General features: G+C 32.8%; 7 protein-coding genes and 2 long non-coding RNA genes across 13 annotated transcripts; 1 reads left to right on the forward strand and 8 right to left on the reverse strand.

The window, feature by feature from the left end:
• Window positions 1-4,879: 4,879 nt before the first annotated feature.
• LOC145321693 (cysteine and glycine-rich protein 2-like) lies at window positions 4,880-16,862 on the forward strand. 4 transcript variants are annotated; one of them, XR_013880381.1, is made up of 9 exons: window positions 4,880-4,923; window positions 5,940-6,018; window positions 6,775-6,840; window positions 7,322-7,415; window positions 10,199-10,322; window positions 12,791-12,932; window positions 13,341-13,425; window positions 14,760-16,495; window positions 16,779-16,862. XR_013880381.1 is itself a non-coding variant. In XM_080163237.1 (8 exons), exons 1-8 carry the CDS (start codon window positions 4,896-4,898, stop codon window positions 14,802-14,804), a joined length of 663 nt encoding a protein of 220 aa, XP_080019363.1. In that variant the 5' UTR covers window positions 4,880-4,895; the 3' UTR covers window positions 14,805-16,862. The 4 variants fall into 4 exon arrangements, 1 of the variants encoding a protein (XP_080019363.1); XR_013880380.1 differs by having other exon boundaries at window positions 14,760-16,490; XR_013880382.1 differs by having other exon boundaries at window positions 14,760-16,428.
• A 2,025-nt stretch (window positions 16,863-18,887) lies between these two features.
• On the reverse strand, window positions 18,888-55,668 carry LOC145321690 (carboxypeptidase D-like). Of its 2 annotated transcripts, none has more exons than XM_080163225.1 (25): window positions 55,525-55,668; window positions 54,947-55,001; window positions 53,551-53,643; window positions 53,019-53,095; window positions 52,701-52,805; window positions 51,624-51,692; window positions 47,873-47,926; window positions 45,737-45,789; window positions 44,826-44,919; window positions 42,130-42,177; window positions 38,059-38,123; window positions 37,535-37,655; window positions 36,593-36,667; window positions 29,331-29,408; window positions 29,062-29,108; window positions 28,455-28,549; window positions 27,536-27,625; window positions 26,924-26,963; window positions 26,061-26,097; window positions 25,322-25,406; window positions 22,451-22,520; window positions 21,934-21,987; window positions 21,101-21,198; window positions 20,461-20,524; window positions 18,888-19,494 (listed from the first exon to the last, which is right to left on the reverse strand). In XM_080163225.1, exons 1-25 carry the CDS (start codon window positions 55,664-55,666, stop codon window positions 19,423-19,425), a joined length of 1,881 nt encoding a protein of 626 aa, XP_080019351.1. In that variant the 5' UTR covers window positions 55,667-55,668; the 3' UTR covers window positions 18,888-19,422. The 2 variants fall into 2 exon arrangements, with proteins under 2 accessions (XP_080019351.1, XP_080019350.1); XM_080163224.1 differs by having other exon boundaries at window positions 26,049-26,097.
• Window positions 55,669-76,259: 20,591 nt separating this feature from the next.
• On the reverse strand, window positions 76,260-86,014 carry LOC145321730 (uncharacterized). Its single transcript, XM_080163281.1, has 18 exons — window positions 85,933-86,014; window positions 85,137-85,346; window positions 84,499-84,800; window positions 83,874-83,990; window positions 83,493-83,552; window positions 83,030-83,149; window positions 82,880-82,927; window positions 82,561-82,641; window positions 81,932-82,015; window positions 81,521-81,665; window positions 81,296-81,342; window positions 80,432-80,510; window positions 79,989-80,114; window positions 79,539-79,632; window positions 79,300-79,341; window positions 78,401-78,501; window positions 77,656-77,774; window positions 76,260-77,085 (listed from the first exon to the last, which is right to left on the reverse strand). Exons 1-18 carry the CDS (start codon window positions 85,943-85,945, stop codon window positions 76,939-76,941), a joined length of 1,935 nt encoding a protein of 644 aa, XP_080019407.1. The 5' UTR covers window positions 85,946-86,014; the 3' UTR covers window positions 76,260-76,938.
• A 1,242-nt stretch (window positions 86,015-87,256) lies between these two features.
• LOC145321733 (uncharacterized) lies at window positions 87,257-123,692 on the reverse strand. Its single transcript, XM_080163292.1, has 9 exons — window positions 123,578-123,692; window positions 122,270-122,305; window positions 121,651-121,758; window positions 120,520-120,685; window positions 120,040-120,157; window positions 116,364-116,456; window positions 115,086-115,182; window positions 88,738-88,881; window positions 87,257-87,480 (listed from the first exon to the last, which is right to left on the reverse strand). Exons 1-9 carry the CDS (start codon window positions 123,690-123,692, stop codon window positions 87,257-87,259), a joined length of 1,101 nt encoding a protein of 366 aa, XP_080019418.1.
• A 452-nt stretch (window positions 123,693-124,144) lies between these two features.
• LOC145321749 (uncharacterized) lies at window positions 124,145-152,202 on the reverse strand. Its single transcript, XM_080163320.1, has 12 exons — window positions 152,197-152,202; window positions 151,642-151,712; window positions 151,115-151,216; window positions 150,251-150,347; window positions 135,755-135,811; window positions 133,942-133,993; window positions 131,842-131,977; window positions 131,394-131,474; window positions 126,799-126,903; window positions 126,101-126,172; window positions 125,143-125,246; window positions 124,145-124,329 (listed from the first exon to the last, which is right to left on the reverse strand). Exons 1-12 carry the CDS (start codon window positions 152,200-152,202, stop codon window positions 124,145-124,147), a joined length of 1,068 nt encoding a protein of 355 aa, XP_080019446.1.
• A 475-nt stretch (window positions 152,203-152,677) lies between these two features.
• On the reverse strand, window positions 152,678-176,393 carry LOC145321751 (uncharacterized). Its single transcript, XM_080163322.1, has 13 exons — window positions 176,386-176,393; window positions 175,923-175,985; window positions 174,290-174,337; window positions 172,180-172,278; window positions 171,070-171,141; window positions 161,940-162,008; window positions 160,129-160,192; window positions 159,531-159,602; window positions 158,662-158,801; window positions 154,757-154,844; window positions 154,077-154,180; window positions 153,512-153,592; window positions 152,678-152,804 (listed from the first exon to the last, which is right to left on the reverse strand). The coding sequence occupies exons 1-13, from the start codon at window positions 176,391-176,393 to the stop codon at window positions 152,678-152,680; spliced, it is 1,035 nt and encodes a 344-aa protein (XP_080019448.1).
• Window positions 176,394-182,132: 5,739 nt separating this feature from the next.
• Window positions 182,133-183,174, reverse strand: LOC145323243 (uncharacterized). Its single transcript, XR_013880890.1, has 3 exons — window positions 183,043-183,174; window positions 182,735-182,839; window positions 182,133-182,209 (listed from the first exon to the last, which is right to left on the reverse strand). It is a non-coding gene; the product is annotated as an uncharacterized LOC145323243 (long non-coding RNA).
• Window positions 183,175-187,541: 4,367 nt separating this feature from the next.
• On the reverse strand, window positions 187,542-209,542 carry LOC145321769 (protein artichoke-like). Its single transcript, XM_080163376.1, has 12 exons — window positions 209,504-209,542; window positions 206,832-206,943; window positions 204,162-204,212; window positions 203,239-203,312; window positions 202,358-202,429; window positions 201,363-201,471; window positions 200,529-200,586; window positions 197,615-197,669; window positions 194,886-194,945; window positions 190,248-190,311; window positions 189,780-189,835; window positions 187,542-187,642 (listed from the first exon to the last, which is right to left on the reverse strand). Exons 1-12 carry the CDS (start codon window positions 209,520-209,522, stop codon window positions 187,542-187,544), a joined length of 831 nt encoding a protein of 276 aa, XP_080019502.1. The 5' UTR covers window positions 209,523-209,542.
• An 18,331-nt stretch (window positions 209,543-227,873) lies between these two features.
• Window positions 227,874-231,822, reverse strand: LOC145321694 (uncharacterized). The gene is made up of 3 exons (XR_013880383.1): window positions 231,723-231,822; window positions 231,334-231,373; window positions 227,874-228,317 (listed from the first exon to the last, which is right to left on the reverse strand). It is a non-coding gene; the product is annotated as an uncharacterized LOC145321694 (long non-coding RNA).
• Between the last annotated feature and the right edge of the window lie 23,533 nt (window positions 231,823-255,355).

The raw sequence follows: 255,355 nt of genomic DNA on the forward strand, positions 1-255,355 counted from the left end.
TTGTTTTTTCTTTTATGAGCATTGGAAATCTTTCAAAAATTCCATTGTACATAAAATGTTATTTTGAAATGCCTAGAACTTTTTTGTTATTGAAGCTGAAGGCCTATAATTTGGGGTATTGGGTCTTCTTGTGGCAGTCTTTTAGCAGTTAAAGCGTGTTATTTCTTGCAGGCGTCCTTTAACATATCAGCCTCCAAGTTAAGGTTCACTCAGGACAGATAAAATATTCAAATTTCTTATTTGAAGAGTTAAGAGGTCAGAATATGCATCTATTTGGATGTTATTAACATATCTGAAGAACAAAATTAAATTGTCCATCAAGTTCAGGACCTGTTGGCCTCCAGGTCTTCTCTGAGGTCTGAAGTCTTCTCTGGAGGCCTGCAGCACCTGTACCTGGAGAGCAAGTGTATTTTTTCTTCTGTTATGTAAATAACGTCTAAAAAAATGCTTATGGTGTTTTAAAAACTAACCTTTAACTCTATAAATAGGAAAATTTTGATTTTTACCTGTCCAGAGTCCACCTTGAGGCCTGCAGCACCTTAATATAGAGGTCAATTGTCATTTTTTCTTCAAACACATAAATAACATCTAAAAAGATGCCTATGTTGTCTAATAAACTAACCTCTAACTTCTTAAATAAAAAAATGATTTTATACCTGGAGGCCTGCAGCACCTAAACCTGGAGGCCAAATTTTTTTCCTTCAAATATATAAATAACATCCAAATATAAGCTCATTTTTTTAACAAATATACCATTAACTGTTCAAGTAAGAAGTCCCTGTCCAAAGTCCACCTAAGGCTCTGCAGCACCTGAACCTGGAGGCTAAATGTCATTTTTTCTTCAAATATGTAAAAAAAATATTCAAATACTCGTTACAATTTTACCTCTAACTCTTCAAACAAAAAATTAAATTTTACCTGTCCAGAGTAGACCTGGAGGCCTGCATGACCAGAACTTGGAGGTCGATTTTAATTTTTTCTTCATTAATGTTCATAACATCCAAAAAGATGCATATTCTGCTTTATATGTTGACCTCTAACTCTTCAAATTAAAAAATTGATTTATAACCTGTCCAGAGTGGACTTGGAGGCCTTCAAGGCCAGAACTTGAAGGCCTATCTTAATTTTTTCTTCAGATATGTTAATAACATCCAAAATTATGCATATTCTGTTTAATAAGTTGATCTCTAACTCTTCAAACAGAAATTTTCATTTTTTTTACTTGTTCAGAAACCAACTAGCCTGCAGCACCTGAACATGGAGACCTATCTAAAAATGATTAAATATGCATGAAATACTACACACAAAAGTAAACTTTTATCCCAAATAACCTATAGTCTCAAATTAATACTTAGTCTAATAATCACAGATTAAGCGAAAGTGGCAAAACTTCCCCCCCCCCCCCTCCTTATATGTGAAATTGCTTTGATAACAGCTTTGCTTTGAGTTATTATTGAATGATGTATATAATATGTATTACTAAATAATTCAAAGTCAGATACTATATCATACTATATGAGTGAGAAAAAAAAATACTATATATACTATATGGATAAAAAAAATATACTATAAAAATACTATATTTTTTTGGTTTTGGAGTGGTCGCCCTGTTTATGTTTTGTTATTGATACTGTTAAAACCGTTGATGGCAATCCAAGTTTTTCTTAAAATTTTAATTTTGTAGCTCATGATTTATCCGGAATCCGTGCGGATTAATCTGGAATTCGTGCGGATTCATTTGTAATCCGTGCGGATAATTCTGGAATACAATGCGGATTCATCTGGAATCCGTGTGGATTCCTCTAGAATCCAATGCGGATTTATCTGGAATCCGTTGCAGATTCATCTGAAATCTGTGCTGATTAATCTGAAATCAGTTACTGATTAATCTAGAATCCGTTGTGGACTAATCTGTAATTCGTGCGGATTCATTTGGAATCCGTGCGAATTAATCTGGAATCCGTTGCGGACTAATCTGGAATCCGTTAAAAAAATTCTGGTATCTGTGCTGATTATTCTTGAATCCGTTGCGGTTTAATTTAAAATCTGTTCGGATTAATCCGCCCATTAATAGACAATCCTGTCAAATCTAAATCCCTTTTGTGCCATGGATTGCTATCACTGGTTATAACACAAAATTTAAAAAATTAGGTCCATTTGCTTAAATTTTAATTAATGAGCTTAATTTAACATTTTTAGTCTAAATTATCAAAAAAAATATAAAATCTTTAGATTTTTTTTGTCAGAAATAAAATGAAGCCATAAATTTAGGCCATGATGACATAGGCCTCTTTTTGTACTTAAGTTATTTGTAAATAATAAGCTTTCAAAAGTTATCTTGCCTAATTTTAATATGCAAAAATATCTTAATAGCCAAGTAAGAAGCTCTTTATAGCGCCTATACATAAAAGAATTACAAATACAATACAAATGACCAATGATGGGCCAATACACAGTCTTAATTAGCATTGGCAGGCCAGTATACATTTCAATTGCCCAATGGTAGGCTAGTGTGACGTCATTTTTTATAGGTACTCTGAAAAGCTCCGCCAAGTAATATAATTATCTCAAATGTACTTAATCATTTCCATCACAAAATGAATGTATTTACAGGGTGACTCAACATTTTGTCACTTTTTTATATGAAAATTGATTTAGATTAGACCCCCTGTAAATACAAAGAGAGTGGTATATGAGTGGATTATTATTTACTCGAGAGACTTTTATACCTACCATTTTCTTTTTTAGATCTTGATTTTAAAAAATGATTATCATATTTCTTGTAAACGAATAGCTATAAATAAGGAATCATCTTTTGTCTGTATAAAAAAAATCAAGATATCCATAAAGCACAATTTTAGAAAGGGGTAAAAACTGGTTTATTTTTGGATATTTTAAAAGCAGAAAAGTCACTTAAATGAACATTAATCCACGCATGCTATTCACTAAAATCCATCACATAATACTCGTATTTATTTACTTTTACTCTCTTAGACAACAAATTATCTATCTACTTATCCATTCAAAATCAATATTTTATGATCTCGTGGAATAATTCCATTTATTTTATTAGGTAAAATTATTTATTTAAACCCTTAATTTTCTCGTTTTTAATCTAATTATGTTCATTGTAATTTATATGTTTGTTATGTAAAACCCCGGGATTCAGGGATTTGACATTGGACTATGCACTAATCTCCCCCCAATTATGATAAACTTAATTACTCCTTTGTTAGATTTAAATTATCAAAGAAAAAGTTTAAAAAATGTTACATTGTACAATCCAATCATCATACAACCTATTTCTCTTATGATTTCTAGCCAACAAATGACAAAATAAGTTTATAATCTTTTTGGGGAAAAAAATGAAAAAAATTTGTCCCCTCTCATATTGTAATTTGACAATGGACTTTGCATTAATCTCCCCCCAATTATGATAAACTTAATTACTCTTTTGTTAGATTTAAATTATAAAAGAAAATTTTTTGGAAATGTTACATTTTTTTCTTGAATGATTTCTAGCCAACAAAGGACAAAATAAGTCTATAATCTTTTTGGGGAAGAAAAATGAAAAAAAGAGGGGGGGAAGTTTTGACACATTTGCGTAAACCTGGTGTATAGGCTTTATCTTTGGACTGAGAGGATAGGGTATTAAAGATAAAATCATTCTTATATGGTGAATTTCCCCCAGATTTAAGATTTTTTGGATAGGCCTCCAGGTTTTGGAGCTCCAGGCCTCCAGGTGGTCTCTGTACAGGTGAAAATAAAAAAAATTATTTTTTTTTGAAGAGTTAGAGGTCAACTCATAAAACATAATATGCATCTTTTTGAATGTTATTCACATATTTGATGAATAAACATGCATATTTTGTTTTATAAGCTGACCTCTAACTCTTAAAAAAAACAATTTTTTAAATTTTTACCTGTCCAGAGACCACCTGGAGGCCTGGAGCTCCGGAACCTGGAGGCCTATCCAAAAAATCTTAAATCTGGGGGAAATTCATAATATAAGAATGATTTTATCCCTAATAACCTATCCTCTCAGTCCAAAGATAAAGCCTATACACCAGGTTTACGCAAATGTGTCAAAACTTCCCCCCCTCTTGTTCCCTCTCATTTGTGTTAAAACCTATGTTTTTGATAGTGCCATTTTTTACACAAAACATTTATAGATATTTTACCCAATTTTTAATGTTTCTCTATTTTTTACCCTTTTTAACAATTGTACAGAATCTACTCTTTTTTGAACCTATTATTTTATTGAAACTAGTCCAGTACCTAGTGGAACAAAATTGTTCTTGTTGCTTAAAAAGTTAATTTTTTATTGTTAAAATTGTTTTTCCTTAAAATTTTGTTAATAATTTTATGTTGTATTATTGTTACACACATATTGTTTTAGCACTTATACTGCTTATAATTATCACGGCAAGGGACAAATTTCCTAAAATTGGAAGATTTTTTTTTATTTTAGAGAATTTTACAAGACTTTTGCCTCCCTCAGATCAGTATTAACCTAGAATAGATTAATCCAGTATGGCTTCGGAACCGATTATATCCCCTGGATTAGAACCGGCTTTAAGCCATGCTGAAAAATCATATATCTTGTGGTATTATATCCAGTTTTCTACGAGTATAAAAATGTACAATCATAATATTAAAACCAGTTTTGTTAGCCCGTGTCTTTGGCATTTTGGGGCTAACAAAACTGGTTTTAATCTTTATAAATGTACATTTTTATATCTGCGGAAAGCTGTTTATAATACGATGCGATAAATGTCCAAATTATTTAGAATAATGTCCCCTGTCCTTGATAGTAATCAAAAAAATGCTTGCAATAATATTGATAATATTATAGGTAATTGATAAATTATTTCAGAAACAAAAATTGCGCCATCATGCCGGGTATCTGTCCTCGTTGTGACAAGGAATTTCAAACTTATTAATTTGTATAAACTTATTTTACATTATCTTAACAAATTATCAGTATTGTATAAAGAAGTAAGGTTTTGTTTACAGCTTTAGACTACGGTAACTACTGAACCGATTGAGTTCTCCATTTTAGTGAAGCTTCAGATAGGATGAGGGTTGGTGTTAGGCTATTTTTCTGCCCTTTCTCATTCCTTGTGCCCTTATATGCTAGGTTGCAGCTAGATAAAATTTGTTAAATCAGAAAAAAAACTAAGGATGTCTTTTATACTTATCATTTCATTTCAAAGCAACCAAAATTTTTATATTGCTCAGATGAAAATAACAACAAGAAAAGTGTAAAGGGGGACAAGGATTTTAATTCAGAAGAGACTAAGGCCGTCATTCATGCTTTTTGTTCCAGATCAACCAAAATATTTGTTACATGGATGAAAACTCTGTACAAAAACCATTTCTCCACAAAAATATTGAAGTGGAATTTTTTTATGTAAATATTTTTTAAAATGAATTGCAATTTCTTTAAGTTGTTTGGGTTTACCTAACAGATTTAATACTTATGTATTATCCTTATTGCGGAGTATTTTTTTATCCTACCTATTTTTTTCTATCTATTTTGTTTAAAATGACATTGCAGAAATAGAGACAAAGTACAATATTGGCTTTAATAATAAGTACTTTTTCATACGTCTAGGTTAATGCAACATATTAATTTGAAAAGCAACTGACACCTTTAATTTCAATAGTTTTAAATGTCACCTTTACTAATAAGACTATTGATATTTCTTTTACTCCTCAATCAAAAATTTTGTAATTCTAGAATATCTACTGTTTTTCTTTTGCATCACTAATCCAGTATAAGGAGAGGGGGGATTATTATTTTAGCTAGTTACAAGTTTTACTTTATCAAAGTACATGATAATCTTGTGTAAGATTCTAGAAAAAATAAATTAATTGGACCAAATATACTTTCTTTATAAGATAAGAAAATAAGTTTGAATGTTAACTTGTCATGCAGAATGTATATTTTGCTGAAGAAGTGAAAGGTTTGGGACAAGTCTGGCATAAACTCTGCTTCACATGTGAGGCATGCAGGTAACACTTTTCAAAAAATTTCAAAATTTAAAAAGATATTTCTAAAAGGAGAACGCCCAATCATATTATTAAAACCAATTTTTTAACCCCTGCTTTCGGCATCTCGGTGTTAAAAAAACTAGCTTTAATCTTATAATTGTACATTTTTAAATCTGCGAAAGGCTGTCTATAATACGATGCGATAAATAACTATTATTCTACATGTAAGGAGAGGACATTGGACTGTTTATTACACCATTCCCCAAAGTTTTATACTGACGTTTTCTAATTTTGTTTTCTTGACAACTTTGGGAACTTTCATTTAAATTGATTGAGTTCATTAAGTTTAGTGTACAAACGTTTTAATTCCTAACTCTAATCTACAGAAGGGGTAATTTTGGGGGTGCATATCAATTTATTGGCAATTAACTTATAACTTTAGTTCCCTGTTTTTCCCAGCACCGTTTGTTCTATAAATCTTGGATTAAATTGTACATGAAGGGTGATATTATAGACTGTAATGTGTAAGTTATACTGCGAACTAAAGATTATGAATTGTTCTATAATACGTTGGCTTAGTAACTTTTGGGTTAACAGTACACTTGTTTTGGGGGCAATAGCTCTGCCTCTTCTCGTAAAGCATTTTAAAACTATGTAAAGCATTTTAAGTCTACAACATTAAAAGTTCAAACTTATTTTTTATTGAAATGTTAACCTTCATTAACTTTCGTTTTTAAAAGATCTTGTTCAACTTATATAAACTTTCAATTTGTTTAGGAAGATGTTAACATCTGGTTCAATCTCTGAACATGACAATAAAGTATTCTGTAATGCTTGCCACAGGTAAATTTGTTAGTATCGTCCAGAGAGAGAGAGGAGACAATGGGATGTTTATTACACTATTCCCCAAAGTTTCATAATAACGTTTTCTTATTCAATGGTTTAACAACTTTGGGGACTATAGTGAATTTTGATAGGTTATTTCCTTAAGATGAGTGTTCAAACGTTTCAACAACCAATTTTAATTTTACAGAAGGGTTAATTTATGAACAGAAGTAGTAATTTAGTGTATCATCATTGGGGGTGTACATAAATTTATCGGCCATTGTCTTATCCCTTTAGATATAGTCTACGTATATAATTAGTCGGGGGAGGGTATAGGGGTTGTCCTTATATTAGCCAACTGGGAGAAACATTTAACAGGGAATGCAAAAATCTCTCACAATGTCCATGTAGTTTATATCCATTATTATTTTTTAAATTCCAATAGCGGCTACGCCCCTAGAGGCCTCGATTTACATCTAATTAAGCATTAAATATTAAGGAAGAAATTCGGACCTAAGGGCTACGGTTTCGGAGGCGGGGCTGGAACTTTGTCCATGGATGATGGAGAAGGATATAAGACAAACCCAAATCAGGTACAAATAAACAAATTTTCTGGGAGGGATATACCTATTATCTGCAGAAATTCTACATTAAAAAAATGGATAGGTACTTTATTACTTAGATGATCTTACACCAATTTTTCATGCTCTCTAATATAGTGAAACACGCAGCGGACTAAGATAACGAATCCATCCCATCCCCTCCTACTATACTGGATGAACGAACTGACCAATAAATGAGTTCTATGTAAGCAAGTTAAAATGACGACAATTTTTCGCCTGTCATAATATACACGTATACATATACAGGGTGCGGCACATAAATCCGGACATTTTTTAAACGGCCATAGCGTCAAAACTACTTGACCAATCAGGACGTTTGACCCCACTATAAAAAGCTTAGGTAATGACCTTTAAGCACAAAAAAAAATCTTTGGACGAAGATGGACGTGTGCACTGAGCTGGCCGCGCATATGTACAACAAGGCAGATTCTAAATGCGCCGGTGGTTTAATCTGGATTCTCGACCAGGGCTCACTAAATCTGACCTCAGCCCATCTGTAGGTGAAGTAGAGTTATGCAACTTGCTAGGGATACTGTCAGATACATAAGTAAGACACTAGAAAAGACTAGAGTGCTCTATAATCTGAAATGGCTTGGCCGTAGTACTCCAGCAAAGTGAAACTGGGCAGATTTTGAGATGTAAAAAACGTCAAAAACCGTGAAAATTCGTGAAAATTTCTCGGTTCTTGACTTCAGGGACACATATTGAACTTTAAAATTCATTTTAGACTATGGGTTGCGCTGACAACCCTAGCTGAAACTTCATGCCATTTCTGAAAGGTAAAGAACGTCGTTCTAGCTCAACTGTGGTCCAAATAAGAGCCTCCGTGTCTAAGGGTAGCTTGAAAGTTGGGCGAATTTGAATCCTGCGGTTACTCACGTTCCTAAGGAAATGTGGCCTCCCAGCAGCCCGATCTTAATTCAATGGACTTTTGGGCCTGGGGCTACTTTGAAGCATGTACCAATAGACGTGCCCATACCACAAAGACCTCCCTCATTGCCACTATCAAGGAGAACCAAGCCAGCTTGGACAGGTACATTTTGACCTGGACCTGCCGGCGGTTGAGGAGGCGGGTAGAGACGGTGATTGAGGTTGGCGGCCATTTTTTTGAATAATCTAATAGTCATATACCCATTCTGCTTCTCAGTTTTTAAAATTCAATAAAATCTTTAAAATTGACGATTTTATGTTCATTTGTTTAAAAATTAGAATTTGTCCGGATTTATGTGCCGCACCCTGTACTACATTCATTATAAATAAAAATTCCGAAAGAGAAATAAGAGATACTTAAAAATTGTTAAACATTTTTATCCAACATAATTTTTTTTGTCTTTCATAAAGTTTTGTTCAACTTGTTGCTGATTTTCCTTAAAAATGCCTATTCCTTATGGGTGGTATAAACCCTGTCGGGATATTCCTGAGCTGGATCTTTAAATGTGTAGCTGTTGGCGTTGCCGCTGCCGTAGCCGTAGCCGTTACCGTTGACGTGGTCGTAGTCTTAGCCGTAGCCGTAGCTGTAGCCATAGTCGTCGCCTCAGTGCTGCTAATAAAACATCGATTTTTAAAAGATTTTACTGCAGTGCAATGCCAGCTATACCTTGAAATATGTATCTATAAAATCTTCTATGGCCCACCCTATAAAAAAATTATTTTGAACAAAGAAATAAAATTACTATGCCTAATTTTTGAAGTTTTTTTTACACAAAATTACAATTTTAATTTTAAAATACACTTTAAATTAAGAGTAAAATTTTATATTTGGAATTAAGAGAAAAGGTTTATCTACTTTACACCTTTCCCCGAATCTTCCACTTTTTTAAAGTGTACCTTTACTTCCGCTTTATCAAATAATCATAACGCTTATTATTACAACAGCACAAAATGTCCCCCTTTCCGTTAATTCAATCATTAAACATTTCCGGTGCCAACATTTCCTTCTTTTTATTTGCTTTCGTATATTTTTTGCGTTTTTGAGACACTATCAGGTTATATGTGGAAGAAATTGAACACCCCCGTTCCAAAACACTGGCACGGCACGTCTGCCTATACATTCCGTTTAGGGACGCAAGGGAAGAGATTCTTTATAAATCTTAATATAATGTGGCCATTTATTCACTATAACTTAAGAAATATCTTTAATTACTAATATCTTTAAATAGTAATCATTTAAAATCCACCAAAAAGAGTATTTTAGGTATATATTTTAGTATTTATTTATTTAAAATTGTCCCTTACAATTGGCAGGCAACATACCTAATATGGGCGTGACGGGACTTTTTTTTACTTCATTCCGCGTCAGTACAAAAAAATTATACATTTAAATACATATGAAAAACATCCATTTGATAATTTGATTATTAATTATAAAAAACCTCAATTTCAATGGTTTTACGTTTAAATTATCAAAAGGAGCTGTCTTTGTGGCTTTGGCAACGCTTTAGCAACGCTAACGTAGTGTAGCCACTTTTAGCGTGGCCGGCCACGACTTCGGCCACGGCTACGCATTGCCAATATGATTTAAAGATCGCATTGTTTTTTTGTGACCACGGCAACGCGTGGTTAATATGATTTAAAGATCGCTATTAGGTTGGTGGCTGTACCTCTGGCTACGACTACGGCAACGGCTACACATTTAAAGATCCAGCTCTGCGGTTATTAAACTAACCTGACTTTGAGTTATAAACAAACTAACGAGAATCTACACACTCTAGGCACTTAAAGGAAACTCCTTTTGTTACAAATAAAATATTTAGGTAGACCACAAGGCCCAAGCATACATAGCTCCCCTGCAAACAGCTAAACAGCCGCTGGCACAGTCCACTGTGGATAACAAACCACAGGCAACTGCTACAAATGGAGCCGCTAGTAAATTGGCAGGTATTGTTTCTAAACATGTTTATACCAGTATGAAATTAATTGAAAAAGAAGTGTTAGGGGGTAGGTTTGCTGGTGGTAATTGTAAACTTAGGATTGGTTAGAAGGGGGAGGGATTTTGGGATCGCTAGGCTTTTAGTAGGGAAAAGATTTTCACACCTTTTTTTTCGAGATCTTTACAGTACCTAATCAAAAAGTAAAGAATACTTATCCCATTTGAATATTTAAAGTACAATAAAACTTCTTTATCTGCTTTGTTAACGAGAGCATGTGATTTTAAGTATTTTTTGTGAATATACTTGGTCTTTAATTTAGTTATATCAACTAAAAGAAAATTAGATTCATTATGGTCAGGTCAATTATGAAAAAAACTTTTTCAAAGTTAAGCCATTGGGCGTTGACGAAATATCATCAAATGCTGTAAAATGCAAATGGACATAATTCAAATTAACATTATTACAATTTACCACCCCTTATTCTAAATATACATTTTCATCGAAATAGTAGGTATTTATTGATGATTTATAATCTCAACTCATTTTACATTTTCCAATTTTTCAAGACTATGGTAAACCTTTAATATTTCGTCCTATGTAACAGAAACCAAGTTTTTCAACCAAAAAAAATGGTATTAATCACTGCTGGAAGGAGCTTAACATCACTTGCTTTCGTTCGTACATAGTCCCCTTTTAAGCATTGATGGTAAATTTTTAAATATTCAACTATAAAAAGTTTTTTAAGTACAACATTTAAAATATTTATGGAGTCAAAAATAACATATACAAATTGCAAAATTTAAAATTTTTGCTTTCTTAGTATTTAGACTCAGTATCTGTTTGCATAGCTACTCTATGATAATGATTATCTAAGGTTTATAAGGTTTTTCCCAGGGATCTGAAGGGATAAGACAAAATGAAGATTAAAACCTAACCTGATGAATGAAGAATTACCTCTAATTGAAATTTTTGGTTTGCAAATTTGGATCTACTGCAGTTCACGGTAAAATATTGCTGGTAACGAATATTGCCAAAAAATCTATGAGTTTTAAAGGCTGCTAGCTGCCAAACGGCTGAACGTACAGATCATGCCCGCACACTGTTTTAAGCGGCATAAGAAGGCCTACAAATAATCTGGAATAGCCATAAATCAATAATGCATAATTATCTCGCAGTGCAGAGAAATGCGCGAAAAAGGCCTATTTTATGCGTTTTTCTTCAGTGAAGATTTCCCTGTGCATCATTGGATCTTGGCTATTACAGAATATTTGTTGGCCTTCTTATACCGCTTAAAATGGTGTGTGGGTATGATCTGTACGTTCAGCTGTTTGGCAGCTAGCAGCCTTTAAAATTCAGAGATTTTTGGCAATATTCGTTACCAGCAATATTTTACCGTGAACTGCAGTAGATCCGCAAGTTTTGACACTATTGGTTAATGAACTAACCAATCAAGATTCAAATCAATAAAACTGCCCCAAGATTTTTTAGCCGACGAATGAGAGTAGTCACGTGTCTATTAAACTTTTGGTACTAATTTATTTTACATTCCTTTTTTAATATTCGTGGAAAATTGTCTATAATACGATAGTACACATCATGATTTTTCTGTACAGCTGAGACATTGTTGTAATCTAACGGATAATAATCGGTTTTAAAGCCATACTGGAAACTATTTTCTCGTATTCATTCGAATCCGGTGGATAGGAACTGGTTCTCATCCATACGAAAAAACTATTTCTACCGTCGTATTATATCCAGCTTTCTACGAATATAAAAATGTACAATCATAAGATTAAAACCAGTTTTTTTAGCCTGTGCCTTCGGCACCTCGGGTCTAAAAAAACTGATTTTAATCTTATAATTGTACATTCTATATCCGCGGAAAGCTGTTTCAGTGTTTATAATACGATGCGAGAAATAACTATTACTGAATCCTATCTTCCTTGTTGTAATCGTCACAACAAAATTTTGCAAACATATTCAATATTTTATTTATTCATGGATTTAGTTTCAGCTTTTAATCTTTTAATAGTAACAAAGAATACGTTAGATACATATTATTCAAAATTAATGGTATCTTTTAGCTAAGAAGTAAATGTAAGATTAAGTTTAATAGTCATATAATACCAAGCTATTTATCGCATCGTATGATTGATAGCTTTCCGTGGATGTTAAAATGAAAAATTATATTATTTAAACCTGTTTTGAGAGCCCAGAAGGGCCGAAAGCCCATGTTAACAAACCTTTTATTAATTTTATGATTTAAAAAAATGTTCGTGGTAAATTGTTTGTAATTCGATGCTATATACATGATTTTTCAGTATGGCTTAGATATTAATGGGTTTGAAGCCATCCTGGTAAATTGTCTATAATTCGATGCTGTATACATGATTTTTCCGTATGGCTTAGAATCAGTTTTAATCCAGCGGATATTAATGGTTTTTGAAGCCATCCTGGAAGTTATTTTTTCTTTAGGTGGAGCTGCGGTTAAGGGCAAGCCCAAGTGGGGCGGTGCGGATATTTGCCCGCGATGCGGCAAATCTGTGTTTATTGCGGAACTGATGCGGGGTGCGGGCAAAGCCTGGCATAAATCCTGCTTCACATGTCAAATATGCAGGTAATTTCAGCACATTCATTTTGATATTTTGTATTAGTGAACAGTTTTTGTTTTACAAAAAAATAGTCTTTAACACAAAGTATCCCCTTCTAAAAGCTTCAATGTTTTACCATGTTTAAAAAGTAAGCTATAAATTTTTGTTTACTTCTGTTATAGGAGAAAATTGCCAATCTTACTTAAGACTGAAGAAAGGACTAGTCTAATTTATTTTTTTTATTACAAATTTTAATGGTATTCAAAATATATAATTATATTTTAGCTGCGCTATTAATGCATATTTGTCTATAGAAAACGAGTAGACAGTAGTATGTTGTGTGAGAGAGAAGGAGATATTTATTATAAATATTGTCAGAGTATTCTAATTATATTTATATCATGGCTGCGCTATTAATGTATATTTGTCTATAGAAAACGAGTAGACAGTAGTATGTTGTGTGAGAGAGAAGGAGATATTTATTGTAAATCCTGTTATGGCAGAAACTTTGGACCTAAGGTAATTTTGAAATTGCCGATTGTTTGGATATTTTGTATAGGTTAACTCGGGGTAAAACTGATTTTTTTGTATGGGTTAACTCGGGGTAAAACTGATTTTTTTGTATGGGTTAACTCGGGGTAAAACTGATTTTTTGTATGGGTTAACTCGGGGTAAAACTGAATTTTTGTTTGGGTTAACTCGGGGTAAAACTGATTTTTTGTATGGGTTAACTCGGGGTAAAACTGAATTTTTGTTTGGGTTAACTCGGGGTAAAACTGAATTTTTGTTTGGGTTAACTCGGGGTAAAACTGAATTTTTGTTTGGGTTAACTCGGGGTAAAACTGAATTTTTGTTTGGGTTAACTCGGGGTAAAACTGAATTTTTGTTTGGGTTAACTCGGGGTAAAACTGAATTTTTGTTTGAGTTAACTCGGGGTAAAACTGAATTTTGGTATGGGTTAACTCGGGGTAAAACTGAATTTTGGTATGGGTTAACTCGGGGTAAAACTGAATTTTTGTTTGGGTTAACTCGGGGTAAAACTGAATTTTGGTATGGGTTAACTCGGGGTAAAACTGAATTTTTGTATGGGTTAACTCGGAGTAAAACTGGTTTTAATCTTATGATTGTACATTTTTATATTCGTAGAAAGCTGGATATAATACGATGCTAGACATAGTTTTATCGTATGGATGAAAACCGGTTCCTATCCACCGGATTCGAATGAATACGATAAATATATTTCCCATTCAATTATTTTTAGAATCCATTCCTGGTTTTCTGAATTTACCCGTTATGATTTTATGGCGTATAGCCGCAACTGCTATTAATTCTTAAATTGGTAGAAATTGCATTTGAATAATGCTAATAGATGCTGGGACCTAATTTCGCAAGGCTTTTGATATTGTGTTGATGAAAATATCAAATATCAAAATTCAAAATAAATGGATGGTAATGGCGAATATACATTAACTCTACATCACCTTTGTCCCCCCGATAATAATAACCTACAGAGTCAAACACATAAAAATTGTAAAGAAGAATTAATTTTCCAGTATGGCTTCGAAACCGATTAATATCCGCTGGAGTAGAACCGGTTCTCAGCCATACTGAAAAATCATGTTTCTTATCGCATTATATCCAGTTTTCTAGGAATAAAAAATGTACAATCATATAAAAACCAGTTTTATTAGCCTGTGCCTTCGTCATCTTGGGGCCAACAAAACTTATCTTAAAAATATAGTTTTATATTTTAATATCCGCGGAAAGCTGTTTATAATACGATGCGATATTTAACTAATCTTTCATTTTCCTATCTCTGTGTCATTGGAGTATTACTAAACTCTTTATTTTAGGGTGTTGGCTTTGGAATCGGAGCTGGTACTCTTCAAACAAACTAATCAGCAGTAGGTACTCAGTACCTGGAATTGAACATTCATAAAAATCATAGTAACTATTATACCTTACTGAAAATTAACGAATAAGAATTTTGTATATTTTTTTGTATCAAAATTGATATTTATATGATGATTGAATTTTTGTAAATATAAAACTGTAAATAATTTATATTTATCATAGACAAGCTAAAGTTTTAAATCACTTGTTTTAGTTCAGCTGCAGAAAGTCACCTTTGCAACTTCTTTTGGCAGCTGCCATTAGTAGCGGCTGTATAAAATAATTTCGGCAATGTTTACTTTAAATTATACATTTGAACAAAACCTGCTCAAAAACTATTCCACTGGCCTTATGAATGAAAAGTACGTCTTTTCCAGTATGGCTTCAAAACCGATTAATATACGCTGGATTAGAACCGGTTCTCAGCCGTACTGAAAAATTATGTTTCATATCGTATTATAGACAATTTTCTACGAAAAGTAATATGAGAAATGATGATATTAATACCAGTTTTGTAACCTCGAGCCTTTGGCGATAAATAACTATTATAGTGTTTACTTTTACTCTGTCTTTGATAAATTTAACAATCTGATAACTGACTCGAACTAATAAAAAAATGTGCCTATAATACTCATAAAAGGACTGATAATCTTATATTTTGCATTTAATTATCAAAACATGCATTTGTTTATTTAAATAAAGAGAGAGGGGTGTTACTTTGTGTGCCAAATGTTTTATTCTGTTTCAGGATTTGTAAGAAGTTATTTTAACTTCAATGGTGGGTGGGGGGGTCAATTTTTTAAACCATTATAAAAGAATACAGCAAAAAAAATTACTTCTGGGATTTTCATTGCCAATTGAAAGTGGTTCAATGTAAAACGATAGTCGCGCCGCTTTTATTTATTGTTCCCTAAAATTTTATGTACATTTATGTAGCTGCCGGTAAAATTACATCGCCGTGTCTCTTTTTGAGGATAATATCCCATATGCTATGGATCTTTTTATATTATTTTTTAAAATCAGAAACATGAATAAACAAACAATCAACCAATTTGGCATACTTAGTAAATTACTCCTCTCTCTCTCTTTCTACATATCTATGCATCTACCATTAAAGATATTTTTATAAAATCAAATATATTTTTATAACATCACATTAAATCATAAAAATTAAATCAGTATTATTAATGTCTAAATATTTATATTTATATATTAAAAACTTACTAGTTGTGATTTTAAGTATTTAAAAGATTTATATTTTTTAATGTATTTTAAGACTCTATTCATATTTAATGTTCAAATTTAAGATCAAAATTTATTTTTATTAAAATGATAATTATATTAACTTTTAAGATATTTACAAATATTGTTAAATCATCAAATTTTTAAAACTTGGTCTTATGCTAAAAAATATGATTTTTCAATCATATAAAAGTGTATAAGATGAATTATTGCAAGGGAATATCATTATTTTGTCTAGCAAAGCATATTTTTTGTACTTTTGAAAGCAAGAATTAATCTTCTTTAGATAAAGTACGATATTATTTTTTCTTCATATTTCATAAGAAATGTCTATAAGAAAAAGACAATAGTTATTCTCAAAAAGTGATTATCAGATTAACAAACGAGGTATTTTTAAGAAAATTTAATTGTATTATATTTTGTAATTATAAATCTAATATAAATTTAAAGTTTGGTTCTATAGAGTCCTTCAGCCTAGAGAAAGAGGGGACAATGGGCTGTTAATTAAATTAGTCCCCAAAGTTTTAAAATACCGTTTTCTCATTCGTTGGCTTAACTACTTTGGAGACTGATTATTGAATTTTGATTGGTTCATTAAGTTGAGTGTCCAAACAATTCAACCACTAATATTATTCTACTGAAGGGGTAATTCTGTGTATCATTATTGGGGATGTACATCAATTAATTGTTCTATCCCTTTAGATCCCCGACTAGAAGGACTCTATGGACCAAACTAGATATAACCTGTGTAATATAAAAACTTGACTAATCTAAAAACTCTAGTGCCAGATATAACATGAAAATAAATCTTCCAGTAGAAATGTTTTTTTTTATAGCGGCGACGCTACTCTACAAGTTACGCTAAAAAAAATTAATAAATTACGGGAGAGGCTGAAGTCTCATGGCAACCAGGGGAGAAGGAAATTTGACGATAAATTACACTGGTACCCAAGGGTGATTGTCTTATTTGTTGGCTTAAAATCTTTGCTTTCGAAACTTTTCTTTTCTGGCTCCAAACTGGTTCATTGATGTCCAAAGGTGGGGGGGAGGGTAAAGTGGTGATTACCCAACCCAAATGAATTTGGGGTTGCCATGACCATCCCCAAAAATTTTTATTTTAATTTTTTTCCCACACGCCTAAATAAAAAATCTTGGACGTCCGTCGTCCGTGCCTCTTTGATATAAAGATTACCCCCCCCCCCCCCCCAAGTGAATTAATAATTTTAATCTAGAGAAGGGGTTATTTGTTCATCATCAATGGGGTTATTTAGCATTGTCCCATCCCTTAAGATCCCTGATGATCCCAAACAGGGTTCCATTGGAATTCAGCCCACACGGGATTCAACCCACGGAATTCAGCACAGCGGGCTTCAACCCAACGGAATTCAGCCCACACGGGATTCAACCCACGGTATTCAGCACACACGGGATTCAACCCACGGTATTCAGCCCTTATGGAATTCAACCCACGGAATTCAGCCAACATGGGATTCAACCCACGGTATTCAGCCCATATGGAATTCAACCCACGGAATTCAGCCAACACGGGATTCAACCCACGGTATTCAGACCACACGGGACTCAACCCACGGGATACAGCTAGTCCAATGGAACCCCCAAACAGTCAAGGATAACTATAGGAAGCAAAACACCCGGGTTATTTGGTACAGTAACACACAACGGACAAACAACAGAGATGGGTTTTTAAAAGATGCCGCGTATTAGATCTGTATTAGACATTATACAAATGGCCAAAATAATAATTTTAAAATTTTGAATTCTAAAGTTGCATACTCTGTGAAAAACCTTATTCCATCTTGAAGATCAATGCCCCGTACGATTTTAACAGAGTATTCAACTTGAGAATTCAAAATTTTAAATTATCATTTTAGCCATTTGCATAATGTCTAACACAGCTCTAAAAAGATGCATTAATAAATATGCAGCGAAAATGGATTTAAGTTGTATTAGACATTATACAAATAGCTAAAATAATAATTTTAAAATTTTGAATTCTTATGTTGTATACTCTGTGTTGAAATTCCATCGTCTTCGTTCAATCAATCAATGTCTAAAAAATTGTCGAAAAAACGCGGCATCTTTCAAAAACCCATCTCAGATCTATACATACAACTACCTCCCTTCATTTTTTAAAGATCTCTTTCGTCTGCTTCTAAATTATTTTCTGCTAATTTTCTGTGTAATATAAGCGATACCATTGGTTGATTTTCAATGACCCAATAGAAAGGTTGCACAAGACTGTTGCGATGAGGAGATACAGTCATTTAACCATTTCTCTCCTAGTGTTTTACTCTAATGGACAAACCAACTTGTTTATTACACTAGTGTGGAAGTCTGTGTATGGTAATTATTTGCGCCTGTTAATTGACCACGGCATCCTCCCAAATCTAACAACAAGTGCCATGCGCTTGAAGTCTCTCTAGTATGGTATATTTTTATTGTACATGAAACAAAATTGCATTTTAACAATTAATAAAAAAGGTTTATATTTACCTTACTGTAAGGTATTTAATAGTTATTTCTCGTATCGTATTATAAACGGCTTTTCGCGGATATAGAATGTACAATTATAAGATTAAAACTAGTTTTTTTAGCCCCGTGGTGCCGAAGGCACCGGCTAAAAAAACTAGTTTTAATCTTATGATTGTACATTTCTATATTCGTAGAAAACTGGATATAATACGATGCTAGACATAGTTTTTTCGTATGGATGAGAACCGGTTCCTATCCACCGGATTCGAATGAATACGAGAAAAAGTTTTATAATATATACAAAACTAAAGAAAAAAAGATTAAATTCAGGATTGTGTAATTTTTAAATTTCCTTATTCTTATTACATATTACAAGTTGAGTAGGTATTTTATTTTCTTCTTTTAAAATAGTAATATTTATTTTACTTAAACATATTGTTATAAAATTATTTAGATTTAAGAAAAGAACCAATAGCATTAAAGGAAGCCTGCAAGAAATACACCAATCTAACTGCTGAAATACAGCCACAACTAGACCCAATACCCCAAATTTGAAGCCTTCAGCTTTAATAACAAAAAAGTTGTAGGCATTTTTAAATGACGTTTTATGTAGAAAGAAAATTTTGAAAGCGTTGCATTTCTTGCAGGCTTCCTTTAATGCTTATTGATTTTAACAATTTTTGAAAGGACAAATTATTCTTCATACTAAATTTTTTCATGCTACCTTAATAAGTTGGAATTTAAACACATAGAATTAGGACAGAGGGAGTATATTGATTTACTGTCACTTTTGTCCCTTTTGTTATGATTTATAGCTACCAAATGAAGATTTTCATACATACAAAACTACAAAGGTTAGAAATATTATCTTCCATCGTCCTATTTCTTTTATCTTGGACAAGCTGAATCCTCGAGAACAATATTTTGTTCCACCAATGGAAAGTCTTCTGTCACAGTAACCTTAAACAAAATATAATCTTGATTGGTTGGTACATTCAAATATACAGAAGGGGTTATTTTGTTTAATCATCGTTTTTATCAAAAGGCACCTGAGGTGGATTCTTAAAAAAACTTTTTGGCTCACTGCCTCACTAAAATAAGTGAGGCTAGCTAAAAAATTTTGTGAAAAATCCTCCAAAATCGCATTAAAAATCTTCAAAAATTAAACAAAATTTTATGTTATTAACCCTTTTATGATTTTATCTAACTTTTAAGCGATTTTGGAGTATTTTTCACAAAATTTTTCAGCGAGCCTCACTAATTTTAGTGAGGCAGTGAGCCAAAAAGTTTTTTAAGAATCCACCTCAGGATGCTATATTTTTACCTTCCTCTCTTAAAAAGTAAATGGTTTTAATCAGAGAGAGAGAGGACAATTGGCTATTTATTACACTAGTCCACAAAATTTTATTAAAACATTTTCTTATTCGTTGGCTTAATAACTTTTGGAGACTTCAGTGAATTTTGATTGATTGTTTCATTAAGTTTAGTGATCACACGTTTCAACCACTAAATTTGATTTACAGAAAGGGTAATTTTGTTTAATGATCATTGGGGATTTACATAAATTTATCGGCCATTGTCTTATCCCTTTAGATCCCTCGTTTTTAATACATTTGAGGATTGTTGATGATAACAAAGTGGAACCAGCCATTTTTAAAGTTGCTACGGCATTAGCATCTAACTTATTGCTGACAGCCAGCCCTTTGATTAAACACGTTTTTTTCTGGAAATTCTAACAAATCGCGCTTATTTTTGGCCAAGGCACAGACTTACTATTTATTTTGCGCGCCTGACATAGACGCGCTGTAGGTTTTGACGCAGTTTTGTCCGAGATTCGAACCCTTTACCAACACACTTATAAGCGGGTGCGCTTCGTATTAGTCAGAATCGATGGTTAAACTTGGTATACTCCTATTATCTCTATACCTGTATCCATGTAGAGGATTTATGTGTAGCTCCTTGACTACAGTTTGCCACCTCCGCTTTCAACCTGAACATCATAAGAAACAAGGTAAAAAAAACTGTGCTGTTATCATGTCAGCCACAACCACTTTTTATTAAAGCATAGTGTCGACTTAAATCATTAATATTTTATTTTTTTTCAGAATGTTGACGGGAAAGCTTCAGCTTAATTTAGATTGCTAATATAGTCCACAAATATTGAATTGTTTAATGTTTATCCATAGGCAGGAAAAGGGATAGATGTATCGTTTTTTTAGCCCGCTCCGAGTTTCACTTTATTAGAGAACATGAAAATCTGGAGTAAGATCCAAGTAATATTATATCCATTCTTCTCAGATTAGACAATGAAAAATAAAATTTACGCAGGGAGGGAGGGGTTCATTGGGCTGTTTATTACACTGGTCCCCAAAGTTTTATTATATTTTTTCTTATTCGTTGGCTTAACAACCTTGGGGACTTTTGATTAGTTTGTTAATTTAGTTGAGTGTTCAAACTTTCAACCACTAATTTTAATTTACAGAAAGGGTAATTTTGTGTATCATAATATGGAATGTACATCAATTTATCGGCCATTGTCCTATCCCTTTAGATCTCTGGAATGTACCTGTAGCTTCCAGGAAGCAAAAGTTTCCAGTATTCTCCGAGGTTGGATGTCGTCACGGATTTGTAAACAACTCCTGTTGAGATATTTTCCACAGAAACCTAAAATAAACAATTTATGCTCTATTTCGATCATTTATTCTCTAAACAATCTCCCTGCCCTAAGTGAAGAAGAAGAATATTAATTTATCGCATCGTATTATAGACAGCTTTCCACGGATATTAAAAAAATAAATATGAAAAAAAAATTCAAACCAGTTTTGTTAGCACCGAGATGCTAAAAAGTACAAGCTAAAAACAAGTTTTAATCTTCTGATTGTACATTTTTATATTCGTAGAAAGCTGGATATAATACGATGCTAGACATATTTTTTTTTCGTATGGATGAGAACCGGTTCCTATCAACCGGATTCGAATGAATACGAGAAAAACAATTTATGCTCTATTTCGATCATTTATTCTCTGAACAATCTCTCTGCCCTAAGTGAAGGAGAAGAATATTAATTTATCGTATTATAGACAGCTTTCCACGGATATTAAAAAAGATTTAAACCAGTTTTGTTATCACCGAGATGCCAAAAAGTACAAGCTAAAAACAAGTTTTAATCTTATTATTGTACTTTTTTATATTCGTAGAAAACTGACTTTAATACGATGTTAGACATACTTTTTTCGCAAGACTGAAAATCGGTTCTAATCCAGCTGATATCAATCGGTTTTGAAGTCATACTGGAAAATATCAGATCTTTCCCAAATAATTACAAACTACCTAAGACATATCTTTACTGACTTAATGTTTTGAAAGTTTAATCTGTGTTGTTCTATCCTTGAACTGACCTGAGCATTGTGAATAAGATTATTGTTTTGATCAGTGACCAATCCCTTCACTCCCTGGTCACATCAACACAAAATTAGTTTTTTTAAAGTTCTATCTTTTCAATTAGATTTCAACCGCTTTGTATTTAATCGAAATAAAATCATAAACAAAGACTTATTTTTGAACAAATAATGACCACGTATTAATTTTACGGAAAATTGAACTTGTAGCTGACTAGATGGACAATTAAAACCTACAGAAAGAGTACGATCTGTATAAATATTTAGCTTGTTAAAAGGTGGTTTCCCTAAGAATATTATGCCCTGTTAAGCAAAGATCCCCTAATAAAATTAATTGAATATAAGGAGTCGGTAGTTTTTTGTTATTTTGTTATAACTTAACCAGGGATAAGGCACCCTACTCCCTCCAATATTCTAAATTTATTTTAAAAACTAGAAAGGTATTTTCGGTGCACTAGGGGCACTTTGAGGGAAAGCACCAAAATTTGATAATTTGTAATTAAATTTGTGTTATTGCCTGATGAACTTGTTCCAAATATTTAATCATGCTCTCTTTATTCTCATCCCACAGGTGGTTCAGATAATAACTAAACATAATTAAAAACTAAATATTTGATCATAATCTCTTTATTCTCATCCCATAGGTGGTTCAGATAATAACTAAACATAATTGAAACTAAATATTTGATCATACTCTCTTTATTCTCATCCCATAGGTGGTTCAGATAATAACTAAACATAATTGAAACTAAATATTTGATCATACTCTCTTTATTCTCATCCCATAGGTAGTTCAAATAATAACTAAACATAATTAAAAACTAAATATTTAATCATACTCTCTTTATTCTCATCCCACATGTGGTTCAGATAATAACTAAACATAATTAAAAACTAAATATTTGATCATACTCTCTTTATTCTCATCCCATAGGTGGTTCAGATAATAACTAAACATAATTAAAAATTAAATATTTGATCATGCTCTCTTTATTCTCATCCCACAGGTGGTTCAAATAATAACTAAACATAATTAAAAATTAAATATTTGATCATGATCTCTTTATTCTCATCCCATAGGTGGTTCAGATAATAACTAAACATAATTAAAAATTAAATATTTGATCATACTTTCTTTATTCTCATCCCACAGGTGGTTCAGATAATAACTAAACATAATTAAAAATTAAATATTTGATCATGCTCTCTTTATTCTCATCCCACAGGTGGTTCAGATAATAATTAAACATAATTAAAAATTAAATATTTGATCATGATCTCTTTATTCTCATCCCACAGGTGGTTCAGATAATAACTAAACATAATTAAAAACTAAATATTTGATCATGCTCTCTTTATTCTCATCCCACAGGTGGTTCAGATAATAACTAAACATAATTAAAAACTAAATATTTGATCATGATCTCTTTATCCTCATCCCACAGGTGGTTCAGATAATAACTAAACATAATTAAAAACTAAATATTTGATCATACTCTCTTTATCCTCATCCCACAGGTGGTTCAGATAATAACTAAACATAATTAAAAACTAAATATTTGATCATGATCTCTTTATTCTCATCCCATAGGTGGTTCAGATAATAACTAAACATAATTAAAAACTAAATATTTGATCATGCTCTCTTTATTCACATCCCACATGTGGTTCAGATAATAACTAAACATAATTAAAAACTAAATATTTGATCATGCTCTCTTTATTCACATCCCACATGTGGTTCAGATAATAACTAAACATAATTAAAAACTAAATATTTGATCATGATCTCTTTATTCTCATCCCACAGGTGGTTCAAAAAATAACTAAACATAATCAAAAACTAAATTTTTGATCATGCTCTCTTTACTCTCATCCCACAGGTGGTTCAGATAATAACTAAACATAATTAAAAACTAAATACTTGATCATGCTCTCTTTATTCTCATCCCACAGAAGGTTCAGATAATAACTAAACATAATTAAAAACCATAGAATAAGGAGGAATAGAAGTGAAAACCCTAAATATTTCTGGGAAATTAGAAGAAATCTTTGACTTGCGCAGTAAAGACAATATTGCTGAAGTACAAATCACAATGACTAGTTGGACAAAATTGAAAAATTTGTATCAAAGTCTAATAGATACTGTTAAATATTTGATTAAACCTTTGAAATTTAATTTCATATTGTGTTTGTAAGATTTATCTTTGAATATATTGCTGTCGTTTACAGTGGGTACTCTTTAAGATATTAGTGTCATAGAATGAAAACCACCGCTGTAATACACACCTCACGTTGAGGTGGTTCCAGCATATGATGCTTGGTCATTTTAGACAAAATGAAAAGTTACTTTTAATGTACACCTTTTTTTGATAAGTATGATTGACCACGTTTATAATTTTTAAGGGTCAGCTAAATGGGTACAACCCCTCCCCCCCCCCTCCCCTACCTCAAGTTCATGTATGGATGTAGTTGCTAGTATGTATAATCAGCTGTTTGAAAACAGCATAGGAGCGAAACCTATCATATAAATGCTGAGACCAATAATTTTGGTACATTTTTGAAAAGAAAGTTGCTTACTTTTATTAAAATTTTTAAGGCTTTGCACATAAAATTCGATTTTAATCCATTGTGAATAGGGAAAGGAAAGGTCGAGGCTTGGCTACAAGGCTTTTAGTAAATTATTGCAAAAGGAATTTATTTTGAATATTTTTTCAGAATAATTACTTAAATCATGTGATTTACTAACAGCCTTGTAGCCGTTTTAGTCTTTCAAATGTTCCAATTTAGATTCAGGCTAGCCAGGCAGAATCTTCTACCTGGATTCTATTCTATACTTTATCTTCTTTGTTAAAAACTAAATATTTGATCATGCTCTCTTTATTCTCATCCCATAGATGGTTAAGATAATAACTAAACATAATTAACCAAAACTAAATATTTGATCATGCTCTCTTTATTCACATCCCACATGTGGTTCAGATAATAACTAAACATAATTAATCAAAACTAAATATTTGATCATGCTCTCTTTATTCTCATCCCACAGGTGGTTCAGATAATAACTAAACACTAAATAAGATTAATCTAACACTAAATCTATGTAAATATTAGCTGTTTACCTAAAAATATCTCAAAGGCCGCTAGGCGGCGCTTGTTTCGTAGAGCATGTTTTTTTGGCGGTTTCTCTTGGGAGAATGGTGGTACCCTCCCCCAAAATAGTTATAAACCTGACCAGAGCCAATGAGAAGCTACACTGAAAAGGAGAACCATATCAGTTCAGCGGTTAGCGAGATCTTTCAGTAAACACAGACAGAGATCCTTTTACTTTATTATAAGGAAAAGGTTATTTTAATTTAACAAGTTAAGAACAAAATGTTTTGTTTACCTTTTAGGATATTTACAGCAAGAAACCTCTAGAGTTATTTCCATTCCATTGGAGAATAGATAATTAAAGTCCTGCATTCCTCCAACTAAAAATTTTAAATGTTACAATATTTTATCAGTTATCGACTACGTCCATATAGACCTCTAGAGGGTAGATCCTCCACTTTCTATTTAAATGAGTGGGAGTAATTTTTTTTCTATGGCGAAATGTCTTGGGTGGTTGGTTATGCTCTTCCCCCCAAAAAAGCTTCATTGTAAAGGAATAAATACTATATTCGTCCTGCGATTAACGAGATCTTAAGCTACAGAAAGACATACATGATGCACAGCAGGATGTTTGTCTGTTATTTTCTTAGAAGCTTTCACCCAAATGTTTACCTGATATTAAAATAATGCAACATCAAACTGTTTTTAACCTATTTTTGAACTATATATCAAAAATATACTCTGACACCTGTATATCATACTGCAGATCTATAAATGAGAATAATAGCCCACATCGAATTTTATTAGGATTTTAAAGTTTATTTTTTACTATGGATTAAGTAAATTTTGCTGAATCGTAAATATCGATGTGGGCTATTGTTCTAATTTTTAGCTTTGCAGTATGATTCTACAGGTGTCAGAGTATATTTTTGATATACCTTTCAAAAATAGGTTAAAAACTGATTAAATTATACTCAATGGGGAGAACAGGAGACAGAGGGTTATGGGGAATAAAATCTAACCTAAAGGTTTACCTAATGGATACCATTCTGCTCCATTTGTGATTCCATCCTAAATATAAATAACATCAATATTTACAGAGCTAGACAGGACATTGGGCTGTTTATTATGCAAGTACCCAAAGTTTTATTATGACGTTTTCTTATTAGTTATCTTAACTTTGGGGACTTCTTTCGAATTTTTATTGGTTGAACATTATGCTGAGTGTCCACAGGTTTCCACTACTAATTGTAATCTGTGTACATTAGGGGTAATTTTGTGTATTATCATTGGGGATGTACATAAATTTATTGACCATTGTCTTATCCCTTTAGATCCCCGAGTATTCAATTTTCCAAAGACGCTCTAATTAATATAGAAGATCTAGATCCCTAATCAGTAAATTGGACCAATAAGAAGGACTTTAAGGACTTTTGTTTTCTACCCAGGTCATGATTCGAAATTACTTTTTAAGTTCGACGAATTATTGTATCCTCTCGGGTAATAATTAAAGTGATGCTGCTTAAAAATTATACATAAAAAGAGTATGATAATACATAGTTATTCATCACTTTGCATTATAAACAGCTTTCCGCAATTATATAAATGTACCATTATAAGAATTAAACCAGTTTTTCTACATTTTATATGCTTAGAAAACTGGATATAATATGATCAGATACATGCTTTTTCAGTAAGGCTTAGAACAGGTTCTAATCCAGCGGATATTAATTGGTTTCCTAGGAATTCATAGAAACAAGGTTCTCAACCTTAATTTTAAGACAATACTTTTACGGACTACAAAATGTAACTAAATTTTAAATCAATATCATATTCTACTTACACTAAATAAAGGAAATCTAAGCTTTGCAGAACATTTGGTTGTTGTTAATATTACCTTAAAATACCATCTTGTACAGTGTGACTGATTCTTCATACTAGAACAAGAACAATTATGTTTACAAATGGCCGACAAATTGATGTAAATGAAAATGATAAACAAAATTACTAATTCTGTAGATTTCAATTAATGGTTGAAACGTTTGGACACTCAACTTAATGAACCAAGGAATGAAAATAATATGAATGTTCTCAAAGTTGTTAAGCCAACGAATAAGAAAACATAATTATAAAACTTTGGGGACTAGTGAAATAAACAGTCCAATTTCTCCTCCCTCCCTGAAATTAAGTACAGACAAAAGTCAATTTTGTGACTTTTACAAAGCATTTAAACACTTTAAATAACTTAGATTATTTTTAACATAAGATATTGTCCTTTTTTTTAAAAAATATGTAACCTTAAATATGTTATATGAATGGAAGGATGCGGACGCCATAGTGGCCATGATTTATAAGCTTAACAAACAAAAACACGAACAAAAGGGACAGACAAACCATCGATTTAGATGTCCCAAAGGCCATAGAAATGACAAGATGTATTTGTTTCAAAAAGGCATTAAAAGTTACCATTAGATAAATGATTACCTTATACATAAATTATTGATATTACCTCAGATGATTATCTGCATACAGGGTGGCCAGGTGTTTGAAGAAATCATGGTCTGGTGTGGCGTGCACAGTGCCTCGTTGTCCAGGCTCTCTAAAAATATTACAGACATTTAGTTTACTAATAGAAACCTCTATCTACAGGTGTTTAAAGAAATCATGGTCTGGTGTGGCGTGCACAGTGCCTCGTTGTCCAGGCTCTCTAAAAATATTGCAGAACTTTATTTCAGGTGCTAACACAAACTGACATTTTACACACACTTAGTCTACTAATAGAAACCTGTATCTACCTTTAATAATAATCTTTATAATAAAGTAAAAAGGATATTTTTCTGTGTGTCTCTCTGTCTGACCGAAAGATCTTGCTAACCGCTGAACTGATATGGTTCTCCTTTCAGTGTAGCTTCTCATGGGAAGGTTTATATCTATTTTGGGGGTGGGTACCACCACCCTCCAAAGAGAAATATAACTAACCCCATCTTTCGGATGTAGAAATATATTTTAGTAAACAATCTTAAAATTGATCGAAAAGAAAACATTTGAATTGCACCTAGAGGCCACTATGAGCGTAGTCGCTAGTAGAAATATAACACTACCACTGTTTCAAAAATAGAATAACCTGATAGCACCAAAGGTTCTGTATATTTACAATACTACTAGAAACCTGTATCTACCTACCCCCAAACAATTTGCAAATAGCCCCCAATGTTCTATTATTCCAATACTACTAAAAACCTGTATCTACCTACCTCAGAACAATTTGCAGATAACACCTAATATTATAATATTTGCAATACTACTAGAAACCTGTATCTACCTGTAATCATCATACGGATAAGAATCCACTATTACACCCCCATATAAATTAGCAGATAGTACCCAATATTATAATATTTGCAATACTACTAGAAACCTGTATCTACCTGTAATCATCATACGGATAAGAAGCCACTACAGCGCCCCCATGGAAATTGGCAGATAGAACCCAAGGCTCAGCCAAGATCAAATCAATCATAGCCTTAAAATTAATAAATTGTCATAAAGCTAAGGTTTAAAAATTTGCATTGTTTACATATAAAAATATTATAAGCTTTAAAGAACTATTTTTAAGTCAAAGGGGTTTATGATTTGATCATTATTAGCCCAAAACCACCAACAGGCTATACAAAGCCTCCCTAAAAAGCACTAAATCCACCCAGTAATTTCAGAGATTCTTTTAAAAATGTCCTTCAAAATAGATAAACCTTACTTCTTAAAAAAATAAACTAGAATCTTCGCCCCTAGTCTTTAGGAGAGGAGAGTGTAATTATTTTTAGCTACAGACAAAAAAAATTAAACTAATTTTATATGTTTATTTAATGTTTTCAAGTATTATATCAAGTTTTGTACGAATATAAAATTAAAACCAGTTTTTTATCCCGTGAATTCAGCAACTCGGGGCTAAAAAAACTTTGTTTTAATCATATAATTGTACATTTTATATCCATGGAAAGCTGTTTATAATATGATGCGAGAAATAACTATTAATACCTTTGTTTCTGGTTGTCTGCCTTCAGAATATTCCTCATAGCTTTGTCCTAAATTATCATTATTAGTAGCGAAGCTACTCTATAATTCGAAATGTCCGTCCGTCCGTCTGTCCGTCTAAGACAGAAAGGGGGTAATTTTCTCGGCTCCTATAAAAGATAGAAGGCTGAAATTTTTAGGGAATAAATATGTTAACATTCTTCATATTTTCACTAAGTTTCATTAAGATTCGTCAATTAATTAGAGTGCTATCTATCTATCTATCTACTTACCAACTTGTTGCCATGTTGGAAAATCTCTGTTTAAGTCGACATCTCCCTCATTATATCTTCCAGTCGCGTAATCTCCACCTTTCAATATATATTAAAGGGAATCACAAACAACCAAATGAAATTTTCTGTTTTACGGCTTAGGAAAGCTTTTAGTTAAGTATACCTATGATTTTTTTGTTTTTCTGAAGTATTCATAATTAAGTTAAGGATAGCCTTATATTGATATGAGAGGTTTATGTAAGCTAAAGTATGCCCATCTTAATTAAGCTTGACATTAATAAATTTAAGGCTAGCCTAAACTACCTTAATCTAAAGTAAAGCTAGGGAAAACCTTATTTTTTAGGGATCCCTAGGAAATCGTTTGTGATTCCACTTATTATAAGTCAGTAACAATGCAGAATGAAAATTTAAAAATCAGCAAATTAGCATTCCTCCTTCCCTTACCTTTATGGATTTATTTATTACTAGCCACATAGCGATTCTAGAGCAAGAAACTTTAACTTTCAGCAATCAACAAACGAAAACTTCAGTCCTATGTAATTTTGGGTCCAGAATCATAATCTGTTAAAACTAAAATCCTATGTCTTCCTATTTGCAATAAAATCGCATTAAAATTGCAACAAATATTTGCGATACCTTATTTTCATCTTATAAGAAACAATAATCCATTTTGCTAAAACAAAAATTAAAGTTAACCATTTATTAAATACTTTCATATCTTAAAATTTGCAAAAAAAATATTTTTTTTGCAGAATAATGCCATTTTTGTCAGCGATATAAAAAGTCTCATAAAAAATAGATTGTTAGAAAAAAAAGTAAATGTAAGGATTATAATATGTTTTTCTGAAGTCATTTAATAAATTTATGCAGTAAAAACTAGAATTGTGCAACTTATTTGAATGAAAAGCCAAAAAACGTAATTTGCAAAAAAAATTGCAACCCCTAAATCACATAGAAAAATAAACTTTTAACCAATCTAAAGTAATATGTTTTAAAAAACATTAAAAAATATTAATCTTTTATTAAATGAAGTTTTTTTGAAAAGTTCTAATTAAATAGAACAGGGCAAAATAATTTTTTCAAAATGTAAACAAACACTTAACTTTGAATATTTCTATAGTTTTTCTAAAACTTAAAAATCAAATTGTACTCAAAATCAATATTTTGTTTGTTAAATCTTCTTGTGGCAAGATTTTTAAATGTTACTTTTTCATACGTATTGAATAATCATAAAAAAAAGAAAAAAAATTGCATTAAGCCGATTTAAATATATTAAATATTTCCTTATTAAGGCAGCAAAATAAAAAAAGGTGTAAAATAAAAATAATTTATTTTTATTTTTTAAGCTGTCTAACTTTAAAAAAAAATCTATAACACGATTTTTGCAAAAATAGATAATTTTTCATTAAAAGGAAGTTTTGTTTACTAAATCAGCTGTTATCAAAGAATATACAGTTTTCTTATGTTGGGCTAAGAATAGTAATTTCAAGGGATCGACAGCCGCACACAAGCCTCAAATTCCGCAGGTGTGCAAAATAAAGATTTTAATAAGGAGAATGGCTGTTAAGAAACATGTTTAGATATCCAGCTTAATTTTAAAGTTATAATATGACGATTTCACTGAGGCTTACCCGCAGTTTCTAAACCCTGTTAATTTCAATTAAAAACTATATTTATATTAATAAGATTAAGTTTAAAAATTGCATTAACCCCTTACAGTCGGGCCCCTTGCCGCACCTTTATCAGTCGGAGAAGGGGGGGGGGGGGGCGTTCAACGCCCCCCCATGTTATCTCAGTTCCTATTAGAGCTAGAGGGCTAAAATTTTTTGTGTAAGTCCCCTGTGTTATGATGAATTTCCGACCTTAAGTAAGTCAAGGTCAATTTTCGCTTCCTTCACCCTTTTATTTAACAACCTTTGTTTTTAGGTCCTTTTTTACCTAAAAATTTCAAACGGCTGTAATTTTTTTATTTTTGAAGCTAGAACAAAAATTTTTTTGCAGAAAATGTTAATCTTTATGTAAATTTTATATTTCAAATATCAAAATATAAATTTCAGCGGCCGCAGCTGTACTTGGCAGCTGCCAGCCACCGCAGTCGGCGGACGGCGGGAAAACGGCGGCGGATCTTTATTAAATTTTAATACGTTATGTAGACATGTAAGAAAAGCTTAAGTTTTAAATTTGAAGTCTCTAAGTCAAAAATTGCGGCCACAGGAGCCATTTAAGGATTTCTGGAGACCTGGAGGATCAGGACCTGCAGGATCATACCTGGAACCTGAAATTGACTTGTACACCTGTATTTAATAATAAGATGTACTACTAGAGGATATTTTAGTATTTTGTTAAGTTAAAATACTTTTTTTAAGTCAAAAAAATATTTTTGCTCTTTACCTGGATGACCCTGCCAGGTTTGCTGGCATCCTGTGCCCGCCAGGATGAAGATATTCAAAAAATTTTAACTCTCGGTTATGTGTCATACCCAAACTTAAAAAGTCACGCAGTTTGGGCTCTTTGTCTTTCACACACAGAAAATGAGATAGAAAAAACCGGATGGGGGGGCGTTCAACGCCCCCCCCCCCCCGACCGTTAAGGGTTAACATACTAGGATCATAAATTTAGATCGCACTCTCATTTCAATTGTGTGAAAAATGAAGTTATGCCCCCTGTTCCCTCCAAACAGTAATTATTTGGACGCCCCAAAAATAGACATTAAAAAACAAGAATGACAACATCCATAAAAGCGAAGCTCTGAAACAGTTGAAAAACGAAGTTTAACACCTGTAGATTGTCAGAACTCATTAATCAATATATAAAAGACTAAAATATTGTAAGTAAATTTGTTAAAAACTGCAGAAATACAGGATAATATTTTTGGACATACATACATTTTTAGGAGGTGATTATAGAGATGCTTCACTTATGGAATTGTACTTTGTTGTCCTAGGAATCAGTATTCCAAAAATCAGATCAAGCGGATAATAACATCACATACAAATTTGTTGTTAAAAAAGTAAAAAAACGACATGTTTAAAATGGACATACAGACATTCTGGTATTGAATATAGTGTTGCTACGCTTTCTAAATTGTACCTTACTATGAAAGGAATCAACATATGAAGTTTCAAATTGATAGGACAACTCTAACATGCCATAATTAACGAAATGAGCTATCCGTTCCAGACGAACAGACTGACCAACCCTAATCATAGAAAAACTCGCTATTAATAATGATAAAAAAGCTTCGCTCTTTGATATATACAAGCGGCTGCGCCCCTAGCATCTAAAAGCTCTATTCTAAAGGATAAATAAGGGCAGAAAATAGCCTTACACGTAACACAATACCCAGACTTTATAAAATAGAATAGCCTAAAACCACCTCAGGACCTAAAGGAAGCTTCAGTGTAAAGAAGAACCATATCGGGTCAGCGATTAGCAAGATCCTTCGCTACAGACAAAAAAAGCTTACTACTTTAAATAATACTAGCGGCTACGCCCCTAGAAGCCTCTAGGAGCACTTAATTTAGGAGGGGGAAAAGTCGACCTTATCCCATATTAAATTTGAGTTTCAAAAGAATAAAAAAAATATTTTTTGGGGGAGTGGGGTGAAGACACCCTCTCCAAAAATAGTTTAAAACCTTCCCAGAACCTATAAGAAGCTTCACTGTAAAGGAGAACAATATCGGTTCAGCGGTTCGCGAGATCCTTCGATACAGACAAAAAACGCTTACTACTTTACATAATAGGAAGATAATCACATTTTAATTCAATAAATTATGGCCTTTCAATTAGTGTTAAGAGGGGGGGGGGGAAGTTCTGACACTTTTGCGTAAACAGTGATTATAAGCTTTGTCTTTAGAGTGAGAGGAAAAATTATTTCACAAAAAAATTTCCTTTTGGAATGTAGTTTTCCTATTTTAAAAAAAAATAATTTTTTGGCCTCCAGGTTTAGATACTGCTAGCCTCCAGGTGTATTTTAGACAGGTAAAAAAAATTAAAGTTAGAAAAAAACTTATTTAACTTACTTTATGGATAAAATGAACTGATTTGAAGAAAAAAAATTAAAACCAGTTTCAGGTACTGCAGGGCTACAGGTGGATCCTGGACAGGTACAAACTGAAAATTTTTACTTTTGAAGTCAGAACAAAACTTATTTAACAAAAGTTGCTACTTTATGTATGGTATGAACTAATTTTAAGAAAATTTTGAAATTAGGCTCAATGTTCAGGTACCGCAGGCCTCCAGGTGGATCCTGGACAGTTAAAAATTAAAATTTCTACTATTTAATTTACTGGCGGCTTTGCCCCTAGCCTCTAGGGGCTTTGCCCCAAGAAGTAATTAAAAAAAATATAGTACATGGGGTGGATCTTCATCTTCATCATTTGCATCATCAAAAAAAAAATTGAGGTACTGGCTCTACATCTTCAAAAAAAATGAGGGGGAATTTTTTATTTTTGGGGGGGTTGGGGGTGTCCCACGCCCAAAGAAAATAACCTAAAACCACCACAGGACCTATACAGGTATATACCCTGAAGAGAAGAATCTGATCGGTTCAGTGGTTACCGAGATCTTAAGCTTATTAGGTAAACTAGCTAAAAAGTAGCAGGTTTTTAAAAAAGGTTTGTTCTAACTTAAATAGTAAAAATTATCAGTTTTTTACTGTCCAGGATCCACCTGGAGGCCTGCAGTAACTGAACATGGATCCTGATTTCAAGATTTTCTTCAAGTTAGTTCATACCATCCATAAAGTAGCAAATTTTGTTAAAAAAGTTTTTTTTCTAACTTAACCCATTAGTGCCGAGCGCCACTTTTATGGGCCGATCAAGCTGAAAGTTTCAGGGAAGCTTTATAATGGTCAAAACGGAATTCGTATTTTTTTGTTTTGCTCTAGTGGCGTGCACAGGAAAGTTGCAAAAAAACCCAGTTCGGCTTGGCCATAAATACCAACCAGGCATTATTACCCGTTTTGGGCGGTTTCCGCCGGTGTTAAAACCCGGTTTGCTGTAAAAACCCGGTTATTTCGACCAAAAATCAAAAAATGTAATTTTTGAATGCCAAAAGTGAGATGAACACTTTTTAGAACTTTGATACGATCCGAAATTGAAAACTACACAACCTCATGTAATCTATAGAGCTACAAGTATAATACGAAGCGATTTATTTCAAATTTAGTGTTTCGGCTATAGGTGCCGCCGTTTTCAGGTAAAAAACCCGTTGCTCGAAGTTTTAAAAGACACACACTACAAAAAAAGAACATATAAAATTTGGGTGTTACATATCAGAAAACAAGAATAAAACTATTGGGTGACACCTATAGAGATTACTAGGGTTATTAGGGTGGCTCAAACCCTTACTAATGACGTAAACTGTTATTTTTATTGGTTGAAAAGTTAAAACCGGGTAATAAAAACTGAAACCGAGCCAGGTTTTAAAACTGTCGGGTATTTATGGCCAAGCCGAACCGGGTCATAATAGGGCGTAAAAAAACGATAAAAAAATCATATAAAAAATAATAATTTGAATAAATCGAATTCACAAAAAGATGTACTTGTCAATAAACATTAGATTTCACAAAAAAATCAGCGACTTTACTATAAAAACAAAAAAGTTAGAAGGGGTATTTTGAATTTTCATGATTTTCAAATTTTGTTGAGCTATACCGGAAAACGTAAGGAAGCTAAACTGCCTGCTTCAGGGGGAAATGAAAGCCAGGGTAGTAGAGGGGGGATTCCTACTGAGAATGATGCAATTATGAAGCCGGAAACCGGTTTTTTGTCCATTTTTCGAAACCGGGTTTTAATGCCCGGTTCGGCACTAATGGGTTGAATAGTGAAAATTTTCAGTTTTTAATTGTCCAGGGTCCACCTGGAGGCTTGCAGTACCTGTACATGGAGCCTGATTTAAAAACTTTCTTTAAATTAGTTCATACTGCCCATAAAGTAGCAACTTTTGTTAAATAAGTTTTATAATGACTTCAAAAGTAAAAATTTTCAGTTTTTACCTGTCTTGGATCCACCTAGAGGCCTGCAGTACCTGAATCTGGAGCATGATTCCAAAATTTTCTTCAAATAAGTTCATACTGCCCATAAAGTAGCAACTTTTGTTAAATAAGTTTTTTTCTGACTTGAACTTTTTTTACCTATCCAGAATCCACCTGGAGGCCTGCAGTACCTGGACCTGGAGGCAAATCCTAATTTTTGAATAGGAAAACTACATCCCAAAAGGAAACTTTTTTGTGAAATAATTTATCCTCTGACTCCAAAGACAAAGCCTATAATCACTGTTTACGTAAAAGTGTTAGAACTCCCCCCCCCCCCCATTTATAAAAATTTAAACATTTAACCTAGATAATTCAAACTATCCTTTCTGACTACTGCATCTGGGCCCTATTTTTTCATTTGTAAATTGAATACATGTTTGCGGGAGATAATTTAAATTTAGTCTTGGTTACCGCAAAATAAGGCGGCACTGCTATGACTGTAATAAAAAAAACTCCAATGCTAATTGCCTAATAACACTTTTTCATAAATGATTATATCTTATAAAATCAAATACGAACGCTATTACATAAAAATCTATTATAAATTACAACAAATTAATATTATTTTTTTTACCACTGGGAGATATTTATGTGAATGTTATGAACATATTAGCAGACAATTATTTATTTCAAATTTACAAAGGTAAAATTTTCAGGGATATAAAAAATAAGTTTATAATTTTTTTCATTTCGAAAGATAATCTAATTAATTGTCAATAATCGTATTTCAATGTAATATATTTTTGATAGACAATATATTAATCCTAAAAATTGAAAGTCGTCGTAGTGATTTTAATGATAAGGATTTTAATCTTTTTTTAAAAATTAAATATCTCTGAAGAAGGGGAAAGAAGGATTTAACTGTAAATGAAAACATGAAATATAGGCCTTAATTTTATCGCCACACTTTGCGGATTCTTGCGGAAAGGTGTGGATAGTATAATTCGCCTCTGCATCTAGGTGTAGCTTCTTAGGAGGGTGGTGATACAGGAGAATCATATAGGTTTAGCGGTTAGCGAGATCCTTGGGCACACACAAACAGACAGAGGGAGAGGACATTTGGCTATTGATTACACTAGTCCCCGAAGTTTTATAAAAACGTTTTCTAATTAGTCAGCAAAACAACTTTGGAGAATTTTCTTCAATTTTGATTGATTGGTTCACTAAGTTGAGTGTCCATAAGTTTCAACCACAAATTGTAATGTACAGAAGAGGTAATCATTACCTGTACATTTTCCTTCAGAACTTCTGTCGAAACCATCAGGATTCATAGTCGGAATAATTGTTATATTAGTTGTATCTAAAAAAGATAAAATCAAATTCTAACATTCTATAAAATTTCCTAGGATAGACTAGTAGTTAGGTTAAGGAATATGTAAGACTTGGAAACCATAACTATTAACTAGCCTAATAAATTTTATAGGATATAAATAATTATTATATATCACGCGCAATATAGAAAACTAGCGACTACGCCCCTAGAGGCCTCTAGGGGCACTTGAGGAGGAGAGAGTCGAATTTAATAATTGAATTTCTTATTTTAGATTTTAAAAGAAAAATTTAAAAAAAAAAAATTTGGGGGGGGGGATTATTCATTTTTTGGGGGGGTTGGGGGTGTCCCACCCCCCAAGAAATAAGTTATAAACCTTCCCGGGACCTATGAGAAGCTACCCTGTTAAGGAGAACCCGATCGGTTCAGCGGTTAGCGAGATCCTTCGGTACAAACATACAAACACACAAACACACAAACTCACAAACACACAAACATCCTGTTACTTTATTATAAGGATATAGAAATGTCTGCAGCTTTAGTAAGTCCATTTTGGCTTTTTAGGGAAGATTAATATAGAGCACGGTCAGTTTTATATCTATTTTATAAATATATATGTCATTAATCCCAGGAAAAAAATATTTGCAGTATGGCTTTAAAACCGACAAATATCCGCATGATTGAAACCGGTTCTCAGTATACTGAAAAACCATGTATAGCATTGTATTACAGATAATTTTCCACGAATATTAAAATAAAAATGATAAAATTTAATGACTATTAAGAAGTCTTTCAGTAGAAATGAATAGAATTCTTTGGAAATTTTATGCTAAACTCTAAAGAACAATAAAAACGCGTTCAATGCTTCATATATTTCTTGAATTATTCAGTACTAACCTATGAGATTTTTAATTCTGAAATCTCCAAATTTATAAGAATGTACAAGAAGATTGGCCAATGAGAGCAAGAGTTCACGTCCCACCGCCTCGTTACCATGCATGTTACCTACGTACCGTACCTGAAAAATCAAATAGTGGAATTTCTAGGGATCTAATGTGATAAGACAATGGCCTATAAATTGATTTACATCCCCAATCTTGTTATACATAATTAACCTTTCTTTAAAGTGCAATTAGTGGTTGAAACGCTAGGACACTCAACTTACTAAACCAAAAATCTAAAATAATTAACAGTCCCCAAAGTTGTTGAGCTAACAAATAAGAAAACGTTATTATAAAACTTTGCGAACTAGTGTAATAATCAGCCAAATGTCCCCTTCCTCACTCCTTCCCTTCTCCCCCTCTGCCTATAATAAACACATTTTCATCTTTTTTTATACTAAATCTTTTAAATTGGTTGGTAGATATTTTGTATTATAATTTTTGGTTGGTTGATTTTTCTTAAATCTGTAATGCACTTACCATAGGTCTGAGGAGAGCTCTGTCTTGAACATCTCTTGATATTGTTACACCCAATATATCTTGACCTAAACGTAAAGATTAAGTATTACAAATAGAAACCGAGATCTACCATAATGTCAAAATGCAATTTTTGAAACCTATTCTTAAAAGCAAACGCATTTGAAAGGTTTCGTGATGTCTTCCAATGAATTTGTTCTTGATTTGTGACTACTGAACTTCTGCCTTTTAAATAACTTTGTCCGTATTTCCATTCAAGTTTTCGTTTTGTGCTTCGCTTCTTTCAGTTTCTTTTGTCAATCTATAATACAAAGTAGCTTGATGTCTGTCCGTCTGTCCGTCTGTCCGTCTGACCGTCTGTCCGTCTGTCTGTCTGTCCCTTAAGATCTCGGTAACCACTGAACCGATCGGATTCTACTCTTCAGGGAATATACCTACTGGTCCTGTGGTGGTTTTAGGCTATTTTCTTGGGGGGTGGGACACCCCCAACCCCCCCAAAAATAAAAAAAATCCAACCCCCCAAATTTTTTTTTTACATTTTTTGTAAAATCTCAGTAACTGCTGATCAAATTGGGCTCTACTCTTCTAGGAATATACCTACTGGTCCTCTGGTGGTTTTAAGCTATTTTCTTGGGGGGTGGGACACCCCAACCCCCCCAAAAATAAAAAAATCCCCACTTCCAAATTTTTTTTTAAAATTTTTTAAAACAAAAACCAGTAATTGGGGTGGGGGAACCCCACTGCAACATGGGGCGAAGCCCCCATGAACCCCCCCCCCCCAAAAAAAAATCAAAATATTTTGTTTTTAATTTTAATTTTTGTGTATGCGAACAACCTAGGTCTAATTTTTACGAATTGAAATTTTTGTGTATACGGCTAACAACCTGGGTTTAATTTGTACAAATTAAAATTTTTGTGCATAAACCGCACAACCTGGGTTTAATTTTACCACAGAGTAATTAAACAAAGAATAATTTTTTGAATATTTCTATTAAGGAGGGTTGACTTCCCAAAACTATATAGGGCAAAGCCCCTAGAGGCTAGGGGCGAAGCCGCTAGTTCAAAAGAAAGTAACAATTCATGAATAGTTATCTATCGCATCGTATTATAAACAGCTTTCCGCGGATATAAAAATATACAATTATAAGATTAAAACCAGTTTTGTTAGCCCTGAGATCCCGAAGACACGGGCTAACAAAACTGATTTTAATATTTTTATTATACATTTTTATATTCGTATATACGATACATGATTTTCCAATTTTCCACCGGATGTTAATCGGTTTAAAAATAATTCAGATGGGGTTTTCAACGACATTATGGACCCCTCCACAGCTTACATTTGCCCCTAGAAAATTTATGTGCACACGCTTAATTTATTATAAAAAAGTATATACTATTTAAATTTGTATAAGAGATTGTCAAAATATTATGACATAAATTGGTCAGCAAATAATTATAATCAAAAATATTTATGTTCTATTCTTTAAATATCTTTTATATTCCGTGATAATGTACCATACAATGAAAGAAAAAAATCTTCCCACGTATAAAATGTAATTGTGTATGGTATTTATAGATTTCTTGTATTAACTTTTACAAGTGTAGCTTCTCTATAACTAAGTCATGTCTTTTAAGGAAAATGGAAAAATAACAAATGTTTGTCTGTCTGATATATATCCTTTTAATAAAGTAACAGGATGTCTATCTGTCTATCTGTCTGTCGGTATGTTTGTACTGAAGGATCTCGCTAAACGCTGAACCGATCGGGTTCTCCTTAACAGGGTAGCTTCTCATAGGTCCTAGGAAGGTTTATAATATCGGGTTATTGAATTCATTTCCCCCCTACTCAAGTGCCTTTAGGTGGCGTAGAAGAAGACACTAAATTGATGCATACAGAAACTTACTTTAAAGAATTAACTTTGTGTCATTTTTTCACCTATAATTTAAATTTTGTAGAGTGTCCCCCCCCCCTTCTTTCTCTTAATACATTAGTTTAAACCGACCACAGGACCAGAAAGCACAACTTATTCAGTTCAGCAGTTTGCAATATCTTAAGTTTCATACAGTGATGCAGCCGGACGGACATCATTCTACAAAGTACTATACATTCATACAGAAATGTTGATAGAATAACGAAATAAAAAATTAGTCAGCAATGGTCACTTTTAAAAATACCCACCCATAAAGTTGAAATAAACAAAGGAACTCGTGTTTTGATATAATGATTCCAAAGTGGAGGAAAAAACGCTTGTAGCAGAGATCTGTAATGTTTCGTCCTTGTCGTTTTGTAACCATGGCTATTTGTATCTTTAAATATTCAAGATTATTAAAATTTTTTAATTGAAAAATGTAGACTTCTTGTCGTGAATGGTTTTCCTTTAGAGAATATTAAATTCTATATGACAAACATTAGCGGCTGTGCCCCTAGTATATCGGGGCTATTTATTCGAATTAGGTGGGGGGAGGGGGGGGGGAGAAAATAGCCTAAAACCACCCTGGGACCTATATAAGGCTTTCTTAAAATGGAGAATAAATTAAGATCAGTTGTAAGTGGAATCTTGACGAAAAAATAACCATACTATTAATATTTATATCAATTACTAGCGGATTCGTCCTTATAAGCCTGTAGGGACATATTGAATTTATTTTTTTTAAAGAAAAAATAAAATAAAATTTTTTGTTGGGGACCTTTTTTCTAGGGTCGATTTCAATAAGGCGGGTTGTGATACCCTTTCCAATAATAGTTATAAAACTTCCCAGGACCTATATGAAGCTGGCGAGCTCCTTCGGTTCAGACAGACACCAAGGACGATTATGTCCTAAGTAGATATGTTTTAAGAATTGATGGTCGATCCTTATATAAAAGTAACAGGATGTCTGTATAAAAGGATCTCGCTGACCTCTAAACCGATATAGTTCTCCTTTAAAATGTTGCTTCTCATGAAATGTCATGCGAAGGCAATATATCTATTTTGGTGGAGGGTACTACCACATTCCCAAGAGAAATGTCCTCTAGAAAAATCACCTCCCCCCTTTTTTTACTTTTTCTTTTTTGAACTAAAACTGAAAAAGATTGGGATCGATTCAACTATAGTGTCCCTTAAAAGGCTTTAGTAAAGTAATTACTATTACATTAAATTTTCCTGCTGCACTTATTTTGTTTGTGTTATCCTTGTAAAAAAGGAATTAAATAAAGTCCAATAAAAATATTTTATGAATTATATATTTCACTGGAATTTAATATGTTTCCAGTTAAACAAAATAATATTTTTTTTTATTTTTCTGGAAAGGCTAGAAGGACATACATACATACTTTTAGATGTATACAAAGATAATCATTTCTGTAAGTAGAACAGCAATACAAAGTTACATAATATTTTTAGTCAAAGAATAATAAGCTCTTTATATTAAACAAAAAGGGAATTTTTCCGTAAAGATGTGTGTTAGCTGTTAGCGTCTAGTCAAATGCGCTTATTAAATCAAACTGTTCTTAATTTTGACCAATATATACTATATATACGTAATGTTCATAACTAAGAACAATTTGTCTTAATAAGTGAATTTTACTAAATGCTAACACACAAATTTACGGAAAAAATGACGCTCTTTAAATTAAAAGCTGTTGATAAAGAAGGAACATAGTATTTTATGGTAACGGTCACGATCAGACGGACATACTTATTTATAGAAAATAATGAAAGCAACAAATAGTTCCGGATAAAAAATGACGTCATACAAAACAAATGACCAATGATATGCCATTAAAAGTTTTACCATTGCATTGGTCAAACACAATGTCTACTGGCCTATCATTGGTATGACGTCACTTCTTATTAAGTACTATTTGCTGCTTTAAATAATGATAGCAGACATAAAGAGATAATTTTGGAAAAACTATAAGAAGAATTACTATGTAAACCAAGTCAGACAGCATACTGGCATTTCTAAGATGGGGGAGGGGGGGCATTATGGGGTGATTACCCCAACTGAGCAAATTTTGTAGCTCCCCCCCCCCCCCTCCAACAAAAAGTATAGAGTAAATTTGTAAAGTAGCAGTGCTATTATTTTTACCTAAGTGGGATTCTCCAACTTTCAACAATTTCACATACCCAGGATTTTCTAGAAAAAAATTATAATAAATTATTTTAATTAGAAAAGTTTTTCTGTCTGTTTGTCTGTCTATTTGTCTGTCTATTTGTCTGTCTGTTTGTCTGTCTGTCTAATATGAAAGTCTTATAAAAAAAATAACCCTCCCAATAAATGTTTTATACTTTTTCTTTAAGACTAAAATTAAAATGAAGGGTGGTCTTCTAGGTGAGTAGCTGCTATTACAGTACATCCCCATTTAAGGAACACACATTTTTAAGGAGCTGGCTCCGAGAGCCAGTTGGCTCCTAAAATTGAAAACATAGTGTAGTATAATAAACTTTATTTAGTAAATTACAATTATTAAATAACAATCCACAGTTATAGTTAACCGTCCTAATATTGGGGGCTGCCAATATACTGATTAAAATGTATTCATATTTTTAAGGTGAAAAGGTTTACGAATTGAATGTATTTAAAATATTTATGCAAAAAAAGGTTTTTTGAGGTTAAAACGAAATGTATGTGTTTTAGTTTTCAGGACTAAATGACAGGTTTTTATAACTATTTTTGTTTGTCATCTTTCTTTAATTTAACTAAACTAGAAAACACAACTTGTATAGCATTTTTTGAACAATTTAATCAAAACTAATTTGATAAGTTTTCATCACCTCGTATTTTTAGACAGCTTTCCGCGGACATTAAAAGATTAAAACCCGAGGGACTGAAGTATAATTTTTCAGTATAATATGTTTCGAAGCCATACTGGAAAATGGATGAAAGTAATCATTAATGAATGAAAAGGACGGTCATGTTAACATATTATCATTATACGAATGATTTTTGATAATTTGCATATACCCTCTATAAAATCATCCTTTTGATTGTAATGATCTTTGCCTAGAAGTCCTGAATGCGACACAATAAAAACTGTCCAGAATTTGTATTATTTTTTAGGAACACGACTCCAGTTACGTCATATTTTTCTTTCCCGAAAAAGGGAAGGGGGAAAGAAAAATAAGGGAAGGGGGGAAGAAAAAAGAGATGGGAGAAAAGGGGGTTTCCCCCCTCTCTTTTGAAGAGATTTTCTTCCCCCATTCCCTTTTTCGGGAAAGAAAAATATGACGTCACTGGAGTCGTGTTCCTCAAAATTAATACTAATTCGGGACAGTTTTTATTGTGTCCCTGAATGCGCATGGTCATGAGTTGCGCCTTTTTATAAGCCATTGCATTTTTTTCTGTTTCTCAATATGATACTACTAATGAAAGTTTTAACACTTCACTAAGGCTTTTTTTTGTGACAATTTTATAATCTACTCACGTTTTAAATATAAACATTTATATAATTCAAATTTTAAACTTAAAAAATAAGTTTATTCAAATGTTTTTAAACACATTTCAATTCCTAGTATAGTACATATACAGATTTTATTAAAAATTCTTTAGGTACGAAAAATGTTTTGAAACGTTTTTTTTATGAAATTTTTTATACAAAGTAGTTCAATATGTACTTAATTATATGTCAGTCTAAAGCAAAAAAATTAAGTATTTGCCAATCCAATTCCGTTAAGCTTTTAAGGGCAGCATCTTACTGTTTTTATCTCATAAAAAAGGCAGTTTCCCTAAAAACGACAAGTCGAGCATTCTTTTTTTTTTAAATAAATTGAAAACGGGAGGAGGGTTAGTTTTGGTGTGTTTTTCTTCTCCTATAGGCAGATTAGGTTTTATTGGATATAAAGTATGGATAATAAAATAAACAAGGATGACAACTTCCATAAATAGCGAAGCACAAAAAATTGTGGATGGGAATACGTAGAAGTAAATTTAAAGTTATTTATTAAAATCAAGAATAGATTTATTGGAGAAAATAAACACAAAACCTTGTTTTATTTTGCATGTTGAAGACGGTTAAAGTAAATTACATACTAGATGCACATAACAATGTGAAAAAATATTTTAAAACTGTTAATGCAAAAAAGTTTTAAAATTGGACCAAAAATACCAAAGATATGGGGAAATATGTCAAACATATAAAAATAGCCAAAAACCTGCAAAAAGCCAGTCTGACCGTCATTGTTGTTTTCTTCAAACGACAGGAAATTTAACTTTGATATCTTTAACTGAAAAAATTTCGAAAATCGGACCATAAACACCAAAGACATGGGGAAAAATGTGAAAAATTTAAAAATAGCCAAAAACCTGCAAAAAGACAATCTGACCATCATTGTTGTTTTCTTCAAATAAAGGGAAATTTAATTTTGATATCTTTAACTGAAAAAATTTTGAAAATCGGACCATAAACACCAAAGGTATGGGGAAAATTTGGAAAATATAAAAATAGCCTAAACCCTGCTAAAAAGCACTCCGAACGCCATTGATGTTTTATAGTTAATTGTGCTCCTTAATAATGGGAATGTTGTCAAAAAATTTAAGCTCTCTATCTTTTATAGGAGCCGAGAAAATCACGTTTCTCCCAATTCATTAATTACGGACGGACGGACATTGTGAATTATAGAGTAGCTTCGCTACTAAAGAATAACTCCCCCCTCCTTATTTTCAATATATTTGAAAAATAAGGATAGTATATAAGGTTTCGGTGCTCACTTGGAAAATACCTATAAATACATAACATATCTGATTAATAAATTATCAAAATTAAGTAAAATATAATGTTGCATTACCTGTAGCTAACTTTGTTAGAAACTTATTGATATCATTGTTAGATGTATAAGATTGAAGTGGGCACCCGCTACCACATATCTCCCAAGCAGATACCTATGAATTAGCTGATATAAAGTAACATGATGTTTGTCTGTCTGTTCGTATGTATGTGTTGATATCATTGTTAGATGTATAGGATTGAAGTAGGCACCCGCTACCACATATCTCCCAATCAGATACCTATGAATTATAAAGTAATAGGATGTTTGTCTGTCTGTCTGTTCGTATGTATGTGTTGATATCATTGTTAGATGTATAAGATTGAAGAGGGCATCCGTTACCACATATCTCCCAATCAGATGCCTTAAAATGTTTGTCTGGCTGTTTGTATGTATATATATATAGTAAGAATTCGTGATAAATTAAAGAAAGTTTTAAATGTTTTAGTCTATAAATGTCTTTACGATGTGGAACTTAGTTAGATTTTAGTAACACAGCAGTTTGACTCATTGTTTGGCCGAGATTTGAACCTATCATCTTCCTAAAGCGAATAAATGAACTACTTGTTATGCTACATTGGCGGGTTATCCATAAAATTAGTCAGCTTATAAATAATTGAATTTCTATTGAATAAGGATATGTTTGGGGAAATTATATGTCTAAAAATTTGTCAGCTTACAACTAAATATACTTAGTAATTTTCTTTTTGTAACTGTTTTTAACCTATATTTTTGAAAGATATATTAAAATACACTCTTGACACCTGTAGAATCATAGAATCAAAAATGAGTTTAATAGCTTACACTGATTTTTATTAGGATTTTAATTTCTTATATTCTACATTTTTCTGTGTCCTAAAAATAGGTTAAAACAGTTTAAGTTGGATAGCATATTGTATCTGATTGGCTATACAATGAATTAAATCTATTACCTTTTTGCTAGCCTCCCTAGTGGTCTGATTAGCCAGGACAACAGGACACATACCCTGTTCAGTTCAGTAAACAATTATTCTAATTATTATGTCTGGAACTAAAGTGATAAGATAATGTCAGATGAATCGATGTACTTCCACAATTATGATACCTAACATTACAACTTTTGTTACAATTAGTGGTTGAAACCTTTGGACACTCAACTTAACAAACCAACCAATCAAAAATCACTGAAGTCACCAAGGTTGTTAAGTCGATGAATAAGAAAACGTTATTATAAAACTTTGGGGATCTACTGTAACAAACAGCCCATGATCTCCCCTTCTTATTTCATAGTTTATTTCCTAGCTAATTGGTAAAGAAGGTGTATTAACTTTTTTGCTTTTTATTTAAGATAGCTAGCCGGTGCTTTTAGTAAGTAGTAGATGTAAAATTTTTCATAGAATTCAGATATGTAATCGTTTTTTTTTTGTAGACCTCTTATTTTTAAAGTAATTTAAGTTTTTAAAAAAAATAATTAAGTCGGTTTTAAGGTACTAAAACGGAACAAAATAAAAGAAGAAAATGGCCAGTATGAACAAAAATAGTAAGATCTTTAATTTGACACCTTACTTTTAAAATTCTGTTGAGTAATTATTGAAAAAATCTATTTTTTTAACCTCGGTTTAATAAAAACTTTAAACCTAAATATTTTCTCAAACAGACATAAAAAATATGGGTTCATATATACCTTTAGAATCAGAAAAATATTACGAATCTATTCTAAGCAAAATTGAAAAAGTTTCATAAAACTATAATAAAAATAAGTTTATTTTAAGAATCATAATTTTCGGCTTTAAAGGGTTGACTTGAACAAAACCTGAACAAAACCTAAACAAATGTACATACACTGTAACAGATATTTTTTAAACACAAGAAACAATAATGCATTTTTTACTGCATTGTTTTGAAGTTTATAAACAGACTGAATCATACTTGTTCATAATTTTTCATTCTTTACATGTTATGTAAGTATCACTATTTTTATTGTAGTATCTATTGTATATATTGTTTGAACATTATCCTTTTTTTGGACAATTCTATTGGTTAAGTTTTGAGGTGAAGCTTCTTGATTCGTCAATTTTAGAGATTTTTGATTGGCTAGTTTAATAGTTACAATTAAGTGTTGCCTGTAAAAATATAATATTTTAGGTCATTTTTATTTTTTAAAGTTTTTACTTTTTTTCAATTTTGCTTAGAATGGATTCGTAATATTTTTCTGATTCTAAAGGTATATATGAAACCATGTTTTTATGTCTGTTTGAGAAAATATTAAGGTTTAAAGTTTTTATTAAACCGAGGTTAAAAAAATAGATTTTTTCAATAATTACTCAACAGAATTTTAAAAGTAAGGTGTCAAATTAAAGATCTTACTATTTTTGTTCATACTGGCCATTTTCTTCTTTTATTTTGTTGCGTTTTAGTACCTTAAAACCGACTTAATTATTTTTTAAAAAAACTTAAATTACTTAAAAAATAAGAGGTCTACAAAAAAACCGATTATATATCTGAATTCTATGAAAAATTTCACATCTACTACTTACTAAAAGCACCGGCTAGCTATCTTAAATAAAAAGCAAAAAAGTTAATACACCTTCTTTGAAAATAATGTAGCTTAAGATTTAGGGAAGCCAAAAAATAGGTGGCTGGGTAAAGCTCTGGCACCCAGCCCAGGTAGGTAGGGGACATTTAGCAGTTTATTACAGTTGCCCCCAAAGTTTTATAATATCACTTACTTATTCGTTGGCTTAACAACTTTGGGGGCTATTCTTATATTTTCTTGGTTGGTTAATAAAGTTAAGTGTCCAAACGTTTCAACCGTAAGTTATAATCTACAAAAGTGGTAATTTTATATGTCATCTTTGAGGATGTACATCAATTTATCGGTCATTGACTTATCCCATTAGATCTCTGCACTCAACCACTCTCAGCTTCAATGTAATCGAAATTGGGATGGTAGCTAAATTTTCATGTGATCGCTGCTGAAAAGCATAATAGGATTGACGGCTGCGGATTTTCCTAGTGTATGGCAGTCGGCAAATTATCCCATATATTCAACATTGATATTTTTAAATTGAATTTAAATAATTTGTATTCCTGTTTTGTAGTGGCTCCTTCTGACAGGCTTGTACATTCATAGTGGGTTATACCTGAAACATTTTACACAATTGATAATTATCAAATTAGAATCTTTGATGTTCAAATAAATCATTGGCAGTTAGTTATTTTTATTTGATTCCAGTAAATTATCCAAAATAATCCCAGTACAAATTTCAATCGTTTTAAGTTCAATAATAAGGAGTAAAAAATAAAAAAGGTGCCCTAGGCCCAAAATGTTTTTAGTTGAATGCACGCATTAGCATACTTGGTGCTAATTTTAAAATTTTTTAATGGGCCTTTTAAACTGTGTTTTTCCCCTCCATTTCAATTTGAGGAAAAAATAATTTTAATGTATTTTAAGAAAACTATGTAGCATTGAAATTTCCTTTTTATCTTTTTCTAAAGTGCAGTTCAGATGATTCAAGAATAGTAGGAATTATCAACAAATTCGCAATTTTTATCTTTAAAAAATTAACTTAGAAAATATATAAAAGTTTCGAAGTAAGATTTAAAAGACACATAGATTTATTTAAAAAAAACGGAATTAGGGTTTTGTAGAGGTTTTAGTCTATTCAATATGTTTCCTGAACCTAGTAAATTAGGACCATAATGACTGGGCTTAATACCACTTAGTTGTTCATGAAATATCATTGATACTTTAGAATTGTGTTTATTATATTTCCAACGACAAAAATATTCATTATCACACAAGGATTACAACATCCATAAGTAGCGAAACACAAAAAAAGAGGAAGCATGACCATTATGGCGGGTTCATATCAGAATTAGACAAAGAGGGGATATGCAACAGATAAAATTAACCTTAAAAACATTTCTGACCGAAAAAGAATTTTTAAAAATTGAGTTTTAGAACGCGACCACTAAAAAATATATTTCATTACTTATTAATATGCAAAGACGACATTCATTTTTTTTTGAATCAGAACTATGGCTTCATGGTGCTCCCTGGTGCTCCCTTGAGGAGCTAAATTAGGAACTTTTGTCCGTTTTAAAATATCTCGTTCCTAGCCTTAGAAATCACTAAAAACCACAATTGTTTAAGGTTCATTGAGAATTGTCTAATTTGTAGAGGTTTTTTAGATTTTCTCAGGCTAGGAACGAGATTTTTTGAAACGGTCAAAAGTTCCTGATTCTACTCCTCAATGCCTTTCCTGGGAGCACCATGAAGCCATAGCTCTGATTTTAAAAAAATTGACTCTTATTTACAAATAGCTATACAATTGAATGTCTGGTCGTCAGCGGTTTCAAGACTTAGGATAAATTTTAAATCATCCAGAGGTATATCATACTCATACAAATCATTTGCAGATCCCCGCTTTGGCCTCAGAAAAAAAATGTCCAAAAACGACCCACCCTAATGACCACAGACCGACAGACCTTGTAAGTTGTATACTCTTATTCAAAAGGTTCTCTTCACAAAAAAATCAGCAGTCTATCTTAAATCTATTTCCCAATTAGCGTTACAGACTGGTGAAGAGAAAGACAATAAAGTCAAATATACAATGTATCTTCGCTACTAAAACCTATTTCTTAATTTATTTCTTCTTTTATTCCTTTAATCTCTGGATATTAAGTATATAAAAAGTTGAAAAGAACTTTGAGTTTAAATAACTAGAAAGATGGAGTAGTACTCAAGAAAATTATTCTGCGCTATTACTATTTCTATGCATTTTAACCAGGGATCTAAAGGGATAAGACAATGGCCGATAAATTAATGTACGTCCCCAATGATGATATACAAAATTAAAACTGTAGCTTACAATTTATTTTGAAACGCTTGAACACTAACTTATTGACCCAACCAATCAAAAGTCAATAATAGTCTCCAAAGTTATCAAGCCGACGAATAAGAAACATTATTATAAAACTTTGGGGACTAGTGTGATAAACAGCCCAATGTCCCCTTCCTACATTATAATCCTTACAAGTGCGGTTATTTAACAAAACTCGTACAAGAAGTAATTCGGTTATGTTACAGTCAAAAATTTAATATAAGTTTATTTAGTTTTTATTTAGAAATTCATTCTCATTTTTCATAAAAAAATTAACACTACAGTTATTAAACACTTTGTAGTCTACAAAAGTCTTCGACCCTATAATCTGGATGCTCTGTGTTCGAAGGAGAAGGAATAGGGTAAAAAATAGATTAAAACAATCTAGGAACTCTGTATTCGAAGAAGAAGGGTTGTGAAATATAGTTAAGAACCATTCTGGGTCATTGGAGAGTTTTGGGACGGAACAAAGTGTCTCAAAAATCAGACATATGACGTCATAAAAATGTATTTCCATTGACCTTATAGAAAGATGTTGCTTAAAACTTCATTCAAAACTCAGAAACTTTCAGAAAGGGGGTTAATCCAATCTCCTTGCAAAACTAAGGTGGGTCAAATCTCTCTGCACGCCACTAGACTCAAATTTTATAAAATTTGGCAATAACACAGAAAATAATGCAAAAAATATTTGGAGAGGAAAGCTAAGGAGAAAAATAATGTCAAAATCTGTTTCAGAAAGCGTTTGTCACAAGAAATCAAATTCTGTCTGAAACCACTAAAGGACCAGTCAGGCAGATGATTCTGAATTCCCGCAGACCAACAAAATTTGCACCACTCCGATAACAAGCGGATGTGCTACGTGTTGAGCCACGGTCGCAGGCTATGATTTTGGCTATATTATCTACCAATAACTTTATCTTGCCCCAAACATATATTTCAACTATATTTGACATTATTAAACAAGCAGAATTAAAATTTACTTGCTTTGTCTCAGTGGGACACAATCTAATATTTTTTAACAAGGAGGATCAGTTACAAGAGAATTTATCATTACGGTTTTTCTATCTGTCTGAGTGAGAAGCTACTATATAGTTTAACTTCCTACATAAGATTTTGGATGATTTGCCTAAAGAGACAAAGATGCTTACTTATTTTACTTTTAACAGTTATAAATCTATCTCAACCATAATATTTAAAAATTAGTAACTACTGCTGCTTCATAATGAAATATATTCCAAAGAAAAAAATCTTCATTATTAATCGTATCTCTTAATGAAGTAAATCAAGCAAAAATTAGCTGATTTTTGTCATATGTTGGATTAAATTTTCTCTTTAACTCAGTTGCCTGTTCATAATCTGTTGTGATACTTATGGACATTGTCATCCTTGTTTTGATTGTAATTGCAATCCCTCCACTCCTGCTGTAAACCAACAAAATGAACGTATTTTTGGCTAGGGTACACCAAATATCGTCACCAGGGTTTCGATACAATCCTCACCAAACAGATTGTTTGGTCTGCTAGCAGCGGAACAAATTCAGCGGCATTATGTGCGCTAGCATCAAAGTCTTTAAAATTTGCCAAAATAATAAAAATTGCATTAGTTCTAGAATCCCAAAAGTCCTAGGCAGCTGAGATAATGAATTTTAGATCTATTGTCTCGTCCCTTTATCCCTGATCAAAGAAAGGTAGTAGAAAAATACCGAGAGAGAGGGGACAATGGGCTATTTATTAAATTAATCCCCAAAGTTTTATAATAACGTTTTCTTATTCGTCGAATGAACAACTTTTGGGACTTCACATAAATTTTGATTAGTTGGTTTATCAATTTAAGTGTCCAAACGTTTCAACCCCTTATTGTAATCTACAGAATGGGTAATTTTGTGTGTCAACATTAGAGATGTACATAAAATTATTGGCCATTGTCTTATTCCTGAGTAAAATAAGTTGCTTACCATTGTAGACGAAAGGAATCTGGCAGGGGCGAAGATTTTTACTCAGACAGTTGGGTTCCGTTGCAAATTCTAAATAAAAAGTTTGTTATGGGGAAGCTCTTTTAAGTGTCTTTACAAAAGGGGATAAATTTAAAAACTGTTGACCAATGTAACGTTAATGACGTCATATTAAATTAATAGATTTTTCTTATATGACGTCATTGGGAATACTTTTGCCAAAAGTTATTCAATTTATCCACTTTTTCATGGGCACTAAAAAAGCTTCCCTAGCAGACAAAAAAAGGGGGTGTAAGATTTTCGGGATCGCTTCGCTCACTAGAAAGTTTTTTTATTACATTTAGGTTAAAATGTAAATATCATAATCATAAAATCAAATCATATAGTAGCTTTTAACCTAAAATTCTCTGTTATAGAATATTTATATATTTTCTGTGAGGCGTAAATTATGTAGGGCGTAGGCGTTATAAACTATATTATTTGATATTTTATAGAACGTAAAACCATTATTGGAATTGAGCTCAATAAAAAAGTCTAAAGAAATAAAATGAAAGAAGTTATAAAAATATCAAATTTAAATAAATAGACTGAAAAGATTAAAAGAATAAATTGTTCAAAGTGGCCAAATTAACCTTTTATGATGCTGTGAGTATTGATGCAAAAAATATGACGTAACAAAAAAAATTAGCCAATGAGAGGCCACTATAAATTTTACCATTGGTCAATAACGGCCTCTCATTGGCTAATTTTTTTTGTTACGTCATATTTTTTGCACCAATACTCACAGCATCCCTTTTATAAAAAAAATTCCCATGAACGTGTTTATTAAGGTTGAGGTTTTTTTGTTGAAAAATTCCTAAAAATGATTTATATGGAGAGGGGACGTATTACACCCATCCTATAGCTTTTTTTAAAGGGGCTTGGGGTAAATTCTAATATAATTCCCAAGTATTAGGAATGCCAATTTTTTATGGAGGGTAACCACCCCTTAAACCCCATCCCACACTTGGATGTCCTATTTCACTTATTTAGATTGGACCCAACGTTTTAGAAGACATTATGAAATGTCATAAATTTTACCTGGCCTAAAAAAGGACTTCTCCAACTTTGCAGAGTTTGAAATTTTCAGATCTTGCGGAGTTTCCTGGAAGAATTGTTGGACATCCAAGACCACTCCTGTACCCTCTTTTGGGCGGTAAATACATTATTTTAGGATTTGACAACACAATGATTTTAGTAAATATGGTGGCGGGAAAAGCACCAAAAAGTGGAGGGTCAACTTCACCCCTTCAATTTAGAGGGCTTAATGCATGAAACAATTCTAATAAATTAATGTAACACGTTGTTAATATTTCATAAATTTTTGCATACAAAAATTTCTACAATAATGAAAGTTTCCTGACAGATCGAGGGTGTCACTGTTGTTTTCATCATTGACAGCTGCAGTTGCCTCTTCAAATACTTCACCAGCAGTACTAAAATAATCATTAGCATTGGTTAATAAACTGCATTGGTGCTTAATGTTTTATAATCATATTAACATTATCTTTTCGTTTGATACTTTGATTTGTTGGTTTCAAACTAGAAGTCTTAAAACTTTTCAACTAACAATTGAACCACAGAAAGGGTCATTGCGGATGTATATTAATTTATCGTTCATTGTCTTATCCCTTCAGATCACTGTCTAACCCAAGGATAAGACAATGGCCGATAAATTGATGTACATAGCCAATGATTATACATAAAACTATCCCTTTTGTAGATTACAATTAATGGATGAAATGTTTGGAGACTCGACTTAAAGAGCCAACCAATCAAAATTCAAAGTAACCTGCACAGATAATAAACCAACAAACAAGAAAACTCTATATTACAACTTTGGGGACTAGCGTAATAAACAGACAAATGTCCCCTAATTCTCTGGTCTTACCTCTGTGTATTGGTTGACAATATGTTGGGTTCGGTAGAGTCCTCCTCATTGATGGAACCAAAAAATGAAAGTTCTTTGCCAATATCTCTAATACTAGTTTAAAATAGAAATCTTAGATATTTTCGGAAGCAGGTTAGAGTGCCTAATAAAAATGAAGTCTTACAATACAAATGACCAATGATAGGCTAGTATACATTTTACCACTGGTCAATTACAATGCATAATGGCTTATCATTGGTCATTTGTATTATATGACGTCATTTTTTAGGCACTATAAGGTGCTTCATTTTCTAAAATGTTGCTACACCATAACTTGGTTTGATTGCCTGCCTGCAATTAATACAAGAGTCTGACTAGTTGAGTAAAAATAAATTTTGCCCCTCTGAACTTTTTTTATGTACTTTATATAAATATGTATTCGGAGAGTTGGCAAAACATATTTATATTTGCTTGTACTTTTTAGACTGTTTTGAAATATATGTAGAAAAAGCTAGATGAATAAAATGTATGAATAAAAAACAGTATGAATGGAACATTTTAATTATCTTTAGTAAACTAGCTAAATGTAAAAACATAATTCAATAATCAGAAAAAAAACTTTTTTTTCATTCTAATTATCCAATCCCCCCTATTATGTTTTATAATGCTTATATTACCAACTTATGTAATTTTGTTGAAGCCTTTAAATTACATTTTATAGTTTTTTTTCGAGAGATTAAATTTCATTTTAAATAAAATACAGCAAAAGGTACAAAATAAAATTTTTCACATTAAAATTGAAATGAAAAAAGTCTGGAAAAATAACATAAAATATTAATCTAAGAAAGGATGCATCTGTATGTTTTGGTATTACTTCATATTAAAACCCGTAACTAATTTTAAAAGCTTAGGTATAAATTTTATGATTTTTTAGTTTAGATTTATTTGCTTTTTACCATAATTGGGGATGTACATCAATTTACCGACCATTGTCTTATCTATTAAGATCCCTGATAAACAATTCTTTATAACTAAACTAGCGGCTTCACCCCTAGCCTCTAGGGGATTCGCCCTATGAGGTAAGGGGAAGTCAACCCTCCCATATAGAATTTGTTTTTCAAAAATAGGCTCTGCGACAGGCTGATGGCTAGTACAGATTTGTTAAAAAAATAGGCTCTGCTACAGGCTGATGCCTAGGGAAAAAAAGGGATTGGAGGATTTTTTGTTTTTTGGGTGGTTGGGGGTGTCCTGATCCCCAAGAAAATAGCTTAAAACCACTACAGGACCAATAGGTATATACCCTGAAGAGTAGAATCCAATCTATTCAGTGGTTACCGAGATCTTAAGCTACAGACGGACAGACAGACGTCGTACTAATTTGTATTATAGATTTAAATTTGTGTTTATGATTTCTTTCCTTAATGGGTCAAATTTATTGAAAGTTGAAGGATCGTCTGTTGGAAAAACAAAATCTAGAATTTGGCAGTCGTTATTTCTATTTTTTTGTGGTCGAAAAGTTAAAGCACCTTGTCTATAGTGTGTAATGAAATAAAAACAAGGATGGTGATATCCATTAAAAAAACTGACATGTTTTATAGGACCTGCGGACTTACAGGAAGCATCATGTAAAGTTTGAAATCGTCAGGATAATTCTAACATGCCTGCATCTATTCACAGCTAGGGATTTAAAGCAGGAAGGGAGGCTTAACAACTTTGGGGCCTTAATAAATTTTGATTGGTTGGATCATTAAGTTGAGTGTTCAAACGTTCGAATCACTAATTGTAATCCACAGATGGGGTATTTTGATGTATATTCATTGGGGATGTACATCAATTTATCGGCTATTGTCCCATCCCTTTAAATCCCAGGATTCACAGACAGACATCGTTTTATAACTTTGTATTTTATTCTTTGAATATCAACACAATAGATTTAATAAAAGTTTGACAGATTTTGGTATTTATAAGCGGTAGACTTTAACGGCTGCAAAAAACCTTGAGGGAAAGCATTTGTTTGAAAACAGCAAGACAGGTACACCATAAATAGCGTTAACATTTTTATTTTCTGAAAAAAATAGTAAAACAAGATACTTACATAGGACAATGTCTTAATAAGCAGGTTTATCCTTTGGCACATAAAATGATAAATTGTTTTACAGTACACCCCAATTTTACAAAATTAGAACTTCTGTAAATTAAAATTTTTGTAGCATCAGACAGCTTTATAGTTAGATTCTTAGAATATATTTCTAAATCTCTGAAACTATCAAGACTTAAATAAAACAATTAACTAATTTTACCAAAACAAGGATGACAACATCCATAAAAGCGAAGCACTGAAACGGTAGGACAAACCGACATTAATACTTGTATAGTGTCAGAACTGAATAATCAGAATATAAAAGTATAAGAGTCGAAGCAAAATTGTAAGTAAATTTGATGAAAAACTGCCTAATACTGGATAATGTTTATGGACATACTTACATTTTTAGGACTTGGTTATAGAGTTGCTTCGCTTATATTATTGTACTTTGTTGTCCCAGAAATCAATATACCAAAAATCAGATCAAACGGATAATTAAATCACATAAAAATTTGTTGTTAAAAAAGTAGAAAAATCAACATGTTTAAAATGGACGTACGGACATTCTGGTAATGCTTATAGAGTTGCTACGCTTTCTAAATCGTACCTAACTACTTCAGCAAAGTTTAAAATCGATAGGACAATTTTAACATGCCTAAATTAACGAAAAAAGCTATCTATCTCGGACGGACGGACGGACGGACCGACCCTAATTATAGAGTAGCTTCGCTACTAAAAAGGGGAGTGTAGGGGTCAGAGAAGGATAAGGAAATAGGAAAATAATTCACCCAATGAAGATGAACAATATTATTTTGTCTATAGATTAAAATCATTGGATAAAAAGTTAAGGTACTACTAGTTTGAACCAACCAATCAATTAAGGTTTTTTTGATCAAACGAATGAGAGAAAGTGTTTAATAAACATTGGATACCAGTAATATACAGCCTTTGGCCCCCAGGGGGTAAAAACCTCAATATCTGTAGAAATTGTGAACAACACCTACAAGCAGCTATTAATTTAAAACTATCTAGAGGTAAAGTTTAAAAAAATGTTTTTTAAAGAAGATTTCGCAAACAAAAAACACGAGTAAAATATTTGCTAAAAATATATAATTTTTGCCGTACTTTGCTTTAAAATTTCAGCTACTCTCTGAATGATTACAAATTGTGGGTATTGTCCCTTTCGTGGTAACGCCTCTTAAGGGGCGTTTAGACATATTTTCTCAGTAGCTTTTCCCATATTTCTAGCCCCTGCGGGGCAATCACCTAACCTAACCTCAAATAACCTATAAAAAAATAATGTGAAAATGCGACGAGGCGTTGCCACGAAAGGGACTATACCCCAAATCATATATGGTTACATTTTTTTAAAAAAAATAAGTAGGTAAAATAGTTTTCTCAATGTACACTTCTATTCCAAATCGTTTATTGTGGGTTTAGATATATTTATATTTTTATTTAATTTGCTGCGCTGTGTAAAGCAAATAGTATCCTTGTTATTTTCTTTACATTTATCTAAAACAAAGGTTATCATCAGTAAAACTTCACGATTTTGGATTCAGTACAGGCTAGTTTAATAGTAATCTAAAGAGATAAGACAATGGCCCATAAATTGGTATGCATCCCCATTGATTATACACAAAATTACCCCTTCTGTAGATTACAATGAGTGTAAAAACGCATAAACATTAAATGTTAAACACTAAACTTAATGAAAAAACAATCAAAATTCAATAAAAGCCCCAAAAGTTGGTAAGCCAACTAATAAGAAAAAGTTATTTTAAAACTTTGGGGACTAGTGTAATAAACAGCCCAATGTACCCTCCTTCCCTAATAGTTTAAAGCAATGGACACTCCATATCATGGATAACCTAAAAGCATTTTCCTAATTTGTTATACATATATTGTTACTAGCGGCTACACCACTAGAGGCCTCTAGTGGCATTTTTAATGTTTGTTTTTTATTCAAATATTTAATTGGAGAAATTATTTGTCTACGTTGCGTTCAAGTCTACGCAAAAGCGAGAATACTTTTAAAAAGATTTCGATTTTTTTGGTGATTTCTCTTGGGATGATGGTGGTAACCTCCCCCAAAATAGTTATAAACCTTCCCGGGACCTATGAGAAGCTACCCTGTAAAAAAGAACTATAGCAGTTCAATGGTTACATAACTAACGATATAATATGTTTTAAATTTCATTATACATTTTTTAATAGTTTCTTAAAAGGTCGAAAACTTCAGTTAATTTTTTTGTATATGTGGCCTAACGTATAAAGGTGTGTTTACCATAGCTAACGAACTTTCAATTATAATCTTATTATAAAAAAAGCTTCGCTAAAGAAGTACATATCTTTAAAGTGAGTTTTGTTATATAAAATTTTTCTTTTACTAAGAGGAGTGTCTTTTTTAGTAAGGTTCAAAACAATAGGCTTCAATTTCAAGTTTCTAAAATTTAAAAAAAGTTCTAAAAAAATGTGTGTGTGTGTATGTGTGTGTCTTTGTCTGTGGGTTTTAAGGTGTACATTCACGTCCACATAATTTCTGCAAATAGATAATTCCCCATGTATCACTAAAAATTTAATCAGATTAAAATTTTTGTTGGGTGGCTTTATATAGTGCCTTAAAAAAATGATGACATACAATACAAATGACCAATGATAGGCCAATACACAAACTAAATTACCAACGGTAAAATTAATATTCTTTCCAGTATGGCTTCGAATCTCATTAATATCCCCTGGATTAGAACCGGTTCTCAAGCATACTGAAAAAAAATCATGTATAGCACCATAGTACCGAAAATGTTCCACGAATGTTCTTCGGGCTAGCAAAACTGGTTTCAATCTTATTATTTTTAAATTTCAATATCCGCGGAAAGTTGTCTATAATACGACTCGATAAATATTTTTAAAAAAATATTGCAAAATTTCAAAATTATCACTATGTAATTATTAAATAACGTTCTAATTAACACAAATAAACTGAGTGTAAAAATGAGTTATTGGGTCATAATGTACTTATGTTAATATAAACAAATTGACTTTTATTAAAAGCGAAGCTTTTCTGTAATTAGTTTCTGTCCGTACATTTGTGACGTTTCTTTAGTCATGTTAAGTTGTAATTTTCATGGCAACTTAGACATAATGATTCCTATAACAATTTTATACGATTAAGAAAGCGAAGCAACACTAAAATCGTCACCAGTTAGTTCGTAGGTCCATTTAAAATTTGGTATATCATTTTTTTTGACCACAATTTTTATTATCCTTTGGAATAATTATTCCTAGGACAACAAGGTATTCTGATACAAGTGATGTATCTTTAGAATAAAATCCTAAAAATGTAAGTATGTAGTATCTTGTATTTTTACAATTTTGTAACAAATTTACATACAAATATCTAAACTTGTTATATTCTGTTTATTAGATTCTAACACTCTACAAGTGTTCGTTTTTTCCTACCGTTTCATGATTCATCTTAAAGCTTAGCTTGTATTGTTGTTGTTATCCTTGTTATATATTGTTTAGGAACAGGTTTAGACATCCAGCTGAATTTTAAAGTTTCACTGAGGATTATAAGCGGCTGAAGTACAGCAGCCGAGCCCTACATTAAATTGAATTAGATCTTTTATTTAAATGAAATTAAGCACCAAATAAATAATATTACCTACACAAGAGAGAACAAATAGAAAGTTTATTTATCATTATATTACATGTTTGAACGTATTGCTTAACATACCATGATGTGTAAATTACCTTTTCTTTCTTAAGCTGAAAATCAAGTCTTTTTAAAAGTTTTAAGCGAAGCATCTCAATAATCAAGTCCTAAAAACTGTAAATATGTCCTTAATCAGTATTCTGTATTCAAGCAGTTTTGCAACAAATTTACTTACAATTTTGTTTACACTTCTACATTATATATTCTGCCTATTCAGTCCTGACACTCTACAAATGTTCGTATATCATACCGTTTCAGGCCTTAGCTTTTTGAGTTGTCATCCTTGTTTGAGATAAATATACATACATAGATTACTTGAAACCTGAAAACAAGAGTAATTATGACCAAAGGCTTCACAACAATTATATCAAACTAACACAATATTTGATGGATTATGGATGAACAGCATAAAAGCAAAGTTGTATGAAAAACAATAGTGACAATAGCAGGGCTCGGCAGCCGCGCCTCAGCCGCCTTTCAGCCTCAGGTAAATTTACCTATTACAATATTAAAAATTAGCTGAAAGTCTAAAATTATCCAAATATATATGACAATCCCTCATTTCACAAAGATGTTTGAAAGCATCCACACACACGGGCGTAAATTTGAGGCTTATTCGAGGCTGCCGATGCCTGCCAAAGACCAAAATGTATTTATTTTTCTAGTGTTGTTTATAAATGCATGAAATTATTTAACTAAAATGTATATTTACTCAGTTGTACGCATAGGCATTACCTAAAAGTCGCTTCGATACTACTTCGTGGAAATTGTCTGTAATACGTTGGTATGAATGAGTTTTCAGTATGGATGAGCACCGGTTCTAATCCTGCGGATATTGACCAGTTTCGAAGCCATACTGGAAAAAGTTTGAAGTTTTCACTATTGCTTATATAGATGTTATCTAAAAAAATGCACTTAAAATTTCAGACTATTTTTTTCCACGTCTGCTTTCTACAAGCTTGCAATGTTAACTGAGAATATTGTGTGTATGTATGTATTTTAAAATCACTCTTGCAGCTTCGATGGTTTTCTCGCCAGATACACATACAAACCAATTTACTGAATTATATAATACGCTTCTAGGCCTGTAGGGGCACTTGAGGAGGGGGCAGTTGAATTTATTTCCAATATAATTCAGTTTTTTTTTATTTTAGATTTAAAAAGAAAAAGTAATAAAAACTGTTTTTTTTATAGGGGGGGGTATGGTTTTCTAGGAGAGATTATAAACATACAAATCAAATAATGTTAATAAATTTATATTAAATTTTTTTTTATAAATTTTAATATTAAAATTAGCATTTGAGTAAATTAGATATGTATGAACGATTTTAGATGGAAAGCCCTTATCACCAGGGAGGGAGGGAGGGGACATTGAACTCTAAATTACGCTGGGGCATATAGTTTTTTTGTTGACATAAAAACTTTGGATACTTTCATTTGATTTTGATTGGTTGGTTCCCAAACTTTTCAACCAATAATTCTAATCTATAGCAAGGGTATTTTTGATTATCATCATTGGGGAAGCATATTAAATTATTGTCCATTGTCTTTTCCCTGAAGATCTCTGGTTCTCACACTTTGTTGCGGATTTTAGGAATTGGTAACTGTACAAAATAATCGGAAATTCTTCAAATTTTATACACTATATGTGCGTACAGTAATTGATTCACTTTTTTATGCACAAATATGCATAATGATAGCATTTATTGCATCATATTATAGACAGCTTTCCTTGGATATTAAAATTAAAAATATGAGATTAAAAATAGAGGCCGTGTTCCTGGGCAAAAAAAACATTAATTTTATGGTTTTTATTTCAATGTTCATGGAAAATTGTCTGTAATACGATGCTATATGTGATTTTGTACTATAACTGAGATCCGGATATGAATCAATTTTTAAGCAAGCGCACATAAAGTTTTTGTCCTTTCTTTTAACATTACTAGCGGCTTTGCCCCTAGCCTCTAGGGGGGGGGTGTCCCCCACCAAGAAAATAGCCTAAAACCCCCACAGGACCAGTTGGTATATTCCCTGAAGATTAGAATCCGATCGGTTCAGTGGTTTCCGAGATCTTAAGCTTCAGACGGACAGATATCATTCTACTTTGTATTATAGATGTTTTAATATCTTGTGGAAGTTTGATTTTATAGAAAGCGCCATGCTTGTTAACTATTTTACATATTTTGATTAATCTTATTTTTGATATTCTTAGCCATCTTTGTATTCCTGATAAAGATAAGCGTCCCATTTTATGACCCCCCCCCCCATTTCTTATTTTCTCTTCAAATTTGGCTTTAGGTTGCAGTTTTAAAGATACCTATAATACAAAGTGGAACAATATCTGTCTGTCTGTCTGTCTGAAGCTTAAGATCTCGGCAACCGCTGAACCGATTGGGTTCTACTTTTCAGGGAATATACCTAACGGTACTGTGGTGGTTTTAGGCTGTTTTCTTGGAAGTTGGTACACAATTTCTGGGGTAATTTTTTTTAATAGGTAGCTAATTTTTTGAGGCATACAAAGCTCCTAGAGTCGATGCCGGGCAGGTAGTGCAATACATCCTGTAATATAAAGTAGTAAGATTTTTTTGTCTGTAGCTTAAGATTTATCTAACTACTGAACCGACTGGGTTCTTCATTTTGGGGAAGCTTCACATAGGTCCTGCAATGATTTTAGGCTAATTTTTATTTGAGATACAAGTTTTGAGTTGGTTTTAGGCTATTTACCCATCCCTTCTAGATGCTAGAGGTGCATCCGCTAGTAAATATATATAAATTTTTTTGAAAATTTAACAAAGATAACTATGTTTAAAAGTATAGCACCAAGCCCAAAACCTATTTTTGCAGTTTTTTTTATATAAACTTGACATTAAATAACGTTATTCAAAGTAAATTGTACTGAAAGAGACAGTTGAACTTCTTGATATTCATACTAGAATGTCAAAAGAACAGACAGGCCTTAATTATAAAATAGCTACTTGCTCTAGAAAAATATTATTACATAATTCTAGCAAATGTATCGCTTTTTTGAATGATTAATATGAATTACAAAGAACTGAACATGAAAATTATTTATCAAATTTTTTACATTTCATGGGGAAACCCTTTTAGCATTGGTCTTTTGGAACCAATATGTTATTACGTAACAAGACTACATTCTATAATCACTGCATGACAGACTCGAAATAAAGTATTACCAAACTTTACCAATAAACTGTAAACAAATATGATAAATATACAAGCAAAATAACAAGTTAATGTTGAGATTCAATTCCTTCTCGTTCCTTCTTAAGCATAAAATGAATTTGAAAATTTTTAACATAAACTTTAATATCCTTATCAGGATGTTGATTTTAAATGTCGTCTTTATGACAGGTGAAGATGTTATGAATATATTTCTTAAATTATGTATATAAAAAAATATTGTACGGTAATATCAAATTAAATTAAAAATAATTTATTTTTTTTTGTTTTTTTTGTACCAGAATCATCCCTGCAATGAAAGAAGAAAAAAATTTGTTTTGTTTTACATAGCAGACTAAATGTATTATGATAACATACAACGTCTCTTTGTGAGTTCATATTTATAATATTGATTTTTATAAATGAATTAATGAAAAAATATTTGTTTGAAATTTGACTAAATGTCATATTGTATAATTTACTTAATTCTTAACAGTCGGGCCCCTTGCCGCATCTTTATCGGTCGGGGGTGAGGGGGTGGTGTTCGACGCCCCCTCCCCTATTATCTGAGCCACTATTAGAGCTAGAGGTCTTAAAATTTCTGTGTATGTCCCCTGTTTGATAATAAATTTCCGACTATAAGTTAGTCAAAGTAAATTTTCGCTTTCTTCATCCTTTTATTTAACAACCTTTGTTTTTAGGTCCTTTTTTACTTAAATATTACTAATGGCTGCCTTTATTTTATTTTTTATTAATATTTTATTTTCTACTGAGAGCTACAATTTTCATCAGAGCATATTTAAATAAATTTGTATCTACAAATAACTTTCTTCTTTAATTATAGTTAAGTAGTTAAGTGCTGCTACTCTATAATTACAATCTTCTTTAAAAGGACTGTTAATGTTTATGATAATTCATATTAGATTTCAGCAATGTGAAGCTGCTTTGTTTAGGAGTGAGGGGGTGTTTGAGCTAATACTATTCAGAATCAAATCTTTAGTGGTGAAGCTACTCTATAATTCACTTTTTCTGTGTGTTAGTTAGTCCGTAACACTAAGGGGAAAATGTAATTTTCTTAGGTCTTATTAGAGACAGCTGAAATATTCAGTGAAGATTCTTTTGACATTTATTCTTTACAATGCCTTTTTGTCTGTCTGTTGGTCATGCTTCAAAAGACATATTACATATTCTCTCCTCTCATTTGTATTTGTTAAGAAAACTTAACATCTGCTCTCACTTTGTGCATTTGACCATTACAAGATTTTTTGTGCTTTGCTACTAATGGTTGTTGTCATAAATGTTTTATTTTGACAATGATTAAAGTATTACCCCAATAAATTTTACCATGTTAGTTTGTTCTGAAATTTTTGCAAGGGGGTACTTTCATGAATAAAAATATATCACAAATTCAGTTTGTCAAAAATATTAATAAGAAGAATGTTCATAAAAAAATAATACTAAAATTTTTGTTCTGATCCCAAAATATAAGTTTCAAGTTAGTGTGAAACTGCATTTTGATACTCCGCGCATCATTTTACCCACAAACCTTTTGCATAACTCTTTTTTTAATTTGAATCCCAAAAAAGCTTGGGTGTCTTTGATTTTTATCCTTATATAACAGTAACATGATGTCTATTTATCTATTTGTCTCAAAGGATCTCGCTAACTGCTAGACAGATATGGTTTTTCTTTACATTAAAGCTTTATATACATATGTCCTGGCCATGTTTATAACTATTTTGGGAAAGGGTACCTCCACAATATAAAAATTGCTCCTAACAAAAAATAACCCTCTAAAATTTTTGAAAAACTATGATCTTAAGTGTAGTTGCGACTCTCCACCCCCCCCCCCCTCCCTCCCCTTCCTATCCCCAAGTGTCCCTAGAGGATTTAAGGGTACGTAGCCGCTAGTCCTTATATGGAAATAACGGGATGTATGTATATCTGTCTCTAGCAAAGGAACTCGTTATCCGCTGAACAGATGTGGTCCTTGTTTTTTTTTGTAAAACTTAAATTAAAAAATAGAGGGGATTAAATTCTAGTGCCCATAATGATTGCTGGGGGCGTAGCGTTTTTAGCATGGCAAGCATCGTTTTAGAATTAAAAAGAAAATAAATGTTTCAGTTAATAACAACCCAACAAATAATGTCTATAGCAATTTGATCAGCTGATTGGTTTTAATACTAGATGTTTTTTTAAGTAGCGCAGCTACTTTAAATCTAGGAAATAAATCTAATTTTGCTTAGAATTTACTTTTAGGTGTTTTAAACGTTGTAAATTGAAGATTTTATTTTGATAATTAACATTTTACAACAATACCCTCTATAAACTGTGAGGAAGTTTGATAAAATTACGTTTATTTTGCAAGCTTTTTTGAAAATACTTCATTATTTTTATAATTCTGACAAAATAGAATTTCTGTTTAAGTAAATAACATGGCCACAAAAAGGTTTAAGCAGTTATTGAAATATTTTATTACCATTCTTGCTAATTAAATAGTCGTTAACTATGTTTAATTTGCATTTTTTAAAAAGACAAGAAAAATATTCTACTTAAATGCTACTTTTATGAAGTTATCTTAAACCTTTTCCAAAAGTTTGTTTTATAAAAATATTTTATTTTCCATTGATTTTATTGATTATATAGGTTAAAAATATCAAAAGTATTTTTTAAAGGCTATAGATTAATTTTGATTAATTTCGATTTTTAATTTTTTAAATTTTTTTCGAATCTGAAAGAATATGCCTGTCTTTTTAAAGAATAGATTATATAAAAAAAACTAAATTAAACATATTCAGGCTATCAAAAAGTTAAAAATATTTTTTTTTTACTATTAAATCGCTAATTTTTAAAATCATTAGATTTTAAGCTTATTTTGCATGGAAACACACTTTTTCAGTCATTTCTTCTCAACAATGGATCTTAAATGATTATTACTGAAAACTTTTATGAAAATGTTATTAACCAAAACTTCAAATAAAGGAAATAATTGCCGTTTGCGAAAATGTGTGCAAAAAGTTGCCAATATCTCGTTAGAAGGGACTTAATGGATTTTAATTTTTACTGCTTACGACTTAGTGGACTATAAACTATTAGAAAAGTATCACTTCAAGGTGGAATTTTAAGGGTCAACTTTTTTTCTTTTAAAATTCGCAGTGTAATACAAAGTAGAATGATGTATGTCCGTCAGTCTGTCTGTCCGTCTGTTGTTTTTGTAGCCCTTTATACTTCTTGTTCATGGGTCTCGTCATCTGTTGCCAGTTTTAGGAATCTGGCAGCGTCAATAGGTTTTTTCCATAGGCTTCTGACATTGAGGGTTGTTATGTTGTTCTGACAGTTAAAAAGGTGATCTGTGGTATGGCATTCGTCACAGTTGGGGCATTTATCACTTAAACTGGGGTCAATACGAGCTTTATAACTATTTAGGTAGGTGCTGTAGCCGGATCTAAGTTGGGCTAGGGTCGATCTGGTGGTTCTAGGTAATTTTCGTTCAGATTTGTCAATTTCTGGAGGACGTGTATTTAACACTTTGTTATTTGAATATGTGTTTAACATATTCTTGACAGATCTGGTGTGAATAGTCTTGAGTTTGGTCTTATAGTTCTCATCTGTCAAATTTTTGGCCAGAGGTTTAACTTCCTTGCCAAATTTTGAAGTGAGTGTCTCCTTCATTTGACGGGGAGGGGGGGGTCTTTTCAGGTCAGTTTTGTTTGGGTGGTCCCTTTTTTGAGTGGCCAGAAGGAACTGCTTGCTGATCATCTCACAGTGTGGTTGTACTTTCATGATTTTTGTTTCGTCATGTAAATGATCAATGTTGGTCATTTTATGGCAGCCCGTAGCAATTCTTAGAGCATTGTTTTGAGCTACCTGTAATTCAGACCAGGATGTTTTGCTGAGAGATGGCGTCCAGATGGGACAGCAGTAGTTTAGCAGTGATTGACCTGTGGCTTTGTACGTGTTGATAATGACCTCTTTCTCTTTACCCCATGTAGATCCTGCTAAGGCTTTCAAGATGTTGTTCTTGGCCTGGATCTTGGTCTTGGTGTTGAGAACATGTTGTTTAAAAGAAAGAAGTCCATCAAACGTGATTCCGAGGATTTTAGGTTTCTTCTCAGTAGGCACTATCTCCCCATCTATATCTACAGCAAGCTCCAGTCCAATTTCGTTGGAGGAGGTGGTGAAAAGTGTTGCTGAGGATTTAGAGGGAGATATGAAGAGGTTTCGTGATTTAAACCAGGTGTTTAAGGTAGATAAATATGAGTTTATTTCTTGCACAACTGGTTCAATCAGTGTTCCTGAGTTTAAGATGTTTCCATCATCCGCATATGAGACTAATCTGATGTTGCCAGGCGGAGAGGGCATCTTAGACATATATAGATTGAACAGGATGGGAGACAAAACACCTCCTTGTGGTACACCCTGTTTCATTTTCCTGAATTTAGATTTTGAGTTTCTAAACAGGACATATGTCTGTCGACCACGTAGGTATGCACAGATAAACCGTTTAATATAATCGTTCAGATCTAGTTGGTTGATATCATCGAGGAGGATTTTATGGTCCACCGTGTCAAATGCACGGTAAGTGCAGTCAATAATTTTTTTTGGGTGGAAAATGGTTGCAGCTACTTTAAATAAGGTAGTTAAATAATAATTAGTTTATGAAAAAGTAATTTTATGGTAAAAGGTCCATCTAAATCACATTTGTTACGTGACAACCAGTGGACGGATTTTAGATTGGTCAACGGATTTGAATTTATTACGACCAGGACTATTTTTTTGCCACCTTGGCCGACTAAATCGGCCAAGGAATAACCGGCTACGGTATTTTTAAATTTTACTTCTATTTTATGCAATTATTATCATGTCTACAACTTTAAAAACATCGTTACGCGACAACCAGTGGACGGATTTTAGATTGGTCAACGGATTTGAATTTATTACGACCAGGACTATTTTTTTGCCACCTTGGCCGACTAAATCGGCCAAGGAATAACCGGCTACGGTATTTTTAAATTTTACTTCTATTTTATGCAATTATTATCATGTCTACAACTTTAAAATCACCGTTACGCGACAACCAGTGGACGGATTTTAGATTGGTCAACGGATTTGAATTTATTACGACCAGGACTATTTTTTTGCCACCTTGGCCGACTAAATCGGCCAAGGAATAACCGGCTACGGTATTTTTAAATTTTACTTCTATTTTATGCAATTATTATCATGTCTACAACTTTAAAAACATCGTTACGCGACAACCAGTGGACGGATTTTAGATTGGTCAACGGATTTGAATTTATTACGAACAGGACTATTTTTTTGCCACCTTAGACGACTAAATCGGCTGAGGAATAGCCGAATACGATATTTTTAAACTTAACATGAAGAAAATTTGGGCCGATTATGTTCATCGGCCGAATCCGGCCGAAGTCGGCCGATTTCCGGCCGGCCGATAACGAGAACAGCTTGCTAATACTGTTCCAATTTGGTTACACTTTTAAGGGAAGGTTTATAAATGTCTTAGGGTTGGTTTTAGGCTTTGTTCCTGACCTCCATCAGACTCCCCAATAGGATAAGGATCAAACAACTAATATTCTAATATTATAGCTTCTAAAATCCTTATTTCTGAACCGATTTTTAAAAAATAAAGGTCTAGCAGCACAGTTATGGGACCTGGAAAACGATTAAAGCAATCGTTATATGCGTGGATTGAATCATAACAAAGATATTAAAAACCGCATGAAGATTTAGGGTTAGCAGAGTTATAAAATTAAAAAAAAAATTTAGCTCAAAGATATAAACTTTTCAGATAATTGGCAATTAAAATCCTTATTTGTATCATAAAAGGTAATAGCTGCACAATCATTCCAAATGTTATAGCCATTTTAGAGAATATTGACTGCACTTAATGCACGGGAAAGGTCGATGGCGACTGAAACTGTTCGTTGGACAGGTTTCTTCTGGTTGAGGCCAGTGTTAATGTGGTCGAGGATGGCTTGGAGAGCAGTTGTCGTTGATCTCCCTTTCCTAAAACCGTGCTGATGGTCGGCAAGTTCAATGGCATCGTTGACTAGAGGTAGAAGTTGGGCCTCTAAGATCTTGATTGCTGGAGACAGTAACGAAACAGGTCTGTAGCTGGGTCCAAGATCAGATGCTTTACCTGGTTTCAGGAGGGGGATGATCTTTGCTGTCTTCCAAATGCTCGGAATGATGGAACTCTGCATGCACTTGTTGAAAATCTCTGTCAAGAAATTGATGGCATGTGGACCAAGATTTTTCAACATGATAGGAGAAAGGTTGTCTGGTCCAAGTGCTTTAGAGTTCTTTGCCTTCTTGATTGCTGCAAGGGTCTGTGCAGGGGTAAAGTTGATGGGCTGGTGTTTAGACTTCTTTTTCATGGAGCGAAGTGTTTTTCTCAGCTGTTTGAGAGGTTTTTTGCTAACAGGCGGCGTGTACTGATGATTAAATTTGTTAGCAATTTTCTTGGCATCCATGAAAGTTTTACCATCAAATGTTATACCTTGATTATCAGGTTGTCGGGGACCATTGTTGAGACTCTTAATTGTTGACCAAAGCTTCTTTGAACCAGAGGGGCAGTTGGCTAGGTGTTCTTGCCATTTACTTTTCCGGTGTTCATTTATCTTCTGGTTGATCTCTTTGTTGAGGTCATTAAGCCTAGGGTCAGCAGGGTTGGTGTTTCTGATTTTATCCCTTTTATCAATCAGTTTAGCGGCATCGGAAGGTAGGGCATTGTAGATTTTAGGGAGTCTACCGGCAGGAATGTATTTTCTGGCAGCTCTTTGGAGGGTTTTCCGGAAATGTTTTTCAGCCTTGTGAACATTAGTGACAGGGCGGGCCTTTGCAAAAATTTTCTCTGTCAGGTTTTGGAAGCCTTGCCAGTCAGCTTTGGAGAAATTAATGTAGGTGTAAGGTTTGGAGCTGGATTTTTTAAGTTCTGCCGTCAAGCTGATGATAATGGGTAGATGGTCGGAGCTCATATTCTTTTCAACAGTCCAGTTGGTAACAGGAAGGAGATTAGATGATGCAATACTGATATCAGGTGATGTTGAAGCAGTGTTAGTGACTCTGGTAGGAAGGTCTTCATTGATGATACCACAGTCAAGGTTGGCTATGGCATCGACAAGAGCATTTCCTCTAGTGTCTGGAGTGGATTCAGACAGCCAGAGATCATGGTGTGCATTCAGGTCACCAAGAATGTAGTAAGAGTCTCCTAGGTCTAGGTGGAGATCTTCAAGCTTAGGTGTGTAACCTTGAGTGCAGCTGCTTTGCGGGGGAATATACACATTTCTTATTTTAAGGGGTGATTCGTCCCCTGGAATACTGCTGGTCATAATTTCCATGTGTGGATCTTGTGCCAAGCTACGAGGTGTTGCCTCTAGTGTGAACTGGACATCCTTATGGACAAGGAAGGCCAATTTACCACCTTTGTCAGTACCTCGGTCTTGTCTGACAAATGTGTAATTCGGTGTGTTGATGGATTTAGATTTAGCAGTCATTTTTGTCTCCTGAATTGCAGATATAAGGATTTTCTTCCGTTCCATGTAATGGAGCAATTCATCAATTTTTCCGATGATGCCATTGATGTTATACTGCAAAATTCTGGAGTTGTAGCCTCTGTTGGGGAGGAAGTTGCGTTGAGAGGGGTTAGGGGGTGGGGGTGAAGGGGGGTTACGTTGGGGGGAAGGGGGTTGTTGTTGAACAGGTGGGGGGATGTTGCAGCATGGTCCGGTCCAGTGGTTGAATCTTCTGCGTTCTTTTGATGTTTTAAATGTTGTACATTTGACGTGGAGCCAGGCCAGGCATGCTGAGCATTGTACTGCTGTGGAGCCAACAGATTTGGTGCATACTGGACAGAACCAAGGTCCTGGATTCTGTTCAATACCAGCGATGATAAGTAGAAGCCGAATAAGAGAGGCTGGTAAGATCTTATTCTTTGTCGGGCATATTAAAAACACTGTGCTGCTGAGGGAAGGTCCTCATTGTCGAATCTAGTGAAAAACCTCTTGACATGATGGTAGTGATGACGATTCCCATGTTGAAATATGGGAGATTGTAAGCGTTGGCTCTTGGCTCCACGTCTGCTGCTGGTGGTGTTGCTGCTGATGTTGGAGGTAGATGTACTGCGTAGAAGTGGCCAACATAACATCCGTCTGTCCGTCTGTCCCATAAGATCTCGGTAACCACTGAAACGATCGGATTCTACTCTATTATCTTCGGTAGGTGGGACACCCCCAACACCCCCCCCCCAAAAAAAAAAATATTTAAAATAGTGGTGGATTGGGGCCATCTCCAGGTAATAAAATATGTAATAATACCTCTTGGGGCAATGCCCCTAGAGGCTAGGGGCGAAGCCGCTAGTGTTTAATAATATCGACGCTTTTTTTACAAGTTCCATAACAATTGGTCTATGATTGTTCATTATCAAAGATGCAACATATCTATAGTATAGACTATCTATAATACAAAGTAGAACGATGTCTGTCTGTCTGTCCGTCTGTCTTTCTGTCCGTCCGTCCGTCCCTTAAGATCTCGGTAACCACTGAACTGATCGGGTTCTACTCTTCAGGGAATATACCTACTGGTCCTGTGGTGGTTTTAGGCTATTTTCTTGGGGGGTGAGACACCCCCAACTCCCCAAAAAACAAAAAATCCCCCCCCAATTTTTTTTGTAGGGGATTTCCTTGATCCCCTTTTTTTTGGTCATTTTACGTATTTCGCCCACATTTTTCTTTATCACCTCTTGGGGCAAAGCCCCTAGAGGCTAGGGGCGAAGCCGCTAGTAGATATATATACAGAAACCTACCTCCCTCCCATTTTCAATGGCCTTTCTCATCTGCTAGCAAATTGTTTTTTACTACTTAGCTGTGTTAATATCCCAGACCCCATTGGTGGATTTTCAATGCCCCAATTGAGAGTCGGCACAAGGACATTGTGATGGGAAGATTTAACCCTTTCTACCTCTATTGTTTTACTCTTATGTTTGGTTTATTAAGTTAAATGTTCAACCGTTTGGACTTCTAATTTTAATCTACAGAAGGGGTAATTTTGTGTGTCATCATTCGAAATGTACATCAATTTAGCGGCCATTGTCTTATCCCTCTAGATCGCCTCCACAGAACTTTGCTCTTTTCTTTAAAATATAAATATAGTATTGTTTAGCAAAATTTGAAATAATAACTATTTTTCTTTATCTTGAGTTTGTTTGTGAGACAAGTGACGTCATAAGCGGGAAAGAAAAAGAGTTATTTGGTATAGCATCGATCAGGGAGGGAGGGGTCATTTGGGCTATTTATTACACTAGTCCCCAAAGTTTGATTATAACGTTTTCTCATTTTTTGGCTCAACAGCTTTGGTAACTTTTATTGAGTATTGATTGGTTGCTTCATAAAGTTGAGTGTCAAAACGTTTCAACCACTAACTGTAACTGTAATTTATATCCCTAAGTATAAAAAAATTAAAGTCTAAACCCTAGAAATTTTTTAGCTACTCTTTCACTCACTTCGTCTGTCCGCCCATACGTCACACTTTTTTAAGGAGGGGGGAGAGGTGTTTTCTTGGCTGCTATCTAAGATACACTGCAGATTAAAGAGCCTATAACTTACTTCGTCTGTCGGTCTATCATTTATACTACAATAGGCATATATTGCACTGTGGGCTAGAATTGAATCAAGACAAAAGTAAGTGCCGAGCCCTTGGACCTATGTATGGTGAAAATAGACATAAAACCATGATGATTCCAGGTAAAACCAAAATATTTCAGCGGGGGCTTTTTGAGAAAATTAGATTTGAAAATTTCAAGTTCAATTTTCACCCGCTAGGAGTTGCCGCATAATCATGACAAGAAAAGCAAATATTATTTATTTTAAATTTTGAACAACTTTGCTTTTATGAAGTCCTTCTTAAAACCTCTCTATGTATGATTTATTTTAGGCTGAATTTTCGTGACCTTTGCAAAGCAAGTGATAAAAATGGCCATTTATTAACTCCCTTCAGGAGTGGTTTTATGAAGAACTTTATAAAAGCAAAGTTGTTCAAAATTTAAAATATGAACATATATAACTCACTTTGTCCGTCTCTCTATCCCAGATTTGTTTGATCTTCGCTACTTATAGATGTTGTCATCCTTGTTTTAAAAATGTAAAATTAAATCTGTAAAGTCTGAGATACGTTCGTTAAAATGTTTTAAAGCAGAGATCTAAAGTAATAAGACAATGGCCAATAAAGTGATGTACATCCCCAATGATGCTACACAAAATTACCCCTACTGTAGATTACAATTAGTGTTCGAAACGTTTAAACACCTAACATAATAAATCAACCAATCAAATTCAGTAAAAGTCTCCAATGTAGTTCAGTCAATGAATAAGAAACCGTAATTATAGAACTTTGGGGATTAGTGTAATAAACAGCCCAATGTCCCATCTCACCCTGATTTAAATGTCTATTAAAATAAGGAAAACATTATATTTTTAAAAATGTTTGATAACAAATAAAAGACAAATGTTGCCACAATGATATCATAAATATTTTCAAACATTAATTACAATTTTACATTTTAATTTTTATTTGGAGAAAACATAAAAATATGTTTTCAGATCCGCAAAGATACTTTATGACTTACTGTTTATGTCTGTATGTTCCTCTGAAAAGTAAAAATATTGGCTACGTCTCTTGAGGCATATATGGGCAGTTGAGGCGAAGCTACACTGTAAAGGAGAACTATATCAGTTAAGATATTAGCGAGATTCTTCGGTATAGACAGACAAAGATCCTGTTTCTTTTTTATAATGACTAGCGGCTACGCCCCTAGAGGCCTCTAGTGGCACTTTAAATGTTTTTTTTTATTTCAAATATATAATTGTTCTGTTCAAGTATCTGCGCGACAATTTTTTCCCGATTTTTTGTGTAATTTCTCTTGGGAAGGTGGTAGTATCCTCCCCCAAAATAGTTATAAACCTTCCCAGGACCTATGAGAAGCTACCCTATTAAGGAGAACCCGATCGGTTCAGCGGTTAACGAGATCCTTCAGTACAGAAAGACAAAGATCCTGTTACTTTTATATAAGGATGATAGTATCTTGTGATGAAATGCTGCGCTGCTTGTGATATAATTGTTTTTACTCGCAAAGTTGACTGAACATTTCATGGTTTTGCCATATCATTACCAAAATAATTTCAAACTTGCAGAAGGAATTTTTAGATTTATGTTAATAAAGAAAATAGAATGCAATAGTCCATAACCAACCATCCCTCTCAAACAGAGAGAGAGGGAGAGAGAGAGAGAGAGAGAGAGAGAGAGAGAGAGAGAGAGAGAGAGAGAGAGAGAGAGAGAGAGAGAGAGAGAGAGAGAGAGAGAGAGAGAGAGAGAGAGAGAGAGAGAGAGAGAGAGAGAGAGTGAGAGAGAGAGAGAGAGATAGAGAGAGATAGAGAGAGAGAGAGAGAGAGAGACAGAGAGAGAAAGAGAGAGAGAGAGAGAGAGAGAGAGAGAAAGAGAACGAGGGGACAATAGGCTATTAATTACATAAGTCCCCAAAGTTTTATAAGAACGTTTTCTTATTCGTTGGCTTACCAACTTTGGATACTTTTACATAATTTTAATTGGTTGGTTTATTAAGTTGAGTGTTCAAAATTTCGACCACGAATTTTAATCTAGAGAAGGAGTAATTTTGTGTCATCATTGGGGATGTATATCAATTTATTGGCCATTGTCTTATCCGTTCATTTCCCTTCCAACCAGGGGCGTCCAAGCTTTTTATTTTGGAGGGGGTAAAAAATTTTTAAGGGGGGGGTAATTCGGTTTTGGGGGGGGGGGGGAAATGGCGCGCGAAGCGCGCCACAAATTTTTTTTACCCCCCCCCAAAATTTTTACCCCGGGGGTAAAATTTGCTTGGGGGGGGTAATTACCCCCCTGAAATCTGTTGGCAGGGGTAAAATTTGTTTACCCCCCCTAAAATTTACCCCCGGGGTAAAATTTTTTGGGGGGGTAATTTAAATTTTATCAAAAATTTAGTATTAAAAATGCGCACGAAGCGCGCAAAAATTTTTTTTGTTAGAGATTTTCTATTTTGGGGGGGTAAATACCCCCTCCTTAATGGTTGGGGGTGCTTACGGCACCCCCAGGGTAGGGGTAAATTTTAAATGGGGGGGGGTAAAATAAAAAAATTTTTGGGGGTGCCTACGTTACCCCCAAATTCATTTGGAGGGGGGTAATCGCCCCATTACCCCCCCCCCCCTTGGACGTCTATGCTTCCAACCATCTCTCTTAATATGTAAGCTTTGTGTTAACATACAATGTTGTTAGTTTTCATTAATACAATATTCAACACTAGTAGATCCGCCCCTAGAGTCACAGGAATAGGGGGGGAGTTGAATCCCAAAACCAATTTCTACTTTTTTTTTCCAATGTCTATATTGCGTTCAAGTCTCTACGAGAATATTTTTAAAAATTGTGATTTCTCTTGGTAGGGTGGTGGTACCCTCCCCCTAAATAGTTATAAACCCTCCCGGGAGAACCCCGATCGGTTCAGCGGTTAGCGAGATCCTTTGGTACAGACAAAAAAACAAACATCCTGTTACTTTATTATAAGGATAAAATGCTTTTATGTTCATGATATTTTCGTCTGTCTGTTAATTCATAGGGCTGTAAGTGAAATGTGCTTTTCTCGGCTGTACAAATAAAACAATTATTTATTTGTAAAGGTTTCGTGATTTAAAAATAAATTGTCGCATATTCTCTCTCTTTTTGTATCACAATTAAACATCTGTTATTTAACATGCTGTCAGTTTGTCCACTTATGGTTTTGATGCATGTGCTTCGCTACTTGTGGATGATGTAATCCTTGATTCGATTTTTTAATGTTGATATATTAACAACGCAAAATTTAAAGTAATATCAAGCGATAATTAAATTACCAAAAAATCAAATTACCAACCATTTACAAAAAGATAAACTAATTCTACAAAAACTATTTATTAAAATTTGTAATGATAAATACAAATAAATATACAATACACTAAAATAAAATATGCAAAAAAAAACATTATAACATCAACAGTTTTTATAACAAACTTGTACAAAAATATAAAAATAAAACTTAACTAATTACTGTACATAAGAATACATTCTTGAAATATTATTATGATATTTTTCTAGTAAAACATATTATAATATCTTATCTCTATAAATAACAGAAACCTAAGAAAACAATAATAATGTATTTGTTATGAAAAAAAAGCTATTTAGACTATTTACAGTTAGGGACATCAAAAAACTTTTATTTAGGATAATTTCAAAATTGACAATTTTTATTGGCATTTTTTGAATCAAAAACTAATCTTTTTTGTTTAATTTTAGATTTGCTGATAATTTTAGGTTAGGTTAGGTAAAAAAGGGAAAGGATAGTCCATCCGCCCCATTGAAAAAAAATACTACCAGAAAAGGGGTAGTCGATTGTTTGGTTCAAAGGACTGTATCAACATTTAATGCTTATCAATTCTTGAATGCTTGTTTCTATGTAAATTTGGTGGGAGAAAATTGTTCCTTAAAAAAAGTAATTCCCTTAACAAGGATGAAAAAAGAAGAAAGGTAAAGGTTCTTTGGATATCCTTTTTAATGCCAAATTACCATGAAAAGAGGATATACATTTTCTTTCTTTAATTTTATTATATAAAAATTATGCATTGAAATCTGTTTGAAAACTAATGTTTTCGTATGTAATTTTGTGATCAAATTAGCTAATCAAACAAATCTACCTAAAAATCGGTAAATTTTTAATTAAAGTGTTTGGTAAATAGGTAAGGGTTTTGGCAAATAATATAAGGTAGGTTAGGGGAGGGGAGAAATTTTGTTGTTTCATCTGGATGCATTTTTGTTGTATCTTGTATGTAGATATTATTTTATATTGTCAAATCAAGTAAAACATTTTTTATAAATATACAATAATAGTTTTTTTTCGCATCATATTATAAACAGCTTTCCACGGATATAGAATGTACAGTTATAAGATTAAAACTAGTTTTTTAGCCCCAAGGTGCCGAAGGCATAGGCTAAAAAAAATGGTTTTTAATCTTATGATTGTACATTTTTATATTTCGTAGAAAGCTGGATATAATACATATATTTTTTCATATGGATGAGAACCGGTTCTTATCCACCAGATTTGAATGAATACGAGAAAATGCCTTCAGTTTTTTGAAATTAGAAAACATATTAAATTTTGAAACCAAGAAATGATTTACCTATAAAAATTGTTGTTTGCCCTTTTTACCATTATGAGATCTAAATTATCTATTCTGAATTTACATTTTTTTGCTCCAATTTCAAATAAAGTAAAAAAAATTTGGTGATCAAATTCAACTATCGCCTTCTCAAGTGCCCTTAGAGGCCACTATGGGCATATCCACTTGTTTCAAATAAAGTAATTTGTAATCACAAATATCACTGAAATAGTAAAGATGATATTATTGGTATGAACTGTATGAGCAGCTCCCCTACTGTGTGGTGGATGTTTACTGTCCGCAACTGTATTGTACTGATCGTAATACCAACCAGAATCCTAAAAATGTAAAAAATATTTTCAAATTACGTAATAGAGAACAATTTGTACTTTTTAATCTTTAAGAGAAACAAAGTTTTTTTTTCAAATTCATTCTAAAAGAGTTTTATGAAACTCATTTTCATGTGAGACAATAAATTGTCTAATATCAGTCAGCTTTTATGCATGTCGACGAAACATTCAATCAAACGCCTTGCATAAGTCGAAAAATTTGTGTATTAAAAAATTCTATCAAAAAGTAAACTTGCTTTAATAAAAGTAATTAGAAAATTAAGTTATTCAACATTGAAGTCAATTTTTTTTTCTCAATTTCTAAACTGGTAGAAAATTCTGATTTAAACATAGGAGTCTGTTCCTCCACTAAAATTTCTACCTATGACGGGTTTCTGATAATTTCAATTCAAGCCAGAAATTTTAATCTTATAAAATATCCCATGGGTCAGCAGCCGCGCGGCTGAGAGGGAATACCCTTTTGCTAATACTTGCTTTAATACTTGAATAGAAGTGTCTGCGGCTGCCTAGCCCTAAAATCTTTCTAAAGTGCTTAATGCTTATTAATGAGATATATACCTTATTTCCATTAGAATGATCAAGTTGTTTAAGTTCAACATTATTATCAGCGTGGTTGTCAACATCTGAGTGCATGTTATCCAGGTTGTCTCTGGACCATGGATCAGCTATAGTATCTCCTAAATAAGCATAGATAAATAATTTTTAGAATAATTACTGGCATATTATCCAGGTTGTCTCTGGACCATGGATCTGCTATAGTATCTCTTAAGGTAGGAGAGGGAAAAGTTGACCTAATCCCATTTTAAATTTGAGATTTAAAAGAGTAATAAAATATTTTTTGGGGGGGAGGGGAAGAAGACACCCTCCCCAAAATTAGTTTAAAACCTTCCCAGAACCTATAAGAAGCTTCACTGTAAAGAAGAACAATATCGGTTTAGCGGTTAACGAGATCCTTCGGGACAGACAAAAAACGCTTCCTTCTTTATATAATAGGATAGGATAGTTCTAAACTATTATTTTCAAAATAGCTTTTTAAATATTGTTGCTTTACAAAGTCAAAGTTTAAAATGAATTAAGAAATCCACTATGCATGGGCATGTGTAGATGCAGTAAGAAATTTAAAGTAGAGGGTTTTACGCAGTGGCTTGCAGAGGGTTTTTCTTAGGGGGGGGGGGGGACCCCTAACCTTGTTTACCGTGACACACCCCTCAAATTCATGGTAGGTAGACAATGACATAATTTAAAATTAACAAAAATCTGTACCTGTTTAAAATCCTAAAAAAATGAGAATGATATATTATACCTGTCCTGGCTGTTCTTGGTACGAGTCCCGGATTAGAAATTGTGGAAGATCTGGCCCGGCCCTGTCGACCATACATCATATCCACCGCCATTTCTGCACGCCTAATTTAACAAATTCGATTATATTCCCAGACGCTTGGCTTTTATGAAAAAAGCTAAATTTTCAAAGTATTGTTATTTTAACATTAAATCAAATTAGAGTTAGTTTTTTTTAGTAGCGAAGCTACTCTATAATTTGAATTTGAAATGTCCGTCTGTATGTCTGTATGTATGTCTAAAACGTTTTAGGGGAAAAGTGATGTACTCGGCTCCTATAAAAGATAGACAGTTGAATTTTTTAGGGATTAAATAAGTTATCATTCTTCATATCTTCACAGTTTCATTGCGATATGTCAATTAATTGGGGTGCTAGATCGATTCCTAGATTTTTAAGTTTTCATGATTTTCTCGATTCCTATTAAAGATAAAAGTCTAAAATTTTCAAGGATCAAATAAATTCAAATTCTGCAAACTTTCGTGATTTATATAAATTTTTATTTTGTATTTAAATACTCTATAGTTCATTCTGGATGTTCTTCCATGTTTTTTGAGCTTAGCTACTTATGGATGTTGTCATCCTTGTTTTAAATATCATCAGGTATAAAAATATGAACACTAAAGCAAAATTTTCTTATTTATTTGTATTTGTACCAATGGATATCGTATATACATGGATATTGACAAGGAAAAATTGTCGACAATTTTGGTTGCTAGCATGGAACTCATTTCTTGGTCATTTCGTCCATCCAGTAGGAGTGAAAGAGGATGGGGTAAAGAGGTTCGTGATTTTTAACCCGCTGCGAGTTCCACTTTACTAGAGAACATGAAAATGTACAAGTATTAACATATCAATTTATTTACCTGTTACTTAGATAGGCATCGTCATAACCCACTGATGTAGATCTAAGAAATACAATAAAATTAGCCAAAGATACAAAATTTTGAAATATCTATTCTATCACACTAAAAAATCCACTTAATACAAACTGTTGATGTTGCAAAATTTTTAGCATTTCAATATACAAATCATTCTCCGCTTAAATATTAAAAAAAGTACAATTTATCATTCTTTGTCCTATCCCTGTATCCGTGGTATTTACCTGAACGCTGGAAATGGAGTTGGAGGTGTGTAGCCCATTTCTGGGAGGAGGGGACCTTGTCTCACTCCTCCCCCATCCCCACCAGTCAGATATCCTAAAAAAATAAAAATGAGGCAAATTTGCCAGAAATTTACTTATTCAAGTAAGTTTAGATATGTTGGAATCATCCTTCCAATCTTGTCTCCTAGTACTAGTTGGTTGGTTAGCATACAAAGAGTATATTTACCTATATCTTTTCTTTTAGTACTAGTTGGTTGGTTAGCATACAAAGAGTATATTTACCTATATCTTGTCTCCTAGTACTAGTTGGTTGGTTAGCATACAAAGAGTATATTTACCTATATCTTGTCTCCTAGTACTAGTTGGTTGGTTAGCATACAAAGAGTATATTTACCTATATCTTGTCTCCTAGTGCTAGTTGGTTGGTTAGCATACAAAGAGTATATTTACCTATATCTTGTCTCCTAGTGCTAGTTGGTTGGTTAGCATACAAAGAGTTGCTAGTGAGTTGTTCTACAGGATTGCTGCTATAAACATAGTTTGCTTGGGGTTCTGAACCTTCAACTTTATTGCTACCTAAAAAATAAACAAAAGATTTATAGAGTTTTTGTGAGTATAAAAAACATACATATGATTAAATTTTTATCTTACTAGAAAATCACGAAACCTTACTGTTTATATTAGAAAAAGGAACATTATCAAGAAACATATTACACATCACAATAGTGATATTATGAATGAAAATAAGCTTACATTAGCTTCCCATTTTAGGAGAGATTTAAGACTTTAAAAAGTTCACTGTATGCTAAACGATAACTGTATAACCTCCACCCCTCCACCACCCCCAAAAATTCAACAATTTAGTGATTAAAATTGATATAATCAAAGTTAACCTGGTGTTACTGGCGATATCATTTGGTGCCCATTTGTCGTTATCTCATTCTCACCATTTTCATCATCGTAATAATCGTCCTATCAAGTTTAAACATTTTATTTTATTTCAAATAGGATTATTAAGCAGGGAGTATGGGAGGGGACAATGGATCGAATATACAATTTTTAGGAGGCTCAGACTTTTGGTACTGGCTTAAAGGGAATGAGTTAGAATTTAGCAGGATCTGACTGACTTTGAGTACTAGTGCAACAAATGCCGCGAACTCGCAATGTTAGTTTTGAATATAGCAGACGAGTATCAATAAACTTAATTTGTTATGAGATTGCTGATTTACAAATTTTTTCCTACAGAAAATATCATTTCATAGATAAAAACTTTATTGTGATATTTGTGTAATAAACAATCTAAGAACTCTTACAATTTGGGGTTGTAGGGCTATGAGGTTGAACGGGTTCCAGGGATGATTTTTCTAGTAATTAATTACAGAATGGTTACGCCAGTCTGATGTGCTGGTAATCTAATTTTCAAATGAATGCTTTTTTTCTTGGAACTTTTTTCTTATTTTCTAGTTTTCTAAGTTTTATTAACACCCCCTTTAAAATTTCCTTAACACATTTTCTGGATAAATCTGGATTTCATGGTCTTTCAGCGAAAACTCTTAAATTGAATTAATTGCCCATTGGCCCTCCCTTACTCCCTGATTATTAAGTCCAATAAATATTATGTTGTAGTATCAAATAAAGCAGCTGTAACAAGGAAATAACCTATTTCAAGAAAAGAATAATCGATTATAATCATTAAAAAAAAGTAACAGGATGTCTTTTTGTCTATCTGTTTGTGTGTACCGAAGGATCTCGCTAACCAAGGAACCGATCGTGTTCTCCTTCACAGTGTAGCTTCTCAAAGGTCCTGGGAAGGTTTATAACTATTATTTGGGGGGAGAGTACCACCACCCTCACAAGAGAAATCACAAAAAAATAAATATTACAGTAAGAATAAAAAATTTAATATTAGCAGTTACAGAGTCAAGAGCATTCAATAAAGAGTTGCTGAACTGCAAATTAAGATATCAAAAAAATGTTCAAACTTTCCTCGTATTCATAAACATATTCATAAGTGTAGGTTGGTCCATCCTCTATCCCTGTGGGGCCACCACCCACCCCTGCAGGGCCACCTACACCAGAAAGCCCGGGAAGAACTTGCTCAGAAGTTATTGTCACTTTGGGTGTAACCTAAATTTCAAAATGATTCTGTTGGTTAATTTTGGTTCTTGATATAAAGTAAGTATGATGTCTTTTTGTCTGTCCTTGAACTACTAGACCAGGGATAAATTTGTCAGAAAGGGGTAAAATTGCCCTTTGTTTAATTAAAAGCTTTAGTGGTTTATTAGTGTACATACTTTTCTATCCATGATTTTGAGTTGTAGGTCATTTTATCGTCCACTGTTCTTTTAGATTCAAGACAGTTTCTCTTTTCCGCAATTAAAAAAATATCTTACCATAGAATTAAGAATATTAGTGGGAATTACACTTTCTTTTGTTATTGTTACTTCAGGTCCAGAATCTGTTCCAGAGTTTAGAACCTAAAATTTAATATCCATAAGTAGAGAATCAAAAGAAGTCTAAGAAGGAGCTCATAGGCCATAATAAAAAAATGACGTTATACAATACAAATGACCAGACCAATGGCAGGCCATATGACGTCATTTTTGTTACAGGCATTAAAAAAGCTCCAGCATACAAAATTGTTTTTAGACGAAGCCCAATCTGTCCCACTTTTGAGCAAGACGATTCCTATATGACGTCATACAAAGGGAAAAGAAAAAGGGAAGGGGGGGGGAAAGAAAATCTCTTCAAAGGAGATGGGAGAAAAGGGAATCGTCTTGCTGAAAGTGGGACAGATTGGGCTTCGTCTTGTTTTTAAATTCTAAATGACAATAATTCTATATAAAAAAATGGAAAGAAAATAAGAAGTTAAAGGCAAATACCTGTTAGTTTTGCTATTATTATAATAGTTTCTATTAAACGGAAACATTTTACATCTTAAATCCTCAAAGAGAACGGTACATTTTTTATAGAAATGTAAAGTTTGTTTGCTTGTACTTTAGTATCAAATATTAACTGGTACCTCAGGCCCGACAATTTGTGGTTCTAGGCTCAGTGGGCTTCCTTTATGAGTTACTTCTATATTTATATCACCAGGGGGCATCTAAATAAAAATATTTGTGAATTAACCATAAATTCATATTTTTTTTCTATCCGCGGACAACTACAAAACGATATATATATATATATGTTTATATACTCTAATATCTGTTTTTTGAATGACAAAAAAAAAGTTTAAGAAGAGAACTGAAGCCCTACGGAGACCCATTCTTAACAGTTCAATTTTGGATTTTGTCAAAATAATTTTTTTTTTTAAATTAGTTTTGATAATAGATTTTTACCTTTGAGGCTACTTCATAAACACTGGCAGAATCTTGCAGCAGTTTTTCCTAAATTAATTTCATCAATTTTATACCTGCTAACAGTATTTATTTGTAACTGTAGTATAATAAGGATGTTAATAGTTTTTAGTGGCTATTAAAGATCTTCACCTGAGCTTTTCTTGTATCATAAAGTGTTGTAGTTCCTGTGTCTATCCTTTTTGTAGATGTGCTTCCTTGTTCTTCAACATTATTCACAGAAGTTCTTCCCATCTCTGCATTTAGCTTATCCTTGTAATAAAATTTACATTGTTACTTAAATAGAAGTTACGCCCCAAAAGCCTCTTAGGGCACGGGAGGTGGGGGAAGTGAAATTAAACCCCTATTTTTAATTTTAGTATTTATAAGAAAAAGTAAAAAAAATAATTGAGGGGGAGGGTCATTTTTTTCCTAGGGGCGATTTCTGTCTGTATAAACCTTCCCAGGACCTTTGAAAAGCTAAACTGTAAAGAAAATGATAACGGTTCAACAGTACAAAAATGAAGACAAACATCCTTTTACTTTAAATAGGAAATTGCAAAGCTGAACTCATATATATAAAAATATATAAATAACAAATGCGATAAATTTGCACCTGAACGCTTTGTGAAAGAATTACTCCTTGATTTGGACTTTCAACATCGCCTCCAACAACCTTTATTACATAAAAAATAAATATATATTTTTAAATTTAAAGGATTTTGCAAATAAAATTGGAAAATTTTCTGTTAAAATTAATTTCTAAAATGTATATAAATCCAGGAATCTAAAGGGATAAGACAGTTGCAAATAAATTATACATCCCCAATAATGATACACAAAATTACCCCTTGTGTAGATTACAATTAGTGGTTGAAACTAAATAAAGCAACCAATCAAAATTTAATAAAAGCCCCCAAGGTTGTTGAGCCAACGAATAAGAAAACGTTATTATAAGGCTTTGGGGACTAGTGTAATAAATAGTGGAAAAAATCACCTGAATAGATGTATATGTTTCAGTAGGGTTTGGATTTGGTATATCTTTCTTGGTCAGACTACTTTCAGGAGGGGCGTCTTCATAGTAATACTCATAATATACTTTATAGTCACCATTCTAAATAAATGAATTATGAAGATCTTCCGTCGGTCTGGATGTTTAGTTTTACTATTCAGGGAAAGACAAAACAATATTTTATCATTATTTTCCTGGCGAGTGGAATACCCTCTCGCCTGGAAATGTCAAGTCCCCCACCACAAAAAAAATCCACCAAAAAAATAAATTTCTAAAAGAAAACTATTAATGACACTTTAACCTTAGCAAAATGTTTGAAGCCTATTTTGCCATTTTTAATATCTTATATGTACAGTAATAGTTTGAAAATTAAATCTACCAATAGTTTTATTTATATTTTCCTTCCCCTTGGTATGATGCTGTGAGTATTGGTACAAAAAATATGACGTAACAAAAAAAATTAGCCAATGAGAGGCCGTTATTGACCAATGGTAAAATTTATAGTGGACTCTCATTGGCTAATTTTTTTTGTTACGTCATATTTTTGCACCAATACTCACTGCATCCCTTGGTATGAACATAATTGTCCTTGTCTTCTGCTTGAACGTACCTTACTCTCATCAGCCTCTTGAGTATAATCCTCAATCTCAATATTCGGCTTCTTAGTGGACACTGCAGCATTGTCTACACTATACCCAGCCAACTGTTCACTACCCCCATGCTTCCCGGCCAGGTCACTGGACACAGAGAAAAATATGTTGCCAGAATTTGCCTCGCTGTCATGGCCATATTCTAGTGGAGGTTGGGGTTGGTGGCGCAGGTGTTGATTGGGGTCATATTGTATCAACTCTGGTGGATACTGAAGGGATGTTTGAACCTTGTTGTTGGATGTTTCAACATTAAAAGTGTAACCTGCAAAAAAAATTTTAGCACAAAATTTAAAGTATATCTAAATGTAAAGAACCTATTTAAACTATTTTACAGTTAAAAATTCACAAGAGAGTTGAAACAGCTTTCCTGTTAATAACATGATTTTGACTTTTGTCATTGCTTGATTTTTTTGTTTGTTTGAACTTTAGAATTAATATTTTACATGGTCAGGAATATGAAAAAAAAGACTTCAGGGTAAACAACTTACAAAAGATTTTTAAAAATTCAAAATTGTTGCCTTTTGCTTTTTGTGGGTTATAGATTTTTAAAAGAAACTCTGTTGATACTAATTTTAAACTTTTATTATTTCAAGTTTACCTTGGTTTCCAAAATTATTAGCAGGCTGTTGGCCATAAGTATTTGCATCTGGCAACACTGCTGCGTGTACACTTTGCTCATACAACTGTTGAGATTGAACAGCTGATGGGTCATAGGGTTGGACAGCTGATGGGTCATAGGGTTGGACAGCTAATGGGTCATAGGGTTGAAATGGTTTGCTGTGCCCATATGCAGTGGCTGATTTAAAACCTAAATGTAAAAATTTCTCAAACTATTGTTAAATTATTTTTAAAAAGCTGAAAAAATATGAATTTCATTGTATCTTAATGTATAAGTTTTCTGGAGAAAAGTGTAGGTTTGATTATATAAAAAATTTAACCTTTTCGTCTAATTATCTAATTCATTTAAATTTTAAAAGATAATCTTCTTTCTTACAAAATGAAAATACTAAACTTCGTAGTTATTTATTTAATACTTTAAATTCTTTCAGATAAAACTCAGTTCTAAATGCATAACATAATGAATACAGAGAATATAGAACTATTATAAAACTGAGACATAAACTTTAAACTACATTCATTGAATTCATTAGAAAATTAATGGTTGGTTTGCTGGATCAAACTAGCAATATCCAAACTTTTCAACCAATAATTTCAATATACATAAGGATTTAATTTGTCTATCATCATTTAGGCTGTACATCAATTTATCATCCATTGTCTTATGCATTCAGATCCATAGATTTGATACAAATATATTAGGATTTTTAAAAAATGTCTACATATCCTGTAATTAAAATTTCCCTTCTACTCTTTTAATTTTGTAAAGGTATTACCTGAATTAGCCATATTGTCCTGGGAGTTTGGAATGAAAACTGGCTGAAAACCTGCCCCGCTTGATGCTGAAAAATCTCCATATTTTCTGTCATAAATGGTACATTTAAACTTTTTAAATCTTCAATTCACCATATGAAAGTTAAAGATTATAGAGTATATCGTTTGATTTCATGGTGTATATAAAAAATCACCCTTGGAGCGTAAATCATTACTTAAAGAGAGTTCTTTTCACTCAAATTATCAAAATCTTGTAAGTCTAACATTTACTAAAAACTGATTAAACAAACTTTTATCACAAGTTTGATAAATCATTATTATAAAATACATTTTTTTTAAATACAAAATCATAGTTAATATTTTAAGTAACTTTTATTCTTGATAAGTGGAAAACTAAGTTTTCATTTTACATTAAATTACACTTGTTGATCCTATGTGCTTGTCTGTGTTCATTTTTTTTAGAATTTTTATTAATAAATATTTATAACGAATAACATCAAGGATGATTATACCGTTGTAGCGAAGTGCTTTTCAATTATAAAATTAATTGAATTGAACTTTTGAAGCCTTTATAACACTCAATTACAATTTAATTATATAATTAATCTATGATGACTTATATCCTATCAGGCCTTCTTATGCACATTCTTAAAAACCCAGGAATGTTAGGATACAAAAACTAGTAAATACTTAATTTTTTATATACCCCTTCATAATATACACATGTGAAAGTGAGGGAGGGAAAAGAACATCTATGGAGATGCAGTGCTTCTAACGATGAAAAAATGCTAATAATTTTTGCAAAAATTCATACTATTTAGTACTTTTTTAATGAAATATTTTCAAACGAAATCATGACAAACAAGGACAAAAGACGAGCAGAAGAGTAAAATAGGTAAACTATATATCGTAGAACTAGCGGCTTCGCCCCTAGTCTCTAGGGGCTTTGCCCCAAGAGGTGTAATCAAACCAATTTTTCGTATTTTAGATTTAAAAGAAAACTTTGAAAACAAAAAATTTTTTTTGGGGGGGATTTTTTTTTGTTGGGAGGGGGGTAGTCGACCCCACTATTTTAATTTTAGTTTTAAGAAGAAAATTTTTTTTAATATTGTCTTGGGGGGGGGGTATTTTAAATTTTTTTGGGGGGTTGGGGGTGTCCCACCCCTCAAGAAAATAGTTATAAACCTTCCCGGGACCTATGAGAAGCTACCTTGTAAAGTAGAACCCGATCGGTTCAGCGGTTAGCGAGATCCTTCGCTACAAACAAACAAACAGACAGACCAACAGACATCGTTCTACTTTGTATTATAGATAGGATTAATAGTTTTAACTAACGCTAATTAAATGTCCATTCCTATGAAGCATCGACTGGGCATCTTTCATTGTATTCTGATGAAGCAAAGCTTGGTTATATCTCTCCACATCAGTGAGGCCAGTCAAGGATTTGTGTGAGTCTAGATCTGCCTGGCTGAGTGATAGTTTATGCCTGTCTAATTCTGGTAGGGCTCCAGCTTTGCTCATGAAGGATTGACTAAGCCCCGGCATTCCTCCTAAAAATAAGCATGATTTTGAAATGTGCCATTCACTTATCAAAATAATCAACTATATCAAAGGATAAGAAACAGAAAGAAATTGCCTCTCTAACTTAAATAGAATGCTTTATAGTAATTTTTGAAAATTTTTTTCCTTCACACACAAAATGAAAATCAACATGTTGAAAATGGACGTACGGAAATTCTGGTAACGATTAGAGAGTTGCTACGGTTTTTAAATCGTACTTAACTGCTACAGGAATCACCGTGCAAAGTTTGAAATTGATATGACAATTCTAACACACTTAAATTAACAAAAAAAGCTATTGTTTCCGGACGGACGGACCGACCCTATTTATAGAAAAGCTTTTCATTTAAAAAGATATTTTACATAATGTGAAAAGTAATTTTTAAAAATGATAGTCATTGTAATAACAAAAAAATCAGATAAGAAATTCTTTATCAAAAGCATAATTTTAAATAAGCACGTTTATTCCGAAGAAAATTAGCGCGAAAAGCCTATTTAAACCCGAAGAAAGTCAGACATGGAGGGCGGGGACATTGGGCTGTTTATTACACTCATCCCTTAAGTTTTATATTGACGTTTTCATAATCGTTGGCTTGGCAACTTTAGGGACCTTATTGCATTTTGATTGGTTGGTTCAATAAGTTAAGTCTCCAAACGTTTCCACCACTAATTTTAATCTACAGAAGGGGTAATTCTGTTTATCATCCATGGGAATGTACACAAATCCATCGGCCATTTTCTTATCCCTTTTGATCCCTGGCAGAAAGTACTGATACAAATTTTAAGGAAAAATACCAAGAACATTGTCATTGGACCATCCATACAAAGTTTCAGTATTAATCGAATATAACCTCAAAGCTCTAAATTCAGACGGAAGGACAAACGAACATCAACACTTTGCAGTTTGTCCGAATTTAATAGGCAGAATAAGAATTTAAAAATAATTTTAGGACTTGATTTCAGATATGCTGTGTTTTCAACAAATTCTATTGTAAAACACAGGGGATCCAAATAGATAAGACGCTGTACATCCCCAATTATGATAAACCAAATAACCTCTTCTGTAGATTACAATTAGTGGTTGAAAGGTTTGGACTCTCAACTTAATGAATCAACCAATAAAATTTTTTAAAAAGTCCCCAAAGTTGTTAAGTCAATGAATGAGAAAACGTTATTATAAAAAATGGGGACTTGTGTAATAAACAGCACAATGTCCTCTTCTTCCCTGTGAAAAACATCTTTTTTACCTGGAGCATAATTGGATGCTGACTGTTCTGGAAAGAATCCTCCGAATCCTGGAATTTTGGGGCCGCCACTTCCACCTCGGGTAGACGAAGATTGCTTGGAACCCAGGGGGATTAGCGGGTTCTGCGGAGATAGGTAGTTAGACGCTGAAAATAAAATAGAATATTATTTCAGATATAGGTCAGGGATCTAAAGGGTTAAGACAATGGCTGATAAGTAGATGTACATCCTCGTTGATAGTACACAAATTTACCCCGTTTATAGATTACAATTAGTGGTTCAAACGTTTGGACACTGAACTTAATGAAACAATCAAACAAAATTCAATAAGGTCCCAAGCCAACGAATAAGAAAACGTTTTTATAAAACATTGGTGACTAGTGAAATAAACAGCCCAATGTCCCCTTCCTACATACTTTAAACATACTTGCTTAACCTAATTCCTTTTCTTTAAATGATCAAAAATTACTTTTTAATGTACATAAATTTAACTCCCCTAGTAGTTTTTACCCCTTTTCGGTCAGATTAGAAATCCACAGTCACTAGATTTCAGATTTAAATCTGTCTCAATATGACTCTTTGTTACCAAAGTTCAGATATGACAAAATTTGACCAAAGTTCAGATTTCAATCTGAAATTTAGTGACATTATGTCAGGTTATTTTCTCATTTTTGGCAATGCAAACAAATCTGACACAATATCACCAAAAGTCATATATGACATTTAGTGACATAGAGTCAGAGTTGGGGAAATTACCTAATCTGACACATTATTGCCAAAAGTCATATATGACATTTAGTGAAATAGAGTCAGAGTTGAGAAAATTACCTAATCTGACACAATATCACTAAAAGTCATATATGACATTTAGTGACATAGAGTCAGAGTTGGGGAAATTACCTAATCTGACACAATATCACTAAAAGTCATATATGACATTTAGTGACATAGAGTCAGAGTTGGGGAAATTACCTAATCTGACACAATGTTACTAAAAGTCATATATGACATTTAGTGACATAGAGTCAGAGTTGGGGAAATTACCTAATCTGACACATTATTGCCAAAAGTCATATATGACATTTAGTGAAATAGAGTCAGAGTTGAGAAAATTACATAATCTGACACAATATCACTAAAAGTAAAATATGACATTTAGTGACATAGAGTCAGAGTTGCAAAAATTACCTAATCTGACACAATATCACTAAAAGTCATATATGACATTTAGTGACATAGAGTCAGAGTTGGGGAAATTACCTAATCTGACACAATGTTACTAAAAGTCATATATGACATTTAGTGACATAGATTCAGAGTTGGGGAAATTACCTAATCTGACACATTATCACCAAAAGTCATATATGACATTTAGTGAAATAGAGTCAGAGTTGAGAAAATTACATAATCTGACACAATATCACTAAAAGTCATATATGACATTTAGTGACATAGAGTCAGAGTTGCGAAAATTACCTAATCTGACACAATATCACTAAAAGTCATATATGACATTTAGTGACATAGAGTCAGAGTTGAGAAAATTACATAATCTGACACAATATCACTAAAAGTCATATATGACATTTAGTGACATAGAGTCAGAGTTGCGAAAATTACCTAATCTGACACAATATCACTAAAAGTCATATATGACATTTAGTGACATAGAGTCAGAGTTGGGGAAATTACCTAATCTGACACATTATTGCCAAAAGTCATATATGACATTTAGTGAAATAGAGTCAGAGTTGAGAAAATTACCTAATCTGACACAATATCACTAAAAGTCATATATGACATTTAGTGACATAGAGTCAGAGTTGGGGAAATTACCTAATCTGACACAATATCACTAAAAGTCATATATGACATTTAGTGACATAGAGTCAGAGTTGGGGAAATTACCTAATCTGACACAATGTTACTAAAAGTCATATATGACATTTAGTGACATAGAGTCAGAGTTGGGGAAATTACCTAATCTGACACATTATTGCCAAAAGTCATATATGATATTTAGTGAAATAGAGTCAGAGTTGAGAAAATTACATAATCTGACACAATATCACTAAAAGTCATATATGACATTTAGTGACATAGAGTCAGAGTTGCGAAAATTACCTAATCTGACACAATATCACTAAAAGTCATATATGACATTTAGTGACATAGAGTCAGAGTTGGGGAAATTACCTAATCTGACACAATGTTACTAGAAGTCATATATGACATTTAGTGACATACATTCAGAGTTGGGGAAATTACCTAATCTGACACATTATCACCAAAAGTCATATATGATATTTAGTGACATAGAGTCAGAGTTGCGAAAATTACCTAATATGACACATTGTTACCAACAGTCATATATGACATTTAGTGAAATAGAGTCAGAGTTGAGGAAATTACCTAATCTGACACATTGTTGCCAAAAGTCAGATATGACATTTAATGACATAGAGTCAGAGTTGAGAAAATTACCTAATCTGACACAATATCACCAAAAGTCATATATGATATTTAGTGACATAGAGTCAGAGTTGGGGAAATTACCTAATCTGACACATTGTTGCCAAAAGTCAGATATGACATTTAGTGAAATAGAGTCAGAGTTGAGAAAATTACCTAATCTGACAAATTGTTGCCAAAAGTCAGATATGACATTTAGTGACATAGAGTCAGAGTTGAGAAAATTACCTAATCTGACACAATATCACCAAAAGTCATATAAGATATTTAGTGACATAGAGTCAGAGTTGCGAAAATTACCTAATATGACACATTGTTACCAACAGTCATATATGACATTTAGTGAAATAGAGTCAGAGTTGAGGAAATTACCTAATCTGACACAATATCATCAAAAGTCATATATGACATTTAGTGACATAGAGTCAGAGTAAAGAAAATAACCTAATCTGACACAATATCACCAAAAGTCATATATGATATTTAGTGACATAGAGTCAGAGTTGGGGAAATTACCTAATCTGACACAATATCACTAAAAGTCATATATGACATTTAGTGACATAGAGTCAGAGTTGAGAAAATTACCTAATCTGACACAATGTCATCAAAAGTCATATATGACACTTAGTGACATAGAGTCAGAGTTGAGAAAATTAACTATTCTGACTCAATATTACCAAAAGTCATATATGACATTTAGTGACATAGAGTCAAAGTTGGGGAAATTACATAATCTGACACAATATCATTAAAAGTCATATATGATATTTAGTGACATAGAGTCAGAGTTGGGGAAATTACCTAATTTGACACATTATTGCCAAAAGTCATCTATGACATTTAGTGACATAAAGTCAGAGTTGAGAAAATTACCTAATCTGACACATTGTTGCCAGAATTCATATATCACATGTATTGACATAGAGTCAGAGTTGAGAAAATTGCTTATAGGAAACCTGCAAGAAATACCACGCTTTAACTATTGAAAGACTGTTACAAGTAGATCCAATACCCCAAATTTGTAGCCTTCAGCTTTAATAACAAAAAAGTTGTTGGCATTTTAAAATGACAATTTATGTACAATGAAATATTTTTTTAAATTTTCAACGCTCATGTTAAAAACTCTGAAATTAAACTACGTAGCCTAGAGACATAATTATAATCTTTTTTTGTCATAAATTTAGGTTGCCAGTAACTAATTATATACATTTTAAACAATACCTATTTTTATAGTCAAAATCATTAAACAAAAAAATTAGTTTAACTTACGTTGTACCTAGAGTGCTGTAGTATTTCATTAAAATTAGCAGAAATTATATTATAGCAGAAACAAATGAAACTAAAGTAAGCTCAGCTGTGATTGGTCATTGAGCTGATTCAGCCTTCTGATTGGCTGGAAATACTACAGTACTCTAGGTACAACGTAAGTTAAACAACCTTTTTTTGTTTAATGATTTTGACTATAAAAATAGGTATTTTTTAAAATGTATATAATTAGTAACTGGCAACCTAAATTTATGACAAAAAAAGCTAATAATTATGTCTCTAGGCTACGTAGTTTAATTTCAAAGTTTTAACATAAGCGTTTATATTTTTAAAAAATTTTCATTGTAGATAAATTGTAATTTTGAAATGCTTAGAATGTTTTAGTTATTGAAGCTGAAAGCTTCAAATTTGGGGTTTTGATTCTACTTGTATATAGAGTCAGAGTTGAGGAAATTGCCTAATCTGATACATTGTTACCAAAAGTCATATATGACATTTAGTGACATAGAGTCAGAGTTGAGGAAATTGCCTAATCTGACACATTGTTACCAAAAGTTATATACAACATTTAGGGACATAGAGTCAGAAATGAAAAAATTATCTAATCTGACACAATAACACCATAAGCCATATATGACATATAGTGACATAAGCCTAGTTCACAAAATACATAGGTCAACCTCTGGAAATTTTAGGTCGACCTAAGGAAGCTTTAGGTTGACTGATTTTATAAAGGCATTTGTTAGTTGTACTTGTTTAGGTTGACCTACAGAATAAATCGGTCGACCTCTAAAAATTGTTTGTGAACTAGGCAATAGAGTCAGAGTTGGGGAAATTAACTAACCTTTCACATTGTTGCCAAACATTATATATGACCTTTAGTGACATGGAGTCAGAGTTGAGAAAATTACCTAATCTGACACAATATCACCAAAAGTCATACATGACATGTAGTGACATAGATTCAGAGTTGAGAAAATTACCTAATCTGACACATTATTAACAAAAGTCATATATGACATTCAGTGACAAAGAGTCAGAGTTGAGAAAATTACCAAGTCTGACACAATAACACTATAAGTCATATATGACATATAGTGACATAGAGTCAGAGTTGGGGAAATTACCTAACCTGACACATTATTGCCAAATGTCATATATGACATTTAGTGACATAGAGTCAGAGTTAAAGGGACTGTAAACGAGAAAATTTCTCATCAGATTATCAAACCTTAACATCATCTCATTCATATAATCTCAAAGATAGGGCAAAACTGTCTCTCGTTTCCATAAAAAACGGCTTTTTCCGCCAATTTTTATTATGTCGAAGATTGGGGGAAAAATTTCTGGACTATATACAGGGTGCGCCACATAAAACCGGACTTTTTTTAAACGGCCATAGCATCAAAACTACTTTACCAATCAGGACGTTTGACCCCACTATAAAATGCTTAGGTAATGACTTTATAGCACATAAAAATCTTTGGACGAAGATGGGCTCGTACTCCGAGCTGGCCGCTCTTATGTGCAACAAGGCAGATTCGAAATGCGCTGGTGGTATAATCGAGATTCTCGACTATGGCCCACTAAATCGGACCTCAGCCCATCTGTAGATAAGGTAGAGTTATGTAACTTTCTGGGGATACTGTTAGATACATAAGTGAGACAATAAAAAAGACTACAGCTCTCTATCTCAAATGGCTAGGATGTAGTACTCCGGCAAAATGAAACGTGGCAGATTTAAAAATGTCAAAAACGTCAAAAATCGTGAAGATTTCTTGATTCTCGACGTTAGAGACCCATATGGAACTTAAAAACTCATTTTAGACTATTGATTGCGCTGACAACCCTGGCTGAATCTTCATGCCATTTTTAAAAAGGTATAGAACGTCGTTCTAGCTCAACTGTGGCCCAAATGAGAGCCGCCGTGTTGAAGGGCAGCTAGAAAGTTGGGTGAATTTGGATCCTGCGGTTACTCACTTTTCTAAGGGAATGGGGCCTCCCAGCAGCCCGATCTTAATTCAATGGACTTTTGGGCCTGGAGCTACTTTGAAGCATGCACCAATAGACGTGCCCATACCACAAAGACCTCCCTTATTGCCACTATCAAGGAGAACTTCGCCAGCTTGGACAGGTACATTTTGACTTGGGCGTGCCGGCGGTTTAGGAGGCGGGTAGAGGCGGTGATTGATCCAGAAGGCGATTATATTGAATGATTTAATAGTCATATACCTGGTCAGCTTCCCAGTTTTTAAAATACAATAAAATCTTTAAAATTGACGATTTTATGTTCATTTGTTCACAAATTAGAAAAAGTCCGGTTTTATGTGGCGCACCCTGTAAATGTGCAATTATTTGTCTTTTTTTCCTTCTATAGCTAAAACTATAATTTTAGCCTTTGTAGACAGTGAGGTATTTTTTTGTCAATAATACGAATTTAAAATAGGTCTTTATTACCTAATTATTAAATTATAAAAAAACTAATTGGCTTTTATATCATAAAGTTAAATACCCCCACAAACATTATAAGAAACAAAAACGTTCAAAGTTTCCCTGTTTTTTCCTTTTTCTCCCTAAACACCATAAAATCAAGGCATTATTCCTGGATATTTTTGTTAATAGGACGTTTTTGTTTGATCAGTGTAGTGAAATGTGCTTAGAAAATGTTAAGATTTGATAATTTTTACGTTCACACTCTCTTTAAGAAGAGAGCTGGTATAATGGAACTTGTTCCTTATTATAATGGTTTTTATGACTTTTGGTTCATTAGGTATCCAAAGTTTTATAAACATTTATTTTATTTTAAAAATATGGGTACTTTAATTGAATTTGATTATTTGATTCGTTTGTTCAAAATAAGTAGTAAACAAAGTTTTAAACCAAAAAATTTAATCTACATAAGGGGTAATTTGCCTATCACTAATGGGGATATATGTAATTTTATCGTCCATTGTCTTATCCCTTGTACATTTGGTCCTTTTGTTACAGTTTTTAATGGCTTTTATGATCATTAGTTCATTACAGTTTTATAACCACGTTGGTTCTGAAAATATGGGTAACTCTTAATTTATTAAATTTTGATTAGTTTGTTTATAATCATTGGAATGTATAACATTTTATTATTCATTGTCATATCCCTTAAGATCCATTTTTATTGTAGCTTTAAATATTTTTTCTCTTTAATAATTATGACAGATATTTACAGTGATGGAGGGGACATTGGAATATAATTTAAACTGGTCCCCAATATTTCATGAAGTAATATCATTTGTTGGCTTTCCAAATGTACAATGTTTAACTTTTCCACCAATCATTTTAAATTACATTGGGTGATTTAAATTAATTAATCATCCATTGTCTTATCCCTTAACATCCCTTATGACTAATTATTTTTAATAATCTATGTCTCTCAGGGATGAAAGGGGATTAAGACTATGGATGATAAATTGATATACATTATACATTCCAAATGATGATAAACAAAATTATTTGCTAAAAAGTTTTAACACTACTATTCTGGAAACAATGAAACAAAATTCAATAAAAATACTCAAAATACTCCCACATCCCTAAAAATCATAGTAAGAGGGGGGTGGAGGGGTGTTAAAACTTGATGCTGTTGTATAATTTATCCATCGTTTTGTATGCAGACAAAAATAAAAGGAAAAACATGACTTTATTATTATGATTAAATTATATGCAGCTATCTTCAAAAGAATTAAAATATTATGATATTTGATAAAAAAAAGTGTTGTATCTTTTTAGATATCCTTTCTGTCTAGTTTATTTCCAGGTTATCGTTTTTGTTGTTAAATTTACGTGCATTTAGATAGGTTTACCATTATTTTAGCTTAAAAAGTAAGAAAGTTATAAAAGTAATAAGGTAAAATGGCCTAAACCCATCTCAGGAAGCTTCCGTGTATAAAGAACCATATTGGTTCAGCAGTTAGCAAGATCCTTAGATAAAGACAGACAGACATACAGACAAAGGTCCTGTTACTTTGTTATAAGGAAAAAAATGAAATATCCTAAAACCATCTCAGGACCTATAGGAAGCTTCATTGTAAAAAAAAGAACCATATAAGTTCAGCAGTTAGCACGATCCTTTGGTACAGACAGACATACATACATACATACAAAGATCCTGTTACTTTATTATAAGGTATAAAAATAAAATAGATTAAAACCATCTCAGGATCTATAGGAAGCTTCACTGTAAAAGAGAACCATATAGGTTGAGCGGTTTGTGAGATCCTTTAGTACAGACAGACATACAGACAAAGATCCTGTTACTTTATTATAAGGAATAAAAATAAAATAGCCTAAAACCATCTGAGAACCTATAGGAAGCTTCACTGTAAAAGAGAACCATATAAGTTCAGCAGTTAGCACGATCCTTTGGTACAGACAGACATACTGATATATCATTAAGGCCATACGGCTGGCCAGAAAGCTTTTAACAGGTGGCCGACTAAAAGCCGGATTTGATAGTTATCAATCGTAAAAAGTAGCAATTTTCGTTTTTTTGGCCAAAACTCATGCAGGGAGTTGTTTTTTGGGATTGAAACACAAAAGCAAGTTTGTACAACTTTTTGGGGCAGACTTTTTTTACATATGCATTATCTGCCACGGGTGAACCGTTTGGCCGATACGCGCCGCCAAAGGCACGATTTTTAACGATTTTTCAAAAATCTTGGTTTTTTGCCCCTTTAGGGGATGACGGAGCCGATTTAGCGACTTATGACACTTCTTCATTAATGTTCAACTTTTTGAGGCGGACATTTCTTTACTTATGTATCATTCACCTCTGGCGGATCATTTGGCCGTTAATCCTTGCCGAAATCGCAATTTTCAGCGATTTTGCCGTTCACGAGGTTTTAACGACCATTTTTTAGGGGAAGGAGTCATCCAATCAAGATAGCTCTGAAATACTTTTCATTTGCAAATTAAATTGGCTACATTTCATGTAAAGTAAATTTTTTTGTGCGTCCAACCGTTTTTGTTCCAGTTGAAATTTTAAAAAAAGGAAAACAATTACTAATTACACAAACCCCATGAAATGTATTTCCCCCCCACAAGAAACAAGTTTGGGTGAAATAATTTTTTAAGACGCAGGCTACAAATTATCTTATTATTGATTATAACACTATAATTATGAATTATATTATCTTACCATATTTATGCATAATAATTATGATTATCTTATTATTATTATTCAGTTATAGTATTTTAAGTATTAATTATCATATAATATAACCTATTACAAATCAATCAATAAATTATATCCCAGCTAGAAACATTGTAAGGAAACTCGCATCCGATATGTAGTATATTATCGCCAAAATCTTATTTAAGATTTTATAGCAAAAATCGAAAAAAATCACTAGGGATTAATTCGATTTTGTAGTAAAAATCGCGGCAACCACGATTTCCCTAAGATATCGTAAACAATAGCATTTTATGTGTGTCAACACACACTTACAAACAGACACACAACCAACATATAATCAACATCATTCTGTGAGAAATATAGTTTGTAAATTGGCCGCTAGAAGTTCACATTATTTTAAAAAATATATTGCATTTTTTCTGTTGTTAAACAAAATAAATATAAAACTGATAACTAAAATTGTCATAATGTGTTTATGTTTAATATTGCAAATAAAAGTATTTTTAAAAAGTTTTTTTTCTAAATGGCAACATTTTTAAATGTGTGTCTTAATATTCCTTAAATCATTGCCATTTAGTATGATAAACATAAAAATACTCTTTCAAAGTTAATTGAGAACTTTTGAGAGTATACATGAAGTAGAAGGGCACAGAGAATGGGGTCTCTTTACACCATGTCTCTCACTCTCTCTTTCTCTGTCTGCATGCACAATATGAAATGGATTTTTTATGCAACCTCTTACTTACATACAATATTTACAAACAAAACTACATGATGTTGAATATTTTTTAAATGTACTTTTTTTTCACGATTTTGGCACGATATCGCTTACGAACCTTACGATATCGCTTACGATTTCGTGGGTGTATCGCGCAGCTCTAAGTACCTTTTCGACCATTTTTCATAACATATCGTCGATGTGCATTGGACAACTATTTAGCGATATCGTAAGAACTCGTGCTCGATTGCTACACGATATCGTGCGCTATAGTAGCGCGATAGTGACGCTACTTTCTGGCTGGGATTACATAACCTATTTTAAATTTATCAATAATAACTCATAGTAATTATCATTATCTTTTTATTACTTATTATTTATTATTTTATCATTATTAATCATATAAAATATCCTATTACTAATTGATCAATACTTATTCATATTGTTATAATTTTTTTTTATAATGTAGTAACTATCACCTTTCTAAATTACTTTGTTTGATTATCCATTGAACTACCTAACCTAATACATATATTATAGTAATTTTTATTACTTTTTAGTTTATAAATAATTGCTAGAGATGAATAATAAGTATTCAGATTTACAAAGTAATAATCATTAGAGATTAATCAGATAATTAAAAGATAAATTAGAAATTACCAAGTAGTAAATATCAGTGATTGAAATGTGCAATTAATTATCAAAATTATGATGTACTAACAATTAGTGTTTAATTAGTTTTAAAATTACAAGAAAAAAATAATTATAATTAAAAAGTAATAATTTTTAAATTTCAACTGAAACAAAAACAGTTGGACGCACAAAAAAATTTACTTCATATGAAATGTAGCCAATTTAATTTGCAAATGAAAAGTATTTCAGAGTTATATTGATTGGATGACTCCTTCCCCTCAAAAATGGTCGTTAAAACCTCGTGAACGGCAAAATCGCCGAAAATCGCGATTTTGGCGGCAAATAACGGCCAAACGGTTCACCTGTGGCGGATAATGCGTAAGTAAAGAAATGTCCGCCCCAAAAGTCGCATGAGTTTTGGCCAAAAAAACGAAAATCGCTACTTTTTACAGTTGATAACTATCAAATCCGGCTTTTGTCGGCCACCTGTTAAAAGCTTTCTGGCCAGCCATACGGCCTTAATGATATATCCCTGGAACCGCCAGGGTATGTAGAATTTTGGTTCAGAAAAACATTTAGACCTTCTCATTGCAATTTTATTGGATATGGCTTGTCTTAAAGACCATAGTCAACCTAAATTCTAATGTATGTATAAATCCGTCAAATTTTTAAGATTTACCAACATTTTTCAAATTGACACAAGATTGTCAATTTTCAACCTTTATTCACATTTTAAGTTGCTAAAATTATCTACATTACCTAAGGTTTTTGGTTTTTGAAAAATTATTAATGAAAAATGTAATTTAAAGCATTTTTTTTTTAAATTTTAGATGAAATTTTGATTTTTAAAATTTTTTTTTTGGGCCGGAAATGGCCGGAAACCAGTCAAAAGACCGGATTTTAACCATTTTTTCAACTCTAGGGGTCATATCCAGTGTTGAGGAATTCAGATCAGACCTTAAAGCAAAAATCATCATTGGGGCGTACCCAGGAGGAGGCTTGATTTACAGATACCCCCTAAAAACCGGAAAAAACCGGTTTTTTATAAAAATCCCGGCCGGTTTTGGCCGGATCCGGCTCAAATTTTGCATGGAGTCATCCTTTGGTATTCCCCACAGTTGATACTTGATCTGCCAAGATCCCAGAAAAGTGTGGTATATCTAGGGTTCCCCCCTCATTTTTAGTTTTAGTTAAAAAAATGAAAAAAAAAAAAATTGGGGGGGGATTTTTCATTTTCCCACCCCCCAAGAAAATAGTTATAAACCTTCCCAGGACCTATTAGAAGCTACCCTGTTAAGGAGAACCCGATCGGTTCAGCGGTTAGCGAGATCCTTCGGTACAAACACACAAACACACAGACATCCTGTTACTTTAGTATAAGGATAATAAGTTCTTGAAATCTCAATCTTCAGACAAAAAAAAACCTTACTACTTTATATAAATGGATAAGGATAATAGTCATTTTTCGCATAGTATTATAGACAGCTTCTCTTAGCCCCGGTCTAACAAAACTGGTAGGTACTAAATTAAGTTTTTTATAATAAAATTCGTGAAAATTGTCTATAATACGATGCTATACATGATTTTTCAGTACTGTTGAGAACTGGTTTCTATCCAGAGGAATCTTAAATGGTTCTGAAGCCATACTGGAAATTTTTAATAAGATAAAGTTATGCTTGAAAATTGTTTTAATAGATATTATCATTAGTTGCATTTTTTTAAATTGAGATATGAAATTAGCGCAACTTTGTACATTTGCGTCAATTTCTATTTTCGGATTTTTTATCCCGGCGATCTGTTTACAAATAGGGTAGGGGTTTAAAAAAAGAAGCGTATGAAGTCAGTATTTTGCTGACCGGCACGGCGTAAACTATAGTGTTATGTGTATATGGTGAAATGGTGATTAAATAAGTTGAGTAAGTGAAGATCAATAGGGAGTTTTGACGAAAATTATAGTGTTGTATAATAATAAGTTAAAAGAAACCAAAAAGAATTTCAAATTATTATTCAATTGTTAATTTAAATAGTGCTTTAAACAATTTGATTCAAATACTGAAAACAAAGGGTTTGAATTTTTATTGTTTATTTAGTAATGTTTAATGATAATTCAATCATATTCAAATCTTATTCAAATTTTATTCAAAGAGCCCAAAAATATCTAGAACAAAAAAGTCAACACGGTCTTTTTGGAGTGACTGAGAGGTAAGAATAATTCCGTAAATAATGTAAAATCATGTAATGTATAATATTGTAGAAAACGATTTGGTTGTAAGTAAGGAAATAGGCGGAGTCAAAATATATGGCTTGGGTTTAGTTAAAAGAAATAAAGGAAAGGGGATGATACTCATTTGTGTACTATTTGAATTTTCAAACATTGGAAAGAAATTATATCTAATATATTTTACATAGAATTACATAAAAACATTAGCATTTAGAATACCACCCCCCTTTAAAATGTTAGTACAAGGGTTAGGTTTATCTTTTAATGCGTCTACTCATATTCAAAACTTTATCTAAGTTAAGTTTAAATGTAATGAAGTTAAAAAAACAATCATTTAAAACATGTTTTGGTTTTTAATCTTAGGTTAGGTTTTGGTTTTACTTATGACCATTTGACTTATGGATTGTTTATATTTATATTACCACAGAGATAAACATCTTAAAAACTAAAATTTTTAATTTCAATGTACATTAGAATCTAGTTTGCAAAAGTTCGAATCTTGTCCCAACAGCGCGTTATATCTAGATATTTTAAAAAGGGTTCACGTTGCTGCTATGTCAGGTGCGTGACTTAAAGCTATTCTAGGCAGTCCTACTTTATAAAGTAGTAAGGTTTTATTGTCTGTAGCATAAGATTTTGAAAGAAACCGAAGCAATAAGTTCTTAATAATATATAAGCTTAACATTTGATAAGGAGGAATAGAAATGAAAACCCTAAATATTTCTGGGAAATTTGAAGGAATCTTTGCCTTGCGCAGTAAAGACAATAATGATAAAGTACAAATCACAATGACTAGTTGGACAAAACTAGAAAAGTTTAATTTGTATCAACATCTAATATAAGAAACATAAGAGCGCAACCTAGTTTTATAATATAAATACTGAGACCAATATTTTGTTGTAAATTTTCTTACATAATTATTTTTTAAAGTCTTAATATGCACATTAAATTCATTTTTAATCCATTGTGAATAGGGAAGAGGAAGCTGGAACTTTTGAAAGACCAAAACGGCTACAAGGCTGTTAGTAAATAACATGATTTCAGTAATTATTCAGAAAAGAAATTTATTTTGAATATTTTTTCTGAATAATTACTGAAATCATGTTATTTACTAACAGCCTTGTAGCCGTTTTGGTCTTTCAAAAGTTCCAATTTTACTTCAGGCTAGCCAGGCAGAATCTTCTACCTGGATTCTATTCTATACTTTATCTTCTTTGCCTAAATGTTAAGTGCAGCGGCTAGTCAAGTAATTAATAGAGAAACAGAAATTTGTGGTTTATGTTCCTATAAAAAAAGTTGAATTCTTACCCTTCACTGCAATATTTTTTTCATTAATCTATCCCTACACCATAGACGTCCAAGGGGGGGGGGGGTTAATGGGGCGATTACCCCCCCAAAAAATTTTTTACCCCGGGGGTAAATTTTGGGGGGGTAAACAAATTTAACCCCTGCCAACAGATTTCAGGGGGGGTAATTACCCCCCCCCCCCCCAAGCAAATTTTACCACCGGGGTAAACATTTTTTTTGGGGGGGGGGGTAAAAAAAATTAGCGGCGCGCTTCGCGCGTCATTTTACCCCCCCCTTAAAAAAATGTTACCCCTCCCCCCAAAAAAAAAGCTTGGACGCCCCTGCCCTACACTTAGATTTTTGTTATGAAAATAAACCACAAGAAAATCTACGAATTTAATAAGGAATAGTTATTTATCGCATTGTATTATAGACAGCTTTCTGCGGATATAGAATAAAAAATGATAAGATTAATTTTTTTTATTTTATAAATCGCGAAAAATTGTCTGTAATATGATGTTCTACATAATTGTTCAGTAAGTCGGAGAACCGGTTATAATGCAACAAATATTAGGCGGTTTGGAAGCCATACTGGAAAACATTTTACCTAATTTAAGAAAAATTAATACAAGTAGCGTAGCTAAAACTAAAGCTTTATATTTATTAACAAGAACAACTAATAATAAATTAGTGTAGCTTTTTGTACATAAGTCGTGCAGCTACGTGCAGCTATATAAAATTCTTATATGCCCCCCCCCCCCCAAACAAATTATCGAAGTACATTATATTCCCCCACCTCTCCCCTGACATTCGAGCCCCTCAACCAACAAAAAAAATAATGCTTGTATTCAGGGATCTAGAGGGATAAGACAATGGCCTATAAATTAATATACATCCCCAATGTTCATACAGAAAAGTACCCCTTTTGTAAATTGAAAATAGTGGTTGAAACATTATGACACTCAACCCAAACCTATCAAATTCAATGAGTCACAAAAATTGTGAAGCCTAAAATAAATAAAAAATTTATTATAAAACTTTTGGGACTAATGCAATAAACTGCCCACTGTCTCCTCTTTCTTTGTAAAATAGTGCAGAAATAAATAACTAACAAGTTTATATTAATCAAGTAAAATTATGATCATAATTAGAGCGGCAAAAAGAGACCTATTTTAATTATATTAATAACCGAGACTGCTTGCTGCCAGGGAGGTGTAGGGTTCGAGTCTGGTCACACCGCGTTTTAGAGACATTAAAAATAGTACCAATTGTTGCTATATCTAAAAGAAGATAATAATAGTGAAAGTAGGGGAAATGTCTTGGCCCATTTACAGGCGCAACTACCATGCATAGTTGAAACTTCCAGGCAAGATGGTACAATTCTATTGAATATAGTTGTAATGGGTTGCTGTTTGTTAGGCATAATTACTTAAAACGTTTTTTTTATATATTATATATATTTTTAAGCAACACTTTTAGAGAATTAGGGACCATTGGACTTTAAATTACACTAATACCAAAAGTTTTATAACCACGTTATCTTATAGGTTTCAAAACTTTTTTGTTTTTTGATCAATAATTTTATCCTACAGTAGGGGAAACTGTCAGGGATCTTAAGGGATAAGACAAACACAATTAATTGAAAAACGAAATAATTTCTGTAGATTAAAATTATTGCCTTGTTGAAACATTTTAAAGCTTTTATAGAACTAACCAATTCACATTTAAGTACCCAAAGTTTTTAATCCAATAAATAATAAAGGAAATATTAAACTTTGTTTACTAGTGTAATTAACAGTTCAATTTCCCCTACCTCCTGAACTTTGTTCATTTATCATCATTAGGAACGTATATCAATATATAATCCAATGTCTTATCCCTTATGATCCCTGGATAAACATAAAGTAATCCTTATAATAAGTAAAAGAGGGTGTGTCTGTACCAAAAGATAAGGCTTTCCTTTACAGTGCAACTTCTCATAGATCCTAAGAATGATGCTGTACGTATTGGTGCAAAAAATGGGGACAAATTTCAAATTGTTTTGGCGTGTGACGTCATACCCCCATCTCTTTTCTAGGGGGTTTCTTTCCTCCTTCCCTTTTCTTTCCCCTCACTTGTGACGTAAATAAACAGCCCTGTCAAATCAATTTAAAATTGTCCCTATTTTTTGCACCAATACGTACAGCATCCCTAAGAATTATAATTTGGAAGAGGGTACGACCACCCTCCAAAGAGAAATCGCCCCTAGAAAAAAACAACCCTCCCCCGTAAGTATTGTATATTCTTTTAACTAAATTTAAATCGAGTGGGTTGACTCCCCCTCCCCCCTTTAAGGGCCACTAGAGGCCTCTAGGGGCGTAGACGCAATTAATGTATTTGTGTAGAAAGGTATTCAAATTGATTCTCTAAAATTCCTGAAAAATAGTTTGTTGATACAAGAGTACCAATTAAAAGCTCTAGAATTGTATAGTCTGTCACACTATAGGGGAAATATTGTCAACTATATTGAAGTTAAACAGCTGAGATATTTGGTACTAAAATACATTTCATATTTTTATGCTTTACTACTTATGAATATTGTCATCCTTGTTATTATTAATGTTCAGCTCCGCTTAGAAGTATTTTTTTAATCAGGATTTTAATCCCCCCCCCCCCTCCTCCATTTATAAAGCTTGCATGCCCTTGATTAAACCTCTTAGAGAACATTTGTTGGTGTTATAGAGTAGCTTCACTTTGACCAAGAATGACAATATTCATAAAAAAAATAAGTTTGTCAAATCAGGTTTTCAGACAAACAAACATAAAAATAAGAATGCATTTCATGCTCAACATTTTTGTGCTACAATTCTTAGATCGTACCTTACTGTTATAAGAATCATCATAAAAGTTTAAATCGATAGGATAATTATATCATGACTAAACTAACCTAAAAAGCTATCAGTTATGGATGGAAGTACGGACGCACGGACCTAAATTATAGAAAAGCTTCCCTTATAATTTTTTTTATTAATTCAAAGATACTTTACTTTTTAGTGTGGGAAGGAACATTGTTCCAGTCCCCAAAGTTTAACAATAACGTTTTCTTATTCCTTAACTTAACAGCTTTGGGAACTTTTATTAATTTTTATTGTAATCTAATTTTAATTCTAATCTACAGAAGGGTAATTTTGTGTATCATCATTGGTGATATAGATCAATTTATCTACTATTGTTATCCTTTTAGATCCCTGGCTACCATTACTGTTTTGTTTAAAGCAAAGCTTTTGTATAATTGGGGTCCATCCGTCCCTAGGATAATTCTATTGATCTACATTCAATTTTGTTCTAGATTTCTAATGTTACAGTGGTAAATTAATTTAAATTTTGAAAAGTTAATGTTTGTTTGTCCTATCACTTCACTTTGGAGCTTTGCTATATGTATGTTGCCATCCTTGTTTCTTAGTTTAAAGCGAACCTTTTATAGAACTTGGGTATTCTGTCCGTACGTAAATGATAGGTTTTAGCAATTTCAAACTTTACATGATTATTCTTTTAAGAGTAAGGTACACTTTAAAAAGTAAACCTAACTAGAAAGTCCGTACATCTATTTTAAACATTCTGATTTTTTTTAACATTTGTCACAACAATTTTTACATGAATAATTATACTAATAATTTATATTTTTTAGCAATTGTAAATGTTCGTCTGGCCCACCTCTTTGTAGCTTCGCTTTTATGTACATATTTTGTCATCCTTGTTTCCTTATTTAATTAGGTACAGGGGTATCGAGAAAAAAGAGATAAAACTACTTATATAATACACATACAACAAAAATTAGAAAAAAACGTGTCCTTTTTATATGTTCAGGTGAAAAAAAGATTTTATAATTTAAAGATGGGGGGAGTGTGGATGGGCTGATTTTTAGAGGAGGCTCTTACTTGTAGAAGCGAAACAAATATCCTTGGTAAACTGCCTAATTATCCCTCAAAGCTTAGAATCAACCTATTTTGAAGAAACTTTTAAAAATTTAAAGTGACCTTTTTTATTCGAGGTCATCTCTAAATATAAGTATTAGGGTATTAGACAATGGATGATAAATTAATATGCCCTTCTAAATTATATAATTATTGATTAAAACGTTTTGACATTGCTAGTATATTATTTGACTAATCAAACTTTAACCCCTTACAGTTGCCTTGCCGCACCTTAATCGGTCGGGGGGGGGGGGGGGGGGGCGGTCAACGCCACCCCCCCTATTATCTCAGTTCCTATTAGAGCTAGAGGGCTAAAAAATTTTGTGCAAGTCCCCTATTTGATAATGAATTTTCGATCTTAAGTGAAACGAAGTCAACTTTCGCTTCCTTCACCCTTTTACTCTACACGCATCCTGTTGTGAATATGGGTATTTGAATATGTTAGGGAACCACTCCTCTGACGTCACAAATTAGCCCAAATGGCTAGGTTTTTAGCTATAACGGCCATATCCAATGGAATATCTTTATTTGCTTGAGTTATTCATAATGTATATACTTGCACCTTTGATATAAGCTCATATCATATCCAACCTATATTCGCCCTTTAACCCCTTACAGTCGGGCCCCTTGCCGCACCTTAATCAGTTGGGGGGGGGGGGGGCGTTCAACGCCTCCCCATGTTATCTCAGTTCCTATTAAAGCTAGAGGGCTAAAATTTTTTGTGTAAGTCCCCTGTGTTATGATGAATTTCCGACCTTAAGTAAGTCAAGGTCAATTTTCGCTTCCTTCACCCTTTTATTTAACAACCTTTGTTTTTAGGTCCTTTTTCACTTAAAAATTTCAAACGGCTGTAATTTTCTTATTTTTGAAGCTAGAAGAACAATTTTTTTTTTGCAGAAAATGTTTATCTGTATGTAAATTTTATATTGGAAATATCAAAACATAAATTTCAGCGGCCGCAGCTGTACTTGGCAGCTGCCAGCCGCTGCAGTCGGCGGTCGGCGGGAAAACGGCGGCGGATCTTTATGAAATTGTAATACGTTATGTAGACATGTAAGAAAAGCTTAAGTTTAAAATTTGAAGTCATTAAGTCAAAAATTGCGGTCACAGGAGCTTTTAAAGATTTCTGAAGACCTGGATGATCAGGACCTGCAGGATCATACCTGGAACCTGAAACTTGAACACCTGTATTTCATATAAGGATTTACTACCAGAGGATAATCTAGGATAATTTAGTATTGTTTAAGTCAAAAAAAATATTTTTGCTCTTTACCTGGATCACCCTGCCAGGTTTGCTGGCATCCTGTGCCCGCCAGGATGGAGATATTCAAAAAATTCAAACTCTCAGTTATGTGATATACCCATACCTAAAAAGTCACGCAGTTTGGGCTCTTTATCTTTCACACACAGAAAATGAGATAGAAACCCCCCCTCCCCCGACCGTTAAGGGTTAATAAAAGTACCCAAAGTGTTGAGCAAACGAACATAAATTGTGCTATGAAATTTTGATATTGTTGTAACAATGAGGGAGAGGACATTGGGCTATAAATTATGCTGGTACCCAAAGTTTATTAATATAGTTGACTCAGACACTTGAATTTTTTTTTTCTAAACTAGCAGAGTCAAAATTTTCCAACTAATAATCCTTATACTAAAGTAACAGGATGTCTGTGTGTCTGTCTGTCTGTCTGTGTGTACCGAAGGATCTCGCTAACCGCTAAACCGATCGGGTTCTCCTTAACAGGGTAGCTTCTCATAAGTCCCGGGAAGGTTTTTAACTATTTTGGGGGAGGGTACCACCACCCTCCCAAGAGAAATGACAAAAAAATCGAAATTTTAAAAAACGTTTAGGAGACTTCAACGTCAAATGAAGAGGTATCGTACGTAAAAAATTATAGTAGAGACTTTATCAAACAAAAACATTTAAAGTGCCACTAGAGGCCTCTAGGGGCGTAGCCGCTAGTTTTATTATAAAGTAGGATTGAAACGGTTGGACACTGTTAATAGTAAATTAATTGACTAATCAAAATGTAATAAAAGTACCCAAAGTGTTAAGGGAATGAATAAGAAATCGAGCAACAAAATTTTGATAATATTGTAATAAGGAGAGAGGGTACATTTGGCTTTAATTAAATTATGCTGGTACCCAAAGTTTTTTTCCGTTGGCTCAAACACTTGAATTTGGATTTTTTTTCTAAACTAGTACATTTAAAATTTTTCAACTAATAAATTTATTCTATGGTATTTTATCTTGTTTATCATCATTGGGGATATGAATAAATGTATTGTCATTGTTTTATCCCTTGAATTCCTGTTAAAACTTTATAAGATACATGCAAGGGAAGGAGGGGACATTTAACTGTTTATTACACTAGTCCCCAAAGGTTTCTCATTCATTGGCAGAACAATTTTGGAGACTTTTATTGAATTTTAATTGGTTGGTTTATTAACTCGAGTGTCCAAATGTTTTAACCACCAATTATAATCTACAGAAGGGGTATTTTTGTTTATCATCATTTGGAATTTATGTACATCAATTTTTTGGCTATTGTCTTATCCCTGAAAAAATACATTAAAATTCGTAAAATCAAAGGATACAGTGTTGGATAAATACTAGTTAAATTATTCTGTCTTTCTGCAATAACAATATAATAGCAGCTATGCCACAAGAGGCCAGCGGAAGTCAACCCTCTCACTTTAAGTTATAGTTTTTAAAAAATAAGGGGGGAGTTATTTTTTTATATGGGCATTTCTCTTGGGATGGTGTTAGTACCCTCCCCCAAATTAGTTATAAACACTTTCAGGACCTCTGAGAATCTACACTGTAACAAACAGACTGAAAGATACATATAGTTAGAGATCCTTTTACTTTAATACTAGCAACAAAGACTCTAAAATATCATTCTTCTTTTTTTTTTTTGGGGGGGGGTCTTTTTTATTTATAGTGAGGAGATACCCTCCACCCAAATATTTTTTACAATTTACACTTTTTTGTTTACACAATTTTTATTTAGTAAAAGTCCCCAAAGTTGTTAAATCAGCGAATGAGCAAACGTTATTAAAAAACTTAGGGGACCAGTGTAATAAATAGCTCATTGTTCCCTCTCTCTCGGGACTTTGTGGTGATTAAACTTTGGGTACTTACTTATTCCCTACTTTGACATTGGGCTGTTTATAACACTGGTACCCAAAGTTTAATGATAATGTTTTCTCATTCGTTGGTTTAACAACTTTTAATAAATTATGATTGGTAGATTTATTAAAATGAGTGTTCAAATGTTTCAACCACTAATTTTTATCTTCAGAAGGTGTAATTTTTTGTGCCATAGATATATACATCCATTTATCTGCCATTGTCTTATCCCTTTGGATCCCTGAGTATCAGAGTATCATTAGATATTGCTATTTTGTTCAGGGATCTAAAGGAATAAGGCAAGGGCTTATAAAAAAGTTGTTGTATATCCCCTATGATAATACACAAAATTAACCCATCTGTAGATTGAAATAAGTGGTTGAAACGTTTGAACACTCAACTTTATGAACCAATCAATAAAAATACAATAAATATACCCAGAGCTGGCGAGCCAAAGAACAAGGAAATAATGTATTAAAATGCCCATGGTTTTTCCCTCCCTGTATTTTGATTCTAACTAGCGGCTACACCCCTAAAAGCCTCTAATTGGGGGGGGGGGGGGGTGAATCAACTCCCCTTAATTTTTAATTTTAGTTTTATAAAAAAAGGTAAAAAACATCTTCTCCGGACCTATGAGAAGCTACATTGTTAATTAGAACCATATTGGTTCAGCAGTTAGAGAGATCCAATTGTATTAAGAGACAAACTGACACTCTCATATATACATCCTGTTACTTTTATATAAGGAGAAACAAATATATGAATTGTTAATTTCAATAGATAGACAGTGAAGTTTAAGTTTTAGAAGGAAAACTAAAAATTTATATAGTAGGAGAAAATATTTTGTGTTGTATCTTTTTAGATATCCTTTCCGGTTAGTTTTTTTCCCTAGATAATCGTTTTTGTGGTTAAATTTTTGTGTTATATAACAATCAAGATATTTGCATAAACCAAAGAGGGAGTGGACATTGGACTGGAATTTATACTGGTTCTATAATCTCTAATTTGTTGGCTTAAAATCTTTGAATATTATTTTGAAATATTAATTGGATGTTACATGCCAAACATACAGACTGAAAGTTTTAAAAATTTTCATTTAAAATTAGGTAAAATTAAAGTTAGAAGAACACTTTAGATTTTAAGTACCGAGGCATTTAAAAAAAGGTTTTAGTAGGATTATTATCAATGTTACTTTGTGTTTCGTGCAAAAAAATTGGTGGCATCTAGGAGTAAAAAAAATTACAGTAAAGATTGCATATTTGTGTAATTTAAAAAGAAATTTTGTAAATCTAACATTCAAAATAAAAGGCAAAAAAACTTTATGGGGGGGAGGGGGAGTATTAAAAAAATATAGAAACTACTTCAAATAAATCACAATATGAATCTTGATCTTAGCAACATTAACAAAAACAAAAATATTGTTGCATATTCTGTGTTTTTTAGTTTTCTTTTTTTCTGATATAATATTATTATTTAGTTTAATAAATTGTTTAATTTGTTTAATTGAATGTTTAAATCAAATATTCATAGATATCTAATTAATAGTATTAAATTTTTCCTTATTTTTGCATCAAAGGTGTAGTTGCAAGAAATGCATTTAAACTTGAATTAAGTAAACTTCATATTTTTTATGTTCAATAGTTTATCTAGAGGACATACCTTTGAAATAATTTCAATTTTCTACCAAGTAGTTTTAAAAATGACTAGTCCAGTGGTGGCTATTGATTGTTTTTCATTTTAATACAAAATTATATATTTTAGATGGTATTTTTGTAACTTATGCTGGCCATCAAACTTTTTAAATGCACTTTATGTAACTATCCCTTTAGATATTATTTGTTGATTATTAGTTTACCTACTGTCAATAATTAATTTAACACAAAATTTTAGAATCACTTCAATGTCAGGTTGTTTATTATTTTTAGTCTGGTGTTGAAGTGGTTTTAAAATCTTAAAACTACATCATAACTTATTTTTAAATTGTTGATGAACATTTTTTGATGCATTTACCACACAAACAAAGAAATGAGAAACCAAGAAAGAGACAACTTTCAATAGAATAACTTAATTAAAAGATTGTTACATAAGTACAAAATCTTTTATGATAGTTACTTCTGTTGACCCATTTTCACAACTAGAACAACCAGAAAATACCATCACTTAATTTTATAGTTTTTTATTTTTGTGTAAAAATTATTCAATTTCGTAAAATTTATTGCTATTATCAAAATATCAGAATTATTATTTGTTTAAATAAAGAGTATGACTATTTGTCATTAAGAGTCAGATTAGAGTATGACTAATTTTTACTTGAATTCAGATTAGAGTATGACTGTTTGTCATCAAACATCAGATTAGAGTATGACTGTTTGTCACTAAAAGTCAGACTTAAGTATGACTGTTTGTCAATAAAAGTCAGTTTAGAGTATGACTGTTTGTCTGCAAATGTCAGATTAGAGTATGACTGTTTGTCATCAAATGTCAGATTAGAGTATGACTGTTTTTCATCAAAAGACAGGTTAGAGTATGACTGTTTGTCATCAAATGTCAGATTAGAGTATGACTGTTTGTCATCAAATGTCAGATTAGAGTATGACTCTTTGTCTTCAAATGTCAGATTAGAGTATGACTGTTTGTCATCAAATGTCAGATTAGAGTATGACTGTTTGTCATCAAATGTCAGATTAGAGTATGACTGTTTGTCACTAAAAGTCAGTTAGCAGTATGACCATTTGTCATCAAATGTCAGATCAGAGTATGACTGTTTGTCATCAAATGTCAGATTAGAGTATGACTCTTTGTCTTCAAATGTCAGATTAGAGTATGACTCTTTGTCATCAAATGTCAGATTAGAGTATGACTGTTTGTCATCAATGTCAGATTAGAGTATGACTGTTTGTCACTAAAAGTCAGTTAGCAGTATGACCATTTGTCATCAAATGTCAGATCAGAGTATGACTGTTTTTCATCAAATGTCAGATTAGAGTATGACTGTTTGTCATCAAATGTCAGATTACAGTATGCCTGTTTGTCATCAAATGTCAGATTAGAGTATGACTGTTTGTCATCAATTGTCAGATTAGAGTATGACTGTTTGTCAATAAATGTCAGATTAGAGTATGACTGTTTGTCATCAAATGTCAGATTAGAGTATGACTGTTTGTCATCAAATGTCAGATTACAGTATTACTGTTTGTCATCAAATGTCAGATTAGAGTATGACTGTTTGTCTTCAAATGTCAGATTAGAGTATGACTGTTTGTCATCAAATGTCAGATTAGAGTATGACTGTTTGTCATCAAATGTCAGATTAGAGTATGACTGTTTGTCCCTAAAAGTCAGTTAGCAGTATGACCATTTGTCATCAAATGTCAGATCAGAGTATGACTGTTTGTCATCAAATGTCAGATTAGAGTATGACTGTTTGTCATCAAATGTCAGATTACAGTATGACTGTTTGTCATTAAATGTCAGATTACAGTATGACTGTTTGTCATCAAATGTCAGATTACAGTATGACTGTTTGTCATCAAATGTCAGATTAGAGTATGACTGTTTGTCATCACTTGTCAGATTAGAGTATGACTGTTTGTCATCAAATGTCAGGTTAGAGTATGACTGTTTGTCATCAAATGTCAGGTTAGAGTATGACTGTTTGTCATCAAATGTCAGATAAGGGATTAACTGGGCAAATTTTGAGGGTCAATTTAATCACAGATTACGATCTTAATCACCTGAACTTTGCTCACATTGAGTCAGATTCGTCAGATTATAATCTGAAATCCCCCCCGACAGATTAAAAATTTGGCGGCAAATCCTGAGTAATCTGAGTTTTAGTACCTTTTTGCGCAAAAACACAGGTTTTGTCAGATTACAATCTGACGAAATGTAATCAAATGTCAGAGTTGATTGATGAGGGGCGGGCAGATTAAAACCTGAGGAAAACCTGTCAAAACTCAGATTAGACAAGGTTTTGTCACTACTTGTCAGATTTAAAAACTACTAGGGTCTTACAACGAAAATCTTATATTTTTGTCTACAATATCTTCACATCTGATTATAAAAATATTGGTTTTAGGGAAGAGATAGAAATAAGGAAAAAAAGACATTTACAAGGTCATATTATTTAATCCAAACCGAATATTATATATTTTAGTGATGTATAAAAAACCATATCTAAAATTATTTTTTATAATAATTTTTGTCTGAACCAAAAGATCTCGGAAATTAATAATCCGAATGGGTTATAGTGATCCCTTCCCCTAGAGGCTTTGGGCGAAGCAACTAGGCTAATTTATAAAATAAAACTGTACATAATAAATTTCTAAATTTATAATATTTCTAATTTTTATCCAACGATAATGATATATTACCCAAGAAATAAATCCAAATTTTCTTATTATACAAAACAAATCCAAAAATCTTTAATAACCAAAACTGATAATTATACGATTCAGATATTTTAAAACTTTTAATTATTTTGCGATTAGTTACTATTTAAAGATTTAATATGGCAATTAAAATCAAAAGATTATCTCGGGAAAAAAAGAACAATATTTCTTTTTTTTTTAGGTCAAGCAAAGATAAATGTAAAATGGTAGGGGTGCCATTATCGGGGTAAAAGGCTCTAGACGAAGGGGGCATATCGACAAATAAACAAGGTTATAATATAAATACATCAATATGAGGCAGTATACAATTTACATCTTTCGTCACGAAAAATATAAATTTGACAATCACATTTTATTGGCAATTGGTAAAAATGGCAATTAAACAGTAAACTGTGTTTAAGACAGTGAGAAGATAATATTTTGCTAGAGAGTAAAAAATATTGCCAAATATACAAATCAAATCGACAAAAACACACCCACTTAATTTTATACTAAATTTTACCATTTAAACCAGGGAGGAAGGGGACATTGGTCTAATTATTACACATGGCCTGAAAGTTTTTCACTAAAGTTTTGCTATTTGTTGGCTTGATTTAATAACTTTAAAATTATTGTTGAATTTTGATTAATTTTGGCTGATTAATTAAATTGAGTGTAAAAATATTTCAACCACAAATTTTAATTTAGGGAAGGGTAATTCTGTGTATCATAGTTGGGAATGTACATTGTAAATGAACTTATCGGCAATTGTCTTATTCCTTTAGGTCCATGCATTGAAACACACTTTACGAACGTCTAACATATTTAAATGTATGCCAAACGAACATAATCTTATCTTCCCTAATTCTATAATTTTTTCCAGTATGGCTTTGAAACAGATTATTATCCCCTGGACTAGAACCTGTTCCTTGCCATACTGAAAAATCATGTATAGCATCGTATTACAGACAATTTTCCACGAATTTTGAAATATAAATCATACGATTAATACTAGTTTTGTTAGTCCGGATATTTGGCCCCTCGGCTTCCAACAAATCTGGGTTTAACCCTAAAATTATTCACTTGAATATCCGCGGAAAATTGTCTATAATACGATTCCTTACCTTCATCTTGTAGAGTGGCTGGATACCCTTGGATAGTTTCACTCTTGGTCACCTCGTCTGTTTTAGGTGTTAAAATTCCAGGGAATAAGGATCCAATCTGATGATGGAAATAAATTAAAAATATTAGGATGGTAGGTTGATATTTATTTGTTATTAAGTTCTGGAATCTCGATCATAAAGATTTTTTTATCCAATCTTCACTTGAGAGGAATTTTTGGAAAGGAAAATATATATAGAAAATGCCTATGTAAATTAGAAAATCTGCAGAAATTAGAGTTGAAAGTTATTTGCAATAGGCGTTTTCAATATATATTCCCCTTCCCAAAAATACCTCTCTTGTAAAGATTGGATAAAAAAACTTTATGATCGAGATTCCAGAACTGTGGTTAGTAACATAAAATTGAATATATAAAGAATAGAGGGTGTAGGAGTCAAATAACTGTACTTCCACAAACTGGTGACCCACTCAATCAATCCTTATAGGTCTTATGTTATTTAGCAGCTTAAACTTAAAAATTACTGAGTTTTTATAGGTTTTTCATTTAAGAAACAATATTCAAAATATTAAATGTATTAGGTAAAAAAAAACATTTTAACATAGTAATGAAAAATAAAATTTTAACAATGTTTGACTATTTCTCGAAAGTAAGCTACGTTTAAATCATTAGAGAAAAAGACTAGAGGAAGAAAGAGTGAAATAACTGAATCTTCCATCGCAACCACCTTGTGCAACCTTCCTATTGGATCATTGAAAATCAACTAATGGTGTCGCTTATATTAACACAGCCAAGTAGCAGAAAATAATTTAAATTAAAAATTTGTTTTTGAAAACACAATTTAGGTTTAAGTAAGCATTAATATAGATTTGTTTTGTTTTAAAAGTTTGTTTTCTTATAAATTGGACAACCTTATAGCTTAAACAAATTTATCATGGCTTATATATATTTAGGACATGCCTTTATTTAAATGATCATAATCAAAATTATTTATAAACAGTTGTTAAAGTAGTAAATTTTTATCATCCTGTAATAAGTTTCAACATGACTTGTGACAATCTTTTTATAAACTTATGTAATATGTTTTTAATCATATTTGTTTTATCTAATGTCTCATAACTCTGAATATGGTTTTAGAAAAAATGAATTGAAAATGATTGCTAAAATCTAAATATATCTGCATGTCTTAGAATAATGTTTTTTTTTTTAAAAATTAGGTTGAAAAACTTTTTTTTAAAATAGGTTGAAAAACATACTAACTTTAAGTAGTTAAAATAGTTACCTTTTTAAAATCAATTCCTTTGACCGAGTCAACCCAAACATGTTCCCCCTTGTCAGGGCCTCGGGTCAGGTCTTTTAGTGTATTCAAAACAGCCTGAAAATTAAATAAGTTTAATTTGTAGCAGCAAAGCTATTATATAGTTCACTTTGTCCGTCCGTCCGTATAGCTATGTGGAAATGGGATTTTATTGGCTATTTAAGATAAACAGCTATAATTTTAATGAACCTTTCCTGTACCATTGAACATCCATTATATAATTTACTTGGTCTGTCAGTCTGTTGATCAAACATCAAAAGATATATATTGTTTAAAATATTCTTAATTCGTTATTTTCGATATTTGTCGAGAGGGGTAAGGTTGGGGGATTATTCGTTCTTCTTGTTTCTCTATATGCATTTCACTTTTGTACAATTAATCCATGTTTCAATGTAATAAAATGTAATATCTAATTTTGTAAATGGCCATCTATATAGTTTTGCAAATTTCTTCATGTTCCTCATGCAATTATTATCCTCCAAGATTACATGGATAGGAGGACGATAAAAGTTATTTATCGCATTGTATTATAAACAACTTACAGTGGTTATAAAAATGTACAACTATATAATCAAAACCAGTTTTGTTAGGATAAATATTATATTTTAATTTGAAGATCATGAAAAAAAGTTCAATAAGGGTATTTCAAGTCGATTTAATCAATAAAAATTTTTTTTACAGTTCCTTAATCATTTAATTTCTGGTTTTATTTTACTAATGCATTTCCAAGAAAATGGAAAATATGGGTTTCAATATGTTTTCTTCTAAGCTCCTCTACTTTATCGCATTATAGACAACTTTTCAAGTATTTTAAAATTAAAAATTAAAAGAGATAAAAACATGGGCGTCCAAGCTTTTTTATTGGGGGGTGGTAAAATGGCGCGCGAAGCGCGCCGCAAATTTTTTTTACCCCCCCCAAAAAAATTTTTTTTTACCCCGAGGGTAAAATTTGCTTTGGAGGGGTGGGGGTAATTACCCCCCCTGAAATCTGTTGGCAGGGGTAAATTTTGTTTACCCCCCCCAAAATTTACCCCCGGGGTAAAATTTTTTTTGGGGGTAATTTGATAATGTATTAATATTTAGTATTAAAAATGCGCGCGAAGCGCGCCAAAGTTTTTTTTTGTTAAGGATTTTTTATTTTGGGAGGGGGGTATTTCCCCCCCTAAAATTGTTTGGGGGGGGGGGGGTAAATATACTACCCCCAATGATGATAAACAAAATTACCCCTACTGTAGTAGATTAAAATTATTGGTCGAAAAGTATGGTTATTACTAACTTGGAACTAACCAATTAAATTTAAAAAGCAGTAAAAGTTTGAGCCAACGAAAAAGTTAAAGTGATTATAAAACTTATTGGAATAGGTGGATCGGAAAACTAATTTAGTGTAACTCTAATAAAACTTTGTAACGATTTTTAAAAGTTATTATAGGCTTCGCATTAAAGGCTAATGTAGTTCTTGTTATCTAATATTTCCTTTTATCTTCTAATATTTTTTATAGAAGTAATTTTTTTTCTTTCCAGTTTTTAGTATTTTACATAAGGATAAAATACAGAGAGAGAGGGGGGGGGTGCAATTGGCTGTTAATTATACCAGTCCCCAAAATTTAACAAAAACGTTTTCTCATTCCTTGCTTTAACAATTTTGGGGAGTTTTTATATTATTTTGATTGGTTGGTTCTTTAGGTCGAGTGTCCAAACGTTTCAACCACAATGGTAATCTACAGATGGGTTATTTTTGTGTATCATCATTGGAGAAATATATAAATTTATAGGTCTTTGTCTTATTCATTTAGATCCCTGGGATGAAATAAATTAGAAAAAAAGTTAAGAAAAGAGTTTTTAAACACATAATCTTAAAATCACAATACGTTACATACAGGCATATATAAATAGTACAAACAGAAATATAAATGTAAACAGAGTGAGTGAAAAATAGTGCTATGGAATATAAATTTCGTGTTAAAACATATTCGTAAAAAATGCGTTTTTTTAAAATTCACATGGTGAAAGGAGAACGTCGATCAAAAAAAGCTCACGTCATAAAAATGAGAGATGAGGAGAGAATGAGTGGAAAAGAAAACCCCTAAAAAAAGAGATGGATAATCCCTAATATTTATGACATCCCATGCTGATTTTTTGAGCGACTTTCTCCTTTCACATCCCATGCATCTACGCATCTTAAAAGCTGTACTCCCTTAGGCATAAATTTTGTTCCTATTTGTGTCTATATGCTAAAATATGTCTATACATCAAAATCAAATTGTACAAAGGGGGAGGTAGGTTGTGCTAAAAATCCGTAAAGGTGTTTTTTGTCTATGGTTCTATTCAATAAGGAATACACATATTTAGTGAATATTATCGTTCTACCACTGTTTTAATCCTTACAACTCACACTTTCACGGAATTTTAGCATAACCTACCTCCCCCTTTCTAATAAATTTATTAAAAGAAAAACGATAGTCAGCGCAACTTTTCAATAATCGTTAACAAGCTAAGGCATAAACTAAGAAATTTCACATGGTAATCAAATCAAACCCTTACAAACCTTTCTTGTTATTTAATTTTCTGAAATTGTCATATCTATAGTAAAAATATTCTTGTGATTAGTAATCTTTGATTTTTTAATGCTATCAAACACTTTGTTAACGTCAAACTGCTATAATTATATCTACAAATTTTTTATACGCGTAAAAGAAAGTGTACCTTTTTTTTTTTACAAATTATATATTTGCTTATGTGTATCTTAATTGTTAAAGGGAAATATTCTTATATTATTATTAGTACATTGGAAATACATGTATTACCATTATATCAGACAGGGTTTCCTTTATGTTTATATATTAAATTTATATCGTAATCATATCCTAAGGCTTACTCTTATTAATGCTGTCAAACGCTTTGTGAAAGTTAAACTGCTGCAATTTTAATTTTTTCTTAGGAGTAGAAAGAGGGAAACGTGATTTTCTCAGCTCCTATTTAGGATAGACAACTGAAATTTTTAGAGAGTAACAAAGTTCATATTCTACATATTTTAACCAAGTTTAATTAAGATAGGCTTATTGGTTGTGGTGCTAGATCAATAACTAGATTTTTTAAATCATTAAAAAGTTTTGTGATTTATTTCTATTAAGTAAAATGTTTTTTTGTGACACTGCTCCATAGTTCATCAATAATTTTTAGCATTACTACTCATGAATGTTGACATCCTTGTTTACTAATTAAAGAGCAATGTTCTTAAATTATGATTTTTTAAATTTTAAATAGATATGTATTACCTTTATATCAGACAGGGTTTCCTTTTTTGTTGCCCAGATATGTCCCCTCCCCTTTTCTTCCAATAGGCAACCCGTTAGCCACAGCAGCATTATAGGCGTTAGTCCCCAAAGTTTTAAAATTAGCCAAAATAAGAAAGTTGCACTGGTTTTAGTACCCAAAGTCCAAGTCTCTCCTATTCTTCCAATAGGCAACAGACCTTCGTTAGCCACCAGACAAATTTAGTGGCATTATTGGCGCTAGCCCCCAAAGTTTTAAAATTAGCCAAAATAAGAAAAGTTGCACTGGTTCTAATACCCAAACTCCAAGCCAGCCAAGAAAATGATTCCTGATTTTTATTACATTAAAAATATATATATGTAATAACCTTTATATCAGACAGGGTTTCCTTTTTGTTGCCCGGATCTGCCGCCTCCCCTTTTCTTCCGATAGGCAACAGACCTCCGTTAGCCACCAGCTTGCTAATAGTCGGCACTAGTCCAAAACTTAACAAAAATAATTAATTATATATTTGTTAAGTTTCAGAGTAATTTTAAAAACTTAATTTATTCTAAAAAAGCATACAATTACAAATCTTTCTTAACCCAATTTAAAGAGAAAGACTAAACTACATAACTTTTGTGTCACTTTTAAGGAAGACGATTCCTGTAACGTCATATAAAAGGAAAAGAAAAAGGGAAGGGGGAGGGGAGCTTTTAGTTTTAAGAAAGCTTCTCATAAGGCATAAAATGGTTTTATGTTATTCTTATTGCATATATGTCTTCTAACCCCAACTCTCAGACAAAGGAACCCTTAATTGATAGGCTCGCACAGCTAGTCCATATAGAAAAAATACACAAAATCTTACCTTAACGAAATAGGGAATGAGGGTAGGGGTATTCCAAATAGGTTGAATCCCGGGGCTTCACTGCTCGTCTCCTCCCCATTATCCACTTTCTCAGATGAGTTGGTGATGCCCGCATAGATGGTCGGGGTGTCACCGATGTTGGTGTTCAGTGCAAGCGTCTCGGGTACTAAAATATTTAGTTCAAAATTTTAATTCTAGATGGCGCTATATTATTAAAATATATAAAAAGAAAAACTGTTTTTAGCAGGGATCTAAAGGAATTAGAGTAAGACAATGGCTGATAAATTAAAGAACATCACCAATGATGTTACACAAAAATTACCCCTTCTGTAGATTACAATTAGTCTTAGCTAGGACACTCAACTTAATAAACCAACAAATCAAAGTTCAATTGAAGTCCCCAAATCGCTAAGTCAACAATTAAAAAACGCTGGGGACTAGTGCAATAAACAGCTCAATGTCCCAGGGAGTTAGGGGACAATGGATCGAACATTCAATTTTTAGGAGTCTCAGACTATGGGTACTGACTTAAAGGGAATGTGCAAGAATTGCCGCTAACTCGCTGAGGTTGAATATAGCAGGCAGAAAAATTTGTTATGAGAAGGCTGGTTTTAAAATTTTTTTTCTTCCATAAAACACCATTTCATAGATAAAAACTTTATTGTGATATTTGTGTAATAAACAATTTAAGAACCCTTAAATTTAATTCTTGTACATAGTGGCATTTTCAAATTTAGGAATATTGGGTAAATGAGTTCCAGGGACAATTTTTCTAGTAATTAATTACAGAATGGTTACGTCAGTCTGATGTACTGGTAATCTAATTTGCAAATGAATGCTTATTTTTCATGGAACTTTTTTCTTATTTTATAGTTTTTTAAATTTGATTAACATACCCTTTACAATTGTCTTCAAATTTTCTGGATAAATCTGGATTTCATGGCCTTTCAGCGAAAACTCTTAAATTGAATTAATTGCCCATTACTCCCTGCCAATGTCCCCTCCCTCCCTGGTTTTTAGAAACATTAATAGAATGACAAAACGTGAAAGTAAAGGATCAAGAGGTAAAAACACATGTAGTACCCCTTCATCCCTGCTTTGTGATACATTAAACATTACTATGAACCTAACCTGTAATATTAATAGATTTAGTATGGCTTGTAGCAGCTTTAACATCCACTAGGGTTCCATTTGCCCCATCTTCATCATAATAGTAATACACATACTCATACTCATAATCTAAATTTAATTATCCTTACAATAAAGTATAAAGGGTTCTCCTTAACAGGGTAGCTCCTCAGTCCCGGGAAGCTTTATAACTATTTTGGGGGAGGGTACCACAACCTACCCAGGAGAAATCACACAAAAATCGAATATTTTTTTTACTTAGAGACTTGAACGCAACATAGAAAAAAAGTTTTAAAATGCCACTAGAGGCCTCTAGGGGCGTAACCGCTAGTTTATATTAAAGGAGAGGGCTAGTTTTTTTTCTTTATATCTAACCCTACTGGGGGCCTTAACCATGCGGAAACCCCATACAAAATGAAAGCTAACCTAACCTCGCCTGAGGCACATTGAGGAAAGACGCCGAAAGTTATTAGTGCTGGATAGGTTTTTATTTTAAATTCATCTGACCATTTCCAGAAGATGATAATTCCTGAGTTAACTATCATAATATCAAACTAGAATATATAGGCTAACTGTTGCTGCCATACATATAGATATAATTGTCTTGTTTAATTCCTCCTACCTGGATTGGGAGAAGTTGTATCCACTCCATTATTACCTAAAATAAAACAGCGTATGAGAGAGATAGAAAGAAATAAGTATAGAAAGAGAGGGTGAGTGAGAGATAGATAGATAAAGAGAGAGAGAGAGAGAGAGAGAGAGAGAGAGAGAGAGAGAGAGAGAGAGAGAGAGAGAGAGAGAGAGAGAGAGCGAGAGAGAGAGAGAGAGAGAGAGCGAGAGCGAGAGAGAGAGAGAGATAGAAGGAGAGATAAAATATGGAGAAAGAAAGGAGATGAGGAAATAGCATTAATTTTTTTAAGCTGAACTTAGACTTGATAAAGAATGCTTGAAACTTTATATTTCTTACATAACTATTAACTAAATATAACATTTTATATAATAATCACAAAAAAAGATAAAGAGAAGAGGGTCATATTTTTCACTTTATTGCGTTAATTTGGGTGTTGGGTTTTACTCAACTGCTCTTATTAAGTCAAACTGAAATAAATATGAATTCGGGTATGATTAAGAACACTTTGACTACAACCCAACTTAACAAAATTAAGCGAAAAAATTTCCCTCTTTATCTAAATTGACAAAGTACAAATAAAGAAGTATCAAAGCAAAAGATCTCGTAAAGGAAAATCTTTGTTATATAAGATTAATAGATAGATTCGGTTTTAGATAGATTGATAACTTTGTTTATGTTGATAAGATAAATAGAATGCGAAAAGATAGATGGATAAGATTTATATTTAGATGTTTAAAAAAACTAAACAAAAGTAAAATAGATCAACATAGACGTCCAAGGGGGGGGGGGGTAAACGAATTTGGGCACCCCCAAAATTTTTTTCATTTTACCCTCCCCATTTAAAATTTACCCCTACCCTGAGGAGGGGGTATTTACCCCCTCCCCCAAACAATTTTGGAGGGGTAAATACCCCCCCCCAAATAAAAAATCTCTAACAAAAAAAATTTTTGCGCGCTTCCCGCGCATTTTTAATAATATATAATTATTAAAATTTAAATTACCCCCCCAAAAAATTTTACCCCAGGGTAAATTTGGGGGGAAGTAAACAAAATTTACCCCTGCCAACAGATTTCAGGGGTGGCTAATTACCCCCCCCCCCCCAAGCAAATTTTACCCCCGAGGTAAAAATTTTGGACGAGGTAAAAAAAATTTGCGGCCATTTTACCCCCCCCCCCAAAAAAAAACCGAATTACCCCCCCTTAAAAAAAAGCTTGGACGCCCCTGTAGATCAATACAAAGATACATTAATATGCTTGCTCAGGTTTTTTAAAAGGAAAGGTGGGGGTGTTAATATCCTACCTAAAGTGACCACACTCCCAGAAGAATCAGGTTTCATTAATGGTTCTGCTTCATAACCAGTTTTGGTCGTAGTGCCTCCTTCATTAATGATCAATTCTTTCAAATTTGTGTTCATTTATAAAACAAATGGTGGCTACTTAAGTTTAAAAATGCTGTAGCCTAAAACCCGAGGACATATGTGAATCTTCTCTAAAAAGGATAACCAAATCACTTCAATTCGGTAAATATTGATATCTTAAGCTACAAACAAAAAATCCTTACTACTTCATATTATAGTTAGTAGAAAAATGATTTTATAGATATGCAACGCTAAGTTTTTAAAAGGAAAGTTTTTCTATAGTTAGGTTTGTTTTTTTTACGGATTTTTTGTCGTTGATTAAGCATGTAAGAGTTGTCCTTTTGATTTTAAACTTGGTATGCTGATTCCTGTAGCTGTTAGGTACAATTTTGAAAGCGTATTTCTTAGGCCCTTTTAATCATGATGATTTTAGGCTTTTTCAAAACTATTATTGTATATATTATTAACTTGAATTTGAAAATGGATTCCTAGAAATATTAGATATAATGTTAAAAGCAAAAAATATTAATATTTATATTGAAATTATTGATTCCTGTATTAGTGGGAACTGTGGAGCTGACAACTCCTGCCTGCTGGCTGCTGCCACCAGCTGCTAAGGTTGTGCTGCCGCCTGTCAGCCCAAGCAGAGGGGTGCTGAACTCAATGTTGAAGGCACCCAGTGTTTCAGAAATTCCTGAAATAAATGGATCAATAAATTGGTAAATATATAAGAAATATAAATTATTTTACCTTAAAGAAAATCTTTTTAAAATGGATAATAATAATATTTTCTGTGTTAAAAGATAATTGTAACATTCAAATTTTATGCATTGGGTTGTACTTTTCAGAGATCACATATTCTTGTCCTTTAATTGTTAAAGCTATTTTATTAGGGATAAAATGAAACGGGTATAACCCCCAAACCTCGAGAACCAAAACCATCCAACAAAATATTTTCGGGTATAGTCCCTTTCGTTGCAACGCCCCTTAAGGGGCGTTTCTTCGTATTTTCACAGTAGCTTTTCTCCTATTTCTAGCCACTGCGGGGGGATCTAACCATGCGTGGCCTATTGCCTAACCTTGCGTTGCAATCACCTAACCCAATATAACCTAACCTAACCTAAAATAACCTATCAAAAGCCATTTTAAAAATTCGACGAATCGCCCATTAAGGGGCGTTGCCACGAAAGGGACTATAGCCATATTTTCTCATCAAAGCAAGAAAAATGCTAGGTGTGGGACACCGAACCACCATCACATCTTGGAAGCAAAGCTCCTAAATGCTGAATGAAGTATATCGAGAAAGGGAGTGGACATTGACTATTTATAACTCTCTTTTACAAAGTTTTATAATAGTGTTTTCTTGTTCGTTTGCTCAACAAATTTGGAGACTTTTGTTGAATTTTTATTGGTTGGTTCTTTAGTTATTATCATCATTAGTATCATTATAAGATGAACATCAATTTATCGGCCATCGTCTTATCCCTTTAGATTCCTGAAAGTATACCTGTCTGTGTGCTGGAAGCTGCATGGAACTGGACAGGTGTTTTTAGTGGCAGAGCTTGGCAGGCATCCTTGATTATCTCCTGCATACTCGGGTCACATGTGAACCTTAATATAAGATAGATAGATAGATAAATAAATAGATAGATAGATAGATAGATAGATAGATAGATAGATAGATAGATAGATAGATAGATAGATAGATAGATAGATAGATAGATAGATAGATAGATAGATAGATAGATAGATAGATAGACAGATAGATAGATAGATAGATAGATAGATAGATAGATAGATAGATAGATAGATAGATAGATAGATAGATAGATAGATAGATAGATAGATAGATAGATAGATAGATAGATAGATAGATAGATAGATAGATAGATAGATAGATAGATAGATAGATAGATAGATAGATAGATAGATAGATAGATAGATAGATAGATAGATAGATAGATAGACAGATATTGATATAGATATGGAAAAAAAGGCAGATAGATAGATAGATAGATAGATAGATAGATAGATAGATAGATAGATAAATAAATAGATAGATAGATAGATAGATAGATAGATAGATAGATAGATAGATAGATAGATAGATAGATAGATAGATAGATAGATAGATAGATAGATAGATAGATAGATAGATAGATAGATAGATAGACAGATAGATAGATAGATAGATAGATAGATAGATAGATAGATAGATAGATAGATAGATAGATAGATAGATAGATAGATAGATAGATAGATAGACAGATAGATAGACAGATAGATAGACAGATAGATAGACAGATAGATAGACAGATAGATAGACAGATAGATAGATAGACAGATAGATAGATAGATAGATAGATAGATAGATAGATAGATAAATAAATAAATAGATAGTTAGATAGCTGCGACTATTATTTATACATATAGATGAAAAGTAGCTGAGCTATCAAAAGTTATACCTGGATGACCTAATGGTAGCAACAGGTTGACCGCTCAGTTCTCTGGGGAAATAGCAGCGTGGCCCAGGTGACCTAAAAGTTGATATTTAAGCACAGGTAATCAAGGATATGCCAATGATTGATACATTAATCTTCACCACTAATCTCTGCTGTAAAATTGTACCTTTAATTTTGAAGAAAAAATGAATAATTGATTTGCCATTGTCCTATCCACATTATTAAACTATATTGATATTTAAAACTCTAAATCAAAACGAAAGAACTTTAATTCTTGAAAGTTCTAAATTCCTAATATCACTATAAAAATCCATTTTAGATAAATAAGCAAAATTTATTATTTGGACAAATTTCAAAAAAATAAATTTTATGTTAATATTGGATTTAATAATTAAAAGTGCTGATAATCTACACTAGTAATAGTCATATGGTATCTTATAGTCATTTTAAATTTGTTAAGCTTCGCTTCTATTAATGTTGCCATCTTTGTTTATCCATATTAACCAGAGACATTGGAAAGTAATTTTAACCGGTACCCAAAGTTTAGTTAAAAACTTTGGGTACTTTATAAAATCGTTGACACAAACTTGTTAACTATTAATTTTAATCTATAGACTGAGTTTTTGTTAATTAACATTGGGGATGAAGTTGTGCATCAATTTATCATCCATTGTCTTATCCCTTAAGATCTCTGAAATTACCTTAAAATTGTAGAAGCTTCAGATCTTGCTTTCTCAGCACTATCACTCTCCTCCCCACTCACAAATATTCTACGATCACTTTCATCGTCAGCACCGAAATAATTTCTGAAAAAAAAACATATAATTCACTTTCTCGTATTCATTCGAATCCGGTGGATAGGAACCGGTTCTAATCCATACGAAAAAAACTATGTCTATCATCGTATATATATATAGTTTTAATCTTATAATTGTACATTCTATATCCGCGGAAAGTGGTTTATAATACGATGAAAGAAATAACTATTCTCGTATTCATTCGAATCCGGCACCTCGGGGCTAAAAAACTGGTTTTAATCTTATAATTGTACATTCTATATCCGCGGAAAGCTGTTTATAAAACGATGCGAGAAATACCAATTCTCGTATTCATTCATGAGGTGCTAGATTGATTCCTTTATTTTTAGGTTTTCGTGATTTTCTCGATACCTATTCAGGATTTACGGCTGAAATTAACAGGGATGGAATATAACCATATTCTACATATTTCCATCAAGTTTCATTAAAATTTGTCTATTGGTAGACGTGCTAGATCGATTCCTAGATAATTAAGTTTTCGTAATTTTAAAGGTTTCGTGATTTCCCTATTTTATCAAGTAAAATTTTTATTTGTATTACACTGATTTTGAGCTTCGCTACTTATGGATGTTGCCATTCTTGTTTTGGTATACTTTTTTTCGGGCTTAATCCAAAGGGCTGATTAAAGAATAAAAGCAAGGTCAATTACTTCCAATAGAAGCAAAGCTCTCTAAAGCATTTAGTGAATAGGCCAAACGTATATAATACAGCTGGAAAATTATTGCTGAATTCATGCAAAAACACAAAGGAAATGATATTTTTGATCTGCTAAATTTCTACTTTAACGTGACCGACCGACTCATCGACTTATACAGAAGCGTCGCTTAAAAAGATATATACATACAGTCTAAGCCCAATATCAAGAAAAATAAAAGAATTTTAAAATCAAGTGAAATGATCAAAACATTCGCCCCCTACTTTGAGTGCATTGTACCAGCTTCTACCAATGACGAAATAAATTCGGAAAGAAATCACGAAACTTCTACGTGTTTTTCAGCTGTCGTTGGGGGGCAACACATCGTAAAATTGACGACCTCTCCATTTGCCCCCCAAATATTATTTTATGTTTATTTCCCTTGTTGGTTATACCTTATTCCTGGCATTGTACTGTCAATTGATAAATTATTAAACAAACACCAATAAATTTTATATTGCAATTTAAAATGCTCAGTTTTTGTGTTCAAACACACACACTAAATTTAAATACTAATTAACTCTAGGTAAGAACGGGGGTAAAACAATAGCTTAAAACCACCCCAAGCCATTTATAAACCTTATGAAAGGTACAGCCCACTCAGACCATAAAAGCAAATATTTGAACAAAAACGATGTGAATCTATCCTTGAAATCTTATAACAATCGTTAAAGCAAATTTAGACTAATTAAATGAGAACACAAAAATATAAATTAAAGTTAAAACTAGCTATTTATTAGACGTTTCTAAAAGGTTGTTTTAGATGAAGAATAAATTTCCAAGTTTTGTGAATGCCAAAAAGTTTTTTTCGTATTTATAGAATTTCTCCCATAGAAGATCCTCCCGGTTTCACTTTACTGATAGATTTTGAAAGAAGCCTAGTGTGTTCTATAAAACTTAGTTTTCCCTCACACTGTCTGTCCGTACGTCTGTATGTAATGATCAGTTTTCTTTAATGGGATTGTTTGGTCTTTTTACCAAGTATCCCGAATGACGTCATATTATTCTAGCATGACGTCATTCAAGATTTTACGTTAAAGAAGGTGTATCAACTTTTTTTTTTATAGCTAGCCGGTTCTTTTAGTGAGTAGTAGATGTAAAATTTTTCATAGAATTCAGATATGCAATCGGTTTTTTTTTGTAGACCTCTTATTTTTAAAGTAATTTAAGTTTAAAAAAAAAAAATTAAGTCGATTTTAAGGTACTAAAATGCAACAAAAAAAAGAAAGAAAATGGCCATTATGAACAAAAATAGTAAGATCTTTAATTTGACACCTTACTTTTTCAATTCTGTCAGGTAATTATTGAAAAAATCGATTTTTTTAAACCCACGAGAATAAAAACTTTGAACTTATTTTTTTCATTCCCCAGGCATAAGAAATAGGCATTATATATACTGTTAGAATGAGAAAAGTATTACAAATCCATTCTAAGCAAAATTGAAATAAAAAGTTTACAATATAGTATATAAACTACAATAAAAGGAATTATATGAAAATATCATATTATATTATACAGGCAACGTCTTAATTCTTGAATTGAGTATAAAAATGGGAAGGGGGTAAAGAGGGGGTAAAAAAGCGAAGACGAAAGTGTTGCCTGAAAAAGAATATAATTGGCCATTTGTTTATTTTTTTACTTTTTTTTAAATTTTGCTTACAATGGATTCGTAATATTTTGTTCTGATTCTAAAGGTATATATTAACCCATATTTTTTTACCTGTGAAATGATAAAATTAAGTTCAAAGTTTTTATTCTCGTGGGTTTAAAAAAATCAATTTTTTTAATAATTACCTGACAAAATTCAAAAAGTAAGGTGTCAAATTAAAGATCTTACTATTTTTGTACATAATGGACATTTTCTTCCTTTTTTTTGTTGCGTTTTAGTACCTTAAAATCAACTTAATCTTTTTTTTAAAAACTTAAATTACTTAAAAAATAAGAGGTCTACAAAAAAACCGATTGCATATCTGAATTCTATGAAAAATTTTACATCTACTACTTACTAAAAGAACCGGCTAGCTATAAAAAAAAAGTTGATACACCTTCTTTTAAAAAATTTATAAACTTTTTTATAGGCACTATAAAGAGCTTATCAGTAAAATCAATCTCTAACGATTACTAGTTACTTTTACTATATCTCTCTAATATCCAAAAGAAAATCTGTTTTAATTTTAATATATTATGTTAAAAATTAATTATTGTCAGTTTGACGTTATCAAAGCACTTGACGAATTTTTCAGGTTTTTTTTACAATTATTGGGTATCGTTAACTTGAATTTTGTTGTTGTCTATAGTTCTTTTCAATAAGGAATACACCTATGTAGTGAATTATATCATTCTACTTCTGTTTTTAGGTCATAAAACTCACACCTTTACAGAATTAAAAAAAAAAAAAACCTTTCCCTTTTAAAGCATCCAAACAAGTTTTACTTTTAGGCTTAGTCGCAGATGACGCGTGGCTGCCAAGCTCTGCTTTTGACACATTAAAAACTTTCCCGATTTTGTATTACTTTTGAGGAACATGATTCCAGTTACGCCATATTTTTCTTTCCCGAAAAAGGGAAGGGGGTAAGAAAATCTCTTCAAAGGAGATGGAGAAAACCCCCTTTTCTCCCATCTCTTTTTTCTTCCCCCCTTCCCTTTTTTTTCTTTCCCCCTTCCCTTTTTCGGAAAGAAAAATATGACGTAACTGGAATCATGTTCCTCAAAAGTAATACAAAATCGGGAAAGTTTGTAATGTGTCTCTGCTTTTACATCTTGTAATCAGCTACTAGTTTTTTCCTCAGCAAAATTGTATACGGCCCTCAAGGAAAATGGTTCAAATATTTAATTTAACTCTGTGGAGTGGATGTTCACCCTCACACATAATCAAAATACCAAAAAGTCAAAGAAGCCATCTTTGATAGGTAAAATGACGCTCCTAATTAAAAAAAAAAAAATCTTCTTTAAATTTAAGTGGAGTGCTAAATTTTAGCTTCACACTCCCATTGGCTGTTCAGGGGGGGGGGGTGTAGACCCTTATAAATGGGGTTGTAGTGGTTGGACCCCTACTCTTAAGCCACTATAATAATACTGAAAATCTCCCGACCCCCAAGAAAGAAATCTGTGAACGCCTTAGCAACAACTTTAAATCTTTACTATAAACTTTGCTCAACAGCAATCACGGATTGTAACCAGGGATATTAAGGGATAAGACAATTGCCGATAAATTGATGTATAACCCAATGATGATACAAAAATTAACCCCTTCGTAAATTACAATTAGTGGTTGAAACGTTTTGATACTCAACTAAATGAACCAACCAATCAAAATACAATAAAAGTCCCCAAGATTGTTAAGCCAAAGAAAAAGAAAACGTTATTATTTATATGACTTTGAGGACTAGTGTGTAATAAACAGTCCAATGTCCCTCTATTTTCACAGAGCTTATGTGTGGATGATAAGAAAATAAATATATAAAATAGATGTATATTCCTAACTCCCCCAAATAACAAGGACCTTTAAAATAAAATAAAAATTTTGGCAGGTAGCTCATGACATACATTTTAGTTATACAACTTTGTTATTTGTAATTTCAACTTAATTTGACATCAAGAGAGAGAGAGAGAGAGAGAGAGAGAGAGAGAGAGAGAATTGACTGGTACTTTCTTACCCCTAAGCTCGTAATACCATAGCATTGCATTGATTGTGGTGTTAAATCTAGTTCGGAAATGAATTTTCAGAATAGGAATGTACAAAGTAACAGTGTCCAAACTTTTTTTACCAATAATAATATATTACCTGACAGGATCGCTATTAGATCCATAATAATTCCTTCTCACAGGTTTCTCTTCCTCGCTGGAACCAAAATAATTCGTACGCCTAAGAATATTTTATTAGCATAATAATCCTCATCTATAATACAAAGTAGAACAGTGTCTCTGAAGCTCAAGATCTCAGTAACCGCTGAACCGATTATAAAATATAAAAAGTATTTTATAAATGTAAACATAATACTAAAAAATCTTTTGTTGGTTTAGGAATTCAAAAATCTGTTAGATAGGATAATTATATCATACAAAAATTTGTTGTCAAAAAAGCATTTTTTAAATGGACGTATGAACATTGTAGCTTAAATGCTACAGGAATACCCATGCAAAGTTTGAAATCAATAGGACAATTCTAAAATGCCCAGATTTACATAAAGAGATTAAACGGACGGACCTACCCTTTAAAAATGATAGCCTACCTATTTGCAGAGGTACCATCTGAATCATAATACGACCTCCGTTGGGACCTTCTCTGAGACCGCTGTGACCTCTGCTCTGGCCTCACTATGAGCCGGCGCAGCCATCGGGTCTCACAGTCACAGTTCAGAGGATTTCCTAAATGGGTAGTTTTGTCTATCATAACTAGGGTGTATGTACAATGTACATAGATTTATTGTCCAAAAGAAAAACCTTAAGATTCCTGATACTAATAAACCGATTAATATCCGGTGGACTAGAACCGGTTCTCAGCCAAACTGAACAGTTATGTATAGCATCGTATTATATCAAGTTTTCTACGAAAATAAAAATGGACAATCATAGGATTAGAACCCGTGCCTTCGGTTTTAATCTTATAAATGTACATTTTTATATCCATAGAAAGCTTCACATAGGTCCCTGGATGGTAATAGATTAAAGTCCTTGGTTGGTTTCAGGCTATTTTTCCGTTAATTTTGTTGTAGGGTTGTTCAAACTCCTTCCTTTCCATTCAAAAAAAGTATTATGAATAAATTATTCAATAACAACAAATGTATTAAAAACATCACCATTACATAAATAGATAAATAGTTACAAATCATGTACAGATACACACATAGTGAGAGAGGCTTAGATTTGTAGAATATGGGTTGCGTGTTCACTGTTCAGTCATCTATAATACAAAGTAGAACGATGTCTGTCTGTCTGTCTGTCTGTTTGTTTGTCTGTTTTTTTGTAGCGAAGGATCTCGCTAACCGCTGAACCGATCGGGTTCTCCTTTACAGGGTAGCTTCTCATAGGTCCCGGGAAGGTTTATAACTATTTTCTTGGGGGGTGGGACACTCCCAACCCCCCCAAAAATGTAAAATACCCCCCCAAATTTTCTTTTTCTTTTTAAAAAAAAAAATTCCCCCCCCCCCTCTCCATCCAAAATTTTTAAATTTTTCTTTTAAATCTAAAATACGAAAAATTGGTTTGATTAAACCTCTTGGGGCAAAGCCCCTAGAGGCTAGGGGCGAAGCCGCTAGTAGAACATAAAAACATTGCGCGGATTTGTAAGAAATGAATCAATTTAAAAATATTTAAGTACAGGTGTATTATTTATATTTCTTGATTCTTGAAAAATATTTTTTTATTCGAAGCTTTTGTACATTTAGGGCTTGTTCCTACGTACTTTCTTCATTCGAACCATAAATCTTTAACAGTCATAATATTGATTTAAAACTTTTGATATAATGATTAAGGGACGATAAGGCATAACTTTATCTCTGTATCATTTAAAATCAATAGTACTGTAGCTAACTTTGCTTTTGTCTGTTAGTTTTATTTGTTGATCATTGTATTTATAGATGTTGTCATCCTTGTTTTTCCTATCGGAATTTTTTAAAATTATTAGCAACTTTTTATTGACAGTACATAATTTGAAACATTTTTAATCATGATTTTTTCGTAGGATCTTTTTTTGTGAAATCTATAAAACTACTAACGGATACGCCCCTAGAGGCCTCTAAGGGCACTTGAAGAAAGGGGAAAAGTCGACCTTCCACTTTCAATTCAATTTTTTTAAATATAAAAATTTCCTGTGATTGTTGAGGTTAAATAGCTAAAAACCTTCGCTGGTTTTTAACTAATTAAGACAATATGTAATATTCATTTTAAAAGAACTCCAGTACTTTTGCTGGATGTACAAATAACAGTCCAATTGACTTGAGAAGCTATTTAAAAAGAGGAAATAGTCTTCTCAAGCCCTGCTACTAATATCAAAACGGTGCTATTATTGTTTAGAAAAAACCAAAAGTGTAATGTCATAAGTATAATAATGTCATATGATCAAAAAAAAGTTTCTAGTAGTAATTCTTCATTTATAAATTTTATTATAATCGTTGGATTAACAACCGTGAGGATTTTTGTGGAATTTTGATTGGTTGGATAATTTAGTGTATCCAAATGTTTCTACCACTAATTGTAATCTGCAGAAGTGGTAATTTTGTGTATCAACATTGGGGTGTACATCAATTTATTGGCCATTGTCTTATCCCTTTACATCCCTGCGAACAAAGACTTATTATAGTGTAGGTACGCTGGGAAATGTTTAAAAGAACCTGTAATGTCCAAACTTTCAAGATTTCTTTGAATGCTTCCAAATGATTCCTCCTGAAAATAAACAAGAACAATTAATTTTAATATTAGGAGAGATAAAATAAAATGATGTCAAACTGGTTGTTTGTCTGTCTTTCTGTTTGTACCGAGGGATCTCGCTAACCGCCATACCGATAGGGTTTTCCTTTGCAGGGTAGCTTCTCAGGTCCCGGGAAGGTTTATAACTATTTAAGGGTAGGGTACCACAGCCCTCCCAAGAGAAATCACAAAAAATCGAAATTTAAAAAAAATTCGCTTTTGCGAAGAGACTTGAACGCAACATAGACAAATTATAACTCAAATTATATACATGAAAAAAAACATTTAAAGTGCCACAAGAGACCTCTAGGGGCGTAGCCGCAGATTACAAATAAATTATATAAAAGGATACTTTGGGATTTCAATGAAAAATTATAGAACCTAAACACTGAACACTGATCAGCTAGCCATTATAGTAATCAATTAAATCATTATCTAAATCCTATATCCTAGGGTTTTTTGAGGTACTAAAGGAAAGGTAGGAGGGCATTTTAGTTTCAGAGAGAAAAAGTAGAAAAATTGTTTTTGGTTGGTATTGTTTTTTTCTATTGAGAGTGAAGAGTAATAGTAATAAATTTTCCCTGGACCAATAAGAATCTTTACTGAAATGGAGGACCATATCTTATAAGGATACACTAAAGAAATATTATAGACATTTTATAATAGAAAAATACTACTTTTTGAGAAGAATTTGAATAGAAATAATTTTCAAAGAAAATGCAACAGGATTTAAAATTTAATAATAGTTTTTCTTTCTTCCTATATTATTAGTTTTAGTTATTAGAATAATGAGATTATAAAGAAAATAAAATTATAAAAAAGAACAATTTCAAAAAAAACAAGTGAACAGGATCTAAAATTTCATAATGTATTTATCTTCTTATTACATTGTTAATTAGATTATTAGAACATAATAATAGTATTAGTAAGTAAATATATAAAGTAATAAGCTTTTTTTGTCTGAAGCTTAAGATCTCTATAACTACTGAACCGATGGAGTTCTCTATTTTAGGTCAGCTTCATAAAGGTCCTGCTATGGTTTTAGGACATTTTTTTTTCGATTTAAGTCTTGCGGTGGAACCTAGTAATAGTGTCTAACTTTTTATCTTTGTGACGTAACAAAAATCCATCTCTTTTTTAGGGGTTTCCTTTCCCACCTCCCCTCTCATCCTTCGATTTTTGTTACGTCACAAAGATAAAAAGTTAGACACTATTACTAGGTTCCTTGCGGTGGTTATAAGTTATTGTCTAGCATCCCTTTGTCCCTTTAATATAGAGCCCCTAGATGCTAGGGGCGCAGCCGCTTTTCCTTATAATAAAGTAACAGGATCTTTATTTGTTTGTACCGAAGGATATTGCTGATCGTTGAACCAGTATGGTTCTCCTTTACAGGTCCTTGGAAGTTTTTATACCTATTTTGGGGGAAGGAATTTCTGGGCTAAAAGACTGCTTTTAATCTTATAATTGTACATTTTTAATCCACAGAAAGTTGTTTATAATACGATGCTAGAAATAATTATAATAGCATCGTTTAATAGACAGTTTTCTGCGGATATTGAAATGAAAAGTTATGAATTAAAACAAGTTTTGACAGCCCGTGCATGCGGCCCCTCAGGTCTATGATTTTTTTAGTATTCGTGATACGATGCTATACACGATTTTTCAGTATAGCTCAAAACCATTTTAATTTAACGGAAATATATTAGAAGCCATTATTGTAAATTTTTAAATTTTTACCTGTAGTTTATAGATCCTGTTATTATTTAGTTCCAATCTTCTCAGGGAGCTTGTGTCCTAAAATATCATAATTATAATAGTTATTTATCGCATCGTATTATAGGCTGCTTTGCGTAGATTAAAATTCATTTTTATTTTAATACTGGTGGAAAATTAGTATTTTACAGTCAATAGTCCTCTCCCTCTCTTATTAATACATGCTACTTTGTACTTCTTTTAAAACTAAAATTGTTGGAGGTGAGGGTCGACCCCCCCCCCCCATGAGATCTCTAGGGGCGTAGCCGCTAGTTATCAATAAAGTTAGACATAATGTTAACAAAATTATTTCTGACGCAAATATTGAGTATCGCTGATTGGAGGCTCGGAAAATATCTGTAGAAAATGGTTACCTTTGACCTTTCTAATAATATAACAGCTCTAGGCTAGCTAACCGCTATCAACGGATGATAAGCTATCTCCAAGAAATTTTCCTGGTACTTTATTTATGTTATTTGGTTGTTTTTGTGCTATTTTTGTTTTGACATTTCCAAAATTATAACTGCTATAGACCATCCGCTATCAAGATGCTTATATTGGATAGCGGGCAATTTGTTTTTATGTCCTTGTATCTAATACCATAAGATGGGTTTAAGTCAATTTATAACTATAAGTCAATCGAAAAAAAACTTTTTCCTGAATTTTTTTTTACAGCCAATCTATAATACAAAGTGGAACGATGTCTGTCTGTCTGATTGTACCAAAGGATCTCGCTAACCGCTGAACCGATCGGGTTCTCCTTTACAGAGTAGCTTCTCATAGGTCCTGGGAAGGTTTATAACTATTTTCTTGGGGGGTGGGACACACCCAATCCCCCCAAAAAATGAAAAATACCCCCACCATAAAATTTTCTTTTTTCTTTTTTAAAACTAAAATAAAAAAATATGCTAGGGGCGAAGCTGCTAGTATTTTTAAAAAGGTTTTGTCTTAACCTCTTTTCGAGGAAGCTTTGTGTTTATCAAGATCGAAATTAATTCCTTATCATTATCCCAAATTGAGCGCAAATGTCGTCTTGTTTGACTTTCCTTTCATAAAGTGACGCGGTATGGATTGTTTATATTTTGATGCGCCCACGTTCGTTACTTTTGAATGAGATATGAGTGTGTGAAGATTTCGGAGAACAAAATTGGGCCTATCATTGGTCTCATAGTGCGTGAACGACCCTAGTATACCAGGGATTTGAAACCATAAGAACTTCAGGTAGAATTTGTTAATTTTATTAAGTGGAATGGTGTATAGGACGATTATATTTAGTTTAAAAGGCTTTAGCCAGCTAAGCATGAAACTTAATTATGATTAATATTATGTTTTAGTAATTTTTTATGTGCTTTATTTTTGCATTTAACAATGATTTATTAAACCAAATAATTTTCCTTTAAAGCCAAAGTTTCCAAAGATTCTTAACCGTAGAGAAAAATGATTTTAAAAAGCAATTAAGATTACGTGGTTATAAAAAACTGGAATTATGAATTAATTGATTTTGTAATTTCAGGACTTTGAAATAGTTGCCTCAATAAATCTATAATCAAACCTGCTGTTGAAACTTGATGGTTCCTGGTATTGGGGGTTTGTCTGTAAGTCAACAAGATCTCGAGAACTTCCCGCTAATTCGGAAGTCACACTCAACCAAAGTGTCATGGTTGAGACAATTTCAAAGTATCTGAAGAATAGGCGTTAGCATTCTTCAAGAGATCAATAGCATCCAGTGATTATTGATGCAATAAACTGTGACAATTTTTTCTGTGAAATAAGTACCTAGTGAATCAATATGCCACTAACCAAAAAGCAGAAAATTGAGCGAGCTATCGCTATTGGCAGTGAAAGGCTAGAAGTGTTTGACGAACAGTTAAAAGTGTTTTATGACAATCTAAAAGCCTGCCAAAGTTTTAGTTCATGTGAAAATGTGAATTTAAAATCAATTCGTGACATTTTTAGTGAGGTCAAGGACCAATCTGACCTAATAAAAAGTCTAAAACCTGCCGTGGAGACTAGTGAGTTGCGCGAGTTCAAGCGTGATTTGGATGAAGCTAGTGAACAGAAAATTGTTGCAGATAAAGTTTATGCGTCGTTGGAGCAGTGTACAAAAATTCTGTACTGGCTTGACAATGATTCAGACGACGCAAGGTCAAGCACTGTCGCCAGGAACCTCGACGTCATTGAGAAGGTGAAGATGGACATGGGAGTGCTTAAAATTTCCATGGAGTTGCGCCAAGAAGTACGTGATATGTACCGAAGGCTTAGAGAGATGGAACGTCGTTCATCTAACTTGGATGAGAGTGGAACACCTGCCATGCTCTCCAGAAGTATGTCTGCTGTGGATATTCGGAGTTCCAACCCGCAGTATGGGCGCTGGGACAACAGTTTGTTGCCGTCTTTCGACGGTACTGACACGGATTACTCCAACTTTAAACAGGTCTTTAAAGATCTATGCTCTGGTTACGGATTTTCTGACCAGAGGTTAAGTCTGATGTTGTGTATGGAGAAGGTGATAACCAACCCGGAGCTACGCAAGCAAGTGTCAGCGATTAGAGATCATAATGAACAATGGTTGTTTCTCGATCAGATGTTTTTATCAAACACCCGCCGGTTCATGAAGATTTTAACTAAGCTGAACAAGATGAAACCTGTGGATAAACCTGTGGACGTGGTTAGTGCAATTGCTACCTTCAAGAGCACGATGCAGGAAGTAGAAGCCATCGTTGGTTCTGCAGCTAAGGATTACCACCACCTAACTCTTATTCATATTTTCAAAGACAAGTGCCCAGATGGCCTGAGAAAAAAAATTATGATGGAGCTAGGTAGCATGAACCAACCAAACATCCAGAAGATTGTAGAACTGCTGGAGAGGACCAGGGGAGCAATGTTGGCCGGTGATATGTCCTATGACACTAGCGCCGGCAAGAGAAATCGTGACAGAGCTGCCGCCGCGCAAGTATCTGGCCGCAGCGACAATAAGAATGGAAAGGCTGGAAAGGACAAGGCTTCCAAGTGGAACAGTACATGTCCTGTTGAAAGCTGCAAGGAGAAACACCCGATTTTCCGTTGCCTCACGTTTAAGAAGATGGATGTGGTTGACCGAAAGAAAGTTGTCCAGCAGAAAAAGTTGTGTGAACTCTGCCTGTGTGATGGCCATGCTGCTGACAAGTGTAATAAATCGGATAAGCTTGGTGTTTGTGGCACCAATAATTGCGACAGATATCATAGCCGGTTGATCCATGAGGCTAGTGCTGGTGTGAATACAGTCTACAAGTCAAGTTCTGCACCCAGCCCCTGTACTTTCTTACTTCAGTTAGTTCCTGTTGTAGCACCTGGCGGCGGCACCTGCCACGCCACTGTCATGTTTGACTCCGGTGCAAATTTGCCACTTGTGTCTGAGAAGTTATCCAACAAGTTGAAGCTGAAATCTACCGGCAGATATACAACTATTTCTGTAGCTGACGGTAGTGAGACTTCCTGCCGCAATGTTGTGTTTTATCTGAAGGATAGGGACGGTAATTTGAGGGAGTTTGAGGCAGCTGTCATGCCTACCCTCGGCGGGGCCAACGAGATGCGCTCGGTCCACCCCGAAACCGCCGCCGAAATATTTAAGATGCCGCCAGAAAGATTTACATATATTAGTGGAGGCTTAGATATCATCATTGGAAATACACATCCTGACGTGTTTCCATCAACCTACCAGAAAGTGGGCCAGTCTATGTTATGGCGAACCATTTTTGGTAGTGGTTTTATCTGTACAAGTGCTGACGGTGGAGCTGGAGACCAAAAGTCGGCATATAAGGCTGTCAGTGTCAGTGGAGGCACCTTGCCAGACTTTTTGACGTCTGAATCGTTTGGCGTACAGCCGCAGGCACTTTGTCCAGGATGTACTGCCTGTCAAGAGTGCAAGGCTATGGCCGACGGCACTACCTGGGACCAGCGTGAGAGGCAGAGAATAATTGAGGCAGGTTTAACACTAGACTTGCAATCCAACAAGTGGACAGGTCAATATGCTTACATTGAAGATCCTCACACTTTGCCCTACAATGAGAGTTTAGCCCGCAAAATTGCTGAAAAGGATCGTGCCAGGATGGTCAAGGAAGGTACCTATGGTATGTATGTGCAGGTATTCAATGACGCCATATCCAGAGGCGTGTTTCAAAAAGCAACGCCTGAAGAATTGAAGTATGAAGGGCCTAAGTCTTGTTCATCAATAGTGGTTGCTTTCAAGGAGGATTCAAGTTCCACACCCATGAGATTGTGTGCAAATAGTTCTCTGACGTTCAAGGGTACCAGTTTTAATCACATAATGCTGGGAGGTCCGCCGCCAATGCAGAAGATTTTTTATCATTTGTTGCTTTTCCACGGTTATAAGGTTGGTTTAACCGCGGACATTTCCAAGTTTTATAACTCCATCCTGGCCACAGAGTTCGACAGCCAGATGAAGAGAGTTTTATTTTCCCCGACGCCAGACGGTCCACTTGAAATTTACCTGACTAAAGTGGTGAATTTTGGCGAGTTGGCTGCGGGAAATTTGGCAGTTACAGCCCTGAAGTTGACATCCCGCCTGTTCGGCGGAAAGAGTGAAGCAGAGGTCAAGGAGATGTATGGAGAGGGGCAGATAAACGGTAGTGATATTGTTGCAAAACCTGAATTGTGGAAGGAGCCAGAAATACCTACCTACCCCGAGGAAGATTTCAAGTTACCTCAGATTCCAGTTGCAGTCAAGCTTGAGAAGCACAGCTTCATAGATGATGTTATTTCGGGAGCAGGATCTGTGCCAGAAGCCAAGGAGATGATGAATGAAGCCGACAGAATTATCAGCAAAGGTAGTTTTTCCTTCAAACAAGTCATTTATTCTGGTGATGATTGCCAGCCAACCAAGGTTCTTGGGCTGATATGGAAGCCAGCCACTGATGTGTTATCCATCGCCACGAGAGTCAACCAAGATGGTAAAGTCAAGGGAAAGAAGGTGAAAGAGGATGCTGATTTGTACAACCTCCAGGACGCCTTGGACGAGAATCTGACAAAGAAGATGGTCCACAGGTTCGCCGCCCAGACCTTCGACCCGCTCGGGCTTTGCAGCCCTATCCTGTTGAGAATTAAACTTGTCCTGCGGAAAACATGTTTGCTGAATTTGGGCTGGCAAGATTTCATTCCAAAAAGTCTACGGGATGAACTTGTTAAGTCGCTGGAGGACAGAGCTGAGGTCGCTAAATTGGAGTTTGACCGTTGTGTGGTCCCGGAGGAACCAACTGGCCTTCCATCCTTGATGATGTTTTCGGATGGGTCATCAGAGGCCTATGCATGTATGGCATATTTGAGGTGGCCAACTAGGCAAGGGTTTGAAACGTTCCTGCTAGCCACCAAGTCAAGAGTTGCGCCGGTCAAGACTGAATCAATTCCACGCCTTGAATTGATGGGTTGCCAGATGTCCACCAGGTTGTCAAAGTCCATCAGAGATGCCCTGCCCTTTGATGTTATCAGAGTGATGTACTTTACTGATTCATCGTGTGTTTTATCACAAATTGTTTCCAACAGTGCCATGTTGAACACATTTAATTCTCATCGCATTGGAGAAATCCAATCTGCAACCAACAAGGATGACTGGAGGTGGGTCCCTGGGACACACAATGTTGCAGATTTGGGCACCAGAAGCACCTGCAAGGTATCAGATTTAGGTCCAGGTTCCAGGTACAGATTGGGCCCAGAATGGTTGCGCCAGGATGAAAGTGCGTGGCCGGTGAAAACTGCCGAGCAAGTCAAGCAGGATTTACCACCGGAGGAGTTGAATACCAAAATGGTTAAGTTATGTTCAATGAAAGTTACCGGAGAAGCCGCTGAAGATGTCTTTAGGTTTAAGCACAGGAGATCATTTGGACAGGCCAAACGTATTATGGCAGCTGTCCTGCAAGTATCGAACACCTGGTTGAAGAAGCTAAAGAGCAGACAAGAAGGCAAGACTACAGCCGCTGGTAGTCATGTAGCAGCCGCAGATTCTGTGTACAAGCCGTCTTTGTACAATTTTATGGCGGCGGCGGAACTTTTCATTGTGTCACGTAGTCAACAGGATGAGTGGATAAATGACGCTAAAGGCAATTATTCGTCATTGAATCCGTTAGTGCATGAAGTATCATTGACCTGGCCTGTCGTTGGTCCCGGAGGTAATTATGTGACCAGGGAGATGAAAATCCTAAAAATGGTTGGTCGTGGCGAGCCCGTCATTGACGCCATTACTGGTGGCCGTAAAATGCTTTTTGAAGACATGCCAGGTTTAGTAATTTTGGAGCCTGGTAATTGGTTAGCTTCTATTTTTATGAGAGAAGCGCATGTTGAGCTTCATTCTGGTGTCCGTGGAACTTTAGCTGAGAGCCGCCGTTGGTGCTGGATTGTGAAGGCAAGGAGGTTGTCCATCATGGAGGTGAAGAAGTGTTGGCCCTGCAGTGTTGAGAGGGCCAAGGAATGTCGTACTACCATGAAGGATGTGTTACCTGACAAGTTGGTTCCGAGCAGGCCATTTGAAGCGGTGCAAGTTGACCTTATGGGTCCGCTGGTTACGAGGAGAGCTACCGCCAAAACGAGGAGTCAGACAGCAACGAAGAAGGTGTGGGTGTTCGTGGTAGTCTGCAGGTTCTCAGGGGCGCTATGGCTGGACGCCTTGGAGAAGTATGATACCAGCAGTATCCTGTTGTCCCTGCGCAAGTTGGAGGCTGTTCATTGTCTGCCGAAGGTTATAGTAAGCGACATGGGCACACAATTAATCGCTGCTCGCAAGGTTTTAGAGCAGAAGTTGGGCAGCCAGGTAGAGTTTTCTTGGTCCCAGATCCCGGCCCGAGCCCACCATTTTATTGGGCAAGCTGAGAAAATGGTGGGATTAACCAAGAGATTGCTGTCCAAGAAGTTGGTGAATAGTTCTGTTAATTTTAATGAGCTCCTGGTGCTGTTGGCAGAGGTTAGCAAGTTAATGAATAGCAGACCGTTGACGATAGAAGCTGCGAACGACGTGGAGAATTGGCGGCTGATTACCCCTGGCCAGCTGCTGGGAAATGTAGACCGCCAGCCGTTGTGCAATGTGGCGATGAAACCTGAGGACCAAATTTCCTCCAGGTTGAAGTTGTTAGAAGATTTGCCTGCCCAGTTTTGGACTTCCTACCGCCAGGAGATTTTGCCGAAGATATTAAGGATGTCCAAGTGGAAAGATGAGATGGCGGAGCCGCTAGCTGACGGAGATATAGTGCTGGTTACGAGTACCAATCCGCTGATGAGATGTTTGCGGATGGGCCGTGTGACGAGGATTGAGGATGGGAGAAAGACTGCAAGAGTCTTGTTCAGGCTGACAGATAAATCTCCCCTGGAAGAACATGCTGTATCAGTCAGGCAGTTATTAAAAATTATGATTAATAATTGATTCTTATTTTATGGAAACTGAGATTTTTTTTAGTAAAAAAAAAGCCACATTTTCATATGCCTATTTTTATGCCTAAAATAAGAATCAACCGAAATGCGATTAATTTTTATTCTATTTCATATGCTCAAGATTAATTTTATTGAGTTTAATTTCTTTTCAAAAGTACAATTCATTATAAAACTTACCTGAAAAGTTTACCAAAAAAGAATAAATGCGTCGAGGTTGCGTGATTCGATATTTATTCTAAGAAAAAAATCAAGTATTTTTTAGCAGATTTTTTTAAAATTATATATGAATTTCAATCAAGTAAAACATTTTTATTCAGATCAAGGAATGATTGAAAATTCATATTTAAAGTCTCATATTTTTCACAAAGAAAAATTGGTATTTTTTCATAATTTCGATGAAAATTCTAACGAAGATATTATTATTATTTTGCTAATTATTTAAGTATTGAAAAGTTTTATTGTTGATTAAGATAGTTACAGTTCTTATTCATTAAGTTTGAAAACTTTCTGCCCAAGGATTTTGAAATATTTTTCTTACTACTCTTTTTAATGCTTAACAATTTAGTTTTAAGTACCTATAAATCTTAATTTTCTTGTCTAAGATTTATTTCGTTTTATTTTACCATTATTTGTTTACATTTCAACCTGATTTCGTAGGTACTTATTGATTTATTAATAATGATTATTACCTATTGATTATGAAATGATTATTAATTAGTATAAGTTGTTATATTTACAACATCATGATTAATAGGATTATCCATTTTAGGATTTGTGTATGTGATCTTGTGAGTGTCATGTGCCTGGAATATTGTATGGTACAAACCAATCCCCATCCTTCTATCCTAAAATGTGAGGTATTATGAGTCCTAGTGAGGAGTATAATATTGTGTATGCATTTCACGGGGTTTCATTTAGTTAGGAGCAAAAATTGTCATGTTTTTCGGGATGTGGCCATTCTCATGTGATTATGGTGAGTTGAGTTTAGTGAGAAATGTTGCTAGTGCTCAGCGCAAAAAAACCTTGAATCTCGTTAAGGAAGTTAATTTGACTTTCAAACGGGGGGTGTGTCTTAACCTCTTTTCGAGGAAGCTTTGTGTTTATCAAGATCGAAATTAATTCCTTATCATTATCCCAAATTGAGCGCAAATGTCGTCTTGTTTGACTTTCCTTTCATAAAGTGACGCGGTATGGATTGTTTATATTTTGATGCGCCCACGTTCGTTACTTTTGAATGAGATATGAGTGTGTGAAGATTTCGGAGAACAAAATTGGGCCTATCATTGGTCTCATAGTGCGTGAACGACCCTAGTATACCAGGGATTTGAAACCATAAGAACTTCAGGTAGAATTTGTTAATTTTATTAAGTGGAATGGTGTATAGGACGATTATATTTAGTTTAAAAGGCTTTAGCCAGCTAAGCATGAAACTTAATTATGATTAATATTATGTTTTAGTAATTTTTTATGTGCTTTATTTTTGCATTTAACAATGATTTATTAAACCAAATAATTTTCCTTTAAAGCCAAAGTTTCCAAAGATTCTTAACCGTAGAGAAAAATGATTTTAAAAAGCAATTAAGATTACGTGGTTATAAAAAACTGGAATTATGAATTAATTGATTTTGTAATTTCAGGACTTTGAAATAGTTGCCTCAATAAATCTATAATCAAACCTGCTGTTGAAACTTGATGGTTCCTGGTATTGGGGGTTTGTCTGTAAGTCAACAAGATCTCGAGAACTTCCCGCTAATTCGGAAGTCACACTCAACCAAAGTGTCATGGTTGAGACAGGTTTGGTATTAACCCTTAGAGATCGGGGGGGGGGGGAGGGCTCCAAGAGCCCCCCCTCCTCTAGTTTTTTTGTAGGTAAGATGGAGAGCTGTGACTTCATGACTTTTTAAGTTTAGTAAGAGTTGATTTTATTAGGATATCTGGTCTGTGTCGGTCGTGGTGTCCAGTCAAAGTCGGTTGGGTAGCATCAAAATTAGAAAAAAATTTAAGTAAATCTTAATTTCTACATTATGACTTTTGTGTATAAGGTAGAAACCTAAAATTTTTTTGGTGAATACTTAGATATCAATGACCTTCTGAGAAAAGTGGTGTTATGACCGTTTAACCGCTCCCTGACCGACTTTATGACCGATTTTTTGTCCAGCTTTTACTATAGACATATATCATGAATAACATGGCTTCTATTACAGCTAGAGCCCTATAAATTTTTTTGGTAAATCCTTGAACAACAATAAACAGATAAAATATTAATTGGCGCCGTCAACTTCTCTTAGAGCCCCCCCCCCCCCCCCCCGATCTGATAATGTGGGAATTGGGGCCCGATCTGTAAGGGTTAAAATCAATTAGATGGTAAATCTATTCAGGGAGGCAGGGGGCATTGGGCTGTTTAATAAACTAGTCCCCAATTTTTTATGATAACGTTATCTTATTCGTTGATTCAACAATTTGGAGACTTTTGTTGAATTTTAATTGGTTGGTTCATTAAGTTGAATGTCCAAACGTTTCAACCATTAATTGTAATCCACAGAAGGGATAATTTGTGTATCATCATTGGAACTGAACATGTACATAAATTTATTGGCCATTAATTGGTATTATCTCTAGATAAAACCTATTGCAGCTGAAGATACCCCGGGAAAAAGTATACAGCTAATATGAATGTGATAAGATTTTTTGGCAAGGGTCAAACTTCTTTCTCATAGGAATATTGAATATCAGCAGGGAAGGAGGGGACAATGAGCTGTTTAGTACAATAGTCCTCAAAGTTTTATAAGAACGTTTTTAATTTGTTGGCTTACAACTTTGGGGACTTTAACTGAATTTTGATTGGTTGGTTTGTTAAGTTGTACAAAACGTTTTAACCACTAATTGTAATCTACAGAAGATAATTTTGTGTATCAAGATTGGATATGTACATCAATTTATCGGCCATTGTCTTATCCCTTTAGATCCCTGATAGCAGACAGTATACAAATATTAGGATATTGAATCATTGATCAGGATATTTCGGACAATCAAGTCGAGATATCTACCCTGTACCTAATATAACCGAACCTAATAGCTGACCTTAATTAAAACAAAAACGCAAAAAATAGTAAAATTAGGGGGTTTCATGGGGGAGAGGGGGGGGGGGTGATTTATTTTAAATAGGTACTCTGAGGGAAACCACAAGTATAAGTTATATATTTATCTTGCAGCGGGTAACCTATATATGAATAAAGGTATACCAAACATTTTTTTGATTTATGTTAATAATTCTAATTATCCGAATTAAGCTGAAATTTTCAAAGTTATGCATACTATTTTTGTACCTATTCATATAGTGATAGCGGATTCGCCCCTAGGCTCTATATTTAGAAGGGTAGAAAATAGCAAAAATTAGCCTAAAACATCATAGGACTTAAATCGAAAAATAAAATTGCCTAAAACGTACCCGGGACCTAAGTAAAGGTTCTTTAAAATGAAGATCCCAATTGGTTTAGTGGTTAGTGAGATCTTAAGCTACAGAAAAAAATACCTTACTACTTTCTATAATAGGATACCTATAAAATGTAACATATAACGTAAAAAGGATATAATAATGTATTAAACATTTTAGAGGATTTTATGAAAGTGAAAAATATCCATATTTTCAGAGAGGTTAGAAAAAAGCATTCACGTCAGCATCTAAATATCATATATACAAATTAGACATTCTTTTACATGTTAAAAATTTAATTATGCAAATATTTGTGCAAAAATAAAAACAAAATTAGCAATTTTTAAGTCTTTTTTTTAATCCATCGAGATAAGTTTAAATGAATAGATATTTAGGTATAATTGTAAAATCCAGACAACTTCTTGGCCCAAGTGGTGAAGACCCTTTTTTTTCTGCCAGCAAATTCAGCTCATACCAATAACGAAAATAATTCGGAAGAAAATCACGAAACCTATACGTGTTTTTCAGCTGTCGTTGGGGGGCAACACATCGTAAAATTGACGACCTCTCCATTTGCCCCCCAAGTATTATTTTAGATTTATTTTGCTTGTTGATTATACCTTATTCCTGCAGCAAATTGCTTTCTGTTCTTTTGTAGGGACGCGAGTGAGTTTATATTTCCGTCGCTATTAACTGATTTTAAAGACCCTGTGGACAGAGTCACATATCTTTGCTCTGAAAATATGTGTACTTAATCTAAACTTAATGTGTTTATAATGTTAACTTAATAATGTTCCATTGAAGTTCTGACTCGAGACAGAAAAGTTTTTTTCTCCAGGGATCTAAAGGGATAAGATAACGGCCGATAAATTAATATACATCTCCAATGATGATACACAAAATTACCTCTTCTGTAGATTACAATTATTGGTTGAAACGTTTGTACACGCAACTTAATTAATTAACCAATCAAAATTCATAAAAAGTCCCCAAAGTTGTTAAGTTTGACGAATAAGAAACAGTTATTAAAAACTTTGGGGACTAGTGTAATTAACAGCCTATAGTCCCCTTAATTCCTGTATTTTCTCAGTCGACAAAGTTTATGTTGTGCATCTATACTAGAAATTATAGCTGTTGAATTATACAGCTAAAAATTAAGCAAGACATGTCCGTATATCTATTGGTGTTATTGTCCTAGGAACAAGGTATAACCAACAAGCGAAATAAATATGAAATAAAATTTGGGGTCAACTTGAGAGGTCTTCAATTTTACGATGTGTTGCCCACCAACGACAGATGAAAAACATGTATTGGTTTCGTGATTTTACCCCGAATTAATATTGTTATTGGTATTAGCTGTAATTGTCCGAACGCCATTCTTTCGTAGACGGCATTCTAAGCTGCAGTAATTGCAATGGATGTAGTATATGTGGATATATTGACAGGGAAAAGTTTGTCGTCAATTCATGTTGCTAAAATGGACCATATTTATTGGTCAGTTAGTTCCTCAAGAAGGAGAGGAGGGAATTGGGTAAAGATGGTGGTTGGGGGGGGGGGGGGTATCGTTATTTTAGCCAGCTGCTAGTCTCACAGTACATGAAAATCTTGTGCAACATCCAAGTCAATATGTCGATTGTAATTGTCTAAACTCAATAGTTGCTACGCAGTCTAGACAATACAAAAAAATTTCTAAAATATTTTAGTTTTTGTTATGGAAAAATTGTGCTAGTTTTACATGAAAAATAAGCAAGAAATCCATTCAGATACACTTTGAGTTAAAGTACTCAAATACTTCAAAATCTCTTGAAACTAGGTGTGTGCCACTTTTTAAAAGCGAAGCTTTTCTATAATTAGGGTCGGTCCGTCCGTACGTCCGTCCGTAACGGATAGCTTTTTCCGTTAATTTAGGCATGTTAGAATTTTCCTGTCGATTTAAAATTTTGCACGGTGATTCCTTTAATAGTTAGGTACGATTTAGAAAGCGTAGTAACTCTATAATCATCACCAAAATGTCCGTACGTCCATTTTAAACATGTTGATTTTTTTACTTTTTTAACAAAGTATTATGTAATAAGCGAAGCAACTCTATAATCAAGTCCTAAAAATGTAAGTATGTCCATGAACATTATCCTGTATCAAGCAGTTTTTCAACAAATTTACTTACAATTTTGCTTTGACTTTTATACATTTATATTATGATTATTCAGTTCTGACACTATACAAGTGTTAATGTCCGTTTGTCCTACCGTTTCAGTGCTTCGCTTTTATGGATGTTGTCATCCTTGTTAAAAATCAAAGGCACAAGACAATAAAAAAAGATATTACTTCTAGAAGACGAAGAAAGTCCCTCAATGACGTCATAAAAATGAGGGATGATGAGAGGAGGAGTGGGAAAGATAATCCCTCGTTTTTATGACGTAACATGATTTTTTAAGGGACTTTTTTCTTCTTCTTACTTTTATCATTTTTATTTTAATGTTTTTTGGAAAACTATCCATAATGTTATACGATATTTGATTTTTTAGTATGGCACAGAATCGGTTCGAATCCAGCGGAAATTTGGACTAAAATTAATACTCTTTGCAAGAGTTTAATGATGATTTTGCTATTTTTTGGTTACTGCGTTACAATGAAGTCACACTTTTATTTGAGCTCAACGTAAGTTTGATAATTCAGTTATACAGATACATCAAAAAGGAAAGCTGTTATTTTGTCCACTTGTATTATATTCATAATACAATTATCAGAATAGAGTTATTTTTGTAGATATTTGCTTTTAGTAACGGTACTTTCATTTAGATTTATTATATCGATTGTATAAAATATAGTTTCTTTTCCAGTTTGGCTTCGAAACCGATTAAAATCCACTGGATTAGAACCGATTCTCAGCCATACTGAAAAATCATATATAGCAACGTATTACAGATAATTTTCCACGAAAAATAAAATAAAAATGATAAAACTGGTTTCAATCTTATAATTTTTATTTTATCATCCAATAGCTGTCTATAATACGATGCGATAAATAACTAATATGGAATTGTACTACAACAAAACACAATACAAAAATATCATTCAATTATTAATTGTATGCTATTAATTATTTAGAATTCAAATCCCTTTATGCCAAGTACAGAAATTAGATTTAAGTACAAAATATAATTTTATTTCAACTTTATGTATTTGTGTAACTATTTATGTATTATATTTATGAAAAAGAAAATTTCGGTACAATAAATACATAATGATACAATTTAAGTTTAAACATCAAATTTAAGGTAAAATTTAGAAACAATGTTGAATACAGTACAAGTTCCCAGAGATGTAAAGGGATAAGAGAATGGCCGATATATTGATGTACATCTCCTATTATGATACACAAAATTACCTCTTTTGTAGATTACAATTTATGGTTAAAATGTTTGGACACCCAACTTAATGAACCAATTAGTCAAAATTCAGTAAACGTCCCTAAAGTTGTTAAGCCAATGAATAAGAAAACGTTACTGTAAAACCTTGGGGACTAGTGTAATAAACAGAAAGTCCTGAAAAGGTTATAGTAAACCATTTTTCTCTCCAAATTTCAAGCAATGGAAACATAAGACACAAAATAGTTATTCTACAAAATATTTTACCTTGAAAGCCCGTTTCTCAATTTTGCAGATATTGTTATCATTGAGACGAAGTTTTGTCAACCATTTCAAGTTCTCAAATGCTCGATCATCAATAATCCTGAATAAAATATATATTTTTAGTCGCTCACGTAAATAAAATATGCATGTCGTACTGTCCGTACGTCTGTAAAGCAAATTTTTGCGTAATATAAAATCTGAAAACATATAAATTGATTAGCAACAGAAGATTTTTACTGTCATAATGCCTATTAAGTTATTTATTTAGTCAGCAAAAAAATTTACTAACATTTGAAATAATTATAATCCTCACTTAATGGTACTTTAACATTATTATTTGTTTCCAAAAATTTAAAACAAATAAAATTGACTATTACTTATTTCCATGACTATAAAGTGATATAAGTGGATATTCAACTACTCTTGGGAAATATGCGTGGACACCTAGCTACTATTGGGGAATTTGTGGATACTCAGCTACTATTGAGCCCCTTATTTTATTAATCAAAATTTAACCAACCAATTAAGATTTAATAAACCAAAGTAACCAAAGTTTCTGATACAACGAAAGAGAAAACAAATTTATAAAACCTTGGGTACTAGAGTATTTTACAGTCCAATGTCCCCCCTCTCCCTGCTTATTTCCATATACACCCAAATGACCTATACGTGTATCCCTGAGATGCCATAAGTCATAACTAAAGATGTTAAAAATTGTTCTTGATACTGCATCATAAATAGTTAGAAAAGGGGGAACGCCTTGGCCCAAAACAGGCGTATTTAATTACCAAGAACAATTAGGACTTCCAGAAAAGGTCGTGCAAAATAAAATGTCTTCTTGTATCCGAGGCTGACCCTAACTTGTACCTGATATCATTAAAGCTGAGGTCAATATTTTCCAAAGTTTGAAGTCCATAGAAACCGTATCTACTCAGGTCTTGCAGCAAGTTGTAGCTCAAATTTAGAAGCCTTAAATAAATTAGAATCAATCACTTACAAAAATATATATCCTGATATAAAAGTATGAGGGTGTTTGCCTGTATTTTTGTGTGTCTGTACTGAAGATCTCCCAACCCCCTGTAACTACACATATTAATCTCCTTTACAGTGCAGGTATAAGGTTTATAAATATTTTACCCTCAAAAGAAGAAACAGCGTAAAGAAAAACCAAAAAATGACGTCATACAATAAAAGTGACCAATGACAGGCCAGTATAAATTTTACCAATGATCAATTATAATATATTGGCCTATCATTGGTACTTGTATTATTATTGTATGACGTATTTTTTGGAGGCACTTTACGCTGTTTCTCCAAAGAAAAAAGAAAATCGGAATGATTCTAAGTAAAGAAAAGCCTAGCTTTAAAATATTTTTAAAGAATATAAAACCTACTTGATTGATGGTAGATTGTGGAAAGCTCTTTCGTTTATTGTTTTTATCAAATTATATTGTAGATAAAGCTCCTGTAATAAAATTTATATGCTTTTTTAATGGATTTTTGTTGACAAAAATAAATGAACGAAATCTTTTAAAACAACTTTAATACTCCATTTCTTGGAGGGAACATTGGACTGTAAATAATGCTGGTACCCGAAGTTTCATTAACATGCTCTTTTAATCGTTGGCTTAAAACTTTGGGAATTTCTATACATCTTGATTGATTGGTTGAAGTAGTGTATAAATATACAGAAGGGGTAATTTTGTTTATAATGATTGGGGATTAACGTCAATTTATCATCCAGTATCTTATCAATTTAGCCCCGCTAAATTGTACTATTAAACGCTTTTGAAAAGTCAAAGTAACACTAAGATATAAAAATGTATTATTAAATCACGGAACCTTTTATGATTGGCTCGAGCAATCGATATATTATTACTTGGATGTTGCACCAGATATTTATGTACTCTCATAAAGTAATTCTTGCAGTTGGTTAAAATAACTATAACCGACATTCATCTCATGATTAACGAACTGACCAATAAATAAGGTCCATAACAGCATGCTAAATTGACGACAAATTTTATCCTGTCAATATATCTACGTATTTTAAAATATCCAATTCTCGAGCATAAACTCTATTGAAAAGAAGAAACTTAAAGATTACTCTAATATTATGGTTATACGAATACCCAGGTCCAAAAACAGGTAAACTCAAGACGTGCAAACTTTTGAACACATAGATACTTTCGTAATGAATGTTACAATATTTGAACATGATCTCTGCGTGTATGTATGTATGTATATGTACCGAAGGATCTTGCTAACCGCGGAAACAATAGGGTTCTCCTTTACAATGTAGAATCGCATAGCGCCTTGGAAGGTTTATAACACCTGTATTAGAGAAATCGCTCCAAGAAAATGACCGCTACCCAAAAAATAAGGTGGGCGGGGTCAATTCAACCCCAAACACCTCAAGACATCTAGTAATTAAATAAAGCATATATAATATTCCTTGAGAGACTCCAAGTTGTTGAAAGCATTTTCATCAATTTCTTTGATTAGATTATCATCAAGATGTAGCTCCTCCAATTTATCCAGCTTCTTAAACATGTCCCTACAAGTTGTAATTATTTTTATTACAAAAATAAAAGGACAGCTACATTTAACGTTAGTGTGACAGGGATTGTAATTGTGAACAATTCTAGATAAACGATAACAAAATTTGTGCTAGTACTATATATTTCTAAATTAGGCAATTTCCCTCAAAGTACGTAGTCGAGCGCGAAACGTTCCTGCCCTCCCTGTATTGAAATTATCAAAAGGTTTTTATTTCTGGTTTTATCTTAGGCTAGGTAAGGTTAGGTTGAAATTGGGTACAAGGTATGTCCGCAGGGTTAGGACACCGCATTAAGAAATAAATCTATTCTCCCCTTTTTTTTAGAAATCTATCGAGAAATATTTAGACCTTCAAATACAAGAACTATTATTCCCATAAGAAGCTTATCTTTGATTCAACAAATCAAAATATTCAATGTTCAAAGCAAGCACATACGAAGAACCACAAAAAATTTTAATATTAAGAAATACAGCGGTGTGACTATTTTTTTAATGATTTTAAATAGAAGTAGCTGATAATGCCTAATAAAAAATAACTGCATAGATACAAATGACCTATATCATTGTTAATTTGCATTGTATGACGTCATTTTATATTAGGCACTGTCAGCTGCTTCTTTTAAATGAAGTAAAATCGGACATAAGTACGTACATGTCCTTTTAATAGAGTAGCTATATACACAACTAAAACATAAATGGCTGTACCTTGTAATTCCAGATATTCCGTTTTTAGATATAAATAGTTTGTTTATGTTGATTAAATCACTAAAGGCATCGGGTTCCATTCTGAAGTATAATGAATATTTATAGCATATTATTATAGAAACCTTTCCGCGGATAATAATATAAAAATATAAGATTAATTCTAGTATTAGGGGCAGAAGGTTTGGGCCAACAAAACTGGTATTAATATCATGTGTTATTTTATTTTATTATTAGTAGAAAACTGTCTAAGACACAAAAAGAAACATGATTTTTTTATTATGACTCAGAGCTGGTTCTAATCCAGAGGATAGATTAAGTATCGAAGCCATGCTTGAAACAATTTTTTTTTACCCAGAGAAAAGAAAGATATTTAACTAGACAAAGTGGCTGAAAAAAAGAGCCATGTGGCATCAATAGATCCATCTCTTTTTTAAGAAGTTTCCTTTCCCACTTCTCCTCTCATCTCTCCCTTTTATGACGTCAAACGGCTCATTTATCAGCCACTTTGTCGAATCTTAATGACTTAAATCACGTAATAATCAAGTATGAAATCATCATATTTTACCTGAGAATAGAGTTATGGTCCAGATACAAAGTATTGAGGCTTATCAAACCAAGGAAAGATCTTCTCTCTATCATTGGGATATGATTGTAGCTTACATCTAGCAACTAAAGTAAAATGTATTGTAATTAGACTATAATTGAATTAGATAGCTGGATAGAGATGAAAATAAATATTAAATAGACTTAAGTTGTAATTACTTGAATTAATTAATATAGAGATAAAAAGATAGGTAGATAGAAAAATGAAAAGAGTGAGAGAGATGAAGAGACAGAAAATGAAAAGAGGAGAAAGAGTGGAAGACACTGAGAAATATAATTAAACAAGGATGACAACATCCATAAGAAGCGAATGACTAAAAATTCATGGAAGGACAAACAGATTAAATATGAATTATATAAAAGATGTTAAGTTGATAATATGCAATATTCATAGAAATTACAATATCTTTAGGAAATAAATAAAAATATCATTTAAGTGTCTTTTTATGCATAATTGCAAGACTGACGGACAACGTAAATTATAAAATTGATGCTAAATAATACAGGAAATTTTCACAACAAATTTCAGCGGCTTATCTACAGTAGCAGCAGAGAAATCCCATATCCCCCATAGTGGACTGACGGACTGACAATGTTGATTATAGAGAAGCTTCGCTAATAAAAAACCAGGATCAAAGTTACCTTTAAATGCCTAAGATTAGCAAAAGCATCACCAATTTCAACAATAGTGTTGTTTGATAAATCTAAAGTTTCCAGCCGTTGTAGAGATCTAAAAAAAAAAAAAAAAAAATAAGAAAGGAAGTGGTCCTCATGAGTATCCTAATAAAGTTTCCAAAAGGTTTGGGAAAATAAAAAAAAGTATTTGCTGGGGTGTGACTGACTGACATACTGATAATCTTTATGTAGACCAATATACAGCGAAAATAAATTCTGCATAATTTTAACTACGTACGCTACAGTATAGGAGCTACTTAAAACTTTTCCATCTTTTTCTCACCTTTTTTAACGTAGATCCTAAAATACAAATAACACAAAAATGGTATATTTTCAAAAACTAGAATGACAATTCTAACGGTATGCATAACATTTTCTACTATTAACACAAGCTGCGCAATTTGAATTTTAAAAATGAGCTCATTTTTGCACAACCTTTGAATCCATAAATCCAAAAAAATAAATTAGGGTTAGGCCGGATGCTTTTTTGGCCGGATACCGGATATCCAGCTGATTTCAAATGCCGGATATCCGGTTATCCGGCCAAATTACCGGATATCCGGCCGGATAACCGACCAAATTACCGTAAATCAAAGTAGCAAAAAAAAAATTCTTCATAAACTGGTGTTTTATTATATAAGTAACTATCAAATGATTAGCAATTAATCTAATGAACGTTTACTACCCTCATAACTGTAATATTAACCCCTATCGGTTGGAGGATAAGCGGGGAGGTGGCGTTGAACCCCATCTGTTTTTTTTTCTAACCCATTTTCTGTGTATAGAAGGTAGAGGGCCATAAGTAACTTTCGAAATATGGGTATGACACATAACTGAGAGTTGGAATTTCTTTTTATACCTCCTTCCTGGCGGGCACAGGATGCCAGCAAACCTGGTAAGGTCATTCAGGTAAAAAGTAAAAATATTTTTTTACTTAAACAAAGCATTTTATGTTATCTAACACTAAAATACCCTATAGTCGTACATTCTCATATGAGATATTTGTGTTCAAGTCGATTTCAGGATCCAGGTATAATCCTGCAAGTCCTGAACCTCCAGGTCTCCAGCAATCTTTAAATGGTTCCTGTGACTGCAATTTTTGACTTTAAGACTTCATATTTTAAACTTAGGCTTTTTTTATATATCTTCATGACATATTACAATTTCATAAAATCCGTTGCCGTTTACCTGCCAACCGTCGGTTTGCGGCTGGCAGCTGCCAAGTACTGCTGCCACCGCCAAAATTTATGTTTTAAGATTTCTAATATAAAATTTACATAAAGATGAACACATTCAGAAAAAATTGTTTCTCTATCTTCAATAATAAAAAAAATTACAGCCATTTAAAATTTTAAAAAGCATAGATTTTTGTTGTAAAATATAAAAGATTATATTGCCGGATATCCGGCCGAATAGTTTTAATAACCGGTATCCGGCCGGATATTGAAAATGTGGTCGGATATCCGGCCCAACCCTAAAATAAATAAGTGAGTGGTTTTTAGGGCATTATTTGTTGAAATAATATTTTTTAAATATTTGAAACATAAATGTTGTAAATTCTAGAAATTATTTCTAAAAAGAGTTCTTTGCGGACATGATCAAACACCAATGCTCTAGATAAATTTCCTGTTAGTAATGCAACTAACTTTTTAAAAGCTCAGAAACAAGGAAACAAAAGTTAATACACAGTTTGTATGTTTTGCTAGTAGCGAAGCTACTCTACTTTAGTTACTGAGATTGGACTTTTAACTGTAAATGATATAAGACAATGAACAATTTAACGTATATCCTAATGACGATGAATAAAATTACCACTTTTGTAGGTTAAAATCATTTGTTGAAAAAAAGGGATACTATTAGTTTCAGCCGACTAATCAAGTTTTAATAAAAATGCCCAAATGTGTAAGTCAAAAAATGGGAGAGCATGATTATAAAACTTTAGGAACCATAAAGATTTACAGTCCAGTTTACCCGCCAACTTGAAGTGTCCAAGCCAGGGTGTCCCAGCTTTTAATTTTTTTATTTTTTTTTAGGGGGGGGGGGTAAAATGGCTCGCGAAACGCACCGCAAATTTTTTTACCCCCCCCCCCCCCTTGGACGTCCTTCGTCCAAGCTTCCTATAACACCTAAAATTTAATATACAGAAAGTGGTTATTTTCTTCATCATAAGTTTAGGGTGTCTTACTTGTCTTATCCTTTAAAATCTATGACTTTTGCCAACATAGCTGTAAATAAATGAGCATTTAAGAATTAAATTAAACTCATTAATGAAATAAAAGAAAAGTTTTTTTTATCATAAGTTTAGGGTGTCTTACTTGTCTTATCCTTTATAATCTATGACTTTTGCCAACATAGCTGTAAATAAATGAGCATTTAAGAATTAAATTCAACTCATTAATAAAATATTCCCCACCGAAAACCCAATTATGCCCCTCCAAAATAAAATTGCATACTATGTCCTTGACCTGACAATGACAAAAATATGACATTATGTATACAAGAATAATGGAAATGCAATTAAGTGGATATATCGCCAGGGGAAAATTTGTTGTAAATTAAGGTTGCTAAAATGAACCTCCTTTATTGGTCAGTTCGTTCATCCAAGGAAGGGTTGGGGGGTGTAGTTATTTTAAAGTACATGAAAATAAGGTGCAACATCCAAGTAATAATAAATCGATTACTTAAATACTAAACACATACGCAGCAAAGTTTTAAGTGCATTTTTATTACAATAAATTTTAAAGTTTTTGAAAAGTTTAATGCGTATAGAGCATTTCCTATTTACTTTTTTTCATTGTTAAAAGTTCTAATATTTTTAGATGTTTAGAAATTATGTAAATATTCATTTATAATTAGATTTTCCCTCTTAAAACGAATATACTTTTATGTAAACTGAAGTACCCCTGTTAAAAGATTTGGTTGAGATTGGCTGATTTTATCCCCTCCCCCCCCTCCAAAAAAAACTTGCCATTAAAAGAAAATTAAAAAAATAAATAGTAATTAATGCATTATTGAGTAATGCCTTTTTGAAACCTATTTTTTTCAGTTAAAATTGTTGAGGCTAACCAGCGGAGATAATCGATGCCAGGAATATTTACCTGAAAGCCGGGGAAGGAAGTGAAGTGACGTAGTTGTCAGGTTCAAACTCAGGTTCAAACTGTTGAGGCTAACCAGCGGAGATAATCGTTACCAGGAATATTTAACTAAAAGCCGGGGATGGAAGTGAGGTGACATAGTTGTCACTCAAGTTCAAATTGTTGAGGCTAACCAGATGAGATAATCGTTGCCAGGAATATTTACCTGAAAGCCGGAGAGGGAAGTGAGGTGACATAGTTGTCACTCAAGTTCAAACTGTTGAGGCTAACCAGCGGAGATAATCGTTACCAGAAATATTTACCTGAAAGCCGGGGATGGAAGTGAAGTGATAAAGTTGTCACTCAGGTTCAAACTGTTGAGGCTAACCAGCGGAGATAATCATTGCCAGGAACATTTACCTAAACGCCGGGGGTGGAAGTGAAGTGACATAGTTGTCACTCAAGTTCAAACTATTGAGGCTAACCAGCGGAGATAATCGTTACCATTTACCTGAAAGCCGGGGATGGAATTGAAGTGACAAAGTTAGTCACTCAAGGTTAAATTGTTGAGGCTAACCAGCGGAGATAATCATTGCCAGGAACATTTGAAGCTGGAGAGGGAAGTGAAGTGACATAGTTGTCACTCAAGTTCAAATTGTTGAGGCTAACCAGCGGAGATAATCGTTACCAGGAATATTTACCTGAAAGCCGGGAATGTAATTGAAGTGACATAGTTGTCACTCAGGTTCAAATTGTTGAGGCTAACCAGCGGAGATAATCGTTGCCAGGAACATTTACCTGAAAGCCGGGGAAGGAAGTGAAGTGACATAGTTGTCACTCAAGTTCAAATTGTTGAGGCTAACCAGCGGAGAGAGGGAGAAATTAATCTCACTGATCACGTTCAGGCTCAGGTCCAATTTTTTCACATTCTTCAAATCCTTAAAAAATATATGGTCAATGTCATTATCCTAAAATTAACATGTATGTGAGTGTGTCTGTCTGTATCGAAGTATCTCGCTAACTGCTGCTAAACCAAAATGGTTCTCCTTTGCAATGTAGCATCTCAAAGGTCCCGGAAAGGTTTATAGCTAATTTGGGAGAGGGAAAAAAAATTTCCCCTCTCCAAATATTTTTACTCTTTCTTTTAATAAATGAAATTGGTGGATTGGTCAACATCACCTCCCCCTCCCTCCACCTCAAATTACTTTATAAGCCTCTAGAGGCGTACTCGCTTGTAACCTGTACTTCATGCGCGTTTTCAAATTTGTACTATGGTAACTGTTAAAACTAATTAAAATTTATTTTTACAATTATCATACAAAGTTTGAATTTAAAAAGTTAGATTAAAGCATCAAATTCATTTCTGATTTAATTACAACCTATTGAAAGTTATTCGTTTTTTTATGATTTAGTTGTTGGTCATGTGAGAAAAAAAAGTAATAAGCTTTCTGATGATATTCATATAATTAATAATCTATGATAAAACAAAGGCCGATGAATTGATGTACATCCCCAATGATGATACACAAAATTACCGCTTCTTTAAATTAAAATCAGTAGTTGAAACGTTTTTAAACTAAACTTAATAAACCAATCAAAAATTAATAAAAGTCCCTAAAGTTGTTAAGCCAACAAATAAGAAACATTATTATAAAACTTTGCTTTACCTGAAATGTGTTAGGATGAATATCTTGTATTCTATTATCATTCAGATCCAATATTTCCAACAAATCTAATCCCTAAATTAAAAAAGTTTAAATTTGCAAATTTTAAAGACATAAACTACATGAAGAAAACCTATCTTGCCTCAATTTTTTCTTTAAAAAATGCCACCAATTAAAAAATAAAATACTTTCCTTTTAACGATTTTCTTTAATATACACTCCCTTTTCCTATGCTTAAAAATAGCCAGAAACCTGTTCATTAAAAATAATAAGCTTCCCGCAAAAGCCCAGAATAGTTACTCAGCTAATAACTATTCTGTAACTATTGTATATTAGTCTAAGTAACATCCAACAGACAACCAACCCTTGGATTGCACGACCTTTGTCTGAGAAGTTCTAACTGTACATGGTAATGAGTTGTGCCTGTTTATGATCAAAGGCATTCTCCTTACTCTAGCTATGTATGTCACACACCTGACATAACATCAGTAGGAACCAATTTTAACATCTTTAGTTATGTCGCAGTGTCGGGCCAAGAATCGAACCTATCGAGCGGATGCGTTACGTGTTGAGCCACAGTCGCGGATTTTTTCCTACTTACTTTAAGAGATTTTTCATCCAACTGATGGATACTGTTCTTACTCATCAGAAGTTCAGATAATTGTCTAAGAATAAAATGGAATTACTTTAATGTAAATAACACTAGCGGCTTCTCCCCTATCCTCTAGGGGCTTTGCCCCAATTGGTAATTAAAAAAAAACTAAGTACTACTGATGATGCCGCCAGTAGTTTTATGTGAACTAACTTCCCCATAAGAAAAAAAATTGAAAAATAAAGAAAAGAAAAAATAGAATCCGATCGGTTCAGTGGTTACCGAGATCTTAAGGGGCGGACAGACGGACAGACAGACGGACAGACAGACGGACATACAGACGGACAGACAGCCGGACGAACAGACATCATTCTACTTTGTATTATAGATAAAATTAGGTATAACATTGTCTGTCTATTATCCTATTATTTAAAGTAGTAAGGGTGTTTGTATAAGGCTTAAGATTTCAAAAACTACTCCACTGATTAGGTTCTCTCATTTATGTAAACTTTAAATAGGCCCCCAGATGGTTTTAGGCTATTTTATATTCAGATTTAAGTCTTGGAATGGTTTAAAGCTAATTTCATATCTCCTCTCTTTCCCTTCGAGTGTAGAGCCTCTAGATGCTAGGGGTAAAGTTTAGTGTAAATTAAGCATCTATACTCATATGTGATGATAGGTATACATAAATACATATTTTTTAAAGAATCAAGAAATCATTAATCTTATTAAGTCCTAACTTTTATGAAAATTTATCATGCGTATAATTGGGTCAGGAATTACCCCACTACCCCATCCTATTTTGCATAACTGAATATGATAATGTCGAAAGTTAGGATTAAAGAATAGTTATTTCTCGCATTGTATAATAAACAGCTTTCCGCGGATATAAAATGTAAAATTATAAGATTAAAACCAGGTTTTTTAGCCCCGAGATGCCGGAGGCTCGGGCTAAAGAAACTGGTTTTAATCTGATGATTGTAAATTTTTATATGCATGGATATAATACGATGCTAGAAATAATTTTTTCGTATTGCTGAGAACCGGTTCTAATCCACCGGTTTTGAATTAATACGAGAAAATATGTGCGTATATCTTTACATTGGTTTACCTATATACCATTCATAGATGTATCTTTCCATATTAAATAAGTTAGCCTAAGTTTTAACAAAGGCTCGTCAGCAACACAAAGTCACTCTCTCTACCGCATTCGCTTTTCACTAGGGTTGGTTCGGAACTGAATACCAGATATCTGGCTGATTTCTAATATCAGATATCCAGTATCCGGCCGGATAACCGGATATTGAATTGGCAAAAAGTTTTCTTTGTAAAATGGTGTTTTATTATATAAATAAGGTTAAAACTTAAAAATTAAGCTACTTTAAAAAATCAATGAAGTATTACTTAGTTATTAGTATACTGCCGGCTACGCCCCTAGAGGTGTTAGTTATGTTTTTAGCTAATTGCAAAAATTCCACATGGCGTCGTTTTTTTATTTTGTTTTATTTATGTCGATAGTTATAAACCTTCCCGGGACTTATGAGAAGCTACCATGTTAAGGAGAACCCGATCATTTCAGCTTTTAGCGAGATCCTTCGGTACAGACAAACAGACACACGGACACACAGACAGACATACATCCTGTTACTTTATCATAAGGATAATACCAAGAATTTACGAAATAATACTTTTGACTGTTTGATAACAGGGATTTTTGTTGTATAATATAAAAATATATTGGCGGATATCCGGCTTCATAGTTTTAATATTCAGCACCTGCTGGATATCTGGCCAAACCCTAGCTAAAATAATAGTTTTACCTTAATTTTGCCATAAGCTGGGATGGAAATTCTTGAATATAATTTGAAGAAAGGTCCAGGAATCTCAAACTAAAATAAGAATAATGTATTAATAAGAATTGAACAATAATATAATTATTTTGGTGCTCATGCACAGACAACCAACACTTTTACTGCACAATCTTTGTATAGAAGTTCTGTTGACGGTTCCGGGTATTTTTCTGAATCATACTATCCTGACTGGCATATTATAATTATGAGGTAACTTTGAACTTTAATCTATACTGGTACCCAAAGTTTTAAAATATATTTTTCACATATTTTTACTCAAAAACTTAAATTAAATCTTCACAGGGCCGGGTTGAACAAAAGGGCGGTTTCTAAACTTCTAAACCAATAGTTTAAACTACAGAAGGGGTAATTTTGCTTTTCATTGTTATTGTGGAACATCAATTTATTTTCCATTATCTTATTCCTTAATATGTATTAATGGTAGAGTATTTAAAATGCAGTAGGTATTATTTGTGTGAGCACGACTAAATCTAAAACTTTACAAATTATTTTCTTTGAAATATTTTCATAAATTACTGCAATTGATTTCAGTAGAATAAAATATTAATTTTACAATAATATTACGAATCTGCAAATGAAAATTGCAATACAATATACTTTGTAACATTGCAAAATTTTATTTTCAATCCTAATTAGAATTTAATAAATGGAATAAGTTTGACTTACTAATTTGAATAAATTTCAAATAACTCAAGTACTTAAACAAATATGAGTGATTTAACAGAGGCGTGCAGAATGGAGGTGAATCCACCCCCCTTTACAAGGTTCTTTACGCCACTTATACACCTCTCTAAAACAGTCAATAAAGGTGTAAAGTTAAAAACGTTGAATCATACTTAAATTAAGGGGGATGTAAAACATATTTGCGCGTTTAGCGCTTCAAATTACCAGTCAAACGCTGCTTTTTAGACCATTGATATGTTTGGGACTCCTGCGTTTGTCCTAGGACCATATTATGTAGGGAGTGGACATATAAGAGGGTGTATCCATCCCCTAAACAATTAAAGGGGGAGGGGGTACATAACCTGTGCAGGTTCTTGAGTGATAATAAAATTAATTGAAAAATTCGTTTAAATAACTACCTTACATTTTCATATTAATATTACAAAACAAAAACTATAACATTACATTTATATACTAGAGGACACGCCCCTAGAGGCCTATAGAGGTACTTTAGGTGGTGTGGTTTGAATTCGACCTCCAATTTTTATTTCATTTTAAATAGAAAAAAGTGGGGGGGGGGAATCTTTTTTGGTGTTGGTGGTAGTGGTTCCCTGTCTCAAAATAGCTATAAACCTTCCCAGGACTTATGAGAAGGTACACACAGAGAACCTGTTACTTTTTATATAAGTATTACTAAGCTTTACTTTCACTGCGCTTCTTATGGTCATAATTGTTCTGGCATAAACAGATCTATAGTATAAATGTATATACAGACAACTACCCCCCTTTCTTTTTCAAAGACCTCTTTCGTCTGCTTCTAAATTATTTTCCGCTACTTGGCTGTGTTAATATAAGCGAAACCATTGGTTGCGATGGGGGATACAGTTATTAAACCCTTTCTCCCTCTAGTGTTTTACTCTAATCTGGCATATATTATAACCTTTACATCTACGATAGCAAATCAAAGATATATTTAATCATATTACCATGGATGCTTTCCCTCAAATTGAATATTGAATATTGACCCCCCCCCCCCTCCTACTTTATACATGATGTACATGTGGTGCCACAACTCTATGGGGTTTCCCAGTACCCATTATAACCTAACCTAAAAGTATACTATTTTCAAGATAAGGAGATAAAAAGGAGAAGGTTTTTCTGAAATCGATTATTCATCTCGACATATAAACTCTTGTATAAATTTTTAAAACTTTTATAGAAATATCTAGAAAGAGAGAAAGGGGGGGTTAAGTTTTAACCTTAATAATGTTGCCAAATGTAATTTGATATTTATTACAAGACGAATAGACAAATTATATTAAACTCTCAAGATCACTTCATATATTTAATAGTTTTGCACATAATTAAGTTTGATAATTCAAATTCATTTAAATCGTTAATAATAATAATTACATATACTAGCGGCTACGCCCCCAGAGGCCTATAGTGGCACTTTAAATGTTTTTTTATATATTTCATATATCTAATTTCTAATGCGTTCAAGTCTATACACACAAAAAAAATTACTCGATTTTTCTGTGATTTATCTTGTGACGGTGGTGGTACCCTCCCTCAAATGGTTATAAACCTTCCCAGGACCTATGATAGCTACCCTGTTAAGGAGAACACGATCGGTTCAGCGATTTTAAACATAGTTTCTTTCATGTTTAATCCTTGCGGGGTATCTAACCCTACACGGATGCATTGTACCTAACCTAAACAGTTTGATTTAGCTTTTGTAATTATTTTTAAATGTTGTGTTGATATAAGGTTGTAGTTTAAATGGTAGGTCCGGCTCTCAGGCCTATCTCAAATTTGGCGAACTTAAAACTTTGCAACGCCTTAATAGAAATAAATTTTTTCTATTTAGAATATTTACATTCCATATTAAAATGCACTAAAAATTATTAAAATATTTCATTTTGTACAGCAAAAACGTTAATTTGATTTTAAAAATTAGCGATGGTATCGGAGACAACTTCGCAGGAAACTAAATAAAATTCGTGTCACACCTCTGATGACTTTAGAGTTTAAGTTTTTAGTAGCGAATTTACTCTATGTTTAACCCTAAACGGTCGGTACCCTTCCGGACGGATGGACAGACGGACAAACGGGCAGTCGGACGGACGGACGCACAGACGGATGGACGGACGCACAGACAGACAGACGGATGGACAGACAGACAGACGGACAGACGGACATTTCGAATTATAGAGTAGACGGACAGACGGACGGAAGGACAGACGGACAGACAGACAGACGGACAGACGGACGGGCAGACAGACAGACGGACATTTCGAATTATAGAGTAGACGGACAGAGGGACGGAAGGACAGACGGACAGACAGAAGGACGGACAGACGGACGGACAGGCGGACGGACAGACGGACGGACGGACGGACAGACGGACGGACAAGCGGACGGAGAGACGGACGGAAAGACGGACGGACAGGTGGGCGGACAGACGGGCGGACAAACGGGCGGAGAGACGGATGGACAGACGGACAGATAGACAGACGGATAGACGAACAGACGATCAGACGGACAAACGGACAGACGGACGGACAAGCAGACGGACGGGCAGACGGACGGACGGACATTTCGAATTATAGAGTAGCTTTGCTACTAAAAACCAGAAGGGGGGAGGTGGCATTTAAGTCTCTCCCCCCCCCCCCAAATGTTAAGGGGTTATTGAATTATTTTATGAAATAGGGATATGATTTCATCAAATAAATTTATTAATGATAATAAAACAAGGATGACAACATCCATAAGTAGCGAAGCACAAAAAATCGTAGAGGGGAATGTGTACAAGTAGATTTAAGGTGTTTTTTTAAAATGAAGAATAGATTTTTCGGAGAAAATAAACACGAAACCTTGTTTTATTTTGTACAATGACGACATAAAAGATGCTCATAACATTGGGAAAAATTATTTTGATTCTGATATTCAAAAAAAAGTTTGAAAATTGGACACCAAAGAAATGGGGAAACATATAAAACATATAAAATAGCCAAAAACCTGCTAAAAGGCAGTCTTACTGCTATGTTTGTTTTCTTAAAACGACAGAATATTTAATTTTGATATCTAGAACTGAAAAAGTTTTGAAAATCGGACAATAAACACCAAAGATATGGAGAAAAATGTGAAAAATATAAAAATAGCCTAAAACCTACAAAAAGGCAGTCGGACCGTCATGGTTGTTATCTTTAATTGACGGGAAATTTAATTTTGATATCTGTAAATGAAAAAATTTTGAAAATCGGACCATAAACACCAAAGATATGGAGAAAAAATAGAAAAATTTAAAAATAGCCTAAAACCTGCTAAAAAGGAGTCCGACTGGCATCCATGTTTTATACTTGATTATACTCCATATTGAAAAGATTGTTGACAAGAAATTTCATCCTTCTATCTTAAACAGGAGCCGAGAAAATCGTTTCCCCTATTCTTTCTCAGATAGACGGACAGACATTTCAAATTATAGAGTAGCTTCGCTACTTACTAATTAGGGGGGCAGCAGTTCTGACACTTTTGCGTAAACAGGGAGCATAGGCTTTATCTTAGGAGTGAGAGGATGGGTTATTAAAAAAAAAGTTTAGTTTTGGGGTGTATTTTCCTTATATTTAAATTTTTTTGATAGGTCTCCAGGTTCAGGTGCTGCAGGCTGGAAGGTCACTTCTGGACAGGTGTAAATGAAAAAAAAATTGTTTGAAGAGTTAGAGATCAACTTATTAAACCAAATATTCATCTTTTGGGATTTTATGAGCATATATGAAGAAAAAATAAAAAAAACAGCCTCCAGGTTCAGGTCCTGCAGGCCTCCAGGTGAATTCTGGACAGGTAAAAACTAAAAATTTTTAATTTTGAAGTTAGAACAAAACTCATTAAACAATAGTTGCTACTTTATGGATGGTATGAACTAATTTGATGAAAAATTTGAAATCAGGCTCCAGGTTCAGGTAGTGCAGGCCTCCAGGTAAATTCTGGACATGTAAAAACTGAAAAATTTGAGTTTTAAAGTTAGATCATAAGTTTTTTAACAAAAGTTGCTACTTTATGGATAGTATTAACTCATGTGAAGAAAAATTTGAAATCGGGCTTCAGGTTCAGGTACTGCAGGCCTCCAGGTGGATCCTGGACAGGTAAAAACTTAAAATTTTTACTTTTGAAGTTAGAACAAAACAAACTTAACAAAAGTTGCTACTTTATGGACAGTATTTACTTGTTTTTACTTTTAAAGTTAGAGCATAACTTCTTAAACAAAAGTTACTTTATGAATAATAGGTATTAACTCATTTGAAGAAAAAATTGAAATCAATTACAAATTTTTCTTTAAATTATTTAATACTATACATACAGTAGTAACTTTTGTTAAATAAGTTTTGTTTAAACTTCAAAGGTATTATTTTTAGTTTTTACCTGTCCAGAATCCACCTGGGGGCCTGCAAGAACCTGGAGCCCGATTTAAAATTCTTCTTCTAATGAGTTAATAATATCCATAAAGTAGCAACTTTTGTTAAATAATTTATGCTCTAACTTCAAAAGTAAAATTTTTCAGTTTTTACCTGTCCAGAATTCACATGGAGGCCTGCAGTACCTGAACCTAGAGCCCGATTTCAAATTTATCTTCAAATTGGTTAATACTATCCATAAAGTAGCAAATTTTGTTAAATAAGTTTTGCTCTAACTTCAAAAGTAAAAATTTTTAGTTTTTAACCTGTCCAGGATCCAGCTGGAGGCCTGCAGTACCTGAACCTGGAGCCCGATTTCAAATTTATCTTCAAATTGGTTAATCCTTATACTAAAGTAACAGGGTGTTTGTCTGTTTGTCTGTACCTAAGGATCTCGCTAACCACTGAACTGATCGGGTTCTTCTTAAAAGGATATATTCTCATAGGTCCCGGGAAGGTTTTTAACTATTTTGGGGGAGGGTACCACCACCCTCCCAAGAGAAATCACAAAAAATCGGAATTTTTTTTACGTTTCTTAATTTTAGAAAGAGAGTTAAACGCAAATATAAATGTCAAAAGCAACATAGACATATTTTAAATATAAAAAAAAACATTTAAAGTGCCATTAGAGGCCTCTAGGGGCGTAGCCGCTAGTACTATCCATAAAGTAGCAACTTTTGTTAAATAAGTTATTCTCTAACTTTAAAACTGAAAATTTTTTGTTTTACCTGTCCAGGATCCACCTGGAGGCCTGCAGTACCTAAACCTGGAGCCAGATTTCAAACAAATTTTTTTTTCATTTATACCTGTCCAGAAGTGACCTTCCAGCCTGCAGCACCTGAACCTGGAGACCTATCAAAAAAATAGATATAAGGAAAATACAACCCAAAACTAAACTTTTTTTATTGAATAATCTATCCTCTCACTCCAAAGACAAAGCCTATGCTTCCTGTTTACGCAAAAGTGTCAGAACTGCTGCCCCCCTTAACAAAATTCACCTAGAATTGCCCTCTGGCACATATCTTATAACATAACTCCTCATTTTAACAACAACCAAACATGGAAGCCAACATCCATATAAGCAAAGATCTTAAATGGTAGGACAAACGAACATTAACACTTCTAGAGTGTCAGAACTTAATAAGCAGAATTTTAAACATAAGTCAATATAAAGTTGTTACACTTTCTAAATTATACCTAATTTTTATAGGAATCAACATGTAAAGTTTGGAATTGATAGGACAATTCTAACCTGTTTAAATTAACCGGAATAGCTAACTGTCCCAGAATAAAATAAACTCACATACAGACGGACAGACCATAATTTTAGAAAAGCATTGCTTTTAAAAAAAACTAATATGTATTTACTCACTGACAGTAAAAAACTGATTCGTTTTCCAATATTTTTTACAAAAGCAGAAAAAAAGTTACAATGACAAGCTGACAGACATCTAAATTATAGATAAAATTCGCCAACAATTTCAAGATCCATATTTCAACTCCATTTATCCCTGCAAACATAATTTACATTGATGCGAATACATTCAAACACATGCGACGCATGTGAATTAATTGATACTTTATCTAAAGTCGCTTGTAATAAAAGATTTAAATATATCTATGTATATAAAATACATTAATATACAGATTTTTATTTTTGTTTAAATTTTAATTATTGGTGGTGTTTAAACCACTTTTTTGAACAACGCCCCCATAAAACGTTTCCATGTACAAATTGAAGAAAAGTACATTAAGCTATTAAGTACATCGATAAAGTATTTTTTTTCTTCATAGTATTTAAATTAATTTTTGAAACAAACTTAGAAAAAAAGGTTTTGAGATTTTAATAATCATTAATTAATTCTTTTAAAAAAAAATTAATTTAAATATCTGAAAATTTGCCGTTAGTTCTTAGTTGGTATAAAACAAAATAATTTAGAGTAGCGGGGCTACTCTATTACTATTAATATTACAGAAATTTTACATGAGAATTAAAGTAAATATCATAAGATTAGCACCAGTTTTGTTAGCTCAGGCATTCGGAACCTTGTTTTTACTAATTATCCACGGAAAGATGTCTATAATACGATGTGGTAAATTACTCAACAAAATTTATTTAGGATCTTCAATTTTGATATACAAGATACAAAATATATTTGTTTTATTTAATGAAAAAAAATATATTTCTTTTATTTCATGAAAAAAATATTTTCTACTTTTCATCCCTTTTCTCCTTGTTAACACAGTATAAACTTTGTACAGCAGAGAAAGAGTGGGCAATGACAATAGTCCCCAATGTTATTAGGTTAAGTGTTCACACTTTTCAACCACAAATTTTAATCTACAGAAGGGGTTATTCTAAGTATCATCATAGGGCCGGGGATGTATATTAATTAATCGGCCATTGTAGTATCCCTTTAGATCCACTACTGTATACCCCTTCTAATATAATTTGATTTGTGTATTGATGAAACAATATGCTGATGTGATAATATGCGGAAATGACCGCACACCGTTTAATTGGTACTTTCCCCCCCAACTTACTTGTTTCACTACGCCTCCCACAGTACAAAACTGTATAAAAAGTCGTCAGAAATTAAGAACTAAAAATCATGAGATATTTGATCATGCAGGTAATGCGTGGACCTACCAGATTCCCCACAACCTGATATAAGGTATCATATTAGTAGCAATTTGAACTTAACAAAACAGTTAATATATATGGAAACGATGATAGAACATTTTTATAAATTTTAATATGAAGCAGCTTATAGTGCCTAATAACAAATGGCGTCATACAATACAAATGACCAATATAGACCTATCATAGACCTAATATGATAGGCCTATAATAGGTTGTTCGTATTGTATGACGTCATTTTTACTAGGCACTATAAGCTGCATCTTTTAAATTTTTTTAGTTTATCAGTAATTATTTTAAGGTGTTACAAAATATGTAACATTATATTTTCTTTTGTAACATTATTTTAAACATTAAGAGAGTTCTTGAATTTGATATGCACCAGATGCATTGATTCTTGTATATGTAGGTTGTCCTTACTTAATCCCGGGGAGGGAGGGGACATTGGGCTGTTTATTATACTAGTCCCCAAAGTTCTATAATGACGTTTTCTTATTCGTTGGCTTATCAACTTTGGTGATACTAAATTTTGATTGGTTGGTTCATTAAATTGAGTGTCAAAGCTTTTCAACTACAAATAGTAATCCCCAGAAGGGTTAATTTTGTGTATCATCATTGGGAAGTACATCAATTTATCGACCATTGTCTAATCCCTGACTTAATCGAATAGACCAAAAATGAAAATCCACAGAAATATAATCACATAATGTTTTTACTTTTAATAATGATTTATAAAATCTAAAAAGATAGTTTTTTTAAAACTTTTTCTTTGAAATATTGCTTTATCTATGTAATAGCGACTTCACCTCCTCGGGGCCTCTAGGGGCTCTTGATGGGGTTGGGGAAAAGTCGACTTCCCCTTTTCAAGTGTAGTTTTTAGAAGAAAAAGTAAAAAAAATTATTTAGGGAGTAATTTTTTTCTAATGACGATTTCTCTTGGAATCGCGGTGGTACCCTCTCAAAAATACTTGTAAAACTTTCCCAGGACCTATGAGAGGCTACCCTGTAAAAGAGAACCATATCGGTTCTGCAGTTAGTAAGATCCTTCGCTACACACAGACATACACGCACAGATCCTGCTACTTTATTATAATGATTGAAAGTTTTTTTTCTCGTATTCATTCGAAACCGATTAATATCCGTTGGATTAGAACCGATTCTCATCCATATGAAAAAATTATGTCTACCATCGTATTTTATCCAGTTTTCTACGAATATAAAAATGCACAATCATACGATTAAAACCAGTTTATATCCGCGGAAAGCTGTTTATAATACGATGCTAGAAATGCCTATTAAGTGTTCAAGTATACTTATTGACCTGTTTGAATGTGGGAGAAGGTTTGATGAAATAAGTTGGATCATATTATTTGACACTTTCAGATACTCCAGTCTAAATTAATATTTAATTAATATATTAACTACATTTTCATAACACCAAATTTGAGTAATTCAATAGCCAAATCGTCTTCGATAACTGTGTGGACTCTTTATTAATAGAGCCTATAAAAAATGACGTCATGATATACAAATGACCAATGATAGGCCAATACATAGAATAACTTACCAATGGCAGGCCAGTATACATTTTAATCGACCCATGGTAGGCCAGTATTTCGTCAATTTTTATAGGCGCTATGAAAAGCTTCAAGGCTAACAGACATAGAAAAAAACATTGTATCATAAGAATTACGGAATGGTTTTATGAAATAAAAATTATTCATTATTATAACTGAATTTTTTAAAATTCATTTATTTCATGAGGAACCAAAATTAGATATCTAAAATTTAACTAATCAAAAATTTCTTTTCAAGTGAGACGCATAATTTTTCACCCATCCTCAAAATATTTGTTATTTTTTTCAGAAACATTGGGAGGGTAAGGATTTGACTATATACATCATGATCTAATGATCTAATAGGGTAACAAGCTAGTTTGAACTCAAGTCAAGATATAAGGATTACCTATTCTGATTGTTGAAGGTATTATCTGGTAGGGTAACAAGCTGGTTTGAACTCAAGTCAAGATATAAGGATTACCTATTCTGATTGTTGAAGGTATTATCTGGTAGGGTAACAAGCTGGTTTGAACTCAAGTCAAGATATAAAGATATAAGGATTACCTATTCTGATTGTTGAAGGTATTATCTGGTAGGGTAACAAGCTGGTTTGAACTCAAGTCAAGATATAAAGATTACCTATTCTGGTTGTTGAAGGTATTATTTGGTAGGGTAACAAGCTGGTTTGAACTCATGTCAAGATAGAAAGATTACCTATTCTGGTTGTTGAAGGTATTATTTGGTAGGGTAACAAGCTGGTTTGAACTCAAGTCATTATATAAAGATATAAAGATTACATATTCTGATTGTTGAAGGTATTATCTAGTAGGGTAACAAGCTGGTTTGAACTCAAGTCAAGATATAAAGATTACCTATTCTGATTACTGAAGGTATTATCTGGTAGGGTAACAAGCTGGTTCGAACTCAAGTCAAGGCTGATTAGGTTTACCAACCCAGTAAAATGCTCAGGACTAAATGAAAAAAAATAATACAAATATTTATGTCAATTTTAGTATCCAAAAAATTGGTGGATTTGAAATCTTATTTTCCCTGCAACCACAATATTCTAAAGAATAGTTGTTTATAGCATCGCATTATATACAGCTTTCCGTGGATATCAAAATAAAAAGTTAAACCAGGTTTTTAAACAGGGCAAACAAAACTGGTATCAGTTTTATGATTTTTATTTTATTATTCGTGGAAAATTGACTGTAAAATGATGCTATACATTATTTTGCAGTTTTAATGGGAACAGGTTCTAATTCAGCGAATATCAATCAGTTTTCAAAGCCAAACTGGAATTTCTTGGATTACATTATTATGTCAGGTTGAAGAACTATTAGTTGGTTTCCACAGGTTAATCATAATCAAAAGAGAAATTTTAAAGAATGTATCCTAACTTTTGTGATTTTGTTTTAACCCTTTCGTGACGAGCTCCCAAAGTTCAAAGTTTTGATTTACCAGGGTTAAACAAAATATATTTTTTCAATAATTACTCAACAGATTTATAAAAAATATGGTGTCAAATTAAAGATCTTACTATTTTTGTTCATAATGTCAATATTTTTCTTTTTTTGTTACGTTTTAGTATTTTAAAACCAACTTAATTAAAAAAAACTTAAATTACTTCAAAAATAAGAGGTCTAGAAAAAAAAACTGATCTAAATTCTATGGATTATTTTACATCTACTACTAACTAAAAGCACCGACTAGTTTTTTTTAAATCACAAAAGTTAGGTTACGTTCTTTAGACTTTTCAGAAATTTTGTTTTTATTTTAATATTAACCTTTTACAAATATTTTAAACCTATTTTATTTGAATAATAAGGTATTTGAAGAAACTATTATTTTTAGAAATATATTTGGAGCCAAATTACATTTATTTATATGGAAGCAAACCTTTATGGAAAATTAACTTTACTATATAGAAACTAAATATGAACATCTAAGAAAAAAAAGCAGCTTCAAGCTTTCAGCTTAGCTGGGTTAGAAAGAAAAATTTGGTATAGTCCTTTCCACGACATCCCTCCATAAGGAGCGATTCTTCGTATTTTTCACAGTAGCTTTTCTCCTATTTCTAGCCCATGCGGGGGGCTCTAACCCTGCGGGGCCAATTACCTAACCCTGTGGGGCAATCACCTAACACAATATAACCTAACCTAACCTAAAATAACCTATAAAAAGCAATTTTAAAAATACGAAGAATCGCTCCTTATGGAGGGATGTCGTGGAAAGGACTATACCCAAAAAATTTAATAAAATTTTTGTCGTCTGCTAAAACAAGGGCCAATGTGAATAGAAAGTGTCATGTGTACATATCTACATTTACTTATAAAAAGAATAGTAGCTTTTGTAATATTCCGTAAAATTGATTGTGAGCATGCTTCTAGTCAAATGCGCTTGTTAAGTCTAAATGTTATTAATTTTGACAAAATGCATGACTAGTATAATTAAACGCATATTTAAAAACAGTTTGACCTATAAAGCGCATTTGACTGGAATCTTACTCACAACTTTACAGAACTTTGCAAAAGCTAATATTCCCTTTATTCTATGATCTATCCTTATACTAAAGTAACAGGATGTTTGTGTGTCTGTGTGTTTGTTTGTACCGAAGGATCTCGCTAACCGCTGAACCGATCGGGTTCTCCTTAACAGGGTAGCTTCTCATAGATCCCGGTAAGGTTTATAACTATTTTCTTGGGGGGTGGGACACCCCCAACCTCCCCAAAAATGAAAAATCCCCCCTCCCGAAAAAAAATCTAAATTATTTTAGCTAAAATGAGGGGGTGGGCACCCCCCCACCCCCCCCCCCCCAAAAAAAAAAGATTTTCACCCCACAAAAAAAATTTTTTACTTTTGAAAAAAAATCTAAAATAAGAAATTGGGTTATTAAATTCGACTCCCCCCTCTTCAAGTGCCCCTAGAGGCCTCTAGGGGGCGTAGCCGCTAGCCTAGCATATACAAGAAAAAAAACTATACCTGACTTCCCGAAGTAAATTGTTGGAAATATTAAGATACTCCAAACTTCTAAAAAAATAATCATTAATAAAACAAGATAATTTTTTAGCATTGAAGCAACCAAACAAGATTATAGAATCCGCTTGTTAAATTGTTATGACTGGCGGTTTCCTTTTCTTGCAAATGAATGTATATAGAAGCTCTTCATAAAAAATGACGTCATACAATACAAATGTCCAAGGATAGTCCAATACACAGCCTAAATTATCAATGGCAGACCATTATACATTTTAATCAACCAATGGTAGGCCAGTATGACTTAATCTATTATTGGCAATATAAAATGCTTCTAATGTATACCTACCTACCTCCCAAAAAACTTTCCACTCTCCCCTTTAATATTTGTATTTAGATTTTATGGCAATTCATGTACTTAATGAACAAACAGTAAATTCAAGATAGTTATCTAGAGATCTAAAGGGATAAGACAATGGCCGATAAATTAATGTACATCCCCAATGATGATACACATAATTACCCTTCTGTAGATTACAATTATTGATTAAAACGTTTGAAGATTCAACTAAATGTAGCATCAAACCAATAAGTCCACGAATAAAAAAACGTTATTACAAAACTTTGGGGACCAGTGTAATAAACAGCCCAATGTCCCCTCCCTCCCTGATAATTAACTCTATTTCTTGCATAAGAGTCTTATGAGAAGATACAATTATAACATATCTTACATGATCTTTTATAACAAATTTCATCAGAAAATGAATGTGTAAAAAGTTGTTGAGAAAAATTAGATTTAATTGGTGTGGTGGCTTTCAAGAAACACTTAGAGATGATAAAAAAATTCTGAGAAATGAAAAATTCATAAAAAGATATAATCACTTTTATGAACAAAAGATATTGTATAGATTCAAAAAGATTTTATTAGCATGAAAGATTCTAATCTGAAGTTTGATTGAAGAAAACCAGAATATCTTAGTTGAATTGGAGGCAGCTTATACTGCCTAATAAAAAATGACGTCATACAATACTAATGGCCAATAATAGGTCAGTATACATTGTAATTGACCTATGGTAAAATGTATACTGGTCTATCATTGGTCATTTGTATTGTATGAAGTTAATTTTTATTAGATACTATGAGCTGCTTTTTTAATTAGGTTTTTTTTCATCTCTATTATATGTTTTGCTTTTTTTACATAAAGCTAAAGTTATAAATTTTTGTTGCCCCTCTATGATATAATTAAACTCTAAATATTATAAATTGTCAAATAGACCACCCTATAATGATCATACAACTTTATATAAAACGCATTACTTAATTTGTACAAAAAGTTATTTTTTTTTATGGCTAGCTTTAACCCTGCTTAGACAGGGAGGGAGGGGATATTTGGCTGTTAATTACACTGGCACCCAAAGTTTTCTGGTCATGTTGTCTTATTCTTTCACTCAAAAAATCCAGGTAATTTTACTTAATTTTTATTGGTCCAAACGGTTGACCAATAACTTTATCTACAGTAGTGATTATCTTGATTAACCTTATTGGAGATGTATTCAATTTATTATTCTTTGTCTTATCCCTTATTATCCCTAAACTTATTTCAAGGATGGTCCAATGAAACTAAAAAGGATATTGTACCTTAAATATGAGAAAGTGTCAGCACTAATTTCCACCAGACCGTTTTCTTCAACATTTAACTTTCTGCACAAACATCACAATTCATAATCATTTTGGTTGACATCTTGTATGAACACTTGGGCTTATAAAATACAGGGAGAGAAGGGACATTGGGCTGTGAACTACACTAGTACTTAAAGTTTAAACCACCTTTATCTTATTCGTTGGCTCAAATACTTTGGGTGGTTTTATGAAAGAAGCAGCGTATAGTGCCTAATGAAAAATGACGTCATGTAATACAAATGACCAATGCTAGGCCATTTTTTATTGGTCACTATAAGCTGTTTCTTTATGAAATTGTAATTGGTTGGTTGGTTAAATTTATCCCAGGTGATGTATATTAATTTATAGTCCGTTGTCTTATCCCTTTAAATTCCTGATAAAATTTTTTTTAAATATGCACAGTAAAAAGCAGACAACTAACTCTTCCATATTCAAGCTATTAGTTTGGGGGACCTTCCCCAAAAATAGTTATAAGTCTTCCAAGGAGCTGAAAAGTTTAACTGTTAAAAAGAACCATATCGGTTCAGTGGTTAACGAGATCCTTTGGTATATACAGACAGACATCCTGTTATTTTTATATAAGGATTATAAAATACATTGAAAACATTTTGTAAGAAAATTGAAAAAAAAACTATTGAGAAAAAAATGAAATTACTTTGATTATACGATTCTTCCATTTGTTTCGTATTAACTAGGATGAAAACATACAAAGCAATTAAATGTTTGTGTATAGTCTCCTTCGTGGCAACGTCCCTTAAGGGTCGATTCGTCGTAATTCAAAAATGGCTTCTGATAGGTTATTTTAGGTTAGGTTTGATTATATTAGGTTAGGTGATTGCCCGGCAGAGTTAGAGCCCCCCGCAGGGGCTAGAAATAGCAGAAAAGATACTGTGAAAATAAGAAGTCACGCCCCTTAAGGAGCGTGTCCACAAAAGGGACTATACCTTAATGTTTAATTTTACTGGCTAACTAACATTGAGTTTTAAACTTTAAACTAAATAATGACTAATTATAAATTATTGGTGAAAAAGTTTGGATACTAAATTAAGATTTGTAAGCACAAATAAATATTTAATAAAAGTCCCAAAAATTGTAAGCCACGAATGAGATACATTATACAGTAAGTAAAGTAATACTACCCATTGGATGGGGATCCTGTCCCGATTTTATATTGGGTCTTTCAAATCAGCTAATAGCTTCAGAAATTTAGACATAGCTACAAATTTAGACATAGTCCCTACAAAAGATCACAAAGCAAATGGACATACGGACATTCTGGTAACGATTATAGAGTTGCTACGCTTTCTAAATCGTACCTAACTACTACAGGAATCACCATGCAAAGCTTGAAATCGATAAGACAATTCTAACATGCCTAAATTAACGAAAATAGCTATCCGTTACAGACGTACGGACGGACGGACCTACCCTAATTTTAGAAAAGCTTCGCTTTTAAAAAACTGCCGAGTAAAAAAAACAGAGCTCAATTTTATAATAGTAGTTTCTTCAAGGAAAGTGCTAGGAAAAAGAGAGAAAAAACCTTTTAGAATGGGCTTGATTAAGTAAAATTAAGTTGAGACCTGCGAAAGCAGCTTATATAAAAAAAATGACGTCATACAATACAAATTACCAATGATAGGCCAGTATACATTTTACCATTGGTCAATTAAAATGTATACTGGCCTATCATTGGTCATTTGTATGGTATGATTTTATTTTTTATTAGGCACTATGAACTGCTTCATAACTAAGGTCAGTAAGGCAACCTCTTCCTTCTGAGGTAATATTCAGGTAAGGTAGATAGGGCCTTCTGTCGGTCATTTAACAAAATTAAGTTTTCTGAGCAGCCATAAAGGAATAGTTATTTATAACATCAGCTTATAACGTTGATATTTAAATGAAAAATTATCAGATCAAAGCCAGTTTTGTTATCTCTTTTTTAATATTCGTGGAAAATTGTCAGTCATTCGATGCTAGAAAAGAATTTTTTTTGTAAATTTTTTTGTGGATTAATCGGTTTCGATTCCATACTCGAAAGAGTCGAACGTCCTTGTTATAACAAACATTAAACCCAACTACAAGATTCTAATAATAACATTATTCTGAGGTCTTGTATTGATGTTATAGCTAAGGATCTGAAGGGATAAGACAATGGCCGAAAAAGTTAACTACATCACCAATGATTATCCACAAAATTACCCCTTCTGTGGATTGCAATTGGTGGTTGAAACGTTTGAATACATAATGTACCAACCAATCAAAATTCTATATAAGTCCCCAAAGCCAACAAATAAGAAAGCGTCATTATAAAACTTAAGGGGCTAGTGTTATAAAAGCCAAATGGCAGAACCAAAATTTACCAGGAATCCTCCTATGACCTGTCTTTGAGAATGCTTATCATTGTCCACTAGTATGGTATATAAAATATTCAGCATGCCACATTAGGGTATTCCACAACTTTTTAGAATTTTTCCAAATTTTCACACCCCTCTTAAACGGAGTTTAAGATAGTGAAAAATACATAACTTAAGAACTTAAGCTTAAGCTTTTTTCTATTTGTGTATATTAGTGGATGTGCCGCTAGTATCTAGGGGCTCTGTACTTGAATATCTTAAACGCCACAAAGACTTGAATCTCAAAATAGAAAAGCCTAAAACCATCCCATCCTAAAGCTTCCCTAACATAAGGAACTCAATTAGTTCAGTATTTATAGATATCTTAAGCTACAAACAAAATACCTTACTACTTTATATAACAGGATGTATGTGCTCCACTGAGTATTTAGTTACCTTTTAGGGATCTTAGGGGATGGGGCAATGGACGATAACTTAATGTACCCCCTAGTTAAGAAAGAGAATAGTTTACATATTTATAATTTTAAAGAACAAATCAATTGTAACTTCAAAAAAATCTTGAAATAACTGAGGCATGGTGTCAAAGTGAAGTTTTTTGGTTATGAAAGCTAAACGAAGATGGCATATTTTAAAACTTTTGAATCTATTGCAGTTCACGGTAAATATTCCTGAAAACGATTAAAGGCTGCTAATAGCAAAACGTTGGAACGTATATATTATGCTCGCACAAATTTTTATTTACAAAATAGTAATTACTCAATTATGCGCGTTTATTTCGCAGTGCACATAAAATGCACATAAAGGTTAAATAATACAATAGAAATATTAGGTTCATAGAGAACATTAGAATATTTATATAATTAGGTAATGTTCGTATGTCCTATGCTCAGACAATCAAACGTCAGACACTCGAAGATTGTTTTAAAAAAGTAATGCAAACAAGTTGAGAAAAGTACATTTACTAAATTAGCCTTGGGCCTTTTCATACTTAACAACTTTTGGGTGTTTCCACTTAAAGTGTCGATAATGTATTTAAACCCTCCCCCTTTTTAAAATAAATTATAGGAAGGGAATATTTTTCCTTTGCCCATCTCTACGGGACCTATAACTATGGTTTCCTAACCATGTAGCCAAGACAACCCAACCTAACTTTTCCTCCAGTTATAAACAAACAAAAGTAAAATTACCCCCTTCCCCCTTATTTTCTATCTATTTTGAAATAAGAGGGTTAGAGTTTCTAGGCCCTTTAAGGGAGACCGCCAATTTTATCATATTTTATTTATTTTCTTAATGATACTATACATTGGAATAATTGATTCTTGTTTTTAATTAAAGTTGAAATTTGTTTTGAATATTGGAGAAAGATAATTCAATTTTAAATAATAATCTAAGAAAATATATAATGGTTTCCCTCAAAGTGCTTGGTCGAGCACAGAACTATGTGTGTTTTTTATTACCTTAGGCCAGGTAAGGTTAGGTTATATTGAGTACAGGGAATCACTGCAGGTATAGGCATCACACGGTTAAGATCCCCTCGAAGGGTTTAGACATAGGTAAAAAACTACCCTCCTCTTATTTTCAATCTGATTTAAAAAAGAGGTAGGGGGGGTTGAATCTTTATTGCTTGTTTGGCACTTTAAAAAGAAACATTGATTTGTATTTGTATTTTAATAATGTACTTTTTAAACTCTGTAATGCATTCAATTGGAACGAAAAAAGGGTGATTTCCAAACATAAGAATTTAAGGTGTACTGTAATTTATTTAGCGCCCATTGTCCTATCCATAAGTCCTTACCGCCATTAATGAATTATATTGAATTACCAACAAAGTTATACCAAACTACTAAAATTTAAAGATTTCCAACAATACTGTTCAGTTTTATGATAATGATTCTGCAAATATCACATGTCCCCAAAGTTTTATAATAACGTTTTTTTATTCGTCACCTCGACAACTTTGGAACTTTAGTAAATTTTAATTGGTTGGTTAATTAATTTAAGTGTTGAAACTTTTTAACCACTAATATTAATCTACAGATAGGGTAATACATCATTGGGGATGTAAAGTCATTTATCGTCTATTGTCGTATCCCTTTGGATTCCTGATCGATTTTAGGGATTTGTCAGGGGGTTTGAACATTTTATTAAAAGCGAAGCTTTTCTATAATTAGGGTCGGTCCGTCCGTACGTCCGTCCGTCCGAGATAGATAGATTTTATTCGTTAATTTAGGCATGTTGGAATTGTCCTATGCATTTCAAACTTTGCATGATGATCCCTGTAGTAGTTAGGTACGATTTAGAAAGCGTAGCAACTCTATAATCATTACAAGAATGTCCGTACGTCCATTTTAAACATGTTGATTTTTCTACTTTTTTTTAAAACAAATTTTTATGTGATCTAATTATCCGTTGATCTGATTTTTGGTATATTGATTCCTGGGACAACAAAGAAAAATATTATAAGCGAAGCAACTCTATAATCAAGTCCTAAAAATGTAAGTATGTCCATAAACATTATCCTGTAATAAGCAGTTTTTCAACAAATTTACTTACAATTTTGCTTCGACTCGTATACTTTTATATTCTGTTTATTCAGTTCCCTTTTATGGGTGTTGTCATCCTTGTTTAGTATTTATTTTAATAAACGAGCGGCTGGGGGAGAAAGGTATTTTTTATGGGGCTTTCTTTTAGAATGGTGGAAAAACTGACTCCCAAAATAGTTAAAAACCTTCCCCAGACCTATAAGAAGCCACAATCTATCGGAGAGCCATTCAATCCACAAGTCAAAGATTGAGACGGACGAACATTTACGTGGATATTATGACAAGGAAAAAAATTGTCGTTGCTAACATGGACATTACTTATTGGTCAGTTCGTTCATCCAGTAATAAGGTAGGGGATGTGTGTAAAGGGGATAGCTGGATGGGTGTAGGGAGTTCTTTATTTTAGTAAGCTACAAGTTTCACTTTATTAAAATAAATCATACTTGTAGGATCCAAGTAAAAATAAATCCACTGATAGGACTGAAAAGTTAATTTGCTCATTTGATAAAGCACAACATTTTAATGAAATTAATTGATTAAAATCCGGGATAGGTGCTCTGAAAATAAAAGATAGAATCATTAAAAACATCTGCATTTCAAAGTTAAAGTGGTGAAGGTCGGTTTTGAGTGGCTGTCTAGCAAAATAACAAGATGATAACATTATCAAGTGGGTTGACATTATATTTTTACTATAACCTTTCCGATACCTAGGCAAAGCTTCACTGTAAAGGAGAAGCATATCGATTTAGTGTTTAGTGAGATCATTAACTTTTATACACGCACTGGCATCCTTTCATTTATATAGGGATGAACTAGCGCTTCTACTTTATAATTTGACTAGCGTCTACGCCCCCTAGAGGCCTCTAGGGGCACTTGAGGAGGGTGGGAGGAAGGAGTGTGGGAGTTAAATTTGATAATTATTTTAGATTTTTAAAAAAAATTAACAAAAAAAAATTTTTTTTGGGGGGGGATTTTTTTTTGGATGGAAGAGGCGACCATACTTCCCCCTCCTTTTTATTTTAGTTTTATAAAAATTAAAAAAGAAATTCGGGGAGGGATTTTTTATATGGGCTTTTTTTCATGATAGTATAGTACCCTCCCCTAAAATAGTTGTAAACCTTCCAAGGACCTATGAGAAGCTGCCCTGTAAAGAAGAATAATATCAGTTTATCAATAAGCTAGATCCTTCACTACTCACACAGCCAGACAAACATCCAGTTACTTTTATATATGAATTTGATAGTGCAGCTACTCTTTAATTTGATTATGAAAAGTTCCTGAGTGATAGTAAAGATTTGAAGAAACCAGAGTCCAATCTTACAAGCTTGTTTTCTCCCAAATTTAATTCCTAAAAAAATAATCAATATAATTGTGAGAGTGCCTTGTGAGATTGAATAGATTCATTATTGCTTGGTTTGTACACCACATTATCTTGGAAAGCGAAACAACTCTATGATCGTTACCAGAAAGTCCGTACGTACATTTTAAACATGTTGCTTTTTAGCTTTTTTAAAATCAAAATTTTGTGTGATAAAATCATCCGATTGGTCTGATTTTTGGAACACTGATTTCTAGGAAAACAAAGTACATTGTTATAAGCTAAGAATCTCTATAATCAAGTCCTAAAAATGTAAGTATGTCCTACAACAATATCCTGTATTTAAGCAGTTTTTCTGCAGATTTACTTACAATTTTCGCTCGACTTTTATCATTTATATTCTGATTATTTAGTTCTGAAGTGTTAATGTTCGTTTGTCCTACCGTTTCAGAGCTTCGCTTTTATGGATGTTGTCATCCTTGTTTTTTCATTGGAATTTTAGTGAGTTAAGTCTTCCATGGTGGTTTTACATTACTACTAGAAACCCGTATCTACCTGAAGTCTTGGCAGGTTAAAAACTCTTGCTGAAGTTACTCCTTGGGTTAATTTGTTACCACTTAAGTTCAAAATTCGCAACGATGGTAGATCAGTAAAAGAATCCTAAAAAATACTTCAATAATAAAAGTTTTAAATATAAAAAGTACAAGCATGTATGGCATTTTTAAAATAGAACAACAAGAGGGAGAAAGAATGACTGAAAGAAAAGCTTCGCTTTAAAAAAAAGAGTATTTAAAATAGTTAAGAAAGATATGATTGAGACACCTGCAAATACAGATATGGATGGTGTTTCAAAAAATAATCACCTCTGAAAGGTCTCCAATTTGATTTCTATGAAGATCAAGGCTTTCAAGTTTAGTATAGCCCCGCAGGGCTCCAAATGGGACATTTTCTATCAAGTTTCTAGGGTATTGTTAATTATGGATTTTATCATTAAATTAGATAAAAAGAGGGGGGGGGGAGGTCGAGTACATTGAACTACAAATTATACTTTTCGCAAGTTTTATAAACACTTCTTAACAACTTTAAGAATTTATTGAATCTTATAAGGTGGTACAATTAACAGTAAGAGAATACTTGTCATTTAGATTTTAGGTATACCCCAAAAATACAACTATTTTACATATTAAATGTTTTGTTTTGGTCGAATGGATTTTATATAGAAATACAAAGTTAAAGAAAAAAATGCTTAAGGATTTTCCCATTTTAAATCGGAAGATTTTTTTATGCAAATATATAAAAATGATTTAATCCATAATTATCCCTGGCAAGGTTTAGTTCTCTAAGTAAAGGTAGAGAGTCGATCATGAAACTTACATCAGTTATCCGGCTAAAAAATGCAATTATGATAAATTTATATTAATAAGGTGTATTTTGTAGGGTAGCAATCCTTATAAAAAAGTAATAGGATGTCTCTCTATCATTGTCTCTGTCTGTTTGTACCGAAGGATCTTGCTAACCGCCGAGAATAAATGGTTAAAAATGAAATTAAATTTAAAGGATTTTTACAAATCTTTTTGGAGGATTTAATTATTCACAATTGCATTCCTGATTTTATTATTTTCCAGATTTAGATGAACAACACTTCCAGATTCTAGGAAAACGTCACTGTGGAAGTTTTCAATTCTGTACAACAAATTAGTTTAGGCATTGATCATTTTCTCAACAATATACAATACTAGCGGCCACGCCCCTAGAGGCCTCTAGGGACACGTAAAATTGTTTCTTTTCAATCTATTTTAAAATCAGCTATTTACAAAAAAAAAATTTTTGCCGATAGATGGTGTTAGTTATGTTTTTAGCTAATTTCAAATGTGTCCGCAGGGTGGCGTTTTTATTAAATTTTTTTGTCAATTTCTCTGGGGAGGGTAGTGGTACCCTCCCTCAAAATAGTTATAAACCTTCTAGGGACCTATGAGAAGCTACCCTGTTAAGAAAACCCCGATCTGTTTAGCGGTTAGCGAAATCCTTTGGTAAAAAACACACAGACAAACAGACATCCTGTTACTTTATTATAAGGATTATTAATACCAAATTGGGACATATTTGGTAAAATAAAAAGGTTGCATGAGATGTCTAGGGTATATTTTCGTCATTCACATATTTTTCTGTGCTGCTTTTCATCAATAAAGTTGTTAGTTTGCCATTGCTGTGCATCTTATATACTTTGTTGTCCTTGTTATCATATCTTTTTTTTTACAACTTTATTTTTTTCAAATAAACTAAATTCCTGTTATCACTCAAATCCACATGGCTTAGCCTAAAAATATATTAAAATTAATTATTTGGATGGTCTACAAAGAATTTAAGCTATAGAAATAAAACAAGTATGACAACATCCATAAGTAGCGAAGCTAACAAAACAATAGACAGTTAACGTCAGCAATATTATTCCACAAAATTCAATCCATCTATTATTATTCTAGAGATGTCCTTTGTTACATTACCGACAGACCGACAAAGCAAATGAGTTGCACACTGTATTAATCCGCGATTGTGGCTCAACACGTAGCGCGTCCCCTCATCGCCGGGGAGGCGATAGGTTCGAATCTCGGGCCGACACCGCGTCATAACTAGAGACGTTAAAAATGGTTCCTACTGCTGCTATGTCAGATGCGCGACATAGATAGTAAGAGTAGGGGGAATGCCTTGGCCCATTGACAGGCGCAACTCACTACCATGCACAGTTAGGACTTCTCAGACAAAGGTCGTGCAATCAAAGGGTTGGTTGTCTGATGGATGTTACTTAACCTAATATCCTTGGGTGTTAGAGTATCGCATACCATTACACGTGGATGATGCTCTGGATTCTCTAGATGATCACTTAAAATCGAAGGAGAATCCCTTACGAGGTAATGGTAAAATGTACACTGTAATCCCATTCGTCATAAGAATCTTTAAAAAAATTTAGCCATCTACTTTAAATACAGTCGTACATTTGAATTTTTAGTTTCGCTACTACAAAATTAAATTACAGAAGTTTTCAAAAATTATTTTTGGAATATTATTAAGAATTACTTTCTATTACATACTGAACGCAAATATTATTTGCTTTGTACTGAAACTAAACCTAAAGGAAAAAAAATAGTTTACCTTGGAAGTCTGTAGATGGCGCCTCGTTGCAAGTTTTGAATCTGAATTTTATAAGTTTCTTATTAAGTAAATATATCTATTATCCCCCTCTAATCTTATCTAATTTAAAAGTCTGAAAGTAAATAAAATGCCTACTTAAAAATAAACTTGTTAGTTTTTTTATGTATGTTTGCAAATATCATCCTCCAGAATACACCTTTTCCGACGATTTTTATTGAACTTTGAAAAATACAAACCCATACAAAAGTCCTTATACCAGTTATAGATTTATTTGTCTAGCTTTTATTTGCAACACTTATTGACATATTTAGAACAAATCTATAGTATAGATGTATATACAGACAACTACCTCCCTTTCTTTTTCAAAGATCTCTTTCGTCTGCGTCTAAATTATTTTCTGCTACTTGGCTGTGTTAATGTAAGCGACAACATTGGTTTATTTTCAATGACTCAATAGAAAGGTTGCATAAGGCGGCTGCGATGGGGAGATACATTTATTTAACCCTTTCTCCCTCTAGTGTTTTAATCTAATATATTTATTATTAATTCTCGAATGGCTATTATACTGTCCAATCCAAAATAAGATATTATTCCTGATTATAAGCGAGGCTAAGTTGTTCCAAACTGGGAGTGTCACGGAAACTGTTCTCTGGCAGGCTGGCCAACTCATTGTGTCTGTACACACAGAAAAACACATAAGCGTAAAATTAACAGGGATCAATAAATAAATTGGTGTACATCCCAAATGATGATACACAAAATTAACCGTTGTTCAGTGTAACTTATTGGTTGAAACATTTGAACACTCAACTTTGTAAACCAACCAATCAAATTCACTCAAAGTCCCCAAAGTTAAAAGAACAACGAATAAGAAAACGTTATTATTAAACTTTGGATCAAGTGTAATAAACAGCCCATTGATTCTTAAGAAACTACCTTTTGATTGTAAGACCTTTGTCTGCAAGTCTCAATGTTCACTGGAATAGGTCCAGCAAAGCATAAAGTATTCTTAATAAACAACATTTTGATTGCAAGAAGTTTCTCTGTAAGTCCCCAATGTTTGCTGGAAAATGGGTTGCACCAGATAAATTTGGTTCAGAAATATAAAGTATTTTTAACAAACAACCCTTTAATATAAGCCTCATGTCGGTAAGTTTCAACTGTTTTTTGGTATGGTTTGCACCTGTTCATAGGCCTAAACATTTCCCCGACACTTACAATTGATATTACACATCTAAATTGGCAATATATACTTTAAACGTCTTCATCTTCAATAATATTTTCGCCGAGATTAGTACCTTCCAGAAAATCTTGATAAACTTGCATTTATTTAGATAAATGTGTTGCACTGTTAATTAAATCCTCACGTTTGAAAATCAGTAAAAAAGAAAAATTTAGAATTGAAATGAAAATAATGTGTTTGCAAACTCTCTTATTAACCCCATTCACCCATAACTTCTTGATAAAGCAGGCCTAGAAATCGATCCCATAGCCAATTTCTCAAAATTCCTAACTACACAATAAGTTTTAATAATTAATATTCTTAAATTACCATTTGTAAAATTATCTTTTTGATTTAATTCAAAATCTATATAACCTTCTTGTATATATATTGTTATATAAAAAATGAAAAAATATTTTAAATGCTATAATAGTTATTTCTCGCATCGTATTATAAACGGCTTTCCGCGGATATAGAAAGTACAATTATGAGATTAAAACTAGTTTTTTTAGCCCCGAGGTACCGAAGGTACCGGCTAAAAAAACTGGTTTTAATCTTATGATTGTACATTTCTATATTCGTAGAAAGCTGGCTATAATACGATGCTAGACATAGTTTTTTCGTATGGATGAGAACCGGTTCCTATCCACCGGATTCGAATGAATACGAGAAAGTTATTTATTTTAGTTTAGTTTTTTAGGAAATACAAGGAAATTAAACCTGTTAAAATATAATCAGGAAAGTAGGGGACATTGAGCTGTTTATTACACTAGTCTCAAATGTTTTATAATATCGTTTTCTTTTTCGTTGGCTTAACAACTTTAATGGAATTTTGAATGATTGGTTGGTTCATTAAGTTGAATGTCCAAAAATTTCAACCACTAATAGTAATCTACTGAAGGGGGTATTTTTGTGTATCATCATCGAAAAAGTACAACAATTTATTGGCCAGCATCTTATCCCTTTAGATCCCTGATTTATAATCATAATCTAAAATAAGTTTTTTTTAAATGCATGTATGTGTTTCCTGAGGTCTAAGCTTTTCAGGGTACGCACAACAGATACTGCTTGTCCTATGGCTCGCGGGTCACCTGAAATTAAAAATATAAATGATCTAAAACTTGGGGTTCCTTGGCTTTGTCAAGTAAAGTTAAAAAGACAGCTTTTCTATAATTAGTTTTAGGCCGTTCGTAACCAAGAGCTCTCATTATTTTAATTCAGACATTTTAGAATTGTCCTATCGCATGATGATGTCTGTAACGATCTAAAGAAAGCATAGCAACTCTAATCGTCACCAGAGAGTACCTAAGTAAATTTAATGCTGACTTTAAACCTTTTTGAATGATATAATTATCTTCATCTGATTTGTGGTATAAGATTCCAAGTACAAGGTGTAATATTATAAGCAAAGCATCTCCTTTATAAAGTCTTAAATTTGTAGGTACGTTCTTAAACAGTATCCATATTTTCATAATATGCAACAAATTTATACATATTATTGTTTAGACTTATAAATCCATATTCTGCTTATTAAGCTCTGACTCTCTACAAATGTTAGTGTTCTTATGTTCTACGTTCTGACTTTAGAGCTTCAGTTTTGTTGATGCTAGTATTTATATAACTAGAGGCTACGCCCCCTAGAGGCCTCTAGTGGCATTTAAATGTTTTTTTTTATTTTAAATATCTAATTTGAGAAATGATTTGTCTATGGTCAATCAGCTGTTAAATTCATGTCTCTACGCAGCGCAACTACGCTACGTAGAGACATTCATATGCTAGCGACACTATGCGGCAGGAATATTTCATTTTTTTCGACTTTATTGTGATTTCTCTTGGGAGGGTGGTGGTACCCTCCCCCAAAATAGTTATAAACCTTCCCAGGACCTATGAAAATCCACCCTGTTAAGGAGAACCCAATCGGTTTAGCGGTTAGCGAGATCCTTTGGTACAGACACACAGACACACAAACAAACATCCTGTTACTTTAGTATAAGGATTAAAGAACTACAGGAATGAATGACGAAGACGAATAAAAATGAGGGATGAGGAGAGGAGGAGTAGTAAAGATATTTTGTAAAAAAAGAGATGGATAATCCCGCATTTTTATGACGTCACATTGAGCGACTTTTTTCGTCTTCATGAATGACTTTAACTAATATACATATTTTTCCTTTGAAATCTTGATTTTTCCAAAAATGATATGATATTACGCTTTATTTTCTTTGAATTATATAACCTATCATACAAAAGTTAATATTATTGTTATTTTCTACAAAAAAACATTGCAATTTATTGATAATCGATAACTGTTATACGTATTATTGTCCTTTCGTAAGAATTGTAAAAAATCTTGATAAAAATCAGCTTTGTTTAAATGCATTTTCAATAACTCTAATGCTACAAAATTATTAAAAGCGAAGTTTTTCGATAATTAGGGTCGGTCCGTCCCTCCCTATGTCCGGAAAGGAGCCCTTTTCGTTAATTTAGACATGTTAGATTTTTCCAATCGTTTTCAAACTTTGCATGATGATTCTCATAACAGTTAGGTACGATTTAGAAAGCGTAGGAACTCTATAGTCAGTATCAGCAAGTCCATTTAAACCTTGTTTATTTATATTTTTTATTCATATTACATTGTAAGTATGTCCTTTAAAGAGAATCCAGTATTTGACAGTTTTGCAATAAATTTTCATACAATTTTGTTAAAACTTTACATTTATATTCTGCTTATTCAGTTCTGACATAATAAGATCATAATTTCGTTTGTCCTACCGTTTCAGAGCTTCCCTTTTTTGGGATGTTGTCATCCTTGTTTTCCCATACTTACTTAGCAAACAAGTCACTAACCTTTTTATAGAAATAAAAGTTCAAGAAAATCATTACAAACCAAAGACTATCACCGTTATTTCATTAATTTCTGCTGTATAGGTTTTAAAGTAGTAAGCATATTTTGTCTGTAGCGAAGGATCTCGATAACCGCAGAACCGATATGGTCCCTCAGGACAGTGAAGCTTCTCATAGGTCAAAGGAAGGTTTTTAAATATTTTGGGGGAGGGTATCTCGACCCTCCAACTAAAAAAATGACCCCCCAACCAAAAAATTACTTTTGATTTTTAAAACTCAAATTGAAAATGTGGAGGGTAGTTTTTCCCCCTCCCATCTTAAGTTCCCCTAGAGGCTTCAAGGGTCGTAGCCGCTAGTTTAGTATATAAAAAGTTCTTAACTTACTTAGTTTATTATGTGCTAGAATGATTGTCTCCAAAGCCTCCATGTACCGAAAACCCCTAAAATTATTATATTAGATTTATCATTTTTACAACCAACAATTTTATATAAATCAAATTAGTATCCTTATAAAGTAACAGGATGTGTGTCTGTCTATTTGCCTGTCTGTTTATCTGGCTGTTTGTCTGTCTGGCTGTTTGTCTGTCTGGCTGTTTGTCTGTCTATCTGTTTGTCTGTCTATCTGTTTGTCTGTCTATCTGTCTGTTGCTGAACCCTTACAGGGTAGCTTCTAATAGGTCATGGAAATGTTTATGACTATTTTGAGGGAGGGTACCTCCACCCTCCCAAGAGACTTACCTCCACCCCCCTTTCCTCTTCATTAAGTGCCCCTAGATGCTTCTAGGAGGAGAGTAGTACATAAAGTATGCTAGAATTAAAACTCCTAGGGTTAAAAAATAATAGTATTTTTACCTTGGATGAATGTAAGAGATATTGTTACCAGTAAAATTCGCCATCACCAGGTAGGGCAGGTTTTCTAAATAAAACAGGCAAGATTATTTTTAGTATGGCTGAGAAACGGTTCTAATCCAGCGGATATCAACCGGCTAAGAAATCATTTATTGCATCGTAATACAGAAAGTTTCCTCAAATATTAAAATAAAAATCTTAAAATTAATACAAGTTTTGTTGGCCCGGGTCTTTGAACCATCAAGGTCATCCAAACTGTAATAGTTTTTTCTCGCATCGTATTATAAACGGCTTTCCGCGGATATAGAAAGTACAATTATGAGATTAAAACTAGTTTTTTAGCCCTGAGGTGCCGGAGGCACCGGCTAAAAACTGGTTTTAATCTTATGATCGTACATTTCTATATTCGTAGAAAGCTGGATGTAATAAGATGCTAGACATAGTTTTTTTTCGTATGGATGAGAACCGGTTCTTATCCACCGGATTCGAATGAATACGAGAATTAATCTCATCATTTCTTAAATTTACTATCCTCGTAAAACTGTCTATAATAGAAACAATAAATAACTATGAAAATAACAAAACGCTGACTGAATCTAAATCTAATCAGTCTCATACGAACTAGGTTGTCTTTCATGAAATGTTACATTCGGTCTAGAACAAACAGCACAAGGGGAGCTTAGTCTCCTTTTCTGATCCAGGATTTAATTGTAGTGACACTCAAACTTTTGATTGAACGACCATTGTCTGGCGGTACTAACTGCGCAGGGTAATGAATTTCAGCTGTTTATGGAAGCAGCTCATGGTGCCTAATCAAAAATGGCGTCATACATTATAAATGACCAATGATAGGCCAGTATACATACATTGTAATTGACAAATGGTAAAATATATACTGATATCTATTGTAAGACATCATTTTTTTGATTATGACATTCTCCCTATTATTAAAGTCACGCGACTTACATAGCAGCAGTAGGTACAATTTTGTAGTCTCTAGTATGACGAGGAAGAATTTGTAAAGATAATGAATTGATAAGTACAAACACACAGAGTACGGGAAACAAAGCCATATATATATATTTATATACAAAGAACACAAATTTTTACAAAATACAAATTACAAATATTAGTCAAAGTACAGAAGCTTTTTATAGAGCCTATAAAAAACGTCATACTGGCCTTTCATTGGCCAATTAAAATTTATACTGGCGTGCCATTGGTAATTTTGTCTGTGTATTGGCCTATAATTGGTGATTTGTATTGTATAACGTCATTTTTTTATAGGCTCTATTAACAGCTTCGTTGATAAGTACAAACTAACAGAGTACGGGAAACGAAGCCATATATTATACATATTACATATGTATAAAATAACACAAAATAATTTTAGGTAAATTATAAATATCAGTTAGAGTACATCAAATTATTTAGCAGAAGCAGAGACAGAGACAAGGGAAAGTGATTCTGACAAACAATTCCAAGTGAAAATTTCCCCACAACCCTCTTTAATTATATATCCCCCCTTCATATCCACTTACCTTCAGTTACACCAAAAAAAGTTTTACGTCAACTATACCCAAATTAAATATTCAATTTTCGGCAATTTTAAATATTATTAATTGGCTAATCACAGCCCCTGAGCAGAAGGAATTCTTTATTTACAAAACACAAAACAATTAAAATATTTTATATTTTATTTAACAATATTGAATAAAAATCTTATTCTATTGAAACATATTTGGATATCACTGACCAAATTTCAATAGTGCAAAAATTTGAATACATGTAACTATAATACAAAGTAGCTTGATGTCTTATTATTATTTGATTCTTTATTTGTCTTAATTATATACATAAAAAGAAAGTTTACATCTGAATTATAAGCTTGATGTCTGTCCGTCCGTCCGTCCTTTAAGATCTCGGTAACCACTGAACCAATTGGATTCTACTCTTCAGGGAATATACCTACTGGTCCTGGGACACCCCCAACCCAACCAAAAAAAAAATCCCCCTCAAAATAGTGGGGGCACCTTCAATTCTTTACTTAGTTTTTATTCTATTTTTTTAATTACCTCATGGGGCAAAGCCCCTAAAGGCTAGGGGCGAATCCGCTCGTTTAACAATATAGAATTAAATCCTTATTCTATGGAAACAAATTTGGATATCACTGACCAAATTTGAATACATTTATGTTATACATATTACAGGGAGGAAGGAACACTGGACTTTATATTTGAAAGGCACCCAAAGTTTTATAAACACGTTCACTCATATGCTTGAAACATTGAAAACTTTATTTATATCTTGATTGGCTGGTACAAATCAGTAGTATAAAAACTTTTAAACAAAAAATTTAATTTAAAGGGGAAGACATTTTCATAATTAAGGGTTTACATCAGTTTATGTTGAAATTTTGAATTGATAGAAAGCCAGCAGTTGTAACAGGGATTAGGTAAGGTTATTTCGGGTTTTGGGTAGCCCCACAGTGTTAGGGCACTCTGCAAGAGTAGTATACACAAAAAAACCAACGCCCCCTTTATTTTTAATGTATTTAAAAAATCAGAGGGAGGGGGATGATTTACAATGCTAAATGTGTGAAGCACCAAATATCAAGGGTTAAGACAATGGTCGATAAATTGATGTACAACATCAATACACAAAATTACCCCTTTAGTAGATTATAATTAGTGTTTGAAACGTTTATACACTCAACTTCATGAACCAACCAATCAAAATTCATTAAAAGTCTCCAAAGATGTCAAACCAACGAATAAGAAAACGATATTATAAAACTTTGGGGACTAGTGTATTAAACAGCCCATTGTTACCTCTCTCTATGTCAAATATCCCTAAGATATACTTCAATGCATTAAGATGAAAGTAAAGTAGACATAGTTTTTATCATTTAATTCAATCTTAATATTTAATAATATATATTAAACTTGGCATAGGTATAAGTATTATAAAAGAAAGGACATTTTTAAAAGCAAAGCTTTTCTATAATTAGGTTCGGTCCGTACGTCCGGAACGGTTGGCTCTTTTCCTTAATTCAAACTTGTTAGAATTGTTCTATCGATTTCAAACATTGCATGATGATTCTTTTAACAGTTAGGTACGATTTAGAAATTTAGTAAAAGTCCCCAAAGTTGTTAAGCTAACGAACAAGCAAAAGCGTTATAAAACATTGGGATCTATTGTAATAAATTGCCCATTGTCCCCTCTCTCTCTCTCTCACTAGGAAACAATTTCAATAATATTTTTTCATGTCTGTAAAAAAATGTAATTTATATGATGAAATACAAATCCGGGTTTATTCAGACGGGAGGACATTTGGAAATGTGAATTTACCAAAAAGTGCTAAAAATAGCATAAAACCTTGATATTGACAGTGCTACTTTCTCTATAAAAAAAACCGATAGATAGCGAGGTCTTATGTTTCAGATTGACAGAAAGATGTACTGACGAATGGAAAGACATCGTTCTACTTTCACTGTTGATTCAGCTGTTTTGAATTTATTTTACTTATAACTTTTCTGCCAGTCAAAATAAAAATTTTAAAAAATTTAAGCTTCTTTCAGAATCATAAAGATTTTCTTAATCTATTAAAATAATAAGATATATAGACAGATATACATTTTGAATCTCATAGATATGCTGATAAGGATAATTCACAGGGAAGGAGGGGACATTCGGCTGTTTTTTTTCAATAGTCCCCAAAATTTTATAATAATATTTTCTCATTTGTTGGTTTAAAGACTTTGGGGACTTTCTTATAATTTTGATCATAACTTGAGTATCCAAACGTTTCAACCACTACTTGTAATCTACAAAAGGGGTAATTTTGTGTATCATCATTAGAAATGTAAATCTATTTATCAGGCATTGTCTTATCACTTTAGATCCCTGATTATTCATTAATGGATTCCCAAGGACGAATATAAATATATATAATTTCATGACTCACAAAATAAAATCAAACTTAAACAGAGATCTAAAGGGATAAGACAATTTAAAATAAATTTGATATACATCCCAAATAATAATAAACATTACTAATTTTCAACCAAAATAATGGTTAAAAAGTTTGGAAACTGCTTTTAGGACAAAAAAAATTAGAATTATATATATAACACTAGCGGCTTCGCCCCTAGCCTCTAAGGGCTTTGTCCCAAGAGGTTTGATCAACCTAATTTTTCATATTTTTTTAAAAGAAAAATTGAAGAAGAAAAAATATTTTAGGGGTAGAATTTTTTTTGTGGGGGGGATTAGTCAAGCTCACTATTTTAATTTTAGTTTCACAGCAAAGAAAAATTTTTTTAGGGGCTATTTAAATTTTTTTTTGGGGGGGGAGGTTGGGGGTTCCCACCCTCCAAGAAAATAGTTAAAACCTTACCGGGACCTATGAGAAGCTATCCTGTAAAGGAGAACCCTATCGGTTAGCGGTTAGAAACAAGCAAACAGACAGACAGACATCGTTCTACTTTGTATTATAGATAGAATCCAAGGTTTTTAAGCAAACTTGCTGAAACTTTTGGGTACCGCTATAATGTTCAGCCCAATGACACCCCCCCCCCCTCCCTCTCTGCAAACATTTGAAAAACAGAAGGGGCAAGTCAATAGGAAATAAAATAAACTTACCAAGAATATTTTCTTGAATCTCGTTCAGTCCAGAGTTGGTTATATGCAGATATCTTAGACCTAAAATAAAATTTATTAGGGTAAATTCAAGGAGTAAGTGAGGGGACAATGGATCGAATATTCAATTTTTAGGAGTCTCAGACTTTGGGTACTGGCTTAAAGGGAATGTGCAAGAATTAGCAGGTTCTTACTGACTTTGGGTACTAGTGCATCAAATGCCACTAACTCGCTGAGTTAGTTTTGAATATAGCAGATGAGTATCAATAAACTTAATTTGTTATGAGATGGCTGGTTTCAACAATTTTTTTCTCTCCAGAAAATATCATATCATAGTAAAAAAACTGTATTGTGATATTTGTGTAATAAAAAATCTAAGAACCCTTAAATTTAGGGTTATGGGTTGAACGGGTTCCAGGAACGATTTTTCTAGTAATTAATTACAGAATGGTTACGTCAGTCTGATGTGCTGGTAATCTAATTTTCAAATGAATGCTTTTTTTCTTGGAACTTTTTTCTTATTTTATAGTTTTTTTTTTAAATTTATTAACACACCCTTTACAATTTCCTTCAAATTTCATGGTCTTTTAGCGAAAACTCATAAATTGAATTAATTGTCCATTGTCCCCTCACTTACTCCCTGGGTAAATAGAATTCTTTAGAAATTAATTTTCTGTCTAGTGGCTTTTGCTAACATTTGTCATAATTGACACTTCACCTTATTACTACATTCTGATAAAAAGGCAATTTACATTGATATTTAAGTCAACATAACACAAATTACAACTAGAAACCTATATACCAAGCCGATAAACAATTCATAACAAAATTTAAGCGATAGCGGCTCACCCCTAGGGTATTGACGTCATAAAGGGAGGGGTAAAAAATATTATAAACCATCCCAAGACTTAATCATAAAGATGAAATAGCATGAAACCATCTTGTTGAGTGGTTAGACAAAAATCTTTCTACTTTATATTATAGGAGATAAAATATATATAACTTCTTAAGCAATAAATAAATACGTTCTAGAATTCTATTTATTGATATTATTTTAAAGATATTAAAGTACTATGCTTAAATATATTTCTTAAATAAAACATCAAACCTTCTTTCCATAAATATTTATTGACAGTCTTTTATAAAATTCTAGGCAATGACTGTCATATATTGGATAATTTAAAATATTTGGAAATATATTGAAATACAAAATACCAATACTATTTTATAATCGTGTTTGCTTATGCTAAAATATTTAATACTCAAATATGGGCGATTTCCCCCAAATTACGTAGTGGAACACAAAAGCCCACCATCCACTTATTTGGATTATTAGAGTAAAACAATAGAAGGAGAAGGAGTTAAGTAAATTTATGTCCCCGCCCCGTGAACAATGTGCCATCTTTCAATTGCGTCTTTGAATATCAGCCAATAGTATCGTTAATATTAACACAGCTAAGTCGCTACTAAATAGCAGAAAGCAATTTGCTAGCAGATAAAAAAGGTCTCAAAGACAGGGGCCAGGTAGAATTGTCTGGGTTATACATCTATAATTATGTCATTTATTTTTAAAATAACTAAATAATAATAATAAATATCTTGTGTTTGTCTGATACTTCATGTCATGGGTTAGGTTATACTCTATTAGTATTGAGTAAGGAGAAGTCTTTCAGGGTAGGAACCCTCCAGGGCAATTGATAAGGGTAAATAAAGAATTAATCTATCGCCCATTGTCCTATCCATGTATCCATAATCATCCAATGTCAAATATGAAATGCAAATATTCTTCATAAAATTGGAAAAATATGGAAAATTACGGTGTTTCATCATGTGCACAAAAATGTTTAAATTTCACAATAGCAAATAGGTTAGTTGGGGGAATAAATGTTTCAGTATAAATGTATAACGCAGACAATTACCTGGCTCAAGTGGCGGAACATTTTTTGTCAGCTACAAAATTACTTTCTTCCCTTTTTTAGCGATTTCGATGTGTTAATATTTCCTACGTTATATTGGCCTATATTAAAAGACTCAATTGAAAGTAGGCACAGGGTCTCCATCCCGTAGGTAGAGTTACATATAGCTCGTGCCCCCTCTATTCTTTAACTTTAATGTGGGGTTTTTACACACAGCTCAATGACGAGGGTAAAGTGAAAGAAAATTGTAATTTATGCTGCTGTATGGTTGGAATTCAGGCGGATGTGATTGATCACTTGAATCTCAAGTAGGAGGCTTATCAAATCACTAATACGTTTATGTTTTTATTGGTAAAATATACAAAATTTTCAGTGTACCTTCATATAGAGGAATAAATTAGACGAATATGTTTGATTGCTAGTGAGACAATCAGAAGCGTGCATAGCGATTTACATAGGGGGTGTGAAACCATTAAGGTGATAAAAAAGGGGAAGGGGTGAATATTTTACCCCTAGACACCACAGTTATCTGCTAACTATTAGTAATAATTATTTATTGCAACGTATTATAAACATATTTCCGCGGATATAAAATTTACAATAATAAGATTAAAACCAACTTCGCTAGCCCCGAGATGCCAGATTCACATGCTAACAAAACTGGTTTTGATATTATGATTGCACATTTTTATATTCGTAGAAAAATAGATATATTTATTATGATATGAAAGATGATTTTTCAATGTGGCTGAGAAACTGTTCTTAACCACCGGATATTAATCGGTTTCGAAGCCATACTGTAAAAAATTATTTTACCTGGAAGATTTTGCAAGGACCTTTGGGGCATCACAGAAATCTTGGAACCATCAATCTAAAAAAAAACATGTTTTGGTCAATTTAGGACTTACAAGCAGACAATAAGACAATTGCTGATAAATTGATGTACATCACCAATGATGATACACAAATTACCACTTTTATAGAATACAATTTGTGGTTGAAACTTATGGACACACAACTTAATGAACAACCACTCAAATCCAATAAAAAAAGTCCCCAAAGTTGTTAAGTCAACGACTAAGAAAACGTGATGATAAAACTTTGGGGACAATTTAAATTTGTTTTGCTTCATATGAATATAGTTTCACCTTGTTAACAAATCTGTTTGTTTTTATGAATATACTGAAAATGACCATGACATAAATAAAGAAAATTATTGATCAATCATCCATAACATACACAATAATATACCTATGCATTAAAAATTATTCAAATCTTATCAAAACATAGCCTTTGTTAAATCCATTTTTAGAATAGTCCTATTAATTTTAAACTTCGCATGAGGATTTCTGTAAAAAAATAAGGTGGTTATCCATAAAACGACGTGTAGTAATGTTAAAAGCGCAGTAACCTTATTAGAATAGTAAGTACGTCCAATCAAATCCATGTTAAGCATATATTTATACAATTTAACAACATATGAACTTCAAAAAAATTTTCTTAATTTTCGATTGTTGGACTTTTAATTTGCTAGGATTTACTTTCATGGATATTGTCATTTCATTCTAATTTCAATGAATTTAAAGACGAATGAAGTACCTTGAAACTATAGATTATAATTCTAAAGACTTCAAAATTGTAGGATTATCTGCCATAATTGTACATAAGAAATGGCTTTAATCCGTAGTTCTTTGCCTTTTAGATTGACTCTCTAACTATTTTAAGATTTTTATCAACAAGTTATCCAACAAGAACGCTTACAAATTTTGGTATCGCAAATTTACACACCGTCTTTCTCTAAGAGCAATTTATTGATTTTTTCGTTTGAATCATTCTTTTATTATTCTTTTTAATGAATTTTTTTTAAGCTTGATGTTGCGACGCTACTCTTGGAGAAATTTGTACTAAATATATGTATTCTTACTTAACTTTTCTATTACAGTATGATAGCTCAATAAGTAGTTATTATCAGGGAGAAAGGGAGGGGACATTAGACAATAAATTATTTTTGTAATCAAAGTTTTATATCAAAATATTCTCTTATTATTTGGCTAAAAAACTTTGGGTACTTTTATTTTATCTAGATTGGTTGGTATAAACTAGGTATTACTTATAAGATAACATGGATAACAACATCCATAAAAGCAAAGCTATGAAACGGTAGGACAAACGAACATTAACATTTGTAGAGTGTCAGAACTGGGTAATCTGAATATAAATGCATAAATGTCGAAACAAAATTGTAAGTAAATTAGGTTAAAAATTGATTAAATACAGGATATTGTTTAAGGACATACTTACATTTTTAGGAATGATTATAGAGATGCTTCGTTTGTAACATCGTACTTTGTCGTCCTAGGAATTTGTATGGACGTACGGACATTCTGGTAACGAATATAGAGTTGCTACGCTTTCTAAATCGTACCTAACTACTACAGGAATCACCATGCAAAGTTTGAACTTGATAGGACAATTCTAACCTGTTCAAAGGGGGGGTTTTTTAATGCAACCATCTCGTAATCAGTGAGCAAATGGCACTTAGAATTCGAATTTCCATCTATAATTTTGCATGAGTAATCCTTGGTAGGTCTATTTTCCCTAAATCGAACAAAAAGTTGGAAAAGTAACGGCTAACGGCTGGCGGCTCAGCTATTTTGCCATTTTTTTGATATTTATACTGCAAATAAGTCACGAAACCTCTATCAACATAATACTCTTTACTACTCCAAAACGCTATCAAACGGTTCTAGACGGTAGCTGTTGGTACTAGAAGTTTTAAAATTGGTTATTGCTATCATTTAACATGAATTAAACCAAAAATATGTTTTAAAATGTCGATTCCTACGTAATTGATGATGGATTTACTATGAAAATAGGCAAAAAAAGGCTGAACGGCTGAGCCGCTAGCCGTTACTTTTCCAACTTTTTGTTCGATTTAGGGAAAATAGACCTACCAAGGATTACTCATGCAAAAGTTCAGATTGAAATTCGAATTCTAAGTGTCATTTGCTCACTGATTACGAGATGGTTGCATTAAAAAACCCCCCCTTAACGAAAAGAGCTAACTGTCTGTGACGTACGGACGGACCGACCCTAATTATAGAAAAGCTTCGCTTTTAACAAGAATCTAGCTAATCTTAATTTATATTCCTCTCTTTTTTTCTCGTTGGATTCACAACTTTGGGGACTTTTTATTAAATTTTGATTGGTTGGTTCATTGAGTTGAGTGATTAAACATTTCAACCCCCTAATTTTCATCAACTAAAGGGGTAATTTTATGTATTACCAATGGGGATCCACATCAATTAATCGGAATTATTTTTGTCTCGGTAAAAACGAAAGGAGAATGAAAAGCTTTTTTTCCTTTCATGGTATATTTAGTGAAAATCTAGAGAAAGACCAAATTGCTGCAAAATTGTGTCAAAAATGATCTAAAGTGACGTCATAAAATGCGGAAGATGAGAGGAGAAGTGGGAAAGAAAACCCCTTAAAAAAAGAGATGGATTATCCCTCATTTTTATGAAACAATTTTGCAATTTTTTTTATATCTAAACTGCATACTACACAACACATCTTTTATAAACAAAGTTTTGGGTGCTTTCCCTGCCGGGGACCCTAACCATACAGTGCCTATTACCTGCGGTGCCCTAATCACACGGGGCTTAACCTAACTTGATCTAGCTAACCTCTCTGAATTAAACGAGTAATTTTCAAAACAACTATTTTTTACCTTAATTAGTTGCAGACTTCTCATTCCAACTAAACGTGGCATCTCTGAGATTTGGGAACTAAAATTAAACACAAAAAAATGTAAAACTTAATAGTAAAGGCCTTTATTATTCTGTCCATGTTTAATTTTAAGGTTTAAAAAGTAACAGGATGTCTGTATTTCTATGATGGTTTTAAATATTGCTAACCTATGAACAATTTTGTTTACTGAAGCTTCTTATGGGTCCAGGGAAGGTTTTAAACTATTTTAAGGGAGGGCACCTTCACCCTTTTAAGGAAAATCGCTTCTAGTAAAAAATATCCCCCCCCTAAAAAATCATTTTTAGTATTCTTTTTAGAGCTAGAATTAAATTTGAGGTTCTATCACCCCCTCTCCCCGATATTATAATAACGAAAAGGTCATTGAGAATACTTATTTGTGTCTAAAGAGAAAGTAAATGTGTACTAAAGTAGTGTTTACTTAATGTCAATTATGGATTGTAATATGGTAGACATAAAGTACATAAAACACAACTTCATATTGATATTTCTTGGTTTGTTTGTGTGTAATATTTTAACCCTGCAATGGGTTGACCCACGACCGTAGCTAAACACGTAGTGCACCCGCTCGTCGTCTGGAAGTTGATAGATTCGAATCTCGGCCCTACAACGTATCATAACTAAATACATTAACAATGGTTCCTACTGTTTATGTAAAGTGCGTGTCATAAATAATAATAGTAGGGGGAATGCCTTGGCCCATAAACAGGCGAAACTCTTGCACAGTTAGAGTATTGCATCCCATTACAAGCGGATTACATTTTTTTGAACTATATAACAAAATCTAGCTACGTACCTCTCGATGCTGAGTATGTTAAGTTGATCTAAATGATCCACCGCATTGCTTGGCAGAATTCTCAACATAGGCTCCTTGATAAACAACTCTGATATGTAGTTCTCCAGTCCTAAATTATTAATTACATATTTTTAAATAAAAAGGTAGCCCTTAGATTCCTTTTATAAAGGTAACAAGATTTCTGTGTGTTTGTGTAGCGAAGGAAATTGCTGAACACTAAAACGGTATTATTTTCCTCTACTTTAATTCTTCTCGTAGACCCATGGAAGGTTCATAACTATTTTGAAAGATTGTACCCCAACCAACCTAATAGAAATTGGGCAAATAAAACAATCTACATTTTTCTACTATCTAATTTAAACATAAATGGAAAATGGAGGGTCGATCCCCCCTACCCTTTCGTCAAGTGACAAATAAATTCCAATTGATTGTTTACTATCGATCCATAATAAAATTTTCTTATTCTACAAGTTGGAGAAAACCTTTTCCTCTTATCTTTTAGTTTTTAAGGTACAATTTTTAAATCTTTGTTAACAACTACTGTTAAAAATACAGTCATACTTAAATTAACTGCACATAAAGACCTCTAACACTGGCTTCTATGCATCCATTAATTTTATGTCCAGTAACAAAAATACATCTAATAGTATTGACTTGTACAATCAAGAAGTATTGGCGTAAAAAACACCCATCAGACAACCAACTTTTTAAAAAATATCCAAATCTTTAAAGTTGACTGTTTTTCATTATTGCGTTCATCGCCGTTCTCCTTTCAAAAGTTTTAAAAACCGTTTTCTTATTCGTTGGCCTAACAACTTAGTGAATTTTGATTGGTTGTTTCATTAAGTTGAGTGTTCAAATGTTTCAACCACTAATTTCAATCTACATTAGGAGTAACTTTGTGTATCATCATTGACGATGTATTTCAATTTATCGGCCATTGTCTTATCCCTTTAGATCCACACGTGGCCAACCAACCTTATTAAAATGTTCACCTGCAAAAGCATTTCTGTCTATGGTAGTTATCTTATTATTATTTAGAAACAATCGTTTCACTTGTACAGATCCTAAAAATATAAATAATATTTAAATCATAATTTCTTAAAAATAGATAAAATAAAAATCCAATAACTAGGTATAAAATCTTAAAATATTTATAAGAAATGAATAATATGATGAAAATAAAATTCCTATCAAATAATTTTGCTATAAAAAATAGCCAAGAATAGTTATCGTATTAAAGACAGCTTTCTGTGGATATCAAAATAAAAAATTTAATACTAAAGCCATTTTTGTTAACCCCAAGGGGCCGATGACCTAGGGTAACAAAATTGGTATCAATTCATATGATTTTTATTTTAATACACGTGGAAAATTGTCTGTAATTCGATGCTATACGTGATATAGTATGGCTTCGAAACCGATTATAACCGGTTCTCAGCCATACTGGAATAGTTATTTCTCGTATCGTATTACAAACGGCTTTCCGTGGATATAGAGTGTACAATTATAAGATTAAAACTAGTTTTTTTAGCCCCGAGGTGCCGGAGGCACCGGCTAAAAAAACTGGTTTTAATCTTATGGTTGTACATTTCTATATTCGTAGAAAACTGGATATAATACGATGCTAGACATAGTTTTTTCGTATTAATGAGAACCGGTTCCTATCCACCGGATTCGAATGAATACGAGAAAAGTTATTATAACAGAATTACAAAAAAATGAAGAGGAAAAAAATGAAGTCGAATGTTAAATGAAACTGTGTTTTAGGCATCTAGGTCAGATGCATATCGCTTCCAATCATGTTTTTAAAGGACAAACGAACATTTAAAGGTTAACTAATAATATAGTAGCTTCACTTCTAAAAATAACTTACCTAAAGCCCTTGATGGTAGGTTAGGGATATTATTATTTTCAAGAACCAAAACATCCACAGTTTTTACTACGTTCCTATAATTAATATAGTTAGATACATGACTAGATTGGTATTTATTGGTAAGGTATGAATATTATTATTTTCTATATGTTCTATCACTTATTTTAAAAACATAAAAAATGGCTGTAAAGGGTTAAATGACAACAAATGGTTATGCAATACAACAAATTTATTTTTGTCACATATACAAATGTGATATAAAATAAGATTATTCAAACTTATTTTTTAAAATAATTTTAAAAAGTATGTATCTTTTATGTGTATGGTTTTCATTCTTTTCATTTTAATTAAATAAAAATTATTTAATTACATTGGAAATAAGTCACTTTGTGAAAACGCTCTTTTTTTTGAATTGTAAAGAATTGAAATAAAACAAGACTCCTTATTGGTTAGACTTCAGAATTATTTGTTTTATTGTAAATGTTAGATTTTTCAATGAAATTAATTGTTTTGGAAAAAAAAATGATTTCCAATGAACAGAGTAATGTTTTTTTATTGTATCAATATAAAGTGAATTATATAAAAATGTTCTGTAAGCCACAATATTAACCGAAGTAAAAAAAGAGCTTTTGCTCCGGTCAAAATGACTACAGCAACACTAAAAATTAATTTTTAAATCCCCCAAAAAAAGTTTATTGGGGACTTAATTCAAATTTGGGCTCTGCAGTCTGATTCTATAGGTGTCCTAGTATATTTTTGACCCCCCATTCAAAAATAGGTTAAAAATAAAAACAGTTAAATGAATGTTTTTTTTATTGGTAAGGTATAAATATAATTAATATTAAGTTCTAACGGTTCTGATTTTTGTGGCTGAGAACCGGTTCTAATCCACCGGATATTAATCGGTTTCAAAGCCATACTACCTTATATTTAGCATTGCATCCATAATTTTTCCAATTTCACTATTCTCACATCTAAAAAAAATAAAGGGGTTTAGAATAAACAATTCTTATATTTATTTGTAGATGATTTCAAATACTTGTCGTCACAGATAAATAAACAGACACAGATAAATAAATACAGACAGCTAGACATACATTTATACAGACATAAATACATACAGTCAGAAATACAGTTAAACCTACAGACTGGAATACAGACATAAGACATACAGATAGTGATACAGAAAGAAATACAGAGAGAACAACATACAGACATACAGACAGAGGTACAGACATACATTCAGATAGACAAACAGACTTACAGACAGACCTACAGATGTACAGAATTGCATACAGACAGACATACAGACAAACATACAGACAGACATACATACAGACCAACATACAGATAGACATAAAGACAGACATACATAGACATACAGACAAAAATATATACAGACATAAATACAGACTTCAAAATATCATATAAAGTATATACAGACAGATATACAGACAAGCATACCTATCAGACAGACATACAGACAAACATACATACAGACATACAGAAAGACAGACATACATACAGACAGACATACATACAGACAGACAGACATACATACAGACTGACATACAGACAGACATTTAGACAAACATAAAGACAGACATTCTGACTGACATACAGACAGACATTTAGACAACCATACAGACAGACATTCTGACTGACATACGGACAGACAAACAGACAGAAATAAAGACAGACAGGCATACAAACAGACAGACTGAAATATATACAGACAGACATAAAGAAAGACATACAAACAGACAAATATATATGCAGACATAAATACGGACTTCAGAATATCATATATACAGACAAGCATACCTATCAGACAGGCATACATACAAACATACAGACAGACATACAGAAAGACAGACATACATACAGACAGACAGACATACAGACTGACATACAGACTGACATACAGACTGACATACAGACTGACATACAGACAGACATTTAGACAACCATACAGACAGACAAACAGACAGAAATAAAAACAGACAGACATACAAACAGACAGACTGAAATATATACAGACAGACATAAAGAAAGACATACAAACAGACACACAGACAGACACACAGACAGACACACAGACTTACAAACAGACATACAGACATACAGACTGACAGACAGACAGAAACACATACATACAGAAGATACAGACTAACATGATGACAGACATACATACATACATACAGACATTCAGTCATACATACATAAACACAGACATACAAACTTGAGATGTCATCTGTTTTTCTACAGACTGAAAATGAGTTTGTATAAATAAGGCAAGATATGAGTGAGGGGAGCGGACATCTCTAGAGAAGTCATTTAACTGATTATTACAATATGTTTAACTAGCGGATACGCCCCTAGAGGCCTCTAATGGCACTTTAAATGTTTTTGTTTGTTAAAGTCTCTACGATAATTCTTTATGTTACGGATACCTCTTTATGTTACGTTGAAGTCTTCCAGATTTTTAAAAAAAAAATTCAATTTTTTTGTCATTTCTCTTGGGAGAATGGTGGTACCCTCCCCAAAAACAGTTTTAAACCTTCCCAGGATCTATGAGAATCTACCCTGTTAAGGAAAACCCGATCGGTTCAGCGGTTAGCGAGATCCTTCGGTACAGACAGACACAAAGACACACAGATACTTAGACACACAAACAAACATCCTGTTACTTTAGTATAAGGATATGCAATGAATAAATCAGTTCTGTTCCTATGGCAAACCAATATGTATTCTTCCACCTTGTACCTTTTACCAGGAAAAAAAGTTTACAATACATATGTACATATTATGTCCAGGGAGGTTGTTTATTACACTAGTCCCCAAAGTTTTATAATAACGTTTTCTTATTCGTTAGCTTATTAACTTTGGGGACTTTTATTGAATTTTGATTTGTTGGTTCATTAAGTTGAGTGTCCTAACGTTTCAACCACTAATTGTAAACTACAGAAGGGGTTATATTGAGTATCATCATTGTGAATAAATTTATTGGCCATTGTCTTATCCATTTAGACACCTGAGTTTACAATATATATGTACATATTAGGTCTCTGATTCTTAATCAAACAAAGAAATCAATTTGATTGTCTAGGCAAGTTGTGTTATCATATCTTACCACGTGGTGAATCAGAAAATAATATAGTTCCATTTTTCTAAATAAGTGGTAGGTTTTTACTTTGTGTCTAACTTAAGGGGGAAATAACCATTCAATGCTTATACTTTCGGAGCACCTTCAGAGCACTAACCCAATACAATGTAATCCAAAGTAAAACACAAACAAAAGAATAATTAACCACCCCCAACGCATCACTTATTTTCAATAAATTATAATTTTAGTTTTTAAAAAGATATTTGTTTTCGGGGGTGGGGAGATTTCTCATAGGAGGGTGTTGGTATCTTTCCCAAAAATAGTTATAAACCTTCCCAAAACATATAAGAAGCTGCACTGTGAAGGAGAACCAAATCGGTTCTCCAATTAGCGAGATCCTTCTGTACAGACAGACAGACATACATAAAAAGATCCTATTACTTTTATATAAGAATTACTAAATTACAAATAATTATTAATAACTAACCTTATTTGAATGCTAGATCCCAAGGTTCTACATGTACAAGGTAGAAAGATATTTGGATCAGCACATGAGCTTGAGTAAACTGTACTAGCAGTACAACCAAGCAGAAACAACACTGAAATAGAAAGATATTTGTATCAGCACCTGAGCTGGAGTAAACTGTACTAGCAGTACAACCAAGCAGAAACAACACTGAATTAGAAAAATATTTGGATCAGCACATGAGCTGGAGTAAACTGTACTAGCAGTACAACCAAGCAGTAACAGCACTGAAATAGAAATATATTAGGATTAGCACACAAGCTGGAGTAAACTGAGTAAACTGTATTAGCAGTACAACCAAGCAGAAACAACACTGAAATAGAAAAATATATGGATCAGCACATGATTTGGAGTAAACTGTACTAGCAGTACAACCAAGCAGAAACAACACTGAACAAATACATATATTCGAATCATGTAGAGAAGACGAAGTTTTACCGAAAAGGGGCAGAAATTACCTTTCTAAGATTTGACCCCAGATGGGCTAAGTATGAGCTAAAATCGATGTTAAGGTGTCTGAAGAAGCGTCTTAACATGCTCTACATATATTTTTTCAACTTGAATAAGATAACGAAAGTTAATTTAATGTAAACCTTAATTAATCAAGATAGACAAGATTATCCTTATTGTATGTAGGTTACAGCTTATTGCCCCTTTTCAAATAATTTTTTTCTAGTGTGTTTTTGGCTATGCTACATAGGTATATTCATCCTTGTTTACTGCTAAAATTATGAATAATTATTATACAGATTTTTGGCCTAACAATGAAACCAAATATTCTAAACTAAAATGCATTTTATTTTAAAAATCTAAAGTTAGGCAAATCCTAATAAAATATTAACTAAGTTTTAGTAGCGAAGCTACTCTATAATTTGAAATGTCCGTCTGTCCGTATGTCTTAGTTTGGGGGAAACGTGATTTTCTCGGCTCCTATAATAGATAAAAGGCTGAAATTTTTTAACAACATTCCCATTATTAAGGAGCACAATTAACTATAAAACATCAATGGCGATAGGACCGCTTTTTAGCAGGTTTTAGGCTATTTTTGTATTTTTCACATTTTTCTCCATATCTTTGGTGTTTATTGTCCGATTTTCAAAATTTTTTCAGTTTTAGATATCAAAATTAAATTTCCTGTCGTTTCAAGAAAACATCAATTGTGGTCAGACTGCCTTTTTGCAGGTTTTTGGCTATTTTTATATTTTTCACATTTTTCCTCATATCTTTGGTGTTTATGGTCCGATTTTTAAAATTTTTGTAGTTAAATATATCAAAATTACTTTCCCGTTGTTTTGAGCATCCAGTATTTAATTTACTTTGACCGTCAGTCTGTTAGTCGTAGTACTGAAATATAAATATTAAGAAATTAAAAACAAATGTTGAAAAGGTTTCGTGATTTATTTCCTAATATACAATACATGCTTTTGACAACTAATCTTTAAATTCTTATACATATTTTTGTGCTTCGCTACTTATGGATGTTGTCATCCTTGTTTTTAAATAATTTTTTTTAAATGAATCTTATAATATAATGGATTATGGTTTTTTTCATCAAAAAATATGTCAGTTTATAATGCTGTGCAATTTATGGAAATGATTATACTTTTTAGTAGCGAAGCTACTCTATAATTCGAAATGTCCGTATGTCCGCATGTCTTAGTTTGGGGGAAACGTGATTTTCTCGGCTCCTATAAAAGATAATGAAATTTTTTGAAATCATTCCTATTATTAAGGAGCACAATTAACTATAAAACATCAATGGCGTTAGGACCGCTTTTTAGCAGGTTTTAGGCTATTTTTATATATTTCATATTTTTCTCAATATCTTTTGTGTTTATGGTCCGATTTCCAAAATGTTTTCAGTTATAGAATCAAGATTAAATTTCTTGTCTTTCAAGAAAACTACTATGATGGAAAGACTGCCTTTAAGCAGGTTTTAGGCTATTTTTGTATTTTCACACTTTTCTCCATACCTTTGGTGTTTATGGTCCGATTTCCAAATTTTTTAAGTTATAGAATCAAAATTAAATTTCTTGTCGTTTCAAGAAAACTACTATGACGGTCAGACTGCCTTTTTGCAGGTTTTTGGCTATTTTTATATTTTTCACATTTTTCCTCATATCTTTTGTGTTTATGGTCCGATTTTTAAAATTTTTGTAGTTAAATATATCAAAATTACTTTCCCGTTGTTTTGAGCTCCAGTATTTAATTTACTTTGACCGTCAGTCTGTTAGTCGTAGTACTGAAATATAAATATTAAGAAATTAAAAACAAATGTTGAAAAGGTTTCGTGATTTATTTCCTAATATACAATACATGCTTTTGACAACTAATCTTTAAATTCTATTTCTTTTACATATTTTTTGTGCTTCGCTACTTATGGATGTTGTCATCCTTGTTTTGTTATAACTAGCGGCCCTTTGCCCCTGGCTTCCAGTAATCAAAGGGACAGGATAGGGCAAAACAAAATAGCTTAAAACCATCCCAAGTATTAAATTTTAAATTGAAATAACATAAAATCAACACATGACTAATTTAGAGAACTCAATTGGTTCATTATTTATTGAGATCTTAAGCTTCAGACAAAGAAAAACCTTACTTCTTTGTATTATAGGATTATCCTCAAAATTTACCTGTAAAATAAAGCTCCATTTTCTTTAAGTTTTTTTTTACTTTTTACGTCTAACCCATATTTATCTGAACATTTTCTGCAAATTAATTTTTATTTATATCCATCCTTTTTAAATATTCATCTTTTTAAATTTTTCCATTGTTATTTTTACACGCAAAATGAAGTATATAAATCTTAGATTTTCTAAAACTTTTCAGATGTGTAGGTATCATTAAAAGCGTTGTCTGATATGCAAGTTTAAGATTCGAAATAAATCTCTAAATATAACAAATTAAAAATAAATTAAGTCTTAACTGTTGTTTTTATCCAAATTAGAATTTTTTTAATCTATCAGTAAAAAGCGACTAATAAGATGTGAAATTTTAGAAATAAAAATAATCCAATAAATTTATCCTTATTAAGAAGTAACAGGATGTGTGTGTTTCTGTCGTAAAGGATCTTGATAACCACTGGACCGATATGGTTTTACTTTACAGAGAAGCTTCTTATTGGTTTAGGGAAGTTAATGTAATTATGTTATGGAACGAAACATCCAACCTCCCATGAGAAATATCCAAAAGACAAAACTACTCCTTAAATTTTCTTTTCTGTTTCCGTTTAAAAATAAAATAAAATGTTGAGTGGAGTCTATTTTCCTAGGGGTTGGTAACCCTCCTTGCAGAAAAAAAACTAAAGGGAAAAAAACTTAGCTCTCAATTTCATTGTAGTACAGGGATTGTGTCTGCGTATAGTTTTCCACGTAATTATCTAGTGTTGACTTTATGGTCCTATGCTTTTCAAGGACGCAATTTCTGGTTACAATCAAAGTCTTTAATATTATAGTACAATACTATAGCTAGCACAGCTTGTATTCTACTGTAACATCATGTAATTATGCGGCTAAAGCACTGGCTAAAAAGTGTGCCAGTGTATGCAACAATAAATTGTCACGGATTTTCATTTAAATAGATTACAATGGATTTATTATTACTTGGATTATTACACCAGATTATCATATACTCTAATGAAGTTAACCTTGTAGCTGGCTAAAATAAAGATCTTCCCCATCCACCCCTTTTCTCTATACACTCCCCCCCCCTTACTGGATAAAAGAACTGACCAATTAGTGATGTTCATGTTAGCAACCTAGATTTTTCCACTGTTATAATATCCACGTATATAATACATCCATTTAGGTTGCAATACATTAATATAATTATACAGGCAAAAATGACAATATCCTATAATATAAAGTAGTAATTGTTTTTGGTCTGAAGCATAAGATCTCAATAACTACTCAACCAATTTGGTTCTCTATTTTAAGTAAGATTAACATAGCTCGTCTGATGGTTTTAGGCTATTTTATTTTTAGACAGCCCTTCTCTGCCCCTTTGAATAAAAAATGCATATGACTGCTAGTAATAAAAATAGCATAGAAGTTAATTTTTAAGATAATAATTTTTTTAAATAAGATTTTTTGAGAGAATTTATATTTTTTCTATTAAGTAAAGTATGAACTGAACAAAGCTACATGAACTGGACAATCAAAGCCTTTCTACAATTAGAAAGTGTTTGTAGTTCTAAAGTGCATCGAAATGGTTAGCTCTTTTCTCAATTTTAGGCATTTAGCGAATAGTTTCCTAAGGCCCCTTTATGCACTTGAGGGAAGGAATTTTAGTTAATATTTGTAAAAGTAAAAAAAGGTTTTTTTCGGGGATTATTTGTTTTTGAGGGAGGGAGAATCCCCCCCCACCCAAAAATAGTTTTATAACTTTCCTTGACCTTCACTGTAAAGGATAGTATTTTCATGAAAGATGTTAGCAAGCTCCTTCGCTACATAAAGAGAAAGGCGGGCATCTTGTTACTTTAAAATAAAGAAAGAATGCGATTTCTAGGAAGATTCAGTATAATGTTATTGGCTAAGTATATCTTTAATATCTTAAACAAAATGTAAGGTTATTAGGGTTGGGCCGTATATCTGGCAAATTACCGGATATTCGGCTGGATAACTGGATATCCGGCTTTAGAAATCAGCCGGATATCCGGTATCCGGATAATTTTAATATCCGTTATCCGGCCGGATATTGATAATTGCCGGATATCCGGCCCAACCCTCAAGGTTATGTCCTGATATAATTAAACTATTCATACAGTTTAAGAGCCGAAAAAGTTGTTCATTACATTTATATTTCTAAAGTGCAGCCAGTTAAAAATATGGCCGTTAAAAGATCTTAAATATCATTTTAACAATGCAATGTGACTTTTATTTTATAAAAAGTACACCCTTACACACACCCATACACACACACGCACACACAATGTAAATCAGCGAACCCTGAACGCGGAAAGATGATTTTGAAAAGAAATGTAAAGGACAGAGCAACATCATTTACTACAAGCCTTGCATTTCACACCTTACCACTGTACCAGAGAATGAAATAGTATTCTATATTTTAAAGTAGTGGGATGTATGTAAGGATCTAAAGGGATAAGACAATGGCCGTTAAATTGATGTACATCTACAATGATTATACACGAAATTACCCCTTCTGTGTATTAAAATTATTACGTTTAAACACTCAACTTAATGAAACTAACAATCGAAATTCACTGAAGTCTACAAAGTTATTTAAAACTTTATATTGCAATCCTATTATATAAAGTAGTAAGTTTTTTTTGGTTGTTTGTCCTTTCAGAACATGCTTACCTCTAAACTGATTTACTAGATTCAATTCTTTGGATTGTTTTAGACTGTTTTTTTGCTCACTCTCTCAACCCTTGAGTGCAAATCCTGTAGATACTAGATTTTTATAGAAATAAGTATACCTATCCTTCGCGTTGATTCTATTTATATAAAACTGAATAAAATATAATAGTATATAACATTTAAAGATGTCAAGATAGCAAGAGCAACGTTTCCGTATTCCGTATTCAAAGATAAAAGGGAGGGGATATTTTATCTGAAGGAATACTTTATTGCCTCCTTACTTTTCCGCAAATCAAAAATAAATAATGATTATGATAGAAAGAGTAATATTTCACTATATTCATGATAAAAACAAGAATCACTTTAACTAAAGTAAACAGGAGGGGATATTTTATCTGAAGCATCTCTATATTGCCATTTACGTTTACACCAGTCAAAACAGCATTTTTATGTAGTGTGAAGATGTAAAGAAAGAAGCAACGTATCCGTATTCTTTTCATCATAATGACAAGAAACACATTAACCAAAGTTAAAAATGAGGAATATTCGTCGGAAGAATAACCATTTTGCCCTTAAATTTATTGCTAATCATAATAAAGTTGTAATGGACATTATTTTTATTTCTTTTGAACTAACATATATAATAATGATATTGTTAGCTATACAAATGTAGTGGGACATAGTGACTAAAAAATAAGCCATGCGACGTCATAAAAATGAGGGAGATGATTTTTTAGTCACTTTGTCCCACTACATACAAATTAGTGAGTTATACTTTACTTAAAGAAATACTGTATTGCCTCTGACTTTTCTGCACATCCCAAAAAAAAGATAGGATAAGCACCTTTTCCGTAGTTTGATTATAATAATAAACAGAGGGATAATTTATTTGAAGAAATGCCTTTTTACCTCTAAATTTACCACCTGTTCTTTAAAAATCAAATCTAATAAGCACTACAGACAACTCCTCAAGGGTTGGTAAGTTTTTATCATTAGAACAATTTATAGTCCTTAAACGGAGCCTTGAAAGGAAAACCCATTCCCATATAAACAACCCCTTAAATAGTGGATGTAAATATTCATTTATTTCCCGGAGGTAGTCATTTTTAAAAGATTTTTAATTTTTTTTGGAAGATTTTTGAATTTTTATTAATTATTAAAAGAAACTTGATATCAGGGATATAAATGATCATAGCCGGGAAATAAATGAAAATTAAAAACCAAAATTAAACCATATTTTAGCATAAAAAGGATTTTTTTGTTTAAATGTAAATGATGACCTATCGGTCCATCATTTATTCCCTCGGGTAAGAAATATTCATTCCTAAACAAAAAACTGGACAGGAATATCATTCTCATTTAAACAAAAAAATCCTTTTTATGCTAAACTGTGGTTTAATTTTGGTTTTTAATTTTCATTTATTTCCCGGCTTCCTCGTGAATAAATGATGACCTATCGGTCCATCATTTATTCCCTCGGGTAAGAAATATTCATTCCTAAACAAAAAACTGGACAGGAATACCCCATTCCACACACAAATATAAACATACAATATGAAAATTACGGAATGAAAATTGACTTAATGATACAAATGCTACGCTGCTATGGCAACAGGAAGGTAATGTTATACTATATGATTATAAGACGTTGACACTGTTCAAGGCCAAGGCATTCTTACGCTAGATCTGAAAGCTGATAAGATTAAATGATACAGCTGCAGCAAAAAGTAGAAGGGTGTACTTCTGTATATCTGTAATATAAATACCTAAAGGCATTGTGAAGACTCGAAGTTTAAATTATTTTTGATTATTTTCGTAAAATTATCAGAAGATATTTATATTTTATTTATATGTTTAGAAAGGTTATTGCTTCGAAACCGATTAATATCCAGTGGATTAGAACCGGTTCTCAACCATACTTAAAAATTATGTCTTACATCTTATTATATCCATTTTTCTACGGGTTAAAAACTGGTTTTAATCTTATAATTGTACATTTTAATATACACAGAAAGCTGAGTTGGATCTTTAAATCATTTTAGTGGTGAGCCAGATCGGGGTGAGTCAACTTTCCACCAATGAGAGCACAGCATTTTATGAAATGCCGCGCTGTGATTGGCTGAAATCAGCTCTGTTTATATCAGCTTCTACCAATAAAGAAATTAGTTCGGGAAAAAATCTATGCATGTTTTTCAGCTGTCATTGGGGGGGGGGGGGGGGGGGCAACATATCATAAAATTAACGACCTCTCCATTTGTCCCCCAAATATTATTTTAGATTTATTTCGCTTGTTTGTTAAACCTTATTCCTGTGTTAATAATACGAAGCGAGAAATAACTATGTGCCCTTTTGATTTAAATTAGTTATAAAGAATTTTTAATCATCAGAGCTGGATCTTTAAATCATTTTAGTGGTGAGCCAGATCGGGATGAGCCAACTTTCCACCAATGAGAGCACAGCATTTTATGAAATACCGCGCTGTGATTGGCTGAAATTCGGCTCACCCAGATCTGGCTCACCACTAAAATGATTTAAAGATCCAGCTCAGGATCTTTTGGTTTTTAGAATCCATCTGTCCTCGTAAGAAACAAAAAGAGGGAATTACGTGAATTTCTCAGATTGTTTGTTTTACTGGGTATATTAGGTAACCTTTCAAAGTTAGCCATAGAATTTTATTCAAAAATAATATGGAGGGGGATTTTCCTATAGCTACCTAACTATTATTTGATACTGATTTATATATATTTCTTAATTTTGTGATTAGAGTAAAACACTAGAGGGAGAAATGGTTAAATAACTGCAACCATCTTGCGAAACCTTTCTATTTGGGTCATTGAAAATCAACAAATAGTATCGCTTATATTAACACAGCCAAGTAGCAGAAAATAATTTAGAAGCAGACGAAAAATGAAGGGAGGTAGTTGTCTGTATATACATCTATACTATAGATCTGTTATCATTAGTATATCTTATTCTTATATTGATTAGAATTAGTGTAATAACAGATAATTAATAGAAATGTACCTTCTAAACAAGAATCAGAGATTGGGCTGTTTAAGAAAATAAAAAAATCATAAGAAGCACCAAAAAACAAAGCGTGTAGTGCACAGAGATTTACATGGAGGGGGGGGGGGCCGGGGTGGTAGGGGGCCTTAAAGTGATTGAGAATCTAATTCAAAACTTAACAGTAGTTTAGAAGGGGTTAATATAAGCAGCATCGAAAGGCATTTTTTTAGTTTAGCCTCTTAATTTGATTTTTATGAAAAAAATATAAAAAATTTTTTTTGACTATTTCTCTTTAATTTTTTTTGACAGTAAAATAACGGGAAAAATTTAAGATTATTACTTTTAAACAAAAAATCAAGAAAACTTATGTACTAGACGCTATTGGGTATAATATGGGCTTTCTTTTCAAATTGAAATAATGCGATAATATTAAATTCTTGCAAAAGAGATAGTTTTTTAGCATGTCTTTATTGCACTAAATTTTAAATTGGATGAGGGGTTAAAGGAAAATGCTCTTTTTATTACAAAATGGTGATTCTGACTTTTTCTAGTGGTTTTGTCTTAACAAAAAAAACATTAGGATTTCATCATTTTTATATTAAATTAATTTTATATAATTTTACGACATAAATTGTAATTTTTCTCTTATATAAATTGCCAAAAAATTCTTCTGGCCAATAGGATCTCAGATAATTCATTGGGGGATGAGGGTTGGAAGGGGGAGGCCAATTTTTGCAGTGTAGCTGTTTCGTTGAACTTTCTCTAAAAAGAGTTGCCAAATTATGACGGATTGAGTTTAAGATTACATTACATTCTAATTTTTCACATAAAATATGTATTTAGACAAGAGAATTTCAAATATCATTAAAGTATTTATCTTTAATTCAGTTCATTTTATATAAAAAATGTAATAAAATTCAAATTGACCGTCCGTTGCTAACTCTGTAAGTTGTTAACTCTGTAAGTTGTTAACTCTGTTTATTACATTTGCCAGTATCAGCTGATATTATGTGTCGTCTGCTACTCATACCAACGACGTTTCCAAACAAAATATTTATATGATTTTTTATCAATATAAAATATTAGCAAAATTTGAACGGTTAGATCTGTCCATTTTCAATATTTCATTTTTTTTGTTAAACAGGGATGTTAAAAGTGCCCTAGATGACTTATGATAAGTTACATTTTAGTTTAAATTAAAAGCATATTGGTTCAGAGACACACTGACAGATTACCTTTTACTTTATTATAAGGAATAGCAGCTACATTGTTGGGGGCCCTAGAGTTCGTTAGGGGGGGGGGGGGAGGAGGGAGTCGAACCCACTCCCTACTTTCAATTGTTTTTTTTTTAAAGATTAAAATCTTTCCAGGACCTGATAAGCTATTCTGTAAAAAGGCCGGAGAACCGGCCATATTGGTTCAGCAGTTAGCGAGACTCTTTGGGTGTGCCCCGAGCATCTAGGAAGCTCTGTAGTCAATGGGTAGATATTGTACAGCAAAATAGCTTAAAACCATCCCAGTGAATAAATCTTAAATTAAAATAGCTTAAAACCAACTCGTGAATTATGTGAAACTTCCCTATAAAGAAAAGCTCAATCAGTTTATTAAATCTTAAGCTTCAGACAAACAAACTTCTGTATTTAATATAATGTTGAATTTTAGATAATTTTAGTAAACGGGATATTTTTTTATTTCAGAAATAAAATGCAACCAAAATCATGGTACTTATCAACATTTTTATAAAATAGTAAAGGTAATTAATTTCATCTGTTTTATTGAATTTTAAAACTTTAAGTTTAAAGTTTTAAACTTCGGTTATTTAAATCTTCAGTTTCCGACAAAAAAATATTTTACATTTGTCAATAGTTACATTTGTAAATAGGTCAAATTTAGAACGCGAATAAAATTTCAACTCTAAATTATTCTTAAAAGTAAGTTTGTCTGTCTGTTTGTCCTTTAGGATTTCGAAAACCGCCGAACCTATAGGATGCAATGCAGTTAAATTAATTATCGAGGTAGTAGTATGAGTTTTTAAATAAACCAGTTATTGTCAAGCTAGACTCCCTTAGTTTCAAAATCAAAACACTCGTCATAATGTGTATGTATGTATCGTTTTAATAAAGTAACAGGATGTCTATACCCATGACTGTAGCTCAACACGTAGCACATCCGCTCGTCATCAGGAAGGTGATAGGTTCGAATCTCGGTCCGACACCGCGTCATAACTAAAGATGTTAATAATGGTTCCTATTGTTGCTATGTCAGATGCTGGACATAAATAGTTAGAGAAGGGGGAATGCCTTGTCCCAAAACAGCCGCAACTTATCCAACAAAGGTCGTGCAATCAAAGGGTTGGTTGTCTGATTGGTTTGATACCCTAGGCAATTGAGTGCATTACACTGCGATTTGAAATGGCAGAGTATGTTCAAAGGTGACGTTGAGAGGAATTGTACCCGAAGCGTCACCACGCCCCTAGAGTCAATAGTCAACAGGATGTTTATTTGTCTGTGTGTTTGTATGTACCAAGGATCTTGCTAACTGCTGAACCGATCGGGTTCTCCTTAATAGGGTAACTTCTCATAGGTCCCGGGAAGGTTTATAACAATTTTCTGGTTGGGTACCACCACCCTCCAAAGAGAAATCACAAAAAAAATGTTGCTTATAGACTTGAACTGAACATAGACAATTACTTTTTAAATTAGATATTTGAAATAAAAAATCCAAACATTTAAAGTGCCACTATAGGCCTCAAGGGGCGTAGTGGATATATATAGGATCGATAATTGAACACGGATAAATATACGAGTATTTTTAGAACTAACAGATTTTTTTGTCTTTATGTTGAAGTATTATAAAAGGATAAATGTATTTCAATTATTTGTTTTTTGTTTTAGGAAACCATGATGTTGCAATGCTGTAAAGGAATGAGATACACCCGTTGAAACTTCTTATTTTAATACTTTCTTTGGTTTTCTTTATTGTCTTCTTAAAATTGGAATAGGGGTCATCCTTAAAATAAAGTAACAGGATGTCTATGTGTTTGTATGTTTGTACCAAAGGATCTCTGCTGAACCGATTGGATTTTCCTTAACAGGGTAGCTTCTCATGGGTCCCGGGAAGGTTTAAAACTATTTGGGGGGAGGGTACTACCAACCTATAAAGAGAAATCAAAGTTTTTCCTAGAGACTTGAACGCATTAAGACAATAATTTCTCTAATCATGTATTTGAAATAAAAAAAACTTTAAAGTAACACTATAGGCGTAGCCGCTAGTATTTTTTATTAAGAATGTGTTCTAAGGCTTTAAAACATGAGTAGAATGCAAAATAGGCACGCCAGTTGCAGAAAAAATTACATCTTTTTTTGTTTGTTAATTCTTGTTTTATTTTTTTTTACAAAAGAAATTACTGTATCAAGTGATACCACGTTTACAGAGAATCAATGCACTAATTTTTTTAGTTTTTTTTAGTTTTTAATTTTATCATGTCCATTTGTAATTGGATTTAAAAACTATTTTTGCTCAAAGTATTACAAATCATTTTTCTTCTTGTAGTTAAATGTTTATCTTACTTATCTGGGTTAGTACGAATTATTAATATTGTAAAAGGGGGGGGGGGGGGGGGGTAAAATGTGGTGACTCGTGCCACGACATACCAGCAATTTTATTTTGGATGCTACTCCCTTAGATTTAGAGATAATTGGGTGAAATCTTTTGGGTTGGGTCACTAATTACCGCCGCTCCCGCCGTTCACCGCCGTTTTCCGCCGCCGCCCCCCAAAATTTTTTTATTGCATTTCTCGCCAAATTAGGCAATTTCGAATCATTTGAGACCATCTTATTTTTTTCAAAAATTTTTCCCCTTATAACCAACCCTGACTTTTTTTCAAATTCTCGTTTATCAAGGTATATCTTAAATTCAGTGCTTCTCATGTGCTTTTAAAGATATTGAAACAAAATCTTTTGAGGTAGGTCAGTAAAAAATATTTGATTAAAAAATGGCGGCGGTACCGCCGCTCCCGCCTTCCACCGCCGTTTTCTGCCGCCGCCAAATAAAATTTTTTTATTGCATTTCTCGCCGAATTAGGCAATTTGGAATCATTTGAGACCATGTTATTTTTTTCAAAAATTTTTCCCCCTATAACCAACCCTGCGGGGGACTTAGTCATTTTTTTCAAATTCTCGTTATCAAGGTATATCTTTGATTAAAAAATGGCGGCGGTACCGCCACTCCAGCCTTCCACCGGCGTTTTCTGCCGCCGCAAAATAAATTTTTTACCCTTAAGCCATCCTGCGGCGGCGGCGGAAAGCGGCAGTACCGCCGCCATTTTTTAATCAAATATTTTTTACTGACCTACCTAAAAAGATTTTGTTTCAATATCTTTAAAAGTCCCCAGCCAGGGTCGGTTATAAGGGGAAAATTTTTTGAAAAAAAATAACATGGTCTCAAATGATTCCAAATTTCCTAATTCAGCGAGGAATGCAATAAAAAAAAAATTGGCGGCGGAAAACGACGGTGGACGGCGGGAGCGGCGGTAACGCCGCCATTTTTTAATCAAATATTTTTTACTGACCTACCTTATAAGATTATGTTTCAATATCTTTAAAAGCTTAGGAGAGGGACTGAATTTAAGATATAACTTGATAAACGAGAATTTGAAAAAAAATGACTAAGTCCCCCAGCAAGGTCGGTTATAAGGGGAAAAATTTTTGAAAAAAATAACATGGTCTCAAATGATTCCAAATTGCCTAATTCGGCGAAAATGCAATAAAAAAATTTTTGGCGGCGGTGGCGGAAAACGGCGGTGGACAGCGGGAGCGGCGGTAACGCCGCCATTTTTTAATCAGATATTTTTTACTGACCTACCTAAAAAGATTATGTTTCAATATCTTTAAAAGCTTAGGAGAGGGACTGAATTTAAGATATACCTTGATAAACGAGAATTTGAATTTTATAAGAGGAAAAATTTTTGAAAAAAATAACATGGTCTCAAATGATTCCAAATTTCCTAATTCGGCGAGAAATGCAATAAAATTTTTTTTGGGCGGCGGCGGAAAACGGCGGGAGCGGCGGTCCCGTCGCCGGTCCTTTGAAAGATACCAAAACTTGGGGTGATTACTGACCCAGCCCAAAAGATTTCACCCAATTATCTCTAAAACTAAGGGAGTAGCATCCAAAATAAAATTGCTGGTATGTCGTGGCACGAGTCACCACATTTTACCCCCCCCCCCCCCTTATTTGTACCATATAAAATGAAATGTGATAGGGGGGGACGGGGTGTAATGACATCTAAACTTAAAACCATGAGCAAAGTGGTCTTACTATCAAGCTAGAAACTTGAAACTTGGTCCATAAGCCTAGTCCTGTAGGTTTTAATCATATATCAAATATAGGTTTTTTTAGTTTTGGCCCCAATTATCTTTAACAATGTCCTTATAAATTGACATACAGTAATCAAGGAAATAATTTAGGAAAAAGTTTTTACATCAAATTACACCAAAATAGGCCTAAAAATTCCATTTTTGCAGGGTTTTCTTACCTAACCTTTAAATAAAAAAAAGGGATAGTTTCACGAAATGCATTTGAACTTAATTTAGTGAACCGCATATTTATCCTGGTTGAATGGTTAAACTACATTTATATGGCATATATTTGAAAAAATTTCAATTTTCTACCACGCAGTTTTTAAAAAATCAAGACTTGAAAATCGTCTTTTTAAATTGCACATATCACAAAAAGACAATTTTCAGGTCTTGATATTTTAAAATTGAATTCATTTCAAATATATGCTATTTAAATGTGGGGTAAACTACTAAGAAAAAATATGCGGTTCACTATATTAAGTTCAAATGCATTTCGTGAAACTACCCCTTTAATTTTTTTTCATTTAGCTGTATTACCTATACGACTAGGCTTATGTACAAAGTTTCAAGAATCTAGCTCAATATGTAGACCATTTTGCTCACTGTTTAAGTTTAGATGTCATTACGCACTCCCCCCCCCCCTTTCTTCAAAGTGTATGAAAACTGTACATCATATTAATAAATTGTTAAAATTGTAGGTACCTTTCGGAAAATAAACTAATCTTTAAGCTATATTTCGAATAGTTTCATTTAAATGTTTTAGTTGTAAAGCTACTCTATAATTAATAATTATGTACATACCAATATAAATGACTGTTTCTGTTTTGATTTGCTGCTTTATAAGATAGTTATAGTTATTTAGTTAGAATATTAAACTAATAGCTACTCTCCTAGAGGTTTTACTGGCCTGTGAGGAGGGGAGTTGAATCACAACTTTTAATTGTAGCTTCTATATGAAAGTTACAAAAAGATTTTTTTAGGGGCGATTTCTCTCAAGATAGTTGTACACTCACCTGAAATATTTTAAAACCTTCTTAGGACCTAGGAGAAGCTACCAAGTAAAGGAGAACCCTAATGGTTCAATGGTTAGAGATCCTTCTGTAAACACAAAAAGATCCTGTTACTTTACTTTAAGGATTTAACCAGTGACTACTGCTCTTCCGCTAATTGTTGGGAAGGTGATAGGTTATAAAATTAACTCGAACACCATATCATATTAAAACATTTCAAATGATGCCTACTCTTGCTATGTCAGGTTCGAGGCATAAATTATTACAGCATGGGTGAATACAGGAGACATAGGTTGGGCAATCAAAGGTTCAGTTGTCTCATTCTACGTCAGTCTGAGGAGATAAGTCCGTTTTCAAACATAATGAATAATTCATTTTTCAAACAAGAACTTTCTCTTAAAACACCCTGTACAAATGGAGTGGATACAAAACGGTGAAAAATAATATCTTTTCTCGTATTCATTCGAATCCGGTGGATAGGAACCGGTTCTCATGAATACGAAAAAACTATGTCTAGCATCGTATTATATCCAGTTTTCTACGAATATAGAAATGTACAATCATAAGATTAAAACTAGTTTTTTTAGCCGGTGCCTTCGGCACCTCGGGGCAAAAAAATCTAGTTTTAATCTTATAATTGTACATTCTATATCCGCGGAAAGCCGTTTACAATACGATACGAGAAATAACTGTTATAATACAAAGTAAAATGATGTCTGTCTCTCTGTTTGTAACAAAGTATCACATTAACCGTTGAACCAATCGGGTTCTCCTTAACAGGGTAGATTTTCATAGGTCCTGGGAAGGTTTATAACTATTTAGCCCCTAGAAAATTTTTTTTATTTTAAATTAGATTTTTTAACTAAAATTGAAAATGGAGTTGGAACACTTTTAGGAAATTAAATTATGAATACTTTTTTCCACGTCATGCCACCAGTCATCAAATCTCAACAAAAATATTACTACCAATGACTGGCTGAAGCCAGCCTCTTACTGTTGTCAGCTAACTTTAATAATATGCCACAACCAAAATATTTGATTTTAAAGCTAAGTAGGTAGGTATTTTAAAAAAATTACCAGAAAATCCAAAATTTAAAATCTAGAAAAAAAACTCTATTTGGTTCCCGAAATAAGTTAATTTAGTTATGGAAATTTCTCTTACAATGCAATGTGTTTTTTTAGCCGTAAAGATTTCTGGACACTGAGATTTGCAATTAGAAAGGTTAACTGGCCTCCAAGATTTTATGAATATTAAGATTTGCGTAGTTAAAATATCTTCATGAGGACTACCAAGATTTTGAAAAAAAAATCTGAACAAATTCGTACATGCGTTGAACACGGTTCAATGTAGGAAGCATAGCATTTATATAATTAGGTATTACCAGAAAGCTTGTACATACATCGATGTAAAACATTTATTATTTAAATCTCATGATCACCTGCGTTATCGCAACAATTTTTTTAGGCTAACTTCAGGAGTGTATTCTGCAAATTTGACCCTGCTAAAAGTGGGGTAAAAAAAAAAAAATATGTGGTTGGGGGAATAAAATGTAAAAATTAAGAAAACTGAAAGCATTTTTTTTTCATTTTCTCCCCTCTTTGGTGAAAAAAAAACTAAAAGAATATGTGGGATGGGGGATAATGTAAATAAAATAAAGAGTTCTGAAAATATTTTTCAATTTTATCCCCTTCCTTGCTGGAAAAAAACTAGGAGGGAAAAAAATAAAAAAAATTTGCAGCAGGGAAATATATTAATCTTGTGCTAAAAATACACCCCTGGCTAACTATTTATACATGTAGGAATAGTACTTCTCACCACCAATAACGGAAATTTATTTTTGTTAATTTCGACCAGTTTGCATTGTCCTATCGATTTCAAACTTGGCATAAGTATTTCAGCAACAATAAGGTACAATGTATAAAGCATAGCAACTCATTAATGCCAGTAAGTTTCATAAAAGGATGAGTTATTGTCTATGTAATTAAGGATCGTGCTAACCACTGAACCAAATGGTTATCCTTTACAGTAAAGCTTCCTTTAGGCCCAGTGTAAGTTAAATTAAACTTGAGGAAGTCATCACATTATAATTTTATAATGAACAAGGATGATAACATCCTTAAGTAGCGAAGTTAAAAAATTATGAATAGACATCTGGAAAAAATGATCTAGAGTACAAAAAAAATTTCTATAATAAAAATCATGAAACCTTTAAAAATTGTTTAAGGTCTTTTTTGAAGCATTAAGCTAATAAGAAATACGTTAAAATCTAAAATTCGATTTAGCCCCATAACCAATTAGTAAGTTCTTATAATACTTTGTCAAAACATATAGAATGTTGGCTTAATTAATCACTAAAAATTCCACCCGTTTATCTTGAACAGGAGTTGTGAAAATTACAAAAACTTGAAAAAATAGGAATCAATCTAGCACTCCAACCAATAAAGGCATCTTAATAAAACTTGATGAAAATATGTAGAGTATGAATTTATTTAATCCCTGAAAATTCCAGCCATTTCTTTTGAACAGGAATTGAGAAAAATACAAAAACGTATAAATCTAGGAATCGAACCCCAATTAATACAGATGGACAAAACAATGTATAGATTAGATAAACATTTGTCATATTTATGTTCACTAAAAATTTCAGCTGTCTATCTCTAATATGAGCCAAGAAAATCATGTTTCCCCCATAGCGTTACTGACTGCTGACTGATGGACACATAAAGTGAATTATAGAGTAGCTTCGCTACTAAAAATGCAGTGATAAAGAACTCCTGCATCATATCACATTTAATATCATTCAGACCTTTCAATTGCTCTGAAATAAAGCCTTCAACCATAGACGGAAGGGAAGGTATGCAGCTTAAACCAACAATGAATTCAATTTTTTTAAAATCACCATTCATGAATATCAGCTGTCATTGGGGGGCAACATTGTAGCTATGACCTTTTCTCTGCCCCCCAAATACCATTTTGGATTTATTTCGCTTGTTGGCCATACCTTATTCCTTGGAGGTATGAGACAGAAAAGTTCCTATACTGAAATTATTCTTTATGAAAGTATGATGTAAGTTTTTCTGTGTACTCACGGATCTCGCTAACCACTAAACCAAATGGACTTAGAAAGCTATTTTAGGGGAGTATACTATCACCCTCCCAAGAGAAATCAACCCTACAAAAAATTAACAATTCGAAAAAAAACTTTCAAGTGCCAACAAGGGCCTCTAGGGTGTAGGTAATAGTATACGGGTGAGCGAACATAAAATGATAAAATGCGGACACTCTGGTGTTCCAGGATCGTTTTGACAATTTTAGAAATTTTAGGATTTAAAAAAATAAATTAAAAATTAATTGCTACATATGTCCTAAAAATCAATGTTCTTGTTGTTCTCTATAATTCACTTCAGAGAATCGAACCAGATTTTAAAAGATATTATATATAATGATGAAAATCTTTGCCTTCAAAGAGGAGGAGTTGAAAGAAAAAACTCAAGACGCTAATTTTAGCCTACCAAATAAGAATCCGGAATCCGCTATTAAAAAACAGATTCCGGATTTGGAATCCAAAATTGGGCGGATTCTGGATCCGGGGTCTGAATTGCAAACCCTAGTACTAACACATAAAGATAACAACATCCATGAGTAGCAAAGCTTTAAAACAGTAACAGTTTTTTTTAAACTGGACAAAACTGGTTAATAGAAGTAGACAAGTATGACAACATCCATAAGTAGCGAAGCTCAAAAGATATGAATGGATATCAGGAAAACATTTACTAAAGAGCATTCTCATACAATACAAATTAAATTTGATAAAATAGGGAAATCATGAAACCTTTAAAATCACGAAAACATATGTATAAATCTAGGAATCGATCAAGCATTGTAATTAATAGAAAATCTTGATGAAACTTAATGGAAATATGTAGAATATCATATGAGCATATTCAATCCCTGATGATTTCAGCCTTCAATCCTGAACAGGAATCGAGAAAATCACAAAAAACTGAAATCTAGGAATCGATCTATCACCCCAATAAATAGACAAATCTTGATAAAACTTGGCGAAAACATGTAGAATGTATTACTGTATAATTAATTACTCCCCGAAAGTTTCAGCCCTCTATCTGGAAAGAGATGAGAAAATCTTAAAAATCTAGGAATCGAGATAGCATCCCAAATAACAGTCAGATGGACAAAACAATGCATAGATTAGAGGGCATATATCAAAAAAAAAATCTTAACTAAAAATTTCAGCTGTCTATCTTAAATAGGAGCTGAGAAAATCACGTTTCCCACTTTCCGTGTCTGACGGACAGACATTTGGAATTATAGAGTAGCTTCGCTACTAAAAAAAGAATTTATTGACACACAAATCCCTTCACAATGAGAAATCGAAAGGGGTAGTTACACGAAATGCATTTGAAATTAATTTAGTGAACTGCAAATTTTTTGCTAGTTAATGGGTTAAACTATATTTATATGGCATATATTTGAAAGAATTTCAATTTTCTACTACGTAGTCTTGATATTTTAAAAACTACGTGGTAGAAAATTTAAATTCTTTCAATTATGTGCCATATAATTGCAGTTTTACAAATTAACCAGGAAAAAATATGCGGTTCACTAAATTTAATACGATTTTTCAGAGAAATGTGTGAATCGGGCCAAAAATGCGTAAAAAAATATATAGGTAGAAGATAAAGCTACCTTTCATCCAGGAATTTTTTTTTGATAACTACTATTTTTCACAAAATTTTTTTAAATCAAACCAAAAAGACAACGGGGAATCCTATATGAAATTGCTAAAATAAACAAGCTAATCTGAGTGCCAGGTTTATCATTAATTATGCTCCAAAATGTTGACAAAAAGTATTTTAAAGCGATACAGAGAAAACTATGTTTCTCTCATTCGATTTCTAACGGACAGACATTTATTAGTGTAGTTTGCTACTAAAAAAAGATCATTATTTTGTATTTATTTATTAAATTACAGTTTGGATAACATAACATAAATCAAAACGTTAAATGATAATACAAGGATGATAACATCAAACCAAGCAAATCTTAAAAATTCAGATAAACTAACAAACATTAACAGGCATAGTGTGACTGATTCAATAATTAAAAGAAGAATAGTTATTTATTGCAGCACAATATAGACAGCTTTCCGTGGATATTAAAATGTTAAATTATAATTATCAGTGTTTTTTAAAGATTTTATTTCATTACTCGTGGAAAATCAATTTTTCAGTATGGCTAGGTATGTTTAAATTTCAATCAGAGGAAAATGCTAAAAAACGGATATTTAATATCGACTTGCTAGTCACTGTTTTACTTTTAAGACTAAATTAATAGAAATGTATATCTTTAAACAATTCAAAATGTGAACTTGTGTGTTTAAATTAGTGGTGTCAAGCTGCCGAATTTTTGGGTCGGGTTCGGACTCTTACAGAAATCAATCAAAAAAGTGGATTAATCCAGGGATTGCGGATTCTTGTCTTTTTGCAAATTGCAGATTTTCGGTTCGCGGATTCTAGCAATATTTTTGAAGGTCTTTTTATAAATAAAAAAAGGAATAAATTTACCCGTTATGGGAAAGAATCTAAAGTAGCGCTTTTTTTTCTAAAGTAGCTTTTCTTCTATTAGCTATGAAAATAAAATACAAAAAAACGTTGACTTTTAACATAAAAAAAACATTTATGTATAAAAAAAGGGGGGGGGGCGGATGTGCCACTTTTTGAAACCAAAAGTAAAACGCAATGATCTCATCACATATACAAGTTACAGCTCTAAAATTCGACAAAGCAGTTGCTTTGGTGGAGAACAATATGGAACTGTGAAGAGACGGCAACATAACCGCCGCTACTGCCGAAAACCTCCCTTTTCCGCCAAATTATGTTTTGTCTTTTCTCGCCATATTAGACAATTTTTAATCATCTGAGATAAACTTTTTTTTCATACAAATTTCCCTTGACACTTTCAAACATGTCAATATTTTAAAAAATGTAAGTTTATCTCAGATGATTGAGAACTGTCTAATTTAGCGGGAAACAGCAGTTATCGGAGGGAGCAGCGGTTACGATGCCGTTTCTTCACAGTTCCATATTGTTTTCGACAAAATTTGTATGGGCTGAGATCATGCGCGTTTTACTTTTGGTTTCAAAAAGTGGCACATCCACCCCCCCCCCCCTTTTACGTGCTACAAAAGGCATAAAAATCAACAATCCTAATCCGCAAATTAAATTACAAATTTGGATTTTGGGTCCAAAAATTGGAGGGAATGCGGATTTTTTTATTCGGATTGACACCCATAGTTCAAATGCACAATAAATTTATCTGTTCATTACTACTGAAGAGTATGCAACAATCTTAATAATAATTAGGGGGGGGAAGGAATAAAACATTATATTATCTTAATTTAACAAGAAGCTAGGACTTGCAGTTAGATGCAACAGCCGCATTAATAGGTACTTTCTTTTTAAAATTCTGCATTACAATACATAAATATAAATAAGATTAAAAATAGCTAAATTGTAACTACTGGTAATATATGGTTTATTATTCCAACGCCAAGTGGGGAGGCAAAATTTTGCAAGAAAAGACAAAAAAAAATGCAGCAGAAATTATGTTTTTATGCAGCAGCAGCAGCTGTTACGCTTCCATTCCTTTATAGTTCTAATTTCAGTGCTGAAACTCTTTAGTTGGTTAAGTTCCGTTGACTACATGACAACTTTTTCTCTTTTTCTTCCATCCTACGAAAAAATATATATATTAACGTTTACCTAAAACAGGTTTCAGATAGTTTTCTTTTCAAACAGCCTTTAGAAGACATAATATCACTTCAATTTAATTTAGTGCTGATTTTAATGCCTAGTTTTTTTGCCAATATCCAGCTGAATTGCCATGCATGGCAAACTCCTAATAGGTACATCTTAAACGAAGCAGAAAAAATATAGATAATGTAATATATAGACAATTTCCGTGGATATTAAAATGAAAAATTGTAATGTATGCTGGATTAGAGCGGTTTCGGAAAAAAAAACTAAAGTCATGTATTTTCATATCAAAGTTACGTAGTGTTTTTAATAATTAAGGAGAGGGGGGGGGGGAAGCATATGCTTTTTCTTAGGACTGAGAGGATAGGTTATTAGAGATAAAATCATTCTACTTCTTATATACCTAATGATATAAAAAATTCTTATTGGGCAATTTGGAATCATTTGAGACCATGTTATTTTTTTCAAAAAATTTTCCCTTTCATCAATGTTTAACTTAAATTCAGTACTTCTCCTGTGCTTTTACAGATATTGTAACAAATCTTTATCGTGGGTCAGAAAAAAAAGATAACATAAAAAACGATGATATGACCGCCATTCAATTTTTATTATTGCGTTTCTCGCCAAATTAAGCCATTTGGAATCATTTAACACCATGTTGTTCTTTTTTGGCGGCAGCGGAAAATGACGTTGAATGGCAGGAGTGGTGGTCCTGACGCCATTTTTTATTCAAATATTTCTTACTGAACAACCTAAAAAGATTTTGTTTCAATAACTTTAAAAGCACTGAATTAAAGGGGGCAGGGTTGCTTGTAAGGGAAATTTTTTTGAAAAAATAACATGGTCTCAATTGATTCCAAATTGCCTAATTAGGCGAGAAATGCAATAAATTTTTTATTTAAATATTTTTTACTGAACAACCTTAAAAGATTTATTTCCTTACTTTTATATAAAGTAATAAGCTTTTTTGTCTAACCACTGACCCAATATGGTCCTCCTTTACAGTGAAGCCTCAAATAGGTGTCGGGATGGTTTTAGGCTATTTGTCTTCCACCTCCTTACCCCTTTGAAGACAGAGTCCCCTAGATACCAGGGGCGCATCCACTAGTATCATTAAAAGCATAGGAGATGTACTGAATTTAAGTAAAGCCTAAACAACCGAGAATTTGAAAAAAATCAACCCGCAGGGTTGATTGTAAGGAGAAATTAAAAAAAAAATTATATGGTGTCAAATGATTCCAAATTGCCTAGGTAATTTGGCGAGAAATGCAATAAATTTTTTTTTGCGGCTGCGGAAAATGGTGGGAGCGACGGTCCTGTCGCCGTTCTTTTTTTTAAAGATACCAAAACTTGGGGTAATTAGTGACACAACCAAAAAAATTATACCTAGCCAATTATCTCAAAAACTAAGGAAGTAGCACCCAAAATAAAATTGCTGGTATGTCGTGGCATGAGTCACCACATCTTCCCCCCCCCTTATAAGACAACATAAACATCTTTTTAGATATTATTTACATATTTGAATAAAAAATTACAATCGGCCTCCAGGTTCAGGTGCTGCAGGCCTTCAGGTGGTCTCTGTACAGTTAAAAAAATCAAAAGCACTTACTTTTTTTAAATGTTATTAACATATTTGAAAAAAAATTACAATAGACCTCCAGGTTCAGGTGCTGAAGGCCTCTAAGAAGACTCTGGACAGACCCTAGCAAATGTTATCCTCAAATAACCGTCAAAATTAGCTGATTATGCTTAAACGGCCAAAATTGTAAGTCTTTTAATGATAGCTCTTGATATGATCAAAATCTTTTAAAATCGTTTTTTGATTCATTATCTACTCTTCAAACAAATTAAGGAAGGTATATAAAGTCAAAATTAAAAAAAAAAAAAAAATTCTCCCCGAGGGGGGGCCCTCCCCCTTTTTTTATGAAAATCGAAATTGACATATTGCTGAAAAAAGCTACCAGGACACTTTTTTTGTATCAATATTCAATAGTCATAATATCACAAAAGAAATGATTTAGAATAGTGCGCCAAAATTTTTTGCATTTCGAGTCGGTCTAACTCTAACCTGGAGGCCTGCCGCACCTGAAGTTGGAGCCCTATCCAAAATATCTTAAAACTTAGGGAAAATCTATCTTTATATAAGAATGATTTTATCTCTAATAACCTATCCTCTCAGTCCAAAGATAAAGCCTAAGCACACTATTTTCTCAAATGTTTCAAAACTCCCCCCCCCCCCCCTACCAATACTAGGTTTGTTGGCCAGGGAAAGCAAAACTGCAATTAATCTTTAATTTTTTCATTTTACTATCAGCGGAAATAGGATACGTTAAATAACTAATAAGAATCGTATAAAATTTTATTATTAGCTGAAAAAAATTAGGTATTCCTATGAATGGAATAATTTAATATCTGAATATAAATAACATTAGCACTTTGTGCCATAGTTCATAGCCCTTGTTAAAAGCGAAGTTTTTCTATAATTTGGGTCAGTCTGTCCGTCTTTAATGTTAGCTTTTACCATGGAACGGTTAGCTCATTTCGTTAATTTAGACATGTTGTAATTGTCCTATCAATTTTAAACTTTGAATTGAGATTCCTGTAGTACTTAGGTACGATTTAGGAAGCGTAGCAACTCCACAATTGTTACCAGAATGTCAGTACATTTATTATTTTATTATTGATGTTTAGCTTTCTACAACAAATTTTTAAGTGATTTAATTATCCTGTATTTCAAAAGTTTTAAAAATTATCTACACTTTTGTTAGGTAGGTATGTCTTATACATTTATATTCTGATTATTCAGTTTTGTCACACTTTATGTGTTCATGTACGTTTGTCCTACTGTTTCAGAGCATTGCTTTAATGGATGTTGTCATCCACGTTTTTAACACATTAGATTACATAAAAAAAACTAATACGTTTGTTTCCCACCTTCCACCCGTCAGAATAAAAAAGATGTGGGGGGAAGATTAAAAATGATAAAAATTACCGTTTCACGGGTTCTTGCCGACTCCAATCTTAAACTCAACCTTAATATTTAAATATGTTAAAATATTAAACCAAAGAAAAATAAACACAGCCAAATCTTCCTGATTATAGTTCCTTTTACTTTTTTTCAATATATTTAAAATCAAAGAAGGGAGGGATGGATTCTATGCTAGACCAAGTGCTTTGAGTGAAACCGCCTTTGAATCTATATTTTAAAAGTTCAAAGTGCAGGGAGAGAAGAAAGTTTAGGTGTACATATATATTAAGTTTTATTTATTTCAATCGAGAAGTATATGTACTTTTTACATCATTTTATTTCTGAATGCTGCGTCCCTAGCTTCAAGATTTAAAATTGTTGAAATCACTTTCCCTATGAAACCAATAATTTACCTGTCCTGTTAAGTTCCTTGCCTTTTTCTTCATAATTTAAAATTTATGTTTTCATGACTACTTGCCATTTTATAAAAATCTGAAACATGCATTATTGTTTAAAGTATTATAATTAACAAGTGGGGCTACGTCCCTAGCATCTAGGGCTCTGTATTTAAAGGGTTAGAGAGGAGCTATAAAAAGAGCTGAAAACCATCCCAAGACCTAAATAAGAAAATAAAATAGCCTAAAACCATCCACAGGACCAATTTAAAGCCTACTTAAATTAGAGTACCCAATCGGTTCATGCAGTAGTTATTGAGATTTTAGGCTTCAAACAAAAACCCTCACTACTTTATTTTGGTTTAATTATGTTCCTGAAAAACATTTACTAATTGAAAAAAGTTTTGGTTGTTACTTGAATAATGACATAAAACCCCTCTAATCGAGGGGTATCATAAGTTTCGGGTAAGCTTCGCGCATTTCCCTGTGCACGCCACTGCACAGGAACTTGTAGCTAACTTGTAGAAAATAAATTATTTTTTGTTCCAACCTAACTCAAAATCTATTATATACCATAATATAAAAATAAATAAATCCTACTAATAAATCTTTAAATGTACTTTTACTTTTACTTCAAATTTTGATGCGCATCTTTTTAAAAAAGGATATCCAAGACTGCACCGGCAGAAAACAATTTTTATTGATGTAGCAACATTCGTTGAAATGAAATAAAATCATATGAATATTTAATCATAATGTGGTTTGAATAAATAGGTATAATAATATTAATAACTTTTGAATAACAAAAAGTTTTTAAATGATAAAATATCACACAAAACTGAATATTGATGACGGCCATATGTTTATTTTTGTTTACATTTGTATGTGTGTGTGTGGTAGAACCAACTAAAGGTACCGGTCCGGCTGCAATCAGCTCTCTGTATATGTGTGTGTGTGTGTTTACACAGGCCAGCACAGACGGAATCAGAGACATGTTTTTATGTGAAACCGCTTACAACGCGTAAGCGGTTTGAATCGCCTGGTCTGTATCGAAGACCAAAAAAATTAAGAATTTTTTGGTTTCGATTTTTTCTATCAAATATATCCCTGTTATGCTAAAATTTATAATTTAAGCATAAATCTGTAGACATTTGTATTGTTTATAGGTTCTAGTAAATCTTTTTTTTATTTTTCTTCCCAAAAATGAGAAAATTAAGTTTTAAAAAACATCTATTAGGGCAAGAAGTCTATAAGCAAAGTAAGAATATTAAAAATCTATCTCCTATATACCTAATAAAGGAAACTGAATATAAATTGCACTTTTAAATAGCCGTTTTATTGCTGCACAGTCTCTATTACCTCGATTTTTAATTTTCATCCTATATCAAGAAAATTATTTTTTAAACAACGCTTCCTTAACCACCATTTTTTGATCAAGAATATTGGTGCTAAAAAGAAAATCTATTAATTTTTCTATAAAAAAACTTATGGGATTACAAAAATGTGAGTGGTCAATGTTATTGTATTAAGCTAAAGCTTCTACATGGGTTCTACAAGAACCATATTAGCTTCCTATACTCTTTAAGAGGTAGAAAAGGAAGAAAGACAATGTTTGGTGTGTTGACACCAAACTAAACCTTCTTCCGTAAGTCACTGGCTGTACCGACGCGTATCAGCAAGAAGTAGGATTTATTTTCATCTCGTGCAAGATGTATTTTAATTTTTAAAAAGTTCGATATAGGTATATTTTCGGGTAAAATACTCCTCCTTACTTTCATGGGCAAAGACAATCTATATATGTTTATGACAACGCGTGACTTTTGAATTGTTATTGTTTCGCTACTTATGGAAAAAAATTGTCTTGTTTTTTACCATTCCTTCTCCCTTTCTCCTGAATAAAATGTTATTCCTGTAACCACTTCTCTTTGCGTTTCATTTGTTATCAAAAGCGAAGCTAATCTACATTTAGGTTATGATCTGTGTGTCTGTCCATCTGTCATAAGGGCCACACAGGAGATATATTATCTATAGTCTGTCCGTCCGAAGCTTAAGATCTCGGTAACCGCTGAACCGAATAGGCACTTATGTTCAGGGAAAATAGGTAGCATTTGACCTGGGATAAATTTTGCCAAAGAGTAACTTTAATAAGAAGATTTTTTTATATATCACCTAGAGTTTAAATGACGATTTTATATAGAAGTGGGGACTGTCCATCATCTCTTGGAAACCCCTAGAGGCTAGGGGCTAAGTCATTAATGCTATACATTTAGTAACCATAGCAAAACCAAAGCTAAAAATCAAAAGATCATTCAAAATCTTACTTATGGAATTACAACTAATCGTTGTTTGCCACTTTGTTTCAGTTATAAAGCTTCACTGTTATAAATGCTATCATCCTTGTTATACATTAACTTAGTTATATAAACCGATTTTACATATATTATCTTAATTGCTATTTAATTTGATTCAATAGAATGAAAGTAAACAACAATAACATCATCTTAAAGTATATTTTGAGCTTTTAAGAAAAGTTACCCAGATGGACAAAAAAGTTACAGAGTAGAGATTCGTAGTTTATTATTCCTTGGAATATTAACAAGAAATAAAAGTATATATAATGGTTAGTAAAATAGCCTGAAACCGCAGAAATTTAAAGAAATAAGACAATGGCCGATAAATCAATGTACATCTCCAATGATGATGCACATAATTATCCCTTTTGAAGATTAAAATTAGTGGTTGAAACGTTTGGACACTCGAGGAAATGTTGTAAAAAGACTTTGGGGACTAGTGTAATAAGCCGACCAATGTCCCCTCCCTCCCTGCAGAAACAACCTGAAACTGCCATCTATAAATATAATAGCCTTGAAACAAGTCTGGAACTTATTTGGAGAACGGACAAACAGGCAGACTTACAAGGACTTTATATGGTAATGCCATGCAGATTTATTTGTTTATTATTGCCCTTTGAACCCAAGAAAGGACAATAGGCTAGTCCCCGAAGTTTTATAATAACAATTTGTCAGCTTAACAACCTTTGGGACTTTTATTGAATTTTGATTGGTTGGTTCATTAAGTTAAGTGTTCAAACGTTTCTACTACTAATTGTAATCTACAGAAGTATAATTTTGAGTATCAAAATTGGAGATGTACAACAATCTGTCGGCCATTTCCCAAAAATAGTTAGAAACCTTCCCTGGCCCTATATAAAAGGCTTTAATGGCTTTAAGGAGAACCATATCAGTTCAGCGGTTAGCGAGATCCTTTACAACAGACAAATAATATTACTTTTTGCCTTGTTGTGTTTACGTAAAAGTATAAATTACGTAAAAAATACGTAATATTCATTATTACATATTTTTTTGCCAAACACAACCAGACGAATATTGACAAATCAAAAATGAAGGAGTGGATTGCAAAATATTATTTTTAGTAGCGAAGCTACATTATAATTCTAAATGTCGGTCTATGTTAAAGAAACGGTGATGGAAACCTAAATGTATTGGCTACTATTCAAGAAAGACTGACTCCCTGAACTAATGTGCATCCCAGGGACGTCCAAGGGGGGGGGGGTGTAAAGGGATGATTAACCCTCCCCCCCCAACCCCAATAAAAAATTTAGATTTTTAATTTTTACCCCCCCCCCCCCCTCAACCCAAATAAAAAACTTGGACGTCCTTGCCTCTATGATATAAAGGTTACCCCCACCCCCCAAATAAAAAAGCTTGGACGTTCTTGGTACAACCAATATATAATTTACTTGGTCCGTCATCGTCAAAGTGACTGTTGGGCACTAACCCCCCCCCCCCCTCAACCCTTATTTTTTACTTGAATTTAAACAACGAGGAATATAGATATTTTCCTTTGACTAAACCCTGCAGGGCATATACCTGCAGTGTACCTAATTTAAGCTAACCTTACCTGTCCTAAAGTAATAAACAAAAAACGAAAAACTACAATCCAACCCTTATTTTTAAATGTTTTTCTCGTATTCATTCGAATCCGGTGGATAGGAACCGGTTCTCATCCATACGAAAAAACTATGTCTAGCATCGTATTATATCCAGCTTTCTACGAATATAGAAATGTACAATCATAAGATTAAAACTAGTTTTTTTAGCCGGTGACTTCGTCACCTCGGGGCTAAAAAAACTAGTTTTAATCTCATAATTGTACATTCTATATCCGCGGAAAGCCGTTTATAATACGATGCGAGAAATAACTATTCTCGTATTCATTCGAATCCGGTGGATAGGAACCGGTTCTCATCCATACGAAAAAACTATGTCTAGCATCGTATTATATCCAGTTTTCTACGAATATAGAAATGTACAATCACAAGATTAAAACTAGTTTTTTTAGCCGGTGCCTTCGGCACCACGGGGCTAAAAAAACTAGTTTTAATCTTATAATTGTACATTCTATATCCGCGGAAAGCCGTTTATAATACGATACGAGAAATAACTATTACTACTTTTTTGAGAGTTTATTATTCAAATTTTACATCCTAAACAAGCTACTATGGATAAAGTTATGGTTGTTTTTTTCCTATAATCAATATAAACTTATGTGTTTTTGTTATTATTGCACACAAGTATTATGGGTTCTAAAGTGCTGGAAAGTGGCATGCATGACGTCCTAATAATACGTCTAAAAAGGAGGGATGAGAAGAGAAGTGAGAGATGGATTTATACGTATTTTATGACGTCACGCATAACACTTTCCATCGCTTTTTTGGTACTATCATAGACTAAATTCGCACATCCTTGGAACCAGCAAAACCCAGCCCAGGAATTATTTCGAATAACCAAGACAATGCAATGTATAGATTAAAAAGCGTGCATGCATGATTGAACTATTTAGCAGGTTTAAGTACGTGCTGAGCGCTCCATCTGCATTATCAAGTCTTTGCTTTTCAGATTATTTTTAGCTTGGTTATCTTCCAATATTCGAATTATGTAGAATGTGAACTTATCTAATACCTAAAAATTTCAGCTGTCTATCTTTAATAGGAGTAGAGAAAATCACGTTTCTTCCATATCTTTATGGACTGACGGAGGACAGATAAATTGAACTATAGTGTAGTTTCCCTACAAAAAAATTGATAGCTATAAAATAACACGTATATTTATATAGGTTCCAGGACAAACGCAGGAGTCCCAAACGTCGGAGTGGACAAACGCAGGAGTGTTAAAATATTAATTCAAGTAAGTATTTCTATATAGGTTAGGTTAGGTTAAAATATTAATTTACAAATAAGCCCCCCGCAGGGGTTAGGCATTTAAAAATCCTAAAATATGGTTTAAAATAGGTTAGGTTAGGTTAAGTGTCCACTCCTGCATTTGACCACTCCGACGTTTGGGACTCCTGCGTTTGTCCTAGGACCTTTATATATGTATAGATTTTATTTAGCAATCTAGGGGCATATGCTCTAATATCAGAATTCAGTTTTTCTGATAGAAAGAGTAAATCAGTCAGGGAAGCAGATACCTATACAGAAACAAGGATGACAACATCCATAAAAGCGAAGCTCTTAAACAGTAAAACAAACAACATTAACACTTGTAGAGAATCAGAAATGATAATTATAGATGTCAACACAAAATTGTAAGCAAATTTGTTGAAAAACTGCTGAAATACAGGATAATGTTTGAGGACATACTTACATTTTTAGGACTTGATTATAGAGTTGCTTTGCTTATTACATTGTACTTGTTGTCCTAGGAATCAGTATTCCAAAAATCAGATCAATCTAATGATTATATCACATACATATTTGTTGTTAAACAAGGATGACAACATCCATAAAAGCGAAACACTGAAACGGTAGGACAAACGGATATTAACACTTGTATAGTGTCAGAACTAAATAATCATAATATAAATGTATAAGAGTCAAAGCAAAATTGTAGGTAATTTTGTTGAAAAACTGCTTGATTCAGGATAATGTTTATGGACATACTTACATTTTTAGGACTTGATTATAGAGATGCTTTGCTTATTACATTGTACTTGTTGTCCTAGGAATCAGTATTCCAAAAATCAGATCAATGTAATGGTTATATCACATAAATATTTGTTGTTCAAAAAGTTGAAATCAACATGTTTAAAATGGACGTACGGACATTCTGGTAACGATTATAAATTCTACAGGAATCATCATGCAAAGTTTGAAATCGATAGGACAATTCTAAAATGTCTAAATTAACAAGTTATGTATACTGTGCTATAAAGAGTACACCTAAATTGAAGCAAATAGTTTGAAAATGATCTGTTGCAAAACTACTGATGTGATAAAAATATAATTTATACCAATATTTCATTAACATGGTATTATTTTTAAAGGCCAAGCTTTTCTATGATTAGGGTCGGCCCGTTCGTTCGTCAGTCCGTAACGGTTAGCTCTCTTCGTTAATTTAGGCATGTTAGAATTGTCCTATAGATTTCAAACTTTGCATAGTGATTCCTGTAGTAGTTAGGTACGATTTAGAAAGTGTAGCAACTCTATAATCATTATGAGAATGTCCGTACGTCCATTTTAAACATTTTGATTTTTCTACTTTTTTAACAACAAATTTTTATGTGGTCTAATTATCCGTTTGATCTCATTTTTGGTATATTGATTCCTGGGACAACAAAGAACAGTATTATAGGCGAAGCAACTCTATAATCAAGTCCTAAAAATGTAAGTATGTCCATAAACATTATCCTGTATCGAGCAGTTTTTCAACAAATTTATTTACAATTTTGCGTCGACACTTATACTTTTATATTCTGATTATTCAGTTCAGACACTATACAAGTGTTATTGTCCGTTTTTCCTACCGTTTCAGTGCTTCGCTTTTATGGATGTTGTCATCCTTATTTAATAATAAATATTTAAGAGATCTACTTTATTTTAAAAACTAGCGGCTTCGCCCCTAGCCTCTAGGGGCTTTGCCCCAAGAGGTTTGATCAAACCAATTTTTCGTACCTAATTTAGATTTAAAAAATAAATCTAAAAAAAAAATTTTCTTTGTGAGGGGGGAAATTTTTTTTTTATGGGGTGGGGGGGGGGTTAGTCGACCCCACTATTTTAATTTTAAAAAGAAAATTTTTTTGGGGGGGATATTTTTAAATTTTTTGGGGGGGACCTATGAGAAGCTACCCTGTAAAGGAGAACCCGATCGGTTCAGCGGTTAGCGAGATCCTTCGCTACAAACAAACAGACACACAGACAAACAAACAGACAAACAAACAGACAGACATCGTTCTACTTTGTATTATAGATAGAAAATTTTTAATTGTTAGTTCTATGAAAATATTGGTTGTTCATTTTTTAAAATTTTCTTCAAATTGCATCTCCAAATCAATCAGTTGACATTTTGCTTAACGTTTGAGTTTTAAAGGACAATTTCATCAACTTTAATTACAACTAAAAGCCCCTCTCACACATAAACATCACAAGAAAAAAATATCATGAACATCACATTTATAACTTTTGAACATATTAATTCAAAAAAGCACATGTATAGTTTTTAATTGTCACATAGCATCGTTTTGGCTCTGATTGTACTAATTCAATTCTGTCGGAGATTTTAACTCGAGCAAAATACGACTCCCCCTCCCCCCACCCATCCTCCCGTGGAGGGGGGGGGGGTAGGGGTGGTACATCCTTTATAATTTTATAAATTTAATTTTCCCCACCTTGTTCTAGAACAATAGGGGGGATGTAAAGAAGGTTAAAAAGAGAATAAAAGAAGGAGAGGCAGCGGGGGGAATAAAAAGGGAAAGTGACATGTTCATGGAAGTGTGAAAAAAGTGGTTGGGGAGGGGGGGGGGAGTGAGGGATAGGGGGATTTTTTTCGGAAGGGAAGGATAAAAAGGATTAGTAGAGTTGAACAGGGAATTATAAACAGAAGAAAAGTTCAAAAATTTCAATATTAAAGAACAATGCCTTTACCATCAAATTTTTGATAAATTAAAAGAAAAATAGTTTGTGCTTTGCTAAATTAACTATCCTATTTTGTTAAAATCTCGCTTAATACTTTATCTATTGATTGCTCTATTTCAAGAAAGACAGCTTTACATAACTGCTGGGATGGTTTTAGGCTATTTTTCTACATTTTTCCTCCATGTTTAAATTCAGCGCCCTTAGATGAATGGATATAGAATCTATGTTGATATAGAAAAATTGCCGTCAATATGGACATCACTTGTTGGTCAGTTCGTTCATCCAGTAGAAAGGGACGTGATGGTGTAAAAGAAGTCGATTGGGGTGGGGGGTTGATTGTTATTTGGCACGCTAAAGTTTTACTTTAATAAAGTACTAGCGGCTTCGCCCCCTAGAAGCCTCTAGGGGCACTCAACGCTGGACTTCATCTCATTTGTAATTTGGGTTTCAAATATTATCAAAAATAGTTTAAAACCTTCCCAGGACCTATAAGAAGCTTCATTGTAAAGGAGAACAATATCGGTTCAGCGGTTAGCAAGATCCTTCGTGACAGACAAAAAACGCTTACTACTTTATATAATAGGATATCATACTCTGATAATATTAACTAAGTAATAATAAATCCATTTTTAGATGCTAGTGGCAGATTTTAAAACATTATTTTTCCGAATAAATTTCCCTGACTATACTATATTTGTGAGCCAAGGGCGTACAAGTGTTTTCTAGCGACACAGGTTACGGTGAATGGGCAGAACAACCCTGTAATGTCACGCGTATAAAGTCCCCCCACCCCCTCTTCTTCTACCATCCTTTTTTCCAGGGATCTAAAGGGATAAGACAATAGCTGATAAATTGATGTCCAATGAAGATATATAAAATTACCCCTTCTGTAGATTGCAATTAGTGTTTGAAACGTTCAGACACTCAATTTGTTTAACCAACCAATCAATTTCAATAAAAGTCCCCAAAGGTGTTAAGCCAGCGAATAAGAAAACATTATTATAAAACTTTGGGGACTAGTGCATTAAACAACCCAATGTCCCCTCTCTCCCTGCTTCTTCTCTTTTATAGTGTGTTTTATCCTGTTTCTCTCCAGGGAGGAAGGGGCCAGCCATTGGGCTGTTTATTACACTAGTCCCTAAAGTTTTACAATACAGTTTTCTTATTCGTTGACTTGACAACTTTTATTGAATTTTAATTGGTTAGTTCAATAAATTGAGTGTCCATAAGTTTTAACTACTAATTGAAATCTACAGAAGTGGTAATTTTGTATATCAATATTATCGGTCATTGTCTTATCCCTTTAGATCCCTGGTTTCTGTCTCATTTTAAAAGTCCTTTTTTTCTGCAGGAGTTAAGGTATTGTACATTACAAAGTTATTGTCCTCACATTTACTTCTGTCAAATAAGAGAGCATAAGATTCGTACCAAAAGTTTGATAAAACTTTTTCTCGTATTCATTTGAATCCGGTGGATAGGAACCGGTTCTCATGAATACGAAAAAACTATGTCTAGCATCGTATTATATCCAGTTTTCTACGAATATAGAAATGTACAATCATAAGATTAAAACTAGTTTTTTTAGCCGTTGCCTTCGGCACCTCGGGGCTAAAAAAACTAGTTTTAATCTTATAATTGTACATTCTATATCCGCGGAAAGCCGTTTATAATACGATACGAGAAATAACTATTCTCGTATTCATTTGAATCCGGTGGATAGGAACCGGTTCTCATGAATATGAAAAAACTATGTCTAGCATCGTATTATATCCAGTTTTCTACGAATATTGAAATGTACAATCATAAGATTAAAACTAGTTTTTTTAGCCGGTGCCTTCGGCACCACGGGGCTAAAAAAACAAGTTTTAATCTTATAATTGTACATTCTATATCCGCGGAAAGCCGTTTATAATACGATACGAGAAATAACTATTCTTATTTGTTGAATAATTTGGTTTAACTATAAAAAGTGAAATTTAGTTTTTGCTAATTAGGGTTGTACATTAATTTATTGTCCATTGACTTATCCCTTTAGTTTTCTGGACAAATCAACCGTAAATTGTCTGTCGCAAAATAAATATAAGATGCATAAATGTTTTGTCTCAAAAAGCAAAATGATAATATATAATTACTTTTCGTATAGATTTACGTTTTTGTCTGCCTTCCTTCAAAATCCTTTCCTTTTCAATATCTAATTTATATCTCATTTTTAAAAGCGAAGCTTTTCTATAATTAGGGTCGGTACGTCCGTCCACCGTCCGTCTGTAACGGATAGCTTTTTTCGTTAATTTAGGCATGTTAGAATTATCCTATCGATTTCAAACTTTGCATGGTGATTCCTTTAGAAATTTAGAAAGCGTAGCAACTCTATAATCATTACCAGAATGTCCGTACATCCATTTTAAACATATCGATTTTTTTACTTTTTTAACAACAAATTTTCATGTGATCTAATCATTCGATTGATCTGATTTTTGGTATATTAATTTCTGGGACATCAAAGTATAATGTTATAAGCGAAGCAACTCTATAATTCCTTTTTTGTTTTAAAGAATTATATATTAATGAAAAAACAAGAAACCGACCATAAGCTGAGCAGCTGTTACAAGTTATCAGATAAGTTTAGGTTATATTGGGTACATGGTAGCCCCTCCCCCCATTATTTTTAATTCGTTTCAAAAATAAGGAGGGGGTTTTCTAGTGCTTCACAGCAACTTTGTGGGAAAGCATCGAAAAAAAAAACGCGGACAGTCAGACATTTTTGAGATGGATTTTTAAAACAAATTTGTCTTCTTGTAACATTTTTATTCGACTGACCTACAGATTCGAGAATTATAATGAGTTGATTCCCTGCAATAAAAATTACAAAAGGAACAAGGATGACAACATCCATAAAAGCAAAGCTCTGAAACGGAAGGACAAACAAACATTAACATTTGTAGAGTGTCAGAATTGTAAAATCAGAACACAAATGTATAAATGTCGAATCATAATTGTAAGTAAATTTGTTGAAAAACTGCTTAAAAAGAGGATAATGTTTAAGGACATACTTACGTTTTTAGGACTTGATTATAGAGATGCTTCTATTATTACATTGTACTTTGTTGTCCCAGGAATCCGTATTTCAAAAATCAGATCAATCAGATAATTTTGTTGCTAAAAAAGTTAAAAATCAACATGTTTAAAATGGACGTACGGACATTCTGGTAACGCTTTCTAAATCGTACCTAACTACTGCAGGAATCATCATGGAAAGTTTGAAATTAATAGGACCGACCCTAATTATAGAAAAATTTCGCTTTTAAAAATTAAAAAAGGAAAAACCAAGAGTAGCTTTTCAAATATAGATTAGCTGATTCCAGAAAAAAATAATAACCATATAATCACATTAGAAAATCCACCAACAACGGAAAAGCCAACCAGCCGTTACAGATATATCAATGAACCAGGAAGGGAGTTGTGTTGATGAAAATAAAAATGACCTTGGCAAAGGATTTAGATTTCGTCATAGATAATTATTATGTCATAATATTAATAATGTCTTTCAAGGCAGGGATGTAAAGGGATAAGACAATAGCCGATAAATTGATGTACATGGTATACAAATTTACTTCTTCTGTAGATTACAATGAGTGGTTGAAATATTTGGACACTCAACCTAGTAAACCAACCAATCAAAATTCAATACAATTCCCCAAAGTTGTTGACCAAATGAATAAGAAAACGTTGTTATAAAAATTTGGGTACTAGTGTAATAAACAGCCCAATGTCCCCCTTACTCCCCGGTTTCAAGGTCTTCAAACAGTTGTACAAAAAAAAACTAAATTTTTTTTACAAAATTAAAACATAAAGGTATGGATTAGATTATTAAAAGACATCACTAATTCAAATTTATTACTACAGCATTAAAGCCACAAATTCCCTATATTATACCCTCATTATCGCAATTGTGTTATTTTTGCTATTTGTATTGCAGAATAATTTGTTTAAATGCATGGCATATTAGCAAATATTGATGGCCCAATTTTAGTTTATTTGAAGTTAAAATGGATATAGAATATTCATGGATATTATGACAAGGAAAATTGTCGTATATTAGATTTTATTTAGATCATCTATTGGTCAGTTCGTTCATCCAGTAGAAGGGGAGAGGATGAGGTGTAGGTTGGAAGGGGGAAACGTTATTTTCACCAGCTGCGAGTTTCACTTAATCAGGGGGCATGAAAATCTGGTGTAACATCCAAGTAACATCCATTTAATTAAAATTTGTGCACATATAGGGTTAATTATTCGTCAATCCGTAATTGATAATTGATATATAGCTATGTTCATTAATAAAGACTTGTTAGAATCGACCTATCGATTTCAAACCGTACTCTAAGATAGGTATAATACAGGGGTCCTATTGTATAGGACAATTGACGACAAATTGATTTTTATTATGATAAACAATATTTCCCCTCTGCAGAACAAAATTATTGATTGACAATCTTGTTTGAACCAACGAAAGTAACTTATTTCAGCCAACGAATAAGAGTCTATAAAACGTAGAGAACCAGTGTTCGTTCAACAACCTCAATTAACATAAACTGTATAATAGGTTGGAAGGAATTTTAATGTTAGAGGGAGATTTAAGAACTGCATCAAATTTTAAGGACTTTTTATAAAATTCGTTTTTTGTATAACTCTTTATCTAAAAGCGGAAATACAATTTAAGTGCATAACTTTTACCAATAGGATAGGTGGATTGAAAACTACCTGCGCTCTAATTGGTTGAATGATTTACGGCACTTAAGCTTCTCCAATCAGAGCGCAGATAGTTTTCAATCCACCAATCACAGATGTCAAAATTATTTAACTTAAATTGTATTTCCGCTTTTAGATAAAGAATTATATGAAAAAACGAATTTTATAAAAAAAAACTTAAATTTTGATGCAGATTTAAAATCTCCCTCTAACATTAAAATTCTTTCCAACTTATATATCTTAATGTTTATATGTATGTATGTATGTATATTGTTATGATAATGGATATTTGTTGTTATTTGTAAGTAATTCTTAGGAAATAGTCAACTTTATTATATTCATATTCAGAGAAGGAGAGGACAATAGCATATGATTTTGCACGTTAAAAATAATCACAAAATTATCTCTTAAAAATTAACGTAAAAGTTAATGAAATATTTTTAATAATTTGACTATTTTTATTGGAAAAATTAGACTAAAACTACATTTAACTGCAGAAAAGTTGTATGTTACTATATTTTTTTTTCTACAATCTTCATCTTAAACCTTTTATTTACACTGACCGCAAATTTCTTAGGAAAAGGTTGTACTCAGGGAATGGACAATGACCGTAAAAGGAATTACCAACCCCACAAAAAAATGTAATATTTTTTTCTAAGGATAGGGGTAATTTTTTATTCTCAATGAGGGAGGAGAGGAGGACATATCACTCTCATCTTCCTAGATTTTATGCACATTCGTCTTGTCTGATATTATGTTTTTCCTTATTATCCCTGTAGATATAGAAATACCAGGATGAGGAAAGAACTCATGCTTTAAATTTGAACAAATTCAAACACCTACCTGAATAACCAGGGGCGTCCAAGCTTTTTATTTTGGGGGGGGTAAAATTTTTTTAAGGGGGGGGTAATTTGGTTTTGGGGGGGGTAAAATGGCGCGCGAAGCGCGCCGAAAATTTTTTTTACCCCCCCCAAAATTTTTACCCCGGGGGTAAAATTTGCTTGGGGGGGGTAATTACCCCCCCTGAAATCTGTTGGCAGGGGTAAAATTTGTTTACCCCCCCCAAAATTTACCCCCGGGGTAAAATTTTTGGGGGGGGTAATTTAAATTTTATAAAAAATTTTGTATTAAAAATGCGCGCGAAGCGCGCAAAAATTTTTTTTGTTAGAGATTTTCTATTTTGGGGGGAGTATTTACCCCCCCAAAATCGTTTGGGGGGGGTAAATACCCCCCCTAAAATCGTTGGGGGTGCCTACGGCACCCCCAAGGTAGGGGTAATTTTTTTTTGGGGGGGGTATTGTTCACAAAATTTTGGGGGTGCCTACGGCACCCCCAAAATCGTTTGGGGGTGCCAAATGGCCCATTACCCCCCCCCCTTGGACGCCTATGTGAATAACATAGTAAAAAAATTATGCTTTCCTCAAAGTCAAAACTGTCTATAAGACGTACGAACATACCATAATTATAGAAAAGATTTTGTAAAAAGGTTGGTATACAGGAAGTAAAAAAGTATGCATAACCTAATTTTTGTTATAAAAAGTTTACAGGTGATGCTTATCTATAATAAGATTTCATGTTAGGAAATAACAGCTGGATTTTTACTACTTTGTGAGTATTGGAGTTAACTGCAATATGTTCCTGGTAACCATTATCTCCAAAAATCAATGAACTTTTAAGACTGCTATCGGTCAAACGATGAAACGTATAAATTATGCTCGCACAAAATTTTAATCGACAAAATCTAGATTGGTCATTCTCATTAATGCACAACTATCTCACAGTGCACATGAATACGCGAAAAAGACTTATTTTATGCATATTATCTTCTTCGGTGAAGATTTTCCTTGCATTAATGGCATTATTTATAGAACTTCATAGGCCGCTTAACACGGTGTACGGGCATGATATTTACGTTCAGCCGTTAACATTTATAGATTTTTGGAGATAATCGTTACCGGAAACATTTTACCGTGAAGAGAGGTGGGTTCTTTTTAAAAAAAATAGGGTCACTTAGTGAGACAAAATTGTTTTTGTAAAAAATCCTCCAAAATCACATAAAAATCTACAAAAATTTAACAAAATCTTATGTTAATAACCCTTTTATGATTTTATTTATTTTTTGTAGATCTTTTATGCGATTTTGGAAGTTTTTTCACAAAAATAATTTTGTCTCACTAAGTCACCCTAATTTTTTTTTAAGAATCCACCTCTGCACAAGATCCTAAGTATTGACTATTCATATCTAATTTGAATTGTAGCATCCTACATAAGAAAAATCCTTAACCAAATTGTAACTTTGCTGAAAAATTAACTTTGGTAAAGCTGCTACAGTGATTCTATTTGACACATTTAGTATAAAAAGACATAAAAAGGCCATTATTTTAATGAAAGATGTTTAAATTATAAAATTTTACGCTTTTTGATTTTGTAAAAAGAATAGATTTATGCACTATTGGTTTTTGATGGTAAGGAGAAAAATTGTGCTATCCTATTATATAAAGTAGTAAGCTTTTTTTCTGTAGCGAAGGATCTCACTAACCGCTGAACCTTTATGGTACTCCTGTACAGTGAAGCTTCTTTATATAAGTCCAGGTAATTTTTAAAAATATTTTGGGGGATGGAAATAATAAAGACAAATCCCTCCGATGAGACAATGTTTTTTACTTTTTCTTTTTAAAATTCAAATAAAAATTGGGGGGGGGGGAGATGAACTGACCAATAAGTAATGTCCATATTAGCAATCTAATATCAATCCATCCCCCCCCCCCCCCCGCGTTTATCAACCAGCAGACCTTAAGTGAAACGAATTTCTCTTAGACTTAAAATGACTTGAAAAAACAAATGAACTTTGACAAAGTCTAAAACAGTGACAACTGTTCTAAAATACAAATACTATATGCTAAAGTAACAGGAAGCTTATTTGTTTTTCTGTATATTTTATGGGTTCAGTAAGATTTTTTAAACAGTTAGACTAATCGTTTCCCTATTTTTAGGAATCAGGGCTCGACAGCCGCGTTGCAAGTGAATAAGCATAACATTCACATCTATATATATTTGTACCTACAAACTCTTAATCTATAATACAAAGTAGAACGATGTCTGTCTGTTTGTTTGTAGCGAAGGATCTCGCTAACCGCTGAACCGATCGGGTTCTCCTTTACAGGGTAGCTTCTCATAGGTCTCGGGAAGGTTTATAACTTTTTTATTTGGGGATGGGACACCCCCAACCCGCTTTAAAAAAAAAAATTTCCTTTAAATCTAAAATACGAAAAATTGGTTGGATCAAACCTCTTGGGGCAAAGCCCCTAGATGCTAGGGGCGAAAACGCTAGTCTATAATACAAAGTAGAACGATGTCTGTCTGTCTGTTTGTTTGTCTGTCTGTTTGTTTGTCTGTCTGTTTGTTTGTCTGTCTGTTTGTTTGTCTGTCTGTTTGTTTGTCTGTCTGTTTGTTTGTCTGTCTGTTTGTTTGTCTGTCTGTTTGTTTGTCTGTCTGTTTGTTTGTAGCAAAGGATCTCGCTAACCGCTGAACCGATCGGATTCTCCTTTACACGGTAGCTTCTCATAGGTCCCGGGAAGGTTTATAACTATTTTGGGGGAGGGTACCACCAACCTCCCAAGAAAAATCGCCCCAAGAAAAAAATTTTCCCCCCCAAAAAAAATTATTTTTGTAAAAAAAATTTAACTAAAAAAAATACGGGTCGGGCAACCCCCATCCCCAAAAAAATATTCTTCCCCCTTTTCAAATCTAAAATAATATATTGGGTTATCAAATTCGACTCTCTCCTCTTCAAGTGATCCTAGAGGCGTAGCCGCTAGTATATTATATAGAAAGAGGAATTGGACGATTTTTCGTGATAATCTTTTTTCATTATGTGCTCTATCACTCACTCTGACCTAATTAAATTGAAAATAATTACAAGGATAAAACAATCAATTAGTTGCGTAGCCACCCTAAACACTCAATAATAATTTTAAAAGACTTGAATATTTTTTTAAAATTTGTACTTAATTAACGCTTTTAAACATTATATGTATGCAGCAATTATTTCCTTTATGGTAGGTAAACAAATATTTATCCATTAAACGGACGGAAGGACTTTTTGGAAACAAGAGTTCATAGTCTTCTCAGATTTTACATGACTGTTACAAAAATCGACCGACCGACCTTTAATATAGAAATGCTTCGCTTTCAAAAACAATAAAAGATTGACATTTACATATATTTTTGGCTATAAAAATATAATCATACAGTATAATAGGGTAAATAAAATTATATTTATTCATAATTTTCACTTCAAGGATGACAAGAATTAAACAATTCAAAAGTAGCGTAGCAATTTAAAAATTAATATTAGGTGAAAGAATAAGCGCGCAGATGGGGGGTGCAAGGGGTTATCAACACCCCCTTAAAATTCAAATTGGAAAGGCCTGTCTTCCCTAGTTATCCACCCCTTCAAGGTTTAAACCCTCCTGCAAAAACCCTGTGTACACCATTAAGTGAAAACTTATTAATCAATTTTAAGAATTGTCCGTATGACTGTCGGCCCTAAATACAGAGTCCACACTTTTTAATCAATAGTTTTAATCTACAGAAAAGGTATTTAAATTAATTATCATAGGTTATGTTTACCATTAACAACCATTTTTAGAAGCGAAGCTACTTTATAATTCTAAATGTCCGTCCGTCCGTCTGAGACGGAAAGGGAGAAACGTGATTTTTTCGGCTCCTATAAAAGATAAAAGCTAAAATTTTCAGGGATTAAATATGTAACATTCTTCATATTTTAACAAAGTTTCATTAAGATTCGTCAACTAATTGGGGTGCTAGATCGATTCCTACATTTTTAAGTTTTCATGATTCTATGTCAGCACTCAAACTACATACAATAACTCTCAAGTCTACAATTGAATTCATATTTTTTATGATTTTTATAACAGATTGCCACTCTAGGAAAATTTTCTTTTTCATTTCAATACTTGTAAACTTAATCTATTCTAACAATCTCCTTTTTTCAGTCAAGTGGATAGGCGCTACCATTAAACCATCTACACCATATAACATCTACAAAACCAAAGATCCTGATATAAATCTACATTACCAACTACAATTCAATTCTCCAGCCTACAAACTTCTTACTTCCTTCTACAAACTTAAAATTCTGTTCTCAACTAGAACACCTATTATTTAAGCATATGGATCTTCTAATTAACTACAATCTTCTCTTAACCACTATTGCCACATAAAAAAGTCGTTTTTTCTTTTCTTTATATTATGTTACTTGTATTATGAATTTGCCACAAACCAACAAATATTTAATTAACTACAATCTTCTCTTAACCACTATTGCCACATATAAAAAGTAGTTTTTTCTTTCTTTATATTATGTTACTTGTATTATGAATTTGCTACAAACCAACAAATATTTAATTAGCTACAATCTTCTCTTGACCACTATTGCCACATATAAAAAGTAGTTTTTTCTTTCTTTATATTATGTTACTTGTATTATGAATTTGCTACAAACCAACAAATATTTAATTAGCTACAATCTTCTCTTGACCACTATTGCTACATAAATAAAAGTCGTTTTTTCTTTTCTCTATATTATGTTACTTTTATTATGAATTTGCTACATACCAACAAATATTAATCTCAACATAAACAAACTATCATATATAATAACTAAAATTTTTAGTGCAGACCTCTGTAACGGTATATTATTAACCACCGTATTGCTACATAAATAAATAAATTTTTTTTTATTGCTACATACACTAATAAATATTTAATCTCAATGTAAGCTATACTTCTCTTTAATACCTATAACTGCGACGACCCATGTCATAAAATTCCTCAAATTATTTTCAACTTTACAAAACTACATAATAATATGATTTTAAGTATTATTACCTAATATTTCACATTTCAGTGTCTCACATTCTGCGAATGTCTTCGTTATACATACGCCTCCTTAGCGAACAGGGGGTAGCTAACTTGAGACATAGGGATGCAGGTACGACAGGGTTACCTACAATCACAATTCAATATAGATGACCTTAAAATAGTGGAGAATGTATATAGCATCAACATTAATGACTACAAAGCAAACTATATAAATTTTAACTCATTTAACTCAGACTACATAAATAATTTTATAATAGGTCACTTAAACATTCGCTCACTAGACAAGAACAGTGATATGCTCACTGTTCTTCTAGAAGAAATCAACCACAAAATTGACATACTCTGCCTCACTGAAGTCTGGAGTAATCACACAAATTTCAGCATACCAGGTTACAACTTTGCCAGCATCCTCAGGAATAATAAAAGAGGTGGTGGGACTGCCATATTGTCCAAAAAAAAACTAAATGTTAACATAATAAAAGAGTGCACCTTCATTAACAATGACACGGAAATAATAACTATTCACCTTAAACTCAAAAATGCAAACAGACTAATATCCTCTGCTTACAGACCTCCATCCAACACATTTACTAACGTAAATAACTTCCTATCAGACATTAAAAAAATTATTGATTACAAAAATAAATCAATCCCAAACGCAACAGTAGATATACTTGGTGACTTCAACATAAACATCTTAAACTATCTCAACAATAACCTGACTAATCACTTCCTTACAGGTATTGCTGATCTTAATCTGAAATCATCAAAAGAGTTTTCGACCACGAAAGCATATTGAACTTCAAAAACAATATTCTAATGACTGACTGGTCAGATCTAACAAACGCAAATAACTCTACAGACCAATGGAATTTCCTCTTCCAAATCATTGATAAAAAATTTAATGAAAGCTTTCCATTAAAAAAATCTTCAAATAAAACCAAAAATATCCCTTGTCCATGGATAAATAATGAAATCAAAACTCTTTCAAAAAAGGAACGAGCCTTATACCAAAAGAAATCAAGATCAAATAACCTTAACATCGCTGAAAAACACAAAACTGTAAAAAGAGAGCTCTCAACAGCTATCCGTAGGGCCAAAATTGCATACTATAACCAAGAATTTAAAAACCTCAAAGACAAACCCAAGCAAATGTGGGAAAAAATTAACAAAGTAACTAACAATAAACCAGCTACAAATAATGACATCAATTGCATCAAAATAAATAACAAAACTTTAACAGATAAACAAAATATTGCAGAAGCAATGAACAAGTTCTACATAAACATAGGAAGGGAACTAGCAGACAACATCAAAACCACTCATGAAGAGCAAGAGAAATACTTAAATGATTTACCTACCAAAAACTCATCCTTTTTATTCAGCAGAATAAACTCTAACACAATTAAAAAAATAGCTATTTCGCTCAAACCAAAAATGTCCAGCGGACCTGATGGTATCCCCACCAAAATCACAAAAATTATTTTGACAACGATACCTGAACAAATTGCATACATAATCAATAATTCTCTTCAAGAAGGTAACTTCCATGACAGACTCAAAGAAGCAACTGTCATTTCGATCTTCAAAAAAGGCGACAAAACTTCACCAGACAACTACAGACCAATACATCTCATTAACTCACTCTCTAAAGTTGTTGAGAAAGTAGTTGCATACCAACTGAGACGTTATCTTGAATCAAACAACATACTAAACAAAAATCAATTTGGCTTCAGAGCCAAACATAACACAACACATGCAATGTTAAGCATGATTAGCACCCTGGAATAATTCAAAAAGAATAACAAGAAAACATCAGCAATCTTCATTGATCTCTCCAAGGCCTTCGACACAGTACAAATACCCATCTTACTAAAGAAACTTGAAAGCATTGGCATCAAAGGGAAGGAGCTAGTCTGGTTCACAAACTATCTCAAAAACCGCAAAATTAAATGTAAAGTGGGAAACTGCTACTCTGAATACTCTCGTACAACAATAGGAGTGCCACAAGGTTCAATTCTTGGCCCCATCCTATTCATAATCTACATTAATGACTTGCCTAACCATTTGAAAGAATATATCAGCCTTTTTGCAGATGACACACTAGTTGCCCCTTCCTACAACACTGAAGAGGAACTTGAATCTAAAGCAAACTTAACCCTTAAGGATCTAAAAAATTGGTTCAGTCTCAATAAACTAACCTTAAATGCCTCCAAAACAAGAATGATCACCTTCAACACAAACAAAAACATAGACCTTAAAATAGATAACGTAATCATTAAAAAAGTTCACAGCAACAACCCGACAAATGTGGTAAAATCATTCAACTTCCTCGGTTTCACCATTCACAAAAGCTAGACTTCAAATCGCATTCAAAAACCGTAATTAACAAACTTAACTCAGCCAACCACATTCTCTGGAAACTTAAAAGAATATTGCCTTTAAGGCAAAAAATCTTAATATATAATGCCTTCTTCATTCCCAATTTAACATACGGTTGCGCTATCTGGGCTAACAACAAAGATATTGTAGAGACCATCAGCAAACTGCAAAAAAAGGCCATCAGATCTATAAACGGAACAACATCTAAGAGACATAGTGAACCTTTACTAAAAAAACACAATCTACTCAAATTTAAAGACATAATTGAAATTAACAAATTATCTATAGCACATTCAATTGTTCATAACTACGATCCAGCTGCACTTCAGGAACACATCCTAAAGGAAATGCCTCATGAAAGATTAAGACGAAACCTACTCAACATAAAAATTGATGGCTCAAATACAAAATCCATAACCAAATACATCATTCCCCAGTCCTGGAATAATCTCAACAGTGAAATAAAAGAAATTCCATCAATCTCTAAATTCAAAAAAGTAATAAAAAAATATATGCTACAAAATTACTCCAATATTGAAATATGTAGTCTCAACACTTGCAACATCTGTAAATAATTAAGATGCATACAGACTCCACTATCTAAATCCAAATTGACTAATATCCAATCAAAAGCTCACCAAAATAAAAAAATCCGGTCAACTCTGGTCCATTACCCTGCTCTACACCTTGCTCCCCTGTGCTCACTTGTTCGCTACACCCTTAAACTTATTATCATAACTGAGTTTAGTTGTAAAACCTCTACCAGTACTGACTGTACTAAAAGAGGTGTACTAATCTCTACTATCTCTGTACATTAACCTATTTCGTAACTTATTTTTATATTATTTTATAATAACTGTATTAACGATAGTAAAAATTTTGAAATACATACATACATGATTTTCTCTACTAAGATAGACGGCTGAAATTTTCAGGGATTAAATACTTTAATATTCTGCATACATAATTTTATCAAGTTTTATTGAGATTTACCTATTGGTTGGAGTGCTAGTTCGACTCCTAGATTTTTAAATTTTCATGATTTTCTTAACTCTTATTCGAGATTGACAGCTGATATTTTTAGGGATTTAATAAGTTTACAATTTACATATCCCCACAAATTCTCATAAAGATTTGCTTATTTGTTAAGGTGCTAGATCGATTTCTAGATTTTCCCGAGATAAATCTTACAAGGTTTCGTGATTTTTTTTAGTTTATTTGTTATGAAACTGCTCTTTGCTACTTATGGATGTCGTCGTCCTTGTTTTTTTCTCTGTCCCTGATCTCCTGATATTAGCTACCACAACGAACATACATATCAATGCTATTATAGAGTGGCTTTTCTCCTATAAATATTGGTACAGGGTCAGGTAAAAGCTTCTTCAGTATTACTTCGAAACCGATCACTATCCACCGGTTCTAATCAATACAGAAAAATCATGTATCGTATCGTGTTATAGACAATTTTCTACCAATAATAAAATAAAATATTAATATCAATACCAGTTTTGTTAGTCTGAGCCATCGGCCCCTCGGGGCTAACAAAACTAGAACTAATCTTATGATTTTTAATTTTAATATCCGCGGAAAGCTGTCTATATTACGATGAGATAAATAAATATTAATGTTCATATACATATAGTATATACACAAATCACAGAAAGTTAAAGTAAACAAAACAATTCTATGACAGTTAGGGAGTTGAATCCATTTTTATAGAAGCAGAAATATAATCTATGATTAGGGTTTAGACCCTCTAAAACTGTAATCTACCCTTCCACTTTCCCCTCTCTTGGTGATGATATCTTCAACGCCGATACGATTTTTGAAATATAAGATTTCACTTTTGTCTCTCTTGTTGAAGATATCTTTACCAAGAGAGGCAAAAGTGGAATCTTAAATTTCAAAAATCGTATCGGCGTTGAAGATATCTTCACCAAGAGAGGGGAAAGTGGAATCTTACATTTCAAAAATCGTATCGGCGTTGAAGATATCTTCACCAAGAGAAGGGAAAGTAGAATCTTACATTTCAAAAATCGTATCAGCGTTGAAGATATCTTCACCAAGAGAGGGTAAAGTGGAAAGGTAGATTACAGTTTTAGAGGGTCCAAACCATAATCATAGATTATATTTCTGCTTCTATAAAAATGGATTCAACTCCCTAACTGTATGAAGCAACAGAGAGAAAGGGGACAATAGGCTGTTTATTACACTAGTCTCCAAAGTTTTATAATAACATTGTCTTATTCGTTGGCCTAATTTTAAAGGATTTTGATTGGTTGGTTTATTAAGTGAAGTGTCCAAACGTTTCAACCACTAATTGTAATCTACAGGAGGAGAAATTTAGTGTATTAACATTTGGGATGTACAACAATTTATCGCCCATTGTCTTATCCCTTTAAATCCCTGGTGAAGCAATAATATAATGTATAACAAGAATGACAACATCATTAGGATAAAATAAAAATCTTCTTTAACAAAAATAAGTTTCTTATTATTTTTTGAAAGTAATATAAATACAATTTTTTACGATATATGATATGTTAAGGTTGTTTAATATGATTATTAAGATATATAAGTTGGAAAGAATTTTAATGTTAGAGGGAGATTTGAAATCTGCATCAAATTTTAAGATTTTTTTTATAAAATTCGTTTTTTGTATAATTCTTTATCTAAAAGCGGA

This window comes from Acartia tonsa, chromosome 6 (genome assembly GCF_053477335.1).
Source record: "Acartia tonsa isolate MP-2025a chromosome 6, ASM5347733v1, whole genome shotgun sequence".
Taxonomy (NCBI): Eukaryota; Metazoa; Arthropoda; class Copepoda; order Calanoida; family Acartiidae; genus Acartia; species Acartia tonsa.

Bases quoted from the DNA above. Each gene is read 5' to 3' on its own strand.
- LOC145321693 (XM_080163237.1), top strand. From the start codon at position 4,896: ATGCCGGGTATCTGTCCTCGTTGTGACA. The intron at 6,019-6,774 runs GTAACACTTTTC...CAATTTGTTTAG, and splicing joins TTCACATGTGAGGCATGCAG to GAAGATGTTAACATCTGGTT. The intron at 12,933-13,340 runs GTAATTTCAGCA...ATTTGTCTATAG, and splicing joins TTCACATGTCAAATATGCAG to AAAACGAGTAGACAGTAGTA.
- LOC145321769 (XM_080163376.1), bottom strand. The intron at 201,472-202,357 runs GTGAACATTTTA...TTAATAATTTAG, and splicing joins AGACAGAAATGCTTTTGCAG to GACTGGAGAACTACATATCA. The intron at 187,643-189,779 runs GTAAGTTAAGAA...TTTTAATTTCAG, and splicing joins TCTAGCACATAATAAACTAA to GTGACCCGCGAGCCATAGGA.
- LOC145321749 (XM_080163320.1), bottom strand. The intron at 133,994-135,754 runs GTAAAAATTTAA...GTTTATTTTCAG, and splicing joins ACAGGATCTATAAACTACAG to GAGGAATCATTTGGAAGCAT. The intron at 125,247-126,100 runs GTATAACTTTTG...TCTTATATTAAG, and splicing joins GCTACCATTAGGTCATCCAG to GTTCACATGTGACCCGAGTA.
- LOC145321690 (XM_080163224.1), bottom strand. From the start codon at position 55,666: ATGTGCCAAAGGATAAACCTGCTTATTAAGACATTGTCCTATGTAAGT. The intron at 44,920-45,736 runs GTAATAGATTTA...GCTAATTCATAG, and splicing joins CTAGGGAGGCTAGCAAAAAG to GTATCTGCTTGGGAGATATG. The intron at 27,626-28,454 runs GTAGATACAGGT...TAATATTTTTAG, and splicing joins TATCCGTATGATGATTACAG to AGAGCCTGGACAACGAGGCA.
- LOC145321751 (XM_080163322.1), bottom strand. The intron at 174,338-175,922 runs GTACAATATCCT...TTATTTTTTTAG, and splicing joins GACACTTTCTCATATTTAAG to AAGTTTGGAGTATCTTAATA. The intron at 172,279-174,289 runs GTATAGTTTTTT...TTTTTCATTTAG, and splicing joins AATTTACTTCGGGAAGTCAG to TCCTGAGCATTTTACTGGGT.
- LOC145321730 (XM_080163281.1), bottom strand. The intron at 82,642-82,879 runs GTAAAAATCTAT...ATTTTTATTTAG, and splicing joins TTTATGAAGTAGCCTCAAAG to ATGCCCCCTGGTGATATAAA. The intron at 79,633-79,988 runs GTAAATATACTC...TTATTTTTTTAG, and splicing joins CACTAGGAGACAAGATATAG to GATATCTGACTGGTGGGGAT.
- LOC145321733 (XM_080163292.1), bottom strand. From the start codon at position 123,692: ATGAACACAAATTTGAAAGAATTGATCATTAATGAAGGAGGCACTACG. The intron at 122,306-123,577 runs GTAGGATATTAA...GTTTTATTTTAG, and splicing joins TGGGAGTGTGGTCACTTTAG to GTAATAATGGAGTGGATACA. The intron at 121,759-122,269 runs GTAGGAGGAATT...AATTAAATTTAG, and splicing joins TACAACTTCTCCCAATCCAG to ATTATGAGTATGAGTATGTG.